The sequence below is a fragment of the Triticum urartu genome, chromosome 2A, assembly GCF_056163025.1.
Source record: "Triticum urartu cultivar PI428250 chromosome 2A, HENAU_Tu73, whole genome shotgun sequence".
NCBI lineage: Eukaryota > Viridiplantae > Streptophyta > Magnoliopsida > Poales > Poaceae > Triticum > Triticum urartu.
Window position 1 is genome coordinate 279,738,603 of NC_141874.1, and position 288,358 is coordinate 280,026,960.

A 288,358-nucleotide genomic window follows, 5' to 3' on the forward strand; every position below is an offset into this window, starting at 1 on the left:
TTATTTATTTTTGTCACTCTTAAAAAAAATAATTTTGTTCCTGTTAGTCAACAAAAGAAAATTTTGTTTTTATTTTAAAAATTTATTTTACTTAGTTTTGTATGAAAACTTGTTTAGGTCATAGTTAGTGTTTCATAAAAGCTTTTTATTTGTTTCTTTTTGCAAATATTTTTTTTGAAAAATACCTTCTGTTAACTTAGTTGTTTTACTTTGTATTTTCTGTTAATTTATTAGTTTAGTGTTTTAATTGTTGTTAAGTTTTTACATAGCACAAAACTGTTTTGTGATATGTCTTAGAGTTTTCTTTAGTAGTTTTGTTGTGTAGTTTTCCTTTGTTCTTATTTGGTTTCCCTTGTTGTTTTGTAATTTATTTGTTGGTTTTATTACGAGTGTTAGAATTGCTTGCTAGTATGTTTGCTTATATGAATGCTATGTTTGACTATATAGATTTTCAACGGAGTGACGAATAGTTCCACTAAGTCATTATTCTGAGAGCGTTGTTATCTTCATCAAGTAATACCTGGCAAGTTCACTTTGACCATGTTTTTCATACCTATGTTTTATTTGCATGTAGTAGCACCCTTTCAACAATCCCTCCAGTAGTGTTATTGAATCTTGTAATTGAGTAGAATGCATGAGGTAGGAACCCATCTCCCTGTTACCATGCCCGCGACATTATATAGTTTTAATGCTACGCTATAGTAGGCGGGGTTTGGTATGAGGGCACGAGAGTGGTGTGAGAATGGAGGACTCTACGCCAATTACGACAACTCCATGATGGCATCTGCAAGGACTACATTTCCAAGGCCTCAATACTTCAAGACCTCGAGATTTCGAGACTCGAGACAAGAATTCAATACACACTAGTGGGGGACGGACGGTTGACGGGCACCCTAGATAAACCAGTGGATGGCCGGGATGCATGGAGAAGCGCCATGACATCTTGCAGAAAGCTTCACCAAGACTCAAAGAGACGGAAGAATACTTCATGCCCGGAAGCTTACCTGTGCAACCGCAAGTCACTATGGGCTCTGCCTTGGTTGACCCTAGTGGTGACTCTGGCTGGGACGATGCTAGCAGATGTAGAACTACAGTAAGATTGGATGAGCACCGGACAGTGGTCAGGGGAACTCTTTGGAAAACCATGTTTCGGTCGTCTTGTTCTCAAACACCCTGAAATGCGAGAACGTAAAAAGAAGGATCGAATCTTGCGGGTAAAGTGTACAAACCTCTGTAGAGGGTTAAAACCTAATTGATTAGCCGTGTCCCCGGTTACGGACAATTTGAGCCTCTGGACTTGGATCTATCTCGGAACTCTAAACACCGGACTGATAACATAATTGTGGGCAACTTATGATGATTTGGGTATGAGACATCGGTTGGCGGAACCATGTCATGATAGAAAACTCCGTAGTACAGACTCCTAATATTCCTTTGTTGTAGGGAAAATAAAACCAGCTTTTAAGCAAAAAGATAAGACATAGAACCACAAAGCCATATTGTATATAGAATAGTATTATCATCATCTACTTTCTCATGTTGTGATCTTGTCGGTACATTCAATGTACTGACCTACAAGGCTGTAACGTCTCATGTTGCAGATATGTTCCCTCCGGCGAGTAAGATTACGGTACAGGGTTACGGTCTACACTCAACCTGTCGATGGCGTTGATGGGACTCCACACCCGATTGTTTGTTTCCGCTGAGACTTATGAGGTATATATCGTTTTTACATTATTTATACATGTGATTGCACTTTGATATATACATTGATGTACTGTGTGTGCCAGCATACCGATCCAGGGATGGCACAGATGCATAGAGGCTTGACCTTCTGAGGTCGGGTCGCTACAGATATGGTATCAGAGCACATGTTGACTGTAGGACGTGACCCTAGAAATCGGAAAGCCCCTAGGACAGGAAATCTCTAAAACTTTATTTTCAAAAAAAATCCATTACTTCTCATCTTTTCTCATTTTATCAATTATCTCTCTTACCTCAAATAGTTAGAATATACCCCTTTCTCTTTTGACCACACGAAGGATCAACTGAAGCCGCTCCAAGAAGGACAAGATATCAGACAACCGATCACCTCGTCAGATTAAAGAGAATTTCACCATGCATTAGAAGAGTTGAAGCTACAATAGTTGAAGACTCCGAAGACTTGAAGAATCTAAAGAATTATTTGACCTTTAGAAGAGCAAACCCCTATTATATACTTACGTTAGATGCGGCGATTTGTGAGCTGTCATTTGTTTGATGTTTGTCCGACAACCACAAAAGAAAACCCGTTTCTTCAAAACTATTGTTTGTATTGTGTGTATCTCCCACCACTCTTCTCTTTTAGCTCATCCCAAAACCTTTGGATCCAATAGATGGTGAATGAAGAAGGACTAGTATTCTCTGGACCGATGACTCAATGGGAGGTAGAACTATGGATTCAGAATATGAAGGATCACTTCAGGAACAACTTGATTGGAAGCAAGTATGAGGTTCAATATGCTCTTTGGTACTTTACAAAAAGTGCTTCAACCTTGTGGAAAATGCATCAAGCCATACAAGGATGCAACGGAGCAAGAACTTGGGAGGAATTCAAGAAGACTCTGTTAAGATCCCGTCTCATCCGGAAGCACTGGTATAACCCGATGAAGAAACCTTGTGCCTACAAGATTTGCGGAGAAATAGGACACACCAATGAAGAACACAAGGATGGATGCCCTCATTGTGACAGAAATCACTCAGCTGAAGAATGCCCAACTGGGTAGGTTACTTGTTTCCTGTGTGAAGGAACTACACACTACCCTGCTCAATGTCAGATTTACCCCAAGGTACAAGAAATTACCAAGCAGCGGAAGGAAGCCATGAAAAATCCCTCAGGGAAAGTTTAGAAGAACCCGTCATGGAGGAAGTTATTGAAGACCCTGATGGTGAAGGCCTAAACATATTTTTCGCCCAAGCCTGCTACTCATGTGGAGAATAAGGACATTTTTCAGAGTATTGCACGAAGGAAAGCCAAGAGTATCTCAGGGACTTCCCGATAGCAGAAGTGAAGTTTGACCCTCAGCAAATAGAAGCTCTGATCATTATGGAGAAATCCAGGAAGAGAAAACGAAGGCATCCTCAGAACAACCCAATTTCTGCAGAGAAGGACCTGAGTCATATCACTTGTTACAGATGAAAGGATTTAGGCCATTATGCTAGCAAATGCCCAGCAAGGAAGCCAACAACCCAAGGAGCCAAGATAACCACCAGGAAGCCCCTAGATTTGTCTAAAGTCATTTGTTTACGCTGCAAGGGAGTAGGAAATTTTGCCAGAGAATGTTCAGACAGAGGAAAGCTTGAGCAGAGTAGTTGAGATCTTGATATTGGAATAAAGCATGTAATAATATGGACTACACTTTTATTTTTGGAGATGTTGAGGTGAGTTATGAAATGGAAATTGTAATAGCTCATGAAGCAATAAAAGTTGATGTGGTTGGAATGTCACGTGAAATGTTACGAGTTGTTGATTGTGAGTGCCTCTCTCATTATCTCACCTAGACTTAAACCTTGAACCCATGGACAAGCTGATCCCCAAACCTTTTCCAAAAATACCACATTTCACCCAAGGAAATACATACATTACCCTGAGTACCCCTTCTATCTTATATCTGCAGATGACAACCCTTTACGAGTCTTTTCTCAAGCGCCCGGAAACGATCATGACCCTGACAAGTGATCATGATTACCCGAAGATCCTGAAGGACATGATGAAGCATATTCACCTTGAAGGATATGCAGTCTAAAAAGGCTACCCCTTCATGCAAAAGGGAGTGGAAATTTGGTATGTGGAGGTACACCTCCACTGTATGAAAGGAGTTTGCCCAAAGACAATGGGGCAGTACGTTTTCATCTCACGTGTACCACAGGCAACTTTCTTCGACGCTGATCATGAAGCAGCCATGAAAGCCATACGCTGGATCAGAGAAATACTTGAAGCAAGGCTCCGTTATACTCAGGAATACCTAAGAGAAGTGCATGCAGAGATGATGGAGATGAAGCTCAAGGCCACTACAATGAAACAGAAGATTGAAGATTTTAAGGCGCATGTCACACAATTCCAGTGGGACTGAAGAATCCTCAAGGAGGAAAAAAATGAATAAAGTTGGAAGTAATTCCTGACCATACCAAACTATGTGGATGGCAACATTTGTACTAAAGTACTGTTGGAGTTTGAATTTTGAGTAGTGATTAAGGATGTAATACATGATTTGATATGAAGAGAGTATGAATTATGGATGCACCAGTACATTTTATTTTTATGGTAATACCCTATGAGAACACCTGACCAATGGAAAGGAAAATGTATTCCACATCGTGGAGTTTGGACAAATGAGTTGGAGTTTTGTTTTAGTTATGATCGTTACCACAAGGGTATGAAGGAACGAAATACTATTGGATTCAAAGGTGGTGTAAAGTTGGAGTATGGAACAATTATAACTTCCAGGATGAATAGAAGGTGTACCCACATTGAAGTGGGCCCATAACCCATAGGCCCAGGAGTTAATAAGAAGCTGCACACTCTTGCGAAAGGAAGGAATTTTGGAAGAAAAACTCCGATTTAATCAGCAGACGTTTCTTAGGAGGATACGAAAACCTGAGAGTTGTGAAGTAACGATAGATGTTTCATTCAGCTTGCAGAATCAATGGATTTATTCAAACTCAGTTCGTCGACAAGAGAAATTCTGCAATGCTTGTGAGTATGCCCAAGTGTTAGAATACGTGATTCGATGTCTGCATATGTAGTAATGGTTCAAGTACGGGATTGATTGGCCCCCATACCGGAGACTTCTATCATGAATTATCATTTGTTGATGGAAAATGAGAGAGCCTTGAAAACCTTAGAAGAGTGTCGACACGTCAAGCCATAAAACTATAGAATCGTAGGACGATGGAACCCTTTACAGGCAACCGTTGCCCATCGTAGGATATACGGTGATATTCAACCCCGACCATTTTCCTGTAGGAGAAGCCATAAATTGTTGACCGCCAGGAGGTTCCGATAGTTCTTAGTATTGATGACAGACATGTCAGATATGAAGACTCGGCCTTGGAAGAACCTTACCACGATGGAAGGACACAAGAAATTGACGAAAAGGTTATACCCCTGCCGGAAGAACCTCAGTATCGGAGTTACTCCAAAGATATGAGAAGACCGACACCGTCAACCCAAAGGGATGGAGTACATAAGTTTTGTCGGAACCATAACCCTGCTTTTAAGTGTGGTAGCACACTAGACCATTCCGAACAATGGATTTGTTGGAACACCCCCAAACCATAACCTTTTTCTTGCTAGCCTCATCGAATCTCAAGGACGAGATTCATTTTAAGTGTGGTAGGTTTGTAACATTCCAAAATTCTAATTTTTGGAATGTTATATTAAATAAATATTTATGATTGTTTGTTTGAATGTGGTGTGAATTGATTGTGTGAATTTGAGTGGAATTTGAAACTTCTTGAAAGTTGAATGAGAGGGAATAAAAAGACTTTCCCAAAAGTTTCTATTTTGAATCCCTATTGAATTTTAAGTTTGAATCTTGTAAAAATTCCTTGGAAAAGAAATATGAGAGGAGAAATATGACACTCCAACAATCGGAGACAAGGTTTGACAATTTATTTGAAACTCAAATTCTATTTCATTTTGGATTTATTGCAAAAATGTTTTTTTGTATTTTATTTTGGTCTGGAAAGCATGTTCATGTTTTTCGAAATTTTATTCTGAAAATTTTGGTATATAATATGTCTATATAAAATGTTTTATTCACTTTATTTATTCTGTTTTCTTGCTGTTTTTTTAAAATGGGCCCGGTCAGGCCATGCCAAGCGCGCCAGCCGGCCCAGCCGTAGCGCCAGCTAGGCCATGGCTCAGCCAGCCACTAGCTAGAGCTAGAGCTAGCCAACGAGGCGAGCGTCCCAGCGCCCCAGCCCCACGTGCCAAAAAAAGGGCAGCGCCCCAGCACCCAACCCCGACTCCCTTCGCTCGTCCGCTGCCTCCCTCCCCACACCCGACCTATCTCTCTCACACCTGGCACTTAGCCCCACCTCTTCTTCCTTCTTCCTCACGTACAAGACCAGAAACATATGCGTACATGCACCCGGCGCCGCTCCGCGTCCGATTTATTTGGAAACCATATCCCTAGTCGACCCCATCCCCAAGCAATATGTCCTATAAATACCCGAGGCCGTCCTCGTCCGATTCCCCTTTAAAACCCTCGCCAAAACCATCTCTAAGTGAAGCCGTCGCCGTTCCAATCTAGGCCAGCCGAGCAGAGTTCACCGCTCGACTTCAACCGCCGGTGAGCTCTTCAGGGCCTCTATTTCCAGGGGTTCCTACCCCTTGTCTTTACGCATCTTTTTGACATACTTTGGGCACCCAGGTTCAACCGGAGCTACCGCCTCAAGGTCGCAACGCCGCTGGAGTTCACGCAGAGCACAAGAGTTTGCGCCAACGCTCGCTTGACCCCAACGTCTCCTCGCCTCACCATCCACAGAAAATCGGACGCCCTCGCCGCACTGCATCGCCTAGACACTGTCGCCGCCGCCCACGACCGCCGGGGCCGGCGCCCCACCGGATCCGAAGCCGACCCAACATGCGCGATCTTCTATGTAAGCGTATGCCTGTTCTTCATTTCAGTTAGAAAAAAATGTTTTGGTTTTCTTTATATTGATCGGTTTTATTTAGATCGGTTTAGTAGATCGGTTTGTTTGGTAGATCGGTTTTCTTCGGTTAGATCGAACCGGTCCGCTGTTTTTTTATAAAGGGCGGACTAGAGTTTTAGTTATCTTACAGCCGAGCACCGTACAGATTCGGATCGCACACTTCCCTGGCCCAATAGCAGCCCGACTTGTAGCTAGTGCCCGATCTGTTTTTTTTTGTTTTTTTCGTTTCTGTTTTAAAAACAGAAAAATTTCAATCTTAGATATTCAATATCTTTTATGTTTTATATCCAAATTGAGTGATTCTTTTTGCATTAGATTCAAAATTTCTTGAATCTTCTGTTAGTGCTATAGGATTTCAAATTTTAGTAGTTTAAATTTGAGTTTGCATGAATTTGTTCAAAATCACTATTTTTGTCATATTTTGAGTTTCGTAAAATATTTTTTATTGATTCTTTTTGCTACTGTTTTATTATGGTTTTTTCTATACTGTAGCATATAGTTATTTATTTTTAGTTTATTTTAAATTAGGTTTTTAGCAAAATAGTACTATTTTAGTTATAGTTTTGTTTTAGTCTTTTCTTTATTGTATTTATTAGTTTTAAATTATTTATTTTTGTCACTCCTAAAAAATTAGTTTTGTTCCTGTTAGTGAACAAAAGAAAATTTTGTTTTTATTTGAAAAATTTATTTTACTTAGTTTTGTATGAAAACTTGTTTAGGTCATAGTTAGTGTTTCATAAAACCTCTTTATTTGTTTCTTTTTCAAATAATTTTTTATGAAAAATACCTTCTGTTAACTTAGTTGTTTTACTTTGTATTTTCTGTTAATTTATTAGTTTAGTGTTTTAATTTTTGTTAAGTTTTTACTTAGGACAAAACTATTTTGTGATATGTCTTAGAGTTTTCTTTAGTAGTTTTGTTGTGTAGTTTTCGTTTGTTCTTATTTGGTGTCCTTTGTTGTTTTGTAACTTAATTGTTGGTTTTATTACGAGTGTTCGAATTGCTTCCTAGTATGTTTGCTTATATGAATGCTATGTTTGACTATATAGATTTTCAACGGAGTGACGAATAGTTCTACTAAGTCATTATTCTGAGAGCATTGTTATCTTCATCAAGTAATACTAGGCAAGTTCACTTTGACCATGTTTTTCATACCTATGTTTATTTGCATGTAGTAGCACCCTTTCAACAATCCCTCCAGTAGTGTTATTGAATCTTGTAATTGAGTAGAATGCATGAGGTAGGAACCCATCTCCCTGTTACCAAGCCCGAGACGTTATATAGTTTTAATGCTGCGCTATAGTAGGCGGGGTTTGCTATGAGGGCACGAGAGTGGTGTGAGAATGGAGGACTCTACGCCAATGATGACAACTCCATGATGGCGTCTGCAAGGACTGCATTTCCATGGCCTCAAGACTTCAAGACCTCGAGATTTCGAGACTCGAGACAAGAATTCAATACACACTACTGGGTGAAGGACGGTTGACGGGAACCCTGGAGAAACCAGTGGATGGCCGGGATGCATGGAGAAGCACCATGACATCTTGCGGAAAGCTTCACCCAGACTCAAAGAGACGGAAGAATACTTCATGCCCAGAACCTTACCTGTGCAATCGCAAGTCACTATGGGCTCTGGCTTGGTTGACCCTAGTGGTGACTCTGGCTGGGACGGTGCTAGCAGATGTAGAACTACGGTAGGATTGGATGAGCACCGTACAGTGGTCAGGGGAACTCTTTTGAAAACCATGTTTCGGTCGTCTTGTTCTCAAACACCATGAAGTGCGAGAACGTAAAAAGAAGGATCGAATCTTGCGGGTAAAGTGTACAAACCTCTGTAGAGGGTTAAAACCTAATCGATTAGCCGTGTCCCCGGTTACGAACAATTTGAGCCTCTGGACTTGGATCTATCTCGGAACTCTCAACACCGGACTGATAACATAATTGTGGGCAACTTATGATGATTTGGGTATGAGACATCGGTTGGCGGAACCATGTCATGATAGAAAAATCTGTGGTACAGACTCCTGATATTCCTTTGTTGTAGGGAAAATAAAACCAACTTTTACGCAAAAACATCAGGCATAGAGCCACAAAGCCATATTGCATATAGAATAGTATTATCATCTGCTTTCTCATGTTGTGATCTTGCCGGTACATTCAATGTACTGACCTACATTCAATGTACTGACCTCATAAGTCTCATGCTGCAACATCTCATGTTGCAGATATGTTCCCTCCGACGAGTAAGAGTACGGTACAGGGTTACGGTCTACACTCAACCTGTCGATGGCGTTGATGGGACTCCACACCCGATTGTTTGTTTCCGCTGGGACTTATGAGGTATATATATCAGTTTTACGTTATTTATACATGTGATTGCACTTTCATATATACATTGATGTAATGTGTGTGCCAGCATACCGATCCAGGGATGGCACAGATACACAGAGGCTTGACTGTCTGAGGTTGGGTCGCTACAGCTTTACATAACACTAATGGACAAGAGGTAAACTTATTTGTTTGGCTTGCCGGGGATCGTTGTGTCATGAAATCTTCTCGTCTCTTGCCGAAGCCAAGTTCACGACATGAACCTACAACTTCATGTAGATGAGAATGAATGCAGGATGCGATCCTATCTTTATGCATATGCAAATGCTCATGAAATGCTTATGTAGTGATCTTGGTGTGCTCATGCATGCCTAGAATCTTAGTTTGCCCCCCTACATCGCTTCTCTATTTTCTTTTGCATGGGGTCATCGCCCCGGCTTCGTACAAGGGGTTACATGCAGTTGAGGCAAGGCATGTACAATAGGGTGGCTGCTGGGAAGTGCCCGACAGCCTCACGCCTTACGGGTAGTACTTGCGGAGATGCTCAATGTTCCATGAGTTTTGCAACTGAGTGCCATCTCCGGTCTCCAGACGGAATGCGCCGGGTCTGGTGACTTGTACCACCTGCTAAGGGCCTTCCCACTTTGGTGACAACTTGTTTGTACCCTTGGCCACTACAAAAAAATACACTTCTATGATGATACGTGTTTGTCACAGTAGGTCGTTTTTTTGTCATGCATGTACATTCATGACAAATTTATGACAGAATCAAGATAGTCATACCTGTGCTGTCGTAGAAGTGTTCCATGACATTACCAAAATGATCATCATGGAAGTCTCCACTTCCATGACGATAAATCGCGCGTCATAGAAGTGCTTTCGTCAAGGGTGACCAACACGTGGCATCCACCGTAACGAAACGCCGTTAAGCTATCGGGTCAGGTTTCGGATCAGATAACCCATTAACAGCCCCGACCAATGGGGATTTTCCATGTGTAAAATCATCATTCGCTGGAGGAAACACATGTCGGCTCATCGTTGGGACAGATGTCAACCACTCATTGGACGGAAGGCGCCTATGATACGTCGACACGTGGCATGGCCCAACAGAGGCCCATTCCTGTGAAAAGGCCGGCCCGTTTGACTTGGTCAAAAGGTGGCGGGCCGGCCCATGGAAAGCCTGTTAATGGCCTGTTCGTATATAGCCCATTTACAGCCCGCTAACCCAAGGCCCATTACGCCCTATCCGAATTAGGCCCAGTAGCGTCATCTGGGCCATCCAATATGATTCCATCCCGTTTTCACTTCTGGACCATGACGTCTTTCGGCCCATATGAGGCCCTATGTAACTCTTTGCCTATTAACGGCCCATGGTGAAACTGGCCCGTAATGAACAGTGTATCACTTTACACCCATTAACGGCCCGTGGTGAAACTGGCCCATAATGAACAGTGTATCACTTTATACCCATTAACGGCCCGTTATTCCGTTGGGACGTTTCGAGCCCATGTTATCTTTCGGCCTTCTCAGAGCCCATTTATTCTTGGGCTCATTTCCAGCATTCGTTTACTTACGGCCCGTTACTGTCATTTTCTGCTTGTGGGCCAAATTCAGCCTGTGGTTACAGTCGGCCTGTTTGTGGTCCGTTAATACGTTGGGCCGTTTTCATAGCGTCACCAAATACGGCCTATTAACGATGGCCCGTTGCGGTCGGCCCATGAACGGACGATTCCAACTCTAGCCCGTTTACGGCCATAATGCGGCCTGTTATTGGCCCATGTTTGACCAATCGATCATATGGCCCGTATAAGGCCCATTGATGATACGGCCCGTAGAAGGCCCATTGTTTCTATGGCTCGTAGAAGGCCTACTGTTTCTACGGCCCGTAGAAGGCCCACTGTTTCTACGGCCCATAGAAGGCCTACTGTTTCTACGGCCCGTAGAAGGCCCACTGTTTCTACGGCCCGTAGGAGGCCCAGTTTCACTACAGTAAATATTATCCCATGGTTATTGTGGCCTAGTTTTAAAAATAGGTTATTGCACCCACTAGTTAACCGCGGAAAAATAACTGCAATGACTACAAGCAAACAAATAAACAAGACAACATGGAAATAAATAAGCAAGCAACTAACGCTAGGCTATCACGGCTATTAAACATATTACATCCACTGGGCATCAAAGTTCGCCACCAGTGCAAATATAGGGAACAAATCAGCATATCATATGCACTGGCCGTCAAAATTGGCCACCAGTGCAAATAAACGTGGCAGCAAAACAAGAGCATAACTGAAACAACTTCAGAAGAGCTCAAGAAATGTTATCCTGGGTATCCACCATGCTGGCAATAAGCTTAGCAAGCTGATTAGCTGTGTCTTGTTTGGCGCTAAAATCCTCCAACGCTTGCTGTTGCACCAGAAAGTATGCATCTGAATGCTCCAGGGACTTCTGCAGTCCTTCCGCTTCTTGTCGTAGCACAGCTGATCGATGTCTTTCAGCTTGTAGTTGAGACTCAAGAAACCGAACTGATTCAGACAGTGAGTTTGAATAGCTTGTGCAAGTGGTAGTGGCCAGGAACTCCAACACTAAACCAAGACAGGATGTGTCACTATCCTGAACCTTATCTGCATTACTTCCTTTACCGTTGCTTAATAAGGCACTCTTCCCCAATATTCTGTCAGCATTCTAAAAGAAGAAACAAGCAGACACATAACAAGTTTAGCATGTACTAGTATATGAAACTCATTTCGGTGAACCAGTTCATTAGTAAGGTGGACAGGATTAAACTACCAAGTCTTCTATTGCCAAGTACTAGTACATAATGAAAGCATCAAACAAACATATATCTATGTCCTATGGTAGTAATGGAATCTTAAATTAGAACAGTTGTTCTTCAGGTTTAGGCACTTGTTCTACATGAACAAAGTACAGTAAGACGCAAGAATATAATACTTAAAAATAGAAAATGAGCTCATAGACCTTACCACATTCTTGGTTCGGGACCAGTACAGAACAAGGTGTTCCCAGTCATCGTCCAGTAAATGTGTCTCAGGAGAACGTAAGGGAATTTGATGAGTTTCTTTGCCAGTGAAGTACGTTTTCTTTAGGTAATTCCAATACTGCCACCAAGCATTCTTGAAGATAGCAGAGGTATTAGCACAGGTTACCTCATCCTTACTTTCCAAATCGGTCCTTCTCTATAGAGAAAAATGGGAAAATTTGTTGTATTATAAACATCATGGAGGTAGGATGTATGGGACGAAGCAAAGTAATTGCCATGAATAACATTACTTACACATAACTCTTGGACAAACACCTGCAGCTGTCATTTTCCTTCATCTTTAGTATAATATTTCCAAGATGGGAAGATACGCACATACGATTTAACAACATCAAATGCGATAGATGCTAAACTATGACTAGCTGGTTGTGCTTCCTCCACAGGAATAGGCGCACTAACTGGTGGAGTTGGGGTTCGCCATGATAGTACTGGCCCTTTGGGCACTGGAGCTGCCTTACTAACTGCTCTTGTTTGGGAGCTCTGTGGTGGAGATGGTGTTTTGTCAACAGGAACTGGGTTACTATCGGCTAGGGTTGGGGTTAGATTGGGTGAAGCTAGTTCTCTGTCCATCATAGTAGGGGTACAATCTGTGAGAGTTTGGGTTATGTGTGGTAGGGCTGGTTCTTATGCATGTACAACCGGGGTGCTATCTCCACCAAGAGGTAGCATTGTTTTATTTGAAGACCGTGTTTTTAGTCCGGTAGATACTGGCGTCACCCGCTCCAATTCAAATGGCTGATAAACAGGAAACATAGTTGAATGTACAGACATTGTATGAGAGACAGATGCAATAGATAGTGTGGAAAAAAGAGGGCATGAAATGGTTGACATGTATATTGTTTAACTAAAATAGATAGCATGACATAATTTCACATATATGACGTCTATCTAAACTGGATATCATAGCATAACATAATTCAAAGATATGATGAATAACTAAACAGGATCGAATGACATAATTCACCTACATGTTATCTAAGTAATCAGGATCACATCATTTAATTCACATATGTGATTTATATGCTAAACAGAGGGCATTAAATATGATGTCTGAACTAAGAACATGGTGTTGAATATTGTGTATATGATGTCTAAACTTTGCAATGCAAGACACCGTATGAATGATATGAGCAGTATAACCGTGCCAAGTTAGAGCATACACCTCAGTGGGGGAATAGGACTGGTCATCTGTCTCTGAATCCATCTCTGAGGAGCTATCGAGACCCAACAAGAGATCTGCTTCGACAGGTAGCACTATCTGCTCTGAAGGCCTTGTTTTCACTCCAGATTTTTCCATCTCCCACCGAAATGGCTGATTCACAGGAAGAGTAGTTTAATGTACAAACATTGTCGACAAATGGAAATGTAATGAAGAAAAGGATGGGCAAGATATCATTCAAATATATGATGCCTGGTTAAACAGGATGGCATTGCACATTTCACATATATTATGGCTGGCTAAAAGACATGAGACTGCATAATTCCCATATATGATATAGAAACTAAACAGGTGGCATTACAGAACATGTCTAAACTAAGCAGATGACATATATATGTCAAAAGTAGGCACTGCAAGGCAACATATGCATGATATGACTAACATCATCATGCCAAGGTAGAGCAAACACCTTGGGGGTAAATAGGAGTGGTCAGCGGCGTCCGAATCCGCCTCAGAACAGATATCTTCCTCTGGATTACAATCTGGAGAGGGGTGGGGAGGGTTTGCCATTGAACCCACCATGGAGCGATGTCTGCATGACATTGTATTGCCGCGCAAAACTCTTCTCTTTTTCTCTACATGTTCAGCATGACTGTGTACAATATCTGACATGCATACGAAAAAAATATGGTGAGATTATGTAAGGAGAGCATGCAAAAATTTAGAGTGATGGTAACAACCAGTGGATCGATGTTTTTCCGTTGAACCAAAATAGCCCTAATGGATCGATGTGAATGTATAGTAATAAGTGATGCAACAAGTGTACAACCTCTTTGCCGTAGCCATGTCGACCTCAGCATCATTGGGTTGGTCGCTGAAGCAGTTGAGGCAGAGGTGGCTGTCGGAGGTGTGGAGGAAGATCTGAGGGCAATGTAGACGGCGTCCAGGGCACTGCTCTGTTGTGATGGATCGTTCTATCATTGGAGCAGCTCCGGTGAGCCGTAAGACGTCAAGGTTGAAGCAGCACAAGACAGACATCATCAATCTCAAGTGGGATTCTAATAGCGTCTCCAATAGATGATGTAAAATGGATGTAAAATTAACATCACCAAAAACCACCTGACTACAACAGATGAGGTAAAAACTGTTGACTCTGAACTTAACTGTCAAAATTGAAATTTACTGTGGAATCTAAATGCTACTGTCAAAACTGAACGCAATGGTAGCAGAGAGGCAGTTGACATGTAGTTTAGGGAGGGCCTGCAGTTCATCTTCAACCTGCACCCCCCTGAGCCGCCAACCACCACCGGCCGAACCACCGGCCCCAGCGCCGCCTTGCCGCCCTGAAACAACTCGCCACCGCTGCCCAGGCCAGCCCTCTAGGCCCCCCGCCCCCACCCTGAACCCTAAGATAGATAGTGGGGTACCTCTCCGGCGAGCCCCCGTCCCCGCTGCGGGTGGTTCTTCCTTAACTCCGGCGAGCCCCCCAACCCCTGAAAATCGATTGACCCAAAAGTCGATTCAGTCGACTGAAGTGTGGCTTAATCGGAGCAGAGCAGCAGCACGAGCGAGGGGGGAGCAACAGCAGCAGCTGGGCGAGCCAGCGATCGAGCGAGAGCCAGAGCAGCAGCAGCAGATGCGGCTGGTATGGACGCAGCCGCCGAAGGGGCCTCGCATTGGGGGAGATCCTCCATGGAGATGTCGCCTGCGGCGCAGGCTTCAAGGTAGCCGCTCCATGGGGGTGCGGGATGGAGCACCGTCGGCGCCGGCAGGTCGAGTTAAGGAGAAGGTGCGATGCGATGAGTGTACAACCTCTTTGGTGGCGCCAAGTAGGCCTCGGCTTCGTCCGAGGAGTCGGTGAGGATGCTGCGGTTCCGGTGGAGCAGGTTAAGGCGGCGCTGTGGGGATGGAGCAGCCGCGATAGATGAGGCGATCATCGGAGCAGCTCCTTGGAGGTGGAGGACGGGGCGGCTGAACCGGTGGGACGGCGAGATGGACAACGAATCCTCATCTGGGGAGGTGGACGAGGGACGTTGAGCTGTTGCGGTGGACGACGTCATCGGGGAAGAGGCTCCGCCTGGGCAGTGGTGACATGGCGGACGGAGGAGGGTGGGGTTTCACGGCTGGAGCGGAGAGGTTATGGCGGCCTGGGATTTTGAATGGCGAAAAGGGAGCGATGGGAGGGGGTGAAGCATGACTTAGGAACGCGCTTGTCCAAAATGTAGGGTGTGTTACAAAAGTACCCCCCACCAATTTGAACTAGCGGCCCTTTCGGCTCAGGGTTAGAAGGGGGATTTCGCGTGTCGGGATTTGGCAGCTGGAGGGAGTTTTCACGCGCGTTGTAATTTCGGGATAGGAAGGCACGGGTTGTGAAGGCGCCAGTTTTGGGAGCACGATATCTGAATTTTCGGGATATAACAAGACGCGGGTTGAATTTTAGGGACAAGCCTAATGTGTAGTAATATTGTACTTGTACGTACCAAATCAATTCGCACTTCCCTCAACCAAAAAGAAAACCAAAAAAATAAAACTATTCACACCACACAAAGAGAGAGTCTTGCCCCGTTTTACTATACAAATGCTATTCAAAGCTACTCCCTCCTTCCATCTATATAGGGCCTAATGCATTTTTCGATGCTAACTTTGACCAAATATTAGAGCAATGATATGCAACTTACACAAAGCACACCGTTAAATTCGTCTGTGAAAGGTTCTTTCAATGATATAATTTTCACATTATGCATGTCATGTACTATTAATCTTGTCAATAGTCAAAGGTGGTCTTAAAAATCTCATTATGCCCTATATAGATGGAAGGAGGGAGTATGAATCCATGTTATGTCCGATTAAATTTTTTCGCTTGCTGTATAATGCATGTAACCTACTCATACCAACATTTTAGTGCATTCCAAATGTCTATACTACCACTGCAATTCAAACTAAATTTGAATCCGTTTCTCTATTTCAATAAGAATCTACAATCATGATTGTTGCCAACTTCAACCATCATAGCTTCCTTGCTATCCGCCAGATATAAATCAGACGGCCTATAATGCAGGATGTCAGGCACACCATCATCAACAACTCCGTTTTTTATAAGAGTAGAGATAAAATATATTAAATGTAGTATACCATGTTCATAACCACACCATGTGTATCACCGTTATATATATTCACACATCCGTCGGTTTGAAACACTCTGATAAATTCTTCAAATATCCGAACTTTTTATAATGAAGTATATATGATCTCTATTCATATTTTACACCCACACAACCCTCTTATCTTTGTAGCTAGCTCTAACTTTCCCTTGTGCATGCACACGCCCACATCCCTCTCACCCTCCCTCAGCATTCTCTAGCTCCATCGTGCAAATTCGTCTTTTCACTTTAGGTCATTCACCCACGGTGTGTGTAGGCCCCACAACTCCTTCTTTACGGCACACATCGATCGATATGCCTCTCTAGCCAGGTGTGCCTAGCACAAACACAAGCTTCCCCTCTTCTCTTGTCACCGTCCATGACTCACTCCCACCACTCTTTTCATCATTCTCTTACTCGCACACTCCTCCCCCTAGATATAGTATGCCTCTCGTACCACCTCCTTCATGCGTCCCTCTCTCTCTATCCTTCTCCTCGTGCCTCATTTGCTTCTAACACACACATGCATGTATACCGATCGATCTCCCAACATATACCTAGATCGACTTTAACTACCCCCCATCGGTCGACGTACCTCACAAGTTATGTCTCTCCTTTCTCTTACAAAGGGCGATTGATCTTCCTATGTAGTTACGTCTTCTTACCACAGCCACATCGTCCCCCTCATCATTCGTGCATGCCTCCTGACCCGTCTCTCACACGCACGTGCACAGACAACAAGAAGCCATCTCCTCTCTTATTGATATTGCGGGCGTGCCCTCCATTTGTCTAGCAAGCCTATCCTACCATTTGTTAGAAGCAACTCCACTACCACCCCGTCAAACGTTGTAGCTCTGTCTCTCTCCCAACCTTATTCATCTCCTGCACATATGTATGGATGCCGATCGATCTCCCTTAATACATGAGGAAGATCGATCTCCTTAATACATGAGGTAGGTCTCTCTCCTCCTCCACACATATACCAGCCATTGTACCTCTATAGTTAATTGGGCCTCCCTCTTCCCCCACCACACACCGATAGTCGAGCACTGCAAGTAGGTATCCATGCCACAGAGACAAACTGCACATGTCCCATCTCACATTCCAGTAGGCCAACCACTCTATATCTTTGACGTGGGAACACACAAATTTGATGGCACTCTTTATCGATCGCGTGCGCACACACACACACACACATTATCCCACTCTTCGATTCTATGGACACCTCAAGCCGATGATACCTCCACTCTCTTCTCATGGATCGCCCCCTCTATATATATGTTATATCCAGGACTCTATTTCACACACATTGCATATGTTAAATTTTTTGATTGAGCCCCCCCCCCATAAAAAAAACTCTCAAGAACCCACACACTATATCTCTCTAGGTTTGTATCTCTCTCACACAACCCCACGCAGGTGGTGTACGTATACAAGAAGAGAATAGGTGCACCGTGAACGTACTCACGCTTCGTGCCCAGCCACACCTGCGCGGGTACATGGTGGAGCTCATTTCTTTACAAAATGGCAGCCCACGTGCTAATTTGAACGCCTATAGCGGTTGTTTACCTAGGGAGGTCGTGTACCACACGTGCACGAAACAAAGTTCGACTTGACGCGTTGCCGCGTTATTTTTAAATAAAGTTATAGCGCTCAATGGCACGTACACAGAATATAAAACGATTTTTATGGAGGAAAAGGTAGTCCGCTCTTCAGAGTATCTCACACAAGGCTCTGGTGGCCTCTCTCTCTCACCGTTGGTCACTGATCCAGCCGCATCCCATCCGCCGGGGGAAAGGGAGTGTGGTGGCCTCTCTCTCTCTCTCACCGTTGGTAACTGATCCGGCCGCATCCCGTCCACCGGGGGAAAGGGAGTGCGGTGGCCTCTCTCTCTCACCATTGGTCACTGATCCGGCCGCATCCCGTCCGCCGGGGGAAAGGGAGGAAGTGCATCATTTCTCCATTCGACGGCGCCGAGGCAGCACGTCCCGATCTGCGGTACACGCCGTTCTCTCTGACCAAGCTCCGGCGCGGCAGGGCCTACGCCACCTGCTCATAGATTCCGCCCGCCGCCGCTCACCTAGTTACATCCCGACGACCTCCAGGTATCCCCTCTGGCCTTGCTCCACTACCCGTTTTCCCACGTCGCTGCATGTGGATCTTCCATAGTTCTTTGCCCAAAACATAGCTCATCTGACATACTTTCCATATTGCATTGTCGTCCTCACACCGTTTTAGACAAACACAACCGTGTTGTTATCTTCCCTTAGGACAAGGAATATGCTTCTTTTTTGTCATCGCATGTGTCATCAACTGTTATTGACCAGTAATTGTTTCCTTTCTACCTCTTTTTTGCAAACAGGGCTATCCGTTTCACGTCATTGCTATTGCGACCTTTTGGTGAACTGCACAAATCACTTTTTTCTTAAGAGTGTTTTGTGCAGTTGTACTAAAATTTCACATGGGCAACGTCTCTACATTTCAGTGCGACTGCACAAAGGGAGATTGGTTTTCCTCTATCCTCCTCATCCAACTCCGAGCCTAATCTTCTCCAACTAGTTAGTCTTAAGAAAGACTACAAAGGTGACCGACTTCTATTTGTGTGTTTATTGTTTCATCAGCAGTCATCTATTATCGTAATCACACTTGATATCTTTGGAATAGGGACACTCAGCTCTATTTTAGTGGAACAGCTACTTTTTTCCCAACATGCCTTGTTGATTTAAACAGAGCTGGGGGGACGTTGCTGCCAATGAAAGCATGGATCAATTTTAATTTAACACCTTCTCACAACTTTGTCTTCAGTTGTGATGTAACTATTAGCTCTGATCTGCTAATAATTGACATGCATTAGCAAGGAAGTTAGTTTTTTATTGTTTCCGAAAGAGCATCGATGGCAAGACACGCGAAACAAAAGCTGAAAGCTCACACCATTGTACAATTTCATGTCGCTGGAAAATTATTTGTATAGTACGTCAATTATGTAAACAAATGATGGAAGCTTGATAGCATTGCCAGAAGCCTCTTCATCATCCGGGTCCATGTGCCATGCAAAAAATTATACTCCTTCGTTCCTAAATATTTGTCTTTTTACAAATTTCAAACGGGCATATTTTAGAGTGTAGATTCACTCATTTTGCTTCGTATGTGTACTCCCTCCGTTCCTAAATATTCTATTCGTCTTAACAGAGATTTCAACAAGTGACTACATACGGAGCAAAATCAGTGAATCTACACTCTAAAATATGTCTATATACATCCATATGTGCCAGTCCATTTGAAATCTCTAAGAAGACAAATATTTGAGTAGTCACTCATTGAAATCTCTAGAAATACAAATACTCTGGAGTATATTTAAGAACCGAGGGGGTAGTGCACAACCGCATGGGAGACTCAGCCCGGTCGTTGCGCCGCATTAATAGTGAGTAATGAGCGGTCAAATCATAAGCCCCACCTTTCCCACTGTAAGTTGCTCGGAAGAAGCAACCATCGATACACTCTTCTTTGAATCCGCTCATACTACTCCATCCGTCATTGTTTATACAGCGCACTTCAGAAAAAAGAAAAAAATCTATGGGACCAAGGCGACTAGCGATCGGCCTGAAAAATAGCATTGGTAATTATAGCACGACGTCTATTACTAGAGGGAATAATGCACACACACATGCATGCAGTGCTTCCACCCCGGGTACACACATGCATGCAGTCCGTAGTAGTATAGTAAATGGAGAGAAAATTGTGGACTTGATTGCGGTTACCACGCACTAATTAATTGAGCATTATACCAAACGCGCCTAAAGTCTCTCTGGTGGTGGAAATGCATTGAGAGAAATGCATCATAATGAAGCGCGCCCTGTAAACTATGACGGAGGGTGGAGTAGTATGAAGGTGCAAAACCAAGTACGCGTACTACTGCGCTTGGCTCTTCGCCCCTTCGTGAAGTCGAACAATGATGGTACTCCGCATGTTGGTACTACAGTGTATGCCTCTGACAATCTTACACCGAATGGACTGATGCATGTCCACCGAGGGTAGGTTGCATTAGTCAAAAGGCATAAGCGAGCTTCACCTTGACCTTCAAGCTTCTCCTTGTTCTGCGAGTTGACGGGACACACTAAAAAGTAGTGCTAGTCCATACTCCCTCCTTTCCGGTTAATATGGCTTAATCTTTTTTGTGGGTAAATGAGAGAGCTTTATTCATATATAAGCATTCTTAGGACGATCAGCCAAGACACTGGTCACTAGGAAGCGAGGTACCCCGCAAAAAAAGAAGTAGGAAGCGAGGTGTTTCATCAAGCCAGCTCTTGGCCACATTCAAAGTGCAGCAAGCACGGTTCGCACGAAGATGTGCCGCAAGGTTTGCTGACCTGTTTACATGCTAAATAACAAAAAAAGAGGAAATATTATTGAGCGCTACTATTTATAACAGGATATGAGCCAGAATTAAGCGAGAATTGTGGCGAGTGTTCCATGCAATCAACATCCATTATCACATGCAAGAACCCTCGAAGAGAACCAAATGTGTTGAAGATTGCTTTATCACATTTTAAAATTATAATAAGAGTGCAAACGCTCCTCCATCTGGTTCCTAGTACTAGTATAGTATGTACCTTTATGGACTATAGTAGTAGTACTAGTAAACTTTGCACCTGGCTGTTCGGGAAGTCGAACAATAATAGCACTAGTAGTATAGTGTATGCTTCTGGCAATCTGACACCGAATTAACTATTGCACGTCCACCGCCTGAGCGAGGGAGAGCTTGCATTAGTCAAAAGTTTCTCCTTGTCCTGCGAGCCACCGCGTGCAAGCTTCTCCCACCCTTCAAACTTCTCCTCATTCGGCAAGTTGACGGGACACAACAAAGTAATGCTAGTCCATGCTGCCTCCTCTCCGATTAATATGGCTTAATTTCAAATGAGATAAATACACTGTCTGTCACTGTATATTTGTAAAAATACGGTCAGTGGACTTCATAATACGCTCATTGCACTCAATATATATATTTTCCGGTGTTCATACGGTCACTAGCTCACCCTGACTGAGTATGTGTGTGCATGCACGTGTAGGTTGAGCACTTGAGCGTGACCGTGTGTGTTCCATCGTGTGCTCGGACATGCATGCATTAGGGCGTCGCGCGCGTTTTTGCGTCCATGTGTACGTGTGACTGTTGCATACACGTAGGGGGAGTACGTGTAGGGGCCACTAAGGAGCAGTCAAATTACACCGTAAGTTAGTCGGAAGAAGAAACCATCATTTCACTCTTGAATGACACGTACGCAATATAAAATGGTTGATATGGAGAGAAAAAGAAAACCAATATATATACACTAGCAGGAGCCTAAGCTACAAGCCTGCTTGCTTAGGTTGCTCTCTTCACAAGCATAGAATGACGGGCCTCATCCCGCAGCTGGGGGAAGGGAACAATGTTCTGCGTAGACACGGTCGACATCGGCGAGGGAGAAAACCCACAGTCGGTGCGTCCCAATCGGGGGTCACCGCGGTATGGGCCGATGTCGCGTCCCAACCGCCCTTCTAGCTACAGCCCGACGTCCCAGGTAGTCCATCTTCCTTTTGGAGCCGGCTTGCCCCACTGCCGTAGCTCCATCTCCATGTCGATCTTTCTCTAGTTCTACTGGCTTCTATTTGTGATGAGTTTATGTCTCATGAACTAGTGCCAGTACTATTATTCTAATCACGCTTCTTCAATATCTTTGCCACCAGGGATGCTCAGGTCGATTTTAGTGGAACTGCACAAAAGCATTGTATGATCCGAGGGTGCCAGCCGTCTTCCCTTCCCTACATGGAAAGTGCTATGGAACAAGAGGTTCCAGAAGGTGGAGAACCAAAGAGCGCTGCTTCTATTGTTGCTGACATTCTCACTAAAGGATATACCTCTAGAACATTCCTTCGACAGGTTCTACCTGGCCAGGAAATTAAATCATGTTTAGGGTTTAGGGTTTAAGTCGTAGTGCCCCATCAGTAGTTTTTCTATCATACACGCTCTCATAACTTTTTTCTTTAGTTGTGAAGTAAATATTGGCTATGATCTGTGAATCATTGAGATGCATCAGCATGCGTTTTAGTTTTCCTTTGTATTTGATAGAATGTTGTAACGGGGCAACCTTGGAATAGGAATGAAAATGGAGTGGAAAAGTTTCCGTTTTTAAGGAGAAAAAATGGAAACAGAGAGAAACCAACGTTTCGTTTTGTTGGATCGCGCCATCGAGCAAAACCAACGTTTAAATCACGCTTGTCGTGTTCGTGTCTCACACTCCTCCACGGCTCGACCCCACACAGTCGCTCGGCATGCCACTCACCGCAAACCGAGTAGTATACCATAACTTTCTCGCCTGCTTGTCGATGGATCGCGCCATGGAGTACTAGCACTACTGGAAGAGATTGGCGAGTTGGGGGAGGACAGCTAGCTGTAGCACGGACTCCCAAGAACTTACTACTGGAAGAGATCGCGCATGTTGTAGCCGGCTATTGCGACCTTTGAACGCGGAGCAGCCGCGTGCACCCAGAAGCGGCGCGGGCGACGCTCTCTCGGCCGGCGCGCCGCAATCAATGTCGGCGCCAGTGAGTGGTCGCATCCACTCTGGCCGGGCATGAATGCGGCACTGACCGTTTCGGGCGGGAAGCACGCGCGGGTGATGAAGAGGGTTCGGGTTGGTCAGGACCGGCCGTGGCAGCGGTCCGGACATGCGCAAACAAGAGATGCTGTATGTTAATATTGCTGTGTATATAATTAACAACGTAAATAATGTGCCAGTTGGACAAATATGATTAGAGATGGAGATGGAAATGGAATTTTACATAAACACGGATATGCATGTCTATGTCTATGTGTGTGTGCGCGACGACTCTCGCGACCTGGAAGCGGGGGCGTGTTTTTGATCGAGTTTTCTTTCTTGGTACGTTAGAAAATCAGTTTGTCTAATTCACATCTAGATGTTATTTAAGGATATCACATCTAAGCTCCCACAAGTATATAATGTAGCAACAAGAAACAAAAAAAACTAGGAAAAGACCACAAACAGAGTGGACATAAACTTATATGTGACATAACTATGTCACATCTAGATGTGTCCTAGACAAACCCTTAAAAAATTGTCCGCCGGTTTTCGTTTCTTTTTTCCGGGAATGCGCGTATTCTATTTAAAACCACTGCTATGGAGAGATTTTTTTACTCCATTATAGCCTCTTGTTTGATAGAGTTTCTCACCCTCTCCATATCAAAACAAGATGACAGTGTCCACTCTATCTCTCTCCTCACCGGTGGTCATAGATCCGGCCGAATCCCGTCCGCTGTGGGAGGTGAGGAGGTGCAGCGTTGACGTTGTCGCCGTCGGCGACGGAGGAAGCCGATGCGCACCGTCCTCTCGGAGTCGGCGCTGGCGCGGACGAAGTTCCTCCGTGCCCTTGTTCGCTGCCGTCGTGTGGGCAGATCCCGCCCACCCGCCTAAACGACATCTCGCCCACCTGAGGTATAACTTCTTGTACTAGTCTAGCTCCCCAGGTCGCTGCATGCTGGTTTTCTTCTATGCGACTACTCCCTAGCTCCCCATGCATAGTAGCTAGGGTTCGTCGGCTGGTCCAACATCACCTACTAGTACTATTATAGAGGAAATGCCACTCAAAAAGTTGTCCTGATTTATGCCTCGGTGGAGGTATACATGTTGTTTCGATAAAAAGTACATGGTGGTTGTGCGGTCATTGTCCATATGGTGGTAGTACTATCAGTGGTTAAATGAAGAAATGCTTTTTTTCTCGGGTATCCTAGTTTAGTTCCCATCAAGATAATTATGATGCTTCTGTTTGTTGGTGTACTTTTCATTAATTCTTATTGACAATTGAGATGTCGTTGCTAACCCTTTTTTATATTTTTGGAAACAGCGTTGCGTGTCTCCACACCCGGGCATGTCTTCCTCAATTTTAGTGGAACTGCACAAAATTGGATGGTCATTGTTGTTTCGCCTCACTGTCCTCTGCCATGTGGTTCTTCCTTCCTCGAGCTTGATTACTGAGAAGAAACAGACCACAGTGAGGATTTATCGAACTTCTTAGGTGCCTCACCCAAACTTGATGCCAAATGGATGATGCATCACCACGATGACCTATCGATGCTCATGGTTGCGCCTCATGGTTGCGTCGGCTGGTGAAGCTGATCGATTTTCGACGAAAAACAAGCTGTCTTCCATCAGTGCTCTTTGCTTGTTACGCACAAAGATGATATCCTTCGTCAGTTCACCTTGGTTGCGTTGGAGACGCAGTCGTCTTTCACGTTGGTGCAATTTTCGCTAGGGTTTTACGACAGGTGGGCCCAAAATGTGGCTGGCTCACGTGTCATACAGCGAAAAGTAGGTGCAGTGAAGGCACCGGAGCTCAGTCCATACTACAGTAGTATATATATAAGCGGGAGCCTCAGCGCTTGTTCGCTAGGGTTTGTACTCTCCACACGCTCGCCGCATTACATATATGTTACTCCCTCCGTTTCGAATTACTACTTGTCTTCGATTTGCCTAGATATGGAGGTATCTAGCACTAAAATGAGTCTAGATACATTTGCTAGGGTTTTCTATATTCACAGTCTCTCACCCTCTCTTCACCAGATCTAAACAAGACTGTGTTGGCCTCTTGTCTCTCTCTCCCCCCTCACAGCTGGTAAAGGAGGCGTCTATCGCCTTCGGCGAGGGAGGCAATCCACTGCCGGCTACGCTGTTCTCTTTCACCCAGCTGTAGGATCGAAAGTATGTCTAGAGGGGGGGGGTGATTAGACTACTTGACCAAATAAAAACTTAACCTTTTCCCAATTTTAGTTCTTGGCAGATTTTAGCTAATTTAGGACAAGTCAAGCAATCATCACATAATTCAAGCAAGCATGCAAAGAGTATATAGGCAGCGGAAAGTAAAGCATGCAACTTGCAAGAATGTAAAGGGAAGGGTTTGGAGAATTCAAACGCTATTGGAGACACGGATGTTTTTCCCGTGGTTCGGATAGGTGGTGCTATCCTACATCCACGTTGATGGAGACTTCAACCCACGAAGGGTAATGGTTGCGCGAGTCCACACAGGGCTCCACCCAAGGGTAACGGTTGCGCGAGTCCACACAGGGCTCCACCCACGAAGGGTCCACGAAGAAGCAACCACCCACAAAGGGTCCACGAAGAAGCAACCTTGCCTATCCCACCATGGGCATCGCCCACACAGGACTTGCCTCACTAGCGGTAGATCTTCACGAAGTAGGCGATCTCCTTGCCCTTACAAACTCCTTGGTTCAACTCCACAATCTTGTCAGAGGCTCCCAAGTGACACCTAGCCAATCTAGGAGACACCACTCTCCAAGAAGTAACAAATGGTGTGTAGGTAATGAACTCCTTGCTCTTGTGCTTCAAATGATAGTCTCCCCAACACTCAACTCTCTCTCATAGGATTTGGATTTGGTGTAAAGAGGGTTTGAGTGGAAAGCAACTTGGGAAGGCTAGAGATCAAGATTCATATGGTAGGAATGGAATGTCTTGGTCTCAACACATGAGTAGGTGGTTCTCTCTCAGAACATATGAGTTGGAATGGTGTGTGTGTTCTGATGGCTCTCTCATCGAATGAGAAGAAGGTGGAGGGGTATATATAGCCACCACACAAAATCCAACCATTACATAGTTTTCCAATCTCGATGGGACCGAATCAATAAGCTCGGTCGGACCGAAAATGTAAACCTAGTGACCGTTAGTGATTTTCGGTGGGACTGACATGCAACTCGGTAGGACCGATGTGGTTAGGGTTTGGGCATAACGTAATCTCGGTGAGACCGATTACACAAACTCGGTGAGACCGAATTTGGTAATTAGCTAACCAGAGAGTTGGTCAGGCAAACTCGGTGGGACCGATTTGCTCTTTCGGTGAGACCGAGTGGAACTCGGTGAGACCGAAAAGTTACAAAGGGGAAACACTGAGTTTACATTGCAATCTCGGTGGGACCGATTCGCTCTTTCGGTGGGACCGAAAAGTTACGAAAGGGAAACAGAGAGTTTGCAACCCCATCTCGGTGAGACCAAGATCCCTATCGGTAAGACCGAATTGCTAGGGTTTGGCAGTGGCTAATGACAAGTGAAACTCGGTGGCGCCGGATAGGAAGAATCGGTTGGACCGAGTTTGGCTTAGGGTTTAGGTCATATGTGGATATGGGAAAGTAGTTGAGGGTTTTGGAGCATATCACTAAGCACATGAAGCAAGAGGCTCATTAAGCAACACCTCATCCCTCCTTGATAGTATTGGCTTTTCCTAAAGACTCAATGTGATCTTGGATCACTAAAATATAAAATGAAGAGTCTTGAGCTTTCGAGCTTGAGCCAATCCTTTGTCCTTAGCATTTTGAGGGTTCCACTTTCACATCCATGCCATGCCAATCATTGAGCTTTCCTGAAATAATCATCTTGGAATAGTATTAGCTCAATGAGCTATATGTTGTTATGAATTACCAAAACCACCTAGGGATAGTTGCACTTTCAATCTCCCCCTTTTTGGTAATTGATGACAACATATAGATCAAAGCTTCGACAAATGATAATAAGCATGAAATATATCGTCGCTTTGAGAAGTATGTGATAAGTAAGAGCTCCCCCTAAATTTGTGCATATTTAAAATTTGCTTTGGACTGCAAATGCACAAAGAGTTAGAGTCATGGGTTACTCTTCCATGTCACATACATCTTGGTGGAGCGCTTAAAATGATAAGAATGAAATACATGCACTCATCACCAAGAAAAGTGAATGATCACACAAGATAGATAAGATGATAATATTAAGCAAACATTAAGTGTAGCTTATGATCAAACACATGATCATAAATGTCTCACAAATAATGACGTAGTATCTCAGGCACTCAAAAGCAAACAAGTTCAAAAAACCACCAAATAAAGCAAGAGAGAAAAGCAACACTCTCTCTCTCTCGAAGCCTATGATCTATACATCTTCTCCCCCTTTGGCAACAAGTTACCAAAAAGTTCCTAGAAAATGCATAGCACTAGATCGACACTCAGGCTTGATCTTCAGGTGGTGGTGGAGTCCGGATTACTCCAAGGACGAAGGCTTCTGTAGATGCTGAAGTAGTCGCTGGAGTTGGAGCTGAAGTAGATGCTGGAGCTGGTGCTGAGGTGGATGCTGGAGCTGGTGCTGAGGTGGTGGCTCTTGTGTCAGCAACTGGCACGGCAGATGACCTCGGGCCTCGTGGCACTCTGGCAAAGGTATGAGTGGTAGTCCTGCCTCTCCTCTCCTGCATGTCCTCCTGGAGCTGCTCCACTGCAGACTGAACTTCCATTACCTTGACATCCAGGTCATAGAACTTCTGTTCCATGATTCTCTCTAGGCTCTGCTGATTCTGAGTGAGGGTGGCCAGACTTTGCTCAATCCTCAGCGTGGATGCAATCAAGTAACCAAGCTGCTCTTGTTTGGTCTTCAAGAAGTATTCAGATGCCTCCTCTTGGGTAGGCATCTTGGCAGCTTTCTCCTTCCTCGCCTTCTCCTTCTTTGCAAATGCTTGGGCAGATGATGGCTCGTTCTCAGTCACGACAACTTGATTGTCCTCGAAATCTGGACGGATGGGCAGGTGTTCCTTGTCCAATAGATATATGCCCGTGCCCATCTTGGAGTTGATGAGCTCCTGAATCTGAGGGGCATATCCGCAGCTCCTCTTCTGATCTGCTGCAGTCCTCTTGATAGTTTCCACTATGAGGCTCATCACCTTAAACTTTTGTGGCACATCAAACACATGTAGCAAGTTGATAGCATGGCCTCTGATCATCTTGTGATCTCCAGACTTGGGCAGTAAGGTGTGCCTTAGTATCCAATTGATCGTCGGGAGCCCTGACAGAAGGTAATGTACTGAGCCAAACTTGAAGGTGTCAAGAGCTTCATTGGGAATTTCCTTGTACATATTGGACATGGAGTTATGGTCCATCTTCTTCTTGGCATAGATATCCAAGTCATCATCTTGCTCCTCTGGGGCATTTATGATCTGTGCCCACTCAGCCACTGTAGATTGGTACCTTGTACCCTCAGACATCCATGTGATCCTCCCATTTGGATAAAAGTGAGCTGTGGAGTAGAACTGCATGATAAGCTCCTCATTCCACTTTGTGAGCTTCTGCCCAACAAAGTCAGCTACTCCACAAGCATGAAAGCTGTCATATACTCCTGGGTAGTGTTCCTCCTTCTCCCTCATGTAGGTCCAGTCAACCCATCTCATGTCACAGACAATTGGCTTCTTATCTAGCAAAACAGTCTCATAGAAATCCTGCTGCTCCTTGGTGTGAAACCTGTAGTCCACGGCAGTCCTTCTCCTTGAAGCATACGGGTCTGCTTCTCTCCATTTCCTCAGCCCTGAATCTCTCCTTAGCTTCATATCCTCAGCCACAGGATGAGCATCGTTGTGGTCTGGGATCTTGGGCTTTAGCTTTCTCAGGACATTCTCCTCCTCATCCTCAGCAACAGTCTCAGGCACTGGGGCCTTGTTCTTCTCAGCTGCAGGAATGCTCCTTGTATTTCTCTTAGGTTTTGGCTTGGAGGCAGCTTTGGGCTTAGATGCAGTAGCCCCTAACCTTATGGCATCACCCATCAGCTTGGGTGCCTTGGGTGCTGGTGCAGCTACCTCTTCTTCCTCTTCTTCTTCCATGATGGAAGCTTTTCCAAGCACTCTAGCCACAGTCTTCTTCACCCTCTCCTTTCTTTTCTTGCCCTCAGCTGCAACTGGCTCTTGGGGAGTGGGCTTCTCAGTTGAGGCTCTTGCCTTTGACATGGGCTGCCTGCCTGCTGGCCTTTTGATTTTCAGACCTGGCTTAGTGCCTTGAGCTGGCTCAATTCTCTTGGAAGTGGCCTCTTCCTCTGCCACATAGTCCTCATCTTCGGAATCTGAAGTCCTCTTCTTCCTTTGTCTCATGGCAGCCTTTGGAAAATTGCTAGGAGTGCTCCTGCTGCCTTCATCAGATGAACTGGAGGGACTAGTGCCCTCACTCATCACCACTTGCTGCTCTGACATATTTTGGCTATCACTTTGATCAGACATGCTGCAAACTGACTGCTGACCCTGTGAATAGATTATAGATGAGATAGAAAAGATGAGCATCACAAAATGCAGAGTATTTTTGCAAAAGAATGATCCAAAAACTTAGTTTTAGTTTCCCACTGAAATCATCTCGGATCTACCGATTTTCAAACTCGGTGATACCGAAGCAGTTTTAGAACCTAAACTAGTGAACTCGGTAGGACCGAGTCATAGTTCGGTGGCACCGAGACTGCTAGGGTTTCACTGAGTTCAAAAATCGGTCACACCGATAAGTAATTCTCGGTCAGACCGAGTCTCACTTGTGCAATGGCAAGAGCCAAATCGGTGGGACCAAGTTTTTCAACTCGGTGGGTCCGAGATGGTTTCGGCGGAAACCTAACCCTAAAATTTTCGAATCAAACCTAATCTACGGGCGTTTTGACTGGATAGGAGTGTTTCAATCGTGGCAAGAATCATGAAGAACACAATGTGCTAGGAATTGGACGGGGAATAGCACTGTGATCAAGTCCATACCCTAGTTCGGCGAAGACTTGCTACGGCGGCAACGGCGGGGCAGAATTCCCGTTGTCGGCGACGGAGACCAGCGACTGGAGGCTGCTGGCGGCGAGAAGATGATCCGCAGACCACAAGGGCAGAGCAGGCTATCACGCGGGCGAAGGGGTTCGGAGAAATTTCCAAATTTTGCCCGTGACTATATATAGCCGACCCTGTCGGTGTGACCGAGTGGAACAACTCGGTGGCACCGAGATTCATAACTGTGTGCAGTTACTGAAACTCGGTGTGACCGAAAGGTTCAAATCGGTTGCACCGAGATTGAAACCTAGATCAACTTAATGATCTCGGTAGGACCGAAAGTGGAGTATCGGTCAGACCGAGGATCATAAAGAGGTTTTGGAAGTTTAAGTCTATGACGAATCAGGGACTCCGAGCGCTCCTCACACAGAGTGGTTCGAATCTGACTTGATCAAATTTTGTGATGCAGCATGAATAGAGTTTGAGACGAGAAGAGCATAGATAGCTAGAGGAGGTTCTTAAGCATTCTTGTCCATCCACTTGGCAAAAGAAGATAAAACCAAACAATCAAAACAACAAGTGGATGTCCTCGAATGAGTAAAATGTGCAACCAGCATGCTCACACAATAAGATGGCAAATGAAATATGTGACAAGGCAAGCACAAGCAATTCTAGCATCTATCAAGCAATTTGTGATGACTAGGTCATCTATATATGAGTATATTGACTTAGGAGTCAAGTGAGAGCACTTGATCATAGGTCATACTCATCGTTTAAGCTCAAGTGGGGTTACCACTTTTACATAAAGCATTGTTTTGTTCACATCTTTAGAGTTGCTTTAGCTCAAGTCTTAGAGTAAAGCTCCCCCTAGATGTGATATCCCCCCTAAGAGGGATGAACTAACCTTGGGTTTTGTCGATGATGACTTCATGTAGATATTGAAGATGTGGAGGCTCAATGTTGATGTAGATCTCTTGGAGCTATCCATTTGAGTGAATTGCACTTTCAATACCTACATTGGTTAGTCCCACAAGGAACAAACAAGGATATCCATAGACATAGAGTGATGCACACAAAAGATGATGTCCATGAAAACTTTTTTAGGTTACCTTGTCCCTTGTTTTACCAACAAGAGGGTTTGTGACTCCTTGAACTAGTGCAAGATGTGGAAGTTGATTGCACTTGTTCTTGCCAAAATGATAAGAGTGAAGTATGTTGGCGGAGTCACCCTCAAGTACTCTCTAGTTCTTCTTCTTTTGGATCCACATCATCTTGATGGGAATCCTTGGAGTTGTAGTCATACTTGATGAAGTGGAACTTGAATTAGTCTTGGGAATCCACTTGACTAAGGTCTTAGGAGCTTCTTCAAATGCATCAATTTCCTCTTGAAGCTTGTCCTTGCCTTTTTGCTCGTAGTCTTGTGGTGGAAGATCATCGTGAGCTTGTGTCCCCTTGAAAGAAGCATACTTTTCTTGTTGAGGGACAAACTTTGTCTTGGGGTATTGATCTTCTTCCCACTCAACTCCATTGGCATTGAACTTTCGTTCAAAACCAACACCTTGATTCTTCCGGTGCATTCCTTTCTTGCGCACAATTTCCTCGAATTGCTTACTCCCGGCAAGGCTTTTGTACACTCCTTTCTCTATAATTCCCTTCAATAAGCTATTTTCTTGCTCAAGTGTAAATTGGCTAAGAGAATCATTAGTGGAATCAAGAGAACTACTAGAAGCAACAATATTGGATTTAACATGATCATTGTTACTGCTAGAGGAAGAATCTTTCTTGTTACTAGACTTGACTTGAGGCATGTAAGTAGATAAGAGTAAACGCTTGGCAATGTAAGAAGAACTTTTCTTGCAGAGATCATCATTGATTGCTTTTAAGAACTCATGCTCTTGCTCAAGATTGAGCTTCTCAAAGCGTAATTTCTCATGAGCTCTTAAAAGTTCTCGATGATCTTCGAAGATGGTTTCATGAGCTAACTTAAGAGTGTTTAGTTCTTTAGTTAGGGCCTCAATCTTCTCCTTATCATTGTCATTCGTTTTATCTTGATTAGCATGTTTAAATGACATTTCATCATAGTATTCATCACTAGAGTTGTCACGAAGCAAATCATCACCTAACAAGTCATCTTCATCACTATTGAAATCAACATACTCGGGGTGTGTTACCTTAGGACCTTTGGACATGAAGCATCTTCCAATTCCTTCATTTGGTGAGTCAAATATGTCGTAGGAGTTGGTTGACACAAGTGCTAGACCGGCAACACCTTCATCTTGAGTATCTTCGGAGTCGGAGTGATAACTTCTCTCAGAGTGGCTGTCGGAGTCGGAGCCGGATACCCATTCACCAACATGAGCTTGATGTCTTCGTCTTGTGTAGCTCCTTGATGATTTTTCCTTCCTTTCCGAATCCTTGCTTCTCCGTGAGTATCTTCATTCATAACGATCATCTCTACTCCTTCTCTCTCTTGATGGTGATTCTTTGCTTCTTCTTTTTGGAGAATCTTCTCTTCTTTTGTAGGGAGCCGTACACTCATTGGAATAGTGTCCGGGTCTTCCACAATTGTAGCAGTTTCGCTCTCGACTAGAAGATCTTTTGTCATTGTAGGACCTTGACTTGGAGCTTCTATCTTTGCTTCTACTCTTGTAGAACTTGTTGAAGTTCTTCACCATTAAGCTCAATTCTTCATTGAAGTCTTGTTTCTCACTTGATGATGTAGGGGCTTCACATGAGGCTTTATAGGCACCACTTGATTTGTTGTGAAGTTCCTCTTTATCCTTAAGTGACATCTCATGAGCAACAATTCTTCCAATCACCTCCGTTGGCTTGAGATCTTTGTAATTGGGCATCATTTGGATCAATGTGCACACGGTATCATATTTTCCATCCAAGGCTCTTAGAATCTTCTTGATGATGAATTTATCGGTCATCTCTTCACTTCCTAAGCCGGCAATCTCATTTGTGATGAGAGCAAGCCTAGAGTACATTTCGGCGACACCTTCACCATCCTTCATCTTGAACTTGTCAAGTTGGCTTTGAAGCACATCCAACTTGGATTCCTTGACGGAGTCGGTACCTTCGTGCATATCAATCAAAGTGTCCCAAATTTCCTTTGCATTCTCAAGACGGCTGATTTTGTTGAATTCTTCGGGGCACAATCCGTTGAAGAGAATATCACAAGCTTGAGCATTGTATTGCAACATCTTCAACTCATCCGCGGTAGCTTCACGGTTCGGTTCTCTCCCATCAAAGAAGTCACCTTGCAAACCAACACACACAATAGCCCAAACGGCAGGGTTATGTCCAAGAATATGCATTTTCATTTTATGCTTCCAACTAGAAAAATTAGTACCATCAAAGTAAGGACCTCTACGGTGATAATTTCCCTCGCTAGACGCCATACTCTCCTAGGTTGTGAAACCAAGGCTATTACCACCAAAAGCTATGGAGATCAAGCAAATGGAGACCAAAGCTCTGATACCACTTGTAGGATCGAAAGTATGTCTAGAGGGGGGGTGATTAGACTACTTGACCAAATAAAAACTTAACCTTTTCCCAATTTTAGTTCTTGGCAGATTTTAGCTAATTTAGGACAAGTCAAGCAATCATCACATAATTCAAGCAAGCATGCAAAGAGTATATAGGCAGCGGAAAGTAAAGCATGCAACTTGCAAGAATGTAAAGGGAAGGGTTTGGAGAATTCAAACGCTATTGGAGACACGGATGTTTTTCCCGTGGTTCGGATAGGTGGTGCTATCCTACATCCACGTTGATGGAGACTTCAACCCACGAAGGGTAACGGTTACGCGAGTCCACACAGGGCTCCACCCAAGGGTAACGGTTGCGCGAGTCCACACAGGGGTCCACCCACGAAGGGTCCACGAAGAAGCAACCACCCACAAAGGGTCCACGAAGAAGCAACCTTGCCTATCCCACCATGGCCATCGCCCACACAGGACTTGCCTCACTAGCGGTAGATCTTCACGAAGTAGGCGATCTTCTTGCCCTTACAAACTCCTTGGTTCAACTCCACAATCTTGTCGGAGGCTCCCAAGTGACACCTAGCCAATCTAGGAGACACCACTCTCCAAGAAGTAACAAATGGTGTGTAGGTAATGAACTCCTTGCTCTTGTGCTTCAAATGATAGTCTCCCCAACACTCAACTCTCTCTCATAGGATTTGGATTTGGTGGAAAGAGGGTTTGAGTGGAAAGCAACTTGGGAAGGCTAGAGATCAAGATTCATATGGTAGGAATGGAATGTCTTGGTCTCAACACATGAGTAGGTGGTTCTCTCTCAGAACATATGAGTTGGAATGGTGTGTGTGTTCTGATGGCTCTCTCATCGAATGAGAAGAAGGTGGAGGGGTATATATAGCCTCCACACAAAATCCAACCGTTACACAGTTTTCCAATCTCGGTGGGACCGAATCAATAAGCTCGGTCGGACCGAAAATGTAAACCTAGTGACCGTTAGTGATTTTCGGTGGGACTGACATGCAACTCGGTAGGACCGATGTGGTTAGGGTTTGGGCATAACGTAATCTCGGTGAGACCGATTACACAAACTCGGTGAGACCGAATTTGGTAATTAGCTAACCAGAGAGTTGGTCAGGCAAACTCGATGGGACCGATTTGCTCTTTCGGTGAGACCGAGTGGAACTCGCTGAGACCGAAAAGTTACAAAGGGAAAACACTGAGTTTACATTGCAATCTCGGTGGGACCGATTCGCTCTTTCGGTGGGACCGAAAAGTTACGAAAGGGAAACAGAGAGTTTGCAACCCCATCTCGGTGAGACCGAGATCCCTATCGGTAGGACCGAATTGCTAGGGTTTGGCAGTGGATAATGACAAGTGAAACTCGGTGGCGCCGGATAAGAAGAATCGGTAGGACCGAGTTTGGCTTAGGGTTTAGGTCATATGTGGATATGGGAAAGTAGTTGAGGGTTTTGGAGCATATCACTAAGCACATGAAGCAAGAGGCTCATTAAGAAACACCTCATCCCTCCTTGATAGTATTGGCTTTTCCTAAAGACTCAATGTGATCTTGGATCACTAAAATATAAAATGAAGAGTCTTGAGCTTTCGAGCTTGAGCCAATCCTTTGTCCTTAGCATTTTGAGGGTTCCACTTTCACATCCATGCCATGCCAATCATTGAGCTTTCCTGAAATAATCATCTTGGAATAGTATTAGCTCAATGAGCTATATGTTGTTATGAATTACCAAAACCACCTAGGGATAGTTGCACTTTCACCAGCGCCTATGCAGGAGGGCCACCGACCCCTTCTTCCTCGCTGCAATACTTAGTCTGGGCAGATCCGGCCTCCCGCCGCACGCCTTGTGTAGCGACAAGACCTCAAACGGTCCAATCTCTGTGCTCCGGTGTCATCCCTGGATCAGTAATGCTGACACCACACAATACTTGAAGGATTTATAACAGATCACACACTTATTACATCGAGTGTCTCAAAAGATAACTTATTACAATAAATATGGCTTAAGGCCATCTAAAAATGATAACAGCGGAAGCCTTGGAAGATAAGTGAGTCCATCAACTCCAACGACATCACTGAGTATAGAACCACAACCTAAAGGCACCTTAATCGTCGTCTGAAAAGTCTGCAACATTAACGTTGCAGCCCGAAAACGGGTCAGCACATGGAATATGCTGGCAATGTAACACATAGAGAGTGATGGAATAAAATAGGCTATTCTATATGCATATATGGTTGGTGGAAAGCTCTATGGTTACAGTTTTGCGTAAAGCCAATTTTTCCCTACTGCAAAGGAATAAATTTTATTTAACTATCATGGTAGTTGTTAAACATTGAGAATGGTTGATAGCATTCTCAATCCCAATTAAGCATCATCATTAAAACCCAACAATTAACTTTAGAGTAACAAGATGAGATTCACATGATAATCCAGGTACTAGATACTCAAGATGTCCATAACCGGGGACACGGCTAACCATGATTAGTTTATACACTCTGCAGAGGTTTGCACACTTTTCCCCACAAGACTCGATCTTCTCTGTTGGTTTTCTCGCACTACATGGTGTTTGAGAAACGGATGACCGAGACATAGTCTTTCGGAAGCGCTAGCACCTTACGAACGGGTAGACCGTACCAACCTACATCCCCTACATCTGCTAGTCTACCACTGTAAGAGTTCGCACGACTTAGTCAACTATGCTAGAGCCCATAGTAGCTTGTGGCTGCACACGGAAGTTTCTAGTATGAATAATCTCATGATCCCTTTGAGCCTGGGTAGCGGTCCAAAAGAAAATAGGCAATCGCTGGAATACCCAGGTGCCTCAATCCACCCAGATGTGTGTTTAGGTTGCCACCTTAAATAAACCATTAATTAACAAAGCTCACATCTATCACGGATACACTCACCCAATCCACTTCTACTAGCATAGCATAACAATAATAAGCAAACGTAGAGTAACTCCCAAAGGTTTGATAGTAAACAGGTAATAGGTTCTACCTCAACTACTCCCCAAACCCACAATTTATTTAGATCCTAAAGATGCAATGTGTGAGGATTGATCTATTGCAATAAAACTGGGTAGTAGGAGGTATGATCAAAGTGTTACTTGCCTTGCTGATGATCCGGGAAACCTAGCGATTCGAAGTAGCAAGCGGCGCACTCCGGGTACTCTATCGCAAACAAACAAACATACAATAAGTACACAACTGATGCACAGGTAAAACTCAAACAAGAGAACTAACCAGAAAGTTCAACTAAAGAACTCCGGTTGGCAAAAAGAATCAAAACGAACGAAGCAACGAAAGACAAACATCAAGAGAAACAAGCTTCGTTTACTATTCTGGGTCTAAGGCAATTTTTACAGTGGCAAAAACTTGTTTGAGTTGCTTAAACGGAAAGAGGGTTTCGAGACGAAACTCCAGGCGCTTGAATCGCCTGATTCCGATAAACGAGCGAAAAGTTAAACTAGAACGAACATCGGATCAGAGATCGCGATCAGAAAAACCGCGGATTTAATCCGAGAAAAAGAAAAACGACGAACAGTTAATGAACGAACGTTCGTTAACAGAAACTAAACGAAAAACGTGTTCGTTAAAACGAACGGACGAACGGGCGCTCAAAATAAATAAACCAAAAAAACGATCTGTTTATTTAAAAAACGGAACTAGGGTTTTAAAAACAACCAAATTGGTTTTTTTTTCCAAAAACCGGCTGGCAACTACCTCGGCGGCGGCGGCTCTCCGGCGGGGCTCCGGCAGGGCGGCGGGGCGGCGGCAAGCGGCAGCGGCGGCGGAGGCGTGCGGCAGCGGCGGCGGGCTGCGGGCTGCGGTGCAGGGCGGCGGGGTGAGGAGAGGGCGGCGGCGGCTTGGGCCGGCCTGGCTCGGCTGGGCCCTTGGCCCAGTCGGGCCCGGTGTTTTTTTAAACAATCTCGCTGCGCCTAAAAAAAATCTAGAGAAATAAATAAAAATCTAAAAATGCCAAAACAAATTTTCTCCGTCTAAATAAAATATTTAGAACAGGATGAACATTTTTTGGCTCTAAATGCAATTTTTGAAAACGTGCAATTTTTCCTAAATTCAAATAAAATAACAAATAAAACCAAAAGAAAATCTTATTTTATTTTTTTTATTAAATCCTCAATATTTCTTTATTTTGGGAAAGTCATTTTATTCCCTCTCTCATATTTTTAATGTAGAAATAATTGAAGATAAAATAAATAAAATGAAATGATCCTATCTTCAAAGTTTGAGAAAAACTCAAATATGAAAATAACAAAATCCCCAACTCTCTCCGAGGGTCCTTGAGTTGCGTAGAATTTTCTAGGATCAACCAGAAAAGTAATAAAATATGATATGCAATGATGATCTAATGTATAACATTCCAAATTGAAAATTTGGGATGTTACAAACCTACCCCCCTTAAGATGAATCTCGCCCTCGAGATTCGGGTTGGTTAGAAAATAGGTGAGGGTGGTCCTTCAGCAATTCTTCCTCTCGCTCCCAGGTGGCTTCATCCTCCATGTGGTGGCTCCACTGAACTTTGCAAAACTTGATAACCTTGTTGCGGGTGACTCAACTGGCATACTCTAGAATATTAACTGGTTTCTCCTCATAGGTCAAATCACTGCCCAACTGAATTGCTTCCAGTGGCACTGTATCTCTTAGCGGTATATCAGCCATCTCTGTGTGGCACGTCTTTAACAGGGAAATGTGGAACACGTCGTGAACTCCTGACAATCCTTCGGGCAATTCCAACTTATCGGCTACTTCTCCCATACGCTCCAAAACTTTGTATGGGCCTACAAAACGTGGCGCTAACTTTCCTTTAACTCCAAAGCGCTTAACTCCTTGAAGTGGTGATACTCGAAGATAAACTCGGTCTTCGACTTCGTAAACTGTCCCCTTGCGTTTAGAATCTGCGTAGCTCTTCTGCCTGGACTGGGCTACCTTGAGCCTGTCGCGAATCAATTTCACTTTCTGTTCAGACTCCTTAATCAGATCCGGTCCAAACAACTGGCAGTCTCCAACTTTATCCCACGACAATGGGGTCCTGCACCTCCTTCCGTACAAGGCTTCGAAAGGGGCCATCTTCAAACTGGATTGATAACTGTTGTTGTAAGAGAACTCTGCATATGGTAAATTGTCGTCCCAACTAGATCCATAATCTAGCGCACAAGCTCTCAGCATATCCTCCAAAATCTGATTGACTCTCTCGGTCTGTCCATCTGTCTACGGATGGAAAGCTATACTTAATTCTATCCTGGTACCCAAAGTTTCGTGCAACTAATTCCAGAACTTTGAGGTAAACTGGGTTCCTCTATCTGATACAATGCTCCTTGGAACTCCATGCAGACATACGATTCTGGTCATGTATATCTTTGCTAACTTGGCACTGGTATAGGTAGTCTTCACTGGGATGAAATGAGCTACCTTTGTCAAACGATCGACTACAACCCATATCGAGTCATAGCCTGAACGAGTTCTGGGCAATCCTGTGATAAAATCCATGCCTAACTTATCCCACTTCCATTCAGGTATCGATAATGGCTGTAGCAATCCTGCTGGCTTCTGATGCTCTGCCTTTACTCTCTGACATACATCACAAACGGCTACATACTCTGCAATATCCTTCTTCATTCCGGTCCACCAGAAAATATCCTTCAAATCCAAATACATCTTGGTATTCCCTAGGTGAATCGAATATGGTGAATCATGGGCCTCTTGCAGAATTAACTTCCTGATCTCCGAATCATTAGGCACATAAACCCGGTCTTCAAACCATAGGGTATCGTGCTCATCCTCACGAAATCCTTTAGCTTTTCCTTTGCTTATTTTCTCCTTAATAGAAGCAATCTCCTTGTCAGTCTTCTGAGCTTCTCTGATCTTATCCATCAACATAGACTGAATCTCCAATGCTGCTACATAGCCTCTCGGGACTATCTCCAAACATAGCTCACGAAGATTCTCGGCTAACTCTCTTGGTAAATCTCCTGTCATTAAGGTGTTGACATGGCTTTTACGGCTCAACGCGTCAGTTACTACGTTAGCCTTTCCAGGGTGATAATGCAATCTCATATCATAATCCTTGATGAGTTCCAACCATCTCCTTTGTCTGAGATTCAACTCCTTCTGCGTGAAAATGTACTTCAAACTCTTGTGATCCATGTACACCACACAATGGTTTCCAATGAGAAAGTGTCTCCAAGTTTTCAATGCATGCACTACGGCTGCTAACTCCAAATCGTGCGTAGCATAATTCAACTCATGAGGCTTAAGCTGTCTTGAGGCATAGGCAACAACTCTTCCTTCCTGCATAAGCACTGCTCCAAGTCCTTGATGTGAAGCGTCGCAATACACCTCATAATCCTTGGTCTGATCTGGCAAAATCAGCACAGGTGATGTAACCAAATGTTTCTTCAATTCCTGGAAACTGGCCTCACATTCCTCAGTCCATATTAACTTGGTATCATTTTTCAACAACTCCGTCATAGGCTTCGCAATCCTTGAGAAATTCTCAATGAATCTCCGGTAGTATCCTGCGAGTCCAAGAAAACTCCGGATCTCTCCAACTGTTGTTGGCGCTTCCCAATTGGTCACGGTATCAACTTTAGTGGGATCTACTGCTATACCTTCTCCCGATATAACGTGTACGAGAAATCCAACTTCCTTCAACCAAAACTCACATTTGCTAAACTTGGCATATAATTGATGTTCTCTGAGTTTACCAAGCACCAAACGCAAATGTTCCTTATGCCCCTCTTCATTCGTTGAGTAAACTAGGATATCATCAATGAACACTACGACAAACTTATCCAAAAACTCCATAAACACCTTGTTCATCATGTTCATGAAATATGCTGGTGCGTTAGTCAGACCAAATGACATAATGGTATACTCGTACAGCCCATACCTGGTGGTAAAAGCCGTCTTAGGTATATCTTGTTCTCGAATCTTCAACTGGTGGTATCCTGATCGCAGATCGATCTTGGAAAATACCTTAGCTCCTTGCAATCGATCAAACAGATCATTTATCATTGGTAGTGGGTACTTGATCTTGATGGTTACTTCATTCAAACCTCGATAATCAACAACCATCCTTAACGATCCATCCTTCTTTTCCACTAGAAGTACTGGCGATCCCCAATGTGAAGAACTTGGGCGAATATAACCCTTATCCAGTAACTCCTTAATCTGCTTCTTAATCTCCACCAAATCCTTTGCGAGCATCCTATATGGTCTCTTTGATATTGGCCCTGTGCCTGGCAAAAGCTCAATCAAAAACTCAATATCTCTATCCGATGGCATGCCTGGCAATTCCTCGGGAAATACATCAGGAAAATCCTTCACTATTGGTACTTCCTCTTGCACAACTCCTGTTAGGCAATTTACTTGAGTCCTGTTTGGCACATGCCGTGATACATACTTGATCCTTCTTCCTTCTGGGGTGGTAAGAAAAATTGACTTACTGGCACATTCAATATTCCGTTCATACTTTGACAACCAATCCATGCCTAATATCCCATCCAATCCTTGAGATTCCAACACTATTAGGTCTGAGGGAAATACGTAGTTACTAATCCTTAATGGTAACCGATCACACCATAGGCTAGCCATATACTCTGCTCCAGGCGAGGTTACTAACATGGGTGACCTAAGGGCTTGGGTTGGCAGTTTATACTTATCCACAAATCCCCTTGATATGTATGAATGCGATGCACCAGTATCAAAAGAACGAGTGTAGTAAATGACTTAACCAAAAACTTACCGATTACTGCATCCGGCTGCTCTTCAACCTCCTCCACGTTAACATGGTTCACCTGTCCCCTGTTGAAAGGGTTCGACTTCTTCCCAGAGCTTCCATTGCCATTTCCATTCTGTGATTCAGGACATTCATTGGCATAATGTCTGGTCTTCTGGCACTTAAAGCAAGTGACTTGGCTCAGGTCTTTCTTGGCTGGGGTTGATGGGTTGGTGCGGTTCTGGCTGTTGCTTCCTCCATTCCCATTACCAGTCTTGGGGCCATTGTGATTGTGCGAGCTACCTCCTCCATGGGTATGCTGGAAATGTCCTCCCAGTCTAGGGGTAAAACGTGGCTTCTACTGAGCTCGAGAATTGTACTTCCCTTGTCCATACTTCCTCTTGCGGTTCTCGATCTACTGCTGCTTCCCTTCAATCATGAGAGCACGATCTACCAACTCCTGGTACTTGTTGAAGGTTGCTACCATCAACTGCATGCTCAACTCATCATTCAGTCCTTCCAGAAACTTCTCCTGTTTAGCTGCATCTGTAGCAACGTCATCTGGGGCATAACGTGCTAACTTACTAAAGTCCTCCACATACTGGCCAACTGTCCGTCCTCCTTGGCGTAAGTTGCGAAACTCTCGCTTCTTCATGGCCATAGCTCCTGCTGAAACATGGGCAGTACGAAAAGCCTACTAAAACTGGTCCCACGTGACAGTGTCGACAGGGAAAGTGGCTGTGAAATTCTCCCACCATGAGGCTACAGGTCCTTCAAGCTGATGTGCGACAAACTCCACCTTTTCCGCATCTGTGCATCTTGTTGTGGTCAACTCTCTAGCTGTCTTGCGAAGCCAATAATCTTCTACTATCGGCTCGGTTCTACTTGAAAACACCGGCGGATTCAGCCTAAGAAAACGGGCTAAGTGATCAACAGGTGGTGGTGGTGGTGGGTTGTTATTGTTCCCCTGATTCTTATTCTGGACTAGTAACTGCATCAATGTGTTCTGCAGCTGGATCAACTGAGTGAGCTCTGGTGGGAAGGTAAATCCGGGGTCACGTCTCGGAGGCATCTGAGGGTTTAGAAAAGATGAGACTAAGAATAGAGGGGGTCTAAAGAGAAAACACTACCCATATGCACATGAGGCAAAATCAAACAATTCACTTCATTCAATCAATCAAACAAGGGCATACAATCGATCTAACTATCGCAATAGTGCTCGGACTACTATATTTACATGGTGGACTACTACTACTGTTGGGGTGGTCTACTAGAAATATTCTTTGGTTGCAGACTCCATGATATCTGCTCCAGCTTCATCAACATAGTCATCATCGCTATCATCTGGATCCGAGTCCGTGTTGTCGATGATGATGTAGTCTTCCGGGCGAATCTCCTTGGGTTCTTTGTCTTCTTCTTCTGGTGTAGGGTCTCCCATGAATATTCCAATCTTCTTGATCAGATCGTCATTCTTTTCAACTAATACTTTTATTTCCTCATCATAATCTTCACGTGTAGCCTTGAGTTCTTCTTCCAGTTCCTTGATTCTTGTCCTTGCTTTCTTCAGATCTATCATGTCTGCGCACATCTGGTTCTCCTGACGTCGAATGTGCTAGTTTAACTCCTGGATAAAAGCTGCAATTGATCTATCCTTCCTGGTGCTGATCATCTCCCAGTGCTCATCTCGGCGCCCACAAATCTGGTAGATAGTATCCTTGAGATCATTGCGGTAAAGTTCTCCAATGCATCCCATGGCAATGTGAGCTGCCATGCTCTTTCCTAGACTCCACGTTGGTGCATCAAAAGAAAACTCTATGGGCTCAGTGACTGGCATGAATGTCCTTCCTGGGACTTGAACTTGAATCATCCAACGCTCTTCGTCAGGAAATGTGGCGTTGTAGGTTCCGGTGAAGCTTGGTACTCATATGTTTAGGTATCTAGGGACTTCCTTCAAGTGACGTCCAAAGATTGTATCTTCATTCGGTTGTATGAACTTGTTCCTTGCATCCGCCATCCTAAAAGAGTAGAAAAGATGAGAGGTCAGAAGGAGAAGAGTATGTAGTGATCTAGGGCTTTAGCTTAGTGGTCGTGTCCTACAGTCAGCTTGTGCTCTGATACCATCTTGTAGCGACCAGACCTCAGACGGTCCAATCTCTGTGCTCCGGTGTCACCCCTGGATCAGTAATGCTGACACCACACAATACTTGAAGGATTTATAACAGAGTAGCAATCACACACTTATTACATCGAGTGTCTCAAAATAGAACTTATTACAATAAATATGGCTTAAGGCCATCTAAAAACGATAACAGCGGAAGGCTTGGAAGATAAGTGAGTCCATCAACTCCAACGGCATCACTGAGTATAGAACCACGACCTAAAGGCACCTTAATCATCGTCTGAAAAGTCTGCAACATTAATGTTGCAGCCCGAAAATGGGTCAGCACATGGAATATGCTGGCAATGTAACACATAGAGAGTGATGGAATAAAATAGGCTATTCTATATGCATATATGGTTGGTGGAAAGCTCTATGGTTACAGTTTTGCGTAAAGCCAATTTTTCCCTACTGCAAAGGAATAAATTTTATTTAACTATCATGGTAGTTGTTAAACATTGAGAATGGTTGATAGCATTCTCAATCCCAATTAAGCATCATCATTAAAACCCAACAATTAACTTTAGAGTAACAAGATGATATTCACATGATAATCTAGGTACTAGATACTCAAGATGTCCATAATCGGGGACACGGCTAACCATGATTAGTTTATACACTCTACAGAGGTTTGCGCACTTTTCCCCACAAGACTCGATCTCCTTCGTTGGTTTTCTCGCACTACATGGTGTTTGAGAAATGGATGACCGAGACATAGTCTTTCGGAAGCGCTAGCACCTTACGAACGGGTAGACCGTACCAACCTACATCCCCTACATCTGCTAGTCTACCACTGTAAGAGTTCGCACGACTTAGTCAACTATGCTAGAGCCCATAGTAGCTTGTGGCTGCACACGGAAGTTTCTAGTATGAATAATCTCATGATCCCTTTGAGCCTGGGTGGCGGTCCAAAAGAAAACAGGCAATCGCTGGAATACCCAGGTGCCTCAATCCACCCAGATGTGTGTTTAGGTTGCCACCTTAAATAAACCATTAATTAACAAAGCTCACATCTGTCATGGATACACGCACCCAATCCACGTCTACTAGCATAGCATAGCAATAATAAGCAAACGTAGAGTAACTCCCAAAGGTTTGATAATAAACAGGTAATAGGTTCTACCTCAACTACTCCTCGAACCCACAATTTATTTAGATCCTAAAGATGCAATGTGTGAGGATTGATCTAATGCAATAAAACTGGGTAGTAGGAGGTATGATCAAAGTGTTACTTGCCTTGCTGATGATCCGGGAAACCTAGCGATTCGAAGTAGCAAGCGGCGCACACTAGCCGGCGCCCGCTCGCATCGAAGACCTTGAAGAGCATCACCGAAGCACCGTCGTAATCCAAATGGACTGCGAAGACGCCCCTTACCCTGCAAACCCGGGCGATCTCTCTCCAGCCCCGAGTCATGTAGACCTCGCCCAGAGCTCCAGGGGCTCCCCCTGCGGGATGATGGAGGCGAAGAAGGGAGGAAGGCGGATTCAATACTGAAGAGGAATGGCGATGTGAAGCACGAACTCTCGGGAGGAGCCCTCGGTGTGGACCCCAGGGGGGACGACCTACACCTTCGTGACCCGTCGGCACCGACGGCGGCGCCGCCCATGGCGGTCAGCATCAGCTACTTCAGGGCCCTCGACGTGGGCGTACAATGGAAGCGGGAACCCCGGTGGTGCCCGCTTGCACAAAGGCCTCGACACCACCTAAAGGGCCCTCTCGTCCGAGCCACGGGGGGCGAGCCGTTTCTTCGGCGGGAGTGGGTCTGGTTCCTCTCGGGGAGCCTTTCCCTTCTCTGCCGTCGAGAACCGGCAGATCGGAGCCATCGCAGCAAGACGGAGCAAGGATCGGGAAGAAGGAGAAGCAAGGAGGGATGGACTGGAAGGGCGTGCGCTGTTCCATACTTATGGACGGCGGAGGCCAACCGCCTACCTCCACGATCGCAGGTAATCATGACCCACTTTGCATGCAGGGACTTGTCCAATCCGTGCAGTTGCCAAGGCGCCATGGGGAAGTGGAGGCTCCCACGTCCAATCAACCGCCACGTGGCGCCCAAGGCCGAAGACTGTTAGGGCCCGCGGCGCTTCGCTCTTGCCCTTCCGCCTCCCTGCACGGCCAAGTCCGGGTGCGCCTTGGGCCTGGGGGCTACTGTCGGCATTTTGGGAATGGGGTTCCTCAGACTTGCCTGCCTGCGGCCTGCGGCGTGGCTCAAAAGGGGGCCCAGCGCGGCCCATCTTCACCAACACAAACCCAAGACCCTCGCGAGGGGCCAAGCCTCGCGGGGCGGACGACGCGGAGCTTCCTCAGGCACGGCCTCGTCAGACTGGCTCACGAGGAGGCGGAGAGATCAAGGCGGGGTACCTCACGAGGCGCCCGTGACGCAAGCCATGACGACCGAGGGCGCCAGGCGGGTGCCAGCCCGCGCAGTGTCCTCCTTTCCTCTTTGGTGCAAAGGGGGCAAGCGCAGCCATGGAGTATCGAGGCATCAGGCAAAGGTTGCCATTTCGGTGCAATGAGACCAAGACCAGGAGGACTACGAGACGGAGGTCACCGTGGAGCCCAAGATGGCGTCATCACCAGAGCTTTGCACAGGCGAAGACTACTTTTGTCAGGATAGCTAGTACTAGCTGTCCCCCTTCAAATTAGCCCGCCATTGTTGGCTCCCTTCCTGCTCGATATTTGGGAAGAGAACCAGGGCCCCTATAAATAGGACCGGCCACCCGCTAGACAGGGGAGAGAGGACCGAGGGCAAAAAGAAAGAGAGAGAGAGAGAGAGAGAGAGAGAGAGAGAGAGAGAGAGAGAGAGAAGGGCGACTGAGCTCCTCCCAGCAGTTCATCGCCCCAGCCAAGAACAGACCCTCGCGAGGCTGTTCTTCCTTGTATTTTTCATCATCATCAGCCCAAGAGGCAATCCACCACACCACACACTGGAGTAGGGTATTACACCACAACGGTGGCCTGAACCAGTATAAACCCTATGTCTCTTGTGTTGTTCTTTCCTTAGTTTAGATCCTAGCAAGGCGGAGGGGTGCGGGTAGGTAGGAGACGAAAGCTCCGCGCGCACCCCAGTGTTCGAACCTCAAGGGTCTGCCGGAACCCGAAATCCAACATTTGGCGCGCCAGGTAGGGGTGCGCCGGGATTCATCTTCCACCACCCCGTTCTCCTCCGACCATCACGCCCATATCTGACGCTCGTCGGGACCGTGCCGAGCGCCGGGCCGCGCTCGCTTCCCACGTCGCCCAGACGGCCCCTGTCGGCGGGCGCCCTCGCCGTTCCCTGTCACCTGCCGTCAACGCCGCCACCGGCCCGGCGGGGGACGAGCGGCAAGCATCGTCCCAGCACGTCCATGCGGCAAGACGGTCGCACCGCAACTCCCTCGCTCACCCCAGCTGGTTCTTCGTCCGGCGCGCTCCGCGCGCCCATGGAGGCTCGAGCTGCACTCATCGCGGCGAATGAGCTCCTGCGCTACCACCCCGTCGACGACGTCTACGAAGAATGGCTCGACCGCGTCGCCGAGCTAGTCCGCGCTGCAGGGGGCTCTCCTACGCTGTCCGTTCCGCTGCACCGCACTCCGCCCCGCGCGGGCAATGAAGCTCCGGCGGCGCCCCGACCGCCTCCTCCTCAGGAAGGCGCCATGGATCCAAGGCGCGTGGCCCCTGGGCGGAACCCGCTCTGGCAGGCGCCAGCGCAGCAAGAGCAGAGCTATCAAGAAGTCCCTCGCGCGCAAGAAGCTGCCCGGGCGCTCCCTGCTCCAGCACGTCGCGACCATGCTCCTGCTCCCGCACGTCAAGACCCCGCACTGCACCCTGCTGCAGTGCGTGGGGACATGCAAGACCAAGCTCCCCGTCATCCAAGGCCTCCCGTGGCCACAGCAGGCTGCCGCGCCTTCACCGCCGAGCTACGCAGTGTCGCGTGGCCCGGCAAGTTCAAGCCAGACTTGCCTCCTCGCTACGACGGCACGGCTGACCCTGCGGAGTTCCTCCAGCTCTACGAGCTGGGCATCAAAGCTGCCAACGGAGACGAGAAGGTCATGGCAAACTGGTTCCCCATGGCACTCAAGGACGTGGCCCGCACCTGACTCCTGAACCTGGCTCCAGGCACAATCTCCTCCTGGGACGAGATGCGCACCCGCTTCATCGCCAACTTCCAAGGCACTCGCGACCAGCCACCCGCCGTAAGCGACATGCGCCGCATCAAGCGACAGCCCGGGGAGACCTTGCAGAAGTACATCCAGCGCTTCAACAACGCGCACCTCAAGATTCCCAAGGTGACCGAGGAGGCCATCATCTCGGCCTTCTCCGACGGCGTGCGCGACGTCAAGATGAAGGAGGAGCTGGCGATGCATGAAGACCTGTGCACCTCCTTGGAGCTGTTCAACCTGGCAACCAAGTGCGCCAGGGCCGAGGAAGGGTGTCTCTCCCTCCTTGAGCTGCCTGCCGCAGACCCAGAAGAGAAGAAGCCCAACACCAAGGATGTGAAGCGCAAGGGGGCTACCGTGCTCGCAGAAGAACCAGACACCAAGCGAGGCAGAGATCAGCCCGAACCTTCCAAGGGCGGCCGGTACTGTGTGTACCACGACCTCCACACCCACAACACCAACGAATGTCAAGAGCTCCGAGCCGTGCGAGAAGGAAGGATCGGCCGTCGCCCTGACCGCAGTGACCGGGGCTACGGCCGAGGAGGAGGAAGGAACGCAGGACGCTGGGAAGACCGTGGCCCACGCCAAGGGTGGCGCGACCAACCTCGCGAGGATCGCTGGCAAGACCCGCCTCGCGAGGGAGGCCGGAGGGATTAGCCTCGCGAGGGGGACTGGAGGGATCAGCCTCGCGAGGATCGCCCGCAAGGCAACGCAGGCCTCCCACCACTGCCACCGCAGCCAAGAAGAAACGAAGACCGCCACCAAGACGAGGGGGCTGGGGGCTTCCAGGAGCCGCACGCGATCGCCTGCATCTTGGGCGGGGCACAATCCCCAGCCTCTCAGCGTATCTTCAAGCAGTTTGCCCGCGAAGTGAACGCAGTCCTCCCCAGGCTCGAAGCCACGCGCCCTCTCAGGTGGTCGGCGTGCGCCATCACGTTCAGCTCGGCAGATCAGCTCAAGTGTGCGGCTACAGCCGGAGTCCTCCCGATGCTTTGTTCCCCAATCATCAGCAACGTGGTGGTCACCAAGACCCTCATCGATGGCGGGGCAGGGCTCAACGTCCTGTCCGTGGAAACATTCAACAACCTCCAAGTGCCCTACTGCCAGCTTCAGCCAACCAAGCCTTTCTCCGGTATCACCGACGGCTCCACGGTCCCGATTGGGCAGGTCCGCCTCCCTGTCACCTTCGGGGCACGCGACAACTACCGCACCGAGCTCATCGACTTCGACGCCGCTCACATTCGCCTGCCGTACAACGCCATCCTTGGGTACCCAGCGCTGGCCAAGTTCATGGCCGTAACTCACCACGGCTACAACGTCCTCAAGATGCCAGGAAGTGGCGGAGTCATCACGGTGCCCTGTGAAGAGAAGGACGCGGTGTGTTCCCTGGAACGAGCCTTTCAGGCCGCGTCACTGGAAGACCCGGATCGTGGAAGCAGGAGGCCTCCCGAGACCGCCCCTAAGAAGAAGAAGACATCGTCCGGCCCAACCACTCAGGAGGCAGGCCCCTCTGGGCCCGCGCCTACCCAGGGGGAACCTCCTTCCATCGCATAGGAAAGCGCGCCCAGCGCCCTCCACAGGAAGGGCTCGGGGGCTCTCCCCTGGAGGGCCACCGACCTAGCTAGGGTCACGAGGGAGGCGCTTGGGCACCACATGGAGGCGTGTTTCGAAGCACGTTTCCCTCAAGAAGGAGCAAGGCAAGGAGATCCAGACCCTTAGGAGTTCATCAGCAAGGTCATTCAGGAGCTACAGGAGTCAAGAGTCATGAAAGGCGGCCGCCGCCTACCAGCAGTGGCTCCCCATCCAGGCGAGGATGGTGGGCTGCGCGTCTGCATCGACATACCAGGGCTCAAACGAGTCGCCTCTCTGGAGCGCCTCTGGCCCTCGCAAGTGGGGCGCTGCGGAGGCCCACCCCATAGCTACGTCCGCATGCCTTACGGCATACCGAGCGCGGCTGACACGTACCAGCGCCTCATGAGGGGCATCATGGAGGCACGAGAGACCAGGCGTTCCGCTGCCCTAGCAGGGATGGAGATGGCCCGCGAGGAGCCGCCAGTGCCTCCGGAGCCTCCCGAGGCCCCTGGGCCTGGGGGCTCGTGAGGATCGGCTCCCGCAGCCCACCGAGCCTGCTACATCAACGCACCTTCGTCCTCAACATCATCGGGTAACACCTTTCTAGTTTTACTTCCAGCTGGGAGCGCCCCTCCCAGGGCTGCATTATTCCCAGGCCGCGTGGGTCCGTTCCTGCGGCGTGTATCCCTTTTTTATTCCATGTTGTTAGCTTACCTTTTTGGGGGCGCCCCTCAGGCTGCATGATCCCCAAGTCGCTCGGGCCTGACCCAGTGATGTCCGCATTCCCAGCATCTATTTGAACGAATCCACTCCTTCGCGGCTAATGTGTTTTACCTAGTTGCCTGCTCAGCTGACGCCAACTAACGGAGCTGCTCCCAAACAGCACGACGCTTGCGCATGGGTCCATCCCTGCAACGCCGACAAACCTGGATGGATGAGCTCTGGCCGCGGCAGCCCCGCACAGCGTCACCTCGTCAAGCCTTCAATGCCTCACTACCCCTCGGAAGCAACCAACGGCTAACTGTCAATTGTCATGGCAACCCCTTGTTTTTTCTATGGTGGACCTGCAGGACCTCCTGAAGGAGCTGCGTCAGGCAAGGCCCTTGCGGTGTCTCTTTCGCCCTCGTCCGCGCGAACCGCTTGAACGTTAAAGGGGGTGCCTGAGCATCGCGACTCAGGGCTCCTACCGGCTCTCCAGCCCTCACCCTCTGGCCTTGACCACGGCATCGCGACCTGGCATACCAGCGATGGCTGAGACCCGCTCGAGGGCCGGGACCCGAGGACGTAGAGCAGAAAGGGGAACAAAGGCGAGAGGGGAGAGACACGCGAGGACCTCGCCGAGCAACCTCGCGCCTGCCGAAGCACGGACCCGGTGACACACCAGAGAGCGGCCCCTGATCCTCGAGATAAGTCATCACCTGGAAGTGCCAGCTACCGTGGCACCATCCCCGCACCTAATGCCATCCCGTGTTAGCGACGCCACTCTCCTTTCTCACCAAACGACGGCTGCTTGGGCGCCAAAGGGGACCTCCTGAGCATCGCGACTCAGGGGCTCTTACCGGACTCCGGGTCGCTCACCTCCTGGCCTTGACCACGGCATCGCGACCTGGCATACCAGCGACGGCTAAAGCCGCCTTGGGACTGGGACCTGTCGGCACAGAGCACCAAGCCCTCGTGAGGTTCGAAAGGGAGGACCGAGCTAAGACGGAATGAGCAACTCGCACAATTCCAAGACAGGGGTTATATTAACAAAACAGGATCACAGACACCTTACAAGTCCCCACGGGACGCGTTTTTGATTCCTCGCAGGGAACAGATCCTAAAGGGACACAAACTATGCGCGTCCCAGCAAAAGACGCCATCATCAACAGTGGGCCATCAAGCACCGATGCTAACCCCATCCAGATCAGGGTCGGCGGCGGCCTGACAAGCCCGCCCTACTCCAGGAGCGGCGCCGGCTCGGGGGCTCGTAGCTATCGTCGCTCGTCTCCGGAGTCGCGAAGAGCTCGCCGGAGTCGCTGGAACCTCCGACGCCTCCACCACCTGAGGAGCCGCCAAGGGAGCGGTTGGCGGGCCCAGTCCTCGTCGCGGCAGGGTCCTGGCCACCTTCCCCGGGGCAGCACTCCAGCCGGCGCCCGCTCGCATCGAAGACCTTGAAGAGCATCACTGAAGCACCGTCGTAATCCAAGTGGACCGCGAAGACGCCCCTTACCCTGCAAACCCGGGCGATCTCTCTCCAGCCCCGAGTCATGTAGACCTCGCCCGGGGCAACGACCGCGACCTCTGCCTCGGTCGCGAGGATGCTGCAGTCGGTGTGCTGCAGCTAGAGCTCCAGGGGCTCCCCCTGCGGGATGATGGAGGTGAAGAAGGGAGGAAGGCGGATTCAAGACTAAAGAGGAATGGTGACGTGAAGCACGAACTCTCGGGAGGAGCCCTCGGTGTGGACCCCAGGGGGGACGACCCACACCTTCGTGACCCGTCGGCGCCGACGGCGGCGCCGCCCGTGGCGGTTAGCATCAGCTCCTTCAGGGCCCTCGACGTGGGCGTACAATGGAAGCGGGAACCCCGGCGGTGCCCGCTCGCACAAAGGCCTCGACACCACCTGAAGGGCCCCCTCGTCCGAGCCACGGGGGGCGAGCCGTTTCTTCGGCGGGAGTGGGTCTGGTTCCTCTCGGGGAGCCTTTCCCTTCTCTGCCGTCGAGAACCGGTGGATCGGAGCCATCGCAGCAAGACGGAGCAAGGATCAGGAAGAAGGAGAAGCAAGGAGGAATGGACTGGAAGGGTGCGCACTGTTCCGTACTTATGGCCGGCGGAGGCCAACCGCCTACCTCCACGATCGCAGGTAATCATGACCCACTTTGCATGCAGGGACTTGCCCAATCCGTGCAGTTGCCAAGGCGCCACGGGGAAGTGGAGGCGCCCACGTCCAATCAACCACCACACGGCGCCCAAGGCCGCAGACTATTAGGGCCCGCGGCGCTTTGCTCTTGCCCTTCCACCTCCCTGCACGGCCAAGTCCGGGCGTGCCTTGGGCCCGGGGGCTACTGTCGGTGTTCTGAGAACGGGGGTCCTCAGACTTGCCTGCCTGTGGCCTGTGGCGCGGCTCAAAAGGGGGCCCAGCGCGTCCCATCTTCACCAACACAAACCCAAGACCCTCGCGAGGGGCCAAGCCTCGCGGGGCGGACGACGCGGAGCTTCCTCAGGCACGGCCTCGTCAGGCTGGCTCACGAGGAGGCAGAGAGATCAAGGCGGGGTACCTCACAAGGTGCCCGTGAAGCAAGCCATGACGACCGAGGGCGCCAGGCGGGTGCCAGCCCGCGTAGTGTCCTCCTTTCCTCTTTGGTGCAAAGGGGGCAAGCGCAGCCGCGGAGTACCAAGGCATCAGGCAAAGGTTGACATTTCGGTGCAACGAGACCAAGACCAGGAGGACTACGAGACGGAGGTCACCGTGGAGCCCAAGACGGCGTCATCACCAGAGCTTTGCGTAGGCGAAGACTACTTTTGTCAGGATAGCTAGTACTAGCTGTCCTCCTTCAAATTAGCCCGCCATTGTTGGCTCCCGTCCTGCTTGATATTTGGGAACAGGACCAGGGCCCCTATAAATAGGACCGGTCACCCGCTAGACAGGGGAGAGAGGACCGAGGGCAAAAAGAAAGAGAGAGAGAGAGAGAGAGAGAGGGAGAGAGAGAAGGGCGACTGAGCTCCTCCCAGCAGTTCATCGCCCCAGCCAAGAACAGACCCTCGCGAGGCTGTTCTTCCTTGTATTGTTCATCATCATCAGCCCAAGAGGCAATCCACCACACCACACACTGCAGTAGGGTATTACACCACAACGGTGGCCTGAACCAGTATAAACCCTGTGTCTCTTGTGTTGTTCTTTCCTTAGTTTAGATCCTAGCAAGGCGGAGGGGTGCGGGTACGTAGGAGACGAAAGCTCCGCGCGCACCCCAGTGTTCGAACCTCAAGGGTCTGCCGAAATCCGACAGCCACATCCCGACGAACCTAAGATATAAGTTTCTTTGAAACCGTCGTTGCTCTAGCTGCATGTGGATCTTTTTTGATCTGTAGTCGAATCTAGGTCTTGGTTCAAAGAGGAAAGAAGGGTGCGGTGGGCTGGAGCAAGAATCTAGGACATGGTTCAATGAGGAAAGGAGGGGCGGAAAGTAGTATAGACTGGCTATCCAGCCGCTTTGTAGGTCGAAAAGGGAAAAAGGGGGTAACCCAGTACACACATCTGTAAGGAACCGATCTCTTTGTTGAAAAGGGAAAGAAACTGGGGGGTCGGGTAGTTTGTGCACGACTAGATTTTCTGCCCTCACATAGGAAGAAGGTTCAAAGAGAACAAATATGGGACCAGCGCATATATGCTGCTTGGCTACATACTCTACATCACCCATTTATACGTGTGGGAGCACATGGTGCTGGCATGTCCCATGCAGCTATTTTGCTATTGTTAATCTCAAAATTAACTACTGATCTGTTTTAAAAGAATTTCTCTTTTAATATGAATCAATGCAACTGTTTTAGAAATGCTGCTGTCCTATACTTTGTTTTCCATCAAGATAAGGTAGATGCTTCTTTTTGTGGCCGCATGTTTCATCCTCCTTTATTGGCCAGTAATTGTTTTATTTTTTGCCTCTTTAAACAGGGATATCTATTCAACTTGTTGCTATAGAAAACTTAAATGTCACACTGGCAACTTTGCTTGATTTCAGTGCAACTGCACAAAACTTGATTGGATTTCCTATTCGTGTTGGTAGATTCGTATTTTATGTTGGTCGTCTCATGAAAGGTCAGTACAGGCCTTCATCCACATGATATTGCAGTGTGCTTTGAGATGTTGTGCTACTTATATTGGTACTGTTTTAAATAAATGATGAATTGAAGCTATTGTATTGTTGTCTTTTCCCATTAAGTAGTGAACAAAAATGGGACCAACCCAGACATGATGCTTGTTGCTTTGTTACAACAAATTCAGCATCACCCCCTTTATAAGCCAGTAATTGATGCCACTCTCAGAATTAACTACTGAATCTTATTTCAAAACTGCAACACTTGTTAGGGATTGGTGGGATTACCATTTTTGTGGCCGCATGTTTCATCCTCCTTTATTAGCCAGTAATTGATTCCTTTTTTGCCTCTGTTTATACAGGGATATCTATTCAACTTGTTGCTATTGTGACATTTTGCTTCGCTATGCGAAACACTTTGCTTGATTTCAGTGCAACTGCACAAAACGAGATTGGATTTCCTATTCGTGTTGGCAGATTCATACGTGATCTTGTGTGCATCATGACAGGTTGGTACTTGCCTTCATCCACATGATCGTGCAGTGTGTTTTGAGATGCTGTGCTACTTGTATTGGTACTGTTTTAAATAAATGATGAATTGAAGCTATTGTATTGTTGTCTTTTCCCATTAAGTAGTGAACAAAAATGGGACCAACCCAGACATGATGCTTGTTGCTTTGTTACAACAAATTCAGCATCACCCCCTTTATAAGCTTTGTCGTCCTTTATACATGTTGAAACAAGGCATTGTTAAGATAATGTCTCAGTCAATATGAATGAATCACACCGATGGAGAATTGCTACTCTCCTGCTTTGTTTCCCATTAAGATAAAGTAGATCAGTAGATGCTTTTCTTCTGCGAGTACAAGTCATCAACCGTTATTTCTTAGTAATTGTTTCCCTTATACCTATTGTTGCTTAACGGGATATCAAAATTAAAGCTCGGTTTTATTCCGACTTCAATTTTAGTTGAACTGCACAAAAAGGAGCCAATGTGTAAGGCAAACTGCTGCATTACTAGGTCTAGTTGGTCGTCCCACTTTGCAGAAAGAAGCAGTCACTGTTTGCGCTACATTACAGAAGGAATGACCGAGAAGCTTTACAGAGTATTATTAGACACCGGTGACATGACTAGTCTGCAGATACCATTGGCAATTTAACAATAAGTGGAGTGCCCTGGGCAAAAAGTGCCCAAACAAGTATAAAAGCTACGACAGGACTCCACGATCATAGGCATTACATATTTTGAATGGGAAAGCTTGTCAAAGTTTAATCATTGATGTTAGCAAGAAGACGTTAGTTTAATATATTGGAATTGGAAAACCTTGTCAAAATTTGCTCATTGATGTTAGCCAGAAGACATGCATTTGATATTTTTGAGTGGAACGCCCTTGCTATGAGCAGCGTCAAGTGTTTTTTCCTATTCTTGTGTTCAGTTTAGAAGTAAATAGTTACTTTGCTGAGATATTCATGTGTTAAGAGTTTGTTCTCAATATTGTATATGTAATGCCAGGCCTTGTGTTTGATTGCAAAGTTGAGCTTGGAATGTTGTGGCATGCGGCATCACGAGCTGTTCACCGTGCCTCCTGAGAATAATGCTTCGTATTGTTTTGCATGTCGATCTAATGCCAGTGATTTGCTTGTTAAGAAGATCATCCTCTTATGTTGTTTCCGTGCTTAAGAAGTTCATCGTCTAAAGTTTCATTCATAGCCTATACGACAAGTCGGGTAGGTTAGATGTGAAGCCATATGATCTTCTGACCAACTCATGATATTAGGCCGTGATTGGATCGTCGTTTTCCAACCAAAACCGCTTGTAAAACAGACGCTTGTAAATTAAAGCAGATGGTCTTGGGCGAAGGCGCTTGGTTGGTCGATTTCGACTACTAAATATCGGAAGTACTTGACACACGATAAAAACGCTGAACGACACTCGGACGATAAAAACGCTGAGCTAATCCAGTCGTTAGCTGTTGTTTCAGCCTTGCCCATAGATGGCATGATACACACATCGTGCATGTATCGTCTGGTAATGTCGTCCATATAGCAGTGCTCGTAAAATATACACTGGTCTCTCAAATTACACGTGTAACCCGCCGGTTTTACTTACAGACCTCGGGCCCTCGGTTTCATTACGCCTGTATTTTACGCGTTGTTTTCGATAATGAGTAAATTACACTTGTATGTTAATACAGGTTTGAAATAAACCAGAGCTCCCAAGCGCGGCCTTACCGTTTCATGCCGTCTCAGTTTCTCGAAGGTGCTCATAGGTGTCCGATGATCCTGGCTTCCAGAATGAGTAGCGGGCGCTGTATCAGTAGGGCCCGTGAGGCCCTCTCCATTGTCATTCGAGTTGTTGCGCTCGCCGTGGCGCCGAGCATTGTTAACATCGTCAACGAACATGAGGATTCGGGAGATGACTTTATTTTGACTGGATGACACTAGGGACCCACTAGGGCCATAGCCGTCCGTACGCAAGTGCCTCCTTATTATGTACAACTATATTTTTTTTTGCTTTCTCCTGGTTTCCTTACATCACGGTCCCACACCATTGTCAACCTATGTAGTCAATATAAATGAGAGAATTGCACAAGGTGCGGCCGACAGCTGGGACCAAGCAGCTCGAGCAGTATTTGTGTTTTTGAGGCGTGAGCACTGCAGAGTTTTTCTTGGTGATGATTTCATTGTTGTTCAGAGGAGAGCAGGGTATTAACTGGGCGGGCTGTGGCCCGTCTAGCCCAGGCCAGATATCCAGCCCAGATACAAATTTTTTCAAGATGAAAATGGCTAGCCCAGCTATACGTCTTTTTGAGGAATACCCAGGCAAGGTCAACTTGTTATTCTCGGCCCCGCTGGGCTGCAAATCTTTGCTAGGAGGTATGCATTAGGCTTAACAGGAAAATGGGCTTTAAAAATAATAAATGGGATGTAATTATAAAAACTGGGCAGTAACTATAAAAAAATGCACTAAACACAAAATTAGTTTATAAAATATTATTTATGGATTTTGAAAATCTTAAATTTTCATTGTTGCGCGCGCAATGTTTCGTTGGATTTTTACGTAATACAAATTTATATTTAATCTGACTAGAAATTTCGGGATAAAAATATTCCGGAGCCCATCAAAATGTGGGAAATTTTATTGAATTTTGTCTTGAACGGTTGTTTGAAATTATTAATCATTGTCCTTGCTAGAAAATGGGCTGTACTTTTAACAAACTGTAAATGGGTTGTTGTAAATTCCATTAGAATTCCAAAATGGGTTGTACATTCTTACAAAACGCAAATGGGCTATAAGTTCTCTGCCACACACTTGTGGGCCTACTACGTGACGCGTCACCTAAAAAAATAAGTTGACACGTATGCAAGGCTTTGCCAACTTATTATAGTCAACACATGGTTCTAGCAGCAGTGGCCGTTGGATGTCTATCCAACGGATGTCGTGCCTCTTCTTCAATCTCGGATATTCTTAGCTTCGGCCGCCCAAAAAATGATTCCTCCCCCTGACATCTGGGGCGCACCATTTCGGAGGCTGACCTGTGAGCCTACTAAGTTGGAGCGTACCAAGGGCTTTGTCAACTTAGTCAATAATAAACGTTTCTAGCTTTAGTGACCGTACGATGTCCATCCAACGGCTGTAGTTCTTCTTCAACCTCTGGTCTTCTTGGTCCAGCCGCCCAAAGCAGCACCGGCCGTGCCACCTGCTCCTGCCTCTCATGGCCGGCTGTGCTGCCGCAGAGGCCTCACCGCCCCCATACTACTCCCACCGCTGGACAGGCCATCCCTCCACTCACCCACACCCCCCTGTTATTCTGCGACGACGGCAGCCTCACACCGCAGCCGTACCAATGAACCCTCGTACTCCTCTCCCCGCGGGCTTCCGCTGCTGCGTCTTCCCAGGCTCCGCGTCATCCCCTTCCTAGGCCTCGCCGTCGTCCAGACCACTGCCCTGGTGCTCTCGGCGCGGCGTGGTCAACGTGGTCAACGACCGACTTCCATCGGAAGAGTACTATACGTGGAGAGGCTGACAGCTGGGTCCAGGCGGCCGCAAGGAAGTGCCTCCTTATTACACGCAAAATAATTATTCCTCGACCTTACAGCAGGGACCAACCGGACGGGCCACCTTCTTTCGTGAAAAAACATTTCCCCCCTGACTGCTCGGACCCACCGGACAGGCCAGCGTATTTCGCGAAAAAAACGTTCCCCCGCTGTCAGCTCGGACCCACCGGAAGTGCCTCCTTGTTATGCACAAAAAAATGAATACTCCCCCTGCTAGCTGGGACCCACCATGGTGGGAGGCTGACTTGTGGGCCTACTAAGTTGACTGGGACGGGGGCCTTTGTCAACTTTAGTCAATATGAACGATTCTAGCTCCAGTGACCGTATGATGTCCATCCAACGACCGTAGTGCTTCTTCAACCTCTGGTCTTCTTCCTCCAGCCGCCCAAAGCAGCGCCGGTCGTGCCGCATGCTCCTGCCTCCCGTGGCCGGCTGTGCTGCCGCTGAGGCCTCACCGCCCCCTACTATTCCCACTGCTGGCCAAGCCCTGCAGTGACGGCAGCCTCACACCGCAGCCGAACTAGTGAACCCTCGTACTCCTCTCCGCGCGGGCTTCCACTGCCACGTCTTCCCCGGCTCCCTGTCGTCCCTTCCCAGGCCTCGCCGTCGTCCACCACCCTGGTGCTCTCGGCGCGGCATGGTCAACATGGTCAAGGAACGACTTCCACCGGACGTGGACTGTACGTGGAGAGGCTGACAGCTGGGTCCACGACCGCAGCAAGGAAGTGCCTCCTTATTACGTGCAAAATAATTATTCCTCCACCTGACAGCGGGGACCCACCGGACGGGCCACTGTATTTCGCGAAAAAACGTTTCCCCCTAACTGTTGGGACCCACCAGCTACACCTTCGCACGCAAGGAAGTGTGTCTGGGCAAAAAAACGATTTGCCCCCCTGACTGCTGGGACCCACCAGCTACATCTTCGTACGCAAGGAAGTGCCTGACAGTCGGGACCCACCTGGTCGAAGCGTACGTAGCGTTGTAATTCTGGTCGCGAACGTGTATGTACATATATACTGGTCGATGTAGAGGCGCGCACATGTCGTAGTAGAGGCGCGCACGTAGCATGTACACGTACGTACAGCGGTCAGGGTGCAAGAAAGAAAATACGGCCACGTATGTGTACATACGGGCGGGGTCTCGAATGCCTACTCGTGCATACGTACGGCGAGGGCTCGTGTACATGGCTGGGTCGGAACGGAGAAACAGCGTCGTCGTCGTGTTCATGGGGAGGCAACGGAATGCGTCGTGTACATGGGGAGGCAACAGAATGCGTCGTGTTCATCGGGAGGGCTTGGACGGAACAGGCGATGAAAATGAGGCCTAGCGTACTGCAGAACGGAGGAAATGACCTTGTGTTCGACCGGCCACGTTCGAAACGGGATCCTGTTCATCGGGAGGGGTCTAGCGTACCGCAAAATGGAGGAAACAGACCTTCTACGGTCGAAACGGGGGTCCTGTTCATCGGGAGGGGTGTGGCGTACCGCAAAACGGAGGAAACGGACTTGTGTTGGAGCGCTACGGTCGAAACGGGGGTCATGTTCATCAGGAGGGGTGTGGCGTACCGCAAAATGGGACTCCACAGGATACTGTTCATCTCCACCGTCGACCTCCTCCAGCCTCCAAGGGGTCCTGTTCATCCAGCCTCCACCGTGCGCTACTCCATCGGCTACTGTTCAACCACCCCTCCACCGTCTACTGTTCATCTAGCCCTCCACACCACGGGCACCTGTTCAACCACCCCTCCACGGGCACCCCTCCACCGTCTAATGTTCATCCAGCCCTCCACACCACGGGGTCCTGTTCAACCACCCCTCCACCGTCTACTGTTCATCCAGCCCTCCACCCATGGGGTCCTGTTCATCCACCCCTCCACGGGAACCCCTCCACCGTCTACTGTTCATCCAGCCCTCCACCACACCATGGGGTCCTGTTCATCCAGAGGCAACGCCACCGCTCACTATTCATCCACCCCCCCCCCCCCCCCCCCGTAACGCTCACTTTTCATCCCATCGATCGGCTTCAGTTAGCAGCAGTAGAGAAGGAATCGCTCGATCGGGTTCAGTTAACAGCCATCGATCGATCGCTCGGGTTCAGCAACGCGTAGCCTGCAGTGCAATCGCTCGGGTTCAGTTAGAGCCCAACGCCTCGCTCGGGTTTAGTTAGAACCAACGCCTCGCACACACGCGCGTACATGTATGAGAGAAACGCGCATCGCTCGGCCCCTGACCTCCCACCGTAATCGGGAACTCCCCTAAATTTTCCTCCCCCTCGCTTCTACCATGGTTTTTTCCGTCATGGACGGCCCAAAGAATGTCATGCAGCTGCGTCTCCAGCCCGCCAAGAACGAAAAGCCCATTTTCTGTCATGATTTTTTGTCATAGAAGTAGGAGCCCACCACATCTATGATGATACTGGGTTTGGTCACAATTATCGTCATAGAAGTGTCATATGTATGATAGAAAAAAAATTCGTTCAGCCCAAAATGTCACGGATCTGTCTTTTTTTTGTAGTGGGCGGACTAAACGCGCCTAAGGACAAAGTCATCTTCATCAAAACACCGGGCATGAACCCTGCAGTTGTGATAGCGGCACAGGGCTTGTTGGTAGCGTGCAGCACGCGTAGTAGCCCGTAGACGGTTCTCCTCGAGTAGCATAGCGTCGTCACGCCGGTGTTGATCTTGTGCTACTTCATCATAGGCAAGCACTCAAGGGGACTCGTAAATGAGTTCCATGGGGATAACTGCTTCTGCCCCATAGACCAGGGAGAAGGGAGTCAACCCGGTAGCTCGGTTAGGTGTCATTCTGATGGACCAGAGAACTACGGGCGGCTCCTTGATCCACAGCCTGCCGTGCTTCTGCAGTGTATCGAAAGTTCTTGTCTTAAGTCCACGTAGCACTTCAGTGTTCGCCCTCTCAGCTTGTCCATTGCTCCGGGGGTGTGCCATAGAGGCAAATGAGATCTTGCATCTGAGGGTACGAACATATTGCATGAAGGCGTGGCTCATGAATTGGGTGCCGTTGTCGGTGATGATCCTTGTCGGAACTCCAAAACGACACACCAATTCTTTCAAGAACTTGATAGCTGACTAAGCAGTTACCTTTCTCACGGAAGTCACTTCCGACCACTTTGTAAACTTGTCAATAACGACGAACAAGAATTCAAAGCCCCAAATTGCTCGGGGGAAGGGGCCAAGGATATCGATCCCCTAGACTGAAAATGGCCACCATAAAGGGATTGCTTGAAGGGCTTGGGCAGGCAGGTGTGTTCTCTTGGAATGGAACTGGCAGGTTTCACATGTCATGACGAGCTCGACCACATCTTGGAGGGTTGTGGGCAAATTGAATCCTTGCCGGAATGCATTCCCAACTAATGCCCTTGATCCAATGTGTGAGCCACACATTCCTCTATGAATCTCAGCGAGCAGTTCCTTTCCATCCTCCCGACAGACACACTTCAATTTCAAACCATTGGGCTTCCTTCTGTATAGAGTGCCATCGACAAACTGATACATACTGGCCCTCCGATCTACTTTCTCAGCTTCATCTTGGTTGCTGGGAAGTTCTCCGGTTTGGAGGATGCAGACGATGTGCCCTGCCCAAGTTGGAGTATGGGGCTCAGCAACGAGGACTAGCGGCACCTCCTCTGCTGCGGGAGCATCATAACCACAAGTATAGGGGATCAATTGTAGCCTCTTTCGATAAGTAAGAGTGTCAAACCCAACGAGGAGCTAAAGGTAGAATAAATATTCCCTCAAATTCTATCGACCACCGATACAACTCTACGCACGCTAACATTAGCTTTACCTAGAACAAGTATGAAACTAGAAGTGCTTTGTAGATGTTGTTGGATAGGTTTGCAAGATAATAAAGAGTGCATAAATAAAAAGTAGGGGCTGTTTGAATAAAGACAAAACTAAGTTAGTTTTAGTAGAGAGCTTGTTGTCACAAAAGAAAGTTATTTGTCCCGAGGCAATCGATAACTAGACCGATAATCATTATTGCAATTTTATTTGAGGGAGAGGCATAAGCTAACATACATTCTCTTCTTGGATCATATGCACTTATGATTCGAACTCTAGCAAGCATCTGCAGCTACTCAAGATCATTAAGGTAAAACCCAACCATAGCATTATAAGGCATCAAGTCCACTTTACTCCCATACGCAAACAACCTACTAACCCGGGTCTGTGCTTCTGTCACTCACGCCACCCACCATAAGCAAATCATGAACATATTGAAGACCCTACAGCGGGGATCCCTCACGCTTGCGCGACACGGAGAGCACCATAGGAAAGCAGGAATAATAAAACATGCAACTCAAACCAATGACGATCATCCATTAACCCATAGGACAAAATGGGTCTACTCAAACATCATAGGATAGCCATACATCATTGGGAAATAATATATAGCGTTGTGCACCATGTTTAAGTAGAGATTACAGCGGGTAAAAGAGGGGTTACACTGCTGCATAGAGGGGGGAAGAGTTGGTGAAGATGGCGGTGAAGTTGTTGGTGTAGATTACGGTGAAGATGATGGCCCCGACGGCGTTCCGACACCACCAGAAGAGAGGGGGAGAGAGCCACCCTTCTTCTTATTCTTCCTTGACCTTCTCCCTAGATGGGAGAAGGGTCCCCTCCGGTCCATGTCCTCCATGGCATGGGAGGGGCGAAAGCCCCTCCGAGATTGGATCTGTCTCTCTGTCTCTCTATGTTTCTGCGTTCCCTGATTCTGCCCTTTCACCGTTTCTTAAATTCCCAGATATCCCTAACTCCGATTGGGCTGAAATTTGGACACGATTTTTATCCAGATATTAGATTTCTTGTGGCGAAAGAAGGGCACCAACCGCCTTACAGGGTTGCCACGAGGTCCCATGGTGGGCCTGCCCCCTGGGGCACGCCCCCCTGCCTCGTGGCCCCCTCGGCCATCGTCTCATGTTGATTCCACTTCCCAAAATTCACATATATTCCAAAAAAATCTCCGTCAGTTTTTATCCCATTTGGACTCCGTTTGATATGGATTTTCTGCGAAACAAAAAACATGCAACAAACAGGAACAAGCACTGGGCACTGGATCAATATGTTAGTCCCAAAAATAGTATAAAAAGTTACCAAAAGTATATGAAAGTTGTATAATATTGGCATGGAACAATCAAAAATTGTAGATATGATGGAGACGTATCAGCATCCCCAAGCTTAATTCCTTCTCGTCCTTGAGTAGGTAAATGATAAAAAAGATAATTTTTGATGTGGAATGCTACCTAGCATAATCTTGATCATGTAATCTAATCATGGCATGAATATTAAGACACGAGTGATTGAAAGCAATAGTCTATCATTTGACATTAAGACAATAATACTTCAAGCATACTAATAAAGCAATCATGTGTTTTCAAAATAACATGGCCAAAGAAAGTTATCCCTACAAAATCATATGGTCTGGCTATGCTCCATCTTCACCGCACAAAATATTGAAATCATGCACAACCCCGATGACAAGCCAAGCAATTGTTTCATACTTTTGACATTCTCAAACCTTTTCAACTTTCACGCAATACATGAGCATGAGCCATGGACATAACACTATAGGTGGAATAGAATATGATGATGGAGGTTGTGTGGAGAAGACAAAAAGGAGAAAGTATCACATTGACGCGGCTATTCAACGGGCTATGGAGATGCCCATCAATTGATGTCAATGTGAGGAGTAGGGATTGCCATGCAATGGATGCACTAAGAGCTATAAGTGTATGAAAGCTCAAACCGGCTACTAAGTGGGTGTGCATCCAACTTGCTTGCTCATGAAGACCTCGGGCATTTGAGGAAGCCCATCATCAGAATATACAAGCCAAGTTCTATAATGAAAATTCCCACTAGTATATGAAAGTGATAACTCAAGAGACTCTCTATATGAAGAACATGGTGCTACTCTGAAACACAAGTCTGGTAAAAGGATAGTAACATTGTCCCTTCTCTCTTTTTTTCTCATTTTTTTATTTTTTTTTTCTTTTTTTTTCTTTTTTTTGTAGGCTTCTTTGGCCTCTCTATTTTTTGGGGGGGCTTCTTTGGCCACTTTTATTTTGATAACCTCACATGGGACAATGTTCTAATAATGATGATCATCACACTTTTATTTACTTACAACTCGATACTAGAACAAAATATGACTCTATATGAATGCCTCCGGCGGTGTACCGGGATGTGCAATGATCTAGCATAGCAAAGATATCAAAAAACGGACAAGCCATGAAAATCATGCTAGATATCTTACGATCATGCAAAGCAATATGACAGTAAATGCTCAAGTCATGTATATGATGATGATGGAAGTTGCATGGCAATATATCTCGGAATGGCTATGGAAATGCCATGATAGGTAGGTATGGTGGCTGTTTTGAGGAAGATATAAGGAGGCTTATGTGTGATAGAGATTATCATATCACGGGGTTTAGATACACCGGCGAAGTTTGCACCGACTCTCTAGGTGAGAAAGGGCAATGCACGGCACCGAAGAGGCTAGCAATGATGGAAGGGTGAGAGTGCGTATAATCCATGGACTCAACATTAGTCATAAAGAACTCACATACTTATTGCAAAAATCTATTAGTCATCGAAACAAAGTACTACGTGCATGCTCCTAGGGGGATAGATTGGTAGGAAAAGACCATCGCTCGTCCCCGACCGCCACTCATAAGGAAGACAATCAATAAATACCTCATGCTCCAACCTCATTGCATAACGGTTCACCATACGTGCATGCTACGGGAATCACAAACTTCAACACAAGTATTTATACAATCCACAACTACCCACTAGCATTACTCTAATATCACCATCTTTATATCGCAAAACTATTGCAAGGAATCAAACATATCATATTCAGTGATCTACAAGTTTTATGTAGGATTTAATGACTAACCATGTGAATGACCAATTCATGTCATCTCTCTAAATAGATATAAGTGAATCAAGAGAGTTTAAATCTTTATACAAAAGATATGCCCATGCTCTAACAAATATAAGTGAAGCAAAAGAGCATTCTACAAATGATGGTTTTCTATGTGAAGAGAAACAGGCAATCCAAACTTCAAATGATATAAGTGAAGCACATGAAGCATTCTATAAAGCCATACGCAAAAGATATAAGTGAAGTGCAATGACCATTATATATATCAACCATGGACTATCTCATACCAGCATGGTGCATCAAAGAAAAGTGACAACTAAATGCAAAAGACGCTCCAAGATTTACGCATATCATGTGACGAATAAAAATATAGCTCCAAGTAAAATTACCGATGATCGTTAGAAGAAAGAGGGGATGCCTTCAGGGGCATCCCCAAGCTTGGTTGCCTGGGAGTCCTTGAATATTTCCTTGGAGTTCCTCAGGCATCCCCAAGCTTAGGCTCTTGCCACTCCTTATTCCTTCATCCATCGTGATCTCTCCCAAAACTTGGAAACTTCAATCACACAAAACTTAACAAAAAGTTCGGTAAGATCTGTTAGTATAATAAAGCAAATCACTACTCTAATTACTGTTTCAAACCAATCCATATTTTGTTTTTGCATTTTAGCTACTGTAATATAACTTTTCCATGGCTTAATCCACTGATAGAAATTGATAGTTTCATCAAAACAAGCAAACTATGCATCAAAAACAGAATCTGTCTTAAACAGGACAGTCTGTAGTAATCTGAACATTCACCATACTTATGATACTCCAAACATTCTTAAAAATGTAGGAAAAATAAAAAATTTGTATAGAAAGACATTGCAAAAAGTTTCAGAACCGTTTGACGTTCTAGTAAAAAATGTAAAATCGTGCACTACAGCCAAAGTTTCTGTCCTGCACCGCACAAACCAACAAGCAATGTAAACATCCTAAAGGCAAACCTTGGCACATTATTTTTATAATACAATGGAATTGTACAAGGGGATAATTATTTTTTTTGAAAATTTTCTGTAATCAAGATTCACAAAGTTTCCGTGAGCATGAACAATGTTCAAGGAGCTCCCCCACTTCAACAATGCTTGGCTCTCTCACTTTCACTTTCCTTTTTTGAAAAGTTTTGGGTTCCCCTCTTTATTTTTTTTGTTTTTAAACTATATAAAAGCACTCAACAGAAATAAATGACTCTCTAAAACTTCCGGGTTGTCTCCCTGGCAGCGCTTTCTTTAAAGCCATTAAGCTAGGCATAAGGTGCTCAAGTAATGAATCCACCCGGATCCCAAGGTATATGAAAGCCAATTTTAATTAACAATGATTTGTGATTTAGTAGTGATCACAAAGCAACATATATCATGTAATGACGAAGTCTAACTCTCTTCCTATGCATCAACATGCCATAAAAGAACAATTCATGCACACATAGTAAAGGCCAATGCATAGTATAAACAATTTCTTGCAATTTTACCATATTGGAAACATGGAGAGGCGGAGATGTAGTTCCTCTCTCATAATAATTGCAAGTAGGATCATCAAGCACATGCATATTATATCTATATAAATCATCATGTGTAGTAGTGAAATGCAACCCATCAATATAATTCTTAATAAGGGCTAACTTCTCCGATATAGTGTAGTCGGGAGAATTCAAATAGATAATAGGACTATCATGCGTGGGTGCAATAGCAAGAATTTCATGTTTAACATAAGGAACTATAGCAAGTTCATCTCCATAAGCATAATTAATATTGGCATCTTGGACACAAGCATAGCAAGCATCATCAAAAAGGGATATTTCAAAAGAATCAACGGGATCATAACAATCATCATAGCAATCATCCATTGGTAAGCACGAAGGGAAATTAAACAATGCATGAGTTGAAGAGTTACTCTCATTAGAAGGTGGGCACGGGTAGCTAATCCTCTCTTCCTCCTTTTGTTCTTTGCTCTCCTCATCATCTTTTTCATCCAATGAGCTCACAGTTTCATCAATTTCATTTTCCATAGACTCTTGCAAAATATTAGTCTCTTATCAGACAACGGAGACTTTCTCAATAAATTCATAAATATAATAATTGTATTTATAATTCTCATAGAAATATTTAAGGATAGCTAAATTTTCAGGTCTATAAACTGAATCATCAAAATGTTCAAACTCTTTAAACAAAGATTCAATTTCATAAGCACCCATAAAAGCAACAAATTCTTCTATTTGTTCCACATCATAATAATCATATATACCATTAGCATAAGAAGCCAAGGTTTCATCATCATTAAATTCACATGAAAAGGGAAGGTGTGGAGCCTTCATCCTAGAGAAACAAGTATAAACATATCTCAAGCATAGTTGCCGAGCATACCAATGCAACATATAAATTTGATCCCATAATAGTTTCCCTTTTTGAGTCAAGGGATAATCCCTAAAGTATTCACGTTGATCCAACATTACTCCCATTATAAATTTGAATGGGGTTTTCTCAGGATTATCAAAGTAGTACATAATATCTTTCACATAATGAGCATCGAGGGTTTTAGGAAGTTCCCCATCTCCATGAGTATCAAGTAAACCTAATTTTTTGGTATTTCGTGTTCCATATCCATAATAAAGATAGAGAACAACTTAGAATATAAAATAAAAATTACTTAGTGATAAAGAAAACAATGACACACGAGAATATTCACCCCATGCTATGACTCCCCGGCAACGGCGCCAGAAAAAGGTCTTGATAACCCACAAGTATAGGGGATTAATTGTAGCCTCTTTCGATAAGTAAGAGTGTCGAATCCATCGAGGAGCTAAAGGTAGAACAAATATTCCCTCAAATTCTATCGACCACCAATACAACTCTACGCACGCTTAACATTCGCTTTACCTAGAACAAGTATGAAACTAGAAGTACTTTGTAGGTGTTGTTGGATAGGTTTGCAAGATAATAAAGAGCGGGAAAATAAAATTAGGGGGTGTTTAAATAAATACACAACTAAGTTAGTTTTAGTAGAGAGCTTGTTGTCACACAAGAAAGTTATTTGTCCCTAGGCAATCGATAACTAGACCGGTAATCATTATTGCAATTTTATTTGCGGGAGAGGCATAAGCTAACATACTTTCTTTTCTAGGATCTTATGAACTTAGGATTGGAATTCTAGCAAGCATCCGCAACTACTAATGATCATTAAGGTAAAACCCAACCATAGCATTATAAGGCATCAAGTCCTCTCTACTCCCATATGCAAACAACCTACTTACTCGCGTTTGTGCTTCTGTCACTCACGCCACCCAGCATAACAAAATCATGAACATATTGCAAACCCTACAACGGGGATCCCTCACGCTTGCGCAACACGGAGAGCACTATAGGACAACACCAATAATAAAACATGCAACTCAAACCAATCACGATCATCAATTAACCCATAGGACAAAACAGATCTACTCAAACATCATAGGATGGCCATACATCATTGGGAAATAATATATAGCATTGAGCACCATGTTTAAGTAGATATTACAGCGGGTAAAAGAGGGGTTACACCGCTGCATAGAGGGGGGAAGAGTTGGTGATGATGGCGGTGAAGTTGTTGGTGTAGATTGCGGTGATGATGATGGCCCTGGCGGCGTTCCAGTGCCACCGGAAGAGAGGGGGAGAGAGACCCCATTCTTCTTGTTCTTCCTTGACCTCCCCTCTGCTCCATGGCCTCCATGGCATGGGAGGGGCGAGAGCCCCTCCTAGATTGGATCTGTCTCTCTGTCTCTCTCTGTTTCTGCGTTCCCTGATTCTGCCCTTTCACCGTTTCTTAAATTCCCGGAGATCCGTAACTCCGATTGGGCTGAAATTTGGACACGTTTTTTATCCAGATTTTAGCTTTTTGCGGCAGAAGAAGGGCACCAACCTCCTTACGGGGTGGCCACATGGGCCCGGGGCACGCCACCTGCCTCGTGGCCCTCTCGGCCATCGTCTCGTGTTGATTCCACTTCCCAAAACTCACATATATTCCAAAAAAATCTCCGTCAATTTTTCTCCCGTTTGGACTTTGTTTGATATGGATTTTATGAGAAACAAAAAACATGCAACAAACAGGAACTGCCACTGGGCACTGGATCAATATGTTAGTCCCAAAAATAGTATAAAAAGTTACCAAAAGTATATGAAAGTTGTATAATAGTGGCATGGAACAATCAAAAATTATAGATACGATGGAGACATATCAGAGCACCAGCCTCCTTCGTGGGGTCCATAGGCCCGGCTGGAGGGGGTAGTCCGGTAGGCTGTGAGGAGTAATTCTGGCGGGGTCTCTGCCAGGAGCGGACGGCTCAACTGGGAGAGGCTTACTGTAGTCCAACTTTCTACTTTTCCGGGCCATTGTGGTTGGTGATACGGAGGGTTGAGAGACACGGAAAACAAAAGTTCCTGGTTCCACAATAAGCTTCTGCGCAGCACACTTTGACAGGTGATCAGCTAATGCAGTTTTTTGCACGGGGTACGTGCTCTGTTTGGAACCCATCAAAGTGCTCCTCCAATCTCCTCACTTCCTTGACGTATGCTTCCATCAATGGACTTTGATAATCCTTGTTGACTTTTCTCACCACAAGTTGTGAATCTCCTTGTATGATCAACTACTTGATTCCCAATTCTGCTGCAATTCTGAGCCCGGTAAGGAGCCCTTCATACTCAGATGTAATGTTGCTTCCCGGGCAAAGTGCATTTGGACGACGTACTTCAAGTGCTCCTCGGAGGGGGCAACAAGAACCACGCCAACCCCTGCACCTTGTAGGGAAAAAGCACCATCAAAATACATAATGCATTCTTGGGGTGATTCCTTGCCGGGGATGGTTGTCTCTATCACTTCCTCATCAGGGGCTGGCGTCCATTCAACAATAAACTTTGCTAGCGCCCTGCTCTGAATATTTGATGTGCTTCCAAACTTCAAACCAAAGCTGGATAACTACAAAGCCCACTCCGCTATTCTGCTGGTGCCCTTGGGGTTTTGGAGTATCCTTTGCAACAGAAAACGAGTGACAACTGTGATCTCATCGGCTCGGAAGTAGTGGTGCAGTTTCCTTGAGGCCATAATGGGACCAAAGATCTACTTTTGCACGCCAGAGTACCTCGATCTAGCCCCTTGTAATAAGGAGGTGAGGAAGTACACTGGGCGCTGCACCACTTTCTTCCTTGACGTGTCCTTGGGGTTGCCCTCATTGTCGTGCTCATTGCTGTTCTGGTCCTTTTCTGACTCTGTCATTATCTGCCCACTTTTTGCCTCATCCACCTTTTGCTATGCTACCAAGGCCGCACTAACCACTTGGTTGGTTGCCGCCAAGTATATCAATAACGGCTCTTGGGGTCTGGGTGCAATCAAGGTAGGCATAGACAATAGGTAGGCCTTCAACTCCTGCAGAGCCGCATCTGCTTCCGGGGTCCACTTCATAGGCCATGCCTTCTTCAAACTTTTAAAGAATGGCAGGGCAAGCTCGACAGACTTGGAAATGAATCTGCTTAGCGCGGCAACACATCCCGTCAGGCACGTCACATCCATAACTGTCCTTGGTGCCTGGATCTGCTCGATGGCTTTGATCTTGTCGGGGTTGGCTTCAATCCCCCGATGGGACACTAAGAAACCAAGCAGCTTGCTAGAGCGGACTCCAAACACACACTTGTCAGATTTCGGATTCTGGCAAAACCCTTGAGGTTCGAACTCTGGGGTGCTCACGAAGATCTCTCCTCCCCCATAGCTCACGCTCTAACCACAATCTCAAAGCTCAGCTTGTCGAACTTGCAGAACAAAGGACACAGGGTTTATACTGGTTCGGGCCACCGATGTGGTGTAATACCCTACTCCAGTGTGGTGTGGTGGATTGCTACTTGGGCTGAGGATGAACAAGTACAAGAGAAGAACAGTCTCCTGAGGAGAGGTGTCCTTGAGCTCGGAGAGCTTGTGTTGTTGAGGATGATCTGAATGGTCCAAGACCCGTCCCCTCCTACTATGGTGGCTAGTCCTATTTATAGAGGCCCTGGTCATGTTCCCAAATGTTGACGGGAAGGGATCCAACAAAGGCCAAATTTGAAGGGAGACAACTAGTACAAGTTATCCTGACAAAAGGTGGTCTTCGACTGACAAAGGTTCTGGTGGAGACGCCGTCCTGGGCTCCATGGTGACCTCTGTCCTGCCGTCTTGCTGGTCTTGGTCTTGTTGCATCAATATGGAATCCTTTGCCTGATGCCTCAGGACTCCTCACATGCGCTTGCCTCTTTAGCACCAAAGAGGAAACGGGTACACTGCGTGCGCTGGCGCCCGCCTGGAGCCTGCTTGGCCTTCGTCGCCATGGCTTGCGTCACAGGGACCTCACGAGGTGCCCCTCGCCTTGATCTCTCTGCCCCACGCAAGCCAGCCTGGTGCGGCCGCCCCCGAGGAGGTCTTGTGTCATCCGCCTCGCGAGGGTCTTGAGTGTTCGCTGATGAAGATGGTCCGTACAGGGCCACTGGTGAAGCCATGTCGTGGGCCGCATGCAGGCAAGTCTGGGGACCCCCGTTCCTAGGACGCCGATAATAGCCCCCGGGCCCAAGGCGCGCTCGGACTTGGCTTCGAGGCGCAACCAAGGGGCAAGTGCGGAGCGCCGCGGGCCCCAACAGCCTGCGGCCTCGGTTGACGCATGGCGATTGATGGGACATGGGCATCTCCGCTTCCCCATGCTGCCTCGGCAACTGCCCGACTTGACGAGTCCCTGTTGCATGCAGAAAAAGGTCATTATTACCTTAGGTCATGGAGGCCGGCGGTTGGCCTCCTCCTGTCTATAAATGGGAATGGGTGGAGCCCCCGTCTCCCATCTCTTCCTTCACTCCTCCTACTTCTTCTTCTTCCTCCTTGCTTCGTTGCTGCGCCGCGTCACCTATTGCACCGATACGGAGGTTCCCGCCGCCAAGAAGGGGAAAACCCCCTGCAAAGAGCTTGGGCCTCTCCCGCCGAAGAAGAGGTTGGCTCGCTCGCGCGATGCCACTGTAAGGCCGGAGGTGACGAGGCCCTGGCACGAACGGCCTCCCCCGGGATATCCACTACCTTTGTACGCCTAGGAAGAGTGCTCCGGAGGAGGTGCACGGACTGTCGCCCCCGCACCCCGGCCGCGGTGGCTGTGCAGTGGCGGCACGCGCTGTCGCCCCACGAACCCACGCCGAGGGATCCTCGCGTGAACTCGTGGTGTGGGCGGCGATGCCACCGAGCACGTGGATCCGGTTCTCACTGTTCTTCACTAAAGTGATGCCGCCGAGGGGGCAGCTGGAGCTGTGGCTTCAGCACGCTGGGTGCGACACCCCGGCAACGGGGGCAGAGGTTGAGGTCGTCTCCCCTGGCAAGGTCTTCATGACCCGCAGATGGGGTGAGGCGCCTGTGTCTGTCGCGTGGAGGGGGCGCTGGCCATCCATTTCGAGTACGATGGCACCTCTATGTTGTTATTCAAGGTCTTCGACGAGGAAGGCCGCCGCTTGGAGTGTTGTCCTGAAGGGGGCCGCTAGGATGTTGCGGCGGCAGGTGCTCAGCCCGCCCTCGGACCTGCTGACAGCTCCCCCAGCAGCAACGATGACTCCTGGTGGTCCAGCGGCACTCTCGAGCCTGACGAGACTCCGGAGACAAGCGATGATAGATACGTGCCTCCGAGCTCGCACCATGCCCAGAGCGCAGCCGCGGCGTCCGACCGCCGCCGCTGCCGATCTGGATGAGGTTGGCGCCGGCCTTCCGTGGCCCACTGTTGATGATGGCATCATGGTGTTGGCGCGTGTAGATAGGGCCGCTAGAAACTTCCTTCGTTTGTTCCCTGCAAGGAATCAAGATGGACCCTGTGGGGGCATGTAAAGGGTCTGTAATGCCTTTTTTTGATATCGTCCTTATTATGACGATTTATGAATGCATGTCCTGCTTCGGCTCGGCCTCCCCTTTCCAACTTTGCGGTAGCTTGGTGCTCTATGCCGACAGGTCCCGGTCCCTAGGTAGGCTGCAGCCGTCGCTGGTATGCCAGGTCGCGATGTTGTGGTCAAGGCCAGGAGGTGAGCGGCCCGAGGTCCAGTTAGAGCTCCTGAGGCATGATGCTCAAGAGGTCCCCTTTAGCGTGCAAGAAGATACCTAAAGGTGGGAAACGGAGGCGGCGTCGCCACAACAGGGCTTCAAGAGGTGGGAATTTTATGTCGTAGCACACGGCCGACCCGGGTGCGAAACTTATCTTGGCAGTCCAGAGTTGATTCCTTGTGGTGCACCAGACTCGTGCGTCGACGGCCATAACATAGCTAGGTGAGGCCCATGCGAGTCTCCCCCTCTTTCCCACGCTCTTCCGTGTGCTTGCTACCTCTTGAGCACTTCGTTGGATTTCCTAGAAGAGGAAAGGATGATGCAGCAAAGTAGCGTAACTATTTCCCTCAGTTTTAGAGAACCAAGGTATCAATTGAGTAGGAGGCTACGTGCGAGTCCCTCATACCTGCACAAAACAAATAACTCCCCGCAACCAACACGATAAGGGGTTGGCAATCCCTTCACGGTCACTTACAAGAGTGAGATCTGATAGATATGATAAGATAATATTTTTGGTATTTTTATGATAAAGATGCAACGTAAAATAAAAGCAAAGTAAAAAGCAAAGAAAATAACTAAGTATTGGAAGATTAATATGATGAAGATAGACCCCGGGGCCATAGGTTTCACTAGTGGCTTCTCTCAAGAGTGTAAGTATTTTACGGTAGGTGAACGAATTACTATTGAGCAATTGACAGAATTGAGCATAGTTATGAGAATATCTAGGTATGATCATGTGTATAGGCATCACGTCCGAGACAAGTAGACAAACTCCTGCCTGCATCTACTACTATTACTCCACTCATCGACCGCTATCCAGCATGCATCTAGAGTATTAAGTTCATGAAAACAGAGTAACGCCTTAAGCAAGATGATATGACGTAGAGGGACAAATTCATGCAATGTGATAAAAACCCCATCTTGTTATCCTCGATGGCAACAATACAATACGTGCCTTGCTGCCCCTACTATCACTGGGAAAGGACACCGCAAGATTGAACCCAAAGCTAAGCACTTCTCCCATTGCAAGAAAGATCAATCTAGTAGGCCAAACCAAACTGATAATTCGAAGCGACTTGCAAAGATAACCAATCATACATAAGAGAATTCAGAGAAGATTCAAATATTGTTCATAGATAATCTTGATCATAGACCCACAACTCATCGGTCTCAACAAACACACCGCAAAAAGAAGATTACATCGAATAGATCTCCACAAGAGAGGGGGAGAACTTTGTATTGAGGTCCAAAAAGAGAGAACAAGCCATCTAGATAATAACAAAGGACCCGAAGGTTTGAGGTAAACTACTCACACTTCATCGGAAGGGCTATGGTGTTGATGTAGAAGCCCTCCGTGATGGATGCCCCCTCCGGCGGAGCTCCAGAACAGGCCCCAAGATAGGATCTCGTGGATACAGAAAGTTATGGCGGTGGAATTAGGGTTTTGGCTCCGTTTCTGATCGTTTGGGGGTACGTACATATATATAGGAGGAAGGAGTATGTCGGTGGAGCAACAAGGGGTCCATGAGGGAGGAGGGCATGCCTGGGGGGGTAGGCGCGCCCCCCTACCTCGTGGTCTCCCCGTTGGTTGCATGACGTAGGGTCCAAGAATGTTGCAGAAATTGGCATCTAGGCTAGCTTTTATCTCTTTAATAGATTCGTTTTGGTAAGAAAGCAAAAGAGATGCGATTTCAGATTTCTCGTTAATGGGGTGCCCAAATATAGTTTTCATCCTGTCACAGGTATCTATGGGGTTACCTTAAAGAAAACCCTCCTCGAAGATAGAATCTAAAACTTGTTTGAACGAAGCGGGCAGCCCAACATAAAAGCCTTTTAAGTATACCTCAATTTGATATTGGGGTACATAGCTAGCTCCAATCCTTAACAGCCTATCCCAAGCATCTTTCTAAGATTCATCAAGTAAATAATGAAAAATTCCAGAATCATCTTCATCAAAATTACTAAGGTTCTCATTGATAACTCCGACAAGTTTTTCCATAGCATTCCGATTTATGAGTTTAGATAAGATAGCATGATTGTCTAAAGCACTAGAACTTGGGAGAGAAACCAAAATTCTTTTTGGTTCCCACATGGAGAGGGAAAAGCGAGCGAAAAGAGGCAAATAGAGAAAGAGAGGGAGGATAGAGAGAGAGAGAGGGCTAATAAAATGGGAAGGGTGAAGTGGGGGAGAGGAAAACGAGAGGCAAATGGCAAATAATGTAATGCGGGAGATAAGGGTTGTGATGGGTACTTGTTATGTTGACTTTTGCGTAGACACCCCGACAACGGCGCCAGAAATCTTCTTGCTACCTCTTGAGCACTGCGTTGGATTTCCTTGAAGAGGAAAGGATGATGCAGCAAAGTAGCGTAAGTATTTCCCTCAGTTTTTGAGAACCAAGGTATAAATCCAGTAGGAGGCTACGCGTGAGTCCCTCATACCTGAACAAAACAAATAACTCCTCGCAACCAACGCGATAAGGGGTTGTCAATCCCTTCACGCTCACTTACGAGAGTGAGATCTGATAGATATGATAAGATAATATTTTTGGTATTTTTGTGATAAAGATGCAAAGTAAAATAAAAGCAAAGTAAAAAAGCAAAGGAAATAACTAAGTATTGGAAGATTAATATGATGAAGATAGACCCGGGGGCCATAGGTTTCACTAGTGGCTTCTTTCAAGAGCATAAGTATTTTACGGTGGGTGAATGAATTACTGTTGAGCAATTGACAGAATTGAGCATAGTTATGAGAATATCTAGGTATGATCATGTATATAGGCATCACGTCCAAGACAAGTAGACCGACTCCTGCCTACATCTAATACTATTACTCCACTCATCGACCGTTATCTAGCATGCATCTAGATTATTAAGTTCATGAAAACAGAGTAATGCCTTAAGCAAGATGACATGATGTAGAGGGATAAATTCATGCAATATGATAAAAAAAACCCATCTTGTTATCCTCGATGGCAACAATACAGTACGTGCCTTGCTGTCCCTACTGTCACTGGGAAAGGACACCACAAGATTGAACCCAAAGCTAGGCACTTCTCCCATTGCAAGAAAGATCAATCTAGTAGGCCAAACCAAACTGATAATTCGAAGAGACTTGCAAAGATAACCAATCATACATAAAAGAATTCATAGAAGATTCAAATATTGTTCATAGATAATCTTGATCATAAACCCACAATTCATCGGTCTCAACAAACACACCGCAAAAATAAGATTACATCGAATAGATCTCCACAAGAGAGGGGGAGAACATTGTATTGAGATCCAAAAAGAGAGAAGAAGCCATCTAGCTAATAACTATGGACCAGAAGGTCTAAGGTAAACTATTCACACTTCATCGGAGAGGCTCTGGTGTTGATGTAGAAGCCCTCCGTGATGGATGCCCCCTCCGGCGGAGCTCCGGAACAGGCCCCAAGATGGGATCTCATGGATACAGAAAGTTGCGGCGGTGGAATTAGGGTTTTGGCTTCATATCTGATTGTTTGGGGGTACGTAGGTATATATAGGAGGAAGGAGTACGTTGGTGGAGTAACAGGGGGCCCACGAGGGTGGAGGGCGCGCCTGGGGGCGTAGGCGCGCCCCCCTACCTCGTGGCCTCCTCCTTTATGTCTTGACGTAGGGTCCCAGTCTCCTGGATCATGTTCGGTGAGAAAATCACGTTCCCGAAGGTTTCATTCCGTTGGACTCTGTTTGATATTCCTTTTCTTCGAAACCCTGAAATAGGCAAAAAACAACAATTCTGGGCTGGGCCTCTGGTTAATAGGTTAGTCCCAAAAATAATATAAAGGTGGATAATAAAGCCCAATAATGTCCAAAACAGTAGATAATATAGCATGGAGCAATAAAAAATTATAGATACGTTGGAGACGTATCAAGCATCCCAAGCTTAATTCCTGCTCGTCCTCAAGTAGGTAAATGATAAAAAGATAATTTTTGATGCGGAGTGCTACTTGGCATAATTTTAATGTAATTCTTCTTAATTGTGGTATGAATATTCAGATTCGAAACTTTCAAGATAAAAGTTCATATTGACATAAAAATAATAATACTTCAAGCATACTAACTAAGCAATTATGTCTTCTCAAAATAACATGGCCAAAGATAGTTCATCCCTACAAAATCATATAGTTTAGTCTTGCTCCATTTTCGTCACACAAGAATGCTCTCATCATCCACAACCCCGATGACAAGCCAAGCAATTGTTTCATACTTTAGTAATCTCAAACCTATAAATTTCATGCAATATATGAGCGCGAGCCATGGACATAGCACTATGGGTGGAATAGAATATGATGGGGGTTATGTGGAGAAGACAAAAAGGAGAAAGTCTCACATCAACGAGGCTAATCAATGGGCTATTGATATGACCATCGATTGATGTTAATGCAAGGAGTAGGGATTGCCATGCAACGGATGCACTAGAGCAAAGTAGCGTAAGTATTTCCCTCAGTTTTTGAGAACCAAGGTATCAATCTAGTAGGAGGCTACGCGCGAGTCCCTCGTACCTGCACAAAACAAATAACTCCTCACAACCAACGCGATAAGGGGTTGTTAATCCCTTCACGGTCACTTACGAGTGTGAGATCTGATAGATATGATAAGATAATATTTTTGGTATTTTTATGATAAAGATGCAACGTAAAATAAAAGCAAAGTAAAAAGCAAAGGAAATAACTAAGTATTGGAAGATTAATATGATGAAGATAGACCCGGGGGCCATAGGTTTCACTAGTAGCTTCTCTCAAGAGCATAAGTATTTTACGGTGGGTGAACGAATTACTACTGAGCAATTGACAGAATTGAGCATAGTTATGAGAATATCTAGGTATGATCATGTGTATAGGCATCACGTCCGAGACAAGTAGGCCAACTCCTGCCTGCATCTTCTACTATTACTCCACTCATCGACCGCTATCCAGCATGCATCTAGAGTATTAAGTTCATGAAAACAGAGTAACGCCTTAAGCAAGATGACATGATGTAGAGGGATAAATTCATGCAATATGATAAAAAAACCATCTTGTTATCCTCGATGGCAACAATACAATACGTGCCTTGCTGCCCCTACTATCACTGGAAAGGACACCTCAAGATTGAACCCAAAGCTAAGCACTTCTCCCATTGCAAGAAAGATCAATCTAGTAGGCCAAACCAAAATGATAATTCGAAGAGACTTGCAAAGATAACTAATCATACATAAAAGAATTCAGAGAAGATTCAAATATTGTTCATAGATAATCTTGATCATAAACCCACAATTCATCGGTCTCAACAAACACACCGCAAAAAGAAGATTACATCGAATAGATCTCCACAAGAGAGGGGGAGAACTTTGTATTGAGATCCAAAAAGAGAGAAGAAGCCATCTAGCTAATAACTATGGACCCGAAGGTCTGAGGTAAACTACTCACACTTCATCGGAAGGGCTATGGTGTTGATGTAGAAGCCCTCCGTGATCGATGCCCCCTCCAGCGGAGCTCCAGAACAGGCCCCAAGATGGGATTTCGTGGATACAGAAAGTTACGGCGGTGGAATTAGGGTTTTGGCTCCGTTTCTGATCGTTTGGGGGTACATAGATATATATAGGAGGAAGGAGTACGTCGGTAGAGCAACAGGGGGCCCATGAGGGTGGAGGGCGCGTTTGGGGGTGTAGGCGCGCCCGCCTACCTCGTGGCCTCCCTGTTGGTTGGTTGACGTAGGGTCCAAGTCTCCTGGGTCTTGTTCGTTCCAAAAATCATGTTCCCGAAGGTTTCATTCTGTTTGGACTCCGTTTGATATTCCTTTTCTTCGAAACCTAAAATAGGCAAAAAAAACAACAATTCTGTGCTGGGCCTCCGGTTAATAGGTTAGTCCCAAAAATAATATAAAAGTGGGAAATAAAGCCCAATAATGTCCAAAATAGTAGATAATATAGCATGGATCAATAAAAAATTATAGATACGTTGGAGACATATCAATCATCCCCAAGCTTAACTCCTACTCGTCCTCGAGTAGGCAAATGATAAAAAAGATAATTTTTGATGTGAAGTGCTACTTGGAATAATTTTAATGTAATTCTTCTTAATTGTGGTATGAATATTCAGATCCGAAAGAATCAAGATAAAAGTTTAATATTGACATAAAAATAATAATACTTCAAGCATACTAACAAAGCAATCATGTCTTCTCAAAATGATATGGCCAAAAAAAGTTATCCCTACAAAATCATATAGTCTAGCTATGCTCTATCTTCACCACACAAAGTATTTAAATCATGCACAACCCCGATGACAAGCCAAGCAATTGTTTCATACTTCTGACATTCTCAAACTTTTTCAATCTTCACGCAATACATGAGTGTGAGCCATGGATATAGCACTATATGTGGAATAGAATGGTGGTTGTGGAGAAGGCAAAAAGGGAGAAGATAGTATCACATCAACTAGGCGTATCAACAGACTATGGAGATGCCCATCAATAGATATCAATGTGAGTGAGTAGGGATTGCCATGCAATGGATGCACTAGAGCTATAAGTATATAAAAGCTCAACAAAAGAAACTAAGTGGGTGTGCATCCAACTTGCTTCCTCATGAAGACCTAGGGCATTTTTAGGAAGCCCACCATTGGAGTATACAAGCCAAGTTCTATAATGAAAAATTTCCACTAGTATATGAAAGTGACAAAATGAGAGACTCTCTATCATGAATATCATGGTGCTACTTTGAAGCACAAGTGTGGTAAAGGATAGTAACATTGTCCCTTCTCTCTTTTTCTCTCATTTTTTTATTTGGGCCTTTTCTCTTTTGTATGGCCTCTTTTCTTTCCCCCCCTTTTTTTTATTTTTCATCCGAAGTCTCATCCCGACTTGTGGGGGAATCATAGTTTCCATCATCCTTTCCTCACTGGGACAATGCTCTAATAATGATGATCACCACACTTTTATTTTCTTACAACTCAACAATTACAACTCGATACTTAGAACAAAATATGACTCTATATGAATGCCTCCGGCGGTGTACCGGGATATGCAATGTATCAAGAGTGACATGTATGAAAGAATTATGAATGGTGGCTTTGCCACAAATACGATGTCAACTACATGATCATGCTAAGCAATATGACAATGATGGAGCGTGTCATAATAAACGGAACGGTGGAAAGTTGCATGGCAATATATCTCGGAATGGCTATGGAAATGCCATAATAGGTAGGTATGGTGGCTGTTTTGAGGAAGGTTATGGTGGGTGTACGATACCGGCGAAAAGTGCGCAGTATTAGCGAGGCTAGCAATGGTGGAAGGAAGAAAAGTGCGTATAATCCATGGACTCAACATTAGTCATAAAGAACTCATATACTTATTGCAAAAATCTACAAGTTATCAAGGCAAAGTATTACGCGCATGCTCGTAGGGGGATAGATTGGTAGGAAAAGACCATCGCTCGTCCCCGACCGCCACTCATAAGGAAGACAATCAAAAAATAAACCATGCTCCGACTTCATCACATAACGGTTCACCATACGTGCATGCTACGGGAATCACAAACTTTAACACAAGTATTTCTCAAATTCACAACTACTCAACTAGCACAACTTTAATATCACCATCTTCATATCTCAAAACAATTATCAAGCATCAAACTTCTCATAGCATTCAACACACTCATAAGAAAGTTTTTACTATTCTTGAATACCAAGCAAATTAGGATTATTTAAGCAAATTACCATGCTATTTAAGACTGTCAAAATAATCTAAGTGAAGCATGAGAGATCAATAGTTTCTATAAAACAATTCCACCACCGTGCTCTAAAAAATATAAGTGAAGTACTAGAGCAAAACTATATAACTCAAATGATATAAGCGAAGCACATAGAGTATTCTAACAAATTCCAAATCATGTATGGCTCTCTCAAAAGGTGTGTACAGCAAGTATGATTGTGGTGAACTAAAAAGCAAAGACTCAAATCATACAAGACGCTCCAACCAAAACACATATCATGTGGTGAATAAAAATATAGCTCCAAGTAAAGTTACCGATAGAAGTAGACGAAAGAGGGGATGCCTTTCGGGACATCCCCAAGCTTTGGCTTTTAGGTGTCCTTAGATTATCTTGGGGGTGCCATGGGCATCCCCAAGCTTAGGCTCTTGCCACTCCTTGTTCCATAATCCATCAAATCTTTACCCAAAACTTGAAAACTTCACAACACAAAACTTAAAGTAGAAAATCTCGTGAGCTCCGTTAGCGAAAGAAAACAAAAGACCACTTCAAGGTACTGTAATGAACTCATTCTTTATTTATATTGGTGTTAAACCTACTGTATTCCATCTTCTATATGGTTTATAAACTATTTTACTAGCCATAGATTCATCAAAATAAGCAAACAACTCACGAAAGACAGAATCTGTCAAAAACAGAACAGTCTGTAGTAATCTGTACCTAGCGCAAGATATGGAACCCCAAAAATTCTAAAATAAATTGCTGGACGTGAGGAATTTATCTATTAATCATATGCAAAAAGAATTAACTAAATATCACTTTCCAAATAAAATTTTTAGCAGTTCTCGTGAGCACTAAAGTTTCTGTTTTTTACAGCAAGATAACAAGAGTTTCCCCAAGTCTTCCCAACTGTTCTACTTGGCACAAACACTAATTAAACACAACCAAAACAGAGGCTAGGTAAATTATTTATTACTAAACAGGAGCAAAAAGCAAGGAACAAAAATAAAATTGGGTTGCCTCCCAACAAGCGCTATCGTTTAACGCCTTAGCTAGGCATAAAAAGCAAGGATAGATCTAGGTATTGCCATCTTTGGTTTTAGGGAAAAAGAGAGCAAACTTGTTAACTATGGAATTAATCTTTCTATTTTGACAAATACATGTCCATTAATGGTATAAGAAAGATTAAGAATGTTGCGGAAATTGGCATCTAGGCTAGCTTTTATCTCTTTAATAGATTCGTTTTGGTAAGAAAGCAAAAGACATGCGATTTCAGCTTTCTCGTGAATGGGGTGCCAAAATATAGTTTTCATCCTCTCATAGGTATCTATGGGGTTCCCTTAAAGAAAACCCTCCTCGAAAATAGAATCTAAAACTTGTTTGAATGAAGCGGGCAGCCCAACATAAAAGCCTTTTAAGTATACCTCAATTTGATATTGGGGTACATAGCTAGCCCGGATCCTTAACAGCCTATCCCAAGCATCTTTCAAAGATTCATCAAGTAAATAATGAAAAATTCCAGAATCATCTTCATCAAAATTACTAAGGTTCTCATTGATAACTCTGGCAAGTTTTTCCATAGCATTCCGATTTATGAGTTTAGATAAGATAGCAGGATTGTCTAAAGCACTAGAACAAGGGAGAGAACCCAAAATTCTTTTTGGTTACGACATGGCGAGGGAAAAGCGAGCGAAAAGAGGCAAATAGAGAAAGAGAGGGAGGATAGAGAGAGAGAGGGCGAATAAAATGGCAAGGGCGAAGTGGGGGAGAGGAAAACGAGAGGCAAATGGCAAATAATGTAATGCGGGAGATAAGGGTTGTGATGGGTACTTGGTATGTTGACTTTTGCGTAGACTCCCCGGCAACGGCGCCAGAAATCTTCTTGCTACCTCTTGAGCACTGCGTTGGATTTCCTTGAAGAGGAAAGGATGATACAGCAAAGTAGCGTAAGTATTTCCCTCGGTTTTTGAGAACCAAGGTATCAATCCAGTAGGAGGCTACGCGCGAGTCCCTCGTACCTGCACAAAACAAATAACTCCTCGCAACCAACGCGATAAGGGGTTGTTAATCCCTTCACGGTCACTTACGAGTGTGAGATCTGATAGATATGATAAGATAATATTTTTGGTATTTTTATGATAAAGATGCAACGTAAAATAAAAGCAAAGTAAAAAGCAAAGGAAATAACTAAGTATTGGAAGATTAATATGATGAAGATAGACCCAGGGGCCATAGGTTTCACTAGTGCCTTCTCTCAAGAGCATAAGTATTTTATGGTGGGTGAACGAATTACTGTTGAGCAATTGACAGAATTGAGCATAGTTATGAGAATATCTAGGTATGATCATGTGTATAGGTATCACGTCCGAGACAAGTAGACCAACTCCTGCCTGCATCTACTACTATTACTCCACTCATCGACCGCTATCCAGCATGCATCTAGAGTATTAAGTTCATGAAAAGAGAGTAACGCCTTAAGCAAGAAGACATGACGTAGAGGGATAAATTCGTGCAATATGATAAAAACCCATTCTTGTTATCCTCGATGGCAACAATACAATACGTGCCTTGCTGCCCCTACTGTCACTGGGAAAGGACACCGCAAGATTGAACCCAAAGCTAAGCACTTCTCCCATTGCAAGAAAGATCAATCTAGTAGACCAAAATAAACTGATAATTCGAAGAGACTTGCAAAGATAACCAATCATACATAAAATAATTCAGAGAAGATTCAAATATTGTTCATAGATAATCTTGATCATAAACCCACAATTCATCGGTCTCAACAAACACACCGCAAAAAGAAGATTACATCGAATAGATCTCCACAAGAGAGGGGGAGAACTTTGTATTGAGATCAAAAAAGAGAGAAGAAGCCATCTAGCTAATAACAATGGAACTGAAGGTCTGAGGTAAACTACTCACACTTCATCGGAAGGGCTATGGTGTTGATGTAGAAGCCCTCCGTGATGGATGCCCCCTCCGGCGGAGCTCCAGAACAGGCCCCAAGATGGGATCTCGTGGATACAGAAAGTTACGGCAATGGAATTAGGATTTTGGCTCCGTTTCTGATCGTTTGGGGGTACGTACATATATATATAGGAGGAAGGAGTACGTCGGTGGAGCAACAGGGGCCCATGAGGGTGGAGGGCGCGCCTGGGGGGGGGGGGGGGGGGTAGGCGCGGCCCCCTACCTCGTGGCCTCCCTGTTGGTTGCATGACGTAGGGTCCAAGTCTCCTGGGTCTTGTTCGTTCCAAAAATCACGTTCCCGAAGGTTTCATTCCGTTTGGACTCCGTTTGATATTCCTTTTCTTCGAAACCCTAAAATAGGCAAAAAAAATAGCAATTCTGGGATGGGCCTCTGGTTAATAGGGCAGTCCCAAAAATAATATAAAAGTGGATAATAAAGCCCAATAATGTCCAAAACAGTAGATAATATAGCATGGAGCAATCAAAAATTATAGATACATTAGAGACGTATCAGTGCTCTACGTCCTCGGGTCCCGGCCCTAGAGTGAGCTCAGCCGCCACTGGTATGCCAGGTCGCAATGCCGTGGTCAAGGCCAGGGGTGAGGGCTAGAGAGCTAGTAAGAGCTCCTAAGTCACGATGCTCAGGAGCCCCCCATTAATGCGCAAGCGAATTGCATGGGAAAAGAGGGAGCACGCGGTACCGCCTGCTGTAGCCCTCGGGAGGTTCTTGCAGGTTAGCGCTAAGAAGGATACAAATCGCAACCATGCTTGTCGGTCTGCTACTGGTCATTACGCAAGAAGATGAAGGCACTGAGGGTTTGGTGAGGTGACGTGTGCGGGCGTGCCGCGAGCCAAAGCTCGACCACTCAGATTTGTCAGCGTTGCAGGGACGGACCCGAGCACAAGCGTCGTGCCTGGAAGGGTAGCCCCCATTGCGGGATGAGCAAGGGGCCGATCGGCGTCGCGGGCGGCCGTGGCGAGTGACAATCAAGCAAGGGATGACTATAAATAACTCATGCATGGGAACCAGCTAGCTTAAATAGATGCGAGGACGATACATGCCACTGGGATAGACCCGAGCTGCCTGGGGATGATGCAGCCCAAGGGGCACCCCCAGTAGAGTAAGCTAAAGATGCAAAAGGATACATGCCACAGGGACAGGCCCATGCGACCTGGGAATAATGCAGCCCGAGGGGCGCTCCCAGCTGAATAAACTTGGAAAATATCACCTGGTTTCGTTGTCGAAGGAGTGCTGGGGAAGCTTAAGGCACGTGCTGAAGAAGTCGCTCCTCATGAGCCGCCAAGACCCTGAGCCTAGGGAGGCTCTGGGGGCTCAGGTGGTTCCTTGAGGACCATCTTCATGCGCCAGGACCGCGTGATGCCTGGCCTCCTGGGTTGCTAGGATGCTCTGTAGGTTGCGCTGGAAGGCGGCTGCCATGCTCGGCAGACCAAACGACATGCGAACATAGCTGTGTGGTGGACCCTCGCACTGCCCAATGCGCGAAGGCCAGAAGCGCTCCTAAGATGCGGCCCTATTGAGCCCTGGGATGTCGATGCAGACGCGCAGCCCGCCATCCTCGCCTAGATGGGGAGCTGCACCAGGTGGGCGGCGGTCACCGCGCATAGCCCTTGCTTCTTGAAGCCCCTGAGTGGCCTTGACGATGAACTCCTGAGCACCGGGCGCTCCTCGCTCGGTGCCCTCCTGAGGGAAACGTGCCACAAAGTACGCCTCCACGTGGTGCCCGAGCGGCTCCCTCATGATGTTGGCCAGGTCTGAGGCCCTCCAGGAGAGAGCCCCCGAGCCTCGCCCGAGGAGGGCGCCGAGCGCGCCTTCCTATGCGAGGGAGGGAGGCGCCCCAGGTGCGGGCACTGATCCTGAGGCGGTGGCGCTAGAGACACCGCCCCCCTGAGGTCCTGTGCGGAGTAGCTGCTTCTTCTTCTTGGGGATGGCCTGAGGAGGGTACTGCTGCCCTCAGTGTAAGGGTCTTCGATTGCCGCGGCTTGGAAGGCGCGCTCGAGGGAGCACACCACATCTCTTTCTTCGCAGGGGACTGTGATGATTCCGCCGCTTCCTGGCATCTTGAGGACGTTGTAGCCATGGTGGGTCACTGCCATGAACTTGGCTAATGCTGGGTACCCGAGGATGGCATTGCATGGCAAACAGATGTGGGCGACGTCGAAGTCAATGAGCTCGGTGAGGTAGTTTTCGTGTTGGCCGAAGATGATAGGGAGACGGACCTACCCCATCGGGGTGGTGGAACCATCGGTCACTCCTGAGAAAGGCTTGGTAGGTTGTAGCTGATCATAGGGCACTTGAAGGCTGTTGAACGTCCCGACAGACAGGACACTGAGCCCTGTGCCACCATCGATGAGGGTCTTGGTGACATGGACATTGCTGATGACGGGTGAACAAAGCATTGGGAGGACGCCAGCAGTCGCCGTGCATCTGAGCTGGTCCGCCGAGCTGAAGGTGATGGCATACTTGGACCACCTGAGCGGGCGTGTGGGCTCGAGCCTGGGGAGCGCCGCATTCACCTCCTGAGCAAGCTGCTTGAAGATGCACTAGGAAGCCGGGGCCTGAGCACCGCCCAAGATGCAACCGATGGCGCGTGGCTCATGGAAGCCCCCAGCCCCCTCGTCTTGATGGTGGTCGTCGTTCCTTCTTGGTGGTGGAGGAAGCGGAGGGAGGCCAAGATTGCCCTGAGGACGGTCCTCGCGAGGCTGGTCGCGCCAGGCGCCCTCATGAGGCTGCTCCTGCTAGTGGTCCTCACGAGGCTGGCCGCGCCACTCCTGGCGGGGGCCGCGGTCGTCCCAGCGTCCTCCACCTCGTCCTCCTCCTCGGTCGTAGCCCCATTCGTTTCGCTCAGGGCGTCGACCGAAGCGTCCATCTCGGATGGCCCCGAGCTCTTGACAATCGTTGGTGTTGTGGTTGTGTATGTTGTGGAAGGCGCAGAACGGACGGCTGCTCTTGGACGACTTGGGGTGGTCCCGACCGCGCTTCGTGTCCGGCTCCGCCGTGAGCACGGCTACTCCCTTGCGCTTCACGTCCTTGACCTTGGCTTTCTTCTCGTCTGGGTCGGCAGCAGGGATCTCGAGGAGAGAGAGACGCCCTTCCTCTTCTCTTGCGCACTTGGCCGCCATGTTGAACAGCTCCAGGTTCGTGCACAGCTCCTCGTGGATGGCGAGCTCCTCCTTCATATTGATGTCACAGACACCATCGGAGAACGCTGAGATGATGGCCTCGTCCATCACCTTGGGGATCTTGAGGCAAACACTGTTGAAGCACTGGATGTACTTCTGCAGGGTTTCTCCCAGTTATTGCTTGATGCGGCGTAGGTCACCCACGGCCGGAGGGCAGCCGCGAGTGCCCTGGAAGTTGGTGATGATGTGGTCGCGCATCTCACCCTAGGAGGAGATTGATCCTGCAAGCAGGTTCAGGAGCCACGAGCGAGTGCCATCCTCGAGAGCCATGGGAAACGAGTTCTTCATGACTTTTTCGTCGCCGTTGGCCGCCTCGATGCTCAGCTCGTAGAGCTGCAGGAACTCCGCGGGGGCGGGGGTGCCGTCGTAGCGTGGAGGCAGATCCGGCTTGAACTCGCCTGGCCAAATGATGGTGCGCATCTCGGGAGTGAAGGATTGGCAGCCTGCTATGGCCACCAGGACCCTTTGCAGAGGCGGAGCCTGCCCATGATGTCCGCGCACCTCCGCCGCAGGCAGCACGCGGTCCTGTCGTGGTGGCGCCGGGAGAGCAGGAGCATTATCCTACGGTCGAGGGACCTCCTGGCAGCTTCCTTCTTCGTGCGCAAGCACGCGGCATGGTGGATCACACCGCGGGACCGTGCATCTTGGGAAGAGGACACCATCTTGACGCGGAGGAGGCGGTGGCACTCCGTGAGCTGTGTGTCTCGGCGCGAGGGCACCATCTTGATGCACAGGCGGTGGAGGCACTCTATGAGCTACGTCGCCTGTGGCTAGAGGTGGGCGAGGCAGCAAGAGGGATGGTGCAGGAGATCCCCTAGCGGCACTGACGAGCTCGGTGATGCGATCTAACCAGTCCTCATAGAGGTCTTCAACCGAGCGGTAACGCAGGAGCTCGCGTGCCATGAGCAACGTGGCCTGTGCATTGGTGGGCACGCCACAAGCGTGGGACGATGACCCGGCCAGAGTCAGCGACGGGGTGGCGGTGCGGCCGTCCCACCACATGGAGGGGAGCAGTGATGATGCTTGATGCTCGTTTGCTACGGGCCGGTAGCGACGTTGGCAACAGGTGATGGAGAACGACGGGGAGGCCCGCCGACAGGGGCCGTCTGAGCGACACGGACGGCAAGGGCGGCCCAGCGCTCGGCGCGGCTCGACGCGTGTCTGCCATGGATGCGGTGGAGCGGTGGCACATGGATCAACGGAAGGAAAGCTTCACGCCCCCCTACCTGGCGCGCCAAATGTTGGATTTCGGTTTCCGGCAAAACCCTTGACGTTCGAACTCTGGGCTACGCACGAAGATCTCTCCTCCCCCTAGCTCACACTCGCACCACAATCTCAAAGCTTAGCTCGTCGAACTCGCAGAACAAAGGACACAGTGTTTATACTGGTTTGGGCCACCGATGTGGTGTAATACCCTACTCCAGTGTGGTGTGTGGATTTCCTCTTGGCCTGAGGATGAACAAGTACAAGAGAAGAACAACCTCCTGAGGAGAGGTGTCCTTGAGCTCGGAGAGCTTGTGTGGTTGAGGATGATCTGAATGGTCCAAGCCCCGTCCCCTCCTACTGTGGTGGCTAGTCCTATTTATAGAGGCCCTGGTCCTCTTCCCAAATGTTGGCGGGAAGGGATCCAACAACGGCCAAATATGAAGGGAGACAACTAGTACAAGTTATCCTAACACAAGCTGGTCTTCGCCTGCCAAAGGCTCTGGTGGTGATGCCGTCCTGGGCTCCATGCTGACCTCTGACCTACCGTCCTGCTGGTCTTGGTCTTGTTGCACCGATATGGAAACCTTTGCCTGATGCCTCGGGACTCCTCGCATGCGCTTGCCTCTTTAGCACCAAAGAGCAAACGAGTACACTGCGCGCGCTGGCACCCGCCTGGTGTCAGTGGAAACAACACCTGTGGGGTCACAGGGATCCCTTCTACGGTTGGCGAGCACGAGGTTGTGCAAAGAGCGGGACTGACAGGAAGCACACGGATCATTTATCCAGGTTCGGGCCGCGAAGATGTGTAATACCCTAGTCCTTCTTTGGTGGATGTATTTGAGTGTTCTTGTGTTCTTGAGCTAGCTATGGGGTGCAACTTGCCCAAAAGATCTGAATCCCTCTCCTGGACGCCTCGGACCTCCTTTTATAGGCGAAAGGGGGTTGCCACAGTGGCACACAGGAGGTGGAAAGGTCTATAGTGGACAAGTCTATCCTCTGGCCCTGTCGAACAAATGCATTTAATGTGCTACTGACATGCCCCACTCACTTTATCAGGGGTGGTAAGGAAGCACGTCCCACCCGTCGCCGCCACGCCTGGCTTCGACACATGTCCGAGCTGACGAGGCGTCGTAGCGCCACGTTGGCTGGCTGCTGGGCTGGCGCGGTGGTGGATCCATCATGAAGGGTCGCATGCCGCCACGCAAGTGCTTGCCGAGTTGGTGTGGAGACCGCCCATCGCCACGCGGGTACCTGCCCAGCTGGTTGAGCTAGCAGCTGCGTGGGGGCGGTGGTGGGGTCTTGGCTGGCGCAGGCCTGGCAGTGGCCCTGCTGATGCCCTCGGCAAGGGTCTTGTCGGGGCTCGGCAAGGGTATTGCCGTGGCGTTGTACTTGTCCCCGGCAAGACCGGCGCGGTAGTGGATCCATCATGAAGGGTCGCATGCCGCCACGCAAGTGCTTGCCGAGTTGGTGTAGAGACCGCCCGTCGCCACGCAGGTACCTGCCCAGCTGGTTGAGCTAGCAGCTGCTTGGGGACGGTGGTGGGGTCTTGGCTGGCGCAGGCCTGGCAGTGGCCCTGCTGATGCCCTAGGCAAGGATCTTGCCGGGGCTCGTCAAGGGTATTGCTGTGGCGTTGTAGTTGTCCCCGGCAAGGGTCTTGCCGGGGGCCTTGTGGATTCCCTCGGCTAGGATTCCACCGAGGGTCGCCGTCTTCTAGTCCTCATCTGAACTCACATGTTTATGATCTTGACAAAGATTTGGATGCCACCACAGAGGCGCCTCCTGAGCCTTGGTTCCAATGTAGTTGGTTGGGCTGGAGCTCGTGAGCTCAAGGGTGGCTTCCTTCGCTGGCATCGGGCAAGTTGCCCCGACAAGGCTCTTGCCGGGGCTGTGGAGGTTGTCTCGTGCTTCGGCTTTTCTCTGGCTTCCCTCTTTTACCCTGCTAAGTGTGGCCGTGGCACACGGCTCTGATTTCCCGTGCACAAGTAAAGGGGTCAAAAGAAGAGCCCCTACTTTTGTACACTGATAGGAGCCCCCGGGCCTGGGCCACTGAAAGTGCAACCATCCCTAGGTGGTTTTGGTAATTCCTAACAACATATAGCTCATTGAGCTAATGCCATTTCAAGATTAATATCTCAGGAAAGCTCAATGTTTGGCATGGCATGGATGAGAAAAGTGGACCCCTCAAAATGATAAGGACAATAGGATTGGATCAAGCTCAAAGCTCAAGACTCTACATTTTCTATTTTAGTGATCCAAGATCACATTGAGTCTATAGGAAAAGCCAATACTGTCAAGGAGGGATGAGGTGTTGCTTAATGAGGCTCTTGCTCCAAATGCTAAGTGATATCCTCCAAAACCCTCAACTACTTTCTCACATCCACATATGACCTAAACCAAAAGTCAAACTCAGGCCCACCGATTCTTTCTATCCGGCGCCACCGAGTTCAGATGTCATAGCCACTGCCACAAACCCTAGGCAAATCGGTCTCATCGATAGGGATCTCGGTTTCACTGAGATGGGATTGTAATCTCTCTGTTTCCCTTCGTATCATTTCGGTCCCACCGAGATGAGCGATCGGTCCCACCGAGATTGAAATGTAAACTCTCTATTTCCCTTTTGTAACATTTCGGTCTCACCGTAATGAGCAAATCGGTCCCACCGAGTTTACCTGACCAGCTCTCTGGTTAGTTTATTACCAAAATTGGTCTCACCGAGTTTGTGTAATCGGTTTCACCGAGATTAAGTTATGCCGTAACCCTAACCATATCAGTCCTACCGAGTTGCATGTCGGTCCCACTGAAAACCCTAACGGTCACTAGATTTGCTGAATTGGTCCGACCGAGTTTATCAATTCGGTTCCACCGAGATTGGCAAGTTGTGTGTAACGGTTAGATTTTGTGTGGAGGCTATATATACCCCTCCACCGTCTCTTCATTTGTGGAGAGAGCCATCAGAACAAATCTACACTTCCAACTTACTATTTCTGAGAAGAGAACCACCTACACTTGTGTTGAGGCCAAGATATTCCATTCTTACCATATGAATCTTGATCTCTAGCCTTCCCAAGTTGCTTCCCACTCAAATCCTCTTTCCACCAAATCCATATCCTGTGAGAGAGAGTTGAGTGTTGGGGAGACTATCATTTGAAGCACAAGAGCAAGGAGTTCATCATCAACACACCATTTGTTACTTCTTGGAGAGTGGTGTCTCCTAGATTGGCTAGGTATCACTTGGGAGCCTCCGACAAGATTGTGGAGTTGAACCAAGGAGTTTGTAAGGGCAAGGAGATCGCCTAGTTTGTGAAGATCTACCGCTAGTGAGGCAAGTCCTCCGTGGGCGATGGCCATGGTGGGATATACAAGGTTGCTTCTTCGTGGACCCTTCATGGGTGGAGCCCTCCATGGACTCGCGCAGCCGTTACCCTTCGTGGGTTGAAGTCTCCATCAACGTGGATGTATGATAGCACCACCTATCGGAACCACGACAAAAAATCCGTGTCTCCTATTGCGTTTGAATCTTCCAAACCCCTCCCTTTACATTCTTGCAAGTTGCATGATTTACTTTACGCTGCTCATATACTCTTTGCATGCTTGCTTGAATTGTGTTAAGATTGCTTGACTTGTCCAAAGTTACTAAAATCCGCCAAGAACTAAAATTGGAAAAAGGATAAGTTTTTATTTGGTCAAGTAGTCTAATCACCCCCCTCTAGACATACTTTCGGTCCTACAAGTGGTATCATAGCTTTGGTCTCCATTTGCTTTGATTTCCATAGCTTTTGGTTGTCATAGCCTTGGTTTCACAACCTAGGAGAGTATGGCGTCTAGCGAGGGAAATTACCACCGTTGAGGTCCTTACTTTGATGGTAGTAATTTTGCTAGTTGGAAGCATAAGATGACAATGCATATTCTTGGACATAACCCCACCATAAGGGCTATTGTGTGTATTGGTTTGCAAGGTGAATTCTTCGATGGGAGAGGACCGAACCGTGAAGCTACCACGGAAGAGTTGAAGATGCTGCAATACAATGCTCAAGCTTGTGATATCCTCTTCAACGAATTGTGCCCCGAAGAATTCAACAAAATCAGCGGTCTTGAGAATGCAAAGGAAATTTGGGATACTTTGATTGATATGCACAAAGGTACCGACTCCGTTAAGGAATCCAAGTTGGATGTGCTTCAAAGTCATCTTGACAAGTTCAAAATGAAGGATGGTGAAGGTGTCACTAAAATGTACTCTAGGCTTGCTCTTATCAGAAATGAGATCGCCGGCTTAGGAAGTGAAGAGATGACCGACAAATTCATCATCAAGAAGATCCTAAGAGCTTTGGACGGAAAATATGATACCGTATGCACATTGATCCAAATGATGCCCAATTACAAAGATCTCAAGCCAAGGGAAGTCATTGGAAGAATTGTTTCTCATGAGATGTCACTCAAGGATAAGGAGGAGCTCCATAACAAGTCAAGTGGTGCTTACAAAGCCCCATGTGAAGCTCCCACAACATCAAGTGAGAAACAAACCTTCAATGAAGAATTGAGCCTAATGGTGAAGAACTTCAACAAGTTCTACAAGAGTAGAAGCAAAGAGAGAAGTTCCAAGTCAAGGTCCTACAATGACAAAAGATCTTCTAGTCGAGAGAAAAACTGCTACAATTGTGGAGACCCGGACACTATTCCAATGAGTGTACGGCACCCTACAAGAGAAGAGAAGATTCTCCAAAAAGAAGAAGTAGAAGAGAAGAATCACCATCAAGAGAGAGAAGGAGTAGAGATGATCGTTATGAACGAAGAACATCCCGGAGAAGCAAAGATTCGGAAAGGAAGGACAAGTCATCAAGGAGCTACACAAAACGAAGACATCAAGATCATGTTGGTGAATGGGTATCCGTCTCCGACTCCGACAATCACTCCGAGAGAAGCTATCACTCCGACTCTGAATATACTCAAGATGAAGGTGTTGCCGGTCTAGCACTTGTGTCAACCAACTCCTACGACATATTTGATTCACCACATGAAGGACTTGGAAGATGGTTCATGGCTAAAGGCCCAAAGGTATCACACTCCGAGTATGTTTATTTCAATAGTGATTAAGATGACTTGTTAGGTGATGATGATTTACTTGTTGACAACTCTAGTGATGAATACTATGATGAAACGTCAATTAATCATGCTAATCAAGATAAAACAATTGACAATGATAAGGAGAAGATTGAGTTTCTAACTAAAGAACTAAACACTCTTAAGTTAGCTCATGAAACTATCTTAGGAGATCATCGAGAACTTTTAAGGACTCATGAGAAATTATGTTTTGAAAAGCTCAACCTTGAGCAAGAGCATGAGTTCTTAAAGGCAATCAATGATGATCTTCGCAAGAAAAGTTCTTCTTACATTGCCAAGCGTTTACTCTTATCCACTTACATGCCTCAAGTCAAGTCTAGTAACAAGAATAAGAAAGATTCTTCCTCTAGTAGTAACAATAATCATGCTAAATCCAATGTTGTTGCTTCTAGTAGTTCTCTTGATTCCACTAATGATTCTCTTAGCCAAGTTACACTTGAGCAAGAAAATAGCTTATTGAAGGGAATTATAGAGAAAGGTGTTTACAAGAGCCTTGCCGGGAGTAAGCAATTTGAGGAAATTGTACGCAGGCAAGGAAGACACCAGAAGAACCAAGGTGTTGGTTTTGAACGAAAGTTCAATGCCAATGGAGTTGAGTGGGAAGAAGATCAATACCCCAAGACGAACTTTGTTCCTCAACAAGAGAAGTATGATCCTACTTCCTTCAAAGGGACACATGCTCAAGATGATCTTCCACTACAAGACCACGAGCAAAAAGGCAAGGATAAGCTTCAAGAGGAAATTGATGCATTTGAAGAAGCACCTAAGGCCTTGGTGAAGTGGGTTCCCAAGACTACATCAATTTCTACCTCATCAAGTACGACTACAACTCCAAGGATTCCCACCAAGATGATGTGGATCCCTAAGAAGAACAACTAGAGAGTTCTCGAGGGTGATTCCGCCAACATACTTCACTCTTACTATTTTGGCAAGAACAAGTGCAATCAACTTCCACATCTTGCACTAGTTCAAGGAGTCACAAACCCTCTTGTTGGTAAGACAAGGGACAAGGTAACCTAATGCTCTCATAGACATCATCTTGTGTGTGCATCACTCTATGTCTATGAAAGGTCGAGCGTGAATCATATAGTAGATATGATCAACATAGTGATGTTCACCATTGAAACTACTCCATCTCACGTGATGATCGGACATGGTTTAGTTGATTTGGATCACGTGATCACTTAGAGGATTAGAGGGATGTCTATCTAAGTGGGAGTTCTTAAATAATATGATTAATTGAACTTTAAATTATCATGAACTTAGTCCTGGTAGTATTAGCATATCTATGTTGTAGATTAATAGCTCGCGTTTAGCTCCCCTGTTTTATTTTTGATATGTTCCTAGAGAAAACTAAGTTGAAAGATGTTAGTAGCAATGATGCGGATTGGATCTGTGATATGAGGTTTATCCTAATTGCTTCACAGAAGAATTATGTTTTTGATGCACCGCTAGGTGACAAACCTATTGCAGGAGCAGATGCAGATGTTATGAACATTTGGCTAGCTCAATATGATGACTACTTGATAGTTTAGTGCACCATGCTTAAACGGCTTAGAATCGGGACTTCAAAGACGTTTTGAATGTCATGGACCATATGAGATGTTCCAGGAATTGAAGTTAATATTTCAAGCAAATACCCGAGTTGAGAGATATGAAGTCTCCAACAAGTTCTATAGCTAAAAGATGGAGGAGAATAGATCAAGCAGTGAGCATGTGCTCAGATTGTCTGGGTACTACAATCGCTTGAATCAAGCGGGAGTTAATCTTCCAGATAAAATAGTGATTGATAGAATTCTCTAGTCACCATCACCAAGTTAGTAGAACTTCGTGATGAACTATGATATGCAAGGGATAATGGAAACGATTCCCAAGCTCTTCGTAATTCTAAAATCGACGAAGGTAGAAATCAAAAAAAATATCAAGTGTTGATGGTAGACAAGACCACTAGTTTCAAGAAAAGGGCAAAGGGAAGAAGAGGAACTTCAAGAAGAACGGCAAGCAAGTTGCTGCTCAAGTGAAGAAGCCCAAGTCTGGTCCTAAGCCTGAGACTAAGTGCTTCTACTGCAAAGGGACTGGTCACTGGAAGCGGAACTGCCCAAGTATTTGGCGGATAAGAAGGATGGCAAAGTGAACAATGGTATATTTGATATACAGATTATTGATGTGTATTTTACTAGTGTTCGTAGCAACCCCTCGGTATTTGATACTGGTTCAGTTGCTAAGAGTAGTAACTCGAAACAGGAGTTGCAGAATGAACATAGACTAGTTAAGGGTGAAGTGACGATGTGTGTTGGAAGTGGTTCCAAGATTGATATGATCATCATCGCACACTCCCTATACTTTTGGGATTAGTGTTGAACCTAAATAAGTGTTATTTGGTGTTTGCGTTGAGCATGAATATGATTTGATCATGTTTATTGCAATACGGTTATTCATTTAAGTAAGAGAATAAATTGTTGTTCTGTTTACATCAATAAAACCTTATATGGTTACACACCCAATGAAAATGGTTCGTTGGATCTCGATCGTAGTGATACACATATTCATAATATTGAAACCAAAAGATGCAAAGTTAATAATGATAGTGCAACTTATTTGTGGCACTGCCGTTTAGGTCATATTGGTGTAAAGCGCATGAAGAAACTCCATGCTGATGGGCTTTTGGAATCACTTGATTATGAATCAGTTGATGCTTGCGAACCATGCCTCATGGGCAAGATGACTAAGACTCCGTTCTCCGGATGGAGCGAGCAACAGATTTGTTGGAAATCATACATATTGATGTATGTGGTCCGATGAATATTGAGGCTCGCGGCAGGTATCATTATTTTCTGATCTTCACAGATGATTTGAGCAGATATGAGTATATCTACTTGATGAAACACAAGTCTGAAACATTTGAAAAGTTCAAAGAATTTCAGAGTGAAGTGGAGAATCATCGTAACAAAAATAAAAGTTTCTACGATATGATCGCAGAAGTCAAATATTTGAGTTACGAGTTTGGCCTTCAGTTAAAAACAATGTGAAATAGTTTCACTACTCACGCCACCTGGAACACCACAGTGTAATGGTGTGCCCGAACGTCATAACCGTACTTTATTAGATATGGTACGATCTATGATGTCTCTTATCGATCTACCACTATCGTTTTGGGATTATGCATTAGAGACAACTGCATTCATGTTAAATAGGGCACCATCTAAATCTGTTGAGACGACACCGTATGAACTATGGTTTGGCAAGAAACCTAAGCTGTCGTTTCTTAAAGTTTGAGGTTGCAATGCTTATGTGAAAAAGTTTCAACCTGATAAGCTCTAACCCAAATCGGAGAAGTGCGTCTTCATAGGATACCCAAAAGAAGATGTTGGGTACACCTTCTATCACAGGTCCGAAGGCAATAAATTCATTGCTTTGAATGGATCCTTTCTAGAAAAAGAGTTTCTCTCGAAAGAAGTGAGTGGGAGGAAAGTAGAACTTGATGAGGTAATTGTACCTGCTTCCTTATTGGAAAGTAGTTCATCACAGAAATCTGTTCCTCTGACTACTACACTGATTAGTGAGGAAGCTAATGATGATGATCATGTAACTTCAGATCAAGTTACTACCGAACCTCGTAGGTAAACCAGAGTGAGATCCGCACCAGAGTGGTACGGTAATCCTGTTCTGGAGGTCCTGTTACTTGACCATGACAATCCTACGAACTATGAGGAAGCGATGACGAGCCCAGATTCGGCGAAATGGCTTGAGGCCATGAAATCTGAGATGAGATCCATGTATGAGAACAAAGTATGGACTTCGATTGACTTGCCCAATGATCGGCGAGGCATTGAGATTAAATGGATCTTCAAGAGGAAGTCGGACGCTGATAGTAGTGTTACTATCTACAAAGCTAGAATTGTCGCAAAAAGGGTTTTCGACAAGTTCAAGTTGTTGACTACGATGAGAGTTTCTCACTCGTATCTATGCTTAAGTCTGTCCGAATCTTGTTAGCAATTGCCGCATTTTATGAAATCTGGCAAATGGATAAACAAAACTGCATTCCTTAATGGATTTATTAAAGAAGAGTTGTATATGATGCAACCAGAAGGTTTTGTCAATGCTAAAGGTACTAACAAAATATGCAAGCTCCAGCGATCCATCTATGGACTGGTGCAAGCATCTCGGAGTTAAAATTAAGTTTTATACTGACTTGCGGTGAAGCCTGTATTTACAAGAAAGTGAGTGGGAGCACTACAGCATTTCTGATAAGTATATGTGAAAGACATATTGTTGATTGGAGATAATGTCGAATTATTCTGCAAAGCATAAAGGAATGTTTGAAAGGATTTTTTCAAAGAAAGACCTCGGTGAAGATGCTTACATATTGAGCATCAAGATCTATAGAGATAGATCAAGACGCTTGATAAGTTTTTCAATGAGTACATACCTTGACAAGATTTTGAAGTAGTTGAAATGGAACAGTCAAAGAAGGAGTTCTTGCCTGTGTTACAAAGGTGTGAAGTTAAGTAAGACTCAAAAATTTACCACGGCAGAAGATAGAGAGAGAATGAAAGTCATTCCCTATGCCTCAGCCATAGGTTCTATAAAGTATGCCATGATGTGTACCAGACCTATTGTATACCCTGCCCTGAGTTTGGCAAGGGAGTACAATAGTGATCTAGGAGTAGATCACTGGACATTGGTCAAAATTATCCTTAGTGGAATAAGGATATGTTTCTCGATTATGGAGGTGACAAAAGGTTCGTCGTAAAGGGTTACGTCGATGCAAGTTTTGACACCAATCCAGATGACTCTAAGTCTCAATCTGGATACATATTGAAAGTGGGAGCAATTAGCTAGAGTAGCTCCATGCAGAGCATTGTTGACATAGAAATTTACAAAATACTTACGGATCTGAATGTGGCAGACCCGTTGACTAAACTTCTCTCACAAGCAAAACATGATCACACCTCAGTACTCTTTGGGTGTTAATCACATGGCGATGTGAACTAGATTATTGACTCTAGTAAACCCTTTGGGTGTTGGTCACATGTCGATGTGAACTATGGGTGTTAATCACATGGTAATGTGAAACATTGATGTTAAATCACATGGCAATGTGAACTAGATTATTGACTCTAGTGCAAGTGGGAGACTGAAGGAAATATGCCCTAGAGGCAATAATAAAGTTATTATTTATTTCCTTATATCATGATAAATGTTTATTATTCATGCTAGAATTGTATTAACTGGAAACATAATACATGTGTGAATACATAGACAAACAGAGTGTCACTAGTATGTCTCTACTTGACTAGCTCGTTAATCGAAGATGGTTATGTTTCCTAACCATGAACAAAAGAGTTGTTATTTGATTAACGGGATCACATCATTAGAAGAATGATGTGATTGACATGACCTATTCCATTAGCTTAGCACCCGGTCATTTAGTATGTTGCTATTACTTTCTTCATGACTTATACATGTTCCTATGACTATGAGATTATGCAACTCCCGTTTGCCGGAGGAACACTTTGCGTGCTACCAAACGTCACAACATAAATGGGTGATTATAAAGGAGCTCTACAGGTGTCTCCGAAGGTACATGTTGGGTTGGCGTATTTCGAGATTAGGATTTGTCACTCCAATTGTCGGAGAAGTATCTCTGGGCCCTCTCAGTAATGCACATCACATAAGCCTTGCAAGCATTGCAACTAATGAGTTAGTTGTGAGATGATGTATTACGGAACGAGTAAAGAGACTTGCCGGTAACGAGATTGAACTAGGTATTAAGATACCGACGATCGAATCTCGGGCAATTAACATACCGATGACAAAGGGAACAACGTATGTTGTTATGCGGTCTGACCGATAAAGATCTTCGTAGAATATGTGGGAGCCAATATGAGCATCCAGGTTCCGCTATTGGTTATTGACCGAAGACGTGTCTTGGTCATGTCTACATTGTTCTCGAACCCGTAGGGTCTGCATGCTTAAGGTTTCGATGACAGTTATATTATGAGTTTATGTGTTTTGATGTACCGAAGGAGTTCGGAGTCCCGGATGAGATTGGGGACATGACGAGGAGTAAAAATCGATATATTGGACGACTATATTCGGACATCGGAAAGGTTCCGAGTGATTCGGGTATTTTCTGGAGTACCGGAGAGTTATGGGAATACGTATTGGGCCTTATTGGGCCATACGGGAAAGAAGGAAAAGGGCCTCAAGGGTGGCCGCACCCCTCCCCTTGGTCTGGTCTGAATTGGACTAGGGAAGGGGGGCGCCCCCTTCCTTCCTTCTCCTTTTCCCTTCCTCTTTTCCTATTCCATATGGGAGGTGGAATCCTACTAGGACTAGGGAGTCCTAGTAGGACTCCACACTTGGAGCGTCCCCTCCTAGGGCCGGCCTCCTCCTCCCTTGCTCCTTTATATACGGGTGCAGGGGCACCCCAAATAGACAACAATTGATCCTTGAGATCTATTAGCCGTGTGCGGTGCCCTCCTCCACCACAATCCTCGATAATATTGTAGCGGTGCTTAGACGAAGCCCTGCGACGGTAGAACATCAAGATCGTCACCACGCCGTCGTGCTGACGGAACTCTTCCCTGACATTCTGCTGGATCGGAGTCCGGGGATCGTCATCGAGCTGAACGTGTGCTAGAACTTGGAGGTGTCGTAATTTCGGTGCTTGATCGGTCGGGCCGTGAAGACGTACAACTACATCAACCACGTTGTGCTAACGCTTCCGCTTCCGGTCTACGAGGGTACATAGACAACACTCTCCCCTCTCGTTGCTATGCATCACCATGATCTTGCGTGTGCATAATTTTTTTTTAAAATTACTACGTTCCCCAACACTTAGTCTGTCTAAAGGCATTTAGTATTGCCAACACATGGTTTGTCTAGTTAGGGGTATACTTTTGCCCACACTTTCTGCGTTGGAATGCTTTTGCCGACATATAAATTGTTGGTAAGATCGTGCACAGCCAAAACAACAATTGGATACAGCTCTAATTCAAATGTTATATACAATGCTCAACTGTTATCCACAAACACATTGCACAATCATTGATAAAATGGTAACAAAATTACACACACACACACACACACACACACACACACACATATATATATATATATTGCTCGCAGGTTCAAGCACAAGTCAATCTTCACAAAAGCAAAGTTTGGCCATCTTGGCAACCATCCAGAAAACACAAGTCACATAAAAGGACCTCTATTCGCTGGTCTAAAATAGTTCAAACACTAAATGGTCCAAATAATTGAGTAACATCCATGAGCACAAGATTTCTACTCCATAACACTTGAGCAATAAATGGTCCAGAAAACACATAAGATTCACGATTATAATTAAGTTGTCTGGTCCAAAATACTGCAGACAGCCAAATGCTCCAGAACACTTCAAAGTCATCACATCCATGCGTACTAGGTTGTTGATTACCTGAAAATAGTACACAAGAATTTGGTAGAAAGTGCAGTCAGCTCAAGTGCTTTGAAGCTCATAGGGAGATTGGAAGCCAAGAGAAGCACAATAATGAACTATTTATGACATATGTCCATAACACACATAACATAGTTCTGTCATACATGAGGTAAAATATTTATAAAATGCTGAAAGGAATCATCATGCAGACATATCTACATATGCATAGAATAAGTATTTCGCCATGGCAGGCATATCTACAAATGCTATTCAACGTCTTACATGCAAGAAACAGTAGTAGGATAAGCCAATGTGAAGTTGTATTTGTTCTAATACGAATTTAGCTGATGTGATCTTCAAAGTTTGAAAATAATGGTACAGATTGTGACCACCAAAGGGATAACACCAAACTAATGTGTGTATGTTTAACTCCTAAGCAATGCATGTGCGCTTCAAATCATGTTGTGTCATTTTCATATTTTTAATTATAAACTGCAGTATGTGGAGTTTTATCAGCAAGATACAAAACGTATCTAGTAATGCTATAAGTTCAGGCAGAAATTTGGCTCTCTAGTCAAGGCTCAAAATGATCTATGTATATTTCTAAGAGAGAAATAATAAACTTAATGTATGTAGTATGTTTAGTACCTGCACCTGGTACATTAGTTGCCTTCTTGTCATCCTTGATCTACAACAATAAACGTTACTTCATAGAAATAACCGTTGCCTTCTTATCAGTTTGAGGCTATTTCTTCCACTGCAAATTGCTCTAACAAAATGTGTAGACATGTGTCAACCATCCTACAAAAAATGTGTTCAATATAGATAACTCGACTTCCCATAAATTAAATCATAAAGTAAAGGCCAAAGGTCTACAAGTTACGTACTTGGTTAGTATAATGAATGAACTTGTCAAAAGAACATAAATTACGCCATCAACCAGAATGAACACGAACATCTCATAAAAGTACATTAAAAGTCTGAATTCTGGAACTATCTAGCCACTGCACCGAGGCGGCTGACTCTACCATTTGAATTCACATGTCCGAACAATGTGGTGTGAGGCACTATGAGAAGGTGCCTCTAAGGTTTGAATGTGATAGGAACTTGCAACTCCCCTCTGGAAACCATATGCAGCTTCAAGTAGTTGAAGGTATGTGGATGCAAAGGAAGATACGAGTATATGTTGAACCTAAGGTTTGAATGCTAATGCCATATTCATGCAAAAAGAAAACAACACCATGCTCACATAAAAAATTATATCAAACGAAGACACCGTTATTCATAAATATCTAGTGTAGATGACAATGCAATTCAAAAGTGATGGAGAATAAAATTGGAATGTGCCTCCTCAAACGCTGACTGGACTGAGGGTCCATCTCGGTGCCCTCCGCTCGCCCACCTCCTCGTCCTCGTTGACAGGTAGTACCACATACTTGCTGCCCTGCAAGCTCAACATCATGTACAACCACTCCTACAACACCAAGCAAGTCGACCCAAAATTAAACCATGAAGCATCAGAAACTACAAGATGTTACAGCACAAACACCATTCAGTTCTACAACGAAGTTGAAGCCAACTCAATCATTTGCACTATATAACATAGAAATATGTATTGACAATCAAAAGTGCTTCATGTAAAAAAACTCAGAGGTTATGCACCTACAGGAGCTTCCGTTTGACCACGACAACTCACCCACAGAATTGGAAGTCACACAATGAGTCACGGCTTTAAATAACAAAATTGAACCACCTAGAAATCAGGAAGTCACACTACTAACAGCATATGAACATTCACCCATATCAGATATTAAAGGAATGATCACTTTCTAATTTAAAGGAGATAAAGAGTTCATATTCGTATGATAATATAAAAATGAAAATCAGTTGTGAGATATGGATGTCAGATGGCTTGCTGTGTTTTGTAGCACCAATCTATGTATCAAAATTGAGATGCTGAGAAATAGGAATAAGAACTATACAATAAACAAATATTAGCAGAAGATATGAAAGTGTTACCCTAATTTTCAGAGTTCAGCAATGACACATGGTTTAAAGTTCAGCAATGCACAAGCACGCATCATGCAGCAGTACAGAAAAGGATATCTCCGGAGGAGCCGATGCTTACCTATTGGAAAAGAAGAGTCTGTGCGGATATCTGCAGCAACAAACGGCTGGCTTCGGGAGGGGCGCAGCGGGATGGAGAGCTCTTGGATGGATCTCTACCAGCGGCAGCAGGAACGGGGAGCATGGATGGAGAGCTTGTGGTAGGGCTGGGGGCCGAGGCGGGGGCGACAGGGGAGAAGCGCCAGGGATCATGTGAAGGACGAAGTTGGGGGTTGGAGGACGGGGATCATGGGAGGGGGCGGATCCCTGAGCGTGAGGACGGCGGCTGGATCTTTGGCAGAGCGCGAGGACGGCGGCTCGATCTCGGGTGGAGCACGACGACGGCTGCTGGATCTCGGGCGGAGCGGGAGGACGGAGGCTCGATCTCGGATAGAGCGCGAGGACGGCGGCGACGACAGCAGGACCGTGGGTGGAGAGCGAATACGGCTGCGACGGCGGCAGGGCCGTGGGTTGAGCGCGAGGACGAGGGATAGGGATGGGGTGCGAGGGCGGCGGCTGGCACGGGTAGGTTACGGACTTGGTCTGATTTGGGGGATATTTTGCACGGGCCAGCCAAAACAAATTCCTGTCTCATGCCTAAATGGCGCGCCAACTTTCCAAGTTTCAGGATTTTGTAAAGAAAAAAAAATTCCAAGCTTCAGTGGCTTGACACGTGTGCACCTACGCCGACACTTATTCCGTGTCCATATACCCTACATACGGCGACATATTGGATGTCACTAAGCATGTACCTACACTGACACATAAATTGTTAGGGCCCACACATGTGCCGACACACAACGTGTTGTTAGCCAGTTGCCGACAGCTAAGTTGTTGCTTCGTAGTTGCTGACAATAGTGTGTCCACAATGATGTATCTACACCGACACATGGTCCGGGTGCAAAACTTCATAGCTATCCCGACAGTTTTTTCATAGAGACTAGTGGACCTTTTCCCATAGAAGTGTGTCACATAAGCTCTACCGTGGTGTAGTGTGCTTTTGCTAGAGTACCCAGAGGACAGAGATCTGCTGCAGTGCCTGTTACACACCAGAGCAACTTCATCTACACCAGCTACAACTTCAGTGCCACCAGCTCCAGCACCCACTCCACCAGCTCCATCTACATCAACTAATGCCTTCGTCCTCGGAGTTTTATCTACACCACCACCTGAAGACCAAGCCTGAGAGTCGATCTAGCACTATGCATTTTTATGAAATTTTTGTTAACTTGTTGCCAAAGGGGGAGAAAATGTATATATCATAGGCTTCGAGAGAGAGTGTTGCTTTTTATTCTCTCTTATTTCTTGGTGGTTGAAATTTGTTTATTTGCTTGTTTGAGATACTTTATGCTTGTGTGTGATACTTGGATGATCATGTGTTTGATCATATGCTACCTTAATGCTTGTTGGATGACATTATCCCTTTATATCCCCATATGATCATTCACTTTTCTTGGTGATGAGTGCATATATTTACTTATTATCATTTTGAGCGCTCCACCAAGATGTATGTGACATGGAAGAGTAACCCATGATCCTAACTCATTGTGAATTTGCAGTCCAAAGCAAATCTTAAACCATGCATAAATTTAGGGGGAGCTCTTGCTTTTCACATACTTCTCAAAGCGACAATGTTTTTCATTCTTATTATCATTTGTCGAAGCTTTGATCTATATGTTGTCATCAATTACCAAAAAGGGGAAGATTGAATGCAACTATCCCTAGGTGGTTTTGGTAATTCCTAACAACATATAGCTCATTGAGCTAATGCCATTTCAAGATTAATATCTCAGGAAAGCTCAATGTTTGGCATGGCATGGATGAGAAAAGTGGGCCCCTCAAAATGATAAGGACAAAAGGATTGGCTCAAGCTCAAAGGTCAAGACTCTACATTTTCTATTTTAGTGATCCAAGATCACGTTGAGTCTATAGGAAAAGCCAATACTATCAAGGAGGGATGAGGTGTTGCTTAATGAGGCTCTTGCTCAAAATGCTTAGTGATATGCTCCAAAACCCTCAACTACTTTAACACATCCACATATGACCTAAACCAAAAGTCAAACTCAGCCCGACTGATTCTTTCTATCTGGCGCCACCGAGTTCAGATGTCATAGCCACTGCCACAAACCCTAGGAAAATCGGTCTCACCGAGATGGGATTGTAATATCTCTGTTTCCCTTCGTAACATTTTGGTCCCACCGAGATGAGCGATCGGTCCCACCGAGATTGAAATGTAAACTCTTTGTTTCCATTTTGTAACATTTTGGTCTCACCGAAATGAGCGAATCGGTCCCACTGAGTTTACCTGACCAACTCTCTGGTTACCTTATTAACAAAATCGGTCTCACCGAGTTTGTGTAATCGGTCTCACCGAGATTAAGTTATGTCCTAACCCTAACCATATCGGTCCTACCGAGTTGCATGTCGGTCCCACCGAAAACCCTAACAGTCACTAGCTTTTCTAAATCGGTCTGACCGAGTTTATCAATTCGGTCCCACCAAGATTGGCAAGTTGTGTGTAACGGTTAGATTTTGTGTGGAGGCTATATATACCCCTCCACCACCTATTCATTCATGGAAAGAGCCATCAGAACAAACCTACACTTCCAACTTACTATTTGTGAGAAGAGAACCACCTACACTTGTGTTGAGGCCAAGATATTCCATTCTTACCATATGAATCTTGATCTCTAGCCTTCCCAAGTTGCTTTCCACTCAAATCCTCTTTCTACCAAATCCATATCCTGTGAGAGAGAGTTGAGTGTTCGGGAGACTATCATTTGAAGCACAAGAGCAAGGAGTTCATCATCAACACACCATTTGTTACTTCTTGGAGAGTGGTGTCTCCAACCGGTAGTGAGGCAAGTCCTTCGTGGGCGATGGCCATGGTGGGATAGACAAGGTTGCTTCTTCGTGGACCCTTCGTGGGTGGAGCCCTCCGTGGACTCGTGCAGCCGTTACCCTTCGTTGGTTGAAGTCTCCATCAACGTGGATGTATGATAGCACAACCTATCGGAACCACGACAAAACCTCCGTGTCTCCTATTGCATTTGAATCTTCCAAACCCCTCCCTTTACATTCTTGCAAGTTGCATGCTTTACTCTCCGCTGCTCATATACTCTTTGCATGCTTGCTGGAATTGTGTTAAGATTGCTTGACTTGTTCAAAGTTGCTAAAATCTGCCAAAAACTAAAATTGGAAAAGGATAAGTTTTTATTTGGTCAAGTAGTCTAATCATCTCCCCTCTAGACATACTTTCGATCCTATAGCCACACATAAGCACGCCACGTTGTTGGGCTAGGCCCAGAACGGTGCGCGGGTAGGTGGGCGGATTTTACCGCAGTAACTTCTCGTCTGCTGCACTTCCCCACGACCTGCATTGAATGCGTGACATGAAGGGTCGTGCGTGACGTGGGGGTCATGTGTGGGTCGGTTTCCGCACGCATGCGTCACATCGTAGTAAAGAGGTGGCTTGCGCCTTCCCCATAAAAAGAGGTAGGCGCAGAGGCGCGGCTCATTTACTCGAGCGGACTTGGGTCGTGGTCTTCAAGGCGTCAGTCTCCCACGATCACGGGGTGGGGAACGGTCACCTCACCCGTCCCCTCAATTCTGCTTGCTCGCCACATGTCCCCCATGCAGGTGGCAGGCGGTGGAGGCGGGAAATCGGGCCGTCGCTGATTGGGGAAGCGGGTCGGTCCTGATTCCCTGCGTCTCCGGCGACAGGATTGGTTGAGTGGGGCGGCGGAGCCTCGACCTTGCCCCTTTATAAGGAGGGGGAGCGGGATGTCATCCCGCATTCTCTCAGCATCCATCCTCCATTCCCTTCGGCTTCTTTCTTCCATCTGCCATGGCGAGAGGAGGCGCCGGCCCTTCGACGGTGGTGGCGAGGGTTGCTGCTCGTCAGCGCATCCCTCCTCCCCAAGAGCTCGTGGCGGAGGAGCCGGCCATGAGAGGAAGGGGGAGGGGTCGAGGCCGAGGTCACCGTGGCGCTCGGGGGAGAGGGGGACGGGGCGGCGCATGGGCCTCACCTCCGCCAGCGATGCCTCCCCCGATGGAGGGCCATGTCTGGGACCAGCCCCGCGAGTTTTTCATCAGGCTGCGCTGGCCACTGCGTCACCGCCTCCATCTCCCTACCCCATTTGCTCGGGAGATGGAGCTCAATCCACCCCAGACCCTCAGGTTGCCCATGAGGGGCTGCGGGAACGGCGACACGTGGGTCGACGTCGAGTTCCTCGCTCCTCACATCATGTACCTCCGCTGCGGATGGAAGATGTTCACTCGCATCCACAGCCTGACGGCGGGGCTTGTCCTCTACTTCAAGTTAATGGAGGGCGGCCTGCTCTCCGTCAAGGTCTTTGGAGATCTTGGAACTCGCCTGAAGTGCTGCGTGGAGAGCTCCTCCGACGATGAAGACTCCTCTTCTAGCGAAAGTGATGAGGAGGGTAGCGACAGCGACGACGAGAGCGTCGAGCGAGGTCACGTCGACCTCGTCTCTGACTGATCGCGTCGCCCCGCCCTACGTCGTGCGGCCTGCCGAGGGCCTTCCTCGTCAAGCTCTCCATCAGGGCGCTCCCCGTCGTCTCCTTGGGCGGCTGGCGTAGGAGGGCCGAAGAAGGCAAAGGAGGCGGTTGGCGGCCGTCAAGTCGGAGTACGCGGGAGCCGACGCCTTCGTCGCGTATTGCCGGCCCGCTGCCTCATCTTCCAGCTTCCTTCCCGGCACCGAGACGTTCTATTGGTGCCTTCTTCTCCTCGCACCTCGCCTAGGCGCTCTTTTTGCCCTCCAGTCATCTTATTCCACCTTCTGAGGAGAGGGAAAAGAAAGGGATTACGGGCATCTTATCTCTTTTTATTTTGTAAGCCTGCGGGCACTTGTTAGATTTAAAATTTGTAATCTCCTTGCTCGTGGTTTTAATTCCGTGTGAACTATACCTGTATGGGATGTTTTTAATGAAAAAGGGCGCTTGCCGGGTTCTTTGTTCGTGAGCTAGGCCCATGCCAAGGAACGAATCCTCGTTATTTTTAAGATAAACATTGTCGCCCGGCAACAGGCCTTGCCGTCCCCTGACTTCGGTCGACCATTCTCACGCTTTTGGCGGAGGCAGGGGTGAAAGTACAGTTAGGCCCTTCGTTTATTTCCTTGCCACCGCGTCTATGAACCGGTTCTGTCCCAGGGACTTGGGTACAAGAAGAAGGGGGAGCACGGTGGTGTTGGAGCAAAATGAGGTTTCATTTGTCCTAGTTCCATACAAAAATGCACAATAGGGGATGAAGGACTTATCTGAATCCGCAGCTCTCGGCAACTTTGGCTTGCCGTGGTTAGATCCTTTTGTCTTTAGCCCTCGACAGTCTTAGCTTGCCGGGGCTGGAGCGCCGGTCCGTTTTCTCTCTCCCAAGTGGCTCAGCAGAAGTGTCCACGTGCCCTGCGAACCAAAGAAGACAGAAAGACGCATACTCGACCTCTAGGCTAGGGGTTAGTCGCCGCTATGCACTATCAACCCTAACCGAGGGAGAGACTTAACCTAGCATGCATGCTAAAACTAGGGCACCAGCGCTTCATTTATTTATGCTCAGGGTCTGCGCCTGGCTTTGTACAGACGGTTACATGCCTTGCCGGCAAGGCTTGTACAAAAGGTGGTTTGGCGGGAGGCCCGACAACCGCGCCTTATGGGTAAAACTTGCGAAGATGTTCAATGTTCCAGGAGTTACTCACTGGAACAACATCTTCGGTCTCTAGGCGGATTGCGCCAGGCCTGGTGAATCGTATTACCCGATAAGGGCCTTCCCACTTTGGCGTCACCTTGTTGGAATTCTTGGCTGACTGAACGCGTTGAAGAACAAGGTCGCTTTCCTCAAAGCTTCGGGCACGAACCTTTCGGCTATGGTAGCGGCGCAAGGCTTTCTGGTAGCGTGCTGCTCTCACAGCCTCCCGAAGACAATCTTCCTCAAGGAGCGTTGCGTCATCTTGCCACAATTGCTCTTGCTGAAGCTCGTCGTAAGCGAGCACTCGAGGTGACCCGTATATGTGCTCCTTGGGGAGAACTGCTTCTGCCCCGTATACCAGGGCAAAGGGTGTCTGACCGGTGGCTCGATTTGGCGTCGTTCTGATCGACCAGAGAACCATCGGCAACTCATCAATCCAGCACCTTCCGCTCTTGTGTAGCTTGTCAAAAGTCTTTGTCCTCCAGCCTCGCAACACTTCAGCATTTGCCCTCTCCACCTGGCCGTTGCTCCTTGGGTGTGCGACGGAAGCGAAATAGACCCTGCTGCCGAGGTCTTGGATGTACTGCATGAAGGTATTGCTTGTGAACTGTGTGCCGTTGTTGGTGATAACCCTATTTGGCACACCAAAACGGCACACTAGCCCCTTGAAGAACTTGACGGCTGACTGTGATGTCACCTTCCTCACTGCTTCCACCTCTGGCCACTTTCTGAACTTGTCGATCGCAATATACAAGTACTCAAAGCCCCCGATAGCACGGGGGAAGGGGCCCAGGATGTCGAGCCCCCAGAGCAAGAATGGCCAGAAAAGAGGAATTGTTTGAAGGGCTTGAGCTGGTTGATGAAGCTTCTTTGAATGTAACTGACACGCTTTACACTTGGTTACTAGTGCCATTGCATCCTGGAGGGCAGTGGGCCAGAAGAAACCCTGCCGGAATGCATTGCCGGCAAGGGCCCTCAACCCTATGTCGGAGCCACATATGCCTCCATGTGTCTCCGCCAACAGCTCTAGTCCTTCCTCCCGGGGAATGCACTTCAATTTCACACCGTTCGATCTCTTCCTATAAAGGACATCATCGATGAACTGATACATGGCAGACCGACGGGCTACTTTCTCCGCTTCTTCCTGCTCCTCATGAAGCTCCCCTGTTTGGAGGAATCAAACGGTATGCTGTGCCCATAACGGAGCATGGAGCTTGACGGCCAGGACCAAAGGCATTTCTTCTGCCATGGGCGTGGTCGTCTCTATGGCTAGGGCTTGACGGCCCGTCAGAATCAGTCGCTCCTCGGCAGGCTCAGAATCTGCGGCAACACCCTTGCCGGCGGGCCCTGGGGGCTCAGCGGGAAAGTACTTACAGGGGCCTGATTTCCTCCATTTGTTCTGGTCCATTGATGTTCGACGAATGGTTGGGTTAACCGAAGCAAAAAAGTACCTGGTTCCATAGGTAGCTTGAATGCAGCGCGCTTTGACAGGTAATCGGCGATGTCCTTCTCCGCTCAGGGAACGTGCTCCGCTTGTATACCGTCAAAGCGCTCCTCCAGTTTCCTCACCTCATATACGTAGGCCTCTATCAACGGGCTCTGATAATCTTTGTTGACTTGTCTGACGACAAGCTGTGAATCACCCCTAATGATGAGCTTCTTGACCCCAAGGTCCGCCGCGATCCTAAGGCCAGCAAGCAACCCCTCGTACTCAGCAGTGTTGTTGGTGGACATCTCCCTGGGAAAGTACATCTGGATTACATACTTGAGGTGCTCGTCGGTGGGTGTGACGAGCAGCACACCAGCACCGACGCCTTGCAGAGAGAAAGCCCCGTCAAAGTACATGATCCAGTTGCGACTTGCTTCCTTGTCGAGGAGGGTGGTCTCTTGGATTTCCTCGTCAGGCGTTGAGGTTCATTCTGCAATGAACTTCGCCAAGACTCTGGTCTGGATTGTCGAAGTACTTTCAAACTTCAAACCAAAGCTCAATAGCTCCAAGTCCAAGTCCACAATCCTTCCGGTTGCATCTGGGTTGTGCAGTATCCGTTGTAATAGAAGGCGGGTGACGACGGTGATTTCGTGTGCTTAATTGGAAGTAGTGACACAGCTTCATCGAGGCCATAAGAAGGCCGAAGAGCAATTTCTACACACCAGAGTACCTTGACCTAGCCCCCTGCGGGATGGAGCTGAGAAAGTAAACCGGGTGCTGCATCATCTTCTTCTTCTGCACCACCTCATTTGATTGCATGGGGCCTGTCCTGATGGCGTTAGACTCCGCTGGGGGCCTCGCCTTGCCGGCATCGGGCCCTGCTGGGGGAATCTCTGGCTTGCCATCCGCTAGTCCCGCCGTTGCCACTGCCTCCCTCTGCACCAATAGCGCGACACTGACCACTTGATTCGTCGCTGCTAGATACAGCAGCAATGGCTCTGGTGGTTTAGCGCAACCAATATTGGTGTAGAGGAAAGGTATTTCTTCAAATCCTGCAACGCCGCCTCGGCCTCTAGGGTCCACTCCATTGGGCCCACCTTCTTCAAGATCTTGAAAAAGGGAAGGGCATGCTCAACAGACTTGGAGATGAATCTGCTCATGGCGGAAATGCAGCTAGTGAGCCGACGCACATCCTTGATCCGCTTGGGTGCCTCAATCTGCTCAATAGCCTTGATCTTGTCTGTGTTTGCCTCGATCCCATGCTGCGACACAAAGAACCCGAGAAGTTTGCCGGACTGTCGGGGGTTGGGTGCGACATATGCCAAAGGATGGCTTATCATGGTGGGAGCGAGTAGAACGTTGCCGGTGCTCGGAAGCGGGATTAGGCGTAGACACGAACGCCGGCGTACTTTACCCAGGTTTGGGGCTCTCCTAGGAGATAACACCCCTAGTCCTGCTCTGCGGGGTGTCCGCATGATCACTAAGGCAAAGTGAGTACAAGGGTGCTTCTCGAGCTATATGCTGGAGGTAGGAGAAGGCAAGGCTAGCTTTCTCCTTCCTATATCTCTAGTCTAGTTCTAATGGGTCCGAACCCTTTGCATGGGTGCCCTGGGGGGTTCATATAGGCCTACCCCCCAGGGGTACAAGGGTAATATGACTGGGCGCAGGCCCAGCCGTCAGTCTCTTCGGCCGCCAACTGCTGGGGCCCGCCGATCGGGGGGCCCCGCCGACTGGTCTGGTACGGAGCCGACAGGCCGTACCCGCCGCTTGGGGGGTCTTGCCGACTGCTAATTACTGTAGCCGCACTTCTAATGACGCAGGCTTGGTCGAAGGATCATGGCTACAGCACCGCCGTCATGGCGGGCGATTAATGTAGCCACTCCCCATCTTGTCTGGTTAATGGCGCGTGGGGCCTGTGGGAGGAGCAGGCCGACTCCTAGGGGCTGACTCCCATCGGGTCCGATTGGTAGGGCTCTTCGCCGTCTTCTGGACTCTCGCTGACTGGTGGGGCCCGTCGTCCTTGGGCCATACAAACAGGCCGTCGTGGGAGCAGGACTCCGCCTGTCCATGGTGACGTCAGGGCTGGCATGGCAACAGTGCCACGCCGGGTGGGGCTCTTCGTTGGTACAATGCACTGTGGCCGCGCCAGCCCTTAGGAAGGGGAGGGGATGGGCTGCACTGTAGCCATCCCCCGTCTCGTCCCCCTTGATGTGGGTACGGGCTTCGAAGGGGACGCGGGCGGACTCCTCGGAGCCGGCTTCTCTGGAAGCCGCCTGGCAGGAGTCGGCTTGTCTCGACCTCGCCTTCTGGACTCGGCCGTCTATGGGCAGCCGGCTATTTCTCCAGCCGGCTTCTAGAAGGTGGCTCTTTACCTTAGCATCTTGAGGGGCGCGGTCAGCCCCGATGTCTCGAAAGGCTATGGGCGTCGGGTTAGCCTACCCGTGGTCCATTACTCCGACAGTAGTCCCCGAAGCTGGTGAGGCGTCACGGGCGACTGGTCAAGGAGCCTCAGCAGTTTCCTTTCTCCGAGTGCTTGAGGCGAAGCTTCGTTCGACTTCCGCCGGGCCGACTGGAGGGAGTCGGACTCGTCCAATCTGACTTGTCCAAAATTTTCGAACACCACGGCGGGATCCAAGTGGCGTGCTAGCTAAGCTTCCAGGCCGCCGTCCGTTTCGGGCCTGTCATGTGGTGACGAGCGGCCGGGCCAGGCTTCCCACCCACGAGCGCGACGGGACATGCCTACAGGCGGGGCCCGTGATAACCCACAAGTATAGGGGATCACAACAGCTTTCGAGGGTAGAGTATTCAACCCACATTTATTGATTCAACACAAGGGGAGCCAAAGAATATTCTCAAGTATTAGCAGCTGAGTTGTCAATTCAACCACACCTGGAAACTTAGTATCTGCAACAAAGTGTTTAGTAGCAAAGTAATATGATAGTTATGGTAACGGTAACAAAAGAGTAACGAAAGCAAAGTAATGTTTTTGGTATTTTGTAGTGATTGTAACAATAGCAACGGGAAAGTAAATAAGCGTAAACCAGTATATGGAAAGCTCGTAGGCATCGGATCAGTGATGGATAATTATGCCGGATGTGGTTCATCATGTAACAGTCATAACATAGGGTGACACAGAACTAGCTCCAATTCATCAATGTAATGTAGGCATGTATTCCGAATATAGTCATACGTGCTTATGGAAAAGAACTTGCATGACATCTTTTGGCCTACCCTCCTGTGACAGCGGGGTCCTAATGGAAACTAAGGGATATTAAGGCCTCCTTTTAATAGAGAACCGGAACAAAGCATTAGCACATAATGAATACATGAACTCCTCAAACTACGGTCATCACCGGTAAGTATCCCGATTATTGTCACTTCGGGGTTAACGGATCATAACACATAATAGGTGACTATAGAATTGCAAGATAGGATCATGAACTCTCATATATTGATGAAAACATAATAGGTTCAGATCTGAAATCACGGCACTCGGGCCCTAGTGACAAGCATTAAGCATAGCAAAGTCATAACAACATCAATCTCAAAACATAGTGGGTACTAGGGATCAAACCCTAACAAAACTAACTCGATTACATGGTAAATCTCATCCAACCCATCACCGTCCAGCAAGCCTACGATGGAATTACTCACGCACGGCTGTGAGCATCATGAAATTGGTGATGCAGGATGGTTGATGATGACGACGATGATGAATCCCCCTCTCCGGAGCCCCGAACGGACTCCAGATCAGCCCTCCCGAGAGGTTTTAGGGCTTGGTGGCGGCTCCGTATCGTAAAACGCGATGATTTCTTATCTCTTATTTTTTTTCTCCCCGAAAGTAGTTATATAGAGTTGGAGTTGGAGTCGGGAGGTGTCGGCATTCTGGGAACGGGGGTCCCCAGACTTGCCTGCCTGCGGCCTGCGACGTGGCTCGAGTGGGGGCCCAGTGCGGCCCTAGGGGGGGGCTCCCACCCTCGTGGCAAGGGTGTGGGCCCCCTGGTCTTCATCTTTGGCAAGGATTTTTTATTATTTATTGTAAGATATTCCGTGGAGTTTCAGGTCATTCCGAGAACTTTTGTTTTCTGCACATAAAACAACATCATGGCAATTCTGCTGAAAACAGCGTTAGTCCGGGTTAGTTCCATTCAAATCATACAAGTTAGAGTCCAAAACAAGGGCAAAAGTGTTTGGAAAAGTAGATACGACGGAGACGTATCAACTCCCCCAAGCTTAAACCCTTGCTTGTCCTCAAGCAATTCAGTTGACAAACTGAAAGAAATAAAGAAAAACTTTTACAAACTCTGTTTGCTCTTGTTGTTGTAAATATGTCAAGCTAGCATTCAAGTTTTCAGCAAAGATTATAACTAACCACATTTGCAATAATTCTCAGGTCTCATGATTACCCATGTCAATAGCATAATCAACTAGCAAGCCATAATAATAAATCTCGGATGACAACACTTTCTCAAAACAATCATAATATGATATAACAAGATGGTATCTCGCTAGCCCTTTCTGAGACCGCAAAACATAAATGCAGAGCACCTTTAAAGATCAAGGACTGACTAGACATTGTAATTCATGGTAAAAGAGGTTGACATCCATTAGCACATTGACAAACAAATATTGAAGCTGAATCAAACGGGTTGAAATTGCAACATATAGTCTTCACATCCGAACAAAATAAACGAATGCATTCCAATAGAAATGGTCACATATCCATAAATTGAGAAGCCACTTAGAATTTAGGTAGAAGAAAAAACAACAAGGTACGGACCAAGAACGAATACTCGGTAAGGATCACCCAATCTCAAACCAAATATCCGTGGAAGAAGAACTAGAGCTACAAGAATTCCCACCTATGAAACTCCCGAACCTTTCCGGTTATGCAATCAGGTGTTGGGGATACATGGGAAGCATAATATCTCACCCAAATCTAGCAAATCCTACATCCAGCTGTATCCATCCTTCGACACATAACCGAGAAAAACTTCGGAAATCGTCTACCTCAACCTTCGAAAAGCATCTGTTATACAAGTTATGGCAATACTCCCGAACTCCCACCCCAGTAATGGGTGGCATCGAGGTTATCTCACCAACAACTACATAAAAGAGATTTTCGATGTCGGCGAAACTAAACTCAGGTATTCCAGAACTGCAACGATAAAATTGTGATGACAACACCTCGGAGCTCAACTCCCCGGGACACTGCCACAACCCCTAAATGACAGGAGGCACCAAGAACAATGTTCTCATCACAAATCGATCAGAACAATTCCAAGATACCCGCGTGATCCTAAATTTTTTTTAGTAAAATTTGAGACGAGAAGAGTCAAAACTCTACGTCAGGATGCCTTACCAGAGCGATGAAGGGACTGGGGAGTAATAAGAATTTCTAAACTCACCGATATATAATTCCTAAATGACTCAAAACATTTTTCTAGACTCAACAACGCCAGCTATTCGATCAAGTAGGGGGCTCCTAAGGTTGGGGAAAGCTTTGATTACCAACTTGTAACGCCCTCGATGCGGCTATATCTCCTACGTGTCGAAGCACGACTTAGAGGCATAACCGCATTGAAAGCAATGTAGCAAGTAAGGTAATCTTCACAACAACCCATGTAAATAGATAATAGGGAAAAAGGATACATAGTTGGCTTACACTCGCCACGTCACACAAATACATGAATAACATTACAATCATCCAATACACTCATGGTCCGACTACGGTACCAAAATGAAAGATCAACCCCAACATGCGACACGGTCCCGATCGCCCCAACTGGGCACCACTACTGATCATCTGGGAAAGACACATAGTAACGGCGAGAGTCTTCGTCGAACTCCCACTTGAGCTCAAGCGCATCGTCTGGAACGGTATCATCGGTCCCTGCATCTGGTTTGGAAGTAAACTATGAGTCACGGGGACTCAGCAATCTTGCACCCTCGCGATCAATACTATTTAAGCTTATAGGTAAGGCAAGGTAATATGTGGAGCTGCAGCAAGCGACTAGCATATATTGTGGCTAACCTGTTCGCAAAAGAGAGCGAGAAGAGAAGGCAAAGAACGAACAAAGAACTATGATCAAGAAGTGATCCTATAGCAACCTATGTCAAGAATTACTCCAACACCGTGTTCACTTCCCGGACTCCGCCGAGAAGAGACCATCACGGTTACACACGCGGTTGATTCATTTTAATTAAGTTAAGTTTCATGTTATCTACAACCGGACATTAACAAACTCCCATCTGCCCATAACCGCGGGCACGGCTTTCAAAAGTTCAAATCCCTGCAGGGGAGTCCCAACTTAGCCCATCACAAGCTCTCATGGTCAACGAAGGATATTCCTTCTCCCAAGACTTTCCGATCAGACTCGGCATCCCGGTTCTACAAGGCATCCTCGACAATGGTAAAACAAGTCCAGCAACACCGCCCGAATGTGCCGACAAATCCCGATAGGAGATGCACATATCTCGTTCTCAGGGCACACTCAGATGAGCGCTCCATACAACTAAAACCAAACCTCGAGTTTCCCCAAGGGGGCGCCGCACGGGGCTCTAGTGTGGACCCACACTCAGAGGAGCACTGGCCCGGGGGGGTTTAAATAAAGATGACCCTTGGGCTCCGGAAACCCAAGGGAAAAAGAGGCTAGGAGGCAAATGGTAAAACCAAGGTTGGGCATTGCTGGAGGAGTTTTATTCAAGGCGAACTGTCAAGGGGTTCCCATTATAGCCCAACCGCGTAAGGAACACAAAATCCGGGATTATAACACTGATATGACGGAAACTAGGGCGGCAAGAGTGGAACAAAACACTAGGGAAAAGGCCAAGCCTTCCACCCTTTACCAAGTATATAGATGCATTAAGATAACAAGATAATATGGTGATATCCCAACAATAAACAATGTTCCAACAAGGAACGATCTCCAATCTTCACCTGCAACTAGCAACGCTATAAGAGGGGCTGAGCAAAGCGGTAACATAGCCAATCAATGGTTTGCTAGGACATGGTGGGTTAGAGGTTTGACATGGCAATTTGGGAGGCATGATAAGCAAGTGGTAGGCATCATAGCATAGGCATAGCAAAAGAGCAAGCATCTAGCAAACAAAGATAGAAGTGATTTCGAGGGTATGATCATTTTGCCTGCAAAGTTGTCAGAGTTGACTTGATCCTCGTAAGCAAACTCAACGGGCTCCTCGTTAGCGAACTCGTCTCCCGGCTCTACCCAAACAAGACAAACAAGCAAAAGGAACTCAATCAACCACGTGCAATGCTCGAACAACATGATGCAACCATGGTATGCTATGCGGGATGCGATATGCGATGCATATGCAAGATTTGACAAGTAATGATTGAACCTGGCCTCAACTTGGAAATCCAAGAGTGCCACTGGAACGGTGAGGCAATTTTGGTTGAAATTGATATAAATATCATCGGAATCGGATGCACGGTTTGGAAATGGCAAGCAAAACAAATATGGCACCGGTCTGCGATAATCAGCAAGTAGCCATCTAAATGCAACAAGATAAATATGCTATGGCACTCAAACATGATAACAAAATACATGGCAGGGATCCACTCATGATGCTTGACAAAAGATAAACACTGATCTACGGCTAATTCACCCATTAACTGGTTCAAACAAGCATGGCAAAAATGCAAACGATAATAGGTTTCAGACTTAGTGAAATTAACAAAAGTCTGGAATTTAGCATCAGGTAGCACACTTTGGAGCATAAAAACTACATGCTACAGGAACTTAACATGGCAAAGCAAGGCATGACATGAAGCTACTCAAAGCACTTAACAAAAGTCCCTTAGTGGCCTTGAGCCAAAAGGGATCATAAAATACAATTGCAAGCATGTGAACATGGTAAAAACATAATCAGGTTACAGACTTGGTGAAAAACTGGAGCATGCAAAACAGTTAACGAGTAGACATGTTTACGAGCTCGATGCACTCACTACAGAGCATGGCATGACAAAGTAAGTATACACCCATCAATAATACATGGCATAGAAGCTAGAAATTGTAATAACAACAACATAGCGTGCATGGATCAATAGCAACATCCTCGGCAAAATCGCTAACAAGACAACAATCTGCCAGGGTTCACGAAATAGCAAAAGTAGAGCTCGATTGACTCAAGCTAGGCTGCTCCATAAATGCAAACAAAGACATGGATGGATAGAGCACCACAATGTTAACAAAACATCCTTACCGATCATCCCCAAAAGAGGCACGGATCACTAGGAAACAACATGAACATATGGCATAATGACAAAATCGGGACAAGGACTTGGAGAAATTCCAAGTCCCTGAAATCAGCATTAACGAATGCACTACTTTGCAAGCTTGTGCTAGTCACCACACATATCACAAAAATACATGGTAAGCACCTCTGTAAAGATGGCATGGAATATAACAAAACTCATGTAGAACTCAGGAGCATATCATGTACAAATTAATCATGGCAAAAATGACAAATATCTATTTGGTGAAACAGATCTGACAATTATATCACATATCCCTCTTCCAACAGCATTTTGGGCATCAAGATGAGCTCAAATGAAAATGATGCAATGAGATGAAATGATGTACTCTCTGAGACGAACATTTCGATATGCTACACGCGCAAATCGGAGCTACGGATGCGGAGTTACGACATGCCAAAGTTTGCAAATAAATTAGAGTTTCGGCAGGAAAGTCAACCGGATCTGGATCGGATCTGGCGGTTACTGTAGCTGCACGGATTTCGAAGATGGCCGGCCGGAGTCGAAGAACTCGCCGGAGCGAGGGGGCTCGCCGGAGTAGGGCGCGGCACTTGGCGCCGGCGGACGAGGGCGGCAGGCTCCGGGCGGTGGAGGACGACGTCGGCGGCGGACTCCGGGCGATGGAGGAGAAGCCCGCCGGAGCGGGGTGGCGGCAGGCCGGTGAAGGGCGGCGAAGGGATGACGGCGGTGGTCCGGCGCCGGCGCTCGAAGAGGAGAAGCGGCGCGGGGCGCTAGCGGGCGGTGGTCGGGCGATGGGCTCGCGGGGGCCCGACTCGGGCCTCCTGGGCCGGCGATGTGGGGCGGTGCTGGCGACGAATCGTGTCACGACACGTGGCGGTGGCGGGTCAGGTCGGACGTGTCCGGCCTGGCTGGACTTTGTCCGGCGGCGCGAGTAGGGGGGAGACTAGGGTTTGCACCGTGGTCTCGAGGAGGGGATCTATATTTATAGGTAGAGGGAGCTAGGAGACTCCAAATGGAGTGCGGTTTTCGGCCACGCGATTGTGATCGAACGCTCTAGACGATGGAAGGGTTTTCGGTGGGTTTTGGGCCAAATTGGAAGGGTGTTGGGCTGCAACACGCACGAGGCCTTCTCGGTCCCTCGGTTAACCGTTGGGGTATCAAACGAAGTCCAAATGACACGAAACTTGACAGGCGGTCTACCGGTAGTAAACCAAGGCCGCTTGGCAAGTATCGGTCAAATCCGGAAATGTTTAACCCCCACACACGAAAAGAGGTAGAAAGTTCCACCGGAGGAGATAGGAGCGTCGGAATGCAAAACGGACAACGGGGAAAAATACTCGGATGCCTGAGACGAACACGTATGCAAATGCAATGCACATGATGACATGATATGAGATGCATGACAAGGCAACAAAACACGGAGACAAAAACCCAAACCCGAGGAAATAAAATAACTTAGCGCCGGAAACGGCAAGAGTTGGGATACATATAAGGTAAATTACATCCGGGGTGTTACAACACTCCGCCACTACGAAAGGATCTCGTCCCGAGATCTAAGACTGGAAAAACGCCGGGTACTCAGAACGGAGGTGATCCTCGCGTTCCCAGGTAGCTTCACGGTCGGGATGGTGTGACCACTTGACTTTGAGGAATTTGATTGACTTATTGCGAGTCTTGCGGTCAGTCTCTTCAAGAATAGCAACTGGGTGCTCACGATAAGAGAGGTCTTCTTGGAGATCAATGTCTTCAAAGTTGACGGTGCAGTCAGGGGTCTTGAAGCACTTGCAGAGCTGAGAGACATGGACACGTCGTGCACATTTGCAAAGTTTGAAGGAAGCTCGAGTTGATAGGCGAGATCGCCTCTCTTGCCGACGATCTTGAAAGGACCCACGTATCTAGGGGCAAGCTTCCCTTTGATACCGAAGCAACGAGTACCTTTCATTGGAGAGACGCGGAGGTAAACATGGTCTCCAATCTCGAAGGCCAAATCACGATGCTTACTATCATAGTAGCTCTTCTGGCGCGATTGCGCTGCTTTGAGGTTATCACGAATGACTTTGCACATTTCCTCTGCCTCTGTGATCAAGTCATTTCCAAGAAGTTGACGTTCACCGGTCTCCGACCAGTTAAGAGGAGTATGGCACTTCCTGCCATAGAGAATTTCAAATGGGGCCTTGCCCGAACTTGCTTGAAAACTGTTGTTGTAGGAGAACTCGGCATATGGAAGACAATCTTCCCACTTCATACCGAAAGAGATAACGCAAGCCCTGAGCATATCTTCGAGAATCTGATTGACACGCTCGACTTGACCGCTAGTTTGAGGATGAAAAGCTGTGCTGAAGCAGATGTTGGTGCCCATGGCCTTCTGAAAAGAATCCCAAAACTTGGAGGTAAAGATGCTGCCATGGTCTGAAGAGATCAACTGTGGAATGCCGTGCAGAGAGACAATCCGAGAGGTATAAAGCTCCGCCAATTGAGCTGCAGTGATAGACTCTTTGATAGGCAGAAAGTGAGCCACTTTAGTGAGTTTGTCGATGACAATGAATATAGCATCATTGCCACGCTTGGACTTTGGAAACCCAGTCACGAAGTCCATCTCGATGTGGTCGAACTTCCATTCTGGAATGGCAAGAGGTTGGAGGAGACCAGCTAGTCGTTGGTGTTCTGCCTTCACTCTTCTGCAGACATCACATTCATTCACGAACTGAGCAATCTCGCGCTTCATTCAAGTCCACCAATAAGCCTGCTTGAGGTCCTGGTACATCTTCGTACTGCCAGGGTGGATAGAGAGGAGTGAATTGTGTGCCTCGTTCATAATGACTTTACGGAGGTCACCTTTAGGCACAACAATGCGATCCTCGAAGAAGAGAGTATCCTTGTCATCAAGGCGATAGCACTTGTACTTGGGTTGACTCTTGGCAATCCCAATCTTCACCTTCTTCACCATAGCATCAAGAAGTCGAGCCTCGCGAATCTGATCTTCCAACTTAGGAGAGACTTGAAGGTTGGTGAGGAACCCTTGAGGAACAACTTGCAAATTGAGTTTGCGGAAAGCTTCACAAAGCTCAGGTTGGTAGGGCTTGAGAATCAGACTATTGCAGTAAACCTTCCTGCTCAATGCGTCATCAATCACATTGGCCTTGCCTGGATTATATTCGATGCTCGGATTATACTCTTGAATCATCTCGACCCAACGAGTCTGCCTGAGGTTGAGATTAGGCTGAGTGAAGATGTACTTGAGACTCTTGTGATCAGTGAAGATGTCCACTTTTCTTCCCAATAAGAGATGTCTCCAAGTCAAAAGAGCATGCACAACTGCTGCCAGCTCGAGGTCATGAGTGGGGTAGTTCTTCTCGTTGGGCTTGAACTGGCGAGAGGTATAAGCCACAACTTTCTTCTCTTGCATCAACACTACACCAAGACCTTGATGAGAGGCATCGCAGAAGACCTCGAACGGTTTGGATTCATTAGGAGGAGTCAGAACTGGAGAAGTGACTAATTTCTCTTTCAAAGTGTTGAAAATGATGTCACATTTCGGAGACCAAACGTACTTCACGTGCATCTGGAGAAGGTTGGAAAGAGGCTTCGCGATCTTTGAAAAGTTCTCAACGAACCTTCGATAATAGCTTGTGAGACCAAGGAAGCTGCGGAGTTGCTTCACGTTCTGAGGTGGTTCCCAATTCACAATTGCAGACACCTTCTCAGGATTCACCGCTATGCCCTTGGCAGAGATGATATGCCCAAGACAGAGAACCTCATCGAGCCAAAACTCGCACTTTGAGAACTTGGCGTAGAACTGATGTTCTCTGAGCTTATCGAGCACCAAACGCAAGTGCTTGGCATGATCTTCCTTGTTCTTCGAAAAGACCTGAATGTCATCGATGTAGACCAAGACGAAGTCATTTGTGTAGGCGTTGAAGATGAAGTTCATCATGCGAGAGAAAGTCGGCGGAGCGTTGATGAGGCCAAAAGACATGACAGTGTATTCATATGAACCATAGCTTGTTCTGAAAGCCGTCTTGGGGATATCTTGCTCACGGATATGAATCTGGTGATAGCCCATACAGAGATCAAGCTTGGAGAATACTTGAGCACCTTTGAGTTGTTCAAACAGCTCGTTGATGTTGGGAAGTGGGTACTTGTTCTTTATAGTCTTCTTGTTCAATGGACGGTAGTCAACACAAAGTCGGTCCGTTCCAACCTTCTTCTTCACAAAAAGAACTCCACAACCCCACGGAGAAGAACTAGGTCGTATGAGACCCATTCTCTCTTGAATATTGAGTTGCTTCTTCAGCTCTTTCAACTCTTCAGGTCCAAGCTTGTAAGGACGTTTGCAAACAGGTTCCGTGCCAGGCTCAAGATCGATGACGAATTCAACTGGCCGGTGTGGAGGCATTCCTGGAAGCTCTTCTTCAAAGACGTCTTGATATTCGCAAACGAATGGAATTTGAGAGATGGCATCCAGTTCACCCTTCTCATTGAGAGAAAATAGACGGATGGTATCATCACGAGCGGCAAAGACAATTACATCCTTAGACGAATGAGTCAATTGAATCTTCCTGGCAGCACAATCAAGATGAGCCTTGTGCTTAGAAAGCCAATCCATTCCGAGAATAAGATCAATATCCGTGTCGCCCAGAACAATAGGAGAAGCTAGAAATTTGTAGTCGCCCAATGTGATAGTAACATCCGGGACGCAGATATTAGCTGCCATTTGCTTTCCCGGTGACACGATTTGCAAAGATCTTTGCAAATACTGATAATCGCACTCATACTTTGATGCAAAAGGTTTTGAAATGAAGCAATGCGATGCACCAGTGTCAAAAAGAACTTTTGCAGGAACATCGTTAACAGGAAGGTTACCCATGATGACATCTGACGAGTCCTCTGCCTGAGCTGCATTCACCATGTTGACCTTGGCGTGCTTGGGGTTATGCTTGACCACATCTGTACTTGCCGATCTCACAGGAGGACGAGGAGGGAGACGCCTCTGATTGAAGCATTTGTTGGCATAGTGACCCTTCTGTTGGCACTTGTTGCACGTGACCTCTGAAAGCGGACGGTGATACGGAGCACTCGATCTTGGAGCTTGAGACGAAGTCTTGTTCTGAAAGCCAGGGTTGGGTGGGTGGGAAGATCCACTGCCACCTTTGCTCTTCTGCTGATAAGGCCGACGAAACGGAGGAGGAAGCCAAAACTTCTGCTGCTTAGCCACTTGAGTTGAGGAAGAAGGAGTAGCATCTCTGACTCGCTTCTTGGAAGCATCGCACTTCAGTTGAGCAGTCTCTTGCTTCATTGCCATGTTGTAAAACTCATCGTACCTCTTGGGCTCAAAGAGAATGAGAGCTAGCTGGATTTCTTCTCTGAGACCACCCCTGAACTGGTATATCATGCTCTTCTCGTCAGGGACGTCTTGCTTAGCAAAACGGGCGAGCTTCTGAAACATCTTGTTGTACTCGTAGACAGACATAATGTCTTGCTTCAGGTTGCGGAATTCCTCACGCTTGCTTTCAACCACGCTCTGAGGAATATGATGAGCTTTGAAGTCTTGACGGAATTCATCCCAGGTAATCACACGGCCTCCTCTTGAATCTTTGTACTGCTGAAACCATTCTGCAGCTTGGTCTTTGAGTTGGAAGGAAGCAAACTTGACAAAGTCCTCAGGCCTGACGTTACTGCACTCAAAATTCTTGCATATGTCCACGAGCCAATCATCAGCGTCTGTTGCCTCAACACAATTGCTGAAGGTCTTTGGCTGGTTAGCAAGGAACTGGTTGAGTGTAGCAAAGTGATTCTGATTGTTGCCTTGGCCCTGGTTCCCTTGGTTGCGCTCTTGAAGAAGTTGCATGATCAGCTGCGTGTTTGCATTGGTAGCGGCCATCACAGCTTGCCATGCCTCCGGAGGTGGAGGTGCTGGTGGCGGATCAGGATTCGGAGTCGTGCGCGTTGGAGGAGCCATCCTGAAGAGGTTGACATCCATTAGCACATTGATAGACAAATATTGAAGCTGAATCAAATGGGTTGAAATTGCAACATATAGTTTTCACATCCGAACAAAATGAACGAATGCATTCCAATAGAAATGGTCACATATCCATAAATTGAGAAGCCACTTAGAATTTAGGTAGAAGAAAAAACAACAAGGTACGGACCAAGAACGAATACTCGGTAAGGATCACCCAATCTCAAACCAAATATCCGTGGAAGAAGAACTAGAGCTAGAAGAATTCCCACCTATGAAACTCCCGAACCATTCCGGTTATGCAATCAGGTGTTGGGGATATAGGGGAAGCATAATATCTCACCCAAATCTAGCAAATCCTACATCCAGCTGTATCCATCCTTCAACACATAACCGAGAAAAACTTCGGAAATCGTCTACCTCAACCTTCGAAAAGCATCTATTATACAAGTTATGGCAATACTCCCAAACTCCCGCCCCAGTACTGGGTGGCGTCGAGGTTATCTCAGCAACAACTGCATAAAAGATATTTTCGATGTCGGCGAAACTAAACTCAGGTATTCCAGAACTGCAACGATAAAATTGTGACGACAACACCTCGGAGCTCAACTCCCCGGGACACTGCCACAACCCCTAAATGACAGGAGGCACCAAGAACAATGTTCTCGTCACAAATCGATCGGAACGATTCCAAGATACCCGCGTGATCCTAATTTTTTTAGTGAAATTTGAGACGAGAAGAGTCAAAACTCTACATCAGGATGCCTTACCAGAGCGATGAAGGGACCGGGGAGTAAAAAGAATTCCTAAACTCTCCGATATATAATTCCTAAATGACTCAAAACATTTTTCTAGACTCAACAACGCCAGCTATTCGATCAAGCAGGGGGGCTCCTAAGGTCGGGGAAAGCTCTGATTACCAACTTGTAACACCCTCGATGCGGCTATATCTCCCACGTGTCGAAGCACGACTTCGAGGCATAACCGCATTGAAAGCAATGTCGCAAGTAAGGTAATCTTCACAACAACCCATGTAAATAGATAATAGGGGAAAAAGGATACATAGTTGGCTTAAACTCGCCACGTCACACAAATACATGAATAACATTACAATCATCCAATACACTCATGGTCCGACTACGGTACCAAAATAAAAGATCAACCCCAACATGCGACACGGTCCCGATCGCCCCAACTGGGAACCTACTACTAATCATCTGGGAAAGACACATAGTAATGGCGAGAGTCTTCGTTGAACTCCCACTTGAGCTCAAGCGCATCGTCTGGAACGGTGTCATCGGTCCCTGCATCTGGTTTGGAAGTAAAATGTGAGTCACGGGGACTCAGCAATCTTGCACCCTCGCGATCAATACTATTTAAGCTTATAGGTAAGGCAAGGTAATATGTGGAGCTGCAGCAAGCGACTAGCATATATTGTGGCTAACCTGTTCGCAAAAGAGAGCGAGAAGAGAAGGCAAAGAACGAACAAAGAACTATGATCAAGAAGTGATCCTATAGCAACCTATGTCAAGAATTACTCCAACACCGTGTTCACTTCCCGGACTCCGCCGAGAAGAGACCATCACGGTTACACACGCGGTTGATTCATTTTAATTAAGTTAAGTTTCATGTTATCTACAACCGGACATTAACAAACTCCCATCTGCCCATAACCGCGGGCACGGCTTTCAAAAGTTCAAATCCCTGCAGGGGAGTCCCAACTTAGCCCATCACAAGCTCTCATGGTCAACGAAGGATATTCCTTCTCCCAAGACTTTCCGATCAGACTCGGCATCCCGGTTCTACAAGGCATCCTCGACAATGGTAAAACAAGTCCAGCAACACCGCCCGAATGTGCCGACAAATCCCGATAGGAGATGCACATATCTCGTTCTCAGGGCACACTCAGATGAGCGCTCCATACAACTAAAACCAAACCTCGAGTTTCCCCAAGGGGGCGCCGCACGGGGCTCTAGTGTGGACCCACACTCAGAGGAGCACTGGCCCGGGGGGGTTTAAATAAAGATGACCCTTGGGCTCCGGAAACCCAAGGGAAAAAGAGGCTAGGAGGCAAATGGTAAAACCAAGGTTGGGCATTGCTGGAGGAGTTTTATTCAAGGCGAACTGTCAAGGGGTTCCCATTATAGCCCAACCGCGTAAGGAACACAAAATCCGGGATTATAACACTGATATGACGGAAACTAGGGCGGCAAGAGTGGAACAAAACACTAGGGAAAAGGCCAAGCCTTCCACCCTTTACCAAGTATATAGATGCATTAAGATAACAAGATAATATGGTGATATCCCAACAATAAACAATGTTCCAACAAGGAACGATCTCCAATCTTCACCTGCAACTAGCAACGCTATAAGAGGGGCTGAGCAAAGCGGTAACATAGCCAATCAATGGTTTGCTAGGACATGGTGGGTTAGAGGTTTGACATGGCAATTTGGGAGGCATGATAAGCAAGTGGTAGGCATCATAGCATAGGCATAGCAAAAGAGCAAGCATCTAGCAAACAAAGATAGAAGTGATTTCGAGGGTATGATCATTTTGCCTGCAAAGTTGTCAGAGTTGACTTGATCCTCGTAAGCAAACTCAACGGGCTCCTCGTTAGCGAACTCGTCTCCCGGCTCTACCCAAACAAGACAAACAAGCAAAAGGAACTCAATCAACCACGTGCAATGCTCGAACAACATGATGCAACCATGGTATGCTATGCGGGATGCGATATGCGATGCATATGCAAGATTTGACAAGTAATGATTGAACCTGGCCTCAACTTGGAAATCCAAGAGTGCCACTGGAACGGTGAGGCAATTTTGGTTGAAATTGATATAAATATCATCGGAATCGGATGCACGGTTTGGAAATGGCAAGCAAAACAAATATGGCACCGGTCTGCGATAATCAGCAAGTAGCCATCTAAATGCAACAAGATAAATATGCTATGGCACTCAAACATGATAACAAAATACATGGCAGGGATCCACTCATGATGCTTGACAAAAGATAAACACTGATCTACGGCTAATTCACCCATTAACTGGTTCAAACAAGCATGGCAAAAATGCAAACGATAATAGGTTTCAGACTTAGTGAAATTAACAAAAGTCTGGAATTTAGCATCAGGTAGCACACTTTGGAGCATAAAAACTACATGCTACAGGAACTTAACATGGCAAAGCAAGGCATGACATGAAGCTACTCAAAGCACTTAACAAAAGTCCCTTAGTGGCCTTGAGCCAAAAGGGATCATAAAATACAATTGCAAGCATGTGAACATGGTAAAAACATAATCAGGTTACAGACTTGGTGAAAAACTGGAGCATGCAAAACAGTTAACGAGTAGACATGTTTACGAGCTCGATGCACTCACTACAGAGCATGGCATGACAAAGTAAGTATACACCCATCAATAATACATGGCATAGAAGCTAGAAATTGTAATAACAACAACATAGCGTGCATGGATCAATAGCAACATCCTCGGCAAAATCGCTAACAAGACAACAATCTGCCAGGGTTCACGAAATAGCAAAAGTAGAGCTCGATTGACTCAAGCTAGGCTGCTCCATAAATGCAAACAAAGACATGGATGGATAGAGCACCACAATGTTAACAAAACATCCTTACCGATCATCCCCAAAAGAGGCACGGATCACTAGGAAACAACATGAACATATGGCATAATGACAAAATCGGGACAAGGACTTGGAGAAATTCCAAGTCCCTGAAATCAGCATTAACGAATGCACTACTTTGCAAGCTTGTGCTAGTCACCACACATATCACAAAAATACATGGTAAGCACCTCTGTAAAGATGGCATGGAATATAACAAAACTCATGTAGAACTCAGGAGCATATCATGTACAAATTAATCATGGCAAAAATGACAAATATCTATTTGGTGAAACAGATCTGACAATTATATCACATATCCCTCTTCCAACAGCATTTTGGGCATCAAGATGAGCTCAAATGAAAATGATGCAATGAGATGAAATGATGTACTCTCTGAGACGAACATTTCGATATGCTACACGCGCAAATCGGAGCTACGGATGCGGAGTTACGACATGCCAAAGTTTGCAAATAAATTAGAGTTTCGGCAGGAAAGTCAACCGGATCTGGATCGGATCTGGCGGTTACTGTAGCTGCACGGATTTCGAAGATGGCCGGCCGGAGTCGAAGAACTCGCCGGAGCGAGGGGGCTCGCCGGAGTAGGGCGCGGCACTTGGCGCCGGCGGACGAGGGCGGCAGGCTCCGGGCGGTGGAGGACGACGTCGGCGGCGGACTCCGGGCGATGGAGGAGAAGCCCGCCGGAGCGGGGTGGCGGCAGGCCGGTGAAGGGCGGCGAAGGGATGACGGCGGTGGTCCGGCGCCGGCGCTCGAAGAGGAGAAGCGGCGCGGGGCGCTAGCGGGCGGTGGTCGGGCGATGGGCTCGCGGGGGCCCGACTCGGGCCTCCTGGGCCGGCGATGTGGGGCGGTGCTGGCGACGAATCGTGTCGCGACACGTGGCGGCGGCGGGTCAGGTCGGACGTGTCCGGCCTGGCTGGACTTTGTCCGGCGGCGCGAGTAGGGGGGAGACTAGGGTTTGGACCGTGGTCTCGAGGAGGGGATCTATATTTATAGGTAGAGGGAGCTAGGAGACTCCAAATGGAGTGCGGTTTTCGGCCACGCGATCGTGATCGAACGCTCTAGACGATAGAAGGGTTTTTGGTGGGTTTTGGGCCAAATTGGAAGGGTGTTGGGTTGCAACACGCACGAGGCCTTCTCAGTCCCTCGGTTAACCGTTGGGGTATCAAACGAAGTCCAAATGACACGAAACCTGAGACGAACACGTATGCAAATGCAATGCACATGATGACATGATATGAGATGCATGACAAGGCAACAAAACACGGAGACAAAAACCCAAACCCGAGGAAATAAAATAACTTAGCGCCGGAAACGGCAAGAGTTGGGATACATATAAGGTAAATTACATCCGGGGTGTTACATCGAGCATACAAAACAGGATGATTATTTGAAGGTTTAGAGTTTGGCACATACAAATTTACTTGGAACAGCAGGTAGATACCGCATATAGGAAGGTATAATGGACTCATCTGGAATAACTTTGGGGTTTAAGGAGTTTGGATGCACAAGCAGTATTCCCGCTTAGTACAGGTCAAGGCTAGCAAAAGACTGGGAAGCGACCAACTAGAGAGCGACAACAGCCATGTACAGGCATTAAAATTAATAAACATTGGATGCAAGCATGAGTAGGATATAATCCACCATGAACATAAATATCGTGAAGGCTATGTTGATTTGTTTCAACTACATGCGTGAACATGTGCCAAGTCAAGTCACTTAAATCATTCAGAGGAGGATACCACCCTATCATACCACATCATAACCATTTTAATAGCATGTTGGCACGCAAGGTAAACCATTATAACTCATAGGTAATCAAGCATGGCACAAGCAACTATGATCTCTAATTGTCATCGCGAACATGTTTATTTATAACAAGCTGAATCAAGAACGATGAACTCATCATATTTACAAAAATAAAAGAGGTCGTGTTCATACCAGCTATTCTCATCTCAGTCAGTCCATCATATATCGTCATAATTGCCTTTCACTTGCACGACCGAACTATGTGAATAATAATAAGAGTGCACGTGCATTGGACTAAGCTGGAATCTGCGAGCATTCAATAAACATGAGAAGACAAAGCAATATGGGCTCTTGGTTAAATCAACAATAAAGCATATAAGAGCCACTTCAACAATTTAATCATGGTCTTCTCCTATTGATCCCCAAAGAAAAGAAAAGAAATAAAACTATTTACATGGGAAAGCTCCCAACAAGCAAAAGAAGAACATGAAATCTTTTTGGGTTTTCTTTTTAATTACTACTACAAGCATGGAAATTAAACTGATTAAAAGTTACAACTATTTTTTTTGGTTTTTTCTTAAGGTTTATTAAACACACAAGAAGAAAGCATAAAAGGAAATAAACTAGCATGGATGATACAATGAAAAAGTATGAACACCGACATCTAGCAATGAGTGTGTGTGAACATAAATGTAATGTCGGTGAGAAATACGTACTCCCCCAAGCTTAGGCTTTTGGCCTAAGTTGGTCTATGGCCACGGCTGGCCTGGCTGATATCCATAATAATAATTGGGTCGTACTGCGATGAGGAAGAAGAAGGCTCCGATTGCCACTGGCTGGAAATCATCTCCAGATCCCACTGATAGTTAGACTATCGTGAAGGATCAAATTGTGGTTCCGGTTCTGGCTCCTCGGCTGGTGCAGGGTTCCGGTAGGCGTGGATAGCTGTCAATGGAACAAGGTACGTGCCTACAGTCAGATCAAACAAAAAAGGAGCAGGCAAGGTAATAGTCTCAGGATGATGTTTATTAAAGAACAATTGATATTTAAGCTCTCCTGCCCTATTCTTAATAATAAAATCATGTGCCACCATACTTTTATAATCTAGATAAACACGAGGCAGCACTTTTTCTTCCTTCTCAGCATGCCTAATAGGTATGTTAAAATGTGCAGCTAGGCGTGTGGCATAGATGCCTCCAAAGATGGGGCCCTTTATACGGTTCAGACTTAACCGTTTAGCAATAATAACGCCCATACTAAAAGTGTTATCACTGTATAAACCGTGGTGCAAAATAATAATATCAGGGATACTCAGGTTTCCACAGTTTCCGCGACCAATTAAGCAACGACTAGCGAATAATGCAAAGTAGCGTAAAACAGGAAAATGTATGCTAGTGATTCGTGCATCGGAAACCTTCCTAGTTTCTCCTACAGTGATAGTATCAATAAACCCCTCCACATCACCATGATGTGGTTCTTCTATCTCGCCCCCAAAAGGGACTAAACAAATCCGACAGAAATCATAAAGTGACATCTCCTTATGCTCATCAAATAAATGAAATTCCACCGTAGGTGGTGAGTTCCTAGAATAAAAATGAAAGTTTTGCACAAAGGTATTTGTGAGTAAGAGATACTGATCGCATTGGTCGTGGAGGAAAGCGGTAAGGCCTGCATTATGAGCCAATTCGTGAAAATCTTCATAAATCCTGGCTGCTCTAAAGAAATCCTCGGAAGGCCATTCACACGCCTGAACTCCGCGGTGCGCGGCAAATTATACTTAGGCTTCGGTGCCTTTTCCTTCGAGATTTGGCTCGATGAGCCCCTCAATAATCTCCTCATCATTTTCTGAAAAATTCTGAAATTTTTAGTAACTTCAAAATAAAAGTAAACCAAACTCAATAATATTGATAGCAACTACTCCTACAAGTGCCTAGAGCCTATATCATGCATCAAAACTACTTTTGACCATATAAATTTGACATGCAAGCTCAAGAACAGGGTCACCTAAGCAGCAAAAATTTGCAATGAATAAAGCACTAGAATAAAAAACTAATTGGACCAATGGAGGAGTCACATACCAAGGAACAATCTCCGCAAGCAGTTTTGTGAGAGGTTCTTTGAGCAAGGAGATCAAAAATGGCAGCAAAGAGGGCTGGAACTCATGCTTGAGTTGGTTTTCGTGTTTGTGGGAGGAAGAAGAAGAGGAAGATGGGTGCAGGAATAAGTGGAGGAGGGCCACCATGGGCCCACGAGGCAGGGGGCGCGCCCTCCACCCTCGTGGCAAGGTGGTTGGCCCCCCTGGTGTGTTCTTTGTTCCATAAATCCTCAAATATTCTAGAAAAAATCATATTTAATTTCAGGGCTTTTGGAGAACTTTTATTTTCGAGGTATTTTTATATTGCACGTATAATTAGATAATAGACAGAAAATTATTTATTTTTACTTTATTTCAACTAAATAACAGAAAGTATACAGAGGGTACAGAAGGTTGTGCTTCTAGTTTCATCCATCTCATGCTCGTCAAAAGGAATCCACTAACAAGGTTGATCAAGTCTTGTTAACGAACTCATTCCGAATAACATGAAACCGGAGAAATTTCGAATAACACTAGATTACCTCAACGGGGATATGTACATCCCCAATAATAAGTATATCATATTTCTTCTTGACAGTAGGAAGAGGAAATTCAAAACCTCCAAATATAATCGATGGAATTTTTCCGATAGAATTGATACTATGAACTTGAGGTTGTTTTCTCGGAAAGTGTACCGTATGCTCATTACCATTAACATGAAAAGTGACATTGCCTTTGTTGCAATCAATAACAGCCCCTGCAGTATTAAGAAAAGGTCTTCCAAGAATAATAGACATACTATCGTCCTCGGGAATATCAAGAATAACAAAGTCCGTTAAAATAGTAACGTTTGCAACCACAACAGGCATATCCTCACAAATACCGACAGGTATAGCAGTTGATTTATCAGCCATTTGCAAAGATATTTTAGTAGGTGTCAACTTATTCAGGTCAAGTCTAAGATATAAAGAGAGAGGCATAACACTAACACCGGCTCCAAGATCACATAAAGCAATTTTAACATAGTTTCTTTTAATGGATCATGGTATAGTAGGTACTCCTGGATGTCCAAGTTTCTTTGGTATTCCACCCTTAAAAGTATAATTAGCAAGCATTGTGGAAATTTCAGCTTCTGGTATCTTTCTTTTATTTGTAACAATATCTTTCATGTACTTAGCATAAGGATTCATTTTGAGCCTATCAGTCAATCGCATACGCAAGTAGATATGTCTAATCATTTCAGCAAAGTGCTCAAAATCCTCATCATCCTTTTTCTTGGATGGTTTGGGAGGAAAATGCATGGGTTTCTGAACCCAAGGCTCTCTTTCTTTACCATGTTTCCTAGCAACAAAGTCTTTCTTATCATAACGTTGATTCTTTGATTGTGGGTTATCAAGATCAACAGCAGGTTCAATTTCTACATCATTATCATTACTATGCTGAGCACTGTTATGAACATCATCACTAACATTTTCATTAGGTTCATGTTCATTGCCAGATTGTGTTTCAGCATCAGACATAGAGATATCATTTGGATTATTAGGTGGTTCAGCAATAGGTTCACTAGAAATTTGCACAGTTCTATCATTTTTCTTTTTCTTCCTTTTAGAAGAACTAGGTGCATCAATATTATTTCTTTGAGAATCTTGTTCAATTCTCTTAGGGTGGCCTTCAAGATACAAAGGTTCCTGAGTCATTCTACCAGTTCTAGTAGCCACTTTAACAGCATAATCATTTTTCTTACTATTCATCTCATTGAGCAATTCTTTTTGAGCTTTAAGTACTTGTTCTGCTTGAGTGGTAACCATAGAAGCATGTTTGCTAACAAGTTTGAGTTCACCTCTAATATTAGCCATATAATCACCCAAGTATTTAATCATATCAGCATCTTGTTTTAATTGTCTACCAAAATAAGCATTGAAGTCTTCTTGCTTAAACATAAAATTATCAAACTCATCCAAGCACTGACGAGCAATTTTAGGAGGAGGGATTTCAGCTTTATCATATCTATAGAGAGAATTTACCTTTACTACCTGTGTCGGGTTATCGAGGTCTGGCGGTTCTTCAATAAGTAAAGGATCAAGATCATATGTTTCTTCAATAGGTGGTAAATTAAGACCATGTATTTATTCAATAGGAGGTAAATTCTTAACATCTTCAGCTTTAATACCTTTTTCTTTCATAGATTTCTTTGCCTCTTGCATATCTTCGGGACTGAGAAATAGAACACCTCTCTTCTTCGGAGTTGGTTTAGGAATAGGATCATTAATTGGAGCAGGAGCTGGCTCAGGAGGTGCCCAATTATTTTCATTTGTCAACATATTATTCAATAATATCTCAGCTTCATCTGGTGTTCTTTCCCTAAAAAGAGAACCGGCACAACTATCCAGGTAATCTCTGGAAGCATCGGTTAGTCCATTGTAAAAGATATGAAGTATTTCATTTTTATTAAGAGGATGATCAGGCAAAGCATTAAGTAACTTGAGAAGCCTCCCCCAAGCTTGTGGGAGACTCTCTTCTTTAATTTGCACAAAGTTGTATATTTCCTTTAAAGCAGCTTGTTTCTTATGAGCAGGGAAATATTTAGCAGAGAAGTAGTAAATCATATCCCGGGGACTACGCACACAACCGGGATCAAGAGAATTAAACCATATCTTAGATCACCCTTTGATGAGAACGGAAATATTTTAAGGATATAAAAGTAGCGAGATCTCTCATCACTAGTGAACAGGGTGGCTATATCATTTAATTTAGTAAGATGTGCCACAACAGTTTCAGATTCATAGCCATGAAAAGGATCAGATTCAACCAAAGTAATTATATCAGGATCAATAGAGAATTCATAATCCTTATCAGTAACACAGATAGGTGAAGTAGCAAAAGCAGGGTCAGGTCTCATCGTAGAATTTAGAGATTGCTTATTCCATTTAGCTAATAACCTTTTGAGTTCATATCTATCTTTGCAAGCTAAAATAGCTACAGAAGCTTCTTGATCAAATAAATAACCCTCAAGAATAACAAGTGATTCTTCATCATCACTTTCATCATCATAATCAGATTCAATATTTTCAATCTCTCTAGCCCTAGCAAGTCGTTCCTCGAGAAAATCACTAAGTGGCATAGAGGTAGTTTCATGATAAGTATCATGTATAGCAGAAGTAGCATCATCAATAACATGCGACATATCAGAACGAATAGCACAAGTAGGTTTAGATGTCGCAAGCTTACTCAACAGAAGGTGAATCAAGTGCAGAGCTAGATGGCAGTTCCTTACCTCCCCTCGTAGTTGAGGGATAAATTGTTGTCTTAGGTCTTTCAAATTCTTCATAGTGTCCAGCAGATAAAAATCCCAAGTGACTCAAAGAATAGAGCTATGCTCCCCGGCAACGGCGCCAAAAATTAGTCTTGATAACACACAAGTATAGGGGGTCGCAACAACTTTCGAGGGTAGAGTATTCAACCCAAATTTATTGATTCAACACAAGGGGAGCTAAAGAATATTCTCAAGTATTACCAGCTGAGTTGTCAATTCAACCACACCTGGAAACTTAGTATCTGCAGCAAAGTGTTTAGTAGCAAAGTAATATGATAGTGATGGTAACGGTAACAAAATAGTAACGAAAGCAAAGTAATGTTTTTGGTATTTTGTAGTGATTGTAACAATAGCAACGGGAAAGTAAATAAGCGTAAACCAGTATATGGAAATCTCGTAGGCATCGGATCAGTGATGGATAATTATGCCGGATGTGGTTCATCATGTAACAGTCATAACATAGGGTGACACAGAACTAGCTCCAATTCGTCAATGTAATGTAGGCATGTATTCCGAATATAGTCATACGTGCTTATGGAAAAGAACTTGCATGACATCTTTTGGCCTACCCTCCTGTGACAGCAGGGTCCTAATGGAAACTAAGGGATATTAAGGCCTCCTTTTAATAGAGAACCGGAACAAAGCATTAGCACATAATGAATACATGAACTCCTCAAACTACGGTCATCACCGGTAAGTATCCCGATTATTGTCACTTCGGGGTTAACGGATCATAACACATAATAGGTGACTATAGACTTGCAAGATAGGATCATGAACTCTCATATATTGATGAAAACATAATAGGTTCAAATCTGAAATCACGGCACTCAGGCCCTAGTGACAAGCATTAAGCATAGCAAAGTCATAGCAACATCAATCTCAAAACATAGTGGGTACTAGGGATCAAACCCTAACAAAACTAACTCGATTACATGGTAAATCTCATCCAACCCATCACCGTCCAGCAAGCCTACGATGGAATTACTCACGCACGACTGTGAGCATCATGAAATTGGTGATGGAGGATGGTTGATGATGACGACGGTGACGAATCCCCCTCTCCGGAGCCCCGAACGGACTCCAGATCAGCCCTCCCGAGAGGTTTTAGGGCTTGGCGGCGGCTCCGTATCATAAAACGCAATGATTTCTTATCTCTTATTTTTTTTCTCCCCGAAAGCAGTTATATAGAGTTGGAGTTGGAGTCGGGAGGTGTCGGCGTTCTGGGAACGGGGGTCCCCAGACTTGCCTGCCTACGGCCTGCGGCATGGCTCGAGTGGGGGCCCAGTGCGGCCCAGCTTCATCAGCTCAAACTCAAGACCCTCGCGAGGGGCCAAGCCCTGCGGGGCGGACAACAGGAAGCTTCCTCAGGAGCAGCCTCATCAGGCAGGCTCGCGAGGAGGCGGAGAGATCAAGGCAAGGGCACCTGACGAGGAGCCCATGACGAAAGTCATGATGATCGAGATCAGGCGGTCGCTAGGCGGGCACCGTCCTATGCAGTGTCCTTGTTTCCCCTTCGGTGCAAAGGGAACAGGCACAGTTCAAGGCATCGGGCAAAGGTTACCATTCCGGTGCAACGAGACCAAGACCAGCAGAGCGGCAGGACGGAGGTCATCGTGGAGCCCAAGACGGCGTCATCACCAGTGCTTTTGGCAGCCGAAGACCACCTTTGGTTAGGATAACTTGTACTAGATGTTCCCCTTCAAAATGGCCAATTGTTGGCGCCCTTCCCGCTCACATTTTGGGAACAGGACCAGGGCCTCTATAAGTAGGACTAGCCACCATAGAGGGAAGGGGACCCAGACCAAGTAGACATACCACACCAGCTCAAGAACACCTCTCGCGAGGCCGTTCTTCCCCCTGTATTGTTCATCATCAGCCCTCGAGGCAATCCACCACACCACACACTGGAGTAGGGTATTACACCACATCGGTGGCCGAACCAGTATAAACCTCGTGTCCTCTGTGTGTTCTTCTTTCCAGCCTAGATTTCTTGCGAGCCATAGAAGCACGAGTCGGTAGTGGAAAGATCTCCGTGCGCACCCCAGAGTTCGAACCTTAAGGGTCTGCCGGAACCCCAAATCTGACATTTGGCGCGCCAGGTAGGGGTGCGCCGGAGTTCTCCCTCTTGACGACCCGCTCTCCACCAACATCGCGTTTCGCCCCCATGGCGGACAACGCGCCGCCCGCTCCGGCAACCGATGCCGGCACTGGGGCCGGGGGGCTCCGAGCCTTGGCCCCCACCTTGCGACAGGTGCAGTGGCCGCACAAATTCAAGCCTGAGATGCCGCCATGCTAGAACGGCGCGACGGATCCACTGGTTTTCCTGCTGGCGTATGAGGAGTCCGTCCTCAAAGCCGGGGGCGACGACCGAGTGATGGCCAACTGGTTCCCCATGGCCCTCGCCGGTGACCCGCACGCATGGCTCCTCCACCTGCCGGTGGCTTCTGGGACCTCCTGGGAGGAGGTGCGCGACCTCTTCCTCGCCCGTTATGCCGCACCAGTGTCGCCCGTCGTCGCAGCTCTCCTGGGTGGCTCACAGGCACCACCCTCGAGCCGCCACGTCAAGCCGTTCACCCGCCAGATCAGCACCACCCCCAAGCATCGAGAAGCCCCCCCCGGGCTGGGCGGTGCCCGAGGCTGATCTAACCTTCGACTCGGATGATCACCCCATCAACCCCATCAGTTCGGGAATGCTCCCGATGCTGTGCACCCCCACCATCTGCCAGGTGGCCGTCACCAGGACCCTCATAGACGGCGGTGCCGGCCTCAACGTGCTCTCGGTGGAGGCCTTCAGCCTCCTCCACGTGTCGCTAGACCGGCTTCTGCCTAGCAGGCCTTTCTCGGGTGTCGGAGTCGGTTCCACCGCCTCCTTGGGACAGATCCGCCTCCCGGTGACCTTCGGCACCCACGACAACTTCCGCACAGAGCTAATCGACTTTGACATCGCCCCCATCGGCCTCCCCTACAACACCATCCTCAGCTATCCGGCCTTGGCCCGGTTCATGGCAGCAACTCACCCGGCGTACAACCTCATGAAGATGCCCGGAAGCAGCGGTGTCCTTACCGTGTCAGGCGACACAAGGGATGCACTGCAGGCGCTCAAGCTTGCCTTCAGGGCGGCCGCGGTGGCGCAGCCCACCAGCACCGACGACCTTTAGCCGTAGGGGGCTGCGCCGGCTAAAAAGAAGCAGCTGTTCACCCCAGACAAGGCGGAAACCAAGCAGGTACAGGTCGACGAGGATGGGTCCACTGACGCTACCTTCACCATAGGACTCAACCTCGAGCCCGAGTAGGAGAAGGCCCTGGTGAGGTTCCTGCGTGCGAACAAGAAGGTGTTCGCATGGGAAGCTGATCAGTTAGCAGGGGTCCCGAGGGGTGTGATTGAGCATCACCTTAATGTGTGCCCCAACGTGCGCCCCGTGAAGCAAAAGGCGAGGCGAAAGTCCACTGAGAAACAAGCTTTCATCGTTCAGGAGACCCGGAAGCTAGAAGCGGCAGGAGTTATCCGCGAGGTCCGTTACCCAGATTGGCTTGCTAATCCGGTTGTTGTGCCGAAATAGGGAGGAAAGGAACACATGTGTGTCGACTTCACCAACCTCAACAAATCCTGCCCACAGGATCCATTTCCGCTCCCCCGCATTGACCAGATAGTTGACTCTACCGCAGAGTGTGACCAATTGTGCTTCCTAGATGCCTTCTCAGGCTATCACCAGATCAATATGGCAGTAGAAGACGTGGAAAAATGGCTTTCCTGACCCCATGTGGAGTGTACTGCTACACGTGCATGACATTTGGGTTGCGCAATGCAGGCGCAACCTTTCAGCGGCTAATGCACATCGCCTTAGGCCGGCAGCTCGGGAGGAACGCTGAAGTTTACGTCGACGACATTGTGGTGAAGTCCCGGGAGGCAAAAACCCTGATACAAGACCTGGAAGAAACCTTTGCGAGCCTCAACAAAGTGGACCTACGGCTCAACCCGGAGAAGTGCATGTTTGGGGTCCCCTCGGGCAAGCTCCTGGGTTTTCTCGTGTCCCAAAGGGGCATCGAGGCCAACCCAGAGAAGGTCAAAGCAGTCGAAGACATGAGCCCGCCAAGGACCCTTAGAGAGATGCAGAAGCTCACTGGGCGTGTAACCATGCTAGGGCGCTTCATCTCCAAGCTGGGGGAACAAGCACTGCCCTTCTTCAAGTTGATGAAGAAGAAGGGCCCCTTCGAATGGACTGAAGAGGCCAACAAGGCATTCCAAGATCTCAAGAGGTACCTTACCAGCCCACCAGTGATGGTAGCTCCGCGTCCACGGGAGCCCGTGGCGCTCTACCTTGCGGCCACCCCCTACTCCGCTAGCGCAGCCCTGGTGGCGTTCAGGGAGGAGCACCGGACCAAGGCCGCAGCCACCGTCCGGGCTGAAGCAAAGCAAAGCCAAGAGGGCCTCGCGAGGACCACGACCGCAACCGGAGTGGAACAGCCGCAATAGGAGAACGCACCCGGGGCAGGAGAGGCCTCTTAAAGCGACCAAGCACTGGGGCTCCACCATCTCAGGAGATTCCTCGACCTCTGGAGGATGCAAGCTGCGCCACCACCCTCAACCTCGTCGAGCATCCCTTGTACTTCGTCAGCACAGTGCTACGGGACGCAAGGGCGCAGTACCCCATGCCTCAAAAACTCCTCCTCGCGCTATTAGTGGCCTCACGCAAGCTGCGTCACCATTTCCAAGGCCATCCCATCAAAGTCGTCTCAGCATTCCCCTTGGAAAGGGTACTCAGGAGCCCCAACTCAGCTGGAAGAGTCGCTGAATGGAACATCGAACTACAGGCATTTCAGCTAGAATTCAGTACGACCAGAGTCATCAAGGGAGCCGCAATTGCGGATTTCGTGGAAGAATGGGCAGAAGCACCGGGTCTCGAGGCAGCCGAGGACGGATAACTTTCCCCCAGAAGTGAGGCACCAGACGGCTAGGTCACGTACTTCGATGGGGCATTCTCCCGACACGGCACGGGAGCTGGCGCAGTGCTCGTATCCCCCACTCAGGACAAACTCTACTACGCCGTGCAACTCTGTTTCCAGCACGGGGAAAAGGTCTCCGACAACATAGCAGAGTACGAAGGCCTGATAGCAGGCTTGAAAGCCGCAATCGCCTTACGAGTAAAGCGCCTCATCATCAAGGGCGATTTGTAGCTCCCCGTCAACTTCTCCAACAAGATATATGAACCAAAGGATGAGCACATGGAAGCCTACCTTGCTGAGGTTCACAAGATGGAGAAGCATTTCTGGGGGCTGGAGTTGCAGCATGTGCCTCGCGGCACCAATCAAGAGGCTGATGACATTGCCAAGAGGGCATCCAGGTGGCTGCCTTAGGAGCCTGGCGTCTTCGAGGAGCGGCTCTTGAAACCCTCGGTGGCACCATCACTATCGAGCACGGCGCAACCAAGGGAGGAGCTCCCTCAGCCACCTACCTCGGGAGCTCCGGCCTGCGGCCCGGCTTCAGGGGCACACCTGCTCCTGGCGTTAGAGCCTCAGGAAGGGTGTTGGATCACAGAGCTCAAGAACTACTTAATGCAAGGGACCCTGCCGGAGAGCGAGGAGGAGGCAGAGCGTGTAGCGCGGCAGGCCACGGCTTACTACATCAAGGATGGGGAGCTCTACCAGAAGCGACCAAATGACGTGTCCCTACGTTGCATCTCCAAAGAGCAACGGAAGGAGCTGCTGGCGGACATACACGGCGGAGACTGTGGGCACCACTCATCGTCGCGAACCCTCGTCGGCAAGGCGTTCCGCAGTGGGTTCTACTGGCCCACAACACTCAGCGACGCCGTTGAGCTGGTGAAGGCTTGCGAGGCCTGCCAGTTCCACGCTAGGCAGATCCATCAGCCGGTGGGGGGTCTACAGACTATACCCCTCTCATGGCTGTTCGCACTTTGGGGGCTAGACATTCTGGGCCCGTTCCCTCGGGCGCCAGGGGGCTATCGCTACCTCTACGTCGCTATGGACAAGTTCACCAAGTGGGCTGAGGTTGAAGCTGTCCACACCATCCCAGCAGGCTCCGCAGTCAAGTTCATCAAGGGTCTCGTGAGTCGGTTTGGGGTGCCTAACCGCATCATCACCGACAACGGTTCGCAATTCACCAGTAATCTCTTCAAAATGTACTGTGCTAACCTTGGAATACAGATATGCTATGCCTCGGTGGCGCACCCCCGGAGGAATGGCCAGGCCGAGCGAGCCAACACGGAGGTCCTGAGGGGCCTCAAAGCCAGGACCTTCAACAAGAAGCTGGAGGCTTGCGGCAGGGGCTGGTACGACGAGCTCTAGTCCGTGCTGTGGTCTATCCGCACAAACGCGGCCAAGCCGACTGGTGAGAACCCGTTCTTCCTCGTCTATGGAGCAGAACCTGTCCTTCCTCATGAGGTCAGGCGTCGCTCAGCGCGGGTCCTAGCGTTCAACGACACACAGCAGGACGCCATGCGGGGGACGGATCTTGTGTTGGGGAAGGAACGCCGTCGAGAAGCCGCGCTATGAGCGGCAAGGTATCAACAGGCGCTGCGGCGATACCACTCCCGCAACATCCGCCGCAGAACTCTTGAGGTTGGGGACCTCATGCTCAGACGGGTTCTCTCCAGGGAGGGGCTGCACAAGCTCTCTCCTATGTGGGAGGGCCCATTCAAGGTTGTTCATGTTTCCAGGCTTGGCTCCGCGCGCTTGGTGACCCCGGAGGGGGTACCCGTCCAGAACGCGTGGAACATTTAACATCTCCGGAGGTTCTATCCCTGAGCGAGGCCTAGCGCCTATGGAAAGGCCCGGTGCCTGTGAAGAAGGCCAATGCCTGTGAAGCTGCTGCATTTTGGGAAAGGCCTGGTGCCTATGAAGAAGGCCAATGCCTATGAAGTTGCCGCAATTTGGGAAAGGCCCGGTGCGTGTGAAGAAGGCCAATGCCTGTGAAGCTGCCGCATTTTGGGAAAGGCCCGGTGCCTGTGAAGAAGGCCAATGCCTGTGAAGCTGCCGTGTTTTGGGAAAGGCCCGGTGCCTGTGAAGAAGGCCAATGCCTGTGAAGCTGCCGCGTTTTGGGAAAGGCCCGGTGCCTGTGAAGAAGGCCAACGCCTATGAAGCTGTCGCGTTTTGGGAAAGGCCCGGTGCCTGTGAAGAAGGCCAATGCTTGTGAAGCTCGCCGCCCGTGACACTCTCACGTAATAATGAGTGGGGCTGTACACGCCCCGGAGTCTTCGGAGTGCCGCCCTCGGGCCTCGGGGGCTCCCGCCCACGCCCAGTGGCAGCACTTAGCTCCGCGCTGGTGAGAAGACGTCGAAGACTAGAATAGGTGCCAGACGCGAGTTTTTCATTTGCTTTCTGCAGTTGGCTTGTTCGTTCCTATTTGAAGTTTTACTGGAGCTGTTGCCGTCCCAGGCTTGTGATTCTTTGTCCTTTTCACTCACTTGCCTCGTTTTCTCTCGCAAATCTCGCGAGGGAGGTTTGCGGGCGCCCTCGCGAGTGTTTTCTGCCCCGATCGTTTGAAGCTTTCCTGTCCGGGTCCGCTGCGGGAGCACCCCTCCCAGTCTGTGCCCCACGGGCATCGCGACACGAGCGCGGGACCTGGGCTGATTTCCCTCGCAACCAGACCGAAGGCTACTCCTCTTGCTAATCCTTGCAGGACATGAAGCGCGCGGCGAGGCATCAGCCTCGGGAGGCGTGGACCGCGTCAAGCCCCACTGAGCTAAATAATCCCCGCACATGGGCACGCGGCGCGGAAACATAACACAGAAATAGCGGAAGCAGCACAATGATTAACAGCAACAGTTCTAACACGCCCCCATAGGGCCCTATACTACCTTCTTTTTCTGCGTAGGGAAAGAAGAAAAACAAAATGGGCACGACTTGCTCGGCACCAACTTGCGGCGAAAGCTCGAGCTGCTTCTGGGGGCTCAGGCGGATCCCTCCTCTCGCTTCACTGGGGCGCGATGGCGGGCTGACCCAGGCGGGCGCGACGACGCGGGGGCTGGTCGCGGCCACCGCTGCCTGAGAAGGAGTCATCAAAGCTTGGCGAGCCCCAAGCTCCGCCGCCTACACGCCTGCCGCCGTCTTCATCCTGGTCAGCACCGGGGCTGGGCAGGCGGCAACGGTCATCGTCTTCGGGGTAGCACCCAGCATGGCGGCCGTCTTCCCCGAACACCCTCATGTAGAGGGTGGCGTCGCCATCGAATTTGAAGTGCAGGGTGCACCGCCGGCTCAAGCCGCGTGCACGGGGAAACGTTTGCCAGCCGCGGGTCAGGACCGCATTCCCATAAGCGGAGACCTCCAGCGAAGCCCAGGAAGCCCTGCTGTAGCAACCATCTGCCTAAAGCCAGAGGCCGCCCCGAGCGCCGGCCGGCAGTTCACCTACGAAGAAACGGGGGAGCTGGAGCCAGGTGCTGGTTGGGTCCGCTGTCAAAACCGGCGGATCTCGGGTAGGGGGTCCCGAACTGTGTGTCTAGGCAGATGGTAACAGGAGGCAGGGGACACAATGTTTTACCCAGGTTCAGGCCCTCTTAATGGAGGTAAAACCCTACGTCCTGCTTGATTAATATTGATGATATGGGTAGTACAAGAGTAGATCTACCACGAGATCAAGGAGGCTAAACCCTAGAAGCTAGCCAATGGTATGATTGTTGTCTGTCCTACGGACTAAAACCCTCCGGTTTATATAAACACTTGAGAGGGCTAGGGTTACATAGAGTCGGTTACAATGGTAGGAGATCTACATATCCATATCGCCAAGCTTGCCTTCCACGCCAAGGAAAGTCCCTTCCGGACACGGGACGAAGTCTTCAGTCTTGTATCTTCATAGTCCAGGAGTCCGACCGAAGGTATAGTCCGGCTATCCGGACACCCCCTAATCCAGGACTCCCACAGTAGCCCCTGAACCAGGCTTCAATGACGACGAGTCCGGCGCGCAGATTGTCTTCGGCATTGCAAGGCGGGTTCCTCCTCCAAGTACTTAACACAAAGATATTGTCCGACTCTGCAAAATAAGTTTCCACATATTGCCATAGAGAGAATAATATTTACACAAATCTAATTTGCTGACGTATTCTGTAGTGTGACATCACACCACGGCCAAGTCTTTATTCGAATCGTTTTACTGTCCCACCTCAGCGTGTTTAGCGAGGCGGTTTCCTTGGCACATCTTGTTAAAGCAAAGGTCGTGTCCCCTTATTCCGGGATTCTCATCAATACGGGCATGGGTAACCCAACCGTACCCGCTGGTATATTTTCTCGATCAAAGGCGAGTCCCAAACGGTCACGGGGAGGGCCCTTGGTATTCAACCTCTTATAAAGAGACTGTAACGCCCCAGATATACTTTCCATATTTGTATCCAACTCTTGCCGTCTCCGGCGCTAAGTTATATTTATTTCTCGGGTTCGGGTCTTTGTCTCCGTGTGTTGTTTTTCTTTTCGTGCATCTCATATCATGTCATCTCGTGCATTGCATTTGCATACATGTTCATCTCATGCGTTCGAGCATTTTCCCCGTTGTCCGTTTTGCATTCCGGCGCTTCGTTCTCCTCCGGTGGCCATTTCTAGCTTTCTTTCGTGTGTGGGGATTAAACATTTCCGTATTGGACCGGGGCTTGTCATGCGGCCTTGGTTTACTACCGGTAGACCGCCTGTCAAGTTTCGGGTCAGTTGGACTTCGTTTGATACTCCTACGGTTAACCGAGGGACCGAAAAGGCCTCGTGTGTGTTGCAGCCCAACATCCCCCAAATTTGGCCCAAAACCCACCAAACTCAGCTCCATGTCCTAGAGCGTTCGATCACGATCGCGTGGGCGAAAACCGCACCTCTTTTGGACTCTCCTAGCTCCACTTATGCCTACATATACCCCCTCCATTCGGATCTCCTCTTCCCCCGTGCAAAACCCTAAAAAAAAAGATTCCAGATCCGCCGCCGGACGCGTCCGCCCGACGCCGGACGTGTCCGCCCGCCTTCGCCAACCGCATCGCACCAAGTGGCACGGACCACTTCCCCGCCGCCTTCCAGCCGCCGGCCCGCGGGAGCCCATCCCCGGCCCCCGCACGGGCGCTTCCGGGCCAGGCCGCCGCCGCCGCTCCGCTTCTTCTCCTCCGGCGCCGACCGCCGCACCGCCGCCGCATGCCCTCGCCGCCCGAAGCTCCGCCGCACGCCGCCTTCGTCGCCGGCGCCGACCACCGCCCGCGGCCGCCACCACGACGACCGAGCCGGCCCCGCCGCCCCTCGCCACGGACGGCGCCGCCGCCCTCCGCCGGATCCGCCTACGCCGGCCGCCCCGGCCTCTCCTCCGGCGAAGTCCGGCGCCGCCTCGGGTTCCGTGCGGTTCCAGATCTCAGATCCAAACCCCCCCCCCCCCCCCCCGTTGACTTTTGTCCAGAAACCCTAGTTTTTTATGCGATGTTTGACTGCTCGTATCTCCGCAACCGTAGCTCCGTTTTGCGCATATGATATATCAAAATCTTCGCCTCGGCATGTAAATCATTCCATTGCATCATTTGCATTTGAGGTCATCTTGTTGCCCAAAATTCTGTTAGAAGGAGGCTTCGTGAGTTAAATTGCAGATCCGTTAGTTCATCATGCACTTTTGTCATTTTTGCCATGTTTAATCCGTGCATGATATGCCTATGCCCCTTTGGGATGAATTGTTAAGCATTTTGTGTTCTTTCCAGAGGTGCCACCCATGCATTTTTAGGATGTGTGTATTGTATTGTGCAAGCTTGCGAAGAGAGGTACCTGAGATTGCTGATTTCAGGGACTTAGTGATTTTCACTGTCTGGGATATTTTAGTTCGTGATGCCATATGTCCAGCTTGTTTTCTAGTGATCCGTGCCTCTTTTGAGGATGATCAGTAAGGGAGTTTTGATATTTATGTTATGCTCTATCCATCCATGTCTTTGTTTGCATATGTGGAGTGCTCTAGGTTGACTCAATCGAGCTCAACTTTTGCTTCGTTGTTAATCTGGGCAGATCGTCAACTTGTTTGCGATTTTGCCGATGCTACCGTTAGTGTTCCATGCATGATATGCCTTTGTTCTTGCCATGTGTAGCTAGCATATTGTGCCTTCTTGCTGGTTATATGCTTGCCTTGCTATGACTTGCACCGTAGTGAGTGCATCGAGCTCGTTTACATGCCTTCGTGAGTTATAATTTCAGCATGCCTCAGTTTTCAAAGTCTGAAAACTGATTGTGTTCGAGCTATGTTCGTGAGCTCGGTAGAGTATTTTGTGAACCCTTTTGGCCCCAGGTCACTTTGGGTGTTTTGTTAAGCTTGTTGAGTAGCTCCATGCCATGTTCTTACTTGTCATGTTCAGGTCATTTATCATGTTGTTTTGCTGCTCCAAAGAGAGCATCGTGATCTGAAATTTCAGGCTAGTGTTAATTTCACTAAGTCTGGAATCTGTTTTGCTTATTTATTTTTGCCATGCTTGTTTGAACCTCTTAATGGATGAATTTTCCTATGGCTCAGTGCTAGTGTTTTGTTAACCATCTTGTGTACATCTCTGCCATGTATTTTGTTTTCATGTTTGGTGGCTGTAGCATGTTCATTTCGTTGCGTTTAGATGCCTACTTGCTGTAAATCGCAGACCGGTGTCATATCTTAAAACGCTTGCCATTTCCAAACCGTAGCTCCGATTCCAATGATCTTTATATCGTTTTCAAGCGATTTCATCCCCTCTATCCAGTGGAACCCTTGGAATTCCAAGTTGAGGCCAGGTTCATGCATTTCCTGTCATATCTTGCATTTTGCATCCCGCATCGCATCCCGCATAGCATATCATCATTTCATCTCATTGCTTGGTCTTGCACGTGGTTGATTGTATCCTTGTTGATTGTTTGTCTTGTTTGGGTAGAGCCGGGAGACGAGTTCGCTACCGAGGAGCCCGTTGAGTTTGCTTGTGAGGATCCAGTCAGCTTTGACAACTGTGCAGGCAAGATGATCATACCCTCGAAATCACTACTATCTTTGCTATGCTAGTTTGCTCGCTCTTGCTATGCCAATGCTACGATGCCTACCTTTTGCTTGTCAGCCTCCCAATTGCCATGTTGAACCTCTAACCCACCATGTCCTAGCAAACCGTTGATTGGCTATGTTACCGCTTTGCTCAGCCCCTCTTATAGCGTTGCTAGTTGCAGGTGAAGATTGGAGGCCGTTCCTTGTTGGAACATTTATTTACTTGTTGGGATATCACTATATTACTATGTTATTTTTAATGCATCTATATACTTGGTAAAGGGTGGAAGGCTCGGCCTCTCGCCTAGTGTTTTGTTCCACTCTTGCCGCCCTAGTTTCCGTCATATCGGTGTTATGTTCCCGGATTTTTGCGTTCCTTACGCGGTTGGGTTATAATGGGAACCCCTTGATAGTTCGCCTTGATTAAAGCTTTTCCAGCAATGCCCAACCTTGGTTTTACCATTTGCCACCTAGCCTTTTATTTCCCTTGGGTTCTGCAGACTCAAGGGTCATCTTATTTTAACCCCCCCCCCCCGGGCCAGTGCTCCTCTGAGTGTTGGTCCAAACCGTCAGCCGCCGGTGGCTACCAGGGGCAACTCTGGGCTGGCCTACCGGAAGTTTGGACAATCTGAGTGTGCCCTGAGAAAGAGATATGTGCAGCTCCTATCGGGATTTGTCGGCACATTCGGGCGGTGTTGCTGGTCTTGTTTTAACCTGTCGAATTGTCTTGTTGTACCGGGTTACCGAGTCTGATCGGTGTGTCTCGGGTGGAGGTCTATTCCTTCGTTGACCATGAGAGATTGTCATGGGCTAAGTTGGGACTCCCCTGCAGGGATTGAACTTTCGAAAGCCGTGCCTGCAGTTATGGGCAGATGGGAATTTGTTAATGTCCAGTTGTAGATAACTTGAACCCTAATTAATTAAAATGAATCAACTGAGTGTGTTGCCGTGATGGCCTCTTCTCGGCGGAGTCCGGGAAGTGGACACGGCGTTGGAGTAATGCTTGCGCAGGTTGTTCTCTAGATTCTCGCTCGCGCCTTGCCTCCTCTTCTCGCTCTCTTTTGCGTATAAGTTAGCCACCACATATGCTAGTCGCTTGCTGCAGCTCCACATACTTGCCTTATCCTTCCTATAAGCTTAAATAGTCTTGATCGCGTGGGTGTGAGATTGCTGAGTCCCCATGGCTCACAGATACTACAACTCCAGATGCAGGTCCAGGTGATTCCGCTCCAGGTGACGAGTACGAGCTCAAGTGGGAGTTCGACGAGGACTCTCAGCGTTATTATGTTTCCTTTCCCGACGATCAGTAGTGGTGCCTAGTTGGGGTTATCGATTCAGGGCCTTGTCGCATGTTGGGTTTTTTTTCCATTTTGGCGCCGTAGTCAGGCCATGAGTGTTTGTTTGATGGATGTTATTTATGTACTCTGATGTGACGTGGCGAGTGTAAGCCAACTATGTTATCTCCCCCCTTTTATTATGTATTACATGGGATGTTGTAATGATTGCCTGACTTGCGACATTGCTTTCAATGCGGTTATGTCTCTAAGTCGTGCCTCGACACGTGGGAGCTATAGCCGCATCGAGGGCGTTACAAGTTGGTAATCAGAGCCTTCCCCGACCTTAGGAGCCCCCATTGCTTGATCGTTTTTAGAAGCCGAGTTGTGTCTAGAAAAATGTTTTGAGTCACTTAGGAATTATATATCGGAGAGTTAGGAATTCTTTTTACTTCCCAGTCTCCTTATCGCTCTGGTAAGGCATCCTGACGTAGAGTTTTGACTCTTCTCTTCTCAAATTTCACTAAATTTTTTTTAGGATCACGCGAGTATCTTGGTCTTGTTCCGATGGTTTTGTGACGAGAACATTGTTCTTGGTGCCTCCTGTCTTTAGGGGTTGTGGCAGTGTCCCGGGGAGTTGAGCTCCGAGGTGTTGTCGTCACAATTTTATCGTTGCAATTCTGGTATACTTGAGATTTGTGCGCGACATCGAAAATCTCTTTTATGCAGTTCGTTGGTGAGATAACCTCGACGCCACCCAGTACTGGGGCGGGAGTTCGGGAGTATCGCCATAACTTGTATAACGGATGCTTTTCGAAGGTTGAGATAGATGGTTTCCGAAGGTTTCTTGGTTATGTGTTGAAGGATGGATACAGCTGGATGTAGGATTTGCTATCTTGGGTGAGATATTATGCTTCCCCTGTATCCCCAACACCTGATTGCATAACCGGGAAAATTTCGGGAATTTCATAGGTGGGAATTCAAGTAGCCTTAGGATATCTTTCCGACAGATGTATGATATGAAATTGGGGTTCGACGTCTAGTGGTTCGCCTATTCACGGTCGATTTTACAGTGGTCTCGTTGTGTCTTAAAGAGTCCTTGGCTATGCTGACTCGGGGACGCTTCGTATGTCATGTGCACTGCCTTGTACATGATGGTGCTGTACGATCGAGCCCGTGTAGGTCCCACCACGAAAACTTTGGACGAAATTTCTATCATGTATTTGTTCCGGCTTATTCCGCAAGCCAACCCTTGGTTTTATTTTCAGTTGTGGCATTCGTTTTGCTTCGACGTCATATGTTGATTCCATTCCCCGTTGATGTACCCCTTCTACCTGATTCTTCGTGGCTTCGCAATTTAGGAATATGTGACCACTTCAAGAGAAATGCATTCGTTCATTTTGTTCGGATGTGAAGACTATATGTTGCAATTTTCATTCCGTTGGATTCAGCTTCTATATTTATCTGTCTATGTGCTAATGGTGGTCAACCTCTTCAGGATGGCTCCTCCAACGCGCACGACTCCAAATCCAGATCCGCCACCGCCTCCACCTCCTCCAGAGGCATGGCAAACTGTGATGGCCGCAACCAATGCAAACACTCAGCTGATCATGCAAATTCTCCAAGAGCGCAATCAAGGCAGTCAAGGGAATCAAGGCAGCAACCAGGGTCACTTTGCTACACTCAACCAGTTCCTTGCTAACGGGCCAAAGACTTTCAGTAATTGTGTTGAGGCAACCGATGCTGACGATTGGCTTGTGGATCTGTGTAAGCATTTCGAGTGCAGCAACGTCAGGCCTGAGGACTTTGTGAAATTCGCTTCCTTCCAACTCAAAGATCAGGCTGCAGAGTGGTTCCAGCAGTACAAGGATTCCAGAGGTGGACGTGTTATCACTTGGGATGATTTCCGTCAAGATTTCCGAGCTCATCACATTCCTCAAAGTGTGGTTGAAAGTAAGCGTCAGGAATTCCGCAATCTGAAGCAAGGCTCTTTGTCTGTCTATGACTACAACAAGTTGTTCCAGAAGCTCGCCCGTTTTGCCAAGCAGGATGTTCCTGATGAGAAGAGCATGATCTATCAGTTCAGGGGTGGTCTTCGTGAAGAAATTCAGCTCGCTCTTGTCCTCTTCGAGCCGTTGAGATACGATGAGTTCTACAACATGGCACTGAAGCAAGAGGCTGCTCAGTTGAGGTGTGATGCTTCCAGGAAGCGAGTCAGAGATGTTACTCCTTCTTCCTCTACTCAAGTGGCCAAGCAGCAGAATTATTGGCTTCCTCCTCCTCCGTTCCGTCAGCCGTATCAGCAGAAGAGCAAAGGTGGCAGTGGTTTCTCCCACCCACCCAACCCAGGCTTTCAGAACAAGTCTTCGTCTCAAGCTCCAAGATCGAGTGCTCCGTATCACCGTCCGCTCTCAGAGGTCACGTGCAACAAGTGCCAACAGAAGGGTCACTATGCCAACAAGTGTTTCAACCAGAGGCGTCTTCCTCCTCCTCCTCCTGTGAGATCGGCAAGTACAGCTGTGGTCAAGCATAACCCCAAGCATGCCAAGGTCAATTTGATGAATGCAGCTCAGGCAGAGGACTCGTCAGATATGATCATGGGTAACCTTCCTGTTAACGATGTTCCTGCATAAGTTCTTTTTGACACTGGTGCATCGCATTGCTTCATCTCGAAACCTTTTGCATCTAAGCATGAGTTGACTTCCCAAGTTATGCATAAACCGTTAGCAGTCGTCTCTCCGGGTAAATGTTTGCTTGCTAATCACGTGGTTCCGGATATTTCTATCTTGATGGGTGATTTCAAGTTTCTAGCTTCTCCAATGGTTCTTGGTAACTCGGATATTGATCTTATTCTTGGGATGGATTGGCTTTCTAAGCATAAAGCTCAGCTTGATTGTGCAGCCAGGCAGATTCAACTGACTCATTCGTCTGAGGATGTCATTGTCTTTGCCGCTCGGGATAATACCATCCGGTTGTTTTCTCTCAATGAGAAGGGTGAATTGGATGCTATTTCGCAGATTCCGGTTGTTTGTGAGTATCAAGACGTTTTTCCAGAAGAACTCCCAGGGATGCCTCCAAACCGGCCGGTTGAATTTGTTATTGAACTTGAGCCCGGTACGGAACCTGTGTGCAAACGTCCCTACAAGCTCGGCCCCGAAGAGTTGAAGGAGTTGAAGAAACAAATCGATGAGCAAGAAAGATTGGGTCTCATCCGGCCTAGTACTTCTCCGTGGGGTTGTGGTGTTCTTTTTGTGAAGAAGAAGGATGGATCGAGTCGACTTTGTGTTGATTACCGTCCAGTGAACAAGAAGACCATCAAGAACAAATACCCACTTCCCAACATCAATGAGCTGTTCGAACAACTCAAGGGTGCCCAAGTATTCTCCAAGCTTGATCTCCGTATGGGTTATCACCAGATTCGCATTCGTGAAGAAGATATTCCCAAGATAGCATTCAGAACAAGCTTTGGTTCATATGAATACACTGTCATGTCTTTTGGCCTCGCCAACGCTCCTCCGACGTTTTCTCGCATGATGAACTTCATCTTCAACGCCTACACCAATGACTTCGTTTTGGTCTATCTCGATGACATTCTGGTTTTCTCGAAGAACAAGGAAGATCATGCCAAGCACTTGCGTTTGGTTCTTGACAAGCTCAGGGAACATCAGTTCTACGCCAAGTTCTCCAAGTGTGAATTTTGGCTCGATGAGGTCCTTTATCTTGGCCATATCATCTCTGCCAAGGGCATTTCCGTCAATCCCGAGAAGGTGTCTGCAATTGTGAATTGGGAACCTCCTCAGAACGTGAAGCAACTCCGCAGTTTTCTCGGACTCGCAAGCTATTGCCGAAGATTCGTTGAAAACTTTTCCAAGATCGCGAAGCCTCTCTCAAATCTTCTTCAGAAGCACGTCAAGTACGTTTGGTCTCCGGAGTGTGATATTGCTTTCAACACTTTGAAAGAGAAGTTGATCACTGCTCCAGTTCTGACTCCACCTGACGAATCCAAGCCGTACGAGGTCTTTTGTGATGCCTCTCTCCAAGGTCTTGGTGCAGTATTGATGCAAGAGAAGAAAGTTGTTGCTTATACATCTCGCCAGTTGAAGCCTAATGAGAAGAACTACCCCACTCATGATCTCGAGTTGGCGGCAGTTGTGCATGCTCTTTTGACTTGGAGACATCTTCTATTGGGAAGAAAAGTGGACATTTTCACTGATCACAAGAGTCTCAAGTACATCTTCACTCAGCCTAATCTCAACCTAAGGCAGACTCGATGGGTCGAAATGATTCAAGAGTATAATCCGAGTATCGAGTATACTCCAGGCAAGGCCAATGTGATTGCTGACGCATTGAGCAGGAAAGCTTACTGCAACAGTCTGATTCTTAAGCCTTATCAACCCGAGCTTTGTGAAGCTTTCCGCAAACTTAATCTGCAAGTTGTTCCTCAAGGTTTCCTCACCAACCTTCAAGTCTCTCCTACCTTGGAAGACCAGATTCGCCAAGCCCAGCTTCTTGATGCTATGGTGAAAAAGGTGAAGATTGGGATTGCCAAGAGTCAGTCCAAGTACAAGTGCTACCGCCTTGATGACAAGGACACTCTCTTCTTCGAGGATCGTATTGTTGTGCCCAAAGGTGAACTTCGTAAAGTGATCATGAACGAGGCTCACAACTCTCTCCTCTCCATCCACCCTGGTAGTATGAAGATGTATCAGGATCTCAAGCAAGCTTATTGGTGGACTCGAATGAAGCGCGAGATCGCTCAATTCGTGAATGAATGTGATGTCTGCAGAAGAGTGAAGGCAGAACACCAAAGGCCAGCTGGTCTCCTCCAACCTCTTGCCATTCCAGAATGGAAGTTTGACCACATTGAAATGGACTTCGTGACTGGGTTTCCAAAGTCCAAGCGTGGCAATGATGCTATATTTGTTGTCATCGACAAGCTCACCAAAGTGGCTCATTTTCTGCCTATCAAAGAGTCGATCACCGCAGCTCAATTGGCGGAACTCTATACCTCTCGCATTGTCTCTCTGCACAGTATTCCTCAAGTGATCTCTTCAGACCGTGGCAGTATCTTTACCTCGAAGTTTTGGGATTCTTTTCAGAAGGCCATGGGCACAAGCATTCGCTTCAGCACAGCTTTCCATCCTCAAACAAGCGGTCAAGTCGAGCGTGTCAACCAGATTCTTGAAGATATGCTCAGGGCTTGTGTGATCTCCTTCGGCATGAAATGGGAGGATTGTCTTCCTTATGCTGAATTCTCCTATAACAACAGTTTTCAAGCAAGTTCGGGCAAGGCCCCCTTTGAAATTCTGTATGGCAGGAAGTGCCGTACCCCTCTCAACTGGGCTGAAGCCGGTGAACGTCAGCTGCTGGGTAATGACTTAATCACAGAAGCAGAAGAAATGTGCAAAGTCATTCGTGATAACCTCAAAGCAGCCCAATCCCGCCAGAAGAGCTACTATGATAGTAAGCACCGTGATTTGGCTTTCGAGATCGGAGATCATGTTTACCTCCGCGTCTCTCCTATGAAAGGTACTCGTCGCTTCGGTATCAAAGGGAAGCTTGCCCCTAGATACGTGGGACCTTTCAAGATTGTCAGCAAGAGAGGCGACCTCGCCTATCAGCTCGAGCTTCCTTCAAACTTTGCCAATGTTCATGATGTGTTCCATGTCTCCCAACTCCGAAAGTGCTTTAATATGCCTGACCGCACCGTCAACTTCGAGGACATTGAGCTCCAAGAAGATCTTTCTTATCGTGAGCACCCAGTTGCTATTCTTGAAGAGACTGAATGCAAGACTCGCAACAAGTCAATCAAATTTCTCAAAGTCAAGTGGTCTCACCATTCCGACCGTGAAGCTACCTGGGAACGCGAGGATCACCTCCGTTTTGAGTACCCGGAGTTCTTTCAGTCCTAGATCTCAGGACGAGATCTTTTCGTAGTGGTGGAGTGTTGTAACGCCCCAGATATACTTTCCATATTTGTATCCAATTCTTGCCGTCTCCGGCGCTAAGTTATATTTATTTCTCGGGTTCGGGTCTTTGTCTCCGTGTGTTGTTTTTCTTTTCGTGCATCTCATATCATGTCATCTCGTGCATTGCATTTGCATACATGTTCATCTCATGCGTTCGAGCATTTTCCCCGTTGTCCGTTTTGCATTCCGGCGCTTCGTTCTCCTCCGGTGGCCATTTCTAGCTTTCTTTCGTGTGTGGGGATTAAACATTTCCGGATTGGACCGGGGCTTGTCATGCGGCCTTGGTTTACTACCGGTAGACCGCCTGTCAAGTTTCGGGTCAGTTGGACTTCGTTTGATACTCCTACGGTTAACCGAGGGACTGAAAAGGCCTCGTGTGTGTTGCAGCCCAACATCCCCCAAATTTGGCCCAAAACCCACCAAACTCAGCTCCATGTCCTAGAGCGTTCGATCACGATCGCGTGGGCGAAAACCGCACCTCATTTGGACTCTCCTAGCTCCACTTATGCCTACATATACCCCCTCCATCCGGATCTCCTCTTCCCCCGTGCAAAACCCTAAAAAAAAGATTCCAGATCCGCCGCCGGACGCGTCCGCCCGACGCCGGACGTGTCCGCCCGCCTCCGCCAACCGCATCGCGCCAAGTGGCACGGACCACTTCCCCGCCGCCTTCCAGCCGCCGGCCCGCGGGAGCCCATCCCCGGCCCCCGCACGGGCGCTTCCGGGCCAGGCCGCCGCCGCCGCTCCGCTTCTTCTCCTCCGGCGCCGACCGCCGCACCGCCGCCGCGTGCCCTCGCCGCCCGAAGCTCCGCCGCACGCCGCCTTCGTCGCCGGCGCCGACCACCGCCCGCGGCCGCCACCACGACGACCGAGCCGGCCTCGCCGCGGACGGCGCCGCCGCCCTCCGCCGGATCTGCCTACGCCGGCCGCCCCGGCCTCTCCTCCGGCGAACTCCGGCGCCGCCTCGGGTTCCGTGCGGTTCCAGATCTCAGATCCAAACCCCCCAACCCCATTGACTTTTGTCCAGAAACCCTAGTTTTTTATGCGATGTTTGACTGCTCGTATCTCCGCAACCGTAGCTCCGTTTTGCGCATATGATATATCAAAATCTTCGCCTAGACATGTAAATCATTTCATTCCATTGCATCATTTGCATTTTAGGTCATCTTGTTGCCCAAAATGCTGTTAGAAGGAGGCTTCGTGAGTTAAATTGCAGATCCGTTAGTTCATCATGCACTTTTGTCATTTTTGCCATGTTTAATCCGTGCATGATATGCCTGTGCCCCTTTGGGATGAATTGTTAATCATTTTGTCTTCTTTCCAGAGGAGCCACCCATGCATTTTTAGGATGTGTGTATTGTCTTGTGCAAGCTTGCGAAGAGAGGTACCTGAGATTGCTGATTTCAGGGACTTAGTGATTTTCACTAAGTCTGGGATATTTTAGTTCGTGATGCCATATGTCCAGCTTGTTTCCTAGTGATCCGTGCCTCTTTTGAGGATGATCAGTAAGGGAGTTTTGATATTTATGTTATGCTCTATCCATCCATGTCTTTGTTTGCATATGTGGAGTGCTCTAGGTTGACTCAATCGAGCTCAACTTTTGCTTCGTTGTTAATCTGGGCAGATCGTCAACTTGTTTGCGATTTTGCCGATGCTACCGTTAGTGTTCCATGCATGCTATGCCTTTGTTCTTGCCATGTGTAGCTAGCATATTGTGCCTTCTTGCTGGTTATATGCTTGCCTTGCTATGACTTGCACCGTAGTGAGTGCATCGAGCTCGTTTACATGCCTTCGTGAGTTATAATTTCAGCATGTCTCAGTTTTCACTAAGTCTGAAAACTGATTGTGTTCGAGCTATGTTCGTGAGCTCGGTAGAGTATTTTGTGAACCCTTTTGGCCCCAGGTCACTTTGGGTGTTTTGTTAAGCTTGTTGAGTAGCTCCATGCCATGTTCTTACTTGTCATGTTCAGGTCATTTATCATGTTATTTTGCTGCTCCAAAGAGAGCATCGTGATCTGAAATTTCAGGCTAGTGTTAATTTCACTAAGTCTGGAATCTGTTTTGCTTATTCATTTTTGCCATGCTTGTTTGAACCTCTTAATGGATGAATTTTCCTATGGCTCAGTGCTAGTGTTTTGTTAACCATCTTGTGTACATCTCTGCCATGTATTTTGTTTTCATGTTTGGTGGCTGTAGCATGTTCATTTCGTTGCGTTTAGATGCCTACTTGCTGTAAATCGCAGACCGGTGTCATATCTTAAAACGCTTGCCATTTCCAAACCGTAGCTCCGATTCCAATGATCTTTATATCGTTTTCAAGCGATTTCATCCCCTCTATCCAGTGGAACCCTTGGAATTCCAAGTTGAGGCCAGGTTCATGCATTTCCTGTCATATCTTGCATTTTGCATCCCGCATCGCATCCCGCATAGCATATCATCATTTCATCTCATTGCTTGGTCTTGCACGTGGTTGATTGTATCCTTGTTGCTTGTTTGTCTTGTTTGGGTAGAGCCGGGAGACGAGTTCGCTACCGAGGAGCCCGTTGAGTTTGCTTGTGAGGATCCAGTCAGCTTTGACAACTGTGCAGGCAAGATGATCATACCCTCGAAATCACTACTATCTTTGCTATGCTAGTTTGCTCGCTCTTGCTATGCCAATGCTACGATGCCTACCTTTTGCTTGTCAGCCTCCCAATTGCCATGTTGAACCTCTAACCCACCATGTCCTAGCAAACCGTTGATTGGCTATGTTACCGCTTTGCTCAGCCCCTCTTATAGCGTTGCTAGTTGCAGGTGAAGATTGGAGGCCGTTCCTTGTTGGAACATTTATTTACTTGTTGGGATATCACTATATTACTATGTTATTTTTAATGCATCTATATACTTGGTAAAGGGTGGAAGGCTCGGCCTCTCGCCTAGTGTTTTGTTCCACTCTTGCCGCCCTAGTTTCCGTCATATCGGTGTTATGTTCCCGGATTTTTGCGTTCCTTACGCGGTTGGGTTATAATGGGAACCCCTTGATAGTTCGCCTTGATTAAAGCTTTTCCAGCAATGCCCAACCTTGGTTTTACCATTTGCCACCTAGCCTTTTATTTCCCTTGGGTTCTGCAGACTCAAGGGTCATCTTATTTTAACCCCCCCCCCCCCGGGCCAGTGCTCCTCTGAGTGTTGGTCCAAACCGTCAGCCGCCGGTGGCTACCAGGGGCAACTCTGGGCTGGCCTACCGGAAGTTTGGACAATCTGAGTGTGCCCTGAGAAAGAGATATGTGCAGCTCCTATCGGGATTTGTCGGCACATTCGGGCGGTGTTGCTGGTCTTGTTTTAACCTGTCGAATTGTCTTGTTGTACCGGGTTACCGAGTATGATCGGTGTGTCTCGGGTGGAGGTCTATTCCTTTGTTGACCGTGAGAGCTTGTCATGGGCTAAGTTGGGACTCCCCTGCAGGGATTGAACTTTCGAAAGCCGTGCCCGCAGTTATGGGCAGATGGGAATTTGTTAATGTCCGGTTGTAGATAACTTGAACCCTAATTAATTAAAATGAATCAACTGAGTGTGTTGCCGTGATGGCCTCTTCTCGGCGGAGTCCGGGAAGTGGACACGGCGTTGGAGTAATGCTTGCGCAGGTTGTTCCTCTAGATTCTCGCTCGCGCCTTGCCTCCTCTTCTCGCTCTCTTTTGCGTATAAGTTAGCCACCACATATGCTAGTCGCTTGCTGCAGCTCCACATACTTGCCTTATCCTTCCTATAAGCTTAAATAGTCTTGATCGCGTGGGTGTGAGATTGCTGAGTCCCTGTGGCTCACAGATACTACAACTCCAGATGCAGGTCCAGGTGATTCCGCTCCAGGTGACGAGTACGAGCTCAAGTGGGAGTTCGACGAGGACTCTCAGCGTTATTATGTTTCCTTTCCCGACGATCAGTAGTGATGCCTAGTTGGGGTTATCGATTCAGGGCCTTGTCGCATGTTGGGTTTTTTTTTCCATTTTGGCGCCGTAGTCGGGCCATGAGTGTTTGTTTGATGGATGTTATTTATGTACTCTGATGTGACGTGGCGAGTGTAAGCCAACTATGTTATCTCCCCCCTTTTATTATGTATTACATGGGATGTTGTAATGATTGCCTGACTTGCGACATTGCTTTCAATGCGGTTATGTCTCTAAGTCGTGCCTCGACACGTGGGAGCTATAGCCGCATCGAGGGCATTACAGAGACCAAGGCCTTACTCCTTTCTTTCAATCTCAAACGAGTTTGCCCTTCACCTCGAGTTCTAGCACCCAAGGCTCCAGATTTCAGGCACTTCGGACCTTCGACAATGTCCGGTTCCGACCTTCGAGGCCGATGGATGCCCTCCTCTATATTACTCCTCACTTCGTACTATGGCTCAACACCTTCAATGTAGAGCCGAAGATGATCGAGGGACGGCACGCGGAGTGCGGAGGCGCTTTTATAAGCAAGAATGCTGGTGCTCCATGGCCCGAGGGCTCTTTTCAAGAGGAGTCCAGCTTATGGCAACGAGAGTGGTTTTATATCACAGCTCCCAGGAGCACCAAGTGGGTGGCGCTGCCTGCTTTCCGCTTGGATCCCCCGCCACGACTGGCGTCATGGGTCAATAAGGGGCTGGACTGGGGGTCGGCAAAGGACGTGCCCCTGTTGCAGGGCCGCATCCGAGATCTCCTAGAAAGAGACATCAGTCTGGCCGTGGTGACACAGGTTATGTTAATTCGCCAAGTTCTGCCCTGCAAACGTTGCCCCCTCCGCCTTTGGGAGTTCAACCCGGAGGGACCATGAGTTCTCCAACATTTTCTTGGCATGACGCCCGTGGAGATGTTCAAATTGTTCTTCGGACCACAAGTAGTGTGTCCGGATTCTACGGAGGACGCAGGTCTGAGCTGCAATCGTCCGGATACTCAAGTAAGTAGCCTTGTGCCCGGACTCGCTATCCGTATATTTATCATAAAATTTCCCCTAAAAGAGTTGTCCTTTAAACATGAGTGGATAGCGAAAGCAAAGCTAATCAGGTGTCCGACCCCCCTCCCCGAGACCACGCCGGGTCCCGTGCTAGTCAGGATGTTGGAGGTTGCGCCTTCAAAGGAAAGCGAGGGAGGGGACAAGGAAGCTACAGCCTCCTCGAAGGAGGTTGTCCTGAAGGGAGGAATCGAAAATTCCTCTCCTCGGGGGAAGAAGAGGACCGCCTCTGAGAACCCGGAGACCATGGCCTCAATGCGGGGGAAGAAATCTTCGCTAGAGGGTCCTGTGTTGGGGGATACTTCGGCCGAATTATGTCCTCAAGGGGATCAGCCCTCCACCGAGCCGTAAGTAGGGAGGAGTTTTCTTTTTAAGAAACGAGAGAAATCCTTGCTTTATATCTGAGAAAAGTAATCGAAAATTTACCTTGTAGCTCGGACCTTAGCCCTTCTCAGCAGAGCTCGTCTTCGGGGGATCTTCTTCCGGAGATGATGGAGAGCGGAACGCCTCCCCCTGCCGTACCGCCTTGCGAGGCGGGCGACCCTGAGGTATCGTCGCGGAGGGATTCTCCGAATCCGGCAGGGCCGGAAGGTAGTCATATGGCCCCCCAAAGCCCTCCGCATCCGGCCTTCGAAAAGGGCCATCGGACGAGTCCGGCGCCATCTGGTGCGCGGTCGGAGGAGCTGAAGGATCTGCTAGGGCGAGCATCTATCTCAGAGGAGCACCGTCCATTGATGGGTACGGTGATTGAGAGGATTTCATCCGCGGAGAGCGGATTGCACGAGGCCGTCAGGAGTTTACTGACAGGTTTTGAGGTACGTGAAATAATGTACCCTTTTTGGACAGCTGCGCATAAATAAGATGCGCCCTGTGTAGATAGTAGCCCCTGAGGCTCCGTGCGTTGTCAAACGTGACGGCGCGCAGAGGATCATAATCCCAGGTCTAATATGTCAAAAGTGTCCGGTGTCAAGCCGGACTTATGAATTTGCCGAGCTAAAGCGGCAACTTGACGTGGCAGGTGCCGACATTGCGCTTGTCAACAAGCGGCTTGACGAGGCCCAAGGTATGTAATTCCTCTAGCGGCACCTGGTAAGAGGATCTTTATGCCAGTATCTTACAATGTGTGCGCATGATGCAGATGGTGCTACTGCCATGGAGAATCTTCGGGCGGAACTTGCCCGAGCCAAGGAGCAAGCCAGGAAAAGTGATGCGGCTGCTAGAAAGGCAATTGAAGAGCTGATAGCTGAACAGGATGCGCACTGCCGAAGCAAGAAGGAAATGGCCGAGATGGCCGTGAAGCTGAAGAACGTTGCTGACCGTTGCCAGCTTCTTGAAAAAGAAGATCGGGCGGAACAGACGGACCTGAAGAAGGCCGTTGCCGATGCCAAGGATGCTCGCTCTGCGATGAGAGCTATGAAGGAGGAGCTGCGTCAGGCCGGAGAGATCGTGGCTGGAAAGCCCTTTATGCTGCGGAGGAAGTTCTGTGATCCTAAACATGCTCCGTTAGACCAGATGTGGAGTACGGCGGACACCTATCTGGATTTAGCAGCGAGTGCCGTAGATGCGGCCGAACACTTCCGAGATCAAGAAGTTCACGAAGTGGAAAAGCTCTTCTGGTCGCAGTTCCACAATCCAGAGCGTCCATTGTCATTAGCCGATCGTTTGGCCGAATGGGCCGAGCTAAATAGGTTGTCCGGACTCGCCATGAAGTATGTCATGAGTCATCTGTGGCCAGAGAGGCCAGAGCCGAAAAGTTATTTCAACTTGGTGCAGCAGTTCCTTGGTGCGGCGCCGCATATCAATGCGATCAAGAGGTCAGCGTGCATAGAGGGTGTGCGGATGGCTCTTGCCCGTGTGAAAACATACTGGGCAGAATTGGAGGCCACCGCTGTTGCATCCCCAGACTTGGATGGAAGCCGAGTACCTGCCGAGCACTATTTTCAGGAAGTTCTGCAAGGTGCTCGTTTAATAGAGACGCAATGCTCGAAGGATACTATATTCGAATAGCATATATTATTGTAAACAATATTTTGATAAATTGTAGAAGCTTTTTATACTTGTGCCTGCATGTATTATAATACCTCCTGTGCGGCCGTTTAACATATATGTACCTATAATCTGAAAGATGGCAGTCGTCGGCTTCAGCCCCCACGCACATAAAGCGGGGGTGTTCGCAGAAGGCGCATTTTCACACTTGATCCAACGTCTTGGTCCTACAAAGGAGGTGATAGCGCAGCGAACTAGGCAATCGGACTATGATGCTTTATCACTTTCACTTAGCCATAGGAGTTTGACAGTGAGGCTACTTATATAGCCCCTGGTGGCGCCTGCGCTCGCCCGAACTCGGGGCGCGTATGTGCCTGGCCAGGAAGCGGCCCTTCGTTAATGCGGAGGAATCCTAAAGATTCCAGTAAGTCATCAAGTGGTTGACCAGTCACACGCTATATCATGCCAGTCAGTTTTCGGCTTTCTCTACTGAGGTGCTCGCCTGGCCGAACCGGGGCACAATCGCAGTAGTTCTCCTGGTGCCGCCTTAGCCGATAGAGCGGAACGTAAGGTGGCAAAACACAGGAGCCGGGCAAACCCAACATTTGACCAAAGACATGATTCAGAGCTGATGCATATAAGGCCAAACTCGCGAAGCCGAACACTCCCTAAGGTATTCGGTCTTTATGAGGGCGGGCGGGATAACGCCCTTAGTAATAAGCCCCTAGTGTCTCGGTACGCGCAAAACTCTGACGTGGCCACATGCCAAAACGCCAGCCTCCTCCTTGGTTATACCAAGAAACTAAGGGATATGTATCAACAAGAGACAGTAAAAAAGGTTTACGCAGCGTCTTAATCTGAAAAGAATCCTTGGAACGGGTCCCTACTGCACGTCTGCGCCTGTGTCTCCGTTGTGTCGTATCCTGGACGGGCGTAGCACGGTGTTCATCTGTAAAAGAGAGGAATTTAGTTTAGGAAAGATCGCGCCGAACATGAGTTATACTAAATAAACGAAGTATAAATCAAAATGGGTAAAATTGAGCTTTATTGTCTCTTGTTTTATATGCGCGGAGCCCCTAGTACAGGGGTATACGGCTATTAAGCCTTTATCAATTGTATGTTAATGCCGGACTCGTCTAGCCGTGTTCGTGGTCTTGACGACCTGTTTAGGTGCTTCGGCTGGTGAAGCCACTTTATTGTGGGGCTGTCAAGGCTGCCGCACTGTCTTCCGCGCGAGAGGAACACTCAATGTTGTCCCTTTAATGAGATGATGCCTCGTGGACTGGGCATCTTAAGCGTAAGAGATGCATAATGCGGTATTGCGTTAAAGCGGGCAAAAGCTTCGCGTCCCAGCAGTGCTTGATAGCTACTTGAGAATGGGGCGATGTGGAAAGTTAGCTGTTCACGACGGAAGTTATCGGGGGAGCCGGAGAGAACCCATGAAGCGGGCATCCGGGCCTGGCGTTACCCCTTGAAAGGAGGTTTTGCTATGGCGAATTTTTGTTTGGGTCTATCCCCATGTTGCAGATTGTGTCCTGGTAGAACAGGTTTAGACCACTGTCGCCGTCCATCAGGACATTTGTAAAGTGGAGTCCGCTGATTATTGGATCTAATACCAAGGCAGTCCAGCCTGCGTTCCGGATACTTCTAGAGTAATCCTGACGGTCGAAGGTGATCAGTTTTAACAACCATTGGCGAGACTCCTTTGGGATAGGCCGTATGGCGCGTATCTGTGGTGGTGCCATTCTGTTCGTCACGTGAAGTAAGTTTACTGTTTTGACTTCTTGTGGGAAATTCGTTTGTTTCCTGGTGCTTTGCTAGTGGGGTTCGTCGTCATCCTCACTTGGTGTGTCGAGCCACTTGTGTTCGGCGTTGAGTTTGCCGGCTTGCTTGAAAACCCAACAATCTCTGTGGGTATGGTTCGCAGGCTTCCCGGGAGTACTGCGTATTTGACATATCTTGTCCAAGATTTTGTTTAAGTTGGATAGCTCGTCCCTGTTATCCTTGAGGGGCGGCTTTCTCTGATTCTGCCGCGAGCTTTTGAATCCGGTGTTGACCGCCGTGCTCTTTGGGTTGTTTCTCTTATTCCGGCGCTGGTCCTTGTTGCGTCGGGGTTTTCCGTTTCTATCCCTAACTTCAGATGTACTTGGGTTGCTGGTGCTACATCTTGTCAACCAGCTGTCCTCTCCTGCGCAAAAGCGGGTCATGAGGCTTGTTAATGCGGCCATTGTTCTTGGCTTTTCTTGGCCGAGGTGTCTGGTGAGCCATTCGTCTCGAACGTTATGCTTAAAAGCTGCTAGGGCTTCGGCGTCCGGACAGTCGACTATCTGATTCTTTGTAGTAAGAAATCTGTTCCAGAATTTCCGGGCTGACTCTCCGGGCTGTTGAGTTATGTGACTGAGATCGTCTGCATCCGGAGGGCGGACATTGGTCCCTTGAAAATTTTCCCGGAAAGCATCCTCAAGCTCTTCCCAACTTCCAATGGTGTTTTCGGGAAGGATTTTGAGCCAATGCCGGGCTGGCCCTTTAAGCTTGAGGGGTAAGTATTTTATGGCGTGGAGGTCATCTCCTCTGGCCATGTGTATGTGGAGGATATAATCCTCGATCCAGACCCCAGGGTCTGTTGTTCCGTCGTACGCCTCTATGTTTACGGGCTTGAATCCCGCTGGAAATTCATGGTCCAACACCTCATCGGTGAAACATAGGGGGTGTGCGGCATCCCTGTATTTGGGTGTGCCGTGATGTTCGGATATTTGTTGTGTTGCATTGCTTACTAGAGCTTGCTTTCTTGGCCCGTAGATAGATGTGGCTGGGCCATCTTTTTGATGCGGATCCTTTGGTGGATCGCGTGCCGGCTTGTGTGCGACGCCACTTGCCGCTCCATGCTGGCCATGCAGTCGTCTATCCGACCGGGTGGCTTTCCTATTTTTTGACTGCGGGGGCTCTAAGGCCTCCTCGTCAAATTCAGGTAGTAGCTTTCGCTTTGGATAGCTTTTTGTGTGGCGACTGCCATCATATTTTTCTGCGGTTTTGCGTACTTTGCTCCATCTGATTCTGAGTGCATCTTCCGCAGTTTTGAGCTTCCGCTTCTGCTTTTTCAAGCTACACGCAGTGGTGACGAGACTTTTGTGGAGGTTCTTCTGCTCCATGAGCCTATCCGGCGTAAGGTCGTCCGGATTGTTGTTTTCGTCGGGGACAGGGTGTTCGGTTTGTTTATCCGAGTTGCCCTGTTCAGACGGTTGCTCGAAGGCATGTTCGTCGTGTGCCGGCTTGTCCTGCTCTATGGTTGGGTCTGTATGGCGGCTGTCTCTGTCGAGGCGGGGCTTGGAGCGACGCTTACGTCGCCGCTTTGATTGCTTTTCGAGTGAACGATCCCTTGTTGCATCCCTGTGTTCCTCGTCGTCGCTTCCTTTGGGTGTGTCCACCATGTATACATCATGAGATGAGGTGGCTGTCCATTGCCTTATAGGCGTTGGTTCATGTTCGTCTCCTACATCGTCGTCCATACCGTCGATGTCTTCGGAGTCGAAGTCGAGCACGTCGTTTAAATTATCGACAGTGGCTATGAAGTGGGTGGTGGGTGGGCTTTCAATTTCTTCATCATCCGCATCCCAACCTTGTTGACCATAGTCCGGCCAGGGCTCTCCTGATAAAGAGGGAGACTTTAGTGAATTTAGAATATCGCCGAAGGGCGAGTGCTGAAAGATGTCCGCGGCGGTGAACTCCATGATCGGCGCCCAATCGGGTTCGATCGGTAGGGGCGCGGAGGGCTCGGAATCTGGAGAGGAGTCACGGGCTTCGCAGAGAATAGGGCTAGTGTTCGGCTCGATCGCCATAGAGATTGCAGCCCCCAAGGTGGTGTTCAGCCACCCATCCTCGATTGGCGTAGTTGGCTCCGAATTAAGGGTCGGAGCTGATGCGGATGCGGCCTCCAGGGAACTGTTCGGCGGCAGAGCTAGATCATGCCCATCGTGACAGTGCGGCGCGCTCGGCTGCGGCTCGAATCCGTCGAAGATCAAGTCTCCGCGGAGGTCCGCTATGTAGTTTAAACTTCCAAATCTGACCTGACGGCCAGGGGCGTAGCTTTCGATCTGCTCCAGATGGCCAAGCGAATTGGCCCGCAGTGCAAAGCCGCCAAATACGAAGATCTGTCCGGGGAGAAAAGTCTCACCCTGGATCGCATCGTCGTTGATGATCGGAGGAGCCATCGGGCCTAAAAATGACGAATCAGAGGAACTCTCAATGAAAGCACCAATGTCGGTGTCAAAACTGGCGGATCTCGGGTAGGGGGTCCCGAACTGTGCGTCTAGGCGGATGGTAACAGGAGGCAGGGGACACAATGTTTTACCCAGGTTCAGGCCCTCTTGATGGAGGTAAAACCCTACGTCCTGCTTGATTAATATTGATGATATGGGTAGTATAAGAGTAGATCTACCATGAGATCAAGGAGGCTAAACCCTAGAAGCTAGCCTATGGTATGATTGTTGTCTGTCCTACGGACTAAAACCCTCCGGTTTATATAGACACTTGAGAGGGCTAGGGTTACACAGAGTCGGTTACAATGGTAGGAGATCTACATATCCGTATCGCCAAGCTTGCCTTCCACGCCAAGGAAAGTCCCTTCCGGACACGGGACGAAGTCTTCATTCTTGTATCTTCATTTTCCAGGAGTCCGGCCGAAGGTATAGTCCGGCTATCCGGACACCCCCTAATCCAGGACTCCCTCATCCGCCAACCACACAACGAACTCCGGCCGCACCTCCGCCGAGCGAAAGCGCAGCCTGGGGGCCTCGCGGCCACGGCGTGCCTCCCATCGGCAACCGGGCGCTCACCACCGCACAGGGAACCGCCTCCATGGCCACGGGAAGCCACTACGGGGACCGCGGGGTGCTTGCGAGGGCGGCCCCGGCCGCGCTTGGTCGGTGGGGAGTCTGGCCCTGCCGGACGAGCTTTTCCTTTCTCTGCGGCCGAGAATCTCTTCGGCGGAGCCATGGGAATGGCGAGTAGCCAATAAGAAGAAAAGGAGTAGCAGGAAGGGATACGTTAACGAGGCTCGGACAGTCCCGTACTTATAGCTGGAGAAGGCCAACCGCTGACCACCACGATCGCAGGTAATCATGACCCATTTCTCTGCATGTAGGGACATGCCAAGTCGTGCAGTTGCCGAGGCGTCATGGGGAAGCGCATACGCCCACGACCAATCTGTCGGCACGCGGCGCCCAAGGCCGCAGGCTTTTGGGGCCCGTGGCGCTTCGCGCTTGCCCCTTCGCTTCTATGCTAGGCCTAGCACGGGCGCACCTCGGGCCCGGGGGCTACTGTCGGCATTCTGGGAACGGGGGTCCCCAGACTTGCCTGCCTGCGGCTTGCGGCGTGGCTCGAGTGGGGGCCCAGTGCGTTTCTTCATTTCCAAACCTTTTGCATCAAAGTATGAGTGCGATTATCAGTATCTGCAAAGTTCCTTGCAAATTGTGTCACTGGGCAAGCAGATGACAGCTAACACCTGCGTCCCGGAGGTTACTATCACCTTGGGTGACTACAAGTTCCTTTCTTCCCCAATTGTTCTTGGTAACTCGGATATTGATCTTATTCTCGGAATGGATTGGCTTTCTAAGCACAAGGCACATCTTGATTGTGCTGCCAGGCAGATTCAATTGACTCATTTGTCTGAGGATGTAATTGTCCTTGCCGCTCGTGATAATACTATCCGTCTGTTTTCTCTCAATGAGAAGGGTGAATTGGATGCCATCTCGCAAATTCCAGTCGTTTGCGAATATCAAGACGTCTTTCCAGAAGAGCTTCTAGGAATGCCTCCGCACCGGCCAGTTGAATTCGTTATTGATCTTGAGCCTGGCACGGAACGTGTGTGCAAACGTCCTTACAAGCTCGGATCTGAAGAGTTGAAGGAGCTGAAGAAGCAACTCGATATTCAAGAGAAAATGGGTCTCATCCGGCCTAGTTCTTCTCCGTGGGGTTGTGGTGTTTTTTTTGTGAAGAAGAAGGATGGAACGGACCGACTTTGTGTTGATTACCGTCTAGTGAACAAGAAGACCATCAAGAACAAATACCCACTTCCCAACATCAATGAGCTGTTCGAACAACTTAAAGGTGCTCAAGTATTCTCCAAGCTTGATCTCCGTATGGGTTATCATCAGATTCGAATCCGTGAGCAAGATATTCCCAAGACGGCTTTCAGGACAAGCTTTGGTTCATATGAATACACAGTCATGTCTTTTGGCCTCGCCAACGCTCCTCTGACTTTCTCTCGCATGATGAACTTCATCTTCAACGCCTACACCAATGACTTCGTTTTGGTCTATCTAGACGACATTCTGGTTTTCTCCAAGAACAAGGAAGATCATGCCAAGCACTTGCGTTTGGTTCTCGATAAGTTGAGGGAACATCAGTTCTACGCCAAGTTCTCCAAGTGTGAATTTTGGCTCGATGAGGTTCTTTATCTTGGTCATATCATCTCTGCCAAGGGCATCGCCGTGAATCCTGAGAAGGTGTCTGCAATTGTGAATTGGGAACCTCCTCAGAACATGAAGCAACTCCGTAGCTTCCTTGGTCTCGCAAGCTATTGCCGAAGATTCGTTGAAAACTTTTCTAAGATCGCAAAGCCTCCCTCTAATCTTCTCCAGAAGCACGTCAAGTACGTTTGGTCTCCGGAGTGTGACATTGCTTTCAACACTTTGAAAGAGAAATTGATCACTGCTCCAGTTCTCACTCCGCCTGATGAATCCAAGCCGTACGAGGTCTTTTGTGATGCCTCTCTCCAAGGTCTTGGCGTAGTTTTGATGCAAGAGAAGAAAGTTGTTGCTTATACATCTCGCCAATTGAAGCCTAATGAGAAAAACTACCCCACTCATGATCTCGAGTTGGCGGCAGTTGTGCATGCTCTTTTGACTTGGAGACATCTTCAATTGGGAAGAAAAGTGGACATTTTCACTGATCACAAGAGTCTCAAGTACATCTTCACTCAGCCTAATCTCAACCTCAGGCAAACTCGATGGGTCGAAATGATTCAAGAGTATAATCCGAGTATCGAGTATACTCCAGGCAAGGCCAATGTGATTGCTGACGCCTTGAGAAGGAAAGCTTACTGCAACAGTCTGATTCTTAAGCCTTATCAACCCGAGCTTTGTGAAGCTTTCCGCAAACTTAATCTGCAAGTTGTTCCTCAAGGTTTCCTCGCCAACCTTCAAGTCTCTCCTACCTTGGAAGACCAGATTCGCCAAGCCCAGCTTCTTGATGCTATGGTGAAAAAGGTGAAGATTGGGATTGCCAAGAGTCAGCCCAAGTACAAGTGCTACCGCCTTGATGACAAGGATACTCTCTTCTTCGAGGATCGTATTGTCGTACCCAAAGGTGACCTCCGTAAAGTGATCATGAACGAGGCTCACAATTCTCTCCTCTCCATCCACCCTGGGAGCACGAAGAGGTATCAGGACCTCAAGCAAGCTTATTGGTGGACTCGAATGAAGCACGAGATTGCTCAATTCGTGAATGAATGTGATGTCTGCAGAAGAGTGAAGGCAGAACACCAAAGGCCAGCAGGTCTCCTCCAACCTCTTGCCATTCCAGAATGGAAGTTTGACCACATTGAGATGGACTTCGTGACTGGGTTTCCTAAGTCCAAGCGTGGCAATGATGCTATATTCGTTGTCATCGACAAACTCACCAAAGTGGCTCATTTTTTGCCTATCAAAGAGTCGATCACTGCATCTCAATTGGCGGAACTCTATACCTCTCGAATTGTCTCTATGCACGGTATTCCTCAAGTGATCTCTTCAGACCGTGGCAGCATCTTTACCTCAAATTTTGGGATTCTTTCCAGAAGGCCATGGGCACGAACATCCGCTTCAGCACAGCTTTCCACCCTCAAACTAGCGGTCAAGTCGAGCATGTCAACCATATTCTTGAAGATATGCTCAGGGCTTGTGTGATCTCCTTCGGCATGAAGTGGGAGGATTGTCTTCCTTATGCTGAATTCTCCTACAACAACAGTTTTCAAGCAAGTTCGGGCAAGGCCCCATTTGAAATTCTGTATGGCAGGAAGTGCCGTACCCCTCTCAACTGGTCGGAAACCGGTGAACGTCAGCTGCTGGGTAATGACTTAATCACAGAGACAGAAGAAATGTGCAAAGTCATTCGTGATAACCTCAAAGCAGCCCAATCCCGTCAGAAGAGCTACTATGATAGTAAGCACCGTGATTTGGCTTTCGAGATCGGAGATCATGTTTACCTCCGCGTCTCTCCTATGAAAGGTACTCGTCGCTTCGGTATCAAAGGGAAGTTTGCCCCTAGATACGTGAGACCTTTCAAGATTGTCACCAAGAGAGGCGACCTCGCCTATCAACTCGAGCTTCCTTCAAACTTTGCAAATGTTCATGACGTGTTCCATGTCTCTCAGCTCCGAAAGTGCTTCAAGACTCCTGACCGCACCGTCAACTTCGAGGACATTGAGCTCCAAGAAGATCTCTCCTATCGTGAGCACCCAGTTGCTATTCTTGAAGAGACTGAACGCAAGACTCGCAAAAAGTCAATCAAATTTCTTAAAGTCAAGTGGTCACACCATTCCGACCGTGAAGCTACCTGGGAACGCGAGGATCACCTCCGTTCTGAGTACCCGGCGTTCTTTCAGTCCTAGATCTCGGGACGAGATCCTTTCGTAGTGGTGGAGTGTTGTAACACCCCAGATATAACTTTCCCAATTTGTACTCCAACTCTTGCCATTTCCGGCGTTAAGTTATTTTATTTTCTCGGGTTCCGGTTTTTGTCTCCGTGTGTTGTTGTCGTTTTCATGCATCTCATATCATGTCATCATGTGCATTGCATTTGCATACGTGTTCGTCTCATGCATTCGAGCATTTTCCCCGTTGTCCGTTTTGCATTCCGGCGCTTCGTTCTCCTCCGGTGGTCATTTCTACCTTTCTTTAGTGTGTGGGGATTAAACATTTCCGGATTGGACCGAGACTTGCCAAGCGGCCTTGGTTTACTACCGGTAGACCGCCTGTCAAGTTTCGTATCATTTGGACTTCGTTTGATACTCCAACGGTTAACCGAGGGACCGAAAAGGCCTCGTGTGTGTTGCAGCCCAACACCCCTTAAATTTAGCCCAAAACCCACCTAAGCTTTCTCCATCATCTAGAGCGTTCGATCATGATCGCGTGGCCGAAAACCGCACCTCATTTGGACTCTCCTAGCTCCCTCTATGCCTATATATAGACCCCTTCCCCGAAATCCGGATCCCCCCTCGTCCGAAATCCTAAAATATCTCCTCCGCCGCCGCCGGACACGTCCGGACGGACCGGATGCGTCCACTCTGCCGCCCGCAGCCATTCCGAGGGCGCCACGTGTCCCGCGCCCACATCCCCGCCGCCGGCCCGGGGAGCCCACATCCGGCCCCCGCGGGCCCACCCGCGCGCGCCGCCCGCCCGGTCGCCCCCGCCGCCGTCCTCCTCCAGCCCGGCTGCCGCCCGCCGCCCGAGCCACCGCCGCGCCGCCTCGCCGATGCCGGCCGCCGCCTCGCCCGCCGCACTCGCCGGCCCCGCCGCGCCGCGGTCGACCCGAGCCGGCGCCGCCCCGTCCGCGCCCGGCGCCGACCCCGCCGCCCTCCGGCCGGCCCTCCCACTCGCGCCGGCGAGCTCTCCTTCCTCCGGCGAGCTTTGGACCCCGCCGGTGAACAGTGTTTTCGCCAGATCTGAGATCCGGTGAACAGTAAACCCTAGGTCATTTTTTGCTTCTAAGTCCCGACATTTCCTGATCCAAGTGCTCCTGGTCATAGCCCCGTAACTTTGCATCCGTAACTCCGTTTTTGGCATATAGCATATCAAAATGTTCATCTCAGAGAGTACATCATTTCATTCCATTGCATCATTTTCATTGAGTTCATCTTGATGCCCGAAATGCTGTTAGAAGAGGGCTACTTGAGTTAATTGTCAGATCTGCTACTCCATTTAGAGTTTTGTCATTTTTTGCCATGATTAATGTGTGCATGATATGCCCTGATGTTCTACATATGTTTTGTTAAGGGTTTTGTCATCTTTCCATAGGTGCAACCCATGTATTTTTGTGATGAGTATGGTGACTAGTGCAAGCTTGCAAAGTGAGGCACTCGGTAATTCTGTTTTCAGGGACTTAGCATTTCCACTAAGTCCTTGAGCTGTTTACCTCATGTTGTCATATGTTCATGTTGTTTCCTAGTGATCCGTGCCTCTTTTGAGGATGATCAGTAAGGATGTTTTGTTAATCTTGTAGTGCTCTATCCATCCATGTCTTGTTTGCAATTATGGAGCACCCTAGCTTGAGTCAATCGAGCTCTACTTTTGCTACTTTGTGAATCTGGGCAGATTGTCAACTTGTTTGCAATTTTGCCGATGATGTTGTAGTTGATCCGTGCATGCTATGCTATTGTTCTTGCCATGTCTAGCTTGCATTTTGTGTGTTCTTGATAGATGTATGCTTATCTTTTCATGACCTGCACCGTAGTGAGTGCATCGAGCTCGTAAACATGCCTACTTGATATCTGTTTCAGCATGTGCCAGTTTTCACCAAGTCTGAAAACTGATTATGTTTTTGCGATGTTCACGTGCTTGTTAGTATATTTTCTGATCCCTTTTGGCTCAAGGTCACTAAGGCACTTTTGTTAAGCTATTTGAGTAGCTCCATGCCATGTTTTACTTTGCCATGTTCAGGTCCTGTAGCATGTAGTTTTGTTGCTCCAAAGAGAGCTACCTGATCTGAAATTCCACACAAGTGTTAATTTCACTAAGTCTGAAATCTGTTTGCCATATGCATTTTTTGCATGCTTGTTTGAACCTGTTAATGGATGAATTGGCCGTAGCTCAGTGCTAGACTTTTGTTAAGAATCTTGAATGCATCCCTTCCATGTATTTTGTTGTCTTGTTTGGGTGCTGTAGCATGTTCATCTCATTGCATTTAGATGGCTACTTGCTGTAAATCGCAGACCGGTGTCATTTTTGAATCGCTTGCCATTTCCAAACCGTAACTCCGATTCCGGTGTTCTTTATATCGTTTTCAAGCGATTTCATCTCATCTTTCCAGTGGCATGCTTGGATTTCCAAGTTGAGTCCAGGTTCTTGCATTTCCTGTCATATCTTGCATTTTGCATCCCGCATCGCATCCCGCATAGCATATCATCATTGCATCATATTGTTTGAGTCTTGCACGTGGTTGATCGTGTCCTTGTTGCTTGTTTGTATTGTTTGGGTAGAGCCGAGAGACGAGTTCGCTAACGAGGAGCCCGTTGAGTTTGCTTTCGAGGATCCAGTCAACTCTGACAACTGTGCAGGCAAGATGATCATACCCTCGAAATCACTACTATCTTTGCTATGCTACTTTGCTCGCTCTTTTGCTATGCCATTGCTATGATGCCTACCACTTGCTTTCAAGCCTCCCAAATTGCCATGTCAAACCTCTAACCCACAATGTCCTAGCGAACCGTGATTGGCTATGTTACCGCTTTGCTCAGCCCCTCTTATAGCGTTGCTAGTTGCAGGTGAAGATTGGAGGCCGTTCCTTGTTGGAACATATATTTACTTGTTGGGATATCATTATATTGCTATGTTATCTTAATGCATCTATATACTTGGTAAAGGGTGGAAGGCTCGGCCTCTCGCCTAGTGTTTTGTTCCACTCTTGCCGCCCTAGTTTCCGTCATATCGGTGTTATGTTCCCGGATTTTGCGTTCCTTACGCGGTTGGGTTATAATGGGAACCCCTTGATAGTTCGCCTTGATTAAAGCTTTTCCAGCAATGCCCAACCTTGGTCTTACCATTTGCCACGTAGCCTCTTTTTCCCTTGGGTTTCCGGAGCCCGAGGGTCATCTTATTTTAAACCCCCCCGGGCCAGTGCTCCTCTGAGTGTTGGTCCAAACTAGAGTCCTGTGCAGCGCCCCTTCGGGGAAACTCGAGGTTTGGTTTTAGTTGTACGGAGCGCTCATATGAGTGTGCCCTGAGAAAGAGATATGTGCAGCTCCTATCGGTATTTGTCGGCACATTCGGGCGGTGTTGCTGGTCTTGTTTTAACCTGTCGAAGTGTCTTGAAGAACCGAGAAACCGAGTCTGATTGGAACGTCTTGGGAGGAGGTCTATTCCTTCGTTGACCGTGAGAGCTTGTCATGGGCTAAGTTGGGACTCCCCTGGAAGGATTTGAACTTTCTAAAGCCATGCCCGCGGTTATGGGCAGATGGGAATTTGTTAATGTCCGGTTGTAGATTACTTGAACCTTAACTTAATTAAAATGAATCAACTGGGTGTGTTAACGTGATGGCCTCTTCTCGGCGGAGTCCGGGAAGCGGACACGGTGTTGGAGTAATGTTTGCGCAGGTTGTTCTCTAGTTTCTTGCTCGCGCTTTGCCTCCTCTTCTCGCTCTCTTTTGCGAATAAGTTAGCCACCATATTTTGCTAGTCGCTTGCTGCAGCTCCACATATTTACCTTGCCATACCTATAAGATTAAATAGTCTTGATCGCGAGGGTGCGAGATTGCTGAGTCCCTGTGGCTCACAGATTTACTATTACACCAGATGCAGGGCCTGATGATTCCGCTCCAGGTGACACGCTTGAGCTCAAGTGGGAGTTCGACGAAGACTCTCAATGTTACTATGTTTCCTTTCCTGATGATCAGTAGTGGTGCCCAGTTGGGGGTGATCGGGACCGTTGTCGCATGTTGGGTTATCTTTTATTTTGGCGCCGTAGTCGGGCCATGAGTGTTTGGATGATGTAATGTTATTTATGTACTTGATTGACGTGGCGAGTGTAAGCCAACTATGTTATCTCCCCTTTATTATTTATATTACATGGGATGTTGTGAAGATTGCCTAACTTGCGACATATGCCTTCAATGCGATTATGCCTCTAAGTCGTGCCTCGACACGTGGGAGATATAGTCGCATCGAGGGTGTTACACTCTCGTAGGATGACGAGAGAGGATCCCCGGTGGAGTATTATGTTGGTGAGTAGTGGACTCGTGTGCGAAAACTATTTTACTAGTGGAGTTCCGTAGGATAGCTTAGCCAAGAGTTAAAGCTGGCTTGCTGCAATAACCTCACCACCTTCTTGAGAATGAGCATGTATATTAGGTTCTGATGTAAGACTTGCTGAGTACCTTGTACTCATGTTTGCTTATTTATTGTTTTCAGACGACAACACCGCCCCCTCCGATGGGTTTTATGTAGACCTTGATGTCGATGAGTGACTAGCCACCCAGGTGGTCATCCTGGCCATGGAGGGCCCTATGTAGATAGACAGGCTTCGAGAAGCCTTCTTTCTTTCTAGTGTCTGTACTCAGACTAGTTGCTTCCGCATGTGCTTGTATGATTGTATGACTTGAGTGTCGGGTCATGTGACCCCTATCTATATGAACATGTTATGTATGGCTCTCGGGAGCCTTTAATTAAAGTACTTAAGTTGTAGAGTTTTGTTGTGATGCCATGTTGTATGTACTCATATCGGGCATATTGTGTGTATGATTGAAATGCTTGGTATGAGTGGGATCCGACAATCTAGTTGTTTATCCTTGGCAGTCTTTCTTATGGGGAAATGTAGTCTAGTGTTCCTCGAGCCATAGTAGTCCGCTATAGCCCGGTTCACCGGAGTCCTGCTAGCCCAGCACTACTGTTCGGGACACTTGACTGGCCGGCATGTGTTTCACTTCGTTCCTATGTCTGTCCCTTCGGGGAAATGTCACGCAGTGATATCCGGAGTCCTGTTAGCCCAGTGCTACAGCCCGGAATCACTCGCTGATGACCGACATGCTCGATGTGATTCATGTATGCCTGTCTCCATAGGTCTGTGCCGCTTTGGGTTCACGACTAGTCATGTCGGCCCGGGTTCTCTGTCATATGGATGCTAGCGACACTATCATATATGTGAGCCAAAAGGCACAAACGGTCCCGGGCCATGGTAAGGCGACACCCGTGGGATACCGTGCGTGAGGCTGCAAAGTGATATGAGGTGTTACCGGCTAGATCGATGTGACTTGGAATCAGGGTCCTGACAGCGTTGGTATCAGAGCCGGACTGCTTGTAGGTTCGTTGAGCCAAACTGGTCGATGTCGAGTCTAGAAATGCTTTAGTTATATGTAGGGGAATTGATTGTGGGAGGGAACGTAAGGCTCTTTTACTCCTTTACCCTATGCCCTCTGATCTGAGTCATTCTCTTCTCATTCAACGTGGGTTAAGAACTAGGCTCTCTTCTTCTATCAGGTTCACGTGTTACTAATCCGTAGTAGCTTATAGGATTGTTGTTACAAGCCTCGGTACAGTTTCTACTACTTTTAGTATGTTGCTAATTGAATCAGAACCTTGATATGATGTTGTTGGGTGGTATTGCAGACTGTTGTGGATGTCTCAAATATTTTTCTGAGCATTTACAGCTGTTATGCTGTCCAATTTTCCCTAGAAATCCTAATGTCTTTGCATTGTGGTTGTGCTTTCAGATGGCCAACCGTGCACAAAACCAAGTGGTTCGCCTGACCCGGTGCCTCGACGTGCCCGGTCATACTGCTATGTTAGTCCGGGTAATGATCGAGACGGGTTACCGTTGGTATCCTGAATACACTGTCGAAGAGCAGTTCTGCGACTTTAATCAAACCAATATTCCTGCACCGTCAGGATATTTCCTTCTTATCCTGGATCTACTGAGCCCCTTCACTGTTCCTATGGAATCGGGGTTACTGTTGAGATGGCTGTGCAGGATGCTGCCTATTCCATGATGACCATCATGCGAGTCCGGACTGGCCTGCTTCGGAACACCGACTTCCGTTACATGCCAGCTTCACTTCCAGGAGCGCAAGGGTATCTTCAGGCTATCTATGCTGACTCCACTCAGGAGGACTCATTAACTCGTACCACTGCCGAGATGCTCGAAGATAAGGACCGAGAGAATCGGGCCTTGAGGTTGGAGCTTTTCAATACCCGTGCTGATCATTGGGCCACATTGACTCGGTTTGCACCTGCGGTGCAAGCTGGATGTATGGATACAAGGGATCTGTATCCTGTGAGATCTGCTCTGCCAGACATGGTGGATTGGCGTGATGTGGGGGGCATCACCCCACCCCGTGGTCCTCGCAGGCCACCGTTTGTTGGTCCAAGACCTCATCCTAGCCCCTATGGTCCACAGGCTCCTCAGGACCGTCTGTTCCCGGATGATCACGTTGAACTTCCAGGCTTGGAGGTGACTTCTATGAGGACTACTACGGAGCTGTCTGAGTTAGTAGTAGTATCACTAGTATTGTAATAGTTGTATCTCCACTGTCCTGTGTGACTTGTGGAATATGACTTGGTGTGTAATCAATTCCGGAGGTGTAGACAAATAATGTATAGGAGCTTGGAATGCCTCCGATGAGATGTAACGTCTTTCATCATAGTTGTACTGTAGCCTGGGCTTGTACTAAACTATGTATGATGTGTATGACCGTTGGTATATATATGGTAGTTTTATATTACCATGACATACGGATGAACATCTCTGCATTCCGTGTTATCCATTACATTCTGCACTTCCTTGCTAAGTTTTTCCATCCTTATCTAAACCGTTGTCTTGTTTTCTCCTAGGATGGTCAACACCCGCAGCAACCCTGCTGCCCCGGAGCAGGGGGAAGCCAGTGCAGCTAGGGGTGAAAATCTGCCTCACCCGCCTTCTCTGGCCGAAGTGATGCTAGAGGCGGAAAGAAACAAGCGTGAGACTAACTGGCTGCTGGAGCGGATTGAGCAGAACACTGCACGCCACCCGCGAAATGACTTGGTGTCAATCAATGACTTTATCAAGCTGTACCCACCAAAGTTTAACCATTCCGTCGAGCCCCTCGACGCGGATGACTGGCTTCGCAGCATCACCCACAAGCTACGTTCTGCCAACGTAGCTGAAGCCGACAAGGTTACTTACGCTGCCTACCATCTCGAAGGCCCTGCTAGCCTCTGGTGGGAAAATTTTGAAGCTATGCGCCCGGTCGGCCAAATCACTACTTGGGCTGAATTCAGTGAGGCTTTCCGTGAGAATCACATTCCGGAATGTCTCATGGATCACAAGAGGGAGGAGTTCTGCAATTTCACCCAAGGAAGACTGACTGTGGATGCATATAGTCGTGAATTTGGGAATCTGGCACGCTATGCCCCTGAAGAGGTATCTACTGACGCTAAGAAGCAGGCAAGGTTCCGCAAGGGACTTAGCCCTGAGGTTCGCCACGATCTTCGTCTGCACGAGTGCACCTCCTTTCAGAAGTTGGTCAATAAAGCCATCAGTGCTGAGACAGGCTAGACTGATTATGACGCTTCACGCAAGCACTCCCGTGATTTTGGATCTTCATCCGGCTCTGGAGCTCAGAAGCGTCGGGAGTGGATCCCAAGCACGACACTGCCACCCAGGTTCATCCCGAGGCCATCCTTTGAGGCGCCTCGTCCCAACCAGCAATTTGCACCGCCCAAGCCCTATGGTGGCCCCGCTGCTAACGCTGCTCCACGTCCCAATGTGGTGACTTGTTTCAAGTGTGGAGAGCCGGGTCACTATAGCCGAGAGTGTCCCCAGAACAACAACCCCAATCAAACTGGAAGTCTGTTGGCCGTGGTAAGCCCGCGGGAAAGACATTCTACGCCAAGCCGGTCACTACTGCCCGTGGCCATGTCAACTATGTTTCAGCCGAGGAGGCTCATGAGGATCCCAACGTCGTCCTTGGTACGCTCCTTGTTAACTGCCATCCGGCATCTGTTCTTTTCGATACTGGAGCATCTCATTCATTCATATCCAAGAACTATGCTCAATTGCATAACACGACATTCTGTGACATGCCCACTTCTATGGTAATTCAAACTCCGGGTTCCAAATGGCAAACTTCTAGAGTAAGCCATGGGAACGAAATTCTTGTCGACAGACTTGTCTTCCTTGCATCCTTAATAGCTCTCAAGTCCTCGGACATAGACATCATTTTGGGTATGGACTGGATGTCAGCTCATTATGCTAAAATTGATTGTGCCACTAGAACCGTTCAACTTACTCACCCATCGGGCAAGACAGTCAATGTCTTAACTCGAGTAGCCAAGCGCCAGCTTTACTCCTTAAATGCCAACCCCCTTCCAGACCTTGAAGATGTTCCGGTAGTCCAAGACTTTCCGGATGTCTTTCCAGAAGAACTGCCAGGTGTTCCACCTGACAGGGATGTCGAGTTTGTGATAGACCTTGTTCCAGGAACCGTTCCAATTTCTAGAAGACCCTACAAGATGGCACCCATAGAACTAGCCGAGCTTAAGAACCAACTCGATGAGTCCTTGAAAAAGGGTTTCATCTGTCCTAGTTCCTCTCCTTGGGCTTGCCCCGTCCTCTTCATCAAGAAGAAGGATGGAACGGATAGGATGGTTGTGGATTACCGACCTGTCAATTTGGTCACCATCAAGAACAAATACCCGCTTCCCAGGATCAACGATCTGTATGATCAGCTCGCTGGATCCTCAGTCTTTTCCAAGATGGATTTGAGGTTGGGCTACCATCAAATCAAAATCAGAAACGGGGACATTCCCAAAACGGCCTTTGTTACTCGTTATGGCCAATACGAGTACACTGTTATGTCCTTCGGTTTAACCAATGCCCCAGCTACCTTCTCTCGGTTAATGAACTCGGTCTTCATGGAGTATTTGGATAAATTCGTCGTAGTATACCTCGATGACATACTCATCTACTCCAAGAACGAAGAGGAACATGCCGAACATCTAAGGCTGGTATTGATGAAACTTCGAGAGCATTGCCTTTATGCCAAATTCTCCAAGTGTGAATTTTGGTTGCCAGAAGTGACCTATCTAGGCCATGTAATCTCTGGCAAGGGTATTGCTGTCAATCCCGAGCGAGTTCAAGCCGTCCTTGATTGGACTCCACCTGAGACGGTCAAGCAAGTTCAGAGCTTCCTGGGCTTAGCAAGCTATTGCCGCCGCTTCGTTGAGAATTTCTCCAAGGTTGCTAAACCTCTAACTGAACTCCTCAAGAAAGATAAAAAGTTCGAGTGGACTCCATAGTGCGAGTTCAGCTTTCAGGAACTGAAAAAAGACGCCTGACATCTGCTCCCGTACTGGTACCACCAGATTTCTCCAAGGACTTTATTATCTATTGCGACGCCTCGCGACAAGGACTAGGTTGCATACTCATGCAAGATCGTCGGGTAATTGCCTATGCTTCACGGCAATTACATCCACATGAGGAAAATTATCCCACACATGATCTTGAGCTTGGAGCTGTAGTCCATGCACTTAAAACTTGGCGACATTACCTTCTCGGTAATCGTTGTGAGATCTTCACCGATCACCAAAGTTTGAAATATATCTTCACCCAACCAGATTTGAATCTCAGGCAAAGATGTTGGATCGAGTTGATCTCGGATTACGACTTAGGAATAACTTACACCCCGGGCAAAGCCAATGTCATGGCTGATGCGCTAAGCCGTAAGTCCTATTGTAACAACCTGATGTTACAACAAAGTCAACCACTTCTCCATGAGGAATGTCGTAAGCTTAATCTTCACATTGTTCCTCGAGGATTCCTATCTACCCTGGTGGCGAAACCTACCCTTAGGATCAGATCATCAAGGCATAGAAGGTAGATCCGGGAATCTCCCGTATTAAGAGAAACATTAAGAAAGGAGTCGCGAATTGTTTCTCCATTGATGATCAAGGTGTCGTATACTTTGGAAATCGCCTAGTGGTTCCAAAGGCACGAAACCTGAGGCGGCTGATCCTTAAGGAAGCTCATGAATCCCCTCTCACCATTCATCCCGGTAGTACTAAAATGTATCAAGACCTACACCAGAGGTTTTGGTGGACTAGGATGAAGAGAGAAATCGCTCAATACGTTGCTAATTGCGACGTTTGTCGTCGTGTTAAAGCAGAGCATCAACGGCCTGCTAGCACCCTTCAACCTTTGGCTATTCCCGAATGGAAATGGGATAAAACCAGTATGGATTTCATCACTGGGTTTCCCAGGACCAAGAGAGGGAATAATGCCATCTTCGTCGTGATCGACCGACTTTCCAAAGTAGCCCACTTTCTACCTGTTCGTGAGAGTATCACCGCTAGCCAGCTAGCCGATTTATACATCTCCCGAATAGTGTCTCTTCATGGTGTTCCATTGGAAATTAACTCAGACCGTGGGAGTCTCTTCACCTCTCGATTTTGGGAAAGTTTCCAAAATGCTATGGGAACTCGTCTCTCTTTTAGTACCGCCTTCCATCCTCAATCAAGTGGTCAAGTGGAGCGAGTCAATCAAATTCTGGAAGATATGCTCCGAGCTTCTGTCATCTCGTTCGGAATGAGTTAGGAGAAATGCCTTCCATTCGCGGAGTTTGCTTATAACAATAGTTATCAAACTAGCTTGGGCAAGGCTCCTTTCGAAGTTCTCTATGGACGAAAATGTCGAACGCCTCTTAACTGGTCAGAAACCGGGGAAAGACAACTCTTTGGCCCGGATATGATTCAGGAAGCAGTAGAGCAGGTTCGCGTTATTCGTGAGAAATTGAAAACAGCCCAATCTCGTCAAAAGAGTCAATATGATCGTAAACATAAGCCTATGACTTATGAAGTCGGCGAGAAGGCTTACCTTCGGGTTACTCCGTTAAAGGGAACCCATCGTTTCGGTATCAAAGGAAAATTGTCTCCTCGTTACATTGAACCCTTTCGCATTCTTGCCAAATGAGGAGAAGTTGCCTACTAATTGGAACTACCTTCGCATCTGTCCAGAGTTCACGATGTCTTCCACGTTTCTCAACTCAGGCGTTGCTTCGCGGATCCTATCCGTGGAGTGGACCATGAAACGCTTGATCTACAAGATAACCTCTCATATCGGGAATATCCCGTTCGTATCCTTGATCAAGCCGAGCGTACCACTCGACTCCATAACATCAAGTTTCTCAAGGTTCAATGGTCACACCATTCCGAGAAAGAAGCCACTTGGGAAAGGGAGGATCGTCTTCGACTCGAGTACCCCACCTTCTTCCCGGAGAATCCTAAATCTCGGGACGAGATTCTTTTGAGTGGGGGTGAGTTGTCACACCCTAGCTAGTTCAAGCATTAGAGTGTGCATCATGTTTAAATTCCTCTTAAATTTGAAATGGGGAAGGCAGAAACCCCCAACACCCCCCTTGGAAACAACTAGGGTTTACTAAAATTATTTTCAATGAACCTGAAATGCCCTTCTAAAAAGTTCACCCTCTTTGTCTTGGGTTAGAACCTCTGGCAAAATTGGTGCACAATTTTCTAGGTCAACAGAAGGTCATTGAATTAAATCATAAGTATTTGAATTTGGGCATTTAAATTCTATAAAATAATTTAAATGCTTAAATAATTATGGAAATAAATGTTTGCTGTAGGAAATATTCTAAACAGAGCCCACAATTATTTTCAGAATTTTTGGAAACGTTTTAGTATTTTTAATAAAGCCCAACAGTTGCAGTTAAATAGAAAAAGAAAACAAATCAGAAAAAGAGAGAGAGGGAGAAGCCCACCTGGGCCTTACCTGTGCTGGCCGGCCCACCTGGCCTGTGCCAGTCGTCACCCACCTCTACCAGTAGGCAGAGGCGTGTCGCCGGCGCGTGCTCCCGCGGCCACCTCCTGCTGCCTCCTCGTCCTCAGCCGAGCGCCACGGAGACGCCCGGCACCTCCCTGCACTCCTCCCCTCTCTCCCCCTCGTCTCCCTCACCCTCTCCCACGATGGCCGAGCGCGATCCTCGCCGCCGTTCGCCGTAGTTGCCACCAGAGCCACCCCCTCGCCTCCCTAACGTGCCCGTGAGCTCCGCCTCCATCGTCTACGCCTCCCCGTCGAATCACGCAACGCCGGACGCCTCCAAGCGCCTCCCCGACGCCTTCTTCTTCCTCGGTCCGCCGAGATCGCCGGCAACGCCCCGACGACGTCCGACCTCCCCCGAGCCTGCTGAGACGCGTCCTGCAACCGCCGTGAGCTCCTCTACCGATCCCCCCTCTTCTCTGCTTCGTTTGCCCGCCGTAGACACCGCCGCCTTGCTCACCGTAGCACGCCACCGTGCGAGCTCGACGCCGGCGTCACTCCGGTGGCCTTTTGGTCAAGCACGGGTGCTTAACGCACTCCCCGCACCTCGCAGCGCCTCGCTAGCACGTCCATTTCCCCCCTAGCTCGCTGCAGCAGCAAAATCACCAACGGCCAAGCTCCGGCCGTCGCCACGAGCTCGACTCCGGCGAGCTCGCTCCACCCCAGCTCCTCCCACTTGCCCCACTAGACGCGCGCGAGCCCCAGCTATGCGTAGGACCAAACCACGGTCGAATTGGTCGCCTGTGGCCGATTTCCGAAGCTCTCCGCCGTCTCGGCCTCGCCGGCGGCTCAACGCCGGCGGGATTAACCCCGCTGACCAGGGGTTTGACCCCAGTTTGACTCCGCCTGAGACACTGATAGGTGGGGCCGGCTCCTAACTTTTTTAGATTAGTTTAAATTAGAGCTAATCACTCTGTTAGAGGCTAATGACGTCGTTAACTAACCCTCTCTCACTGACATGTGGGCCCAGGGCCTAACTAACCCAGTTTAGTGCTAACTAACCACTAACTAACTCTGTTAGTTAGCCGAGAGACTGACAGAAGGGGCCCACCAGTCAGGTTTGACCTGGGCTGGCGCCTTTGACCCGCTGACATCACAGTGACACAGTGCTGACGCATTAATTCAATTACTGGATTTATTCTTTAATAGAAAATTCCAGAAAATAGTCAAAACTTCTAAAAATCATAGAAAATCAACCATAGCTCCAAATGCAAAGTTTTATATATGAAAAATGATCAGAAAAATTCAATCTATCCATCTGTAATGGTTTCATGCATGACAAAACCAGTTAACCTTGATGTTTAAGTAGAATAAGGTAATGCACTAATAAGGCCATGTTTAATGAACTAATATTTGAATCTTTGATTAAAATGAGTTCATCCCTTTCTGTTTTAGCTTGCATTAGGCCAAGACACTTTCATCTTGCCATGTCATAGCATGCATCATATTGTTGCATATTGCCATGTGTTGATTATGTTCGGTGTGACTTTCGTGGTAGGTTCTGCCTCCGAGGATAACCCCGAGTATCCGTCTAAAGGGCAGTACCCTACTACCTCTACAATAGGCAAGCAACCCATTGATCATTTCGATACAACCCATGTTCCCGCTTCTGCTCTTGTTTACTGCATTAAGACAACGCGATTCAAACTGTTGTGTGCTACGGTAGCTGAACCCTTATCCTCTGCATGACCTGTCATTGCCACTATAACTAGATGAAACCCACTAGCATGTGTAGGAGTTGATTGAGCCATGTATGTGATTCCTACCTTGCTATGCCTGCTATGCTTAGAGTTGTGTCAGGTCTGGTTCATCTGGGTGATGGGCTAGAGTGATATGATTATGTCGGTAATATGAGGGATGTGTTGAACATGTTTTGGTAAAGGTATCGATGAGAGGCCATGTAGGAGTACATGGTGGGTTGTTTCATTGAGGCCGTCCATAAGAACTGAGATCTGTATGTATGATTTCAGATGCAGTTACTACCGTACATTGGGCCCGAAACAATGGACCCTCTCGTCTTCTTAATCACCCTAGTACTCTGTCCAGGAGTTGCAAATAGTTTCTGGTGTTTGTAGGTTATGTGTTGGCGGCCGTGCGTAGCGCTGACCCTAGGGGTGGGCTATGTTGCGGTACATACACCGTGGCACGGTGTACCGAGTCACCCGTTTGGTGTCTCGGGAACCCTGTTCACATCGTTCGGGGCCGTAAGTGGAAACCTCAGCCGGACACCCTGCGGATGGAACCTGGATAGGCGATAAACCTGGACTAGAGACTTAAGTGTTTAGGTAGGCCGTAGCCGACACCCTCGCTGGGCTTCCGCTTGAATGTTGCCGAGTACATGTCGTGTAAACGGCGGTAAGTGGTGAAAGCGTGTATGAAGAAGTACACCCCTGCAGGGTATAAAACTATTCGAATAGCTGCGTCCGCGGTAAAGGACTACTTGGTTGCCTATACAGTTCATAGAAAAGTTAATGGATACTACTAAAAGACTCAAGATAAGTGTGAGTATCGAGGAAGGCCCTCTCATAGGATGACGAGAGAGGATCCCCGGTGGAGTATTGTGTTGGTGAGTAGTGGACTCGTGTGCGAAAACTATTTTACTAGTGGAGTTCCGTAGGATAGCTTAGCCAAGAGTTAAAGCTGGCTTGCTACAATAACCCCACCACCTTCTTGAGAATGAGCATGTATATTAGGTTCTGATGTAAGACTTGCTGAGTACCTTGTACTCATGTTTGCTTATTTATTGTTTTCAGACGACAACACCGCCCCCTCCGATGGGTTTTATGTAGACCTTGATGTCGACGAGTGACTAGCCACCCAGGTGGTGATCCTGGCCATGGAGGGCCCTATGTAGATAGACAGGCTTCGAGAAGCCTTCTTTCTTTCTAGTGTCTGTACTCAGACTAGTTGCTTCCGCATGTGCTTGTATGATTGTATGACTTGAGTGTCGGGTCATGTGACCCCTATCTGTATGAACATGTTATGTATGGCTCTCGGGAGCCTTTAATTAAAGTACTTGAGTTGTAGAGTTTTGTTGTGATGCCATGTTGTATGTACTCATATCGGGCATATTGTGTGTATGATTGAAATGCTTGGTATGAGTGGGATCCGACAATCTAGTTGTTTATCCTTGGCAGTCTTTCTTATGGGGAAATGTAGGCTAGTGTTCCTCGAGCCATAGTAGTCCGCTACAGCCCGGTTCACCGGAGTCCTGCTAGCCCAGCACTACTGTTCAGGACACTTGACTGGCCGGCATGTGTTTCACTTCGTTCCTATGTCTGTCCCTTCGGGGAAATGTCACGTGGTGATATCCGGAGTCCTTTTAGCCCAGTACTACAGCCCGGAATCACTCGCTGATGACCGACATGCTCGATGTGATTCATGTATGCCTGTCTCCATAGGTCTGTGCCGCTTTGGGTTCACGACTAGTCATGTCGGCCCGGGTTCTCTGTCATATGGATGCTAGCGACACTATCATATACGTGAGCCAAAAGGCGCAAACGGTCCCGGGCCATGGTAAGGCGACACCCGTGGGATACCGTGCGTGAGGCCGCAAAGTGATATGAGGTGTTACCGGCTAGATCGATGTGACTTGGAATCGGGGTCCTGACAAAGACGGCGTCATCACTAGTGCTTTTGGCAGCCGAAGACCACCTTTGGTCAGGATAATTTGTACTAGATGTTCCCCTTCCAAATGGCCATTTGTTGGCGCCCTTCCCGCTCACATTTCTGGAAGAGGACCAGGGCCTCTATAAGTAGGACTAGCCACCATAGAGGGAAGGGGACCCGGACCAAGTAGACATACCACACCAGCTCAAGAACACCTCTCGCGAGGCCGTTCTTCCCCCTGTATTGTTCATCATCAGCCCCCAAGGCAATCCACCACACCAGACACTAGAGTAGCGTATTATACCACATCGGTGGCCTGAACCAGTATAAACCTCGTGTCCTCTTTGTGTTCTTCTTTCCAGCCTAGATTTCTTGCGAGCCATAGAAGCGTGAGTCGGTAGTGGAAAGATCTCCGTGCGCACCCCAGAGTTCGAACCTTAAGGGTCTACCGGAACCCAAAATTTGACAGGAGGTCTCTAGAGGGCCCACGAGGTAGAGGGGCGGGCCCTAGGGGGGGCGCCCCCACCCTCATGGCAAGGGTGTGGGCCCCCTGGTCTTCATCTTTGGCGAGGATTTTTTATTATTTATTGTAAGATATTCCGTGGAGTTTCAGGTCATTACGAGAACTTCTGTTTTCTGCACATAAAACAACATCATGGCAATTCTGCTGAAAACAACGTCAGTCCGGGTTAGTTCCATTCAAATCATACAAGTTAGAGTCCAAAACAAGGGCAAAAGTGTTTGGAAAAGTATATACGACGGAGACGTATCGGCCTGCCACTACCACGCCTCGGCACGCGAGCGGATACGCTGCGGCCGGGGTGGACGATTGAGATTCCCACGGAGTTACTGCGTGCAATAACTTTGTGCGATAAACGTGGGGGCGTGGGGTAGTGGGCGCAGTAAATCCCACACCACCCTCTCGGCTTCGCAGCCCACTGGTCTATAAGTAGGGGGAGGAGGGGGAGCGGCAGAGCATGCGCGCCACTCCTCCTCACTGCTTCCTCCTCACTTCCTCTCACCGCCACACCCCAAGCTACACTGAGCGCCGCGGTGATCCGTTCCCGACGAGCTCTTCTTCCGCCGCCACGCCCCCCGCGGTGCACTCCGGCACCTGACACGGTTCGGAGGTCCATGATGATCACATAGATTTCCTCCGCATGACACAACGACTGTCTGGCAAGGACTTCGTGAGGGTCCGTCTCACGCCGAAGAAGGAAATCTCGTGGGCGCCGGAGGAGGGCGAGCGGGTCGTCTTCCGCTCGCACTGCCTACGCAGCCTTGGCCTTCCGGCGAGCAGCTTCTTCCGTGCCTTTCTCGAATTCTATGGTCTCCAGCCACACCACCTCACCCCCAACATGGTGGTGCTGATGTCTGCCTTCGTCGCCTTGTGTAAAGGCTTCCTCGGCATTCTCCCCACCATCGAGCTCTGGGGGAGTTCTTCTACTCCAAGCTCGGCACCCAAGCCACACGCATGCTGGCGCAGTGTGGTGCGTTCATCGCCGTGCGGAGGTCGGGACCGACAACCCGTTTTCCCCATTCGGCTGATAAAGTCGGTGAAGATGTGGCAGCGGTCGTACTTCTACGTGAAGAGCGTCTTCACGGAGGGCGGATGGGTCAATCTGCTGGCCTACGTGGCCGGCCCGCCGGCTGGGAGGCAGCTCAACTGGTCGTATCGGGCCAGGACGCTGACGCCTGCAGGAGCCGGCGCCATCGCGCGACTCCGAGTGCTGACGCAGCTGGAGGGCCTGACCGGGCCGGATTTGCTGGCCGCCTTCGTGGCGCGCCGAGTGCTCCCAGTCGAAAGTCGCCCCACATGATTTGCCAGATGAGAAAGCATCGGGACCCGAGTCATTTGTGCACCAAGGAGATGCCTCACACGGAGGTAGCCCACATGGTGAACTACCTTGCAAACTATGAGCTCACGGGAGAGTGGCAGTTCAGCAAGGAGCCGTATTCACGCGCCAACCCTCCGCCCATGGTGAGTTGTTTCTTTTTCTTTTTCTTTGACTCCTTTGCTGTCGAGTCCGTCTTGTCCAATCTGACCAATCGGCTTTGGTCAGAAACCCCTCCTCCATCGGGCAGCCGGCACCGTGGGGCCGGCCCGCAAATTCCTCCCCGACCGGGCGGAGAGCGACGTCGATGACCCCGACTTTGGGGCGGCGGCCTTGGAGGACGACGCCGAGGGAGGAAGCAGCGAAGTGGGAGGCCCGAGGATTGGGGCCAGTTTCGAGGACTGGCCTGACGATGATGTGGAGGAGGTCGCCCCAGGCCACCAGCCAGGAGCCGGCCAGCCCGGCGCGAGCTCTTCTGCCGCGCCAGACGCCCAAGGCGGCGGGAGGAAGCGCAGGGCCACGCCGAGCATGTTCGGCAGCCGGCCGAAGAAGGCCAAGGGCTCGGCCGAGGCGACCAAGCGGGACGAGGCGGCCCCAAAGGCCGACCGCTTCCGCAAGGAAGTGAAGAAGCCACTGCTAGTTTCCGCGTAAGTGCTACCTTTCTTGCACTTTCATTTTTTCTTTCGTTGATCTTGTCTGAGTTTGCTTGCTTGTCGCCCTTGGGTCCAGGGCTCCCCTCTCTCTTGACAAGGTCGCTACCGCCTCCATCATGGGGTCGGCGGAGACTTCCGCCACCACTCGGCAGATTGACCGTGCCGCCGACCTCCGGGAGGAGACAGAGCGGAACGCACGAGAGGTGCGTGAAGAGCAGGAAGCCGCTCGCCTGAAGAAGGCAGAGGCTGAGAAGGCGGAGGTTGCCACCAAGAAGAGACTGGCGGAGGCCGAGGCCGCCGACGTGGTGAAGAAGCGAGCTGAAGAAGCCACGCACCACCAGTCGGCGGTTCTTGTTATTCCTCTGAACTCCGCGCCGCCACCCCCGGAGTTCACGGTGCAGATCGTGCCACCACCACCGCCATCTGGGAGTGCGCGAGGCGAGCAGCCGGCGGACCCGCCGGTGCCGCCGACTGAAGACGAGGTGGTGGCGGGCCTAGTTCTCCAGGTCGGCACGCCGATGCGTCGCCGTCTCGCGAAGGCGGCTTTGGCGCCACACCCTCTGGAGACCGGCGCCGCGAGCTCCATGATCTCGGACACCAAGGCGACAAGCGCCGCGCCCAATGGATGGGTGCGGGGAGGCGGGACGGGCCCACTGAACCGGGCGCTTCTGGACGTCCAAGCCAAGATCCGAGCCGAGGGCGATGCCATCAAGAACTGCACCAAGGCGTATCTGGCATCGCGAGAAGCCATCCGGGTACGTTCCCTTCTTCTTTGTCTCTGTTTCTTGTTCTTCTCGGTGGGGGCGCGCCAGCGCACCCACTGGGTGTAGTCCCCGAGTTTCAGGCCAGCTGCTGAGCAGGCGGCTCAGAACTCTGATCGACGAGTTCCAAGTACTAATACTTGTCTGAAATTTTGTCACAGGACTACTACAATCTTCGCGTGACCACCTTTAACGCCAACGTCGAGGAGCTGGCCAAGCGGACCGCCGACTTGTCGGAAAGCCGGAGTGAGTCCTCTTCCTTCTCTGCGGGGGCGCGCTGGCGCACCCACGGGTTGTAGTCCCTGAGATTCAGGCCGACTGCTGAGCAGTCGGGCCGGACCTCCCCGGCGACTATTTTTTTTCTGTTGGTGACTCTTTCTTCGCGGGGGCGCGCTGGCGCGCCCGCGGGCTGTAGTCCTCGTGATTCAGTCCGACTACTGACCAGTCGGGCCGGATCTCCTCGGCGACTTTCCTTCCTTGTTGGTAACTAACACCTTGTTCTCTTCTTTCTTCTGCAGAGGCCAACGCCGCCCTGCAGCAGCAGCTGGGCGAGGCCAACACTGCCCTGCGCACCAAGGAGGAGTGCGGCCAGCTGGCTGAGGAGCGCGACCGGCTGGCCACGTAGCTGGCGGTGCAGAAGGAGCTGCTCAAGAAGGGCCAGAAAGAGGCGGAGGACAAGGAGACCGCCCTCCTTGCCGAATTAGCGTCTGAGCGCTCCTCCTGGACCGACAAGGAGGCGATGCTGTCCTCCGGCTTCCATGAGATCTAGGATCTCGTCGACGATGAGCCTCTCCTCACTTTTCTTCTTTAAGCTGCCGGTTGTTGGTCGAGCCGGCTTCTAATCTCTAATTTGGCTCTTTGCCTTCCTGTCCTGGCAGACTTCTTCCCTGGCCACTTGGACGCCGCCAACCAAGACATCGAGGCAGATCGTGAAGGGCGGAGGGCGGATGGCGCGAAGATCGCCGCTGACTCCCCCTGAACCCTTAACGAGAAGATCCTGAGCATTGAGGCTCGTCTTCGGCCGGCCCACCGGATGCTGTGCCGGCTTCAACGTGTCGGCGCCCAGGCGATCGCCGCCCTGTGGCCGGACATGCGGGCACCGCGGACCCCAAGTCGAACTGCCGACTGGCTGGAGGTAGCGGCTGGCCGCCTTGAAGCCTGGAAGGGCTCTTCAGCCTGGGCTGGAGCGCGCCGGGCCTTAGAGTTCGTCAAGGCGTGGTATCCTGGGCTGAGTCTAGCCCAGCTAGCCACGTTCCGGCTAGAAGCTCAGGCGGAGTTGGCGGTCGTGGAAGATGACCTCGTCAAGCGCGTGGCATCGATCGCCGAGTACACTGACACCAGCGTGTTCGTCCCGGGGCGAGCTGAGAATGGCGACGAGGCGCTGCCGGAATGGTTCGGGATGAATCCGGCTGACGATGAGGATGCAGCGAGGTGATCGACTCCAGTGGCGAGGAAGAAGGCGGGGTGGAGGAGGAAGGCGAAGGGGAGGCGCCGGAGGTCGGAGCGGACGGCCATCCTCAGCTCGACCGCGCCTCCAACAATGAGCCACGCCCAACCGAGCCGGCTACCACTGGAGGAAACCAAGCGGAGCCTTCCCAGCCGGCCGCTCCACCAGCCGGCGCCGCCGATTCCGCCATTCCACGAAGCCCGTCTGCTGCTTCCTAGGCTGCCACTTTACCTTTGTTTATACCTGCTTATCGGTCTCGATGAACTTTGTTAATTTTGCACAATTCCACCTGCGGGGCGTATCTTGAACTGCTGTTTGAAGATTGGCCAAAGGCCTTTGCTATGTAAATACATTCCGAGTTCTATCTCTTCTTTCCTGTTGCTCTTTGGATTTTTTCCTTTGCCGCCTTCCCTTGGTTGCCGTCTTGCCAGTCAGACAGCCTCTCTGCGGACTATTACTGGATCAAGTACTTAGATTCTTTTGGGAAGGCAAGTACTTAGCAGTTTAGAGTTCTTTGGCAAGTTAATTAGAACACGGCGAGTCGGGTGCTCAACAGTCGGTCGTAAGAGGCGGGAAGCCGGCTTAGACTATGCCCATGCTTGTGTCCTTAGCCATTTTTCATATGGGCACCCTGTCTACCTTACTATTGCCCACCGTCCAGTCGCTCTGTGAGCTGCGGCTTCTGGCAGGAGACGGCTTAGGTGCCACACATTACTTGTCCGGCTGCAGGAAGCATTTCGTAGTGCAAGGTGGCAAGTCCCCGGGCCTACTAGTCGGACCCGGTGCCAAGCGGCATAAAAAATAACATCCTTATGGGCATGATTCTTATCATATAGATAAAGGAGGGCAGTCCCCTAGCTCTTCTCGGGGGACCCGGAGTCTTCGTATTTAATACAAAAGGTAGCATGGTACATACTGCTTTAACTGTAAAATCTTCGGAGGAGGTTTGCGTTCCACGGCCGTTCCGTCTCCTTGCCGGAGTCGTCCCTCTTGCGTGCTCGAGGCTTCTGAGCGTCGATCAGGTAGTGGAGTCGTTGCCTAGCACTTTGCTGATGACGAAGGGGCCTTCCCAAGGCGCTGAGAGCTTGTGCTGACCAGCTGTTCGCTGGATCAGCTGGAGCACAAGGTCTCCCTCTTGGAAACATCTCAGCTTGACCATGCGGTTATAATACCGGCGCAGGCTCTGCTGGTAGATGTTGGACCGACTGAGTGCCAACAGCCGGCCCTCTTCTAGCAGATCGACGCCATCTTGACGTGCTTCTCCTGCCTCCTCTTCGGTGTACATGGTGACTTGAGGGGAGTCGAACTCTATGTCCGTTGGGATGACGGCTTCGGCGCCGTAGACGAGGAAGAAGGGCGTGAAGCCGGTTGACTTGTTTGGAGTTGTGCGCAGGCTCCAGAGGACGGCCGGCAGCTCGTCGAGCCAACAGCCGGCCGAACGCTCCAGAGGCTCGACCAGTCGAGGCTTGATGCCGGACAAGATGAGGCCGTTTGCTCGCTCTACTTGTCCATTTGAATGCGGATGGGCAACGGACACTAAGTCCAGTCTGATGCCCTGCGTCGCGCAGAAACGAGCCAAGGTGCCTTTGGCAAAGTTTGTGCCGTTGTCGGTGATGATGCTGTGCGGTATGCCATATCTGATGGTGATGTCGGAGATGAAAGTCACAGCAGTCAGACCGTTCAGCTTCTTGATTGGTTTGGCCTCTATATCCACTTGGTGAACTTGTCCACCGCGACAAGCAGATGGGTCATGCTGCCTCGCGCTGTTTTGAATGGTCCCACCATGTCCAGGCCCCATACAGCAAAGGGCCAGGCAATGGGAATAGTCTTGAGCGCAGAAGCCGGCTGATGTGGCTTGGAACGAAACTTCTCACACCCTTTGCATTTTTGGACCAATTCTTTGGCCTCTTCAAGAGTAGTCGGCCAAAAGAAACCATGGCAGAAGGCTTTGGCGACGAGTGCTCTTGAAGCCGCGTGGTGGCCACACTCGCCTTGATGGATGTGTTAGAGATTCGCTTGGCCTTGCTGTGGCTCCACGCAGCACTGGTAGACACCAGTGACACTGCGCCTCACGAGCTCTCAGTTGACAATGGTGTAGGCTGCTGCCCGACGTTGCACTTGTCGGGCCGAGATCTCATCAGTTGGTAGCTCTTTGTTCACCAAAAAACTGAGGATGGGCTGGGCCCATTAAGGTGGTGCGACTTCTGCAACTGTCTGGACTGCAACTTGGACAAGGGCGGCTGGGCCGGGAGGCGGCGGGTTGGAGTCGGCAGCCGCTTGCTATGTCGATGAAGTCCCCGGTCCAATTGGTGCAGTCCTCGGGCCGAGTTCTGAAGTCTCCGGGCTAGTCGCTGCAGTCCTCGGGCCGGGTTCTGAAGTCCCCGGGCTGGGTGCGACTGCTGCGACCCCCGGGCCGTCCGTCAGAACTCCCGTGCCGGCTGATTGAGCTCTCAAGTCGGATCCGACTGCTTCAGGAGGAGCCGGCACGAAGAAAGAATCTGACTCTGGTGATGGCTTGACAGACGGTTTGAGAAGGCGCTGAAGGGTGACGCCGGTTGGTATGGCTTGACGGGTGGAGCCGATTCATGCCAGGGCGTCTGCTTGGTCGTTGTCGTTTCTTGGAACATGAAGAAACTCGCATCCCTCAAAATATCCACTGAGTTGCTGTGCGAGGAAGCGGTAGCTCACCATGTTTGCATCTTTGGCGTCCCGGTCGCCTGACGACTGCGGGACCATCAAGTCGGAGTCCCCATAGCACAGGATCCAGCGAATGCTGAGCTCTTTGGCAAGCCGGGGCCCGTGAATGAGTGCCTCGTATTTGGCGACGTTGTTGGAGGCGGCAAAGTGGATTTGCAGCACATATTTGAGCTTGTCGCCTTTGGGAGAGGTGAGGACGATGCCGGCTCCCAAGCCGGTGCGCATTTTGGAGCCGTCAAAATGCATCCGCCAATGGGTGGAGTCGGGCGCTGGCGGCAAGTACTGGGTCTCGGCCCAGTCGATGAGGAAGTCGTCCAGCGCTTGTGACTTGATGGCGGTGCGAGGCTGGTAGTAGATGGTGTAGGGGGCCAGATCTATGGCCCATTTGGCTACTCGGCCCAAAGCATCTCGGCTTCCAATGATCTCGGCCAGTGGAGCTGTGCAGACCACAGTGATTGGATGCTCTTGAAAGTCCGGTTTCAATTTTTTGGCGGCAAAGTGCATGCCGTAGCACATCTTCTGGTAGTGGGGGTAGTTTTGCTTGGAGGTCGACAGTACTTCACTCAAATAATATACCGGTCTCTAGACTGGTAGGGCTTTGCCTTCCTCCTTGCGCTCTACCACGCTGACTGTGCTGACCAGTCGGCTGGTGGCGGTGATGTATAGGAGCATGGGCTCCTTAGGACTCGGATCCGCCAGGACAGGTGGAGTAGTCAACATCTTCTTCAACTGGAGAAAAGCTTCGTCAGTGCCTTGTGGTTCCACTCGAAAAAAGTAGTCTTCTTCATGAGTTGGTATAGGGGGAGAGCCTTCTCGCCCAGCCGACTGATGAATCGGCTGATGGATGCCAAACAAACGGTGAACTTCTGTACGTCCAGCAGTCGGCTGGGTATTTCCATCCTCTAAATGGCCTTGATCTTCACAGGGTTGCATTCTATGCCGCGTTCGGAGACCAGGAAGCCAAGAAGCTGGCCAGTTAGAACTCCGAAGACGCATTTCTCTGGGTTGAGCTTGATTTGAAATCGGTGCAAGTTCTCCAAGGTCTCCTTGAGGTCTTCTAGCAGCGTTCCACGCTTCTTCGTCTTCACCACCACATCGTCCACGTAAACGCGGGCGTTTCTGCCGAGTTGCTTTAGGAGGCACTTCTGCATGCAACGTTGAAAGGTGGCGCCGGCATTCCTCAAGCCGAACGTCATAGTCAAGTAGCAGAAGGCTCCAAATGGTGTGATGAAGGCGGTCTTCAGTCTGTCAGCCGGGTTTAACTTGATCTGGTGGTATCCTGAATATGCATCCAAAAAACTCAACAGCTCGCATCCGGCTATGGAGTATATTACTTGGTCGATTCTTGGTAAAGCAAACGGGTCCTTGGGGCATGCTTTGTTGACGCTGGTGTAATCAATACACATACGCCACTGCTTGTTCTTCTTCAGCACAAGGACCGGATTGGCCAACCACTCTGAAAAGAACACCTCCATGATGAAGCCGGCTGCCAGCAGCCGGGCAATTTCTTCTCCGACGACTCTTCTCTTTTCTTCTGACAGGCGGCGCAAGGGCTGCCTGACTGGCTTGGCATCATACCGGACATGTAATTTGTGCTCGGCGAAATCCGTCGGGACACCTGGCATGTCTTTGGGGGACCATGCGAAGATGTCCCGATTCTCACGGAGGAAATCGAGGAGCTCGCCTTCCTATTTGCCGTCGAGGTTTGGACCTATGACAGCATACCTCTCCGGGTGTTCTGGGTCCAAGGGTATCTTCTTGGTTTCTTTGGCCGGCTTGAACGAGCCCTCCGCTTCTGAGTCCTTGGGATCGGGCGACATCTCTAGCTGCTTGCTTGCCATCGCCACAACCTGGTCAAGGAGTCGCTTCTTAGCTGCGATCATGAGGGAATCGGCCAATCAACTGCTCTCTGCTGCGCAGGCGGACGACTTCTTGTAGTCACCAGCTATGGTCAGAATCCCCTTGGAACTTGGCATCTTCATCTTGAGGTAGGCATAGTGGGGGACAGCCATGAACTTGGCCAGGGCAGCCGTCCAAGTAACGCATGGTATGGGCTCTCAAGGTCCACCACTTCAAACCATACAGACTCTCAGCGGAAATGATCTTTGTCTCCAAAGAGGACGTCTATCAGAATCATGCCGATTGGTGAGCAGGAAAGGCCAGGAACTATGCCATGGAATACTGTCCGGCTGGGCTGAAGCTGCCTCTGTCTGATTCCTAATTTCTCCATGGTATCCTTGTATAGGATGTTAATGCTGCTGCCACCGTCTATCAGGACTCGGGAGAAGCGAGCTGCTCGCTTGTCCGTGGCAAAGGTGGCGTCCAAAATCAGGGCATAGGAGCCGGGCTTAGGCATCACCTCCGGGTGGTCAGCTCTGCTCCAGTTGATGGGCTTCTCAGACCAATGCATGAACTCTAGGGTCTCTGATGCTACCGCCTTTACTTCTTGTTGCTGCAGCTGCCTGCTGTGTCGATCATCGGCCACACTGGTGAAGATGACATAGGCTCCATGCTCTTCTAGGTATTCTTCTTGTATTGCACCGACTGGTCTGACCGCTGGCTGCTGGGGCGGAGGAGGAGGCGGCTGCCCAGCAGGTGGGGGAGGCATGAGTCCGTCTCGCTTGATGATCCTGGTGAGCCAGTGGCACTTCCGAGTGGTGTGGTTGGACGGCTTCGCACCACTATGGAATTTGCAGGGAGCATCCAAAGTTTGCTCATATGAGAAAGCCGGCAACCTGTTGGGCTTGCCGCCCTTCTGTCGTTTGGGCAGAGGCGGCCCTTCTGGTGGAAGCCGGCTGGTGGAAGCCGACTGCGTGGCCTTGCGCTTGTGGTTGTTCACTTGTTGACGCTGAATGGCGTCTCCAGTCGGGGTTCGAGGAGCCTAAGGAGCCACCTTGCCAGTCGCACTAACTTGGATCTCCACCTTCATGGAGGAGTCGCCCGTGGCATATTTGTCTGTTATGATTAGCAGCTCGTCGAGGGTCTCTAGCTTGTCATAGAGGAGCTTGTGCTTGAGGAGGGTGCCCTCTCGGCACCCGGCGGTGAAGTATTCGATGGCCTGCACCTCGTGCATGCCGTCGCAGGAGTTACGGAGCTCGGCCCAGCGCGTGAGGTAGTCGCGAGTTGACTCGTTGGGGCCTTGCATGCAAAAGGAAAGCTGGCGTGGTTTGGGAGGCCGCTTGTACGTGCTGGTGAAGTTGCGGACAAAGGCATCGGTGAAGTCGACCCAACTGTTGATGCTGCGGGGCTTCAAGCTGTTCAGCCAAGTTCGGGTCGTGCCTTGGAGCATGAGTGGAACATACTTCATGGCAACGCGCTTGTTGCCGTTTGCTATGCTAACGGGTGTGGAGTAGTCAACCAGCCAATCTTCCGGCTTCACAGAGCCGGCGTATTTGGGCATGTCTCTTGGGACGTGAACCCTCTGGGGAAAGGCTCGTCTCGAATGCGGGGGCCAAATCACGGCAGACCCAACTCATCTTCTTCTTCAAGCGCCAGGGATCGATGGAGACGATCGATCCGGTGGCGGGCATCATTCTCTCTGACTCCCTCTCGGCGGCCAAGACGGTCGCCGAGTGTCGGTTGGTCAACAGGCGGCGGGGAGACTCGCCTTTCCCTGTGAGGGGGAGGAGGCGGACAGTCGCCCCGTCGTTCCACTGCTCTTGGGCGGCCGTCTTGGTCACGCTCTATGGTGATACGAGTCCGACTGCGGCTAGCAGCCGGCTCCTTGTCTTTTCTTCCACGGACGCCACCGGTCGGCGTCCGAGATGTCGCGCCTTGGTCTCGGCGGGGATGCAGGTCGTCATTCTGCCGACGCAGCGCATCGGTGCGACAGCCGGCCTCGTTCTGCTCGGCAGCCGCGTCGAGGAGCCGCTGAACGCGCTCCGCCATCAGGCGACGCTCCTCGCCCTTGAACTTGTCCAGCTCGTCTGCTGCTGCTTGGGCAGCTCGGATGTTTTCTGCCGGCGTGGCATAGACGGGCGATCTGCCCCGAACAGGTTGGCAAAGGCCACGCCGCACTGCTGGGCTATGCCAAGGCAGTTGGGCCCGGCGGGAGCTGGTGTGCCGCCCACAACGCGGTCCAACTCGCGCTGATAGGCCTCCGACAGGCGTCTCATGCTGGCCAGCCTCTTGGCGCCTTCGACAAGCTGAAGGCGGTGCGCCTCCAGCGTCTCGGCGTCGGCGTCTTCGGGAATGGGCGCGGTCAGGTCTTCTAGTGCCGCATCAAGCAGGTCGCGAGCACCTCCGTCGGAGTGCTCGCCGTGACCGATGACAAGTACCTCTGTGACGGTGCTTCCGCCGCTCTCCGCACGAGGGAGCGGCTCGTCGTAGACCACCATGTTGGTGGGGAACGCGCTGAGCGACGCGGTGTCGGAGTCGACCAACATTGGGTCGGTGGAGCCTACGGACTCCAAGTCCACAGCAGGCTCGCTGGCGACGTGGAGTTGATCAAGGAGTCCCGCGAGGAGGCTCTCAGGGCCTCCTGTGCCCATGTCTGATGTGGGCTCGTCGGAGAGGCGGACCTCGCCAACAAGATCGGCGAGGCAACTGGCCGCGTAGGCAATTTCCACGCCAAGCAGCGCGTCGGCGCTGACTCTGTCTGTCGTGCCGAGCTGGCTGCGCTCGCCGGGGAGAAAAAGGGTTCCAGTCCAGAACAGGTCTCCGGACGACGGTGCACCTCGCCCCACGGTGGGCACCAAATGTCGGGGGTTGGGTGCGACATATGCCAAAGGATGGCTTATCATGGTGGGAGCGAGTAGAACGTCGCCGGTGCCCGGAAGCGGGATTAGGCGTAGACACGAACGCCGGCGTACTTTACCCAGGTTCGGGGATCTCCTAGGAGATAACACCCCTAGTCCTGCTCTGCGGGGTCTCCGCATGATCACTAAGGCAAAGTGAGTACAAGGGTGCTCCTCGAGCTGAATGCTAGAGGTACGAGAAGGCAAGGCTAGCTTTCTCCTTCCTATATCTTTGGTCTAGTTCTAATGGGTCCGAACCCTTTGCATGGGTGCCCTGGGGGGTTTATATAGGCCTGCCCCCTAGGGGCACAAGGGTAATATGACTGGGCGTTGGCCCAGCCGTCAGTCTCTTTGAGCGCCGACTTCTCCACCGATTACTGGGGCCCGCCGATCGGGGGGCCCCGCCGACTGGTCTGGTACGGAGCCGACATGCCGTACCCGCCGCTTGGGGGTCTTGCCGGCTGCTGATTACTATAGTCGCGCTTCTAATGACACAGGCTTGGTCGAAGGATCATGGCTATAGCACCGCCGTCATGGCGGGCGGTTACTGTAGCCACCCCCCATCTTGTCAGTTAATGGCGCGTGGGGCCCGTGGGAGGAGCGGGCCGACTCCTAGGGGCCGACTCCCATCGGGTCCGATTGGTAGGGCTCTTCGCCGTCTTCTGGACTCTCGCTGACTGGTGTGGCCCGTCGTCCTTGGGCCATACAGATAGGCCGTCGTCGGAGCAGGACTCCGCCTGCCCGTGGTGACGTCAGGGCTGGCATGGCAACAGTGCCGCGTCAGGCGGGGCTCTTCGTTGGTACAGTGCATTGTGGCCGCGCCAGCCCTTAGGAAGGGGAGGGGATGGGCTACACTGTAGCCATCCCACGTTTCGTCCCCCTTGATGTGGGTACGGGCTTCGAAGGGGCCGCGGGCCGACTCCTCAGAGCCGGCTTCTCTGGAAGCCGCCTGGCAGGAGTCGGCTTGTCTCGACCTCGCCTTCTGGACTTGGCCGTCTACGGGCAGCCGGCTTTAAGAAGGCAGCTCTTTACCTTGGCATCCTGAGGGACGCGGTCAGCCCCGATGTCTCGAAAGGCTATGGGCGTCGGGTTACCTACCCGTGGTCCATTACTCCGACACGGACAGAACGCCGAAGACACACTTCTCAGGGTTCAGCTTGAGGTTGATCTTGCGTAGGTTGGCAAACGTCTCTTCTAAGTCTTGTACAAGGGTTGCCTTATCCTTGGTTTTGACCACTATGTCATCCATATAAGCTTCCATATTTCTATGTACTGGGCTCAAAACCAATTTGGACCGGCCTTGCGAATGTCGAGCCAGCACTCTTCAACCCAAAAGGCATCCGTAAAAAGAAATACGTACCACATGGGGTGATGAATGTTGTCTTCTCTTCGTCTTCCTTTGACATGAAGATCTGGTGGTACCCCGAGTAGGCGTCGAGGAATGATAACAAATCACACACGGCCATGGAGTCAACAATCTGGTCAATGCGCGGCAACTGGAAGGGGTCCTTAGGACAAGCCTTATTGATATCTGTGTAGTCGATACACAGCCTCCACTTCCCGTTTGCCTTGCGCACCACCATTGGATTAGCTAACCACGTCGGATGGAGCACTCCTCTCACCAAGACTGCCGCTTCCAACTTCCTGATCTCCTCTTCGATGAACTCTTGCCGTTCCAAGGCTTGCTTCCTGACCTTCTGCTTGACGGGTCGCGCATGGGGACAGACAACAAGATGGTGCTCAATCACTTCCCTAGGAACGACGAGGATGTCGGATCCTTGCCATGCAAACACATTGACATTCGCCCGCAGGAAAGTGACAAGCGTGCTTTCTTATTTGCTGTCGAGGGTGGAGCTTATGGTGAAAGCCCCTCCCGTGCCATCCTCCTTGACGGACACCGTCCTGGTCTCTGGCGACGCAGTTCTGGATTTCTTGCTCCTTCCGGTGGAGCTCTCTGGCACGTCCTTGATGGTAGCACAACACTCCGAAGAGGTGCGCTTGCCGGAGCGGGTGCGAGAGGTCCTGCAAGTCTTGTTCTTCCCTCCCGGGACTTCGGTGGCAGGAGAAGGTGCCTTGGCGGCAGCTGCTGCAACCGCTTCCCAGTAGAGTAGGTCGGCGCAAATCAACACATCCTTCTTGTCGCAGGGAACGGTGATGATGGTCATCGGCCCAGGCATCTTCAGCGTGTTGTAGGCGTAATGTGATGCCATCATGAACTTCGCTAGTGTCGGGCGGCCGAGAATCCCGTTGTAGGGCAAGGGAATCTCGGCTACATCGAAGACAATCTTCTCCGTCCTGTAGTTCATCTCGCCTCCAAAGGTCACAGGCAGCGTGATATTGGCCTTTAGCTGACTCCTTCCCGGGTTGACGCCTTGAAACGTACCCATCTCCTCGAGGTCTCTATCAGGAATTTGTAGCCTTTTGATCACAACGGGTGAGATCAAGTTCAGACCGGCCCCGCCGTCAACCAGCATCTTATTCACCTTGAGGTTGCGTATCGTTGGTGAAACCAACAACGGCAAACACCCGACTGCAGTTGAGCGATCATGGTGGTCATCGGCGTCAAAGATGATGGGCGTGCTGGACCACTTCAGCGGCTTCTGAGCGTCGAACGATGGCTCTGCTACTGTGATCTCACACGCCCACTGCTTGAGCTGGCGGTGAGAAGTATGCAGTGAGGCGCCACCATCGACGCACATGGCCTCTGTAGCCTTCTGGAACTCGTGCTCACCTGACTTGTCGTCCTCTTCTTGATCGTCGTCTTCCTGCTTCTTGTCGCGGCCCCGAGCGTGCCTCTCTTGCTGGTTGTCCTTGCCGCGGCGGCCTCCTTGGCCGCCACGCTTCTTGCCGGATCCTTCGGCACCATCTAGGTCCTTCTCCTTGTCTCGCCTCTCATATTCGGCTTTTTTCTTTTCAGCAAGCAGCTCAACTTGTTGGCAGTTCTGGAGGTCGTGGCCCTTGGTACGGTGGATCTTGTAATACTGCTTGTCGGCAGCCGCCTAGGCCCGGCAAGCGGCTCATCCGACAATCTCCTTGCCGGGGTCGTGTGCCTTGGCCTTCTTGGTGGCGCTAGTGTTGTCAGATCTTTCAACGGCAATCACAACCTTGCCCTTGTGTTTCTTGTTGTGACGCCGACCCTTCTTCGTCGGGGCGGCGGTGTCTTTGTTGGTAGAGTCGGTTTCCGCACCGGCATCTTCGCCGGGGTACTTCCTTCCCTCTTCAGCCCGGGCGCATCTATCGACTAGAACGTAAAGTTCGGCCACGTCCTTGACCTTGTTCATTGCCAGCACTTCACGCATCTTGCGGTTACACACATTCTGATGGAATGCGCTGATCACGGCGGCAGGATGAACATCCGGTGTTGGGGATATAACTATTTGTGTAAGCCGCCCAGGAGGAGCCGGGTTACGCAAAGAAAGACTCATCAGAAGAAGCCCCCAAGACCAAGCATGAAGATGGCGGTTCAATAAAGGGTCTAAAGCCCACAGGCGACTTAAGGCCCATAGTGGTAAACCGCCATGATGGCATGACTTGTATCATAAGGTAGAATTAACTAGTCACCGAGCCGGACACTGTTTATGAGCCGGCAGGGACTCTGTAGGCCGCAGGGCATCAACCCGTGTATATAAGGGGATGACCTGCCGGCGGCTTAGGGCAAGAAACAAGAGATCGAGAACCGGGCATAGCGTATCTCGCTCCCTGGTCATCGAAACCTCAAGCAATTCCAACCCAACTAGACGTAGGCCTTCCTTCACTGTAAGGGGCTGAACTAGTATAAACCTCGCGTGTCCTTGTCCCGATTAACCCCTTTAAGCTTCCTAGTTGCGATGGCTCCACGATCAAGTCCTTACAAGATGACATCTGCCGTGAAAATTCCACGACAGTTGGCGCCCACCGTGGGGCCAGCGCACGGTGGATTCGAGTTCTTGAAGGGCAGCTTCGAAGGGCTCAAGGGATACGCAGTCGGCCGGATGACCAAGAGTCGTCGCGGCAAGATCTACATCGACGACGAAGGCTGGGGCCCCGACGCCGGTTCAATTGAGTACGGTTACCGGGTCCCCTTTGGCGGAATTCACGTCTTCATTGGCCGAATTGGTGAGCCGGGCCCTGAACCGGACAACTGCACCGACCTCATCGGGACGGCTCAGCGTGCGAAACCCGCCCGAGTTCAACCCGTTGTAAAGCGTGCTTTTGTGGGTTGCATCCATGGAGGTGAACTTCCTGAAGGATCTGAGGGTGATGGTGAGCCGGCCTTCCTCTCTGACGGTGATTCATCTGCCGGCTCAACAGATTCGCTGTATCAAGTTCAAGATGGCGTGCTTGGGGGCTGCTCCGATGGCAGCACTATTCCTGACCTCTCAGAGTCACCAAACCGGGCAGGAGTCTTCATGGCTAGTACTCAGCCCGGTCAAAATTCTACGGCTTCAGCGGCGATAACGTCCGGGTTAGGAGCAGCCGGGGCAAGAGGCCCCGTGCACTCGCCGGCTCAGGTACTGATGGATCTCATGGATAAGCTTACGGCTCTGTTAACTGTTACAGTCATCCCTGCGAACCAATCTGAGCATGAGGCTGAGGTGGCTCAGGTTCGCGACGAGATCGCCCGGGTCAAAGAAAGCTTAGCAGCTGAGGATGCTAGATTAGCAGCAGAGCGGGCGGCTTTGGATGTACAGGCACAGCAACTTCAGGCAGAAGCCTTGCAGCTCACGTTGAGCCTGAACGCATCTAATGATGTAATGAGGAGGAGACATCAGAAAACTCATTCCCGTTTACCTCAGAATTATGATCCTTGGAATCTCTTTGCTACACCCGGAGCCGGCCCAAGTAACCCGCCAGGTGCGAATCAACTTATTACATCCGGAGCGGGAGGTCCAGTCCGGCCTCACGGGATGGCACCGCCTCACGGCAATATGGCACCGCCCAATTATGTACCAATACCGCAGGGTCACTTCTCAAACCCCATGGAGATCTTAATCGCAGGATCAGCATGTTTGGCGGCTCTCCCGGTAGATGGGGATTATCCGACAGCAGTGGAAACCTGGAAGATCAGAGAACTTGTCCAAACAGCCCTGGCTCAGCAAGAAACCTACTCCTATAGCCAGGATAGGATTCACTCGACTCCTCCGCCCTGGTTAGCCCCGCCTCGTCAAAATCGGAGCCCGAGTTACAGTAGACACATGGAGTCAGAGGCCTTGTCAAGTAATGCTCAGCGTCGGAACCAGCCCGACGGGTATAACCCGGTTCAGGATCGGATATGTCAGGAGGACGAGCGGGCGGCTCAGCTGGCGGCTCAGCTAGCAGCCCAACAAAACTCACCGGCTTACCCGGCGACTTCCGTTGAAACGGGGGTTGTTACTAGAACCGGAGGAGTTCCTTGTCTGGTACCGGCTTTACATAATGTACGTCTGCCCAAGGATTTCAAGGGCCCTCGGAAGGTGCCGAATTACACGGCCGATTTACAGCCTGGGGCATGGATTGAAAGTTATGAGATGGCTATGGAGCTGCTAGAGGTTAGTGATGAGGCGATGGCTAAATATTTCACCATGATGCTGGACGGAACGGCCCGTTCTTGGTTAAAGGGTTTGCCACCCAACTCCATTAGTTCATGGGCGGAGCTAAAAGCCCGTTTCATCCAGAACTTCAAAGATACTTGCAAGCAGTCTATGTCAATTGTGGATCTGACAAATTGTAAGCAGGAAGAAGGTGAATCTACGACGCATTGGGTGCGCCGGGTCAAGGATATAATACATTCGTCTGACAAGATGGATGCCGGCTCAGCAGTTCTCATGCTGGAGAAGAATTGCTGCTTTGAGCCTCTGAGACAGAAGCTGGGGCGCCTTAAGCGTGATTGCAACGATATGGGGACGCTGATGGCGGCTTTGGTTAAGTATGCTGATTCTAATAGTACCAAGGATCCCGCGTCTGATGAGGAAAAGACAGGGAAGGGAAAGAAGAACGGTAATGGAAAGGGTCAGCAGCATAACCCGACGAGTCAAGGAGGCAATAAGCGTAAGGCGGACAGTAACCCGGAATTTGTGGCCAATGCACAGGGTAACAATCAGAAGCGCAAAGGAAAGCAACCCCGGTTTGGTGGGTCAGGTCCGTCTCTCGAGTAACTACTCAATGAACCCTGCCCAAAACACGGCACCCGGGAACGACCAGCGACTCATTTATGGAAGGATTGCGCAATCATGAAAGCTTTCAAGAATTATAACACATTTGATGGCAATCAAGGCCCAGGCGGCGGTTCAGGAGCCGGCGGCTTTCATGGCCCGGGCGGTGGTTCAGGATCCGGTTTTCAGGGAAACCAGGGTGGTTATAATCAACAGCAGTCTGGTCAAGGAGGTCAGCAACAGCAGTAGTCGGGTTATCAGAGCCATCCAAAACAGTTAAGTAGTGGGCAGTATCACGTGTTCACCACAAGTTTGCGCAAATGTGATCAGAAAGTTCATAAGAGGGTTGTGAATTCTGTTGAACCGGTAGTCCCTCGTTACTTAAGGTGGTCGGAACAGCCTATTGTCTGGAGTAGGGAGGATCACCCTCCCCAGGTTGATAATCCGGGTCAACTGGCCCTAGTGGTGGCACCGCAAGTTGGTGGTTATAAGTTTACTAAAGTGCTCATGGATGGAGGTAGCAGCATCAACATCCTCTATTATGAGACCTTTCGGCGCATGGGCTTGACTGACAAGAATTTAAAGACTTCCAACACCGTCTTCCATGGAGTGGTGCCCGGTAAGTCGGCGTATCCTGTGGGGAAGATTGAGCTAGAGGTGGCCTTCGGAGATGAGCATGATTCTAGGGCGGAAAAGTTAACTTTTGAGGTGGTCAAAATCAGGAGTCCATATCACGCTTTGTTCGGACGGCCGGCCTATGCCAAATTTATGGCACGGCCGTGTTATGTGTATCTACAGCTCAAGATGCCGGGTTACAAGGGTACCATCACTGTGCATGGAAGCCGAAAGGTGGCCCTGGAGTGTGAATAGGGCGATGCGGCTTACGCCGAGTCTGTCTGTGCAACGGAGGAGCTCAAATTTTATCAAGATAACGTTGACCCGACAGATATGACTTCTCTCAAGAAGCCGACTACGGAGCATGACCCGGCCATGAAGTTTAAATCGGCTGCAGAGACTAAGCTTGTTGATTTCCCTCCGGGCGATTCATCTAAGCAATTCAGCATCAGTGCCAACTTGGATCCCAAATAGGAAAGCGCGCTCATCGAATTCATCCGTGAGAACCGGGACATCTTTGCATGGAAACCTTCTGACATGCCAGGTGTACCGAGAGAACTCGCTGAGCACACTCTTAATATTGATCCGAAGTATAAGCCGGTCAGGCAATTTCTGCGGCGATTCAATGAAGAGCGACGAAAAGCTATAGGAGAAGAGGTCGCCCGGCTCTTGGCGGCTGGGTTTATTGTTGAAGTTTTTCACCCGGAATGGTTGGCTAACCCGGTGCTCGTACTCAAGAAAAACGGCACCTGGCGGATGTGTGTGGATTACACGGACCTAAATAAGGCTTGTCCGGCTGATCCTTTTGCTCTCCCCCGTATTGATCAAATCATTGATGCTACGGCAGGTTGTGCATGTTTGAGTTTTTTGGATGCTTATTCTGGCTATCATCAGAACAAGATGGCAGTTAAGGACCAGGAGAAAACGGCTTTCATCACCCTGTTCGGAGCCTTCTGCTATGTGTCTATGCCGTTTGGGCTCAAGAGTGCCCAGGCAACTTATCAACGGTGTGTACAGAATTGTCTTCACGATCAGATTGGGCGCAATGTTCATGCTTATGTGGATGACATAGTAGTGAAATCCAGAGAGGCGGAAACCTTGATATCTGATCTCAGAGAAACCTTTGACAATCTCTGGGTTTACAAAATGATGCTTAACCCAGAGAAGTGTGTATTTGGTGTGCCTGCAGGCAAGCTTTTGGGATTTTTGGTCTCAAATAGGGGCATCGAGGCTAATCCGGAGAATATTAAGGCAATCACTTCTTTGGCTAAACCAGCATGTATTAATGATGTTCAGCGATTGGCGGGTCGTGTCGCCACTTTGAGCCGGTTCATAAGCCGGTTAGGTGAGAAGGCCCTACCGCTGTACCAATTAATGAAGAAGGCAGACACCTTTGTCTGGAGTGAGGCCGCTAATGCTGCTTTTGAGGATTTGAAGAGGCAGTTATCTGAGCCGCCCGTTCTTGCGGCTCCCATTGACATAGAGCCTTTGCTGTTATATGTGGCTGCTAATTCACGGGCCGTCAGTGTGGCGATTGTGGTAGAGCGCAAGGAGGCTGGTAAGGAACACCCGGTTCAACGGCCGGTTTGTTATGTCAATGAGGTACTCATCGAGTCAAAGCAAAGATATCCTCATTGGCAGAAACTTGTTTACGGGGTGTTCATGGCAAGCCGGAAGCTGAAGCAATACTTCCAAGGTCACCCTATCACTGTGGTAAGTTCTGCCCCCTTAGGAGACATTATTCAGAACAGAGAGGCTACAGGACGAGTCGCCAAATGGGTCATCGAGCTCGGGCCTCATGGTCTGAAGTACGCGCCGTGCACTGCCATTAAATCTCAATCTTTGGTGGATTTTATCAACGACTGGACAGAGCTACAGGCACCTGAGGAGAAGCCCGATAACACTTATTGGATTATTCACTTTGATGGGTCCAGACAGTTGGAAGGCTTGGGGGCTGGAGTTGTATTAACTTCCCCTCGAGGTGAAAAATTTTGTTATGTGCTCCGGCTTATGTTTCCTTGCACTAACAATGCAGTTGAGTATGAGGCCCTGCTCCATGGTCTCCGGATGGCCAAAGAGATGAACTTGAGCCGGGTAAGATGCTTAGGAGACTCAGACCTTGTGGCTCAACAGGTGTCAGGCAAGTGGGAGTCTAAAGATCCCCTCATGGCAGCTTACCGTCGTGAAGTCGATGCTGTGGCTGGATATTTCAAGGGTTACATAGTGGAACACATTGATCGAAGGAAGAATGAGGCGGCGGATGCCTTAAGCCGGCTGGGGTCTCAGCGTAAGCCGGTGCCGCCTAACACCTTTCTTGATGTTTTGCATAATCCTTCTGTTAAGTTACCTACAGAAGAAGATCTGGCAGTACCAGACCCGGAGACACAGCTGGTGGCGGCTCTCCACGTTACCCCGGATTGGACAGTGCCTTATTTGGCTTACATGACCCGGGGAGAGTTGCCGGAGGACGAGACCTTGGCAAGACAAATCGTCTGGCGGTCCAAGTCCATGACAATTGTCAATGGCGAGTTACATCATTACAGCGTCACTGGAGTGATTCAACGTTGCGTGTCACCTACAGAGGGTCAGGAGATCCTTCATGAAATTCATGAAGGATATTGTGGTCATCATGCCGGCTCAAAATCTCTTGTGGCCAAAGCCTTCCGTCATGGGTTTTATTGGCTGACGGCTCATGCTGATGCGGAAGACCTGGTCAGTAAATGTGATGGATGTCAGAAATTCTCACGACGAGCCCATGTGCCGGCTCAAGAATTGAGGATGATTCTAATCACCTGGCCGTTTGCAGTCTGGGGGCTTGATATGGCCGGGCCTTTCAAGAGGTCTAAGGATAAAAAGACTCACCTCTTGGTGGCGGTTGACAAGTTCACAAAGTGGGTGGAGGCGGAGCCAGTCAGTAAGTGTGATGCAGCCACAGCAGTCCAGTTTATGAAAAAGGTGATTTTTCGTTTTGGTTTTCCACACAGCATCATAACTGATAATGGTACTAACCTTTCCAAAGGAGCTATGGAAGAGTTCTGTCAACGAGAGCATATCCGGCTTGACGTTTCAGCTGTAGCTCACCCTCAATCAAATGGTCAAGCAGAATGAGCCAATTAGGAAATTTTGAAGGGTATCAAGCCTCGGCTCTTGGTCCCTTTACAGCGGATGCCGGGTTGTTGGGTGGAGGAGTTACCTTCTGTACTCTGGAGCATCAATACTACACCTAACAGATCTATGGGTTACACGCCTTTCTTTATGGTGTATGGAGTAGAGGTGGTCCTGCCAAGTGACATCCGTCACGATTCACCCCGTGTGGCGGCTTATGTTGAGGAAGATAATGAAAAAGCTCGGCAAGATGCACTTGACCTGTTGGATGAAGAGCGAGACTTGGAAATAGCCCGCTCGGCGATTTACCAACAAGACCTGTGCCGCTACCACAGCCGCCGGGTTAAGTACAGAACCTTTCAGGAAGGCGACTTAGTGCTCAGACTCATCCAGGATCAATCTGATATGCACAAGCTATCCCCTCCTTGGGAAGGACCCTTTGTGGTCAGCAAGAATCTGAACAATGGATCATACTACCTTATCAATGTTCGGGAACACAAAGATTCACGTAAGTCGGAGGAGGAGACCCATCGGCCATGGAATATTGCTCATCTTCGGCCTTATTATACTTGAGCCATCGGCTCTAATGTGTATATACTTATACTATGTATATTATATAAAGCAATAAAGCAGGGCCTCTGTCCTTTTTTCCACTCTCAAAAAGGTTTTATGTGTTTTCCTTGTCAGGTGGTGGAGACGACCAAGGATAAGCGGATCATATCTGAATCCGGCATTCCTTTGGTCCGGCTTATGATCATATCTGAATCTAGCCGTGATCACTTGGGGGCTTCCTGTTCAAACATAGGTCGTATTCGAACCAAAGAGAACATAGCTGTCGATACCCACTTGATCGGCATACTGCCAAACCCATTTGGGGGCTTCTTGATGATATCTGAATCATAGCTTAACTCCTTTTGGGTCTGACGTGGATCGTATTCGAATCAACGTCATTAAACAACTCTTATGGTCACTTGGGGGCTTCCTGTTCAAACATAGGTCGTATTTGAACCAAAGAGAACATAGCTGTCGATACCCACTTGATCGGCATCGCCACAGCCACTGGGGGCTAACAGATCGTATCCGAATCTTAGCTCAACCCCTTTGGAACGGGTCACTGATCGTATTCGAATCAGAAACCCTTGAATTTTGTTATCATATTTTGCAAGTTCCAAACATTAGATATCTTGTAACCCTCTTGAAGGAGTTAAGTTTACCCTCAGGGGTTGGTTTATATAAGCCGGGAAATCAGCTGTGATCATCATAGGGCAATGCAAGGTATTTTTGCAAAGGACATAACAGATTCATACAAACTACAAAGAGAATAATGGTGGCGGCTTATGCAAGAATTAAGGGCTATAAGCATGCGCAAAGGCATACCAAAACTTAAGGTATCTTCTACTTTGTTACAAGACTCCCCTAGTCTGAATGATGCGGCATTGTTTTCTACGATGACATAAACAGGTGGCACCTGACAAGCTACTCTTGGGGTTGACTTGAAGCCTCCGGGTTATCCTTCTCCGTCTCTCTGCCGGCTGCTTTGTCCTAGAAGGATGATGAGGCCCAGTCAATGCCACTCAAGGCTACAAACTCAGCTTCATCATCTATTAAACCGGTTGGGTCGACTTCAGGAGCAAAGGTGTGCTTACGGATTGGAGGGATCAAGCTGACAGCATCATAATGCGGCGCGGGCATTCTCTGATTCTCCTTGTCATAACCCGGCTGACACTTGGTGAGGTCAGTATCATTCCCAATAAGAGTGGCCACCGGACGTATATCCTTCACACAGGCGGTGAAATCCTTATCATTAAACACGGTGCCATCTTCCTTTAAACTTGGATACCCAAGAGCAATATCAGCAGGGTCTAGTTCTGGAAGCCACGCCTTGGCCCGGCTCAATGCGGCTATAGCTCCGGCTCTTGCAGATGCTCGCCTTAACTCTTGGATTCGCTGAGGTAGCACAGCAAGCCGCTTCAGTACATCTTGTAGGAGATAGGGAACATCATTTGATAAAGCCGCAACGGCCAGAGCACGTTGTGACCCGGTGCAGAGTTGTTCCACCAGAGTATAAACCGCCTTCAGCTTGATTACCATGTTCTGCTTAAGATTTGTGCTCCTGGGGCCTGCGTTATTAAATATAAGGTGAGTCAGAGGAGACAACTAAAATGGTCATTCTAGGAGTTTTGCAGTATTTAAGGTCTGAGTAAGTCACTCACCAAATATTGCCGAAACCATTCGAGATATCTGGCGCTTTAAGTCGGACAGTTTGGCCGTTGCTTCCGCAAGCGATGCTTCTGCTGTCTCGGCCCGGGTCACCAGTGCGGCCTTTTCATCAGCCCAAATTTTCTTCTCCAATTCAAAATTTTGCTTCAACTTCTCTTGTTCAGAGATGCTGAATTCAAATTTGGAGTTGGCCTTTTCAATTTCACTTTCCTGGGTTGCCAGGCGATTCTTCAGATCAGCAATCTCCGATTCAAATTTACTTGTGGTGGCCTGCATTGCACCGGATGGTAGTTAAAGTTACGGTAAGTACTATTAAGTCCCAAGCACTTTGCAAGCAAAGATACTTGACACTTGGGGGCTAATGTATACCGAAGCTTTCTAAATTATTAAGCCGGTCCCGGATATTATGTCCCAAATACCTTGCAAGCAAAGATTTTTGGCACTTGGGGGCTAATGTATATCGCAAGTTAAAGGTATTGTGTTACATCCGGTTCAACTATTTTTTCTTTAAGCCGGGCAAGTAGCTCTAACAATTTTTCTAAGTCTACAGCATATTTATTCATAAGCAATAGACTTGGGGGCTGGTACAGTAAGTGTGATTGAAAGTAAGCTAGCATAAGTCATACCTCAGATTTTTGCTGTATCTGCTTCACCATGTCAATTTCCAGGTCACGGCTACTTTGTACTTGATTAATATAGCCGGAGACAATCTCTCCAATACTCAAATGAGTATAGTCAGCAACGTCCAGTTTGGCCTTCCGGCGTTCCACCAATTCCTCTTTAGAACATTTGGCAAGTACAGATGGATGTGCCGGCTCAACAAACTGAGTCTTGAGAATTTCAACTTCCTGATCATTTGCCTTGGCGGGGCTAGGAGCTTCCGGGTTACCAGAATCGTTGAAGGTATGTTCAGCAGGCGGGTCAGAGGAAGATATAGGAACATCATGAGACGGTTGAGGTGGCGGCTCGTGAGCAGAGGCATCAGGAGCAGCTGTGCCCAGCTTTGGTTCAGTCACAACCGGCTCTTGGGGAAGCTTATTCTTTTTTGCCCTTTTGCTGGGCTTTACTTGCACACTGTGGAAAAGGTAGACAGGTTAAGTACAGCAAATATAAGTAAAAGAAAGCATAAGGTACAACAAGTTTATATTACCCGGGAGCAGTTTTGAAGGCTGGCATGTTGGACTGCATAGACTCGCCGGAGGAAGGTGAAATATCCAAATAGTTGGAGTCAGAATAATTGAGAGGCTAACAAATGAAACCCGCCAAAGGAAAAAGAAGGTGTAAATCAGGGATAACCTCAGTCTGGCGTTTCCTGGTCACATCAGGTAAGCCAGAGGAGAGTTCCGCGTCTTTGCTGGTCCGGGTCTGCCTCCGGCTCTCATAAATCTGTCGCTTCAAAAGAAAGTCAGGATCTTGGTAAGCCAAAGGATGTGAAAATCTTACTTTCCGAGTTACTCTTCGAATTTTCTGACGCGGCTGAAGCTCGGAGTCGGAGGAGATTACAATTACCTCTTCCTCGACGGGTTGGCTGTTGCCCGTGTCTTCTTGAAAGAAGGTTAGCATCAGTAAGGTAGAAATAAAGGAGAAAGGGAAATTCAAACGTTACCTCTTCCTCATTATCATCAGTATCATCAAGCTAAAACAGCTCAGAGGCGCTTGGCTTCCTTTTCCTTGAGGTGATGGGCTTGGTAGTTTTCTTTTCGGCTCTCTTGGCCGCCCTGGCTGTCTTGGCCGCCTCATGATCATATTGCGTGTTCCAGAAGCTATCATTTGCCTGTAAAAGCTTATAACTGGTTATGCGTAAGAATACAGCCTAACATGATAAAACATAACCCGATGGCTGGAAACTTACTGCAGGGGTCGGGTTCTTCTGGCAAAAAGGTAGTAAGCCGAAGGCGTTACTATTCACCATGCCCTCTTTCAACAAGGACTGAGTTGTAGCTTCCACTACATCATCTGGTAAGTTGTCAGGGTTATGACGTTGAGGGTCATCCTTCTCGCCTGAATAATTACACATTAAGCCGGGGCGGCGGCTTAACGGAATTATTCTCCAAACAATCCAGACTCGGACCAAGTCAATGCCATCTAAGCCGTTCCATAAAAGAGCTTTAATCTTCTTGATTTTGGGGGTGAGTGGCAGGCGTTCAATAGTTGTCAACTTATCCGGCAGCGGGTGAGTAGGTTCAAGGCGCAATGCGCGGGAGCCGGGCAGTGGATTTTCGCCAGCCGGAGAAGTATCTTGGCAGTAGAACCATGTCTGGTTCCAATCCTTTGGATGACTCGGCAATTCAGCATAAGGGAACAGGCAGTCTCTCCGGCTTTGAATTGATATGCCACCAAGCTCTAGACTGGGCCCGTTGGCCCATTCATTCTGCCGGTTCAAATAGAACAATTCCCTGAACAGAAGTAGGCTGGGTTCTTCTCCAAGGTAGACCTCACAGAAAACTTGAAAGTTGCAGATATTTGACACGCAGTTGGGCCCGATGTCTTGAGGTCTTAAGTCAAATAAGTGCAAAATGTCTCTAAAGAATTTTGAACCGGGAGGAGCAAATCCCCGGCTCATGTGATCAGTAAAAATGATGACCTCCCCTTCCTTGGGTTGAGGTTTCTCTTCAGACGGGTCAGGAGCACGATAAGACATGACGTCCTTCTTGGGCAGATGGCCGGACTTCACAAACTCTGACAGTTTGCTCTCCGTAACAATGGATGGGACCCAGTTGCAGGTAATCGGAGGTTTAACAGCTTTGGGTGCCATTGAGTAAATTGAAGCCTACAACAAGATAAAGGAAATTTTCCGGTTTATTATAACCCGGAGAATAAGCATTATTGGGTTGTCTGAGATGGCGGCTTAAGTAGGGGCCTAATGACATATAGGTGGTTGTGTGATAATGTTTAAACAGCTGCAAGTATTAAAGATGATGAAAATTGTCTTAAGTCGCCAAAAGTAGGCAGTGCTGACAGTCAATATTATCTTAAACCGGTCACATGAACTACTATGGCTGAAACAGAGTCGACAGATGCCGTTTTTTGGCTAAGTGTGGAACAAACAGGTTTCACAAGTTGCAGCTATTATTTTGGATCAAACGATCGTTCTGAAAAGAAAAATTTCTAGACCTAAAACCAGTGCAGAGAAGTTCATACACTTGAAAGAGGCCTTTAAACAAGGAAATGAGATATGTTTCTATTCGAGATGGGTTCGGAACAGCCACCGCAGTAGTTCTAACTGTCTAAAGATCAAAAAGGAGCACTAGAGAGGAAAACTATCAAGGGTTTGCAACGGGCGGCGATGAACACCGACGAACTCGGGAGGCCGCAATGCAGATCTGAAAGCAGGGAAGGAAAAGGACTTACGGATGCAGAGCTGTTGCAGGGTTCCGTCATGTTTCTCTGGTCAAGTCAGGTTGATGCAGCGGCCTGAGTTGCAGAAGACGAGGAAATCTGCGGCGGCGGCGGCAGAGCTCGAGTGGCAGAGAAACAGTGCGAGGAGGAAGACGACTGAAGAAGGAGAATGGGAATGACCTAGGTCGCACCTATTTATAAGGAAGGGCCGACAGAGACGGCGCGAGAAACGAGGGGACCAAACATCATTATCCAGCGACCCCGACGCCTCGTTTTTCGGAATGGTCAGTAAAGGCAAGGATCCGTTGGAAGATATGATGGAGTAAAATATGAATTTAATTGAAGATGACGTCACGACGGGTTAACGCGGATCCAGAAGATGATGTCATGGCGGGTTAAAACCTTTGCGCAGACAAGAAGACCGAAGGCTTGTTTTTTAAGGTATTTTAAGATTGACATGAACCGGTTCAAATCAATCTGGGGCCTAATGTTGGGGATATAACTATTTGTGTAAGCCGCCCAGGAGGAGCCGGGTTACGCAAAGAAAGACTCATCAGAAGAAGCCCCCAAGACCAAGCATGAAGATGGCGGTTCAATAAAGGGTCTAAAGCCCACAGGCGACTTAAGGCCCATAGTGGTAAACCGCCATGATGGCATGACTTGTATCATAAGGTAGAATTAACTAGTCACCGAGCCGGGCACTGTTTATGAGCCTGCAGGGACTCTGTAGGCCGCGGGGCGTCAACCCATGTATATAAGGGGACGACCCGCCGGCGGCTTAGGGCAAAAAACAAGAGATCGAGAACCGGGCATAGCGTATCTCGCTCCCTGGTCATCGAAACCTCAAGCAATTCCAACCCAACTAGACGTAGGCCTTCCTTCACCGTAAGGGGCTGAACTAGTATAAACCTCGCGTGTCCTTGTCCCGATTAACCCCTTTAAGCTTCCTAGTTGCAATGGCTCCACGATCAAGTCCTTGCAAGAGGACATCTGTCGTGACAATTCCACGACATCCGGGATGTTGTATTGCACTCGGCTGAACCTCTGTATGTACTTGCGCAGGTTTTCGCCTTCCTTCTGGGGAATGATATGCAAATCACTCACCTAGCCATGAGCTTGGTTGCCTCCAATGAAGGCCCCAACGAACTCATGACACGGATCCGACCAAGAAGAAATGGAATCCACCGGCAAGTGCATCAACCAAGACATGACATTGGGTTTTAGGGCCAACGGGAAGTAGTTGGCAAGCACCTTGTCGTCACAAGCTCCAGCGGCTTGCATCGCGATGGTGTAGATGCTGAGGAACTCTGACGGATGGGTCTTGCCGTTGTACTTCTCGCCGATGTCGGGCTTGAACGTGCGGCGGGACGGCCACTGGAACCACCGCAGCTCACGGGTAAAGGGTGGGCAACCCACCTCGTAAGGTAGGCCGCCGGAGCCTCCCGGTGCTGGGTGGCCCATAGCGGGCCTCGCCCGCCTATCTGACTGGTGGCGTGTATCACGCCGGCGCTCGATGGTGGTTCGAGCATCTTCATGGGCTCGCTCCCGAAGGACCTGACATTGGTCGCAGTGGGTCCATGGGTCAGACGACGCTACAGAAATGTTATCACAAGCGTCATCATGATGGACTGACATCCGCGGTGGCCGGCATGGAGGAGGAGAGTGCACCATGGCCGCGGCACCTCTGGCCCCTCCACCGCTGGCGTGTAGTGGCTCGATGGAGCACCGGCCGAAGGGCCCCGTCGGCCGTGGCCTGTCCTTGTTGGCAACACCGACAAGGCTCTGGATAGTGGCTCTCCACTCGTCAAGCTTCTCCGCAGTACGAGGGAAGTCAAGGAGCAGCTGCGCGCGTGCCAAAGCTTCTACTGGCCTGGGTGGCGGCGAAAGTTGCATGGACCGTGGCGCGCTTGGACTTCTAACCACGTTAGAAGGAGCTCTGTCATGGCCCGGTGGCTGTGTGCCATTTCCACCAGTACATCGGCGGGCATGCTGACCTCCTTCATCCCACAAATGACGCACAGGACTCTCCCCACGGCGGTGTCCAGGGTCATCGGTGTGGTGACACTGCTCGCCGCGCACAACCTGGGAAGAGCGTGCTATGGGCGCTGGAGTGGGTGTCTTGGAGGTCGACGCGCCGCCCGTGGGTGGTACGGCGATGCCCCCGGAGGGTCCCGCGCCGCATGCGGGGGGGGGGGGGGGGCTATCTCCGTCTCTGGATTTCGCAGCGTGCGGCCCGTCGCCTTGCGCACGAACGACGCCGCTCGCCAGGCTCTGACTGCCAGAGCGATGTTGGTGCTCGCGGGACGCGCCTCGGGTCGCGCCTCGGGTTCTGTCCGTGACTGGCGTGCGGTCCGTGGCTGCCAGATTCGTTCGACTACGTTGGGTCATCTACTTTTTGGACTCATTCTTCTTCCTTGCGGGATCTTAGGCAAGATGACCATACCCTCGATATCACTTCTATCTTTGCTTGCAAGTTGTTCGCTCTACCGCTATGTCGCGCTACCTACTACTTGTTTATCAAGCCTCCCAAACTGCCATGATAGCCTCTAACATTTTCCAACCATCCTAGCAAACCGTTGTTTGGCTAAGTTACCTCTTTTTCTCAGCCCCTCTTCTAGCGTTGCTAGTTGCAGGCGCCTTGCAGTTTGTTCCATGTTGGAACATGGATATGTTGCGATACCACAATACCTCTTATTTTAATTAATGCATCTATATACTTGGTAAAGGGTGGAAGGCTCGGCCTTATGCCTAGTGTTTTGTTCCACTCTTGCCGCCCTAGTTTCCGTCATACCGGTGTTATGTTCCTTGACTTTGCGTTCCTTACGCGCCTGGGTGTTGTGGGAACCCCTTGACAGTTCGCTTTGAATAAAACTCCTCCAGCAAGGCCAACCTTGGTTTTACAATTGCCTAACAACCTATAACTTTCCCTTGGGTTTTCGCGAGCCCGAGGGTCATCTTTATTTTTAACCCCCAGGGCCAGTGCTTCTCTAAGTGTTAGTCTGAACTGGGCGATGTTCGGCGCCCCCAGGGCAACCAGGGTCTATGCCAACCCGACGTATTGCCCATCTGGTGTGCCCTGAGAACAAGATATGTGCAGCTCCTATCAGGATTTGTCGACACACTCGGGCGGTCTTGCTGGTCTTGTTTTACCATTATCGAAATATCTTGTAACCGGGATTCCGAGACTGATCGGGTCTTTCCGGGAGAAGGAATAACCTTCATTGACCATGAGAGCTTGTGATGGGCTAAGTTGGGACACACCTGCAGGGTATAAACTTTTGAGAGCCGTGCCCGCAGTTATGTGGCAGATGGGAATTTGTTAATGTTCAGTTGTAGAGAACTTGACACCTGACTTAATTAAAATGAATCAACCGCGTGCGTAGCCATGATGGTATCTTTCTGGCGGAGTCCGGGAATTGAACACGGTCTTGTGTTATGCTTGAACATAAGTAGTTTAAGGATCACTTCTTGATCACTTGTAGCTTCACGACTGTTGCGTTGCTTCTCTTCTCGCTCTTATTTGCGTATGTTAGACACCATATATGCTTAGTGCTTGCTGCAGCTCCACCACATTACCCTATCCTACCCATAAGCTTAAATAGTCTTGATCTCGCGGGTGTGAGATTGCTGAGTCCTTGTGACTCACAAATACTTACAAACAGTAGCAGGTGCCGATGATACCCGTGCAGGTGACGCAACCGAACTCAAGTGGGAGCTCGATGAAGATCTTGGTCGTTGTTATGTGTCTTTTCCAGACGATCAGTAGTGGTGCCCAGTTGGGACGATCGGGGATCTCACATTTGGGGTTGTCTTCCTTTATTTTGGTTCCGTAGTCGGACCTTTGATTGTACTCTGGATGATGTATGTTTAACTTGTTATTTGTGTGAAGTGGCGATTGTAAGCCAACTCTTTATCCCTTTCTTATTCAGTACATGGGATTGTCTAAAGATTACTCCTCTTACGACAAAACCACAATGTGATTATGCCTATAAGTCGTGCCTCGACACGTAGGAGATATAGCCGCATCGTTGGTGTTATAAGTTGGTAATCAGGGCCATCCCCGACTTAGGAGCCCCTGCTTGATCGAATCACTGACGTTGTTGAGTCTAGAACAAAATGTTTTGAGTCTTAGGATTATACATAACGGGGAGTAGGATTCTTTTTACTCCTCAGTCCCTTCGTCGCTCTGGTGAGGTCTTCCTAACGTAGAAGTTTTGACTTTCCTCTCCTCAAATTTCACTAAAAAAATTAGGATCACGCAGGTATCTTGGAATCGTTCCGATATTCTTGTGACGAGAACATTGTTCTTGGTGCCTCCTAACATTTAGGGGTTGTGGCAGTGTCCCGAGGAGTTGAGATCCGAGGTGTTGTCGTCACAATTTTATCGTTGCAGTTTTGGAATACCTGAGTTCCCTGACATCCAAAATCTCTTTTATGCAGTTGTTGGTGAGATAACCTCGACGCCACCCAGTACTGGGGCGGGAGTTCAGGAGTAGTCCATAACTCATATAACGAATGCTTTTCGAAGGTTGAGGTACATGATTTCCGAAGGTTTCTTGGTTATGTGTTGAAGGATGGATACAGCTGGATGTCGGGATTGTTAGTTTGGGTGAGATATTATGCTTCCCCTGTATCCCCAACACCTGATTGCATAACGAGAAAGTTTCGGGAGTTTATAAGTGGGAACTCAAGTATCACATAGGATATCCTTCCAACAGACACATGATACGATATGTGGTCTATCATATGTTTGTTCCAGCTTATGCTACAAGCCAATCCTTTGTTTTCTTTTATTTATGGTGTTCGAGTTGCTTCGATGTCAAGTGTTGATTCCATTCCTTTCCTAAGGGGTGTTCTCATATTCCGATGTGAATACTAATCCTTCTTATTTATCAAGATGGTCATGCCAATTCTTTTCCATCCGAAGTGCTCCTCTTCAAGTGGATCTGATCATTTTCAACATCCGCAAGACCAATTCTAAGTTTTCTCAACGGTGTTTGTTTCATCCGTCTCAAGTTGTCTTTGTTTTCCCTGCCCTCCCACCTTTTTCTTCAAGGACTCAGATTTCTTATTCAAGTACCCTTTTATTGATGGGAAGTCTCTCCATTCTTTTTCGTCAATGTTCTTATCCGTGACTGTCAGGAAGATACTAACGGAGCTTCAAGTTCATCATTCCTCGTTCTCTTTTTTCTTTGGTGGATTCAAGTCAAGCTTTGCCGGTCATATCCTTTCCTCGTTTCAAATGTTTTCTCATGCCGGTGCACCTTTTAATCATCCACTTCTCACTATTCAATTATTCCGGAGTGCTGAAGATATCCCAGGAGATTCGTGTTTTCATTCCTAATCCGTTCAAGATATCTTGAGTTTGTTGTCTCTTTGGAGCCGTTTAATTCAACAAGCAAAATCTCTCTTTTAAATCGCTCAATGGTGTTTTTCTTTTGAGTGGACCCTAACCCACAGGTATTTTCCCAGGATCTTACCTGACTCTTCTACTTTTTCCGGAGCTATTCTCAAATCTTTTAAAGTTTGACGTAAGAACGAGTTTTCATCAGTCATTTGCCTTTGCCAAGACGGCCTTCAAATTCTTTTCATCTTGGTTCAACCTTTCCTCTTTTCATTTTTCCAGAGTATCTCAACTATTCATGGTGGTGTTCCTCATCATTGTTCTCAGCGTTGAACACCGAAGAAGTGTTTCCTCTAAATCTTGGTCCGTTCTCTCGAAGATTCATGGTTCTAGCGTTATGCCAACCTCTCATAATTGTTTTCGATTTTGAGAGTTCTCTTCACCCATCCGAAGAAATTCAGGAGTCTTTTCAGTTTGATTATCCGAAGCCCATCATCTCGGAATTATTCATTTCAGCTTTCAGCTCTCATTCTCCAAATCTTAATTGTGTTTCGTTCAAGATTCCTTTCCTCTTATTATCATATCAATCCATTTGTTCTTTCAAGTCCTATCAGTGGTTCGTTGAAGTCCTTCTAAAATTTGGGCTATACCTCTCTTTAATCCTTTCTACGAGAATAAGTAGTATGCCAAATCTGCTGCTTGTCATCAATTTAAATTGGTGAAGGATACGCATAACCTAATTCTTATTATTGTTTCATCCAAGGGGTCTAATTTCTTCTTTTAGAATTGTTTGTCTTTCTTTTACAGAGATAAGTTATTTCAATTATATCATTTCAAAGCTTCATCTAATCATTGCAAGTCCTCTCCTAGAGTTCTTTTCAACTTTCCCTTTCGTTTGATCATTCTTTTATTACCGAAGTTCTTCGTGGAGGCTCTACATGGTCGTTTGTCAAGTATTGTTTTAATTCGTCATTTGTTCTTCAAGATTTCTCTAGAAGTTATGATCCGCCAAGCTATACTCTAAAATAAACATGTTGTTCAACACATGTCTTATTTTGAGGAGTTCAAGCATTCTTCTTCTTGCATTTTGAAGTGCAATTATTTCTACCTTATCTTTTGAGGTGGTGTTATGTCACTCTTGTCAATTTCCCTTCATGTGTCATGATTCAATAGTTGTCAAGAATGAGATAGTTAAACCCATCAATTTCTTTGAGCATGAGCTCTTCTCAATCCATCAATCTCTTCTTGGAGTTATCTTGGGTAATATTTGACCTAAAGCTTTCCCTAAGGATTGTTGCTATTTATGGTGCTTATAAATGACCCAAGTGCTTCATTTATCCTCCCTATGAAATAAGTTTCTCGTCTCCTTGTTGATATCAATCAATCATTGTTTTCGTTAGTGGCGGAATTTCACCCCAAGTTTTGGGATGTTTTCCATAAGCCCACTATAATGCCCATGATGCGGCTATATCTCCCACGTCTCGAGGCACGATTTAGAGGCATAACCGCATGGTGGTTTAGTCGCAAGTGGGGTAATCTTCACACAATCCCATGTACTGAATAAGAAAGGGATAAAGGGTTGGCTTACAATCGCCACTTCACACAAATAACAAGTTAAACATACATCATCCAGAGTACAATCAAGGTCCGACTACAGAACCAAAATAAAAGAAGACAACCCCAAATGCTAGATCCCCGATCGTCCCAACTGGGCTCCACTACTGATTGATCGGAAAAGAAACAAAACAACGATCAAGATCTTCATCGAGCTCCCACTTAAGGTCGGTTGCATCACCTCCACTGGTATCATCTGCACCTACAACTGTTTGGAAGTATCTGTGAGTCATGAGGACTCAGCAATCTCACACCCGCGAGATCGAGACTATTTAAGCTTATGGCTAGGATAGGGTAATGAGGTGGAGCTGCAACAAGCACTAAGCATATATGGTGGCTAACATACGCAAATAAGAGCGAGAAGAGAAGCAACGCAACGGTAGAGAAGCTAGAAGTGATCAAGAAGTGATCCTGAAACTACTTACGTTCAAACATAACACAAGACCGTGTTCACTTCCCGGACTCCGCTGAGAAGAGACCATCACAGTTACACACGCGGTTGATGCATTTTATTTAAGTTAAGTGTCAAGTTCTCTACAACCGGATATTAACAAATTCCCATCTGCCACATAACCGCGGGCATGGCTTTCAAATGTTCAAACCCCGCAGGGGTGTCCCAGCTTAGCCCATCACAAGCTCTCACGGTCAACGAAGGATATTCCTTCTCCCGAGAAGACCCGATCAGTCTCGGAATCCCGGTTACAAGACATTTCAACAATGGTAAAACAAAACCAGCAAAGTCGCCTGATGTGTCGACAATCCCGATAGGAGTCGCGCATATCTCGTTCTCAGCACACACCGGATAGGTCAAGTGATATGTCTCCGTCGTATCTACTTTTCCAAACACTTTTGCCCTTGTTTTGGACTCTAACTTGCATGATTTGAGTGGAACTAACCCGGACTGACGCTGTTTTCAGCAGAATTACCAGGGTGTTATTTATGTGCAGAAACAAACGTTCTCGGAATGACCTGAAACTTCACGGAGCAACTTTTAGGAAAATATAAAAAATACCTGCAAAAGACGAAGGCCAGGGGGGCCACCACCTGTCCACGAGGGTGGGGGGCGCGCCTGCCCCCCTAGGGCGCGCCCCCTACCTTGCCCCGGTTTAGTTATGTATAGGATATAAGCTTGCATGTCATTAACAGGACTGGATAGAGATAGCGGAGTAGCTTGATTGCCCAGCCCCCCTGCCCGAAGATCCTGCAAACGCTCTTCTAACGAAGATGCCGACTCTGGCACCTGACGAGGTGCCGGTAAAGAAGGCCACGGGGACCCGAAAGGGTCTCTGGCGCAAGGTTGTATTGGACTCATCATCCGATGACTCCGACGCGCACTCCTCCCACGGAACCAAGGAGGAGGAGAAGTTCTCCGCCCTAGCCGAGGGAGACAAGAAAAGGAAGGCCGACCCATCCAGGGAAGCCGCAGGGTCCAATAAGGGAAGGACCCTCCCTCCGGACTGCGCCACGACGGCCGCCGACAGCGGTGATGAGTGGCTACCCATGGACAAGCCCCTGGCGAAGTCGTAAGTGTCCGGACACCATAGTACTTCATGGTATGTTTTATTGCACTGCCTCTCCTCGTGCCGAACATGATTATGCAGTCCGTCCTGAGCTCATCTCAACGTACCCTCGTCGAGTGGCTCTTTGGACTCGTCGGATATGAACAGCGGTTCTCTTCCGACCGCTTCCACCCCTCGCCCTATGGACAATGCCGAGGTGTTGTCTCAAAAGGTACCAAGCCAAGGGGAGGTGGTCCTGGGGGCGCCTCGCGGCGACTTCCCGGACCCTCGGTACCAAGGGAGCGAGGCTCCTACGGGCTCCGAGTTCGGGCCCCAGCCAGACACTGCGCCGGTACCTTCGATGGTTCCAAACTCCGGCAGGCGGTCCCCCGTTAAGGGGGCCAACCCTCCGTGCCGGTGTCCTTTGTCCATCCAGAGCCACCGGACAACTTGCTGGAAGCGCTTCGCAGGGCTTCCATCAACGAAGGGCACCACACTATCATGAGTGTGGTGGTCGAGAAGGTTTAGTCCGCCAAAAACAGACTGACCAAAGCTTGCGCCAGCCTCCTAACAGGCTTTGAGGTAAGCAATCAAAATATAAGAAAATGTTACCGCATAGATAGTAGCCCCTGATGCTCTGTTCGGCGTTCAAGAAGAAAAGACGAATAGAGGATCAAATGATGAGTCATGAGTCCAATCAGAATGTATCTATGTGTATGTGCATGCTTCACTGCTGGCCGCTGCCGCATGTGCTACGGAGGTCTCTGCACTGAAGCAGGACCTGGAGCGGTCCGAGACCGAGCTCAGCCTTACCAAGAGGCAGCTCGAGGAGACCAAAGGTAAGCAATACCTTTGTCTATATATTTAAAAAGAATTTCATGTGTAAAGTAATACGATCATCATGGATTTGTCAGGGGCCACGACCGAAGTGGTGACCCTGAGGAAGGCGTTGACCAAGGCCTAAGACAAAGCGGCCAAGGAGCGCATTGAACGGGAGAAGCAAGAAGCCCGAGTAGGCGAGGTGTAGCAAGAGCTCGAGGCTCTTGCCAAATAGCACGAGTCCTTGGAGCTTGACTCTAAGACGCGATAGTCCGAGCTCGCGCAGGCGCTTGAAAGCGTCCGGAGTGCCAAGGCCGAAGCCCACAAGGCCCTTCAGGAGATTGACGTGGTGAAGAAGATAGCAGCGGGTAAGGCATTCATAATGCAAAGCAAGCATGTGAAGGAGACTTTCCTTTTTCTTACCCGAGTTTGGAGCTCTCCAGGAGTGTTTGCAGATCTTCCCCGCAGTGTACTGGATGCTGCGGAGTTTTACCGAGCTGAGGAGGGGAGCTCGATGGAGAAGTTGTTCTGGTCTCAGTATACTGGGACCGAACACCCCGTGCCCTTGAGCGACCAGCTGAAGCAGTTGGTCGAGCTTCACAAGGCGGCCGAACAGGACATGAGGGGCCTTATAGTTCGGATGTGGCCTGGCGAGCTCCTGTCCGGCAGCTACTTCGGTCTGTTGAGGCGGCTTGTGGAAGCCTTCCCACGGCTTGAAGTCATAAAGCGGTCCGTCTGCATCGAGGGTGCACACAGGGCTTTTGCCCGGGCGAAGGCGCACTAGGCGAAGTTGGACGCCGTGAAGCTGGTGAAGGAGGGGCCGCCGGAGGGCAAGGAGCATCGCTGCCCCGAGAATTATTATGAGAGTGTCCTGAAGGGTTCCCGCCTAGTGGCATATGAGTGTGCCAAGGATGTAATTTTTGAATGAACATGCTCATGTGATCCTGTAATATGAAACGAGTTCATTTGCGCCATGCGATGTTTTCTTAATTTAAAATATTACCTTCTGTGCGGCCGTTCATAAAATCTGAGAGTTGGCCAGTCGTCGGCTTCTGCCCCCATGTAACTAGTACTGGGGTGTTCGGGATAAAACTGAGCACTCTTTACCCCAATTTTGGGTCCTTCGAGGGAGGTGTTCAGCGCAACGAACCAGGCAATCGGACTATAATGCTTTATCACTCGCACTTAGCCATAGAAGTCTCCAATTTTAAATTTTGGCGAAGCCCCTGGTATTCGGAGGGCCGAATTTGGGGCGCTATACACGCCTAAGCCGTACAAGGCCGACTCCTCGCCCGAAGCGGAAAAAATATTTAAGGACTTGAGACCTCTCGAACAGCGACCAGTCTCTCGCCTTATCATGGCAATTAGTTTTTGGCTTTCTCTACTTAGGTGCTCGCCCGGCAGAACCGGGACACAATCGCAGTAGTTCTCCCACCGCTACCTTAGCCAATATAATGGAATGTAAGGTACCAAATCATGGGAGCGGGCAAACCCAACATTTGACCAAAGACATGATTCGGAGCTGATGCATATAATGCTATAAGTTCGGGGTGCCGCACTGTCGAAAGTGTTCGGACTTCTTGCATCGTATTATGGGGTAAACGAGAGCCCCTGGCGTACTTACCGTACCCAAACGTACGGGTGCGGATTGTCGTAAATGGACATATAAAAGAGAAAGGAAAAAAACTTAAATAATGCAATGGTAGACTATCGATATGCATTGTTATTTAAATAATGCGTCGAAGCATACTGGTACAAGTAGTGCAATAAGCAGAAAGTAGGACAATTCGAAATGTCCTATCCTAGGGCAAGCTACGCATAGATAGTAACAAACGGGTATATCAATTATTATTAGAGACCACATGGGGGTTCCGGTGTTCATCTTAGCTTCTTGCCGCCTTGGTTGTCACTTCCGGAATGTGTCCGGCAATTGTACTGCCGGAAAGAGTTTCCAGAGAGTTAGGCCCTGAAAGAGAAAAAGATTGATAACGGTATACAGCCCCTAGGGCGGTTAAGCCACATTGCGGGGCGTGTCCTGATCGTGCCCCCGCCTATGTCCATGCTATTTTCAGTGCGTAGTTATGTACGCACGGCACAGATTTCGTCGCTTGACTGGGACTGGGACGGGGGCCCAATTGCTAGGCAACCTCTGGTCGTGCCAGGCGATCCTATTGCAGCTTGTTCCGAAATCGCTTGAAGGTGTTCGGGGGCTGTGACGCCGAATGAGTGGTCTGCCTTAAAAGGCTGCTTTGTGCTTCTACTGCAAGGGCCGCAGTGCGCTCTTCCATGCGGAGCGAGCGTTCTGTGTCTCCATTTACTGTTATGACCCCCCTGGGTCCTGGCATCTTGAGCTTGAGGTATGCGTAATGCGACACTGCATTAAATTTTGCGAATGTTGTCTGTCTGAGCAGTGCATGATAGCCATTGCGAAACGGGACGATATCGAAGATTAGATCTTTGCTTCAGAAGTTGTCCGATGATCCGAAGACCACTTCCGGTGTGATTGAGCCTGTGCAATGGTCTCTACACCTGGAATGACGCCTTTAAAGGTGGTTTTGCTAGGTTTGATCCTCGAGGGATCGATACCCATTTTTCACATTGTATCCTGATAGAGCAGGTCCAGGCTGCTGCCGCCGTCCATATGGACTCGAGTGAGGTGAAATCCGTCAATGATGGGGTCTAGGACCAGTGCGGCAGATATGCCATGACGGATGCTAGTGGGGTGGTCCCTGCGATCAAAGGTGATCGGGCAAGCATACCATGGGTTGAACTTTGGGGCAACGGGCTCCATCGCATAGACGTCCCTTATTGCACACTTCCTCTCCCTCTTGGGAATGTGGGTTGCGTATATCATGTTCACCGTCTTCACTTGTGGGGGAAACCCCTTCTGTCCTCCTGTGTTCAGTGGTCGGGGCTCCTCCTCGTCATCGCTATGCAGCCCCTTGTCCTTGTTTTCGGCATTTAACTTGCCGGCCTGCTTGAACACCCAGCATTCTCTGTTGGTGTGATTGGCTGGCTTGTCGGGGGTGCCGTGGATTTGACACGAGCGATCCAGTATATGATCCAAACTGGACGGAGCCGGAGTATTTCTTTTAAATGGATTTTTTCACTGACCGGATCTAGAGCCTCTGAATCCGGCATTGACTGTCATATCTTTGGGGTTATCGCCGTTATTGCGGCGCTTTGGTCTATTACGACATTGCCTACCGTTAACATATTTGTTATCCGAGGTGTCTGGATTCCTCGATGTGTTGTTGCTGCAAGCCAGCCAGCTATCCTCGCCCGCGCGAAAGCGGGTCATGAGTGTTGTGAGGGCTGCCATGGGTTTCGGCTTCTCCTGGCCGAGGTGGCGGGCGAGCCACTCGTCACAGATGTTATGCTTGAATGCCGCTAGGGCCTCTGCGTCCGGACAGTCTACAATTTGATTTTTCTTAGTGAGGAACCATGTCCAGAATTGTCTGGCCGATTCCCCTGTCTGCTGGATTATGTGGCTCAAGTCATCAGCATCCGGTGGCTGCACATAAGTGCCCTGGAAGTTGTCAAGAAAAGCGTCTTCCAGATCCTCCCAACTGCAGACGGAATCTGGTGGCAAGCTGTTCAGCCAATGCCGAGCTGGTCCTTTGAGTTTTAGTGGGAGGTAGATGATGGCATGTAGATCATCACCGCAAGCCATGTGGATGTGAAGGAGGAAATCCTCAATCCATACAGCGGGATCTGTTATGCCATCGTATGATTCGATATTTACGGGTTTGAAACCCTTCGGGAATTCGTGATTCATAACTTCATCAGTGAAGCATAGGGGGTGTGCGGCACCTCTGTGCCAGGCTATATCCCGACGCAGTTCATATGAATCTTGTCTGCTGTATTCGGCCCGGCCGGATTTACTCTTGGTGTATCCGACGCGACGATCATCGTCCCGTGTTGGCGCGCGTGTCCGTGACCCATATATTGACCTTGAGATTTTTGCCTTACTGTCCAATATGTCCAGCAGGTCCTCTGTGTTGCCTCGGGCATTAGTATTTTTGATTGAGTGGCGATGGGGTGCGGGCTGAACTTCAGGCTGAAACGCCTCTCTGGCTCGGCCGCGTAGTGGCCGCTCAGCCGCATCGTACACTGGTAAATGAGGTTTCAATGCTTCCTCCTCGAGGTGAGGTAGCAACCTGTGTTTTGGGTAACTCTTGGAGGGGCGCTCGAGCTCATACTCCTCTGCCGCAAGGACTTCGGTCCACCTGTCTACTAGCAAGTCTTGATCGGCTTGAAGCTGTTGCTGCTTTTTCTTCAAGCTATTTTCCGTGGCCCTAAGCCGGCGCTTGAAGCGCTCTTGCTCGACGGGGTCCTCAGGCACGATAAATTCTTCGTCGCCAAGGCTCGCCTCGTCTTTGGAGAGAGGCATGTTTCCTCCGGTTCTCCATCTGCTGCCCGCTCTGGAGGGCCAGCTTGTTTGTCCTCCGGCTCTACATCGTGCTGGAGGGGATTGTTGTTGTCTTAGGAAATATCCGGAGTGTTATTATCTCCTGTGACGGTATCACTCCTCTTGCTGTGGCGGGACTTAGAGCGGCGCCGCTGACGTCAGCACTTGGGTTGCTTCTTGGAGGGTTCATCCTCTGCTGTCTCGTCGCCATTGCCTTCTTTGGGGGTGTCCACCATGTATATATCATATGCTGAGGTGGCGGTCCAGCGCCATGTGGGCGGTGGTTCCTGTTCGTCTCCGGCATCGTCGTCCATACCGTCGAAGTCTTCGGAGTCGAAGTCGAGCATGTCGGTTAAGTCGTCGACAGTGGCTACTAAGTGGGTGGTGGGTGGGCAGTGAATTTCTTTGTCGTCCGCATCCCATTCTAGTCGGACATAGTTTGGCCAAGGTTCTCCTGACAGGGAGAGAGACCTTAATGAATTTAGCACATCGCCGAAAGGTGAGTGCTGAAAGATATCCGCGGATGTGAACTCCATGATCGGCGCCCAATCGGATTCGATGGGTGAGGATGCAGGTGGCTCGGAGCCCGTGGCCGGAGAAGAATCCAGTGGTTCGGCGATGCGGCTCTCGCAACGGGTGAAGTCAGTATCCGGCTCTATCGCCACTAAGAGTGCGGCCTCCATGGTGGGGTCTATCCCTCCACTCTCAGATGGCGTAATTTTCTCCGGATTGATGGCCAGAGTAGTTACAGACGCGATCTCCCGAACTTTGTCCGACGGCAGAGTTACGTCATGCTCGTCGCGACTAAGCGGCACACCTGGCATGGGCTCGAATCCGTTAAAGATCAAGTCTCCGCGGATGTCGGCCGTGTAATTCAAGTTTCCAAATCTGACCTGATGGCCAGGGGCGCATCTCTCGATTTGCTCCAGATGGCCAAGCGAATTGGCCTGCAGTGTGAAGCCGCCAAATACGAAGATCTGTCCGGGGAGGAAAACCTCACCCTGGACCGCATCGTTACCGATGATCGAAGGAGCCATCAAGCCTTACAGTGACAACTCAGTGGAACTCTGAATGAAAGCACCAATGTCGTTGTCAAAACCGGCGGATCTCGGGTAGGGGGTCCCGAACTGTGCGTCTAAGGAGGATGGTAACAGGAGGCAGGGGACATGATGTTTACCCAGGTTCGGGCCCTCTTGATGGAGGTAATACCCTACGTCCTGCTTGATTGTTCGTGATGATATGGGTATTACAAGAGTTGATCTACCACGAGATCATAGAGGCTAAACCCTCGAAGCTAGCCTGTGGTATGATTGTATGTTGTCCTACGGACTAAAACCCTCCGGTTTATATAGACACCAGAGGGGGCTAGTGTTACACAAGGTCGGTTACATGGGAGGAGATATACATATCCATATTGCCTAGCTTGCCTTCCACACGCCAAGGAGATTCCCATCCCGACACGAGACGAAGTCTTCAATCTTGTATCTTCATAATCCAACAGTCCGGCCAAAGGATATAGTCCGGCTGTCCGGAGACCCCCTAATCCAGGACTCCCTCACCGGTCGCGCCTTCCTATGCGAGGGGAAAGGCGCCCCAGCAATGGGCGCGGGGCCTGAGGCACGATCGTCGGACGCCTCAGCCTCCTAAGGGCCTTTGAGGAGGAGCTGCTTCTTCTTCTTGGGGATAGCCTCAGGAGGTCGGATAGCACCCTCGTCATCTGAGTTCTCGACCGTTGCAGCCTGGTAAGCACGCTTGAGGGAGAACACTAGATCCTTCTCGTCACTGGCGGCCGTGATGATGCCACTGCTTCCTGGCATCTTGAGGACATTGTAGCCGTGGTGAATCACCGCCATGAACTTGCTGAGGGCCGAATACCTGAGGATGGCGTTGTACGGGTGGAAAATGTGGGCGAAGTCAAAGTCGATGAGCTCGGTGTGGTAGTTGTCGCACTTACTGAAGGTGACAGGGAGACGAATCTGTCCCGGGGGAATAGTAGAGCCGTCGGTCACCCCTGAGAAGGGCTTGGTGGGGAGGAGCTGGTCATAGGACAACTGGAGCCTTTCGAACATCTCGGTAGAGAGGACATTGAGTCCCACGCCACCGTTGATGAGTGTCTTGGTGATGAGGACGTTCCTGATGGTCAATGAGCAGAGCATTGGGAGCGCGCCAGTGGTCTTGGGCACTTGAGCTGGTCCGTAGAGTCGAAGGTGACGACGTACATGGACCACCTGAGGGGAGGCGCTGCCCTGATCTTTAGAAGGGTTGCGTTCACCTCACAAGCAAACTGCTTGAAGACGCGATGAGAGGCGGGGGCCTAAGCGCCACCCAGGATGCAGGCAATGGCACGAGGCTCTTGGAAGCCCCCAGCCCCATCATCTTGGTGGTGGTCGTCGTTCCTCCTTGGTGGTGGCGGCGGCGGAGGAAGGTCGGCATTGCCCTGAGGACGGTCCTCACGAGGCTGGTCCCTCCAGGGGCCATCACGGCATTGGCCCTGCCAGCGGTCCGCACGGAGCTTATCGCACCAGTCCTAGCAGGGGTCGTGATTGTACCAGGGCCTCCACCACGGCCGAAGCCACGGTTGTTCGCACTCGGGATGGCGGCCAAGGCGCCCATCGCGGATTGCCCTGAGATCTTAGCAGTCGTTGGTGTTGTGGCTGTGAACGTTGTGGAAGACACAGAACGGGTGGTTGCCCTTGGAAGATTCGGCGTGGTCGCAGCCGTGCTTCATCTCAGGTTCGGCCGCGAGCATAGAAGGGCCCTTGCGCTTCACGTCCTAAGCCCTGGCCTTCTTTTCTTCAGGATCGGCCTCCTGGAGCTCCAGGAGAGAGAGGCGACCTTCCTCTGCCCTCGCGCACCTGGTTGTCATATTGAGCATCTCTAGAGCCGAGCATAGGTCCTCGTGTATGGTGAGATCTTCCTTCATCTTGACATCCCAGACGCCATCACTGAACGCCGAAATGATGGCCTCGTTCGACACCTTAGGGGTCTTGAAGTGAACACTGGTGAAGTGTTGTATGTATTTGTGCAGGGTTTCTCCTGGCTGCTGCTTGATGCGCCACAGGTTGCCTGCAACAGGGGCGTGGTCGCGAGTGCCCTGGAAGTTGGCGATGAAGTGCTCACACAGCTCTTCCTAGGAGGAGATCGATCCCACCAAAAGGTTCAAGAGCCACAAGCTCGCACCATCCTTGAGGGACATGGGAACCAGTTTTCCATGACCTTGTCGTTGTCGTTCACCACCTCGGTACTCGACTCATACAGTTGGAGGAACTCAGTAGGGTCGGGGGTGCCATCATAGCGTGGAGGCAGATCGAGCTTGAACTTGTCAGGCCAGATGACATGGCGCGGCTCCGGAGTGAAAGCACGACAACCTGTTGCACTCATGGGAGCCAGCTGCTGGGGAGGATCCAGGTCCTGTCGCCCGCATGCTGCCTACTCTAGTGGCACATAGTCTTAACGTGGTGGAGTAGGAAGCGCACGCACTTCTCCTTGGGGCCGCTGCACCACCTGGCAGCTTTCTTCATCGCGTGCGGGCACCCTGTGCGGTGGGTCACGTTGAGGAGCCTCATGCCTCGGCTCAGGATCCACGCCTTGTAGAGGAGGAGGAGGCACACCATGAGCAACGTCGCCCGCGAGGGACGGCGGGGAACGAAGTGAGCGGGACGGTGCAGGTGCCTAGCCGGTGGCGCTGACAGGCTTGGCGATGCGGACGAGCCAGTCGTGGTAGAGATTGTTGGCCGGGTGATAGCGCAGGAGCTTGCGCGCCATGAGAAACACACCCTGCGCGTTCTCGGCCCCACGATGAGCGGTAGAAGATGACGCCGTGACTGGAGTGGATGATGGAGTCATGGTGCGGCCGTTGTGTCGCACGGACGATGGCAAAAACGAGTCCTGCTGCTCGCGGGCGGGAGGGCCGGTGGCGGCGTTGGCCGCCGGGGAGGCAGAGTTGTTGCCCACAGGTGTCGTCTGAGCGACACAAGCGGCCCCGCACTCGGCACGGACACAGCGAGCGTCAGCCATGGGAACAACGGAACATCAGCAGAGGGATTGACAGAAGAGAGGCTTTGACACGCCCCTACATGGCGCGCCAAATGTTGGATTCAGGGCTCCGTAGACCCAAGAAAGGTTCAAACTCTAGGGCGTGTGCGAAGGACTCAACCTCTCCATCCAACCAGTTCGTCTCCCCCATGGCGAAGCTCGATGAACGAGAAAGAAGAGGGACACAACAGTTTACCCAGGTTCGGGCCACCTTGCGGTGTAAAAACCCTACTCTTGCTTTGTGGTGGATTAGCCTCACAAGGGGCTGTGGATGAACTGGTACAAGGAAAGAACAACCTCACGAGGTCTGTTCTAGTGTGGATGTAAGGTAGTGAGGTCTCTCCTTCTATGGTGGTGGCTAAGCCATATTTATAGTGGCCTCGGTCCTCTACCCCCAAAACAAAGGCGGAAAGGGATCCCAAAGTGGCCAATTTTGAAGGGGACAAGTAGTACATCTTATCCTGATGAAAGGTGGTCTTCGCCTTCAAAACTTCTGGTCGTGACGCTGCGGTGGGCTCGGTGATGACATCTGTCCTAGCGGTCTTGGTCTTGTTGCATGGGAATGGAAACCTTTGGCTGATTCCTCGGGACCCTGCGCCTGCACTTGCCTCCTTAGCACCAAAGAGTAAACATGCTCCTCTGTGCCCCTTGGCGCCCGCCTGGCCTTGGTCATCATGGCTGGCGTCACCTCAACCTCATGAGATGGGCATCTGCATGGGAATCTCCGCTACTCGCGAGCCAGCCCAGGGGGCCGCTCCCTCCGGAGATCTTGATGTCGTTCGCCTCGTGAGGCTTGGCCCCTCGCGAGCGTCTTGTCTTGGATGCGCTGAAGATGGGCCGTACTGGGCCGTCGATGGATCCACGCCGTGGGCTGCAAGCAGGCAAGTCTGGGTATCCTTGTTCCTAGAACGTCGATAGTATTTTTGGCATCTGGTTGTACGTACGTGTACACGGTTTTGACTGGACTGCCTGAACTTCTACGGCTCCTTACTCGGCCACGGTTGATCGTGGTAGACACACCGATCGACTGGTATGTACACAGACAATGCTACGTACGCTTCGACCGGGTGGGTCCTAGCTACCAGGGAGGGAAACGAGGCACTTCCTTACGTGCAAATATATAGATGGTGGGTCCCAACAGTCAGGGGTGGAATCATATATTTTTTGCCCATAATAAGGAGGCACTTACTTGCGTGCAAATATGTTGTTTGTGGGTCCCAGCTATCAGGCGTAGGCATAAGGAGGCACTTGCTTCCTTGTGAAGATATACGTGGTGGGTCCCAGCTTTCACGGGGAGGAATAATTTTATTTTTGCATAACAAGGAGGTGGTTGCATGTGTGCGTCCATGGACCTGGTGCATCCCCACTGTCAGCCTCTCCATGTACAGTCCTCTTCTGATGACTCTCGTTTTTTTTGACCAAGTTGGCCATGCCGGGCCTAAAGCACCAAGGTGGTGGACGACGGCAAGGCCCTGGACGGCAATGAACCGGTGATGGGAAGACGCGGCAGCGGAGTCGCAGACGGAGAGGTGTATGAGGATTAACTAGTTCTGTTGCGGTGTGGTTCTGCAGTCGATGGAGAATAATAGGAGGTGTGGAGGGGTGGAGGGATGGCTTCGCTGGCGGTGGGGTAGCGCTTCGCAGAGAAGCATGCTAAGCAGAGCTGCTAGATGATACGTCTCCAACGTATCTATAATTTTTGATTGTTCCATGCTATTATATTATCTGTTTTGGATGTTAATGGGCTTTATTTTACACTTCTATTTTATTTTTGAGACTGACCTACTAACCCTAGGCCCAGTGCAAATTGCTATTTTTTGCCTATTTCAGTGTTCCGCAGAAAAGGAATATCAAACGGAATCCAAACCGAATAAAACCTCCGGGAGAGTTATTTTTGGAACAAACATGATCCAGGGGAGTTGGAGTGGACGCCAAGCAACCAACAAGGAGGCCACGAGGCAGGGGGCATGCCTACCCCCCTGGACGTGCCCTCCCCCTCGTGGGCCACTCGTGGCTCCATTGACCCACTTCTTCCTCCTATATATGTTCATATACCCCGAAAACAACCAGGAGCACCAGGAAACCCTATTTCCACCACCGCAACCTTCTGTACCCAAGAGATCCCATCTTGGGGCCTTTTTCGGAGCTCCGTTGGAGGGGGCATCGATCACGGAGGGCCTCTACATAACCTCCATGGCCCCTCCGATGATGTGTGAGTAGTTTACTTCAGACCTTCGGGTCCATAGCAATTAGCTAGATGGCTTCTTCTGTCTCTTTGGATCTCAATACAAAGTCCTCCTCGATCTTCTTGGAGATCTATTCGATGTAACTATTTTTGCAGTCTGTTTGTCGAGATCCCTTGTGGGTTTATGATCAAGTCTATCTATGAACAATATTTGATTCTTCTCTGAAATCTTTTATGTATGATTGGTTATCTTTGCAAGTCTCTTTGAATTATCAGTTTGGTTTGACCTACTAGATTGATTTTTCTTGCAATGGGAGAAGTGCTTAGCTTTGGGTTCAATCTTGCAGTGCTCGATCCCAGTGACAGAAAGGGAAACGACACGTATTGTATTGTTGCCATCGAGGATAAAAAGATGGGGTTTATATCATGTTGCTTGAGTTTATCCCTCTACATCATGTCATCTTACCTAATGCGTTACTCTGTTCTTATGAACTTAATATTCTAGATGCATGCTGGATAGCGGTCGATGTGTGGAGTAATAGTAGTAGATGCAGGCAGGAGTCGGTCTACTTGTCACGGATGTGATGCCTATATACATGATCATGCCTAGATATTCTCATAATTATTCGCTTTTCTATAAATTGCTCGACAGTAATTTGTTCACCCATCGTAATACTTATGTTATCTTGAGAGAAGCCACTAGTGGAACCTATGGCCCCCGGGTCTATTCTCCATTATATGAATCTCGCGCCAACAAGTTATTTCTGGCACTATTTATTTTGCAATCTTTACTTTCAATATATATCATAAAAATACCAAAAATATTTATCTTATCATTATTACCTCTATCAGATCTCGCTCTCATAACTAACCATGAAGGGATTAACAACCCCTTTATCGCGTTGGTTGCGAGGTTCTTATTTGTTTGTGTACGTACGAGGGACTTGCGTGTAGTCTCCTACTGGATTGATACCTTGGTTCTCAAAAACTGAGAGAAATACTTACGCTACTTTCCTACATCACCCTTTCCTCTTCAAGGGAAAACCAACGCAGTGCTCAAGAGGTATCAAGAAGGATTTCTAGCGCCGTTGCCGGGGAGATCTACGCACCAGTCAAGACATACCAAGTACCCATCACAAACTCTTATCCCTCGCATTACATTATTTGCCATTTGCCTTCGTTTTCCTCTCCCCCACTTCACCCTTGCCCTTTTATTCGCCCTCGTTTTCCGTTCCCCTTCTCTTTTCCTGTTCGTCTCTTTTCGCTTGCCTCTTGTGTGCTTGTGTGTTGGATTTTTTGCCATGATGGCTTTACCAAAAAGTGTTGATCCTCACCTTAGAAGGTTGGAAGAAATCGAAAACAACATTATAAGTTTTATGTCCTTACAATTTGAGCATAATAATTTCTTTAGAAACGAGCTTAAAGAGCAAAAAGGTTTTATAGGTTACATGAATAAAGAGCTCGATGATATGTCTAAGGAATTTTACGGTTTGAAATCTCAGTTTGGTCATCTTGAAAAATTAATTGCCCAAATTTCGGATAAGCAGGCCACCTTAGTTAATAAGATGGCCACTAAACCGGAAGAGTTAAATGATAATAATGATGCATATCTAAAAGTTATTGATGTGTCTCCTATTAAATATTTTTTTTGCAATATGAATCTTGATAATGATGGGACTGGAGATGAGTCAACTTTAGTTAGAAGGCGTCCCAATGATTCGGAGTTTTTAGATCTTGATGCAAAAATTGATAGAAGTGGGGTGGGAGAGATCAAAACTTTACATAGGAATGAACCCACTATCTTGGATTTCAAGGAATTTAATTATGAAAATTGTTCTTTAATAGATTGTATTTCCTTGTTGCAATCCGTGCTAAATTCTCCGCATGCTTATAGTCAAAGTAAAGCTTTTACTAAACATATCGTAGATGCTTTAATGCAATCTTATGAAGAAGAGCTTGAACTGGGAGTTTCTATGCCTAGAAAACTTTATGATGAGTGGGAACCTACTATTAAGATTAAAATTAAAGATCATGAATGCTTTGCATTATGTGATTTGGGTGCTAGTGTTTCCACGATTCCTAAAACCTTGTGTGATTTGCTAGGTTTCCGTGAATTTGATGATTGTTCTTTAAACTTGCATCTTTCAGACTCCACCATTAAGAAACCTATGGGAAGAATTAATGATGTTCTTATTGTTGCAAATAGGAATTATGTGCCCGTGGATTTCATTCTTCTTGATATTGATTGCAATCCTACATGTCCAATTATTCTTGGTAGACCTTTCCTTAGAACGATTGGTGCAATTATTGATATGAAGGAAGGGAATATTAGATTCCAATTTATGTTAAGGAAGGGCATGGAACACTTTCCTAGAAATAAAATTAAATTACCTTATGAATTTATTATGAGATCACTTATGGATTGCATACCGAAGATGATAATACCTAGATCTATCCTTGCTTTTATGCCTAGCTAGGGGCGTTAAACGATAGCGCTTGTTGGGAGGCAACCCAATTATTTTTGTTCCATGCTTTTTTATTCTGTTTAGTAATAAATAATTCATCTAGCATCTGTTTAGATGTGGTTTTATGCTTTTAATTAGCTTTGTGCCAAGTAGAACCTTTGGGAAGACTTGGGGAAAGTCTTTGCGATCATGCTGTAAAAAACAGAAACTTTAGTGCTCACGAGATTTGCTGTCATTTTTTACTGAAGAGTGCTATTTAGTTAATTATTTTTGAAGATGATTAATAGATAAATTCCTCACGTCAAGCAATTTATTTTAGAATTTTTGGGATTCCAGAAGTATTCGAAACCTACAGATTACTACAGACTGTTCTGTTTTTGACAGATTCTATTTTTCGTGTGTTGTTTTCTTATTTTGATGAATATATGGCTAGTATTTGAGTGTATGAACCATAGAGAAGTTGGAATATAGTAGGTTTAACACCAATATAAATAAATAATGAGTTCATTACAGTAACTTAAGTGGTGGTTTGTTTTCTTTTACTAACGGAGCTCATGAGATTTTCTGTTTAAGTTTTGTGTTGTGAAGTTTTCAAGTTTTGGGTAAAGATTTGATGAATTATGGAACAAGGAGTGGAAAGAGCCTAAGCTTGGGGATTCCCAAGGCACCCCAAGGTAAAATTCAAGGACAACTAAAAGCCTAATCTTGGGGATGCCCCGGAAGGCATCCCCTCTTTCGTCTTCTTCTATCGGTAACTTTACTCGAGGCTATATTTTTATTCACCACATGATATGTGTTTTGCTTGGAGCGTCTTGTATGATTTGAGTCTTTGCTTTTTAGTTTACCACAATAAAGCTTGCTTTACACACCTTTTGGGAGAGACACACATGAATCGGAATTTATTAGAATACTCTATGTGCTTCACTTATATCTTTTGAGCTAGATAATTTTGCTCTAGTACTTCGCTTATATCTTTTAGAGCACGGTGGTGGTTCTATTTTATAGAAATTATTGATCTCTCATGATTAACTTATATTATTTTTAGAGTCCTTTAGAACAGCATGGTAATTTTCTTTGGTGATGAATTTAGTCCTAATATGATAGGCATCCAAGATCGGTATAAAAAAAACTTTCATAAAAAGTGCATTGAGTACTAGGAGAAGTTTGATACTTGATAATTGTTTTGAGATATAAAGCTGGTAATATTAGAGTGTGCTAGTTGAGTAGTTGTGAATTTGAGAAATACTTGTGTTGAAGTTTGCAAGTCCCATAGCATGCACGTATGTGACCGTTGTGTAACAAATTTGAAACATGAGGTGTTATTTGATTGTCTTCCTTATGAGTGGTGGTCGAGGACGAGCGATGGTCTTTTCCTACCAATCTATCCCCCTAGGAGCATGCGCGTAATGCTTGGTTTTTGATGGCTTGTTGATTTTTGCAATAAGTATGTGGGTTCTTTATGACTAATGTTGAGTCCATGGATTATACGCACTCTCACCCTTCCATCATTTCTAGCCTCTTCCGTACCGTGCATTGCCCTTTCTCACCTTGAGAGTTGGTGCAAACTTCGCCGGTGCATCCAAACCCCGTGATATAATATGCTTTGTTACACATAAACCTCCTTATATCTTCCTCAAAACAGCCACCGTACGTACCTATTATGGCATTTCCATAGCCATTTCGAGATATATTGCCATGCAACTTTCCACCATTCCGTTTATTATGAGACGCATCATCATTGTCATATCGCCTTGCATGATCATGTAGTTGACATCGTATTTGTGGCAAAGCCACCTGTAACACCCACGATGCGGCTATATTTCCCACGTGCCGGAGCACGACTTAGAGGCATAACCGCATGGTAGGCATGTCGCAAGAGGGGTAATCTTTACACATCCCATGTACTGAATAAGAAAGGGATAAAGAGTTGGCTTACAATCGCCACTTCACACAAATACAAGTTAAACATACATCATCCAGAACACAATCAAGGTAGCATTCCACATCAAAAATTCTGTTTTATCATTTACCTATTCGAGGACGAGCAAGAATTAAGCATGGGGATGCTTGATACGTCTCCAACGTATCTATAATTTTTGATTGTTCCATGCTATTATATTATCTATTTTGGATGTTAATGGGATTTATTTTACACTTTTATATTATTTTTGGGACTAACCTACTAACCCAAGGCCTAGTGCAAATTGCTGTTTTTTTGCCTATTTCAGTGTTTCGCAGAAAAGGAATATCAAACGGAATCCAAACGGAATAAAACCTTCGGGAGAGTTATTTTGGAACAAACGTGATCCAGGGGACTTGAAGTGGACGTTAAGCAATCAACGAGGAGGCCACGAGGCAGGGGGTGCGCCTAGCCCCCTAGGCGCGCCCTGCCCCCTCATGGGCCCCTCGTGGCTCCACCGACCTACTTCTTCCTCCTATATAAGTTCATATACCCCGAAAACATCCATGAGCACCACGAAACCCTATATCCACCGCCGCAACCTTCTGTACCCAAAAGATCCCATCTTGGGGCCTTTTCCGAAGCTCTGCCGGAGGAGGCATCAATGACGGAGGGCCTCTACATCAACTCCATGGCCCCTCCGATGATGTGTGAGTAGTTTACTTCAGACCTTCGGGTCCATAGGTATTTGCTAGATGGCTTCATCTCTCTCTTTGGATCTCAATACAAAGTTCTCCTCGATCTTCTTGGAGATATATTTGATGTAACTCTTTTTGCGGCGTGTTTGTGGAGATCCGATGAATTGTGGGTTTATGATCAAGTCTATCTATGAACAATATTTGATTCTTCTCTGAAATCTTTTATGTATGATTGGTTATCTTTGCAAGTCTCTTCGAATTATCAGTTTGGTTTGGCCTACTAGATTGATCTTTCTTGCAATGGGAGAAGTGCTTAGCTTTGGGTTCAATCTTGCGGTGCTCGATCCCAGTGACAGAAAGGGAAACGACATGTATTGTATTGTAGCCATCGAGGATAAAAAGATGGGGTTTATATCATAGTGCTTGAGTTTATCCCTCTGCATCATGTCATCTTACCTAATGTGTTACTCTGTTCTTAAACTTAATACTCTAGATGCATGCTGGATAGCGGTCGATGTGTGGACTAATAGTAGTAGATGCAGGCAGGAGTCGGTCTACTTGTCACGGATGTGATGCCTATATACATGATCATGCCTAGATATTCTCATAATTATTTGATTTTCTATCAATTGCTCGACAGTAATTTGTTCACCCACCGCAATACTTATGCTACCTTGAGAGAAGCCACTAGTGAAACCTATGGCCCCGGGTCTATTCTCCATTATATTAATCTCCTGTCAACAAGTTATTTCTGGCACCATTTATTTTGCAATCTTTACTTTCAATCTATGTCATAAAAATACCAAAAATATTTATCTTATCATTGTTATCTCTATCAGATCTCACTCTCGAAAGTGACCGTGAAGGGATTGACAACCACTTTATCGCGTTGGTTGCGAGGTTCTTATTTGTTTGTGTAGGTACGAGGGACTTGCGTGTAGTCTCCTACTGGATTGATACCTTGTTTCTCAAAAACTAAGGGAAATACTTACGCTACTTTGCTGCATCACCCTTTCTTCTTCAAGGGAAAACCAACGCAGTGCTCAAGAGGTAGCACTAGCAGCCGAAGGCAGGAGCAGGTGGTCCTGACGATGCTGGAGGAAGAATACGAGAGATTGAAGATGAATGTCGATCGTTAAATGTAAATCCAACAGCTATCGATGTCAGAATCATTTGTTGATTAAGTTGAAAATGCCTTGCGTTGGTTCGATCTATTGGCCCACATTTCAGCCTCCAAAAATCTAGCACATATTCAACCCATTTTTTTAGAATTTACAGTTCATTCGTTGCGCTGGGTGAACAAATAATGTAGCGCTCATGCGGCCCATTTATTTTTTTTCTAAAAAAACTAAAACCCATTTTCACTTTGTAGAAATACACGAATTTGCTGGCCTGAGTGAACAAATAATGTAGTGTCCATGCGGCCGATTTTTCCCTCAAAAATTATAGATCATTTGCACTTTCTCGAAATACACGATTTTGCTGGGCTGGTTCTAATTATAATGTTGGGTTGGGCATAGCTATGTTATCAAAAAATAAACAAGGGTTGAGCATTTTTTATAAATATATTTAAAGAATAAGTGTTTTATTTACATTCTTCCTTAAATCTACCAAGCTTTTTGTACATAATCACTTGTAATTTCGTTGACCTTAAGCAAAAAAAACAGGATTTTATTGTTGAACATTTATTTTTATAAGTTCATAATACTTCGGATATTTTTTTCTCATATATGTAATTATCTGTTAAATATATGATGATAATAAAATTAATATATAATAGCATATAAAATAATATAAATATAAATATAATATAGTTAGAAGGGAAACATAAGTTGGACCTGGCGTTCATATTCTTATATAGAAAAATAGAACAGATGGGCGTTTTCTTCAAAAAAATACATCAGTTGGGCTGCAGATGTTTAAGAACAAATAAAACCTAGACTGGGCAGCCCACAACCTAGCAGATACTTGTTGGCCCACTGATAATAAATAATACATTCCAGCTCCCCGATGACTAGCTTCGTTGTAAATTTATCTCCTTTAGTAACTACGTTGACAAACTCAAGGCCCCCAACGTCAGTATAGCATTAGGAGAAAGTATTTTTTTCAATGAGGCACTTGCTTGTGTACGTCCATGAACCTGGTAGGGCCATAGACGTGCTACAGTAGTGGTAGATGTTGTGCCTAATTTCTAGCGAAAGTAATGGAGTAGCCCAGTAGCCAAGTTCCACTCCCCAACCGCCGCTCTGCCCGGGTTCGATTCCACCTGATGTAGTGAAAATATCCACACATTTTTGCCTATGCCTCTGACATGTGGGTGCCCATTGTCATCTACGCACACCACCTCCAAGACACTCACCATTGTGTGGGCATTTTGAAAATAACATATCTAGTTGACTGTGCATCATATGAAGATGTGGTATGCATGAATGTTGATCGGCATGATGTTATCTGGCTGGTAGTTCCATTTTCGACCATGAATAAAACTTCCAACATGATGTTATCCCTGTATGAAAAGGGCATGTTAATATAAATGCTCTGCCTCAGAAACTTGTAGTTTCTTATCTGAAACTGAAACTTGCAGTTTCTTCTCTGAGAATCACATTGTCTTCACTTTTATGTGAAACTACATTTTTAAAGTGCTAGAAATAGATCTCTAGAATTCATAAAATACTTCATATGATCAATACTGCAAATCTAAAATTCAAAAGACATTCATATATGAAAGTACTCTCAAATCTGAAACACAAAACACAACCTGCAAATACTGACAACCCTAAGCTCCTCCTCAGACTATTTGGGGGGAATCCCCTCCTATTCCTCGGCAGCAGACAGCCGCCCCTTGGGACGTAGGGAGAGGATGGCGGGGAAGCGTCATCGCGCCAACTATTTTTCTCCTCTTACAGTTTGGTTCGGTCGACGAAGACTCCACTGGCTCGCTCTGCCGTGGCACCCTCACAAACGACACCGTGTAGATGCTCGATCCTTCAATCTTGGGTGGATGTTCCATCTTGGATCAATACTCCCACCACCGCATCCTCACGATCAGATCCGGTGAATCTGTTTGCCCCATGGCCTAGAGGAGCAGCTCTATGTACTCTCACGCAACTCCCTTCCGGTGTATAGCCTCATTTTCGCTCTTTTCCAGATATTTGGCTATCGCTTTCGCCGTCGCCGCTAATTGCTATGGTTTTTCAAACCAAGAATGTATCTCCAACATCCTATCTAGCTTCAGAGGATCGCCGCCTGCGAGACACACGTATCGGTTGTACTCCTCCATCAATCTACTTCTCCGCAGCACCTTCACTCGCCGACGGTGATTTTTTAATGGAAGAGGAGAGGAGCGGCATTGGTTTTGGATTAGAACGGGAGAGGAGCGGCGGTTGTTCTGAAATGGAAGTGGAGAGGAGCGACACTGTATTTGGATTGGAATAGGAGAGGAGCAGCAGTGGTTTAAGAGGAGAAGACCGGCGCTGGTCTTGGAAATATTTTTTTGTTTTGCGTATTCTGGGTCAAAGTTGACCACGTACTACTGTATTTGACAAGCAAAATGTGAATGCATGTCATCAAAAATTATATTATTTTTGCAACGTATAACATATATTTTTATTATGAAAATCATGATCAAATATGACCTGGAATACAAGGGAGACTAGTTAATGTGGGGTCGCTTTCTTAATTGAAGGCTAAATTGATTTTGATTTTTGATCCAATCATGCTTACAATCAGTCTCTGAGTACTACGCCAATCACCCTAAAATAGCTCTGGACCAAAACCAAATTTGTTACACTGTGTACAAATAAAGAAAAATATATTGGTGCTTATTTCAAAAAAGAGTACTCCCTTGAAAAGTGACAATATAATCTACTAGTATTTGATTAGAGGATTTTCTGCCGAGAAAGATCTGTCCACATAGAGCACCACCCATCCCACTGGTGGTGGATGCCAATTCATAGATGGAGCATGGTTGGTGTCGGTAATTTTTACTTGACACCTCGCACTCTGCATATATGCCGGTTCCATCCGTACATTTCTGCAGTTCCACCAAAATGCAGCTGAATAACCCTATTTGCATAGATAATGAAAAACTATGATTAGATTATAGTGGCACTAGTTGATGAACATACACTAATAAATAGAAGAAACTTCATTTTCTTACTAGGAAAATATTGCGATAGTATCACAGTATGCCATGCTGCGAGGGCGAGATGGGCCCTGCGACGCCTCATACGGTAGGCCTCATACTGGAAATTGACCAAATTCTCCCTGATACACCTTCTGCCAGTGATGAATATCAGTGTACAGTGGTTGTACAAGGAGGGGCCTTGAGAAATTCCAATCTCTGTTTTTGTGTAGATCAACTAAAATTAAGTACCCCAGTTTGCAGAAACACTTAAACATTAACAATGGGACTAGTTGATGAAAGATATACTAACAAGAGAAGCACTTTCTTTATCTACATTCGAAATGAAATGAGAGAGAGGACACTCGGTCTATTTTAACTATATTATTACTTCATTTTATCAGTTTCACTAGGGTCGAGTAGGTGGCAAGCGAGGTGTACAGTGCATCGCAAGGATGGAGGCCGAGGGTGCTTAGACTGGGATGCTGAAGCTGGCTCTTTCAGTCCCTATCTTCCCCCTGATGTTTCTGTGGTAGCATTTGGGTTGTAATCCAAACATGGTCGAGCTGGTGATGCGTCTCCCTACCTGCCCAGCTTATGTGGCAAACTTGTGTCCTGCTAGTACTCGGTCCGTTCTAGTAGTAGTTGCATAACTGCCCATTTACACTAAGATGTTGTCGGATACTGGTTCTCTATGGTTGGGTTTCTTTAATGAAATTGGAGGAAACCCCCTCTTTTGATATATAAAAAAATCAGTGGCACTAGCGGTGCCAAAACATTGCCTCAAATTAATAATGCCACTAGATTAAGGTGCAAAATAATAACATTACTGCTTTATCATGGCAGTGCCAAAATAGTAGCACAAGAGCAGAGTCAACATGCAGGATCTTTGGCAAATGGTCGGACCAAAAAGGAACATACCTCACGATGGGAACCAAATCCGCACTCAACGCCATCGTGAAGGGATGACACCAGTCACCAACATGGATGATTCAATTCATGGGACCTTTTTGTGCAGTTCAGCTAAAATGAAGCAATGTCCCATGAGCTAGCAGCTTCTTATTCATTAGTTGTAATAAAATTGAGCAACATCAAGGTTGGTCGTGAAGCTCGTGGAATGTTCAACTATAATTTGGATATCATTTGTGCAGTTCAACTAAGATCAAGCGTGAAATGTATATCTCTGTTCGCACAAAATGATGGAAATGAGGGTGACTAGCAAGTGATGAAGCATACATCAAATGAAAAGAAGCACCTTCCTTATCTGAATGGTGATCCTACAAGGCCAGTAGCAATTTCTAAAGCAGCATCATTGCTAGATATTAGTTTCGGCATTAGGATTAACTATGACAATCGTTAAATACGACATTACTTTAATTGTGCAATTGCTTCATTTTACCAACAACATTACATTAACAGTTGCTGAAGAGTTGGTATTTGGGCATGGGAGAGTAGGCGGACCAGGACAGTTGAATTTCTAACAAAAAGAAGCAACTCGTCTTAATGGGAAATTTAACAAGACATGAAAAACAGTGCTATTGATTCATATTACTAGAGGCATTACATTGAAAACAACATTGGTTTAATGTGTCCTTACTTTTAACAGTGGGACTGCTATGTTCTACCAGTGGCATTACATAAGAGGGGCTCGGGGGAACAAACATTAGAGCATGATATCTGGGTTGGTCCCATTTTTGTTCGGTGTAGCCACCTTATACTGTGTGAGGCTAGCAAATCTAGTGCTGGACATACTCTATTGACTTGTCCCCCAGTCTGCACTTTCTTTCCTTTTTCAACCAATAGATCCGTTTATATTGAGTTTGTACTGTGTTTCCCTTTATTTCCCCCAGTCTGCACTTTCTTTCCTTTTTCAACCAATAGATCCGTTTATATTGAGTTTGTACTGTGTTTCCCTTTATTTCCCTATTAGACCAAGAGACCAGTTGGAAAGCCAGTCTCTGCTACTTTTCGCCCCCATTATTTCCTCTTTTGATCAAGTCCTAGATTCAGGTAACAAATCTTCCCCCACCCCCACCCCCTTTCTTCCATGTTTGAACCAATTAGTACTAGATTCGACTGCATGAAGTAGTTTTACCTCTTAACAGTAAAAATATATGTGGCTTGAATAGCCGATCGATCCTATCTATCAGGGGGGCTGAGAAATAGTAAAAGATACAAATGCAGCGATGTCAGGAGCTGGGGCATTAGAGCAAGACCGGTTTCGAAGGAAGTTATACCTGAGGGTCGCCGGGATGTCGCTAGGTGGGCGGCGGGAGGCCGGATCTGCCCACACTACGACCGCGAGGAAGAAGGGGTCGGAGGCCCTCCCTAGCCGGCACTGCATGGGAGAGAATGGCAAGGCACGCTGACCGGGGTGCGCCGGCAGTGGATAAGAGCCGTCGCCAAGGACGGCCGCGTGAATGTTGCACCTTCTCACCTTCACCGGCGGAGGAGATCTGGCCAGATCTGTGACCAGAAGTGAGCAGAGAGAGAGTGTGGCCACCGCTGTCATGTTTAGATCTGGAGAGAACGAGAGAGTGTGAAGAGAGCAACACTAGCAAGCAAGCACGGAGGCTCCTCCCTATATAGTGGAGTAGTTTTGTTTTATCTACTGGAGCTGGCTTGACCTCGTGAATGACTGTCCAGAAGTCTTCATGCACATGCCCCGGAGGCGTAGTTGTCGCCATTTTGATCTCAAGTACCGGACTAACATATAACACGAAAAAATGCCACATGACAAGAAACCATAACCTCACAGCCCCAAGGAGACAACATGAATCCCAACGGACAAACTAGACGAGGATCAAAGCTCAAATTAAATACAAACTCATAGAAAAGGGATCAATAGATAGATGTCCTAATTAACATAGCCGGCTTGACCTAGATGGTAGTCGAGAAGTCTTTGTGCATGTGCCCACAATGACCAGCGCCTTGGAGGAACGCACTTGTCGCTGTTTAACCCTCGCAGTGATCCGAAGCACATGACACCTAATATTGTGAGATGAGAAGAAACCTTTTTTATTTCTCATAAGAACTACAGCCCTGTACAACACAACCTGCATGATATGTAGACAATAGCCAATCCAGCCGTCTGCTGGAGTCTGGTCACATGCATGGATGAAGCGATCTCCCATGTTGTGCAAGGATCGTCCAGGCACCGACATGTTTACAACACTGCTTCAGTACTATTGCTCGTCTCTTTCTCCTATTAACTCAACCAACTTTTGGGGACGGGGAGTGTGCCTATGGTCGGTTCTCAATTGCGGTCCCACATGTGTGTGCAAACGCAATATGACGCACGTTCCATTCGGAGAGCGGTGTGCTAGACCGACCGACCGTCTGGGGTGCGATGCGAACACGACAGGTGTGCTATATACATGTGTACCGCCGTTTTCTTGAGGCTTTACTCCATGGTGCAAGCCATGGAACAAAATTATATTTAAAAGTCCAAGGTGGGGCTTTTCCCACGCGATAGGTGGGGCAGTTCCGCCTAGTTGGTTCGACGGAGTAGGCTGCTGCAAACGTAGGGCTGTGTGATTTGATGGCTCATTATTGCTGGACAAGTGGGGCCCTGTGATTTGACTTTCCATTATCCTTATTACTGTGGCACTACGACCGGCGTGAGTCTCTCGATTCCTGACCACCTCCATGGTATACAGGCGCCAAGTACTGCACTCCTTACTCCTTGGCAAATGCAGTAAATACTAGTGCGAAGATAGAGATAGAGAAAAGTAAAATACTCTTATAGACAACATTATAACTTACCTAGTATGAGTGACTAATTGATGACTATGTATAACATGCCAACATCATATAGCGTAACGCACCTAGACGGAGGAAGTAGTTTCCTGCATGCGAAGTAGGCAAAAATGCTCATTTATAGCCGTATGAAATCTCCGAGGGCACGACCGCGCGAGTGAGGCAACGGTCGTGGTAGGCGCAACCATGATACGGACTACTGACAGCCCTTGGATCTGAGATCGAACGGTCGCATGCTAAATTGCTAAAAATTTACAGAATAACCCTCCAGGATAGGATATTCACCCATAGGTCTAGCATCACGCCATGCAACCATTCGATCTTAGATCCGAGGGCTCTCGGAAGCCCGTGTCATGGGAGCATGGAAAGCTTCGTATCACCTGTAATTTTCCCGACGCTTGACGTGCCAACACGCAGATGCATGAAGACATTTAATTGGGCATCTAGTAGACATGACACCTAATTGGCCCCCCATAATACTATGCATGAATCCATTTATCCATCGGGCAAGCCACTACCATGTTGTTCGCATGACCCACTCAAACATTTTTACAATCGAAAAACCGCTAGCAGTTTGCTCCTACTCGTCCCTGGTCGTCCTTTAACATTATGGTAGTTCGCTCCTAGTCGTCCCGTCCTTGCACATTACAGCAGTTCCACTAATCCTAACCCTCCTCCCAAATCCATGGTGTCCCAAATCTCTATGATCAACGGTGAGTACAAGGTTAGAACCATCACCGACAATGAGTTCGACATCATCTGCACCCGTTCTTCCGCGACGGTGAAACGATGCCTTGCTCGCTTCAGACGCATGTTCGAAAAGTCAAATGGTGATGAGTGGCTCGCTGGGCTAGATGTTGGGTACACCACAGTCTTGGGAAAAGAGAAGAATCTAAAGGAGGAGGAGAGGAAGAAGCCTGACGTGATCCATATTTGCGTGCATATCATGTTCTCGGTCTACCACATATGCCATGCCGATGTTGAGTGTGAGGATTTTAAGAACTTCCTCGCAGGTGGCAAAGTAAATTTGTTACTGTAGACTTTACGAACGACAAAAAAGTTGAGTTGGATAGGCCTCGTTATAGGCCAGCCCTTTGACCTCCAGAAGAATGGACTGGTGCCCTCCCATCGGCCTTCAATGTTGACCCTGGCTGGAGCCATGGTTGATCCTTCATACATTAAACTGACGAACCTCTGCCCAAGTTTCATCTTACATGGCAGTGTAATGTACTAGATAGATACCACATCCAGTACGCCTCAATGGATCCCTACCTTTGTTTAAATATCTACAAGGGTTGGATGAAGAGCGAGAGCCAAGTTTGCGGTTCAAGCAAAGAAGTATCAGCCAAGAGGAAGAGGGACAAGGATGAAGTCGAGCATGTGGACGACGAGTCCGAGTAAGATGGTAGTGTCGTTGCTCATGGTGGTTCTAATGCAGTGTCTACCGGATTAGTTGCTTAGTTTGATTTTAGGGTGCTTAGTTTTATTTGAGGGGTCTGTTGTGCTGAGGCCCCAGCAGAACTATGTTATGTTCCTTCTCGTTACTTTAACTCTTTTGTATGTACATACTAGTATTTCTTATAGTTCATCTTGTAGTTGGTAGTACTACCACTCGTTTGTTCACATTATATACGTACAATATATATGGCCAACATCATATAGCCAGCAGTTGGCTATACTATTAACCACGCTTTAACCATGCCACATACGCAAAACACTTAAATGAGATATATAATTCTAAAAAAACTTAAATGATAGAAGTTTACCCAAAGCATGAAGGAGTTTAGTTGTCAAAGAATTAAATAGGTATGCTAATTTATTTAATAGACTTTAGCACCCCCATGTAAGCACGTACTAGCTTTTTTAATAGCACTATATGCATAATTTGATGACGAGCACTCTCTATATGTACCACTTTTTTCTTTAATTTCCTGTTGTTAGTTTTGCTCCATGGCGCAAATCCATCGATACTACTACTATACATTTAAAAGGCTAGAGGGCAGGGCTATCTCGCTTGGTTGGTTTCACGAGAGGTGGCGGCCTTTGTGATTTGATGGCTCATTACTACTAGAAGGTGGGGCCTTGTGATTTGATTGCTTGTATAAATGTTGTGGACGACCTGAGGAGGAGCAAAGAACCGTGCGGTTACTCAAGTTTTCCCATGGAGTACTAGTACGACGGAGGAGCATGAAACACGGCAGCCCAATGTGATATGGCGAGAAAAAATGATCTAATTTTCTAGTCATCGATCCCATGGCGCCGCTCATTGTTAGCAGTGTTCTATTCATGCCTCGCAGAGAACATGACACGTGCGGCGAAACACCCGAAGCAAAAGAAGAAACACATGAGCAGAAGAAGAAGGAAGATTATCTCCCCAAAAAATAAGGAAGACACACACACACAAGTCTGCGGCGCTTCTCTCTACTACATGAAGGGTTGCTGGCCACGGAGTCGTAACTGCTTCTTCATTGCCTCCACGACCTCCATCTCTTGGCGCATCTCCTCCGCCATCTTCTTCATTCTGTCCATGACGTGGAATTTCTTGGCATGAGCCTTCATCATCTGTTCCACGGCCGCATTACATACCTTGACATCAACTAGGTGCTCGATGTGGAGCTTCGCCAACACCTCCTTCTGTTCCATGACGAGGGCATGCAACATATTCAATAAGGAACTACTCTTCTCATGCAGCTTCTTCCAGCCGGCGTTCTCCTCCTTCAGCAGGTCGAGCTCGTGGCGGAGCTTCTCCTTGTCCTCTTGAAGTTGCAGGATTTCACTGGTCGCCTTCTTACCCGAGGCAATGCTCTTCTTCATGAGCATCACCAAGCCGGCGGTCAACTCCTCCTGCTCATTGAGCTCAGCGGGCATGTCGTCGAGGCTCTCCTTCAGGAGCTCCACCAAGCCGTGAATGAACTCCTTCTCCTTATTGAGTTGACCAGGCATGTCATCGAGGGATAACGACTCTAGCGCCACCAGCTCGGCATGTTTGCCTCCATAGCTAGGGCGCTCCTGGGAGCCCTCACCTGGCCATGAGAGATCTTTCAAGGTCTCTGCGAGGCGGTGATCCCTCTCTCTTTTTTCCGTGTCCTTGGTTGTCGCTCCCTTATTACGAGTAGTTCTCGACCTAGAGCTCTGCACACCGGCCATGGCAAGGATGGACGAACAAGAAAGACTTATGAGGAGGAAGGTAGAGTGATTTTCGGCTAGTTACTAGTTCCCCTTTTTATAACCTAGTACTAACACTAGCACTAAAACCTACATAGTGGGAACACGTTGAGGTTTGATACGTACTAGGTGTGAGCAGGTTTACAATTAATTATACTACTTTGGAATGTGATGGGAACAAGATAAAGATTAATTGATGGTTTTGGTTTCGAGGCCTGAAACGGCTCCCAATGAGTTTCCTGGAACACAAATTTCAAGTACAACAGCTCAAATGCGGTCGCACATGTCAGTGATGTAACTGGTCATACATGTCAAACCAAGCCGATGTGTGTCCCTTCGGTGAGACGCCGGTCCGACCGACCGTCTGTTGGTGCGACCGACCGTAAGTATTACGCAATGGGGACTTCTGGTTGTGGCTTCGGGTGATTGTCATGACCATGCATTCAAAAACTAGTGATAAATCAATTACTACCATCTTTTTCCAAATGACCAAGTATTTTCAAAGGAACACAATACATATAGATGGAGTGATTGTCATGGTTGCAAACCGCCATGGTGCCGCAAGTTCACTGTAGCAGCAACCAACTAGGTCACTTCATCGCTGGCGAGGAAGGAGGGCAGCTCACCTCGCCTATGATGCATGCCCAGCGGCACCGCCGCAGCTGGTCCCGCTATTTGGCTTCTCCTACCGTCCATTTGAACAGTTGCACCGACTGCTCATGCCATTTCGTAGGCATGCACACTCTTTCCTCCGCAGTCGACTCTGTGAATATGATCACTACCATTTGCCCTAGCTCAAAATCAACACGACGCTGCCAGATGCTCACATCCCTCAGCATCTCTCCCCTGAGATCAACTTGCACCTCTGCCTTGTGCTTCGCGAGGCGCAGCTCCTTCTAACTTGTCTCCAATCGATGCAACACGTCCTTGATCCGATTTGCCCTTGCTGCCCACCACCTGAAACGTAGCCCTGGCATGTCCTCCACGCCACCAATCTATGATTCCAGAGTAATGGATCCCCTCTAAAACACATGTGGGTTTCGCTCAAAGGCGGCAGTGATGCGGGCCGCAGCGAGAGGGTAGCCTGCGGGAACCTGGGATCTAAGGGCTTATCCATGGCGGGATCCAGTGGGCGAGGCGGGGAGGCGAGCTTTGGCACTGGGAGATCCCTACGAGGCTAAGATAAAGATAGTCCTACTCCACTCCGTCCATATTTAAATACAAAGGCCACCAACAGTAACCCAGGAAAAAATTGATCATCCTACTTGCGTCCTGGTTTATTGGCCCCCTTTTTGTTTTGTGCCAATTTTTGACCAAAAATTTAACTAAGAAAATGTTAATGCATGTCACTAAAAAATTATATCATTGGAATCACATTTGAACATAGTTTTAGATGACATTAATTTTTATGACAGGCATTAATATTGTGTTACTTAAAATTATGATAAAAAATTGGCACAAAATACGAAGGAGACCATTGAAAGTAGCAACACATGATTTAACTACTCGCATGCACGCACTGGAGTAGTAATGTATTTGTCCCTCACGTCCACTCAATTTGCATGCACTGTATTAATTGATCATCAATGAAGTGAATGACTTTACACGTGTCAAATTATCACATGGGGTGGATCTTCATACCAAAATGTATCCCAGCATTTACCCGCATGTGCGTGCAAGGGAATGAGTGCGTGCGTGCACATCTTTGTTTCGTGCATGTACTAGCAGTGTGTGTGTGAGAGAGGACGAGTACATTCTTCTGGAACCAGCAACATGTCACTGTGATCAATCCACACAAGGGGGTCGCGTCAACGACTCCACATGTGCCACATGGCTTCATGGATGCGCCCACATCATTTTAATCATAATATATTAACTGAAAAAGGGAGAGACACAGTGTAGCATTCCATTGGAATTCTAATTTACATGTTTTGCACATACTGGAAGTACTAGTAAGGTACATGTGCATTGCACGCATGAGATTTGGCAACCAAGTTATGAATAAGTACCACACTATAGTATATAAGCTTTGAGTCATATATGCATGATGTAGACGTACATTTAATCCTTATAGTTCATCTCATTCAAAATCAATTAGTTTTTATACAAAGTTAATCTATTTTATGATTCATGGAATTGTGCGTTGTAAAGCATAAAGTAAAAACAAATCATGGCAATTCAACTAGAAAAAAGTTTGGGCAATTATGATACGGAAGATTCGAGAACAAAGGAGAAGTACTTGTGTTTTGAGGTTTGTGCATTATGCTTAAGTTCAACCATGGAGTCTTCTAGATTCTACATGTGACAGAATCTGGTGGAATGTAGATGATATCCAATGGCCAATAGTGCTCGGATTTGCCATCTCTGTACCGTCTGATTGGCTTCATCCAACGACCATCTTTCAAATTTAAATTTATTCGCACTCAATATAGGGGTATAGATATAGATATAGAGGTATAGATATAGACTATTGGCACAACATCTAAATCCTTTCTACACGCTCATTTTTTGTACAAGTGTGCTCCACCTGCACCAGCGCGTTTGTATGTGGGAATGAGTGCATGTGTGCACCTCTTCTCTTTCGCACACGTAGTCCGTGTGTGTGAGACATACTAAGATATGGTGAGGGAATATGTGTCAATGAAATTTGTGTGAAGGAGAGGCCTATATACATACATGTATGTGCATGGGGCCGGGGTGATATACGAGAAGGGAGGGCAGGGGTCGACTGCGTGAGATATCGATAGAGATAGATAAAGGCAAGATCTCTGCAAGCTTACAAGCACTGGGATATGGGGGGTGGGGTGCTGGAAGATGGTGCGAGGGACCAAGTGGAGGGAGACTATGAAGGAGTGCACAAGTGCGAGATCGATATTTAAAGAGAGGGGGCGAGAACGTGCGCGGTTTCGTGCAGTGGAGGAGCCATGAAAAATAAATGAGCTAGGGGGGCAAGCATTGCTAATCCTTTACAGGGAGGGCCAATTCATCAACATAAAACATTTTACGAGCAATTGATCTACTAATAACATTCATATTAGCCTCAGTATATAGTGATGTTAGGAGGGGCTCAGGCCTTTGCTGCCTCCTGTCTTCGCCACTGTGCGCGCGTCTGAGAGATGAAGCGAAAGGCATTGATGATGAGAGTGGGACGATGTATAGATTACGTGGGTGTATCAGCAATGTAATCCTATATAGAGAGGTATAGATTGATCGATGTGTACGTGGGAAAGAGGGTGAGACCTGACTAGATATATAGATCGATCGGTTTGTGTGGTAAACTGGGAAAGAACTAGATATATATATGCACACATAGAGGAACACTGATTGTTGCGCATGCATGTGAGAGATAAAGAATGACCGAAGTGATGAAGAGGGGGAGTTGTGTGTGTGTGCATGCATGGGAGACCGACCTGAAGAAAAAGATTGCATGTGTGTGATGGATAATGCGGAGTGGTAGTGTGTGTGCATGCATGCACGAGAGAAATATAGTGGTACAATTATAAAGAGAAGATGACTATGTGGGTGTAAAAACTAGGTGAGGTCATAATCAATGTAAAGTTGAATTCAAATATTTTAATAAGAGATCATGATATTTGAAACCCATGCATGCATGAATATAACTGAGATATGTGTGGTGTGGTTTGGAAACGAGCATGCTATATACTGTATACACATTGAACAAGGTCAAACTAATTTGAATATGAGATACTAATGGCAAGCATCGTTTGGCCACATTGCATCCGTCCATGGACACACTATTCAAATTGGAGATGATGGGTGGCTTTCGCATCACATATCTATACCCCTGTATAGTGTGCGAATAACTTTGAAAGATGTTTATCGGATGAAGCCAATCCGACGGTGCAGAGATGGCAAATCCGAGCACTACTGGCCGTGGGAGATCATCTACATTCCACCAGATTTTGTCACATGTACAATCTAGAAGACTCCATGGTTGAACTTAAGCATAATGCACAAACCTCAAAAGACAAGCACTTCTCCTTTGTTCTAGAATCTTCCGTATCATAATTGCCCATTTTTTCTAGATGAATTGCCATTATTTCTTTTCACTTTATGCTTTACAACGCACAATTCCATGAATCTTAAAATAGATTAGCTGTTTTATAAAAACTAATTGATTTTGAATGAGATGAACTATAAGAATTAACAAACATCTACATCATGCATATATGACTCAAAGCTTACATGCTATGATGTGATATTTATTCATAATTTGGTTGCCAAATCTCATGCGTGCAATGCACGCGTACCTTACTAGTCTAAATAGTGTGTGTGCATGTGTGCATGTGTGTGTTGTGCATGTTAAACACATTGTATGTAGTATCATACATGGTTTAGATTCCGAACATCTAGCTAGAGCATACATGTACTATGATTTGAATTCACATAAAATGGATACATATATTTGAATTTGAGATCATATGTACATGTATTTCTTATTTATATGGGAATTTACTACTCCAATATTCATGTCATGTGTTGTGAAGATAATATTTAGATGGTTGTATGACTAACCCGAGTACAATCCCATTCAAACAGGGAAAATGTACTCAAATTTAGTCCATATGCTAGACAACACAAATTGTTTTTTATTTTTGAGGGAAGCGCAAATTGATTTGGTACTATACACGTTAAGTTTTTTGTCCTGATTTTTTTAGTTTTTTGTTGTTCTATTTGAATGCATTTCTTGTAATGTAGTAAAATGGGAAATGGCTCTCTCTAGTGAGGTGCAAATTGTATTTTTTTGTACACGTTAAGCTTGTTCTTCCGAAATTTCAAGTTGTTGGATCACGGGTTCCGGCAAAACCCTTAAGGTTCGAACACTGGGGTGCGCGCGAAGATTTCCCCCCTACCGATCCACGTCCTACTTCAACTAAGATCTTACAAACTAACTCGACGAACTCGCAACACAAAGGACACAAGATTTATACTAGCTCGGGCCAGCGTTGTGGTGTAATACCCTACTCTAGTGTGGTGGTGGTGGATTGCCTCTCGGGCTGAGGATGAACAGTACAAAGGGAAGATCAGCCTCTTGAGGTTGGGGTGTTCTTGTGCTTGGCGAACTTGTGTGTATGAGGATTCGATTCACCCTCTTGATGTGTGTCCAATCTCCCCCCTTTTTTGTTATGATGGTGGCTAGTCCTATTTATAGAGGCCCTGGTCCTCTCCCCCAAATATTGAGCGGGAAGGGAGCCAACAACGGCCAATTTGAAAGGGGACATCTATTACAGCTTATCCTGACAAAAGCAGTCTTCGCCTGCCAAAGGCTCTGGTGGTGACGCCGTCTTGGGCTCCACGGTGACCTCCATCTTGCCGTCCTGCTGGTCTTGGTCTCGTTGCACCGATATGGAAACCTTTGCTTGATGCCTCGGTACTCCGTGCCTGCGCCTGCTTCCTTAGCACCAAAGAGGAAACAAGGACGCTCTGTGCTGGCGCCTGCCTGGCCTTGGTCGTCATGGCTCACGTCACTAGAACCTCGCGAGGTTTGCCTGCCTCGAACTCTCCGCCCCTCACGAGCTAGCCTGGTGAGGCCCCTCCTGAGGTGGTCTTGTGCCGTCCACCTCGCGAGGCTTGTCCCCTCACGAAGGTCTTGAATGCCTTGTTGATGAAGATGGGCCGTACAGGCCTGCTAGCAAAGCCACGCCGTGGGCCGCAGGCAGGCAAGTTTGGGGACCCCCGTTCCCAGAATGCCGACAGTAGCCCCCAGGCCCAAGGCGGCTCGGGCTTGGCTTCGAGGCGAAGCCAAAGGTCAAGTGCGGAGCGCCGCGGGCCCCAATAGCCTGCGGCCTTGGTCGACGCATGGTGGTTGATTGGACGTGGGCGTCTCCGCTTCCCCACGCTGCCTCGGCAACTTCTGGACTGTCAATAGGCTGGCGTGGATAGTGCTCGCCTTCACTATTTCCTTTCGCCTTACTCAGATCCCCTTTCTTGCTCCCTGCTTCCGAAATCTCCAGATCTGCTCCCATCCTTTCCTGCATCAGCGACCAATGGCGCCCCGGAGGGTCAAGCCCGCCTCATCACTGGCTTGGTACGAGCTGGCTCTCGACTCGCCCAATGTCTCGGAGAAGAACCTTGCCGCCACGCTCTTGCTGACAGCGGGGGAAAGCAATGAAAGGGGGAAGACGGAGCTCCGGGTTGCCTCCGACGTGCCGGAGCCCGAGGGGAGCACGTTCTTCCCCTTCTTCATGAGCAGTATCGCCGCCGGGTTGGTTCCTCCCTTCTCCGATTTCTTCTATGAGGTCCTCGGCTACTACGGGCTGCAGGCACTGCATCTCCATCCCAACTCCATCCTTCTCTTGTCCATCTTCGCCTACTATTGTGAGGCGTATCTGGGCGTGATGCCGTCCGTGGCCCTGCTGCGCCACTTCTTCTTCCTCCATGCCAGCGAGGGCCATATCACCGGGTGCGCCAATTTCATCGCGGCCACAAGGCCAACTCGATCTCGAACACCGGAAAGAAGGCCGACAACCTCAAGGCCAAATGGGTCATGATGGGCGCCAAGTGCGTCCACCCGCGTTTGGCGCTATCGACGGAAAGGCCATAGTCCGACAAGGGGTGGTCCTGCGTGAAGCTCACCGACAAGCGGGCGACGTTGGTTCTGGAGCAGATGAAGTCCGACCTGAAGCCTGGCAATGCAAAGGCGGTAAAGATTACAGGGGCCATGCTCCTAAGGGAATTCATGGCACTGCGCGTGGCCCTGCTCCAGGCCCGCACGCGCCCCTTGTGGGAACTTGGGGATGAAGAGGACAAGGTTAACTTGAGCTTCGAGGCCTTGTCGCCGAGGAGCTGACCGCAGCTCTCCACCTCCTGGTTGGGGACGATCAGGAGTATCCGTCGAGTGTCTTTATGTGACGCCCTGAGACCGACGCTCCAGAAGACTTCCAGCTATTCCGAGTTTCGTCGTGTGTTTTATTTTCTTGCTCTAATTATTTGCATTACATCATGTCATCATGTCATTTCATTTCATTAAAACTCAACTAAATAAATTGCATAGATCTTTGATATATTTAAAATCGAGGGATATTCACTATGGTGATTTCTCTTTAAAACATATTCTCACAATATTTTACGGAGCTATATAAATTATATTCCAATAATTTGGAATCACCCATAAATACACTTGCAAAATATTCCAATGCCTTTGCTATCTTAATTCTTAGTCTCCAACCTTGCCATAAATTCTATCATCTTATTCCGGAGCTCCACCAAAAATCCGAACATTTTTTGACCTTCCCAAATCTCACTTCCTAATCAAATCATTTGAATTTAAATTAAGTGAGTTTGAATTTAATCTTTCAATCTTGGCCATTTCTATTTTCTTCGAACGAGCATATTTTTGTGAGTCCAAGAAAATTAACCACATGTCCAAATTCCTCTTCCAACCTTCTCTTCTCTCTTTTTTCCTTTCTTCTAGTTCTCTGTTTTTTAGAAGAAAGAGGAGAGAGAAGAAAGCTAGCTGGGCCTCCCTACTGCTGCGCCAGCCGCAACCTGCGGCTAGGCCTGCCCATTCGGCCCAAGGCCAAGGCCGGCCCTGCCTATCTAACCCTAGGCGTCACCACCCGGTCCCATCTCGCTCCCCTGCTAGTTCCATCCAGCGCCGCCAGGGAGTAGCCCGATTCCCATCCCCATGCGCTCGAGCCCCTCCTCCCTCTCGATCACCCACACCCGAAGCCCCTCTCCTCGATCCTCACCCTCCCTTTGCCTCTGCCATGCCAGCCTGTGCCGCCACCCCCGCGAACCCGTGAGCTCGCCGCCCTCGACCCGGCTCGCCCTCGACGTACCTTCGCCGGAGCTCTTCCTCCGCCTCTGCTCCAGCCTCCATGCGTGCCTCGGCCTCCTCTGCCATGACCGCCGTCGCGTAGCTCCCAGTCTCCGCCAAGCCGTTGCTGCAGTCCGGCGCCCCTGCTTCTTCCTCGTCACTGGCGAGCGCCGCGCCGTCTCCCTGCCTCGTCTGCGGTGCCGGCGTCAACAACAGCAGCGGACCGGAGCCCCTACCTTGCTCCACCATGTCGCCGCGCCTCCTGCCATCGGCGTCCACCTCGTCACCAACCCGCAGCCATGGTCTCAAGCTCGCCAAGCCGCTGCTCCCTCATCCCGCCACTGGCCAGGTTGGATGCCCATCTGCCGGATCCACAAGTCCCGTGGCCGCCATCTTCATCTCCGGCAGTTCTCGCACCGCTGCAAGCCCCCAAGCTCCGCCACCGGTCGCCTCTACCTGCAAGTCCGACGACATCCCCGACCTCCTCCTTCGGTCCGGCAGGACCTCGTCCCTACACAAAGTTCTTTTCCGGACACCTCTCCAAGACTAGGATACGCCAAGACCCGTTCGTGGATTTCGTCAAGTTCGAGCACCGCTGAACGAGGGCTTTTGCCTTGCTCATGTTGGACGCGCCAAGTTCCTCGTCGAAAGTACGTCTACATGATGACCCGACAAGTACCATGGCATCGAAGACCTTTGATGCGTCAAGACCCTCTTCGACAATTGTTGAACTACCATCCCATGTATTACACCAAGTACCACGACGACCTTCGACATGTATCCGTACATCGCACCGAAACGCCGAGTTCCTCGCCGTGACCCCGAACATTTACAGAACCTTGTGCGACTATGGACGTGAACGACCACCATCAAAGCCAAGTTACTCGGATTCGCAAGTCCCACTACGAAAACTTGTACCGGTACCGTCACAAGAATTAAGACCGACAAGTCCGAAGATGCAAGTACCACTCCGAACCATGTACGACTATCGTCGCGGAAGGCCTGTGTAACGCAATCGTCAAGTTCAACCACCGTCATGTGAACGACTGCTTCCACTACGAATGTCCCGAGAACGCCTACTTCCTCTACTTTGCACCGAACGAGTACCATCCCGTTTGCTCGCTTCGAAGGTATAACCCCGAGACGACCACCCGTGAACGAATTCACGTGTTGTATGAATGCATGTTTGGATGTTGTATCCTCTCGTGAATGTTAGTTGTTTCCCTCGCTTGGCACCGTCGTCGACCCGTGGGAACCTGGTATCCAGGAGCACCCCCACCATTCTTGCATGACTCGCTCATGCCCTATCCTTTTCACCGGTATCTCCATGAGTTGCCGGAACCAATATGTTGCCGTGGCACCATGTTCGGATTCGTTGCCGTGGCACCCCTTTTGTTTCCGCCACGATGACTAATACTTCGTATAATGCTCTTATCAACATTTTCATAAAACTTGCATAAACTTGCATATGTCATCCGCATCATGATAACAACATTTAAAAATGGTTATAATTGTTGTCGCATTGAATTGCTAATAAACATGAAGATTTATCGGAATTGTTGTTTGATGTTTCCGGCCTCATTTAAAATGCGTAACTGTGTATTTTACTAATGTTTCACCTCTTGCCATGTTAACCAACATTTAATTTTGTTGAGTACCTAATCGGGAGTGAACTAAATAATGGAATGTGGTGTTTTGTCAATATGCATCCTGATGCATATTGAGCCCCACTTAACTTGTATTGTTGATTGTGCACTTTGCCATGCCATGCCTCTTTAAACCAGACATGCATCATACTTGGTTATGCATCATGCCATGCTTATGTGATGGTTGTTTACTATGTTGTTTGCTTCTTTCTGGTGTTGCTCCTTCGGGTTAGTTTCGATAACGTCGCGTTTGTGATGATCCGTTCGACTACGTCTGTTTGTCTTCTTCATGGACTCGTTCTTATTCCTTGTGGGATCTCAGGCAAGATGACCATACCCTCGAAATCACTTCTATCTTTTCTTGCTAGTTGCTCGATCACTCTATTGCTATGCCGCGATACCTACCACTTGCTATATCATGCCTCCCATTTTGCCATGTCAGCCTCTAACCCACCTTTCCTAGCAAACCATTGATTGGCTATGTTACCGCTTTGCTCAGCCCCTCTTATAGCGTTGCTAGTTGCAGGTGAAGATGAAGATGAAGTTTGTTCCATGTTGGAACATGGATTATTGTTGGGATATCACAATATCTCTTATTTTATTTAATGCATCTATATACTTGGTAAACGGTGGAAGGCTCGGCCTTATGCCTGGTGTTTTGTTCCACTCTTGCCACCCTAGTTTCCGTCATACCGGTGTTATGTTCCTTGATTTTGCGTTCCTTACACAGTCGGGTGTTATGGGGACCCCTTGACTGTTCGCTTTGAATAAAACTCCTCTAGCAAGGCCCAACCTTGGTTTTACATTTGCCTCACCTAGCCTTTTTCCCTTGGGTTTCCGGAGCCTGAGGGTCATCTTTATTTTACCCCCCCCCGGGCCAGTGCTTCTCTAAGTGTTGGTCCAACCTGAGTGATGTCCAGCGCCCCCTGGGCAACCAGGGTCTATGCCAACCCGAGGTCTGGCTCATCCGGTGTGCCCAGAGGACGAGATATGTGCAGATCCTATCGGGATTTGTCGGCACAGCCGGGCGGCTTTGCTGGTCTTGTTTTTCCATTATCGAAATGTCTTGTAACCGGGATTCCGTGTCTGGTCGGGTCTTCTTGGGAGAAGAAATATCCTTCGTTGACCGTGAGAGTTTGTGATGGGCTAAGTTGGGACAACCCTGCAGGGTTTTGAACTTTCAAGAGCCGTGCCCGCGGTTATGGGCAGATGGGAATTTGTTAATGTCCGGTTGTAGAGAACTTGAAACTTAACTTAATTAAAATGCATCAACCGCGCATGTAGCCGTGATGGTCTCTTCTCGGCGGAGTCCGGGAAGTGAAAACGGTTCTTGTGTTATGCTTGAACGTAAGTAGTTTCAGGATCACTTCTTGATCACTTCTAGTTCACGACCGTGCTTTGCTTCTCTTCTCGCTCTTATTTGCATAAGTTAGCCACCATATATTCTAGTGCTTGCTGCAGCCCCACCTTACTACCCTTTCCTACCCATAAGCTTAACTAGTCTTGATCTCGCGGATGTGATATTGCTGAGTCCTCGTGACTCACAGATACTTCCAAATAGTTGGAGGTATCGATGATACCAGTGCAGATGACGCAACCCAGCTCCAGTGGGAGCTCGATGAAGATCTTGTCCGTTGTGTTGTTTCGTTTCCTGTTGATCAGTAGTGGAGCCCAGTCGGGTCGATCCGGGATCTAGCATTTGGGGTTGTCTTCTTTTATTTTGGTTTCATAGTCGGACCTTGATTGTATTCTGGATGATGTATGTATAACTTGTATTTGTGTGAAGTGGCGATTGTAAGCCAACTCTTTATCCCCTTCTTATTCAGTACATGGGATTGTGTGAAGATTACCCTCTTGCGACAAACCTACCATGCGGCTATGCCTCTAAGTCATGCCCGACACGTGGGAGATATAGCCGCATTGTGGGTGTTACAAGTTGGTATCAGAGCCTTCTTCAACTTAGGAGCCCCCCTGCTTGATCGAATCGCTGACGTTGTTGAGTCTAGAAGAAAATGTTTTGAGTCTTAGGATTATATATATCGGAGAGTAGGATTCTTTTTACTCCCCAGTCCCTTCGTCGCTCTGGTGATGCCTCTTGACGTAGAGTTTTGACTCTTCTCTCCTCAAATTTCACTAAAAAAATTTAGGATCACGCGGGTATCTTGCAATCGTTCCGATGGTTTTGTGACGAGAACATTATTCTTGGTGCCTCCTGACATTTAGGGGTTGTGGCAGTGTCCCGGGGAGTTGAGGTCCTAGGTTTTGTCGTCACAATTTTATTGTTGCAGTTCTGGAATACCTGAGTTCGCCGACATCGAAAATCTCTTTTATGTAGTTGTTGGTGAGATAACCTCGAGGCCACCCAGTACTGGGGCGGGAGTTCGGGAGTATTGCCATAACTTGTATAACGGATGCTTTTCGAAGGTTGAGGTAAATGATTCCGAAGGTTTCTTGGTTATGTGTTGAAGGATGGATACAACTGGATGTAGGATTTGCTAGTTTTGGGTGAGATATTATGCTTCCCTTGTATCCCCAACACCTGATTGCATAACCAGAAAGTTTCGGGAGTTTATAAGTGGGAATTGAAGTAGCTCCTAGGATATATTTCCAACAGATGCATGATATGAGATTGGGGTTCGACATCTAGTGGTCCGCCTATCCACGGTTGGTTTTAGAGTGGTCTCATTGTGTCTTAAAGATTCTTTGGCTATGCTGACTCGGGGACGCTTCGTATGTCATGTGCACTGCCTTGTACATGATGGTGCTGTACGATTGAGCCCGTGTGGGCCCCACCACGAAAACTTCGGACGAAATCTCTATCATATGTTTGTTCCGGCTTATTCTGCAAGCCAATCCTTTGTTTTGTTTTGAGTTGTGGTATTCGAGTTGCTTCAAAGTCAAATGTTGATTCCATACCTTTCCTAAATGGTGTTCTCATATTTATATGGGAATACTAATCCTTCATGATAATCGAGATTGTCATGTCAATCCTTTTCAACCGGCGTGTTTCTCTTCAAGTGGATCCGATCATTTCAACATCCGCAAGATCATCTCTCGGCTTTTCCCACGTTGTTCGTTTCTTCTGTCCCCAAGTTGCCTTTGTTTTCCCGCCCACCCACCCCCTTTTTCTTCAAAGACTCAGATTTCTTAATCAACTATCATGTTATTGATGAGAAGTCTCTCCATTCTTTTCCGTCTATGTTCTTATCCGGTGATTCTCAAGAAGATACTAACGGAGCTTCAAGTTATCATTCTTTGTTTCTTTTCTTCTCCGGCGGATTCAATGCAAGCTTTCGGTGTTGATCATATCTATTTCCTTATTTCAAATGTTTTCCCATGCCGGTGTACCTCTTAATCGTTCATCTCTCTCTATTCATATCCAAAGTGCTGAGGATATCTCAGAAGGCTCGTCTTTTCACTCCAGATCCGTTCAAGCCATTCAAATCAACCGGTGCAATATTTTTTTAATCATTCAACAGTGTATATTTTCAGTGGGCCCTAACCCACAAGTCTTTTCCCAGGATCTTCCCTGACTCTTCTATTTTCCCGGAGTTACTCTCAATTTCTTCTCCATGTTTGACGTAAGAATGAATTATCATCAGTCATATTTTTTCTCCAAGATCTTTCAAATTCTTTTCATCATTGGCTCAGCTTCTTCATTATTCATTCTCCTGGAGTATCTCAATAATTTGTGGTGGTGTTTCTCATCGTCATTCTCGGATTTGAAGACCGAAGAGGTGTTCCTCTTAAATCCTTACCTGTTATCCCAAAGATTCATGGTGCTGGCTTTATGCCATCCTCTCATAATTGTTTTTGATTGTGAGAATTCTTTTCACCCATCTGGAGCATTTCATGAGTTGTTTCCATTTCTTTCCTCTGAAGGCCATCTTTTCAAATATTATTCATTCCAGCTTTCAGCTCTCGTTATCCAAATCTTACCGGTGCATCGCTCAAGTATTCTCTAGTCAGTTCATGATCTCTTCGTTTCACTTGTATCTAAATTCCAGCAAGTATCTTCATTCGTTTTCCCAATTCTTCCCAGTGAATTGTGCCTGTTCTACGTTCATTTTCAATTCTTACGGTGGTTCATTCAAGATTTCTCTTCCTTCGTTATCATATCAATTCATTCGTTCTTCCCAACCCTACCGGTGGTTCGCAGAAGACCTTCTCAAGTTGGCACTATATCTATCTTAATTCTTTCTATGTGTATAAGTAGTATGCCAAATCTGTTGCTTGTCAGCAATCTAAATTGGTGAAGGATACACATAACATAATTCTTATTATTGTTTCATCCAAGTGATTAATTCCTTATTCTGAAGGTTCATCAAAATTCTTAATTTCTTTTGTTCATCTTTCTTTTCCGGAGTTCCAAGTTTTTCCACATTATCTCGTCGCGAAGCTCCATCTAAATCATCGCAAGGCTTCACCTTGTGTTTTCAACTTCTCTTTCCTTTTGTTTGATCATCCTTTTGTTACCGGAGTTCTTCATAGACGCTCTACATGATGGTTCATAAAGTATTTAATTCCTTCTTGAAGTGTTCATCGAGATTCTTTTCAGAGGAGTTCAAACATTCTTCATCTTGCATTTCTAAGTGCAGTTCTTCCTATCTTATCTTTTGAGGTGGTGTTATGTCACTCTGGACAATTTGAGTTTGTGTTTCATGATTCCCATGTTGTCAAGATTGAGATATTTTTAATCCACCAATCTCTTTGTTGGAGTTATCTTGTGTCATATTTCACCTAAAGCCTTCCCTAAGGAATGTTGCTATTGTGGTGCTTATCAATGATTCAAGTTATCTCTCTATCATCTTGGTGGAAGAAGTTTTCATCTCTTCTTTGTTCCCGACCAATCATTGCTTTCGGCGGCAGAATTTCACCTCAGTTTTGAGATGTTTGCCATAAGCCCACTACAAGCTTACTCTTTTCGTTGTTGGTTTTTTCCAACAACTCCGTTCGACCCTTCTCCTAAAGATGCTTTTTCAAGCTCATTTGAGGTAGAAGATGTTGTTTTCTCCTCCGTTCTTTTGATTCCATTCTTACATTTGTTCCGGAGGCATTGTGATGTTGCTCTCTTCAACCCATCATCTTGTTTTGTCAAGTTCATGTTGAATTCTTTCCATTTACAGTCGGAGTGCTGCCGAAATTACATCATTCTTATTCCTTCTATATCTTGTTCAACCGGAGTGTTGTGTCTAGCATTCCTCTTCTAACCGTAGTCTCATCCAAGTGCTTTCATTTTTCCAAGGTCATATTCTATGCCTTCCATTTCTAACCGGAGTGTTGTCGTAATTGATCCTTATCGTTCCTTGTACATTTCGTTTCTACCGGAGTGCTTGCATGTACTTCTTATCCATTGCAACTCTTTCCTTATGTCTTTCAACCTACAAGGCTCTATTAAGGTTCCTTGTTCCTCTTTTCTAACGGAGTGTTTTCAACTTGGTTCATCTTTGTTGTATTCTTTCTTTCAATTTGTTCAACCTCGCAAGGTTCTTTGGTTTCACTCGTTTGTCAAAGAAGCAACTTAGTTTTACCCCTTCCTCTTCCGTTTCCCCCGGTGCCATCCTAGATCTCGGGACGAGATCCTTTCGTAGTGGTGGAGTGTTGTGACGCCCCGAGACCGACGCTCCAGAAGACTTCCAGCTATTCCGAGTTTCGTCGTTGTTTTATTTTCCTGCTCTAATTATTTTCATTTGCATCATGTCATCATGCCATTTCATTTCATAAAAACTCAACTAAATAAATTGCATAGATCTTTGATCTATTTAAAATCGAGGGATATTCACTATGGTGATTTCTCTTTAAAACATATTCTCCCAATATTTTAGGGAGCTATATAAATTATATTCCAATAATTTGGAATCACCCATAAACACAATAGGAAAATATCCCAATGCCTTTGCTATCTTAATTCTTGGTCTCCAACCTTGCCATAAATTCTATCATCTTATTTCGGAGCTCCGCCAAAAATCCGAACATTTTTGGACCTTCCCAAACCTCACTTCCTATTCAAATCATTTGAATTTAAATTAAGTGAGTTTGAATTTAATCTTTCAATCTTGGCCATTTCTATTTTCTTCGAATGAGCATATTTTTGTGAGTCCAAGAAAATTAACCGCATGTCCAAATTCCTATTCCAACCTTCTCTTTTCTCCTTTTTCCTTTCTTCTAGTTCTCGCACCGCTGCTAGCCCCCAAGCTCCGCCACCGGTCGCCTCTACCTGCAGGTCCAACAACATCCCCGACCTCCTCGTTGGGTCCGGAAGGACCTCGTCCCTACGCCAAGTTCTTTTCCGGAGACCTCTCCAAGACCAGGATACGCCAAGACCCGTTCATGGATTTCGTCAAGTTCGAGCACCGTTGAACGAGGGCTTTTGCCTTGCTCATTTTGGACACGCCAAGTTCCTCGTCGAAAGTACATTTACATGATGACCCGACAAGTACTGTGGCATCGAAGACCTTTGATGCGTCAAAACCCTCTCGAACAATTGTTGAACTACCATCCCATGCATTACACCAAGTACCACGACGACCTTCGACATGTACCCCTACATCGCACTGAAACGCCGAGTTCCTCGCCGTGACCCCGAACATTTACGGAACATTGTGCGACTATGGACGAGAACGACCACCGTCGAACCCAAGTTCCTCGGATTCGTCCAGTCCCTCTACAAAACATGTACCACTACCGTCGCAAGAATCGAGACCGACAAGTCCGAATATGCAAGTAACACTCTGAACCATGTACGACTACCGTCGCCGAAGACCCGTGTAATGCAATCGTCAAGTTGAACCACCGTCGCGTGAACGAATGCTTCCACTACGAACGTCCCGAGAACGCCTACTTCCTCTACTTTGCACCGAACGAGTACCGTCCCGTTTGCTCGCTTCGAAGGTATAACCCCGAGACGACCGCCCGTGAACGAATGCACGTGTTGTATGAGATGCATGTTTGGATGTTGTATCCTCTCATGAACGTTAGTTGTTTCCCATGCTTGGCACCGTCGTCGACCCGTGGGAACCCGGTATCCGGGAGCACCCCCACCATTCTTGCATGACTCGCTCACGCCCTACCCTTTTCACCGGTATCTCCATGAGCTACCGGAACCGATATGTTGCCGTGGCACCATGTTCGGATTCGTTGCCGTGGCACCCCTTTCGTTTCGGCCATGATGACTAATGCTTCATATAATGCTCTTATCAACATTTTCATAAAACTTGCATAAACTTGCATATTTCATCCGCGTCATGATAACAACATTTAAAAATGGTTATAATTGTTGTCGCATTAAATTGCTAATGCACATGAGGATTTACCGGAATTATTGTCTGATGTTTCCGGCCTCATTTAAAATGCCTAGCTGTGTATTTTACTCATGTTGCACCTCTTGCCATGTTAACCAACATTTAATTTTGTTGAGTACCTAATTGGGAGTGAACTAAATAATGGAATGTGGTGTTTTGTCAATATGCATCCCGATGCATATTGAGCTCCACTTAACTTGTAGTGTTGTTTGTGCATTTTGCCATGCCATGCCGCTTTAAACCGGACATGCATCATACTTGGTTGTGCATCATGCCATGCTTATGTGATGGTTGTTTACTATGTTGTTTCCTTCTATCCAGTGTTGCTCCTTCGGGTTAGTTCCGATAACGTCGCGTTTGTGATGACCTGTTCGACTACGTCCGTTTGTCTTCTTCATGGACTCGTTCTTCTTCCTTGCGGGATCTCAGGCAAGATGACCATACCCTCGAAATCACTTCTATCTTTGATTGCTAGTTGATCGCTCTATTGCTATGCCGCGATACCTACCACTTGCTATATCATGCCTCCCATTTTGCCATGTCAGCCTCTAACCCACCTTTCCTAGCAAACCGTTGATTGGCTATGTTACCGCTTTGCCCAGCCCCTCTTATAGCGTAGCTAGTTGCAGGTGAAGATGAAGTTTGTTCCATGTTGGAACATGGATTATTGTTGGTATATCACAATATCTCTTATTTTATTTAATGCATCTATATACTTGGTAAAGGGTGGACGGCTCGGCCTTATGCCTGGTGTTTTGTTCCACTCTTGCCACCCTATTTGTGACAACCTGATTTTTGGCCCTTTCTTTTCCTTTTGTTTTTCTGAGGTTTTTGCTTGAGTTTTCTTTTTCCGTGGCTTTGTGGTCTGGAAACTGAAGAAGATGCCCTCTTATTTTCTTCTAGAGTGGCTTGTCATTCCCAAATCCTTCCCTAGACCCTGTCATTTTCATCCTAGCCCAAATCCCAATATTCTTTTTTATTGGAAATATTCCTTTTCTATTAAAGGAATAACCCAATTTGGCATAGGTTGTGAAGCAACCTATATTTCTATCACTCCTAAAATTCCCAAATAATTCTCATATATTGTTTGGGTCATATCTTTCTCAAATATGGAAAAATATTTCATTTGTCATGTTTATCATCATGCTCAAATAATTCATTTCCTATTCTGCCCAAAATGGCAGAATGTGAAGCAAGTGCCATTTATCTTTTCCCAATTGAACTCAAACTCCTTTGACACCTTTCCTTGTCCATATCATTTCCACATGCCAAAGTGCAACCTCATTTGCCTAGTAATTATTTAATTATGATTTTCCAAAGTTCCTGTCTGAGGGAAGTGGTTGTGAAGGAAGTATAAGCTAGGCATACCCAAATGAGTTGCCATTTCGCATGATCCCTCATATTACCAAATTTTCACTCTCCACCAAAGTAGAGCTCATGTCACGCCTCCATTTGAGCTCACCATCAATTCTTTGATTCTGTCCAAAATTTCAGTTTGTGATGCAAGTATATTTTATCTTGCTCTATTATGGCTGCCAATTTTTCTAGGCCTTCTGTTATCCATATAACTTACCTCCACCCATTTTGGGCATGTTTCATCAAGCCATTTGTCCTCTAGAATTTTTGCAAGTTTCTGGTCAGTGGAAATGTTTGTGAAGGAAGTACCATTTTGGTTTATCCAATTGGTATGAAACCTTTTGTAGCATCTTCATATGGCCAAATAAGCCTGCCTTGCCAAAGTTCAGCTCAAGTGGCTTCTCCATTTGAGAGCATCATCATGATCTTCATTCTGGACCAGATTACTCAGTTGTAAAGCAACTATATTAATTAGTGGTCCAATTCTTCTCAAAATTACCAGGATGTAAGTCCTTCTTACCCTGAACCTACCAGACAACTCCATTTGACCCAATCCCTCTCCTGTTGAGCAGCAGTACATGATAAAGTTTACTGCAGTAAACTTCAGAGGTTAATTACCATTCAACCAGAGCTCCTTTAACCCAACTACCACCTAAATTGAAACCTATTTTGGAAGGACTATCAGCTAGACAATATTTTGGGTGCTGTTGAGCATTGAATGCCTTCGTTCACATGGTGACCACGACAATGGCGTGTGTGTGCACGCGCTCTGTGCGCAGTGGCCGCGTCCAAGGCACCATTTCTGCTTTGTCCGCTTCCCCCTCGTCGTCTTAGCGCACGTGAGCATGTCCATTGTCTTCCTCTCGTCGTTGCCGATCACCTGGACCCCGCTCCCCCTCCGTCTGCTTCCTCACTAACGCATGCCGCCGCGCGTCCACGAGCACACAGTGCCGACAAGGCATTAATGGCATTCAGATCCTTCTCTCTGCGCTCCCTTGGTCGCCTCTGCCTTGTGAAGCTCTCCCCTGTGCCCCCCGTCGTCTACCTTCGAACTCGAGCACGTGCACACGCGTCCGCGGCGCTGGCCGCGTATCCGCGGCGACGCCAGCGCGGCTAGTCCTTGCCCCGCCTATAAATAGGCCTTCCCCGAGCTGTTCGAGCACATCACTGGCCTCCCCGCACTGCTCTTCCCCTCTCCGTTCACTTCCCCGAGCACCAGAGCCCTTCCTCGACCTCCATTGCTACCATGGCCGCCGCGGCCACTCTCCTCGATTTGCTCAAGCCCAAGCCCCTCTCCCACTTCCTCTTCCACTAAAGCTCCTACCAGCCCCTGGCGGAGCTCCCTCACCGTTCCCCTACTCTACTCGAGCCCCGTAGCACCTAGTTCACCGGCGCCCGAAGCAGCCGTCCGCCGTGGCTGGTTTCCCGTGCTCTTTCAAGCTCGTCGGTGGCCATACCCTACCTGAAGGGGGCCGCCTCATCCTGCTGATAATGCCAATAGGTCGGGCGCCTCGAATGGTGGACCGTGCCGCCGGCTATCGTCGTCGGGGCGGCCGGCCTCGCCATCTATCTCCTCCCCGTCACGAGCTAGAAGAAGGTAGGAGGGAGAGAGAAAGAGTCAATGTGGGCCCCATCCGTCAGTGACCCAGAGCTCGGCCCCGCGTTCGCCACGTGGATAAGTGGAAACGCATAGGCCGAATACATCTTTGCCTGGAGGAAACGTATTTCGCCTCTGTACTAGAGCTGATTGCGTTTTCTCTGTGGGTAAGCGTATTACCTGTAATGCACTTCCTGTTTTTCTGCTTTGGCCCTGTCTGTAAATCTTTTTCTTATAGAAAGGTCCCTAGCAGAAAAGCAATCATAACTTTTTGATCCTAACTCCAAATGAGGTGATTCCAAAGCCCATTTCTTCATCTCGTCGAGCCCGTTCTATTGGTTTCATTTTCACTTTGGTTTGACACTATGAAAATGACCTTTTTTGCCTTGCACATAAACAGCCCCTCCAAGAGAGAACTATTTCCGGCAAATCTTTCCGCGGCTTCACCGCACTTCTCCTCGGAGTATTCTTCACCCCCAGGCAAGCCACAATACCCACTTGCTTGATAGTCATGCAGTATCCACGGTTTTCAACTTGAATATTTATTAAATGATTGCTTGTTTAAAATATGGTTATCGTTGATTCGGAAATGCTTCTAGGATTGTGCTTACTTGTTTGCTATGTTGTTATGCACCTAGTTATCATGCCCTATTAGTTGCTAGTATTACTTTCATATTGCGATGCTTGATTGTAGTACATGTTGGGTTGGTCATGTTCTTTGGTGCATGACTAACGTCGGTTACCGAGTACTGTTAATAGGCATTATTCTGTTGCTGTTAGTTGGTTAAGTGTTACTCGGTGATGTTATTGATAGGTTCTTGCATGTTATTTATGGTGGATGCTAGTGGTCATGTTATGTTATACTATGAGTAGTGTTGCACTTGTAATATTTATGCTCGTCATTATGCCATGTTCAGTTGGAGATTATTTCATAGTTGATATGATGAACAGTTATGTTGCATCCCGTGCTTATGTTCATATTATGCTTATGCATTGTCATTGCATCATGTTATTTTATCATGGCTCAGCATATTGAATTCAAGTTTAATCGGATTAAATTGAACTTGAACAACTGTTGGCTGAGTCATGGTGCAACCATATCGAAACTGACCAGTGCAACCACACTTACCATATGGGTAAGGTCCTAAATGGGTCTATTGTCGTGCATCTTGCCGGTGCCTCCCACGAGGGAAGGTTATGGGCGTGCTTACCCTGATCAGGTAGGAGGACATAACCTTGTGTGCCCGTTGTTTTTATTGTTATGGATCCGAGTCCCCGAGTGGGAGTGTTTTGACCACGACGGTGGTCAGGTGTCTTTGGTAGACACGGGGCCACCCAGGACTAGCCCAATTGGGAGTGGGTCGGAGTGGCCGGTAGAATGTCATGGCAGTAGATCGGTTTTGTCGGAACACCGTTGGTCCACCCTAATGGGAGTGCGAGGCCATGGGTTCCGTGGTGTGGGTACAGTGTGCTACCTCTGCAGAGTGTATTTAAAGTTTATCGATAGCAACCCAGTTCGTGTTAGTCCCACCGTGAGTCAACAGTATTAATAATAACCTGATTAATGACAACCCCGGTTCGGTGATGAAATAAGTTGGTGGTGATCGCTGTAAGGATCACGAGTTACTTTGGTGATTATTGCCGTAAGGATCATGAGTTACTTTGGTTGTGATCGCCGGAATGATCACCGTGGTATCGAGGATATCGAGTTGTTGGATATTCGTGATGTTGTGCGAGAATCATGGGTAAAGATCAAGCTCCTTGTGGTCATTTAATGATTACTACGGTATTGTTTATACCAAGCTTGATTTGATCCTGAGATGATTGTGTAATATCCATGGTGGGTAAGTGATGCGTGTGATGGTTACGAGATAATCCGAGAAAAATAATTGGTGCATATAGTGTCATCATGTTGCATGCTAGTATTGTCAGATTGATATGTTCATGCCATGCTTATATTGTTCTAGCTGTATCAGGTTCATATTGCCTTTGGATTCTTAGTTGCTATTATGATTATTTTCATGATGGTATCTGGTATTATTTTGGGAGTATTACTTTGGATGTCATGTTGCTCATGTCATGTTGTTATGAGGATCTCATGTTAATTCCTATTTAACCTGTAATTGCCATGCTGTTGTTTGTCTTGTATGCTTCTGGTTAATTGTGAGCTTGCAAGTACATTCAATGTACTGACCTAGCATGTCATGCCAGCTTGCAGGTCGTGCCTGGATTGCTTGCTTGTTGGGTGTTGTTGCTGTGTTCGCAAGCTAGGATAAGCGTTCCAGCCAGAGTCCCTGCGGAGTGGAGTTCACCACCGTCATCGTTGTTCCGCTGCCAATAGTTTTTCCGCTGCTAGAGTTATTCCACTGCTTCGAGTTGTTCTGCTCCTTGCATAGAGCAACTGAGGATGGCGTAGTGTCGTCGTGCCGATGTTATTCATTGTAATATCGGAGACCTTCTAATCATATTCGTGTAATAATAGAAAGCTGGTTTGTTCTATGCTAAGCAGTGCCGTATTCCAGAAGACTTCTCCTCGATCTCTGGGCTGGAATATGGGGCGTTTCGGTTTTCTCTAAGCCGGGGTGCCACACTAGTTTCCGTCATACCGGTGTTATGTTCCTCGATTTTGCATTCCTTACACGGTTGGGTGTTATGGGTACCCCTTGACAGTTCGCTTTGAATAACACTCCTCCAGCAAGGCCCAACCTTGGTTTTACATTTGCCTCACCTAGCCTTTTTCCCTTGGGTTTCCGGAGCTCGAGAGTCATCTTTATTTTAACCCCCCGAGCCAGTGCTTCTCTAAGTGTTGGTCCTGTTGGAGAACGTAGCAGAAATTCAAAATTTTCCTACGTGTCACCAAGATCTATCTATGGAGAGACTAGCAACGAGGGGAAGGGGAGTGCATCTACATACCTTTGTAGATCGCTAAGCGGAAGCGTTCAAGTGAACGGGGTTGATGGAGTCGTACTCGTCGTGATTCAAATCACCGATGATCAAGTGCCGAACGCACGGCACCTCCGCGTTCAACACACGTACAGCCCGGTGGCGTCTCCCATGCCTTGATCCAGCAAGGAGAGAGGGAGAGGTTGAGGAAGATCCAGCAGCACGACGGTGTGGTGGTGTATGCAGGGCGTCACAGTAGCAGGGCTTCGCCTATACTACGAGAGAAAGATGTAACGGGGAGAGAGGGAGGCGCCAGGGGCTGGTGTATGAAGTTCCTCCTCTCCCCCACTATATATAGGAGGGCCAAGGGGGGGTGGTGCGCCAGCCTAGGAGATCCAATCTCCTAGGTGCGGCTGCCAAAGGGAGGTTTCCCTCCCCCCAAGGCACCTAGAGGTGCCTTCCACCATTGGGACTCTTCCCTTAAGTGGAACCCTAGGCGCATGGGCTTTTGGGGCTGGTGCCCTTGGCCCATCTAGGCCAAGGCGCACCCCCTACAGCCCATGTGGCCCCCTGGGACAGGTGGCCCCACCCGGTGGGCCCCCGGGACCCCTCCGGTGGTCCCGGTACAATACCGATAACCCCGAAACTTGTCCCGATGGCCGAAACAGCACTTCCTACATATAATTCTTTACCTCCGGACCATTCCGGAACTCCTCGTGACGTCCGGGATCTCATCCGGGACTCCGAACAACATTCGGGTTACTGCATATACATATCTTCACAACCCTAGCGTCACCGAACCTTAAGTGTGTAGACCCTACGGGCTCGGGAGACAAGCAGACATGACCGGGACGACTCTCCGGTCAATAACCAACAGCGGGATCTGGATACCCATGTTGGCTCCCACATGTTCCATGATGATCTCATCGGATGAACCATGATGTCAAGGACTTAATCAATCCCGTATACAATTCCCTTTGTCTAGCGGTATGTTACTTGCCCGAGATTCGATCGTCGGTATCCAATACCTAGTTCAATCTCGTTACCGGCAAGTCTCTTTACTCGTTCCGTAACACATCATCCCGTGATCAACTCTTTGGTCACATTGCGCATATGATGATGTCCTACCGAGTGGGCCCAGAGATACCTCTCCGCTTACACGGAGTGACAAATCCCAGTCTCGATTCGTGCCAACCCAACAGACACTTTTGGAGATACCTGTAATGCACCTTTATAGTCACCCAGTTACGTTGTGACGTTTGATACACCCAAAGCATTCCTACGGTATCCGGGAGTTGCACAATCTCATGGTCTAAGGAAATGATACTTGACATTAGAAAAGCTATAGCATATGAACTACACGATCTAGTGCTATGCTTAGGATTGGGTCTTGTCCATCACATCATTCTCCTAATGATGTGATCCCGTTATCAATGACATTCAATGTCCATGGTCAGGAAACCGTAACCATCTATTGATCAACGAGCTAGTCAACTAGAGGCTTACTAGGGACATGGTGTTGTCTATGTATCCACACATGTATCTGAGTTTCCTATCAATACAACTATAGCATGGATAATAAACGATTATCATGAACAAGGAAATATAATAATAACCAATTTTATTATTGCCTCTAGGGCATATTTCCAACAGTCTCCCACTTGCACTAGAGTCAATAATCTAGTTCACATCGCCATGTGATTAACACTCACAGGTCACATCGCCATGTGACTAACACCCAAGAGTTTACTAGAGTCAGTAGTCTAGTTCACATCACTATGTGATTAACACTCAATGAGTTTTAGGTTTGATCATGTTGCTTGTGAGAGAGGTTTTAGTCAACGGGTCCGAACCTTTCAGATCCGTGTATGCTTTACAAATCTCTATGTCATCTCCTAGATGTAGCTATCACGTTCTATTTGGAGCTAATCCAAATAACTGTTCCACTTGGAGCTATTCTAAATTGTTGCTCCATTATATGTATCCGGTATCTCTACTCAGAGCTATCCGGATAGGTGTTAAGCTTGCATCGACGTAACTCTTTACGACGAACTCTTTTACCACCTCCATAATCGAGAAAATTCCTTAGTCCACTAGTTACTAAGGATAACATTGACCACTGTCCTGTGATCCATTCTTGGATCACTCTTGTACCCCTTGACTGACTCACGGCAAGGCACACTTCAGGTGCGGTACACAGCATAGCATACTGTAGAGCCTATGTCTTAAGCATAGGGGATGACCTTCATCCTTTTCTCTCTATTCTGCCGTGGTCGAGCTTTAAGTCTTAACTTCATACCTTACAACTCAGGCAAGAACTCCTTCTTTGACTGATCCATCTTGAACACCTTCAAGATCATGTCAAGGTATGTGCTCATTTGAAAGTACTATTAAGCGTTTTGATCTATCCTCATAGATCTTGATGCTCAATGCTCAAATAGCTTAATCAAGGCTTTCCATTGAAAAACACTTTCCAAATAACCCTATATGCTTTCCAGAAATTCTACGTCATTTCTGATCAACAATATGTCAACATATACTTATCAGAAATTCTATAGTGCTCCCACTCACTTCTTTGGAAAATACCAGCTTCTCATAAACTTTGTATACACCCAAAATCTTTGATCATCTCATCAAAGCATACATTCCAACTCCGAGATGCTTACTCCAGTCCTCAGAAGGATTGCTGGAGCTTTGCATACTTATTAGCATCTTTCAGGATTGACAAAACCTTCCGGTTGTATCACATACAACCTTTCCTCAAGAAAATCGTCGAGGAAACAATGTTTTGACATCCTATCTACAAGATTTCATAAATAATGCAGTAATCGCTAACATAATTCCAACAGACTCTTAGCATCGCTACGAGTGAGAAAATCTCACCGTAGTCAACTCCTTGAACTTGTCAGAAAACATCTTAACGACAAGTCGAGCTTTCTTAATGGTGACATTTACCATCATTGTCCGTCTTCCTTTTAAAATCCATCTGTACTCAACAGCCTTACGACCATCGAGCCGTTCTGCCAAAGTCTACACTTTGTTTTCATACATGGATTCTCTCGGATTTTATGGCCTCGAGCCATTTATCGGAATCCAGGCCCACCATCGCTTCTCCATAGCTCGTAGGTTCATCGTTGTCTAGCAACATGACTTCCAAGACAGGATTACGTACCACTCTGAAGTAGTACGCATCCTTGTCATCCTACGAGGTTTGGGAGTGACTTGATCCGAAGTCTCATGATCAATATCATAAGCTTCCACTTCAATTGGTGTAGGTGCCACAGGAACAACTCTTTGTGCCCTGCTATACACTAGTTGAAGTAACGGTTCAATAACCTCATCAAGTCTCCACCATCCTCCCACTCAATTCTTTTGAGAGAAACTTTTCCTCGAGAAAGGACCCGATTCTAGAAGCAATCCCTTATTGCTTTCGGATCTGAGATAGGAGGTATACCCAACTGTTTTGGGTGTCCTATGAAGATGCATTTATCCGCTTTAGGTTCGAGCTTATCAGCCTGAAACTTTTTCACACAAGCGTCGCAGTCCCAAACTTTTAAGAAATGACAACTTAGGTTTCTCTAAACCATAGTTCATACGGTGTCATCTCACCGGAATTACGTGGTGCCCTTCTAAAGTGAATGTGGTTGTCTCTAATGCCTAACCCATAAACTATCGTGGTAATTCGATAAGAGACATCATGGTATGCATCATATCCAATAGGGTGTAGTTATGATGTTCGGACACACCATCACACTATGGTGTTCCAGGCTGTATCAGTTGTGAAACAATTTCCACAATGTCTTAATTCTGTGCCAAACTCGTAATTCAGATATTCATCTCTATGATCATATCATAGATCTTTTATCCTCTTGCCACGACGATCTTTCAACTTCACCCTGAAATTACTTGAACCTTTCAATAATTCAGACTCGTGATTCATCAAGTAAATATACTCAACATCTACTCAAATCATCTGTGAAGTAAGAACATAACGATATCCACTTCATGCCTCAGCATTCATTGGACTGCACACATCAAAATGTATTACTTCCAACAAGTTGCTTTCTAGTTCCATTTTACTGGAAACGAGGCTTTCAGTCATCTTGCCCATGTGGCATGATTTGCATGTATCAAGTGATTCAAAATCAAGTGAGTTCAAACGGTCCATTTGCATGGAGTTTCTTCATGCATATACACCAATAGACATGGTTCGCATGTCTCAAACTTTTCAAAAACGAGTGAGCCCAAAGATCCATCAACATGGAGCTTCTTCATGCGTTTTAGACCGATATGACTTACGTGGCAGTGCCACAAGTAGGTGGTACTATCATTACTATCTTTTGGCATGAACATGTGTATCACTACGATCGAGATCCAATAAACCATTCATTTTAGGTGTAAGACCATTGAAGGTATTGTTCAAATAAACAGAGTAACCATTATTCTCCTTAAATGAATAACCGTATTGCGATAGACATAATCCAATCATGTCTATGCTCAATGCAAACACCAAATAACAATTATTTAGGTTTTAATACCAATCTCGATGGTAGAGGGAGCGTGCGATGCTTGATCATATCAACATTGAGAACACTTCCAACACATATCGTCAGCTCACCTTTAGCTAGTCTCCGTTTATTCTGTAGCTTTTATTTCGAGTTACTAACACTTAGCAACCGAACCGGTATCTAATACCCTGGTGCTACTAGGAGTACTAGTAAATTACACATCAACACAATGTATATCCAATATACTTCTATCGACCTTGCCAGCCTTCTCATCTACCAAGTATCTAGGGTAATTCTGCTCCAGTGGCTGTTCCCCTTATTACAGAAGCACTTAGTCTCGGGTTTGGGTTCAACCTTGGGTTTCTTCACTAGAGCAGCAGCTGAATTGCCGTTTCATGAAGTATCCCTTCTTGCCCTTGCCCTTCTTGAAACTAGTGGTTTTACCAACCATCAACAATTGATGCTCCTTCTTGATTTCTACTTTGGTGTCAAACATCACGAATATCTCAAGGATCATCATATATGTCCCTGATATATTATAGTTCATCACGAAGCTCTAGCAGCTTGGTGGTAATGACTTCAGAGAAACATCACTATCTCATCTGGAAGATCAACTCCCACTTGATTCAAATGATTGTTGTACTCAGACAATCTGAGCACAAGCTCAACAATTGAGCTTTTCTCCTTAGTTTGCAGGCTAAGAAAATCGTCGGAGGTCTTATACCTCTTGACGTGGGCACGAGCCTGAAATCCCAATTTCAGTCCTTGGAACATCTCATATGTTCTGCGATGTTTCAAAAACGTCTTTGGTGCCTCAATTCTAAACCATTTAGCATTACGCACTGAACTATCATGCAGTCATCAAAAAGTGTATGTCAGATGTTCGCAACATCCACAGACAGCGTTCGAGGTTCAGCACACTGAGCGGTGCATTAAGGACATAAGCCTTCTAAGAAGCAATGAGGACAATCCTCAGTTTACGGACCTAGTCCGCATAATTGCTACTATTAACTTTCAACTAATTTTTCTCTAGGAACATATCTAAACAGTAGAACTGAAACGCGAGCTACGACATAATTTGCAAAATCCTTTTTGACTATGTTCAGGATAATTAAGTTCATCTTATGAACTCCCACTTAGATTAGACATCCCTCTAGTCATCTAAGTATTACACGATCCGAGTCGACTAGGCCATGTCCGATTAACACGTGAGACAGACTAGTCAACGTCGGTGAACATCTTCATGTTGATCGTATCTTCCATACAACTCGTGTTCGACCTTTCGGTCTCTGTGTTCCGAGGCCATGTCTTCACATGCTAGGCTCGTCAAGTTAACCCTAAGTGTTTTTGCATGTGTAAATCTTGCTTACACCCGTTGTATGTGAACGAAAGGATCTATCACACCCGATTAACATGTGATGCTTCGAAGCGACGAACTGTAGCAACGGTGCACAGTTAGGGGAGAACACTTCTTGAAATTTTAATGAGGGATCATCTTATTTACTACCGTCGTTCTAAGCAAATAAGATGTATAAACATGATAAACATCACATGCAATCAAATAGTGACATGATATGGCCAATATCATGTAGCTCCTTTGATCTCCATCTTGGGGCTCCATGATCATCTATTACAAGAACATGATCAATCTCATACATTACATATATCATTCATCACATCCTTTTGGCCATATCACATCACATAGCATACCCTGCAAAAACAAGTTAGACGTCCTCTAATTGTTGTTTGCATGTTTTACGTGGCTGCTATGGGTTTCTAGCAAGAACGTTTCTTACCTACGCAAAACCACAACGTGATATGCCAATTGCTATTTACCCTTCATAAGGACCCTTTTCATCGAATCCGATCCGACTAAAGTGGGAGAGACAGACACCCGCTAGCCACCTTATGCAACTAGTGCATGTTTGTCGGTGGAACTGGTCTCACGTAAGGGTACGTGTAAGGTTGGTCCGGGCCGCTTCATCCCACAATACCGTCGAATCAAGATAAGACTAGTAACGGCAAGCATATTGAACAAAATCAACGCCCACAACTACTTTGTGTTCTACTCGTGCATAGAATCTACGCAATAGACCTAGCTCATGATGCCACTGTTGGAGAACGTAGCAGAAATTCAAAATTTTCCTACGTGTCACCAAGATCTATCTATGGAGAGACTAGCAACGAGGGGAAGGGGAGTGCATCTACATACCTTTGTAGATCGCTAAGCGGAAGCGTTCAAGTGAACGGGGTTGATGGAGTCGTACTCGTCGTGATTCAAATCACCGATGATCAAGTGCCGAACGCACGGCACCTCCACGTTCAACACACGTACAGCCCGGTGGCGTCTCCCATGCCTTGATCCAGCAAGGAGAGAGGGAGAGGTTGAGGAAGATCCAGCAGCACGACGGTGTGGTGGTGTATGCAGGGCGTCACAGTAGCAGGGCTTCGCCTATACTACGAGAGAAAGACGTAACGGGGAGAGAGGGAGGCGCCAGGGGCTGGTGTATGAAGTTCCTCCTCTCCCCCACTATATATAGGAGGGCCAAGGGGGGGTGGTGCGCCAGCCTAGGAGATCCAATCTCCTAGGTGCGGCTGCCAAAGGGAGGTTTCCCTCCCCCCAAGGCACCTAGAGGTGCCTTCCACCATTGGGACTCTTCCCTTAAGTGGAACCCTAGGCGCATGGGCTTTTGGGGCTGGTGCCCTTGGCCCATCTAGGCCAAGGCGCACCCCCTACAGCCCATGTGGCCCCCCGGGACAGGTGGCCCCACCCGGTGGGCCCCCGGGACCCCTCCGGTGGTCCCGGTACAATACCGATAACCCCGAAACTTGTCCCGATGGCCGAAACAGCACTTCCTACATATAATTCTTTACATCCGGACCATTCCGGAACTCCTCGTGACGTCCGAGATCTCATCCGGGACTCCGAACAACATTCGGGTTACTGCATATACATATCTTCACAACCCTAGCGTCACCGAACCTTAAGTGTGTAGACCCTATGGGCTCGGGAGACAAGCAGACATGACCGAGACGACTCTCCGGTCAATAACCAACAGCGGGATCTGGATACCCATGTTGGCTCCCACATGTTCCACGATGATCTCATCGGATGAACCACGATGTCAAGGACTTAATCAATCCCGTATACAATTCCCTTTGTCTAGCGGTATGTTACTTGCCCGAGATTCGATCGTCGGTATCCAATACCTAGTTCAATCTCGTTACCAGCAAGTCTCTTTACTCGTTCCGTAACACATCATCCCGTGATCAACTCTTTGGTCACACTGCGCATATGATGATGTCCTACCGAGTGGGCCCAGAGATACCTCTCCGCTTACACGGAGTGACAAATCCCAGTCTCGATTCGTGCCAACCCAACAGACACTTTCGGAGATACCTGTAATGCACCTTTATAGTCACCCAGTTACGTTGTGACGTTTGATACACCCAAAGCATTCCTACGGTATCCGGGAGTTGCACAATCTCATGGTCTAAGGAAATGATACTTGACATTAGAAAAGCTATAGCATATGAACTACACGATCTAGTGCTATGCTTAGGATTGGGTCTTGTCCATCACATCATTCTCCTAATGATGTGATCCCGTTATCAATGATATTCAATGTCCATGGTCAGGAAACCGTAACCATCTATTGATCAACGAGCTAGTCAACTAGAGGCTTACTAGGGACATGGTGTTGTCTATGTATCCACACATGTATCTGAGTTTCCTATCAATACAATTATAGCATGGATAATAAACGATTATCATGAACAAGGAAATATAATAATAACCAATTTTATTATTGCCTCTAGGGCATATTTCCAACAGGTCCAACCTGAGCGATGTCTGGCGCCCCCTGGGAAACCAGGGTCTATGCCAAGCCGACGTCTGGCTTATCCGGTGTGCCCTGAGAATAAGATATGTGCAGCTCCTATCGGGATTTGTCGGCACATCCGGGCGGCTTTGCTGATCTTGTTTTACCATTGTCGAAATGTCTTGTAACCGGGATTCAGAGTCTGATCGGGTCTTCCTGGGAGAAGGAATATCCTTCGTTGACCGTGAGAGCTTGTGACGGGCTAAGTTGGGACACCCCTGCAGGGTTTTGAACTTTCGAAAGCCCTGCCAGCGGTTATGGGAAGATGGGAATTTGTTAATGTCCGGTTGTAGAGAACTTGAAACTTAACTTAATTAAAATGCATCAACTGTGTGTGTAGCCGTGATGGTCTCTTCTCGGCGGAGTCCGGGAAGTGCACATGGTTCTTGTGTTATGCTTGAACGTAAGTAGTTTCAGGATCACTTCTTGATCACTTCTAGTTCACGACCGTGCTTTGCTTCTCTTCTCGCTCTTATTTGCGTAAGTTAGCCACCATATATGCTAGTGCTTGCTACAGCTCCACCTCACTACCCTTTCCTTCCCATAATCTTAAATAGTCTTGATCTCGCGGGTGTGAGATTGCTGAGTCCTCGTGACTCACAGATACTTCCAAACAGTTGCAGGTGCCGATGATACCAGTGCAGATGATGCAACCCAGCTCTAGTGGGAGCTCGATGAAGATCTTGTTTGTTTTCTTGTTTCGTTTCTTGTTGATCAGTAGTGGAGCCCAGTCGGGTCGATCGGGGATCTAGCATTTGGGGTTGTCTTTTTTTATTTTTGTTCCGTAGTCGGACCTTGATTGTATTCTGGATGATGTATGTATAACTTGTATTTGTGTGAAGTGGCGATTGTAAGCCAACTCTTTATCCCCTTCTTATTCAGTACATGGGATTGTGTGAAGATTACCCCTCTTGCGACAAACCTACCACGCGACTATGCCTCTAAGTCGTGCCCCGACACGTGGGAGGTATAGCCGCATTGTGGGTGTTACACTTTACTCCCTTGTTCCGCCACAAAGATGGGGCGCTGATCGTGGCCTCCAAGCAAACCTTTGACGGGTGTGGACGGGTGCCGCCGGCGCTCACCGGGGCCCCTGCGGCGCCGACGCTGGTAGAGCTGTCTTCTGGTGAGTCCCGCGGGGAGGAAGAAGAGGAGGAGGAAGACTCGAAGGTGACCACTGAAGGGACAGGGGAGACCTCCCCCCTGAATAAGGCTCACATCCTCCGCGCATTTCCCGACGATGATGAGGCCGACGCTCCCCGGGAGAAGGAGGAATAGGCCGTGATCCCGACGAGGAGCAGGTCGGCGCTGATCTCCTGAGATTCTGCTGCCGCTCCAGTGCCGACTGGAGCTTCTTCCAGCTCAACCACTGCTCCTGCTTCAGCTTCTGGGGCTGGTGCGCCCGCGCCTCGAGTCGCGACGCTCTCAGGCTTCAAGCTCACCAAGTAGAAGGTGGACTACGTTGTTGTGGACCAGTAAGTGCCCTGCCTCGCCTTGTTCCTGCTATTGATGCTCGTTTCCGACTCTCTTTCCTTGCTGTGTAACCAGGCTATCGTCTGCGGCGAAGAGGAGAAGGGAGAGTGAGGTGGTGCCGCTTGAGTCCGTGTCGCCTCCTGTGACCACGCCCCTCTCCATGAGCAAAGGTGGGGATGGTGCATGTGCTTCTCTATCCCGGTCATCCTCGCAAGGCCCGGTGGAGCATCCTCGGGAGGAGTCATCCCCTGAAGCGCCGCTGGCTCAGGAGGTGCCGGTGTCCGGCCCGGCTGATGAGGTCCTAATGGCTCAGGAGCCTCCTGCCTCTCAGGCCATGGTAACGATGGCTCTTCCTCCTTATGCGCCATTATTCCCAGGTTCTTCTGCCTCCTCTGATGTCTTGGAGCACGCCCTTTCAGAGATGGCTCAGCTGCGGGAAGATCTCCAGGGAGCGGACCCACGCCTGGTGGCCGGGCGCCTAGAGCTGGCCTCTGGCTGGCTTCAGTCTGACGTAGCAGTCCGAGCGGCGCTAAGCCAGGCCGCGACGACCTCCGAGAAGGAGAAGCGGGCCGTCGTCCAGGCTACGACCAATCGTGAGGCCACGATGAAGGATGCCGAAGCCGCCCACGACTGCTGTCAGGCGCTAGAAAACAAGCTGAAGAGTCTGCGTGACCAGCATGCAGAGGAAGCTCGCGGCCATCAAGCGAAGGAGGAGGAGATGAAGGCCTGGGAGGACACCATCAAGGACCGCGACGCCGAGCTGGGGGAGTTGGCGATGGCGCAGGACACTGAACGCAGCCGGCTGGAGGAGCTGGAGCGGAAGGTGGAGGCGAAGGGGGTCGATCTTGACGCCAAGGCGAAGGTCCTGGCCAAGGACCGCACGGCCTTCGCGCTTCTGGAGAAGAGGTCTCGCGAGGCCCTGAAGTCTCTCTATGAGAAGGGCTTGGAGAAGCCATTAGCCACCAGTGAGGACAGCCCTGCTCAGCTGCTTCCCTTCTTTGTGAAGGTGCTGGAGGAAGTCGTGGAGGGCATCGGTCCCATGGCGGAGGCAGAGGCTTGCGTCCTTTCCTCGGCCGCACTAATGCGGGTCTTCAGCCACCTGCACCTTCACGACCCCAACGCTCGTCTTACGAGCTACTGGAGCCTGTAGCTGATGAACACTACGCGGCTGCCGCCGCAGCTATGAAGGGTCAAGTGGAGGCCCTGCTGAAGAAGTTCGACGCCTTCGCCCCTGCGCCCTCGACCAGTGATGCAGGTGAAGGCGACGCTACCTAGGAGGGGCACCTCTTGTAGGTGCCGGCGGTGTCCAGGGGTGACCTGCGGCTGCTTTTCTTCTTTATTCCTACAACATGCACCATGCCTCGTGGAGGCGTTAAACTCGCGTTTGATATTGTGAGAACAATATGTCTTGTAATATTTGCTTTGAGATTTTGCGATTTTCTTCCTATTTGCTTTGTGTTCTGCGTCGGCAGAGCCCGGCCCCGCGCATACCTCAACCGCTGTTGGGCCGACCAGAAACCAGGACGGACCAAGGAGTGAGGCGCTACGTGACCACTTAGGCTCCTGGGTCGCGATGCTCAGGAGTCCCCCTTGACACGCAAATAGCTTATAGGAAGGATACGCGAGGATAGGTTAATGTTCTACGTCGGCAGAGCCCGGCCCCGCGCATACCTCAACCGCTGTTGGGCCGACCGGAGACCAGGACGGACCAAGGAGTGAGCGGCTACGTGACCAGTTAGGCTCCTGAGTCGCGATGCTCAGGAGTCCGCCTTGATGTGCAAACATTCTCCATACCTTTGCTATCGCCAAGGCTCGGCTCAGGAGGGGCATGCAACGACCAAGTCTGGGGGCCTGGTTGGGTGGCGTACGCTTGGGCGTGACCCGAGCATAGCCCACGTGCCCAGCCCCCTCGCGCGGCTCTCCCAAGGGGAGGCGTTGCGGTGAGGCCGGAACTGAGCTCTGGGGCCCCCTGAGGTTGGTATGGCCGAGAGGCCGCCCTTAGTTGTTTATCACCAGCGCGGAGCGTAGTGCTTCCGCTTGTGCACGGGCAGAGCCGCTCCTCGGTAGTGTCGACGGCCAGCATGGAGCATGGTGCTTCCACTGGGGCATGGGAGGGGGACTCCCTACTGCGGAGAGCCCCCGGGGCGTGTACAGCCCCGCCCTGACACGTGGCTTACACGGCAGGGCTAGACGAGGTGTATGTGAGCACTCGTGAGCCAGGGCGGGACTCACGAGGCCCTACCTCAAGGCGGGTTGCGCCTGGTCTTGGTTCTTGTTCGCTGTGTTGGTCCTGCGAGGTGGTTAGACAACCTGCGCCGAATGAATCTCCTGAGGTTATCGCGTGAGAAAGATGAGCACCAATGGTCCCAGGAGGTGACGTGAACGGGGCCGGCCCGCTAGATAGAGCTCAGCCACTGGATTTATTGACGCTGCAGGGATGGGCCCGAGCACAGACGCCATGCTTAACTTACTCACGCGAAGGGTCCTGAAGAAAGACGGCCGGCGCGCGGCTCCTTTGGTGGGTGGCAATGAAGCAGGTGATAGTCATAGATAGATTAAGCATGGAAAGCAACCTGGCTTAATTAAATGCAAGGAAGATGCATGCCACTGGGTACGGCCCGAGCGGCTTGGGGATGATGCAGCCCGAGGGGCACACCCAACAAGGTAAGCTAAAGGCATAAAAAAGGGATACATGCCACAGGGACGGACCCACGCGGCCTGGGAATGATTCAGCTCCGGGGGCGCTCCCAGCTGAATGAACTTGGAAAATGTCACCTCGTTCTGTTGATGAAGGAGAGTTGGGGCAGCTGCAGGTATGCGGCGAAGGGGCTACTCCTCATGAGCCACCGGGGTCCTGGGCCTCGGGAGGCTCTGGGGGTCTAGGGGGTTCCTTGAGGACCGTCTTCATCTCCGTCAGCACAACGTGGTGCCTGGCCTCCTGAGCCGCCAAGATGCTCCGCAGGTTGCATTGATAGGCGATCGCCACACTTGGCAGGCCAAAAGGCATGTGAACGTAGCTGTGAGGTGGGCCCTCGTAGCGTCCCACGCGCGAAGGCCAGAAAAGCTCTTGAGAGGCGGCCTGTTTGAGCCCTGGGACGTTGATGCAGACGTGCAGCCCGGCATCCTCGCCTGGATGGGGAGCTATGCCTGGTGAGCGGTGGCCGCTGCGCATGGCCCTTGCGCCTTGCAGTTCCTGAGTGGTCTTGGTGACAAACTCCTGAACGGTGGGCACTCCTTGCCATGTGTTCTCCTGAGGGAAACATGCCGCGAAGCATGCGTCCAAGTGGTGCCCAAGCGCTTCCCTCATGATGCTGGCAAAGTCTGAGGCCCTCTAGAAGAGATCCCTCGAGCCTTGCCCGAGAGGGGCGCTGGGCGCGCCTTCCTATGTGATGGAGGGAGGCGCCCCAGGCGCGGGCGCCGATCCCGACGAGGCTCCGCTTGCCTAAGGCCCTGCGTGGCGCAACTGCTTCTTCTTCTTGGGGTGGCCTCAGGAGGGCGCTCGCCCTGGCTGTTGGGGTCATCGATTGCTGCAGCTTGGAAGGAACGCTCGAGGGAGCACAGGGCGTCTCTTTCCTCGCACAGGACTGTGATGATTCCGCCGCTTCCCGGCATCTTGAGGACATTGTAGCCGTGATGGGTCACCACCATGAACTTGGCCTGGGCTGGATACCTGAGGTTGGCGTTGTATGGCAGGCAGATGTAGGCGACGTCGAAGTCGATGAGTTCTGTGCGGTAGTTGTTGCGTTCTCCGAAGGTAACGGGGAGGCGGACCTGCCCGATCGGGGTAGTAGAGCCGTCGGTCACTCCTAAAAAAGGCTTGGTAGGCTGGAGCTGGTCATATGGCACTTGGAGGCCGTCGAACGGGTCGACGGACAGGACATTGAGCCCTGTGCCGCCGTCGATGAGGGTCTTGGTAACTTGCACATTGCTGATGACTGGTGAACAAAGCATTGGGAGGACGCCTGCAGTAGCTGCGCACTTGAGCTGATCTGCCAAACTGAATGTGATGGGGCACCTGGACCATCTGAGCGGGCATGTGGCCTCGAGCGTGGGGACGACTGCATTCACTTCGTGAGCAAACTGTTTGAAGATACGCAACACAAAGGACACAAGATTTATACTGGTTCGGGCCACCGTTGTGGTGTAATACCCTACTCCAGTGTGGTGGTGGTAGATTGCCTCTCGGGCTGAGGATGAACAGTACAAAGGGAAGAACAGCCTCCTGAGGTTGGGGTGTTCTTGTGCTTGGTGAACTTGTGTCCAAGACGCAAGCAATAGTGCGTGGCTCCTCGGGAGGCTCTCGGCCTGAGGATGAACAGTACAAAGGGAAGAACAGCCTCCTAAGGTTGGGGTGTTCTTGTGTTCCTGAGCCCCAAGTCATCCAAGATCTTACAAACTAACTCGACGAACTCGCTACACAAAGGACATAAGATTTATACTAGTTCGGGCCACCGTTTTGGTGTAATACCCTACTCCAGTGTGGTGGTGGTGGATTGCCTCTCGGGCTGAGGATGAACAGTATAAAGGGAAGAACAGCCTCCTGAGGTTTGGGTGTTCTTGTGCTTCGTGAACTTGTGTGTGTGAGGATTCGATTCACCCTCTTGATGTCTGTCCGATCTCCCCCCTTTTTTAGCTATGGTGGTGGCTAGTACTATTTATAGAGGCCCTGGTCCTCTCCCCCAAATATTGAGCTGGAAGGGGGCCAACAACGGCCAATTTGAAAGGGGATAGCTAGTACAGCTTATCCTGACAAAAGCAGTGTTTGCCTGCCAAAGGCTCTAGTGGTGATGTCGTCTTGGGCTCCACGGTGAAATCCATCTTGTCGTCCTGCTGGTCTTGGTCTCGTTGCATCGATATGGAAACCTTTGCTTGACGCCTCGGTACTCCATGCTTGTGCCTGCTTCCTTAGCAACAAAGAGGAAACAAGGATGCTGCGCGCGCCTGGCGCCCGCCTAGCCTTGGTCATCATGGCTCACGTCACTAGAACCTCGCGAGGTTTTCCCGGCCTCTAACTCTCCACCCCTCACGAGCCATCCTGGTGAGGCCGCTCCTGAGGAGGTCTTGTGCCGTCCACCTTGCGAGGCTTGGCCCCTCGCGAAGGTCTTGAATGCCTTGTTGGTGAAGATGGGTCGTACAGGCCTGCTAGCAAAGCCACGCCGTGGGCCGCAGGCAGGCAAGTCTGGGGACCCCCATTCCCAGAACGCCGACACAAGCTGCGCCTTGTTATGCCGAAATTTCAAGCTAGCATCTCCGTCTATCATGCTGCGAAACTCCCGCCGCTTCAACCCACGCCTTGTTACCCTGAAATTTTAAGTATCTCTGTCTCATTGTGCTCCGAAAACTCCCTTCATCTCAACCCACGCCTTGCTATACCAAACTTACAATGCGCGCAAAAACTCCCACCTCCTACCAAATCCCGACACGCAAAATTCCCGTGATACCCTTGAACCGAAAGAACCACCTAGTTCAAATCGGTGGGGCTACTTTCATAACTTACCCCATAATTTGGAAAAGCACGTCTCTAAGCCATGGTTCCCCCTCCCATCCCCTCTATCAGATTTCGGGTTCCAGCAAAACCCTTGAGGTTCAAACACTGGGGTGCGCATGAAGATCTTTCCCCCTAGCTCACACTCTCGCAACGATCTCAGAACCTAACTCGCCAGACTCGAAGAACAAAGTACACAGGGTTTATACTGGTTCGAGCCACCGATGTGGTGTAATACCCTACTCTAGTGTGGTGTGGTGGATTGCCTCTTAGGCTGAGGATAAACAAGTACAAGGGAAGAACAGCCTCCTGAGGAGAGGTGTTCTTGCGCTCGATGAGCTTGTGTGGTTGAGGATGGAATGGATCCGATCCAAGATGAGTTACCTCCTACTGTGGTGGCGAGTCCTATTTATAGAGGCCCTGGTCCTCTTCCCAAATGTTAGGCAAGAAGGGATCCCACAATGGCCAATTTGAAGGGGGCAACTAGTACAAGCTATCCTAACAAAAGGTGGTCTTCGCCTGCCAAAGGCTCTGGTGGTGACGCCGTCCTGGGCTCCATGGTGACCTCCGTCCTGCCGTCCTACTGGTCCTGGTCTTGTTGCACCGATATGGAAACCTTTGCCTGATGCCTCGGGACTCCTTGCATGCGGCTATCCCTTTAGCAGCAAAGAGGAAACGAGGACACTGCGCGCGCTGGCGCCCGCTTGGTGTCCACCTGGCCTTGGCCATCATGGCTTGCATCACCGGAATTTCGTGAGGTGCCCCTCGCCTTGATCTCTCTGCCCCTCGTGAGCCAGCCTAGTTAGACCGCCCCCGAGGAGGTCTTGTGTCGTCCGCCTTGCGAGGGTCTTGACTTTTTGCTGGTGAAGATGGGTCATACTGGCCCGCTGGTGGAGCCACGTCGTGGGCCGCAGGTAGGCAAGTCTGGGGACCCCCGTTCCCATGACGCCGACAGTAGCCTCTGTGTCCAAGGCGAGCTCGGACTTGGCTTCGAGGCGAAGCCAAGGGGCAAGTGCAGAGCGCCGCACGCCCCCACGGCCGGCGACCTTGATTGACGCATGGCGACTGACAGGACGTGGGCACCTCCACTTCCCCACGCATCCTCGATTTCCGCCTGGCTTGGAAACTACTGTCGTCTCCATTGCTCCTTATGGACAACACCTTCTGCTGCTCCCTCATCTCCCAGAAGGCTGCAGATCTCTTTCGCCAACTCAATCTGACACCAAATCCCCCCGCCACCATGGGACCAAGCCGCAAGAAGAAGGCCAGGAAGGAGTACCGTACCTCAGCCCCTGCGACGCTGGTCCTTGAGCCTGCCATCGAGCGGTCGGTGGTGCTCAAGCAACAGGCGATGGGCATGGTGCGCCCGACACTCGCCACAGATTTCAATGAGTGGGGGCAATGGTGGCCTGCCTGCCTCCCGCGCCGAAGTGGACATGACGGCCACCGAGGTCCCCATCCATCTCCACGCCCTCTGGGCAGGCTTGATTCCCCCCTTCTCCAATTTCTTCAATGCGGTGCTCTCGCACTACCAGATTAACGCGCTGCATCTCGATCCCCAATCCATCATCCTCCTTGCCGTCTTCGCCTTCGTCTGTGAGGCCATGGTGGGCATTGCCCCTTCCGTGGCTCTGCTTCGCCACTTCTTCTCGCTGCACCTGACAGACCATCTTCAGTGCTCTGGGTGTGTATCCTTCCATGCTGTCGCGGCGACGACCGGCTTGGGGATTGATTTCGAGCTCTCGCTAGTCGTCGGAGCCTTTAGGAGGAGGTGGGTGTTCGTGGACGTTGGCGTGCGAAGGCCCCTACTACTGCTCCCTCGGGTTCCAGCTGTTCTGAGCTACGGCT

At 48.1% G+C, this 288,358-nt stretch overlaps 1 long non-coding RNA gene and 1 pseudogene across 2 annotated transcripts; both read right to left on the bottom strand.

The window, feature by feature from the left end:
* Positions 1-85,346: 85,346 nt before the first annotated feature.
* Positions 85,347-86,789, bottom strand: LOC147984817 (uncharacterized; annotated as a pseudogene).
* A 13,480-nt stretch (positions 86,790-100,269) lies between these two features.
* Positions 100,270-103,225, bottom strand: LOC125537002 (uncharacterized). 2 transcript variants are annotated; one of them, XR_015616238.1, is made up of 3 exons: positions 102,671-103,225; positions 101,197-102,016; positions 100,270-100,560 (listed from the first exon to the last, which is right to left on the bottom strand). It is a non-coding gene; the product is annotated as an uncharacterized LOC125537002 (long non-coding RNA). The 2 variants fall into 2 exon arrangements; XR_007295445.2 differs by having other exon boundaries at positions 101,191-102,016.
* Positions 103,226-288,358: the final 185,133 nt, after the last annotated feature.